The 218,651-nt window shown below is 51.0% G+C and overlaps 9 protein-coding genes and 6 long non-coding RNA genes across 21 annotated transcripts; 6 read left to right on the top strand and 9 right to left on the bottom strand.

The window, feature by feature from the left end:
• The first annotated feature begins 11,580 nt into the window (after nucleotides 1-11,580).
• On the top strand, nucleotides 11,581-26,986 carry STX1B (syntaxin 1B). 3 transcript variants are annotated; one of them, XM_055561795.1, is made up of 11 exons: nucleotides 11,581-11,610; nucleotides 15,288-15,296; nucleotides 20,171-20,245; nucleotides 20,450-20,549; nucleotides 20,651-20,725; nucleotides 23,636-23,709; nucleotides 24,086-24,194; nucleotides 24,372-24,445; nucleotides 26,307-26,444; nucleotides 26,536-26,646; nucleotides 26,906-26,986. In XM_055561795.1, exons 1-11 carry the CDS (start codon nucleotides 11,581-11,583, stop codon nucleotides 26,984-26,986), a joined length of 876 nt encoding a protein of 291 aa, XP_055417770.1. The 3 variants fall into 3 exon arrangements, with proteins under 3 accessions (XP_055417770.1, XP_055417771.1, XP_055417772.1); XM_055561796.1 differs by lacking the exon at nucleotides 15,288-15,296; XM_055561797.1 differs by lacking the exons at nucleotides 15,288-15,296; nucleotides 26,906-26,986 and having other exon boundaries at nucleotides 26,307-26,459; nucleotides 26,597-26,623.
• A 3,437-nt stretch (nucleotides 26,987-30,423) lies between these two features.
• HSD3B7 (hydroxy-delta-5-steroid dehydrogenase, 3 beta- and steroid delta-isomerase 7) lies at nucleotides 30,424-34,335 on the bottom strand. 2 transcript variants are annotated; one of them, XM_055561571.1, is made up of 7 exons: nucleotides 33,867-34,335; nucleotides 33,345-33,516; nucleotides 32,965-33,120; nucleotides 32,568-32,676; nucleotides 32,391-32,490; nucleotides 31,869-32,031; nucleotides 30,424-31,358 (listed from the first exon to the last, which is right to left on the bottom strand). In XM_055561571.1, the coding sequence occupies exons 2-7, from the start codon at nucleotides 33,508-33,510 to the stop codon at nucleotides 30,946-30,948; spliced, it is 1,107 nt and encodes a 368-aa protein (XP_055417546.1). In that variant the 5' UTR covers nucleotides 33,511-33,516; nucleotides 33,867-34,335; the 3' UTR covers nucleotides 30,424-30,945. The 2 variants fall into 2 exon arrangements, with proteins under 2 accessions (XP_055417546.1, XP_055417547.1); XM_055561572.1 differs by having other exon boundaries at nucleotides 31,051-31,358; nucleotides 31,873-32,031.
• A 175-nt stretch (nucleotides 34,336-34,510) lies between these two features.
• SETD1A (SET domain containing 1A, histone lysine methyltransferase) lies at nucleotides 34,511-58,413 on the bottom strand. The gene is made up of 19 exons (XM_055561643.1): nucleotides 57,779-58,413; nucleotides 56,863-57,027; nucleotides 56,565-56,660; nucleotides 54,540-54,810; nucleotides 52,820-52,941; nucleotides 52,356-52,585; nucleotides 51,225-52,068; nucleotides 50,285-51,067; nucleotides 49,592-49,768; nucleotides 49,383-49,470; nucleotides 48,450-48,607; nucleotides 48,235-48,322; nucleotides 46,608-46,949; nucleotides 38,418-39,470; nucleotides 37,818-37,990; nucleotides 37,615-37,725; nucleotides 37,315-37,434; nucleotides 35,436-35,573; nucleotides 34,511-35,340 (listed from the first exon to the last, which is right to left on the bottom strand). Exons 2-19 carry the CDS (start codon nucleotides 57,010-57,012, stop codon nucleotides 35,167-35,169), a joined length of 5,118 nt encoding a protein of 1,705 aa, XP_055417618.1. The 5' UTR covers nucleotides 57,013-57,027; nucleotides 57,779-58,413; the 3' UTR covers nucleotides 34,511-35,166.
• A 173-nt stretch (nucleotides 58,414-58,586) lies between these two features.
• ORAI3 (ORAI calcium release-activated calcium modulator 3) lies at nucleotides 58,587-65,970 on the bottom strand. Its single transcript, XM_055561644.1, has 2 exons — nucleotides 65,161-65,970; nucleotides 58,587-62,056 (listed from the first exon to the last, which is right to left on the bottom strand). The coding sequence occupies exons 1-2, from the start codon at nucleotides 65,386-65,388 to the stop codon at nucleotides 61,397-61,399; spliced, it is 888 nt and encodes a 295-aa protein (XP_055417619.1). The 5' UTR covers nucleotides 65,389-65,970; the 3' UTR covers nucleotides 58,587-61,396.
• Nucleotides 65,971-67,352: 1,382 nt separating this feature from the next.
• Nucleotides 67,353-88,469, bottom strand: FBXL19 (F-box and leucine rich repeat protein 19). 2 transcript variants are annotated; one of them, XM_055562689.1, is made up of 11 exons: nucleotides 88,101-88,469; nucleotides 86,604-86,804; nucleotides 85,103-85,246; nucleotides 84,893-84,979; nucleotides 84,587-84,805; nucleotides 83,932-84,093; nucleotides 82,294-82,805; nucleotides 73,477-73,640; nucleotides 73,215-73,376; nucleotides 67,921-68,139; nucleotides 67,353-67,813 (listed from the first exon to the last, which is right to left on the bottom strand). In XM_055562689.1, the coding sequence occupies exons 2-11, from the start codon at nucleotides 86,778-86,780 to the stop codon at nucleotides 67,635-67,637; spliced, it is 2,025 nt and encodes a 674-aa protein (XP_055418664.1). In that variant the 5' UTR covers nucleotides 86,781-86,804; nucleotides 88,101-88,469; the 3' UTR covers nucleotides 67,353-67,634. The 2 variants fall into 2 exon arrangements, with proteins under 2 accessions (XP_055418664.1, XP_055418665.1); XM_055562690.1 differs by having other exon boundaries at nucleotides 84,061-84,093; nucleotides 88,101-88,468.
• Nucleotides 88,470-105,224: 16,755 nt separating this feature from the next.
• On the top strand, nucleotides 105,225-111,668 carry LOC129638121 (uncharacterized). The gene is made up of 3 exons (XR_008707708.1): nucleotides 105,225-105,372; nucleotides 108,084-108,220; nucleotides 110,817-111,668. It is a non-coding gene; the product is annotated as an uncharacterized LOC129638121 (long non-coding RNA).
• Nucleotides 111,669-112,329: 661 nt separating this feature from the next.
• On the bottom strand, nucleotides 112,330-116,290 carry LOC129638119 (uncharacterized). The gene is made up of 2 exons (XR_008707705.1): nucleotides 115,867-116,290; nucleotides 112,330-113,554 (listed from the first exon to the last, which is right to left on the bottom strand). It is a non-coding gene; the product is annotated as an uncharacterized LOC129638119 (long non-coding RNA).
• A 439-nt stretch (nucleotides 116,291-116,729) lies between these two features.
• LOC129637656 (cardiotrophin-2-like) lies at nucleotides 116,730-142,559 on the top strand. Its single transcript, XM_055561878.1, has 5 exons — nucleotides 116,730-117,878; nucleotides 133,123-133,214; nucleotides 138,351-138,487; nucleotides 141,108-141,537; nucleotides 142,507-142,559. Exons 3-5 carry the CDS (start codon nucleotides 138,452-138,454, stop codon nucleotides 142,557-142,559), a joined length of 519 nt encoding a protein of 172 aa, XP_055417853.1. The 5' UTR covers nucleotides 116,730-117,878; nucleotides 133,123-133,214; nucleotides 138,351-138,451.
• Nucleotides 142,560-142,679: 120 nt separating this feature from the next.
• LOC129638118 (uncharacterized) lies at nucleotides 142,680-146,555 on the bottom strand. Its single transcript, XR_008707704.1, has 3 exons — nucleotides 145,774-146,555; nucleotides 144,288-144,469; nucleotides 142,680-143,733 (listed from the first exon to the last, which is right to left on the bottom strand). It is a non-coding gene; the product is annotated as an uncharacterized LOC129638118 (long non-coding RNA).
• LOC129638122 (uncharacterized) lies at nucleotides 143,743-156,934 on the top strand. Its single transcript, XR_008707709.1, has 3 exons — nucleotides 143,743-143,876; nucleotides 144,739-144,864; nucleotides 156,678-156,934. It is a non-coding gene; the product is annotated as an uncharacterized LOC129638122 (long non-coding RNA).
• LOC129638120 (uncharacterized) lies at nucleotides 146,651-148,883 on the bottom strand. The gene is made up of 3 exons (XR_008707706.1): nucleotides 148,352-148,883; nucleotides 147,895-148,046; nucleotides 146,651-147,629 (listed from the first exon to the last, which is right to left on the bottom strand). It is a non-coding gene; the product is annotated as an uncharacterized LOC129638120 (long non-coding RNA).
• Nucleotides 156,935-168,580: 11,646 nt separating the features above from the next.
• On the top strand, nucleotides 168,581-171,849 carry LOC129637654 (cardiotrophin-2-like). The gene is made up of 2 exons (XM_055561877.1): nucleotides 168,581-168,778; nucleotides 171,391-171,849. Exons 1-2 carry the CDS (start codon nucleotides 168,581-168,583, stop codon nucleotides 171,847-171,849), a joined length of 657 nt encoding a protein of 218 aa, XP_055417852.1.
• A 983-nt stretch (nucleotides 171,850-172,832) lies between these two features.
• Nucleotides 172,833-176,977, bottom strand: CTF1 (cardiotrophin 1). 3 transcript variants are annotated; one of them, XM_055562128.1, is made up of 3 exons: nucleotides 176,881-176,921; nucleotides 175,586-175,704; nucleotides 172,833-173,845 (listed from the first exon to the last, which is right to left on the bottom strand). In XM_055562128.1, the coding sequence occupies exons 1-3, from the start codon at nucleotides 176,903-176,905 to the stop codon at nucleotides 173,381-173,383; spliced, it is 609 nt and encodes a 202-aa protein (XP_055418103.1). In that variant the 5' UTR covers nucleotides 176,906-176,921; the 3' UTR covers nucleotides 172,833-173,380. The 3 variants fall into 3 exon arrangements, 2 of the variants coding, with proteins under 2 accessions (XP_055418103.1, XP_055418102.1); XR_008707591.1 differs by having other exon boundaries at nucleotides 173,831-173,845; nucleotides 176,740-176,977; XM_055562127.1 differs by having other exon boundaries at nucleotides 175,586-176,977.
• Nucleotides 176,978-179,230: 2,253 nt separating this feature from the next.
• BCL7C (BAF chromatin remodeling complex subunit BCL7C) lies at nucleotides 179,231-184,089 on the top strand. Its single transcript, XM_055562028.1, has 6 exons — nucleotides 179,231-179,567; nucleotides 180,125-180,203; nucleotides 180,562-180,670; nucleotides 180,762-180,923; nucleotides 183,050-183,135; nucleotides 183,894-184,089. The coding sequence occupies exons 1-6, from the start codon at nucleotides 179,476-179,478 to the stop codon at nucleotides 184,017-184,019; spliced, it is 654 nt and encodes a 217-aa protein (XP_055418003.1). The 5' UTR covers nucleotides 179,231-179,475; the 3' UTR covers nucleotides 184,020-184,089.
• A 7,834-nt stretch (nucleotides 184,090-191,923) lies between these two features.
• LOC129637761 (uncharacterized) lies at nucleotides 191,924-205,898 on the bottom strand. Its single transcript, XR_008707568.1, has 3 exons — nucleotides 205,641-205,898; nucleotides 192,996-193,065; nucleotides 191,924-192,300 (listed from the first exon to the last, which is right to left on the bottom strand). It is a non-coding gene; the product is annotated as an uncharacterized LOC129637761 (long non-coding RNA).
• Nucleotides 205,899-218,651: the final 12,753 nt, after the last annotated feature.

Genomic DNA, 218,651 nt, shown 5'->3' with positions numbered 1-218,651 from the left:
CGCCCTAGAGCGCCACCTGGGAACCTCTTGCCTCTCATGGCTTTAATCGACATCCATATTTGGCTCCCAAATCCATATCTCTAGCCCCTAATTTTCTCCGAAGCTCTAGACCTCTGAATCCACTTGCCTTCTGGACATCCCCTCCTGGAGTTCCATGAATGTCTTAAACTCACCATGTTCCAAACACCGCACATCGTCTCCGCTGAGAATCTCCTAAATTAACTTCTTGTTCCTCCTGTTTCCTTTCCGTGTGGATGACACCAGGTCACCTGTGCCATAACCTTGGCCTGGAACTTCATTCTGAAGGTGATGCATCACACAGCTGGTTAGGATAACCCCAAGAAAAATGCTAGAAAAAAAAATGGACAAAATTCTTTATAACTCAGAATGAGGAAGGCCTTTCTAACTACAACTCAAAATTTAGAAACTACACTCAATAGTCTATAATTACCTATAAGGAAAGAGAATCTGGAAAAAACAGACATATATATGTATAATTGAATCACTTTGTTGTACAGCTGAAACTAACACAACATTGTAAATCAAACTTCAATTAAAAAACAAAAGTACGTTAGAAAGTGAAAGTTGCTCAATCATGTCCGACTCTTTTTGACCCCATGGACTACACAGTCCATGGAATTCTGCAGGCCAGAATACTGGAGTGGGTAGCCTTTCCCTTCTTCAGGGGATCTTCCCAACCCGGGGGTCGAACCCAGGTCTCCCACATTGCAGGCAGATTCTTTACCAGCTGAGCCACAATGGATATAAAAAATTCAGAAAATGTAAAATAGAAGATTAATATATTTGTCTACATGAAAAAGTTTTACATGGCAAAAAAATGAAACCACAATCAAAAGACAAATTGGGAAAATAATATTTGCAATTCTTATCACACAAAGGGCTAATCTCCCTACTATTTAAAGAGCTCCATGTAGTGATAAGAAAGACCAACAGTTCAATAAAAAAATAACAGCCAGAGAACATGACAGATCACAAAAAAAGACAATAAAGACTTAAATATGCAGATGTTCATTTTTGCATGTAAGAGAAGTGAAAATTAAGATAACACTGAGATATATTACATTAGCAACATGTTTTTTTTCTTTTTTGGCTGGAATGCCAAAGTTTGTGGGATCCCAGATCCCTAACCAGGAATGGAACCCATGCCCCCTGCAGAGGAAGCACAGAGTCTTAACCACTGGACCACCAGGGAAGTCTAACAAAATTCATGTTTGGCAACCCAGTCTTTTGGCAAAACTGTGGGGAAACAGGGACTTTCACTTGTTGATGGGGCGTGCAAAATGATACAACCTAGACCATATTTTATGTCAAAATTCTGAGTGCATCTACTGTTTCTTTTCTTTAATATTTGTTTATTTGGCTGTGGTGGGTCTTCACTGGGACATGCAAAATCTTTTGTGTCATGTGGGATGTAATTCCCTGACCAAGGATCAAACCTGGGCCCCCTGCATTGGGAGTGCAGAGTGTTAGCCACTGGACCACCAGGGAAGTCCCCATATACTGTTTCTGAATTCTGAATGCATGTATTGTTTCTTCAGATTCTAAGGGCAGCTGGATGGTTTTTCTGCTGGTCTCATCTTAGATTTTTCAAATAGCAACAATCAACTTGTACTTTGGCTGGAGTTAGGTGGCCCATGATGACCTTTCTCACATTTACATGTCTGGGACCTAAGCTCTGATGGTCCAGTTGACCAACACGGCTGAACCACACACTCTCTCTGTGTGGTATTTCAACCTGGGTTTCTTCAGAGTATAGTGGCCTCAGAGTTCCAAGAGGGTGCGAGTAGAAGCTGCAAGGTCTCTTGAGGCCCTGCTCAGAAGTTGCACACTACTGGCACCATATTTTTAAGTTTTAAGTCCATAAGGGCTGCAAAGGGTGAGGAAATGGAATTTTAAGTCACCAGATCTGCATCTGTGTAAAATGACACATACATACATCAATACTATTCATTGGGTATTGTTTGCAATACATCAGAAACTTGTCCATTAGTGGGTATGCAGCCATCAAAAAGAATGAAGGCATTCATTATGTATAAATGTGAAAACGTTTCAAAATATGTTTTTAGTTAAAATGTTAGAATGAATGTATCATGCTACTGTTGTATAAGAGAAAAAGTGTATGTGTGAGTGTGTGTGTGTGTGTGTGTGTGTGTGTGCCCGTAGGTATTTTTCCTGTAACCTCATAAAGAAATCTTGGAATGTTGCATAAACCAAAAAAAGTGGCTCCTATGGGTAGTGAGTACAATTGTTAGAGTAAGAATTTTTACAGTAAAATTTTAATATAATTTAGATTTTTGAACCATGTGAAAGTATCATTTATTTTAAACAATTATATCAAAGAAAGAATGGTAAAGGGGTACCTGTGAGTAATTTTAAGCAAGCTTGGGCTGCTCTAACAAAGTACCATGTACTTGGTGGCTTAAACAATAGATATTTCTCACAGCTGTGGAGGCTGGAAAGTCCACTGTCAAGGTGCCAATAGATTCAGCCCTTGGTAAGGGCTCTCTTCCTGGCTTGTACTCACTGTACTTCACATGGCAGAAACAGAAAGTTCTGCTGTCTCTTCCTTTGCTTATAAGGTCACTAATCCTATCAGAGGCTCCACTCTCATGACCTGATCTAAATCTGCTTACCTCCCAAATGCCTCACCTCCTGCTACCATTACATTAGGAATTAGGGCTTCAACATATGAATTTGGGGAGTGGGGGGACACAGACATCCAGCCCACAATAGAATACCATGATCAAACTTTCATTTTATGGAGATATCCTCTGGTGGCAAGGTGTAAGGCCAGTACACACTACACAAGGTACCCCACGAAAGGGCTAGCAACATGCAGACACCATGTAGTCCATATTTGATTGTTTATTACAACAATTATCTGACAGAAGGATGTAGAGTGTTGTGAGGAAGGGACACCTTTATCTAACTGCACAAGGGTGCAGTAAGTGTTGACTTTTGCCCTCCCTGTGTGAAGGTTGATTGGGAGATCAGTTATGAGTCAGGCCCAAAATAGTGATGCCTACACTGAAGCCTGGAGATAGGGATGGAACATGTACTAAAGAGACAGAATCCAGAGGGACTTCCCTGGTGGTCCAGTGGCCAAGACTCCAGGTTCCCAATGCAGCGAAGCTGGGTTTGATTCCTGGTCAGGGAACTAGGTCTCACATGCTGCAACTAGGACCCCAGTGCAGCCAAATACCTAAATAAAAATAAACATTTAAAAAAGAGAGAGACAGAATCCATCAGATTTGAAGGGAAGGTGAGATAGGAGGGTCCTACATCACTCCTGAGCCTCTGGCTCTGGCTGAATGTGGAGGCAAGTCGGAGGGAATAAGAGAAATACCTTAAAATAAACTGCCATTATAAATCATAGCAACAAACTGTTAGGAAATGCAAAAACACCATTTGCAGAAATATATCATGCCTAAAAATGATCTTTTAAAAATATGTTAATGGCCTTGGAATTTCCCTGACGGTCCAGTGGTTTAAAAATTTGCCTTTAACAGAGGAAATGGGTTCGATCCCTGGTCTTGGAGCTCGGAGCCCATATGCCTCGAAGCAAAAACCAAAACATGAAATAGAAGTAATATTGTAACAAATTCAATAAAGACTTTAAAAATGCTCCACATCAAAAAAATCTTTTAAAAAATAATATATTAAGGGCCTTTATGAGAGAAAAATTTTTAACTTTATTTGAAAGACTTTAAAGAAGTCCAAAACTAATGGCTAGATATACCATGTACCAGGATAGGAGGAGACTCAATATTGTAATGCCCAAAATACATCTACAAAGTCAGTACCATGCTCTAGTCTCTACGGCATGACGTTGACTCTGGTTTTGATGGAGAGAAGGGCTAGAAAGAGCCCCCTGGGAGGCATTTACCAGTTGATGAGAAGAATGTTTCAACACTCCACAATTTCTGCCTCGATTGAATCCCTGCTCCTGTCTTGAGTAAGTTACTTAAACTTTTTGCTTCAGTTTCCTTATCTGTAGAAACAATATTAACAGTAACTCCAGATGGTTATCGTGAAGATTAAATGAATTAACACAAATGAAACACTTAAACAGGGACTTTCCTGGTGCTACAGTGGGTAACACTCCACACTTCCAATGCAGGGAGCATGAGTATGATCCTCGGTCAGGGATGCATAGTGCAGCCAAAAGATTTAAAAACAAAACTGCTTAAGCTTAGCTTGACACACCATAAGGACTATGTAAGTGATCAACATTATATTCACTTTCAGATTCAGGATGATTTGAACAGGTAGTGTAAACAGCATGTAGAGGGATGTGGACCAAATTCCAGAGGCCTAATGAGCATAAGGGCTTCCCTGGTGGCTCAGCAGTAAAGAATCCACCTGCAATGCAGGAGGTGCAGGAGATGCAGTTTTGATCCCTGGGTAGGGAAGTCCTCCCAGAATGCAGCATGGCAACCCACTCCAGTATTCTTGCCTGGAGACTCCCATGGACAGAGGAGCCTGGTGGGCTACAGTCCATAGGGTTGCAAAGAGTCAGACACAACTGAAGCGACAGCACACAGGCAATGAGTATAACCTGAGTGCTGGATCTGAAGGGGGAGGAGCAGGGAAGGCCACACACCAGAATAACAGTGCTGTTCCACACCTGCTTGAGTTGAGATCTTTCAAATTTACAAATGGCTTCCATGCTCATTTTCTCAGTAAATCCTCATGCTGTGCCTAAAGGGTGAGGAGTGGAGCCCATTTTACAGATCTGGAAAATAGGGCTTAGAGAAATTAGGTAACCAGCTCCATGTGGACAGGTCGGTGTTTGTTTTGCCCTCCTCTGTGTCTTTAGCCACAGAGCATAGTCCTGGCACGAACAGCAGTGAAAGTGAAAGTCGCTCGGTTGTGTCCAACTCTTTTCGACCCCATGGACAATACAGTCCATGAAATTCTCCAGGCCAGAATACTGGAGTGGGTAGCTCTTCCCTTCTCCAGGGGATCTTCCCAACTCAGGGATTGAATCCAGGTCTCCCACATTGCAGGTGGATTCTTTACTAGCTGCGCCACAAGGAAGCCCAAGAATACTGGAGTGGGTAGCCTATCCTTTCTCCAGCAGGTCTTCCCAATTCAGGAATCAAACTGGGGTCTCCTGCATTGCAGGTGGATTCTTTACCAACCGAGCTATCAGGGAAGCTCTTGGCACAAACAGCAGGGTCTCAATAAATACTGGTTAATGTATGAATAGGTCAAATGGGTATTTCTTCTTCTGTTTCTGAGCAAGCAGGTGCATTATGTCCTATCCCAGGTACCATGGGGAGGCAGAGATTAATCAGATGGAGTCCTTCAATATGAGGTACCCAGAGCCCAATGGGCTGATAAGTCTCTGAGTCTCCCTTGAAGGAGAAGTAACTCTGGGAAGTAACTCAGGCCCATGGCAAAACTAAACCTTTGTTGTATCATACCATTCAGATTTGGGAGATGTTTGTTGTGTAGCATAACCTAGCCTTAACCTTGCTTATCTGATATACCACAGTTCCCCAACTTGACTGAAAATAAGAATTGCCAGAGGTCCGTGCTAAAAACCCAGATCTACTGACTCAGAATTTCCGAGGAAGAGACCTGGTCATCTGTATATGTAACAAGCTGCTCTCCAGCTTCAGGAGTGTCAAGAAAGACTCCTGCAGCTAAACTCGGAAGGAAGAGTAGGAATTAGAACTGGGGATGGGAAAGGGAAGGGTATTCCAAGAGTCAGGAATAACATGAAGAAAGGCATAGAGGTGGGGAGACATGGGTAGTAGTTTGGGACTGGAATCAGGTACATGGGGGATGCTAAGTGGAAAGTAAGGTGAGGAAGTCTGGATTTTATCTCATCAGCAACGGGGAACAGGGGAAGTTTTCAGATCAGGGGGTGACCTGGTGACACTGACGCTCTAGAAAGGCCACTTAGGCAGAGAGGCTGGTGTGTAGTCCAGGCAACCCACCTCCCAGGGGAACTGAGTAGACTTAAGTGATCATGGATATGCTGAGGTCACAATCACTGGCCCGTGACAGAGACTATCCTTGTCATCACATTGTGTGTGCCTGTGTCCATCCATAGAGCCACGGCCGGGTTTGAGTTGTGCATCTTTCATGCATTCACTCCTTTAATCAATATTTAGTTTCTTTTTAAAATTTTTGACTGCATCACACAGCATGTGAGATCTTAGTTCTCCGACCAGGAATCAAACCTGCATTGTAAGTGCAGAGTCTTAACCACTGGACTGCCAAGAAAGTCCCTGGTGGGTTTTTTTCTTCATTTAATGAATATTTATTGAGCACCTACTATGTGCCAGGTACCATAGTGTCATTAGAGAACCAGCAATGGACAAAACAAGCAAAAATCCCTGTCTTGAAGACCTAAATAGGTATTTTTCCAACAAGGATACATAAATAGCCAACAGATAGATGAAAACGTGCTTAATGCTGCTAATCATCAGGGAAAATGCAAATCAAAACATGAGAAATCATCTCACACCACTCAGAATGGTATCATCAAAAAAAAAAAAAAAAAAAAAAAACACAAATGACAGCTGTTGGTGAGGATGTGGAGAAAAGGGAATCCTCTTACACCACTGATAGGAATGTAAATTGTTTCAGCCACTAAGGAAAACATTATGGAGGTTTCTCAAAAAACTAAAAATAGAACTACCTTCAGTTCAGTTCAGTTCAGTCACTCAGTCATGTCCGACTCTTTGCGACCTCGTGAATCGCAGCACCCCAGGCCTCCCTGTCCATCACCAACTCCTGGAGTTCACTCACACCATGTCCATCGAGTCAGTGATGCCATCCAGCCATCTCATCCTCTGTCGTCCCCTTCTCCTCCTGCCCCCAATCCCTCCCAGCATCAGAGTCTTTTTCCAATGAGTCAACTCTTCGCATGAGGTGGCCAAAGTACTGGAGTTTCAGCTTTAGCATCATTCCTTCCAAAGAAATCCCAGGGCTGATCTCCTTCAGAATGGACTGGTTGGATCTCCTTGCAGTCCAGGGGATTCTCAAGAGTGTTCTTCAACACCACAGTTCAAAAGCATCAATTCTTCGGCGCTCAGCCTTCTTCACAGTCCAACTCTCACATCCATACATGACCACTGGAAAAACCATAGCCTTGACTAGACGGACTTTTGTTGGCAAAGTAATGTCTCTGCTTTTCAATACGTGATCTAGGTTGGTCGTAACTTTCCTTCCAAGGAGTAAGCGTCTTTTAATTTCATGGCTGCAGTCACCATCTGCAGTGATTTTGGAGCCCCCAAAAATAAAGTCTGACAGTGTTTCCACTGTTTCCCCATCTATTTCCCATGAAGTGATGGGACCAGATCCCATGATCTTTGTTTTCTGAATGTTGAGCTTTAAGCCAACTTTTTCACTCTCCACTTTCACTTTCATCAAGAGGCTTTTTAGTTCCTCTTCACTTTCTGCTATAAGGCTGGTGTCATCTGCATATCTGAGGTTATTGATATTTTCCCCAGAAATCTTGATTCCAGCTTGTGCTTCTTCCAGCCCAGAGTTTCTCATGATGTACTTTGCGTATAAGTTAAATAAGATGACCCAGCAATTCCACTCCCTGGAATATAGCTAAAAAAAAAAAAAGAAAAACTAATTCAAAAAGATATATGCTCCCCAATGTTAATAGCAGCATTTTTACAGTTATAGTTATATCACAGTTACAGTTATATAGAAGCAACCTTAGTGCACTTCAACAAATGAACAAATAAAGGTGTGGTGTACACACACACACACACACACACACACAGACAATGGAATACTACTCAGCCATAAAAAAGAAAAAATTTGTCATCTGCAACAATATGGATGGACTTGGAGGGTATGAGGCTAAGTAAAATAAGTCAGACAAAGAAAGATAAATACTGTAAGATATCACTTATATGTAGAACCCAGAAAATACCACAAACTAGTGAATATAACAAAAAAGAAACAGAGAACAAACTAGTGGTTAACAGTGGGGAGAGGGTATGAGAGAAGCAATATAGGGGAAGAGGATTAAAAGATACAAACGCTTATGCATAAAATGACTAAACTATGAGCATATATTATATACCATAGGGAATATAGCCAATGTTTTATAATAATAAAGGAATATAACCTTTAAAAATTGTGAAACACTATAGTTTACACCTATGTTATACTGTATATCAATTATATTTCAATTTTTTAAAATCCTTGCCCATGGAACTTATTCCCATTGTCTTTATGCTGGGATAACGGTATGAGGGAACATGCTATTCATTCTTCTCTCCATTCAGATTTTTAGTGAACCTGTATCTTATGCCTCACCTCGTATTGACTGCTGGGGAGAAGCAGAGATGAGTCAGGCCCAGGCTAGTCTAAGGTGGAAGCAGACTCGGCCCACACCTCGTGAGGATGTCTGCCTGGATGGCTGGGAGAGGCTGGAACTAGACCTTGAAGGATGAGAAGTCTGACTGTCAATGAAGGGACAAAACAGCAAAGCTGGCCAGGGAAGCCACACAGCCAAAGACTCCAAGGTGTCTGGGGTCCTTGGTGTCATTAAGGCCAGGGGTCCATGCAGCAGGGAAAGAAGAAGTAAGAGAGATGAGATTGTGGGGATGGGGACCAAATGAGAGAGCAGCTATTGAGTGTAATCCGGGAAGCTGTCGGGGTGGGGGGGGCGGGCATTGACTTGGTTGATGCTGGGGATTGATATTATCTCATTTATTAGGGGAGCACTAACATCTGAGGTGGAGAAGGCAATGGCACCCCACTCCAGGACTCTTGCCTAGAAAATCCCATGGATGGAGGAGCCTGGTGGGCTACAGTCCATGGAGTTGCTAAGAGTCAGACACGACTGAGTGACTTCACTTTCACTTTTCATTTTCATGCATTGGAGAAGGAAATGGCAACCCACTCCAGAGTTCTTGCCTCAAGAATCCCAGGGACGGGGGAGCCTGGTGGGCTGCTGTCTATGGGATCACACAGAGTTGGACACGACTGAAGCGACTTAGCAGCTGCAGCAGCATCTGAGGATGTGAAGGGAAAGGGTTGCAGGTGGGAAGAGCAGAAAGAAGGGCGTTCTTTTTTTTTGGTCATGTTGCATGGGTTTACACTTCCCTGGTGGCTCAGCTGGTAAAGAATTCACCTGCAATGTGGGAGACCTGGATCCGATTCCTGGGTCGGGAAGATCCCCTGGAGAAGGGAAAGGCTACCCCCTCCAGTATTCTGGCCGGGAGAATTCCATGGACTGCATAGTCCATGGAATCGCAAAGAGTCGGGCACGACTGAATGACTTTCATGTTCACTTTGCATAATTTACGGAATCTTAGTTCCCCAACGAGGGATTGAACCCTGGTCCCTGGCAGTGAAAGTGCTGAGTCCTAACTACTGGACCACCAGGCAAGTCCCCAAGAGGAGGCTGCTCTGATGGTCTGGATAAAAACCAGTGAGTGCCTAGACTGACAAGGGTGGTGGGGATGGACGGAACCCAGGCGACAGCTCTGGATTTGACAGTGGAGGGAGGGGCTGGAATCTTGTGGTTTTACAGGAATGGGCTTTGCCATCAAAAGGTGCAGGCAAGGACTTCCTTGGTGGTCGAGCGGTTTAAACTCTGCACTTCCAAATCAGGGGGTGGGGGTCCAATCCCTGGTTGGAGAGCTAAGATTCCGCATGCGGCACGTAGGCAGAAAATAAAATTTAAAAATAAAAAAGTTGCAGACAAGAGCCCCAGCCCTGCCCTTTGCTGTTATTTAAGCATTTCAAGCCTGCTTCCTGATGTGGACACTTGGGATAATGGCAGTACCTTGGGAGAATTATGGGGGCTCCTCAGTGGAGCACCAGGGACTTGGCAGACGCTTGGAACATGGCAGCATTCTTTGGATGTGGGAGGGAGCCAAGAAGAGCTTTCTATCTGCTTTGAGGGGCTGAATGGACAGAGATGCCCTCTTTGATGGTGAGCACAGGAAGAAGCTCATTGGGAGAAGAGGCTCACAGTCTTGGTGGTCAGGGCCAAAGCCCTGGCCTCACTCACAATAGTTATGGATCCCCACATCTGAGATTGCAGTTTTGGTTTCTGTTCTTGGTGCTCACTCAGTGCTCAAGCACATAGTAGGTGCTGCCCTGAGGACCTGGCATGCAGATATAGAGTGGATATTGTAGTCATGTCAGTGTGGCTGAACCTGGAGAGGTGGGGGGTAAAGAAAGAAGAGACCCTGGGAGGAGGCCCAGGGAATCCTGCTGCGGAGGGGAGGCAGAAGAAGCTGGGGGTCTGGATGGAGGTTGGGAAACAACCTCCAGAGTTTGGAGGGGAAGGCGTGGAAGGCAAGAGGCAGGTGGGAGCCAAGGAAGGCAGGGTGTCAAGCAGAGAGGGGTCCTTGGGGTCATGCATCACTGAAAGATCACGGAGGATAAGGCCTGGTGAGCAATTGATGGATCTGGCATAGAGGAGGTCACTGGGGACCTTTGAAAAAGCTAGTTTGAGACCTTTTGGTGGCCAAGGCCCCATTGCAGGGATAGAGAAGTTGACGTGATGTTAAGCTGTGAAGATGGAGAGAGGAAAGGTGGCCATGAATGAACAGGACTGGGTTCTTGGACCCTTGAGGTTACCAGAAATCCCCTCCCAACAAGGACCAATTTTGTTTTGACAGAGCCACCTAAAGATAGGCCAGGTATCCGGAGGTGGTGAGCTCCCTGTCCCTGGAAGTAGACAAGCAAAGCTCTGAGACCCACGCTGTCAGGGACTCTCACACTTAAGAGTGGGGAAGGTCATGCAAAAAAAGAAAAACAAGCCCCATGTCCTTCTCAGCTAGGCTTGGCTGATTCCTTGCATCACAAAAGCCACCTAGAGGGTCACTTTCGCTATTTCTAGTGTCCAGAAAGCTCCCTGCAGGGACACACACACAGAGGTGGTCCTGCCCAGACTCACAGGGATATTCCCAAACATAAAATATAAAATCTATCTGCATCTTTTGGTGTAAAGGGATCCACAGTACCGCTCCCCAGGCTGTTCCCTTAACTCATTCCCTGACCCCTTCTTTCTGCCATTCTAACCGCCACCCCCACCCTACAGCAGCATCTCTGCGCCTCCAGCCGCATCTCCTGCCTCTCCGCATCTCTCCCTCCTTCTGTGGCTCTGCCCTTCCCCACCCCCCTCTAGGCCTCTCCCATCTCCCTCCCTCCTGGGTCCCCCTCCCCGGACTACAACCCCCAGGCGCCCCCAGCCCCCGGCGCTGCGCATGCCCCCTGCTCCCCGCCCCCTCCTGGTTCCCCCCTCCCTCCCTTCCTCCTTACCTCCCTCCGCCCCCCTCCCCCGCGCTCCAGCTCTCCCGCATCCCTCCATCCGAGCCTGTGCCGCAGCCGCATCGCCACCGCAGCTCCGGCAGAGCCGAGCCCGGCCCAGGCCCCTGCCCCTGCCCGGCCCTCAGCCCGCCGCCCCCGACTCCGCCCCCGCCCGCGGGCCCCAACCAGTGGCCCCGGTGCCCCCCCCCCCCGGCGCCCCCAGACTCCGGGCCTCCCGAACCGAGGCAGGAGGCAGGGAGCAGAAGCAGAGACAGGAGAACGAGAAGGAGGAGGAGGAGGAGCCGTCGCAGGATGAAGGATCGGACTCAGGAGCTGCGGAGTGTGAGCCTGGGGGTGGGGAGAATGGGGGGGCGGGACCCCAATATTGGGGGACTCCTGGGGGTGGAGTGGGGGAGGTGCTGGGACGTGGAGGCAAATGATGAGGTGGGAGGTTGGTGGCAGGGGCGCCCCAAGATGTGAAGGCACCTGCTGTCTCCAATGAACCTGCATTTTAGGGCCAGTGGCTAGAAGGGGTTGAGGCCATTAAGACATGCTGGGGGCAGGAGAGGTCTCAGGGACCCTGGACACCCCACGTCCCCAGGCGGGCCCTGGGGTCTCATCTGAGGATGGGAGAGAGTGAGTGTGGGGAGAGAACTGGAGGGTGCTGTCATCTGCTGGGCCGATTTGCTGAATGAGAGGATGTGGGCAGTTCCTGGGCCAGGCTGAGCCTAGCGGGACCCAGATTTGGGGGCGGCCGGGGGAAAGGACACAGATTGGGACTGAGATGCTAACTGAGCAGTGAATGAAATGTGTGTTTGTGTTGCTCTTCGTGGGGAGGGGGCACCTCTCAGAGATGAGGAGGGAAGGGGTGGCCTCAGGAGATGGCCAGAGGCCAGGGCCGGACAGAGAGTGATCCCAGAGGTGGGAGAAGGGGCTGCAGGGGAGACCGGAAGGAGGTTCCGTGCACAGGGCCCTGGAACTGGGTTGTGTGCCATGGACTGTGCCCCACTGGGGGGAACTGGGGCATCCTGAACGGTCAGGGGTGAGCTGGCATGGGCCCCCGGTCTGCAGGCCTGAAGAGGCCTGGCTCCAGGGGTCCGGCCAGGCAGTGAGTTGGATTTGGGTGACAGGGGAGGAGGGTGGCACGGTGTCTGCAGTGAAAGCTGCCCTTTGGAAGAGGCTGGGGAATGGGGGCTTGATAAGAGTGGTTTCTGGGACTGGGAGGAGGGTAGGGGCATTGGAGAAATGACCTGGGGCCCAAGGAGGCAGAGCTGACAGCCTGCAGTGTGCTCAGGGCCCAAGGGTTATGCTAATAAAGTACTAGACCCAACTGATGTAGCCTGATGCACTTGACTAGGAGCCTATTGGCTGTTCCCCCTGGGTTATTATCCCATTTGACAGATGAGGAGATCGAGGTTTGTGATGGGTAGGAATTTGCCCAAGGTCACCAAGCAAGTGGATGGGAAGATCAGACAGGAATCTGGGTTTCCCGTCTGCCAAGTTGACATGTGTCTCTGCTTTTTTAGCCTTTGAAAGAGAAGTCTCAACACTGGGGATAAAAAGCTCTGTCTTCGGAGGGCCCCCTGGGTTTGGGGATGGGGAACCAGGTTACAGGAAGACAAAAGGAAGGAGCTTGGAGGCAAGTGACTGTTGCCTCTAGGAGAAATGGGTTGACAGGTGTGATGGAAGCAGAAACTGGTGGTTGAGAGAGGGAATTTTGAAGGTTGGGTTTTTTTTGTTTGTTTGTTTGTTTTTCAATTAAACTTTGAGTTATACACTCAGGCATCAGGAAAAGGGGAGTGATAAAAATAACCAACATTCATATGCCAGACACTGTTCTAAGTGTTGTATACATATTAACTCATTTTGATCCTTGTAGCAACCCTAGAAATTGGTGCTAGCATTATCCCATTTTACAGATGAGGAAACTGAGGCCCAAGGAGGTTAGGTAACTTGACCAAAGTCACACAGCTATTTAAAGGCAGGCTGGCTCCAGCACTGATGCTCTTAATCCCCCTTCTCTCCCCGTTTTCATCCAAAGCAGGTTGCCATCCATAATCTCATTAGACCCTCACCTGGTAAGGTAGGCAGACTGAGAGACTGCTTCATTTTATGGTGAAAAAGACCCGAGGCCTAGAGTGGTGAAAACTTGCCCAAGGTCACACCACTAGCAAGTGAGGAGTCTGGATTTGAACCCAGCTCTGCTGTTGCCAAGACTGTGCCATGGCTCCCAAACCCAGCGAGATGGAAAGCAGGTGGGGGTGAGGTGACAGCGGAATCATGGTGTGATTAGAGAGGGGGAGGGAAGAGGCAAAGCAGGATACAGTGAAGGCAGCGCTGAGAGTCTTCATCTGAGTGGGTCAGGGACCCCCTGCCCCAAGGGGAGGCATCCAGTTTGCTGGGGCTGCTGGGGGCAGCCGGTGGTGGAGGTGGAACGGGGGTGGAAGGGTGAAGGGGGCTGACTGAATGCTGATGGCTCTGGTTAGTCATGGCTCCAGGAAACTGGAGATTCGGGAGGGCATATGTGGGGTGGGAAAAAGCTTCCAGATGCAAGGAGTGTGGAGGTCTCCCCACCAGAATTGAGAATGAGGAGGCTGGAAGCCTAGAGAAACCAGGCAGGGTGTGGGAGGCCTGGGAAAGGGGCCTCTGAGAGGCTTGAGAGGGATCAGAAAGTCAGTGATAAGAGGGGAGGTCAGCCTGGAGGGTCCTTATTGTCTTTTTCCAATAGCACTTTAAGAGGTCCCAAGGGGTTTATCACATAGCACTCAAGGGCACAGGTTTGGGAGTCAGACTGTATGGGTTCAAATCCTAGCTTTGCTACTCCTGTGTGACCTTGGGTAAGTTGCTTAACCTCTCTGGTCCTCACTTCCTTCATGAATGAATTGGGAGTAGCAATGGGACCTGCTTCGGAAGGCTATCCTGAGGATTGAAATTATGCCAGAGGCTCCTAGAAGGAGGCTTGGGCTCAGCATTGCTCCACGAGTGTATGTTATTCCATAGCTGACTTGTTTATTTCTCTTGAGTCTCCCGTCAGCCCCCTGGGATGGGCAAGACATGGCCCCTAATTTATTTTGGAGTACATCAAGGGCCAGAGCAGTAACCTGACTTGCCCAAGGTCATACAGCTGTCAGTGGCAGAGCCAGGGTTGAACTAGGGTTTTCTGTTTCCACATCACCAGGCACCTTTGGTTGGCAACTGGGAGGTGCTGGGCTGGAGTGGAGGCTGCAGGAGGGAGTCAGTTGACTGCATGGGTGTCCCAGGGTCCAAGGAGTGGGTCCAGGGATGGGCTGAAAAGGAGAGGAAGAGAGCAAGTGAGGTGGAGAGAAGGGTTACAGAGAGAAGCCACAGGGGATGTGTTGTGGGCAGAGCCTGCGGAGGCAGTTCTGGAGTGGGAAGGCAGAGGTGGGGGTGGTTGGGGAGACTGGGAAATGGGGGAGGGGAGCCTGCGGTGAGGAATTTGAGGGCCCTCAGGGGTGGGATAGGCACAGTAGATGCTTTAGAAGTGCAGACCTGATGCAGCAGAAGTAAAGAGTGGCCCCACAGTCTCCATCAGGGACCAGGAGAACCCTGGGTGATGGGTTGATAGCCTCCAGTAGCACGGGGCTTGTTTCTGCCATTCAGACACACAAGCTCCCCCCGCTTGAGGGCCTTTGCACCTGCTGGTCCTTCTGTGTGAATGCTGTTCCTTCTGCCTGAACACTGTTCCCTCTGCGTTGAATTCAGTGTCCTCCAGGTTGCGGTGCAGTTAACTCCCTGGGCCTTAGCTCGGATGTCAAACCTCCCCCACGGCCATTTCTATCACACCTCCCGCTTTATCTCCTTCCTGCTATGTACTGGAGTCCAGTCTGAAATTGTCTTGCTCCTTTTGCACGGTCTGTCTCCCTCCCCTGGAATGTCAGCTCCCTGGAGGCAGGCCCCCTTCCTGGCTGGTTCTCCACAGCACCCAGGAGAGAAGTGGACACTGATCAGACACATTTGTTAGATAAATGATGACTCTGTGGGGCAGAGGGAGCATGAAGAAGGAATTGGTGGGGAAGGCAGAGGAGAAAGGTAGGGGTGGGAAGACTGGACTAGATGCTGGGATCAAGCAGAGGCCGGGGTCAGGGAGACAGATGGACCGAAGCAGGGGGTGCAGTGGAGAGAGGCTGGTGCCTCTAGATCAAAGGATGCATGTGCCCCTGAGAAGCAGGTGTGAGCACGTGTGCGTTGTGTGTGTGTGGGCATGCATACGTGTTTACCCAAACACATACCCACTCTATGACTTCTTTTATTTTTTTTGGCCGCATCATGTGGCACGCAGGAATCTTAGTTCCCCAACCAGGGATTGAACCCGTGACCCCTGTAGTAGAAGCTCAGAGTCTTAACCACTGGACTGCCAGGGAAGGCCCACTCTATGACTTTTCTATCACCCAGTTCCAGTCTCTTTCCACCTCTGGTTTAGTCACCCTCATGTCTGTCTTTGTGCTGGACTCGCTGGCTCACACTGCCCCACTCCCTCTGTCCACGCATCTGTGTTGTCGCCACACCACTGACACACCCCTGAGGGCCCCAGGTGTCTCTGGTCAGGAAGGACTGAACCCAGAGGCTTGGATCTGATGTCCCTTGTCTCCAGGACAGTTCCAGAATGTGCCGAGGGCTTCCACACTCTCCCATTTCATCCTCCTGAGCGCTTGAGGAGTTGGCAGGCAGTAAAGAGCAGACCTCCGGGGCTCCAATCCAGGCCCCACCCTGTCGGCTCCCCATCAGCTGTATGATCTTAGGCAAATTACTTAATCTCTCTGTGCTTCATTGGTCAAATGGGAATAAAAAGAGTATCTACTTCATGGAGTGGCTGTAAGGATTAAATTCATTCAGGCAAAGCACTTGTAACTGAGCCCAGCCGCTCGTTATTGACACCTATGTGTCTGATGTATATAATTCTCATCTTTATTTCGCACATGAGGAAACTGAGGCTTCAGTTGTCCCTAAGGTGGATAAGGGCGTGTGTGATCATCTTTTCCGAGGTATTCTTATTTGCCTGGAGCCTGTTTTCTTTTAGGCTGGTTAGCTTCTTTCAGAAATGTAGGCTGTGCTCATGATGAAGTATGCACACCTCAGAGCGAGGAGGGCCCACCCATTTCACAGATAAGCCAGGGCCCAGGGAGGGGCCGCGAATTGCCTCAAGTCACCCAGCAAGTTGAATGGAGGCTAGAACCCCTGGCTTCCTGTCTGGGCTCTTCCTGCAGCTTGGCACCTCTTCCTGGTTTTCTGTCCCAGCCACGGGAGTTCAGCAGTGCTGAGGACACAGCAGAGACAACTCTTTAGGGGCCGGGAAGAAACAGAGGGACAGGAGGGAAAGAGCCTGAGATTAAGTACCAGACAAGTCAGGGGCTAAATTCACTTCAGTTCACCTTTGACCTTATTTGCTGTGAAGTCTTAGGCAGGGTCGGGCAACCTCTCTGAGCCTGTTTCCTCATCCGTAACAGGGGAAAGGCAGTGGGTACCAACCAACCCTCCCTGAGCAGTAATTATTTCTGGCAGCATCTGGCATTTTCTTCCTGCCTGGTGGTCTCATTGCCTCCTCCAGCCCACCATTTAGGGAGGACTCAGGCTTCCCCAGTGGCTCAGACGGTAAAGAATCTGCCTGTAGTGCAGGAGACCTGAGTTCGATCCCTGGGGTGGGAAGATCCCCTGGAGAAGGGAATGGCAACCCACTCCAGTATTCTTGCCTGGAGAATTCCATGGACAGAGGAGCCTGATGGGCTACAGTCCATGGGGTCGCAAAGAGTTGGACACGACCGAGTGACTAGCACTTTTACTTTCTTGACTTTATTGCTGTTCAGCAAATGCAGAGAATGAAGCTCAGAGGGAAGAAGGCGTGTGGCCCTCCAGCTGCTGACCTGGGCAAGCGTGTTCGCCTCTCTGTGACTCAGTTTCCCCACCTATAAAAGGGGGCTACTGTGAGAACGAAATGGGTAAATAAAGGCAGGGTGCTTAAAACAGCATTTAGCACATCATCAAATGCTGTGTAAACATTTGCCATAACTGGGCTTCCCTGGTGGTTCAGATGGTAAAGAATATGCCTGAAATGCAGGAGACTTGGGTTCCATCCTTGGGTCGGGAAAAATCCCTGGAGAAGGGAATGGCTCCCCATTCCAGTATTCTTGCCTGGAGAATCCCATGGACAGAGGAGTCTGGCGGGCTACAGTCCATGGGGTTGCGAAGAGTCAGGCACGACTGAGCGACTAACACTTTCATGAGCTTTCGCTGACCAATGGTCAACTGAAGAATTTCAGTGAAGATTAAATGAGATAACAAGAATGCAAGACCAAGGCCAAAGGCGCTCTCAGGTGCTAATATTTTGCTAGGCTTGCAGGACGCAGAGCTTTGCCCAGATTGGGCCTTGTCAGGAGGGGACCTGAGAAGGGAACCCTCTGGTGGTGGAGTGGCCGGTAGGAGGCAGCGTGGCCTTGAGCCACAGAAGAAGGTCTGGGAGGAGGCATGTCTTAGATTATGCCTCTGGTTTCCCAGCCCTTCAGCCTGGGTGCCCTTGAGCAAGTCCATTTCCTCTTCCCCCTCTGCCCTCCTGTTCCCTCATCTGTGAAATGGGGACAGCTTTTTCGAGGGCTGTGGTGGTAAGGATCAGATGAGATTATAGATGGAGAAGTGTCTGGAAACTGGAGAGGAGTTTAGCTCTCAGTTGCCTGTAATTAGTGCACCAACTAAGTCATCCTTGGGGCCTGTACCTTTCCTTCTCTCTCAAGGGCAAGTAAACAGGCAGCCAAGGATGCCCCGGGGCAGAATCAAGGACCTGGCCCTGGGGACCACAGGAGAGAGGGAGAGAGATGAGACTTGAGGGAGTCTAAAGTCAGTGTTGGGCTTCCCTGGTGGGGAACTAAGACGCACAGAAAGTCAGCATGGGAGGGGAAAAAGAACAGGAAAGTTTCCAGACACCTGGGCCAGCGAGAGGCCTCATGACTTGTGGGCAGCCAGGCTGCGGGCCAAGTGCTTGAAGGCAGAGAAGGAACATGCCTTCGTGGGGCAGCTGGCTTTTTGAGGCTAGCACCTCATGGGAGGCCGGTGAGTCCTCAAAGATGAGCCAAGCAGCCCAGAGCCTCTTGGGGCCAAGGTCTGCGGGTGTGGTTCCGGGTCAGCTGGAGGCTTGAAGAGCCAGAAGTCCCCTCAGGGTCCCCAAGCCCCACCGGGTACCACCCCTCCTTCTGGGGGCAGCTGTGGGCCAAGAAGAGGAGCCCCCCTTTCCCGGGAGATATTTGGAGATGAAATGGAAGTACTGAGCCCATTCTCTGACATGGCATGGGGAGGATCCCTGGGGACCATCTGAGCCAGGCTTCGGTGGAAAGCTGGGGTGCCTTTGAGAGGGTCTAGCTGGACATCTCCATTGATCTCTTCCTTGTGCTGTCGGGGCTCTCTGATTCCAAGTTAACCGGCTGTCTAGATCGCATCTAACTCCCATCTGGCTCTGTCTAGGTTCGATCTCAGCTGTCTGCGATCTGTCTGCATGAGTCTGGTTGGGTCTGAGCTGTCTGGTTTCTGTTGGGTCCTGTCTGCGGTCTGCTGGGACCCTGTCGAGGTTCTGGGCGAGCTCTTCTCTTTCAATCTCATCTGGCAACATCCCCTGCTAGACACTTTTGGCTCCTGTCTTGATTTCATTCAGGCTCTGGTCGTGAGATTCTGTCTGAGTCTTGGCTCGTTTTTTTTTTTTCTGGAAATCAGGGTGAACTCTGTTTAAATTTCCGTGGAGGCTGATTAGGGCTCCAGATGTAATTAAGTTTAATGGGCTCAGCTTTGGCCCTCAGACTTCTGTCCCGAGCAGGGTCTTGAGTTGGGAGTGTGGAGCACTGGGGAGCCCTCCCTGCCCCCCTTTCCTTCTTCCTAGATCTGAGTGAGCATGCGAACCTGAGGCTCAGAGAGGCTGAGAGCACAGCCCCAGGGGGCCCTCCCCAGTGTCCCAGGGGGCGTGGGGGTGGTGAGCTCTGCACGTCTGTGTGTCCACATGTTCAGAAGGCAGCTCTGCTGTGGGCCCGTGTGCGGGTGAGCGTCAGCACGTCAGTGCAGCTCTGTGTGGGTGTCAGGGGGCCTATTTCTGTGTGCCTTTGTATCAGCCCTTCTGTCTATGTCACTGGCCTGTCTGGTGGCCGCGGTGGCGGTGTGGGAGGGCGAATCCCTTTGTGTCTCTGCGCCCTGGGGGTGGAGGGCTGAGCAGCTGCAGGTTGCAACTGGGAAATCCAAGCAAGGGAGAGTAGGTGGGTGTGAAGTTGGAAGAGGCTGGATGAAAGCAAGTGACTGCACGGAGGAAAGTCGGGGAGGGGTGAGAGTGGGTGGGAGGAGGAAGGTCGGGGTGCTCTCTGTGTCTCGCATCCAGCCCTCCCTGGGCCTGACTGTGCTTGCTTAACTTGATGCCCGCCGCTGGCAGTGAAGTGACCTTGCACAGGGGACGTGGCCGGTCACGTTGGAGGCTGGAGGGGAAGAGAAGGGAACACAGTGAAGCCTGGCGGAAGTGGCTGGGGGCATGGTGGTGGGGGTCAGCTCCCTGGACTCCACGTCAGACCCCTTCTTGCAGCCCAGAGCCAGTTACTGCCAGGCTGACATTTGGCCAGTTTTTACAATATGGAAATGCTTCCACACTGGTTGGATAAAGCATCTGTCCAGAGCACCACCCGCCTCCAGGGTGACAGCGCTCCCAGGACCACTTCTACCCCGTAGGGTGCCTTTGGCTAATTCCCTCCAAGGTGTCCTTTGGGCTGTCAGCCACCCGGCCTCCGGGACCCTGTGCCAGAGGACACTCGGTATTTGTTATGACTTCTGGGCGCCCTTCATGTGACCCTTCCCAGGACCTCCACTCTGAGCCTAGAGCTCGGAGCAACAGGACTGCTCACAGACCCTGCCTTTCTTTGCCTCCCAGGCGAAAGACAGCGATGATGAGGAAGAAGTGGTCCATGTGGACCGAGACCACTTCATGGATGAGTTCTTTGAACAGGTAACAGAACCTGACCCCCAGCCCACAACTGCCTTCTTCCTGGCCCCCCGCACCCCCATCCCTCTCTCTATTCCTCCATCCCCTTGGCCTTTTACCAACCCCTCTGGGTCTGGCCCATTTCCCTGAACCCTGACTGAGCACTACCCCCGAATCCCTTTGTCTGGCCCGACGACTTGGCTGGGTATAGCCAATTTGCTGCCCCAGGTGGAAGAGATCCGGGGCTGCATTGAGAAGCTGTCAGAGGATGTGGAACAAGTGAAAAAACAGCACAGTGCCATCCTGGCCGCCCCCAACCCGGATGAGAGTGAGTGCTACTGCTGGGTGGTTGGGAGCTGGGGCAGAAGGAGGCTGGGGTCCCACCCAAACGTCTCACCCATCCCTCTCGTCCCCTCGCCTCCCCCTCAGAGACCAAACAGGAGCTGGAGGACCTCACTACAGACATCAAGAAGACGGCCAACAAGGTTCGATCCAAGTTGAAAGGTGAGAAATGCCATCCCCTGACCAAGGAGGGAAACAAGCCTGCCTTCCATTGGGCTAAACCATGACAAATGTCCACAAACTTCCAGGAGTCAAATTCCTAAACAGTGAGAAGGCATAAAATCTCCGATTTTCCAATTTGCTCCAGATGCCACAGAGAAAGATACAGACAGGACAGGGAAATGAGAGAGAGGAGGGTTTCTGTCCAAATTGCATCCGAGCTCTCCATCGGCAAGAAGGTCTGCTGAGAAAATATAATCTTCCAGGTGGCTTTCGTTTCACAGAGGCCTCATTTCTCCCGAACAGGTGCCGGACATAGCGCTCAGCACCCAGTAGGTGGGCTCAGCAAATGCTTCTGAATTGGTATCCTTAGCTCAGGACAGATTGGACTGTGTGGCTGACACCAGGGGGCTGGCAAGCTTGCAGGAGGGACTTGCCAAATGCTCATGTATTCACTCTAATTTAAGGACTTGGGTGCTGGTAATAACCACCTTCCCCCAAAGCATTGTGGGTTGGGAACCTCCTTATCTGTTGGTGCCAGGGGAATTCAGCAGCATTACCATGATGTTAATTTGTGTGCTCCTGGTAATTCAGCATCAGAAAACACTTGCCAAGCACTCCTCTGTCTGAGGCATGTTGCTGGGCTCTGGGGGGAAAGGAGTCATGTCAGATGTCTGGCCCTGAGTACAATGACCTTGGTCTAGGGAGATGAGGACAGGGACTCATGCTTTCCCGGATTCAACAGGAGGTCATATGTGAGCCTCTAGTGCTGATCTGTAAGCCCTGTGCACTTAGGAGAGTGTTCTGGAAAGCAGAATGATCCAAACTGGGAGCTCACTGATTGCAAATCCAGAGAGAGGGAGCCCACTTCCATCATTAACTCATTCTGGACAGGTACCCTACCCTCAGCTTCCTCATCAGTACAGTAAGAACTACTGAAGCAATTTCAAAGCTAGGGGGGTGGAGTTTGTTCATTTTTCTTTCTTTTTTTGGGGGGTAGCAAAATCTTTTTTTCCTAAGTGAAATCTCACCCCAAATTCCATTATATACAACACATAAATGTCAGACTGTTCTGGCTGACCTGGGGTTGGGAGTCCCAGAGCCATATGCACCTGGCTTCCCATCACTCCCAGCAACAGCCCCGTCTGAGGTTCCTTCTCAGAAGCAGGGATCCATGGAACACAGTTTAAAAATCTCTGTACTCAGCGATTTCGTTGAGCCTATGGAACTCTGACATTAACATGCTGTATAAGACCTTGACACGGGTTCAGTGTCTGGATTGGGAAGATCCCCTGGAGAAGGCGGTGGCAGCCCACTCCAGTATTCTTGCCTGGAAAATCTCATGGACAGAGGAGCCAGGCAGGCTACAGTCCATAGGGTCGCAAAGAGTTGAACATGACTGAAGCGACCTAGCACACATGAGACCACGAGGAGGGCTATATGGTTTAGGACTTCAGAAACAGCCAAGAAATAAGCTAGGAAAAGTGGCAATGCCTTAGAGAAGCTGACCTTTCAGAGCTCCAGAAAAAGAGAGAGTCTTCTCCATCTTTCTCCAGCTGTGTGGTACCATGACGTCTGGCTTTGTCTGTGACCTCAGATGGGTTGTTTTTTCCATATCAATCTCAGTTTCTAGTCTGAAATCTGGACTGCTATCACCGAACTCCCAGGATTGCTGGAAGAAGTCATTGAGACCTTTTTAAAGGATCCTTTCCTCTGGGATTTGACCCCAGCCCCAAGTTGACAATAGGGTCCCAGTCTAGGGCCAGTGATTCCAACATCCTTGGGTGTGTGTTTCTGGACTTTTCCCGTAGCAGCTGGAACAGAGATGTCACGCGTTCACTGGCCCGCCATGGCTGTCAGGGGAGCGTTGGGGCGCTATCCAGCCTCATACCTCCAGCACTGCCAGGAACAGTGAAGCTATGTTCTTAGGAATGGCCTGGAGGCTTTTCCCCTTTGGAGACGGCCTGTGTTTCATTCAGGCTGCATTTCCGGAGCCCAGCCGATTTTACTCACAAGCTCCTTTATAGAAAATCTGAATAAGTGTGGGGAGTGTATGATCTAGAAGCAGCAACCCCAGTTAATCTGTGTGCTTTTCCAGAACATCCTTTAGCAGTGGGGATTCCTGGGACAGTGATCATTTTCTAAGGCAGTGTGTGTGCGTGTGCTCAGTCATGTCCATCTCTTCCATCATATCCAACTCTTTGTGACCCTATGGACTGTAGCCCACCAGGCTCCTCTGTCCATGGAATTCTCCAGGCAAGAATACTGGAGTGGGTTGCCACGCCCTCATCCAGGGGATCTTCCTGACCCAGGGATCGAACCCACATCTCTTATGTCTCCTACACCTATAGGTGGGTTCTTTACCACTACTGCCACCTGGGAAGGAGGAGAGCTATTTTCTCTGTTGGAACATCCATCTGCTTACCCCGGGATTTTCCCAGGAAAGGGCAGCCACTAGAACCTGACCTGCCTGAAACTCCTTGTAGTCCACCAGTAAAGTCCCATGATGGGTTCCTGACCCTTTGCTGAGGTTGCAAAAAGTAGAGAGTACCCTCCACTCCCATTCATACAGAGGATGTCGACTGGGAGGCTGGGCAGGAGTTACAGACTTTCAAAGACCCAGTCTCTCCATCAGAACAAATAGCCCCCCTCTGTTTGGTGACCAACTGATGCTCAGTCTCCCCTCCTACTTGCCTTCCAGGCCCCCTCAAATGTTGGTCCCTTTATCCGCCGGCCTCCTGCCTCACCACCCTGCAGTCTTTACTGCCTGCCCTTGCTTGGGTGTGACATCTGTTCACAGGCCTGCGGCCTGCCTCAGGATGTCTACCCCTTCATATGTCCCAAGCCTCCGCCCCACACGCCCCGGGTCTCCCGCCCGCCCGCCCGCCCGCCACTGCGTCTTCTTTCCCACAGCGATCGAGCAAAGCATTGAACAGGAGGAGGGACTGAATCGTTCCTCTGCGGACCTGCGCATCCGCAAGACCCAGGTAGGAGGCAGCGGCCAGGCACGGTCAGGGTCAGGGCCAGGACCAAAGCAGAAGGGACCTGGCAGGGGAGGAGTCCAGGCTGGAGCCCTGCCTATTGGGGTTGGGCAGCCCAGAGCAGGCACAGGAATGGGGCGTGGCCGAGGAGGAGACTTGGGGGCGGCGGGGGCGGGGCTACGGCGGAGGGCCCTTGCCTGTCCGCTTTGGTCGGTTTGGGTGTAGGATGTAGGTACTGGGGCTAAGGAACTGCGCTCTTGTGAGGGGTTAGGATCGTGGCACGAGCTGAAGAAAGGGCCATAGGCCTACTCAATCCCTCCTGCCCACTCCATCCCTCCACGGTCTCTGCCTGCCTCCTAATTTGTCTGTACCTCCACCCCAGCACTCCACACTCTCCCGGAAGTTCGTGGAAGTAATGACTGAATATAACGCGACCCAGTCCAAGTACCGGGACCGCTGCAAGGACCGGATCCAGCGGCAGCTGGAGATCAGTGCGTGTGACTCCCCTACCCCCAACCCTGCCACCCCCGCCGTCGCGTACTCCTTCCAGGCAGGCCCTTCCCCTCGGTGGGCCATGGGCCAGGTGGGAGGGTGGGCTCCGGGGTCCCATCACCTTAGGCCCCCCAGGCTGGCCCAGTCACTGAACAGAGAGCCCTTTCTCCCCACAGCCGGAAGGACCACAACCAACGAAGAACTGGAAGACATGCTGGAGAGTGGAAAGTTGGCCATCTTCACGGATGATGTGAGCCCCGCGTAGGGGTGGGGTCTGTACTTGCAGAGTATTCATCGTTCCTCCCCAGGCTTAGGCTGAACTCAAGGTCCTAAGTCCACCCTGAAATCGCAAGCGTCGGGAAGTCTGAATCTGGAACTGGGGAATTCCGTGGGGGCTGAGCAGAAAGGCACCCTCATAAAAATGGCAGACGGGAGTGGGCACTGTTGTAGGCGCTGAACCTATTTACATTTACCTACTAAACTCCTTTACTCCTCACCACAAGCCTCCGAGGCAGCTGCATTTCACACATGAGGAAATCTGACCCCAATTTAAACAAAGAGCTTAAATGACTTGCCGAGGTCACACAACTCGAGGCAGAGCAAGGATGCAGTCCAGTCATGACTCTTCAGTACGAGGATACACTTCTCCCTAGTGACACAGGTCATTTCACCAAGTGATTAATTTGCCTACGTTTTGAAGATTAAAAAAAAAAACAAACTAGTTTTAGTTTTGCTGAAGTTTTGCCCTTGCCGTCTTATACGTGAAATAGATGGACTTTCCCCAGCTGTACCCCTCCACCGTAGTTCTTCTTTCTCTTTCTTGACTCTTGCCCTGGCTGACAGGTTCTGGCTCTCTTTCTGCTTCTGGTGGGTGGCAGAATGACTCTGGTTTAGGTTTCTAGACCAGGATTAAAGTCTGTTCACTGATTGTCTAGCAGTTTTCAACAAATTGTTATTTAGAGAATAGACTTTGTTAAATTAGCTTTGAGAAAATCGCTCATGAGCCAGTTAGCCTGGAGCCCTCCCAGACAGTTCTGCCCAGGATGTCTGTCAGTCTGCCTGCGAGTAGAGGGAAAACTGATGAGTGGTTCTCAGAATATAGAGCTGATCCCTGCCAACTGACCCACCGTCATTGCGGTGCAAGGCTGTCGGTACCTTGCCTGAAGGCTGAACAGGATGCAAATGGGCCCTAAAATAGTATTCATTTCTAGGGTCAAGGAAGGCTTCCTGGGGCAAGTGGCATTGAGCTGTGTGCCTTAAGAGACAAGGAGCATTTGGACACAGGAAGATGGGCAAACGACATTCCAGACAAAGAGGACAGACTGAATAAAGACAGGGAGAGTGGACCAGTTGCCAAAGAGCCATTGGATGATGTGGGCTCTTATGATTTGGGGAGATAAGGACAGAAAGGAAGATGGGATCTTGATTGCTAAAGTAAAAGGTGTGTAGACTGTGGGTAGTGGGAAGCCCTGGAGGGTTTTAGAGCAGAAGAGTGGCTTTCTAAACAGTGAGTGGTTTGGAAAATGAGTGATCTGGCTTTTGTGGGGAGGCGGTATACCCGATTGTGTTACTGTGTCCACCATTGACCAGATGGTGGCCTCCAATCCTGGTGGGGGTCCAGGACCCCCATCTCCCTTCCTGGTGTGAGCTAGAGGCTTTTTGAAAATATATTCATTTATTTGGTTGCGCTGGGTCTTTAGTTGTGGCACACAGGATCTTTCAGTTATGGCCTGTGGGATCTAGTTCCCTGACCAGGGGTCGAACCTGGGACCCCTGCATTGGGAGCACAGAATCTTAGCCACTGGACCACTAGAGAAGTCCCCAAGTTTTACTTTTTGTAATTTAACACATGTCTCTTTAGTACTTTCTGTGTGCCAGGTACTATTCTAATCAATATACACAGTCACTCAATCTTCACATAGCCATGTGAGGCAGGCACTGTTAGTATCTTTCTAGGTGAGGAAACAAACTCCATGAAGTTAAGCAGTTTATCCACAGTTACCGCTAGTAAGCACCAGCCAGATTTGAACCCAGATGCTCTTCTGGGAGTGAAGGGGTTGCAGCTCCCCTCCCACCCCCCAAACTCACCCTTCCCACCCCCATCACCCTAGATCAAAATGGACTCACAGATGACAAAGCAGGCGCTGAACGAAATCGAGACGAGGCACAATGAGATCATCAAACTGGAAACCAGCATCCGTGAGCTGCATGACATGTTTGTGGACATGGCCATGCTGGTGGAGAGCCAGGTACTGCCTCGGGGAGCCTCGCCCGGGTCCCCTGGGGGTCCCCTCTTCCAGCCCCAGTTCCCACCCCGTCCCATGCATGTCTCCTCCATAGGGCGAAATGATTGACCGCATTGAGTACAATGTGGAACATTCCGTGGACTACGTGGAGCGAGCTGTGTCTGACACCAAGAAAGCTGTGAAATATCAGAGCAAGGCCCGGAGGGTGAGCGGGGGCGGGTGGGCCTGTGAAGCAGGTGGGCTGAAGCCGAGCGGGCGGGGCTGGGCTCGGGCCGGGGCTGAGGTGAGTGATGAAATCCCGCAAGAGGCCTTATCTCCGGTTCTGACCTCTTCCCTTTCTTTCTGTTTTCTCTCCCCTTTTCTTTTCCCTCACACCATCCTCCCCATCCGTCTGTCGGTTTGTCTGTCTCTTTATCTCTCGGTCTCCCTGTCTCCTCCCTCCCCCTCGGCCTTCCTGCCTGCAGAAGAAAATCATGATAATCATTTGCTGTGTGGTGCTGGGGGTGGTCTTGGCGTCATCCATTGGGGGGACGCTGGGCTTGTAGGCCCCCCCACCCTATCCTTCCCAGACCTTTACCCCACCACATCGGGAGCAATACCCCCACCGCCCCTTCACTCCATCCCCTGCTCCAGGCTCACCCTCAACACAGGCAGCCCCCCCTTAACCTTTACCGCCCGTCAGACCCTGGAGTCCCTGGACCTCCCCCGACCATGGACCACCCTCGCCCCCGCACGTAGATAGCAGCAGGCGTGATTACACATGCACACCAACATGCATGCCGCCGGCACATGCTCGAGACGTGTGGACACCCCAGCGTGTGTGCGTGTGTGTACGTGTGTAGCTGCGTGTACAAGCACCCGATCACCCTTCTTGTCCCCCTACCTCAAGTCTGTGTGTTGTCCGAGCTTTCCCCCTTCCTCTGGGTTGTTGTGTGGACTGTGGCCGGGTGTGACACAGCAGCCCACTAAGCCTCACTCTTCTGTCTTCTGTAAACAGGGTTTTGTGTGTGTGTGTGTGTGTGTGTGTGTGGTCACAGATCCATGGATACACAGTTTGTGTCCATGGAATTTTGTGTTTGGGTGTTTAAATCCAATGTAACAGCACCGCCTCCCTTGACATGCCCCCTTCCCCTGAGTCTGCTACAAATGGGGCAGGTTGTATGTGTGCAGAGGTTCACACTCATTCCCTGAGGATCCAGGTTGGCCCAAGTACACACAGGTCGTGGCAGACACCCCAGCATGGTGTGGAGCCAGCGCTCCTGGCTTAGTCACCCCCAGGGTTGGCCTGTGTCCTAGGGAGCATGTGTGTGCGTATGGGGTTCAGCCAAGGCAAGCAAGTGGACACATACACGTGTAAATAATCTAGCTTAGCCTGTATATCTGTGTGCATTTCCTCTGGCAAGTGATGTGAGGGACGTGTGTGTGTGTGTGTGTGTGTGAATATCTAGGCTGTGTCTAAAGTGTCAGTAGGTGTTCTCTTGAGATAGAACCCTCTACATTTTGCATGGGACACCTGTTTTGGATGGGCACAGAAATCTATATTTCTACGCTATCTAGAGTACGTCTGCAAGTGTGTGTGCGTATTTGTGTGTAGAGGATTTCTACATAGTGTGTTTCTGCCCCCCTGTGTATGATACCCACATCCATTCACCTGTAAGGACCTGTGCCCCGTCCAAGTTTGTTGATCCAAGTTATTTGCTCGCTCCCTCTCTCCCCAGAGCTGCTGGCCACTGTTGGGTGTGGCCACACATGGCTCCATCAACGTTGTGCAATGGCCGCTTCCTGCTCTGCGTGGTCCAAGCCCCTGTGCACACAAGCCCACATGCTTATCTTTCTCTGTCACATAGGCCTGGACGTGTAGAAGCTGGGACACCTCAGTGTTCTCCTACCTGCCACGGGGATGAGGCCACACCCAGGCACACACACATGCACACAGGAGCCCAGTGCATGCTGACGCCAGCACGAAGCCTGTAGAGATTGGCACCGGGACACACGAATGTCTCCTGGAAAGGCTGTTGGTGGGAAATGCTACTGATCAGGGGAATGGCAGGGGCTGCCCCAGGCTCTCAGAATGAGAACATTCTTGAGAATTACCTGAGAACCGAAAAGAGGCTGGCGATGGTCCCTACCGGCCCATCTGATGTGCTGGCCTTTGGGGTTTAGGGAACTGCTTATTTCAGACGTACTGGAGTGGGCTGAGGCATGGGACCCATTCCCTGGACGTGACTCCTGCTGCGGTGTCACCAATAGCTGTTGCCCCACAGGGTGAGTCTCAGAGTTTGTGACAGGCCTGGGTTTGTGATGGTGAGGAAGGCGCCAACTCCTCCCTTGCTGCGTAGACAACACATGCATGGGTGGATTTGTGCATTGGGTGGCAGGTGGGGGAGGGGTACATGGGCAGGGAACAGTGTTCGAAGCCTCCCACTCCATTGGCCCAGGAACATACGTGTGCGCAGGGCGGAGGACTTTGGTGTGTGCACACATGGTTTCCTGGAGGCCCTCTTCATGTGAAGCGTGTGTGCGTGAGAGAGACAATGCAGTTGTGACCTTCTGGAACATAATACCCCACCCACCCCAGCCCCAGCTCAGGTAGCCAACCTCCTCCCTACCTGGCTGGGCCCTGCCTGTGTGTATGGCCCATAGATGCACGGGACCCCTAAGGTGGGCTTTCCCCAGGAGGGGTGCCTGCCTGTCCATTCCCACAGTGCCCTTCATCAGGACAGGAAGTTTGCCCCCGGATCTGACTGTAGCCCCCTTGCTCCCACTCAGGCTTCTTTGGGGACGTCAGAGCAGGCCCCAGCACCCCCCACCCAACCCTTTTTCCTTCCGGCCACCCAGCCAGGATACCCTCTCAGCCCAGGTGTTTCCGGAATTCCCACGGCCTTGGGGCCACGAGGAGAAGGGTGGAGCCATGGCTGGAGAGATGCTGCTGCCTCCTTGAGTGGCATTAGGTCTGTAACTGCCCATTTCTGGGCCTCAGATGGACCAAAGGATCCCTGAGAGTCTGCTTCTCCAAGTCCCACCCACCACGGGATGTGTTTGCTTGTTGGCTGCTGTGTCTGTGCGTGTCCTGGAACTGTTGTCTGGGGGCTGGTGTCTCTTGCATGTTCTCAGACGAGTGTGTGCTGCCCACCTGCCCGCCAAGCCCCTACCACCATCAAGCCCCTGTGTGCCCTGTGGGTGGTCCCGGGCCTGGCCAGGGCTCGCTGCTTCCCCTCCCCCCTTCTCCCTAGCCCTGCCTTTCACGAAGCACACTGCGTGTCCATCCCATGTGCCTGTGGGTTGATGCACGCTCTTGCCACGCCTTGAGCGTGTGTACATGATGTGTTCTATGCATTCACCCTGCCCCACCCCCCAGCCTGCCCCGCAGAGGACAAGATGGGTGGCCCCCGGCTCCCTCCTCCCCCACCCGACCCCCCCTGCCTGCTGTGCAACCGTGTGCGTTGGCGTGTGTTTCTGTGTCGCTGGCGTGTCACGTGATGTAGCCGTGTTTGCTGACATGAGCCCCTGCCCCTTCTGTTTCTCCGTTGGTTTCTAGAGCTCTTTCCCTCTCCTCCCCGGAGGGGACAGGACTCCTGGGGCCTGGCTGGGGGCCCAGAGCCAGGCCATCCTCTCCTGTTAGCCCTCAGAGTCCCATTTCTCTCTATTGGTGACCAAGTTGCAAATGGATAAAATACAGGAAAATTCTGCCCCCCGCCCCCACCCTGCATGTCCTGTCCCCAGAGCCCCCCCACCCCCACCCCGGGCCGGGTCGTGGGACGGGAGAAATAGCAACCAATCCAACAGCGGGATGCTGTGTGCTCACTTCCTTCTGTCCCCACACGGGACGGGCGCCGTGGGGGTGGGAGAGACATAGTGGGAGGTCGGGGGTGGGTGCTGGCCGGGGGGATGGGCACAGGCTCAGAGGAGTTTTAATCCAGGGCTTGGACAGGTATGCATTACTGGGGCAACCTCAGGCAGAGTAGGGGGCAAGAAGGGAAAAATACACAGACTTCCTCAGCCTTTATTGACAAGTATTAAAAGATAGATGTCTAAAGGTAATAAATGTTTAAAATCATGGGACTGTGACCCCCAAGCAGGGACCAAGGTGGTGGGAAGAGTTAAGAGAGCGTCTTCACTCTGAAACCAGGCCTGAGGATCACGAAGGACATCCAAGGGCCAACAATGAAGGCCTGCAGGATTTCCGCCCACTTTCTGCTCGGAAAGCCAGAAATGGGATGGCGTCGTTGAGAACATCAGGGCGGTCAGATCCTCACTAGGCAGCCATGAGGCCTGAGTTGAGGGTGAAGACACAGACATGCCTGCCCCCAAACCCTGCCCTAGAACTTAGGGACATTAAGACACAGGCTCAAGGCTCCTGGGTTCCAAGGTGGAGGGCTCTGGGACCGCCAGTCTAGCATCAGCCCCCTCCTCTGGCTCAGCCTGCCCTCCCCACCAGGGTCTAAGGGCTCTGGGACCTGATGATGCCGTGCCACGCCAGGCTCCGGGCCCAGCTGCTCCGTCACTAGGCTGAGCCCTCCACGGTCTGCACCCAGCGGATGGTGCGGGTCCGGCTCTCCTCCCAGGAGAAGAGGGGCTCATAGCCAAAATGGCGCCGAGCCTTGTCGGTGCTGACGGTGAAGGTGGTGTTAGCCACGGCCAGTGTGTAGGGGTTGAGCAGGGGTGCATAGAGCATCAGCGGTCGCAGCAGCCACTGCAGCAGGGTGTTGAGGGCGGCCAGGAGCACCAGCAGCCAGTAGGGCATCAGTGGGCGGGTGCCCACCAGCCGCAGTCCGCAGGGACCCAGGAACTCCATGTTGAAGTCCTCATAGCTCTTGTAGGGCGAGTTGTCATAGCAGAAGTACACCTGGCCACCCATGAGGGCAGCTCGGTGTTCAAGCTCCCGGGCCACCAGCACGTGCATCCAGGCCACGTTACCTGTGGCGGTGGGGGTGGGGGTGCCGAGGAGAGAAGGGAGGGGAATATGTCCTTGAGTGCCCTGGTAACCACACAGATGCTGCTGTGTCCTGGGCCAGCACATGAGCAAGCCACCCTCTCTGGTCCGCATAGATAGCGCCCACGTCACTCCATCCCTGCTGAAGGCTGCCTAGCCAGGTGCTCCCCCAGGCCAGCCTGTATGGATACAGTTCCTTCTTCTCTTGGTCCTGGGGAGATGCTCCCCCTTCTTCTCTCCTGAGGAGATGCTACCCCCCAAACTGCGACACTTTCAGCCTATGACTTGGTGTTTATGTCAGCCTTCCCCACTCACAAGGATGCTGTTTCCTCTATGGCCTGTGAAGATGATGCCCACATACCAGAGTCTGCTCTGGCCCATGTATAAACTGTCCTTTTTTAGCTAGAGTATATAACATCCCCCACTCCTGAGAACCGCACGAGTCCTGCCCCTGTTTTTTTTTAGCCTCCCCCACCACCCAGCCCGGGCCTCACCCACGTAGACTCGGCCATGCTCCACAGAGGCTGGAATGGCCCGGAAGAGCCGGCCCCCCAGGCGCAGGCCCTGGTGGTAGAAGTCCCTCATGATCTGGTGGCCTTCGCCGTAGATGCCGGTGGGACGCAGGGCACATGTCACTAGGGGCAACCCCCCCAGGACCTGGGAGCAAAAAAGGCACGCCCTGCTCAGACCAAGGATCTGGTGCTTTGTTTTCCGCCCTGGTCCCTTCGGGTTGGAGAGGGAAGGAAACCAGGGCAGGATGCAAAGGAGCCCATGCTGAGAAAAACAAAAACAAAAACCAAACCAAACAAAAAAAACCCAGGGGTTTCCCTGGAGGTCTAGTGGTTAAAACTCCACCCTTCCACTGCAGGGGGTGAGGGTTCAATTCCCTGGTTGGGGAAATAAGATCCCACATGCCATGCAGTGTGGCCAGAAGGAAAAAAAAAAAAGCCCACAGGCTCTGGTTATGCCTCTGCCAGGCAGCCCCATCTCCCACATCTCATCTTTTCAAGTCTCACCTCCCTTCCATTGGCTTCCAGGACGAGCCGCTCAGCTAGGGCCTTGCTGCAAGGATAGGGATGTCGGTGTACGGCTTCGTAGGGGGTGTTCTCATTGCCCCTAGTAGGGGGAGAGGGAACATTCTTAGTGCTGAGGGGAGGTGGGGCCCTGGAAGGACTGGGGGGACCTCAGCTCACCTGTAGAAGGGCTGGCCTTTGATGTTGGGCCCCACAACTTCCATGCTGCTTGTGTAGATCAGGAAGCGTGTTCCAGTCTGCACACAAGCCTCGATTACATTCTGTGTGCCTGAGGGAGGTAGGGGGCTGTGTGTCCAAACTGAAGCTTCCTCCCCATCTGCCTCTACCCCTCCCCATCCCAACACTGGACGAGGACACATGCCTGCCTTCCCCAGGCCTGGGGAGAACCACAGAGTTCAGTGAGGACCGGCCTGCCACCACAGGGGCAGAAGGGACAGATTGTCACAGGGTGATCAGAGGTCAGGGTCAAAAAGGGAGCAGGGAACAAACAGCCAAGATCAGGCCATGGGCCAGGGAGTACTAAGGACACGGTCAGAACAGGTAGGGAGCAGCTTACCCTGGACGTTGACCTCGTGGATGGTCTCAGGACTGGTTTTCCCAAACACGTCCACCAGCCCAGCTGTGTGGATGACCACGTGGGCTCCGGCCACGGCTGCTGCCACCTCGTGGGCCTGGGTCACATCCCCCTGGATGGCAGTCACCTGCACGGGCCCTGGGAGCGGGTAGGGGCAGGCGGAGGCAATGTCAGAGCTGAGACCATCAGCCAGCTGCTGGGCTTGGCCCACACCCTCAGGAGCCACATTTTCCTAATGACTCATTCATCCTATCCGCTTCCCCCGGAGAGACATAACAGGCATCATCTTTTCCGCCACTCGGAAGGGAGTCCACACCCTCCCCACCCTCTGCTGCCCCTCCCCCATCTCGCCCCCCAGTCACCTGTCTTCAGCTCCTCCAGCCAAGGACCCAGGTGTAGGTCAAAGATGCGCAGCTCACGGAGCCGGGGTTCCCGCTGCAGCAGCATTCGGACCACATGTTCCCCCAGGAAGCCACAGCCACCTGTGACCAGGTATACCAGTTCCTGGGTTTCGGCAGAGTCGGCCATACCTGGCTGGGGAAAGACACCCTGCCTCACCTGGGTGGCCTGCCTCCGACTGCCCCAGCACGGGCTGCCCCTTTCCTCCCAGAAGGGGCCTCTGACTCAGTCAACCGGAGCAATGATCCAGGGGCCGGAGCATTTTCTGGAGGCTGTGGCTGTGGGTGCAAGTGGCCAGGCTACCTGCCCTCTGACCCTGCCAGCTGCAGTTCCCGAGATAAGGGGGCAGGCTTGGCATGGAGGAAGGGGTCAGGGTTTGAGGGAGAGGGAGAAGTTCAGGGGCCAAAAACGAAGGGTGGTTGGCAGGGAGCTGGGGCAGCGGGTAGAGGAAGGCGGGAAGGGCGGAGCTGGGGGAAGGGACCTACCTGCAGCCAGAGTCCTAAGGCGCCCAACTAGGCACCGAGGCGGTCTTCTGTGTCTCCTGGGCCAGCGCCACACGGTCCCCTTCCGCTTGCTCCTCCTCCCTCCTGGCCCATTCCAGGAACAGAGACCAGCCCAGCCTCCACCTCTCCGCCCCCCAGCCTTGCCACAGGGCACCCTCTGGTGGCCACTCTGTGCTGTATGGGCTTCTGGTTCCAGCAGAGAGCTTGTGGAATGGGGATGGGAGAACAGAACCTGCTGGGTGGGTGCTGAGTAGGGGTTTTGGCAGCTGCAGAACAGGGCAGGCAGGGTGACCTCACTCCCAGCGCATGACATCAGTGTTTCCCTCTTGGTGGACCTCCCAGGAGACCCGGAGCCCAGCAGCAGCTGTGGTTCTGGGAAGGGAAGGGAGGCCTGACCTTGGCCTGGCTCTGGCTGGCCTTGGCGGGGATTTCTGGATGGTTGGTCCAGCCTATCAGGTGGCCCAAAGTGATGGGGGCTGAGTCTGCAGGTCTGGGCTCTGACCCCAAAGCCCCTCTACCCACATCAAACTGCAGGCCACCTGTTCCCCCACCATCTTCGTTTGTCCCACCCTCTGTCCTCAATCCCCGTCCCACCCTACTCTTTCCCAAAGATACTGACCAAGCACTTTTGTACAATAAAGTTTAATCACAATTATAAAAATGTGGCGTCGGGTTTGCACTATTAACATATGTACAGTCCAGCCCAACAGGAAGGGCCTGCCCCCCACCATCCTGGCCTGGCAAAGCCACAACTTCCAGACACCAGGTGGGAGGGTGACCCACGGGTCTGGCAGGAACAGATGAGGCAGGGTTCCAGGCACGGAGTCCCCAGGACTGGGGGCGCAGGGCCCCCTCCAGGGGGAGAACATGGCCACTGCCCCCAGAGACCCCTAAACTGGGGAGGGGTGCACGCAGGGCACAGAGGGGGAGTCCCCATTAACACAAAGCATGGGGGCTGGGAGGCCCCCCAAGAACAGGATCTGTACAGGCCGGCACCCCAGGTTTCCACAGGAAACAGCTGCTGGCAGCTACAAAACATTTACAGCTTCTTCTCCGCAAAGAAAAAAAAATTGGGGGGGATGGGAGGGCGGGCAGGGGCAAGAGGGGTCCCACAGAAGGTGCCTCAAGGGACTCAGGCCCCCTCGCTGGGCTCAGGGCCCCCAAGCCCACATTCCAAGAGGGGGCAGGTGGGCCCCACTGAGCCCACTAAGGCTGGGAGCGCTGGGAGCTCAGGGCAGCGAGGGGGAATAAATAGGGGTGAGGGCACCAGTCCTGCCCCACCTCAGTTGAGGGAGCCGCGGCAGCTCTCTGTGCCACACAGGCACGGGATCTTGTTGTCCTCCAGCGGGAACTTGTAGTCGTAGGTGATCTCCTCATCCACGCCGATCGGCTGCTTCGAGTAGATCACGATCTTCTTCTGGGACTCGATGGTGATCACCTTGGCATAGCAGTTGGGCTGCGGGCCGAGGGCAGTGTCAGTGGCGGTCAGCCCCCGCCCCAGCTCCCGCCCTGCGCCCTCCCGCCACCCCTGCCCGGCCCCTGTCCGCGCACCGTGCAGCAGTGGTTGATGAACCTCGCCAGGTTGCCGCACTTGGTGGCGTCGATGATGGTGTCGTGGTCTACCCGGAACAGGTAGCTGCTGCCAATGCCCTCCTGCACGTAGCGCTTCTCCCGCATGTCGGCCACCATCTAACGGGACAGGGGGTGATGGTCAGGGGGCTGCCCCTCAGCTTCCTGCCAGGCCAGGCTGGACTCCACTGGCCCCTGCGATCAGGGGTCTGGACGGTCCCCCAGCTGCCAGCCCGGGAGCCACGCCAGCCTGTCCTGAATCCACAGATCTCCCTCCAGTACCTGCTACCCCAAAGCGCTGACTTCTGACTTTGCTTTCAGGACTTCCTCTGACGAACACCTCCCAATACCCTTGGCTGCTGTCATGACAGAGGCACCCAGAGGAAGGACCCCAGGAAAGTCTGCACTGGCCACGGGGCAGGAGAAGCAGCCACTGGCTCCTCCTGCCTGGCCCATGGGGGATTCCCCAGACTCTCGGGGGCTGGGACGGTTCCTGAGATGACAGTGGTTACTTCACGGACTGAACCCTACTCATCTCTTCTCCCAGGACCCTCTTTCCACATCAGGACCTATGGCTGCCGCTGTCCACGTCAGGGCCCACATTCTCATGTGAGGAGGAGTAACTCATTTCCCAGTCAACAGCCAGATAAACCCTCTGCACTCTCCCCTTGGGCAAACTCACTCTCTTCCAGGCCTTCGAGAGCCAGTTAAGTGGGGTGACTCCTCCCAAACTCCTATCTCCAGCCAAAATCCACCTCAGTGGAACTGCTGGGCGTCACCCATGAGACATCCCCTGGGCACTGTCCTGACCGGAGGCCTCTGACCACACACCCGCTCCTCCTCTTTGCTGGCAGCCTTTCCTACTCCCAGCTGCTAAAGGCAGTGCCCGGAGAAACCGTCTTGCCTCAGCCCTTGCCCTCCATCTTCAGAACCAACTGGTTGCCTGGTTCTGCCAGCTACCTGAAACCCACTGCCTGTCCAGGCTACCCCTACCTTTGGCCCGGATCTCTGCAACAGCCCCACCCAGTTCTCGCTTCACACGGCAGTCAGATGGAGCTTACTAACCTCCAAATCCTCTCCTGCTTACTGCTTCACGGCAACTTTTCTCACCATCAGTCCAATCTTATTAACACGACTCCCAAGCTCTGTGGCATCTGGCCTCCACTGGCCCCTTGGCCTCACTTTGCTGCCACCTGCCTGAGTTTTCCCAGTGACTTCCTTGTGCTCCTAAGACCATCCTGCCTCCAGGCCTTTGCCTATGCCTCCCACGTGGGGGAGCACCCTGTCCTCTAACTCGGGCCTGGGATGCCTCAGCATCATTCAGCTTCTGGTTTAAAGGTCACTCCTACTGCCCTTGCCCCCCTGAACATCTTCTTTCATATCAACCGAGCATCATTCTTCACTGGAGTTACCCGTTCAGTACCTGTCTTGCCCACTAAACCGTGAGGTCTTTAAGGGAGACATAATATTCATCAGTATTTGTTACTGGATCACTAACATCTAGTTTACTAGCTGCTGTTTAATTGCTCAGTCATGTCTGACTCTTCATAACCCCAGCCTGCCAGGCTCCTCTGTCCATGAGATTTCCCAGGCAAGAATACTGGAGTGGGTTGCCATTTCCTTCTCCAGGGGATCTTCCCAGTTCAGGGATGGAACCTATGTCTCCTGCACTGCAGGCTGATTCTTTACTGCTGAGCCACTAGGGAAGCTAGTTTACTAGTACCCGTGACTAGTTGTTGAAGGAAGGAAGGGGAACAAAACAGGCCGGTGTCACTGGCTAAGTCTGGGAGCCAGGTGAGAGCATGGGCTTTCACCCAAAGGCTGGGTGGTTCTCGTGTCAGGTCAGGGGCTGGAGCCTCACCTGGCGAATGTTCTGACCCACGTATTCGATGACCATCTCATCAGCGGCAATGGGTTCCATGGCAAACAGTCCCCACTCGTGGATCCGGCTCCGGCCGAATCGGAGCTTCTTCTTCCGGAACTAGAGGGCAGAAGGCAGATTGTGCCACTGGGAATCCCCTTCAACCCAGCCGCTGGCCGCTCCTCAGACCTCCGGGGCAGAAGTATTCTGGCCACTCGCGCCCTGACCACCCCTAGGAGTCTCCATGATGCCACCTTCCCACAGTGCCCCTGCCCTCCTCAGCTCCCACTCCTCCCTCACCTTGAGCTGGTTTAACTTCAGCAGATCACTGTCCATGATGGCAGAAGTACCAATGGCACTCAGCAGCCGCCGCTGCTCCGACCGGCGCTCCGAAAGCACGCGGTTCGTCCCCTGCGAGGAGTAGGCCGGGGAGGAGGTAAGTGACATGAGAACTCATGGAAAGATGCTGCCGCCACTGGGCACGTGCCCAGGCAGAGACTCACCTGAGTATCCACTCCTTCCAGCTGCCGGGCCGAGACAGGGCACACGTCCAGGTACCGGTCCTTCTCCTTCTTGCTGATGGGGTAGTAGCCTTCGCTGCGGGCTGAGCCTGTCTGGTGCTCCCGGGGCCCATCTTGGGGCCGCCGCTTGCGTTTAGGAGTGCTCAGGTTGGTGAGTGCGGGGTGTCAAGGAAGAGAACCTGGTGCTCCCCAGTCAGATCCCTGGGGCTCTGCTCCCCTCTCTACCCCCCCGCCCAGTCCCAGCCCATGGAAAGGGTGACTGACTGGCTTTAGTTGGAGGTCCTGAGCTTACTCACTGTTAAGATAGGACAGACAGAAATGTCTTAAACTCCACCTTTTCTGCCACCAAAACTTCAGAAGGCAGAAAACACACATGTAACAGAGAGAAATGGTGACTTGGCAGCCAGAGGAGAAATACCCAAGCTGAACGTGGTAGAGAACGGGACAGGGAAGGAGGTAAACCCAGACCCAGAAATGATCGCAGGAGGGCAGTGCCTGGCCAGCGACCCCAGGGAGGCCCCCTGACCTCCACCCCCAGGCCTGTTTCCCTGTCCCGAGGCCAGCCTCTGGGGCTCAGGATATTGGTGTGCTGGACCCAGTGGGTGTCGTTCAGCCAGTCGGCCCCACTAGTCTGCTGCAGAAGCCGCTCGTACGTCAGCCGCAGGTAGCTCATGTCCTCCAAGTCCAGGCCCGAGTTCCAAATGTCATAGAGGATGGTCATCTGCTCAAACTCGCTGCGGGGATCGAAGGTGGGGGGCGGCGGCGGGGGCGGGGGCGGCCGCCGGCGCCGCGTGTGCGAGCGGAGGCTGCGCCGCCGGGTGGCGCCCTCGCCGTCGCTGCTGCTGCTGCTGCTGCTCTCCGATGACTCCGACTCCTCTTCCTCTTCCTCCTCCTCCTCCCCGTCGTCCTGCTGCTGTGGCGGCTGCTTTGGCTCCTCCACCTCGGCCACAACCACCTCCGGGGCCTCGAGGACCTCGTCTGCCGGGGAGCTGAAGAGGGCCGCGGGGGCCAGAACGGGTTCCAAGGGACGAGGGGCAGGCGTGGAGGGTGGCGGCGGGGGCGGCGGCGGCGGCCTGACAGCCAGGGCGTAGTTGTGCTCCAGGAGGATGTGGCTGAGCAGGGGACCCGGGCGCTCGGCCTCGTCCAGTGTCTCCGCGGCCTCCGAGTCGTCGGCAGCGGGCAGGGCGGGCAGGCCACGTCGTGCTGGGGTCAGGGCCAGGTCAGCCAGCACGGCCAGGTCCACTTCTGTGGCTGGTTCAGCCTCTTCTTCCTCGGCGGATCGGCCCCGGCCTCCGGTCCGGTTCCGGCCTCCTCGGGACACCTCCTCGGGCCAACTCTTGACCAGAGAGGCGTGGTCGAGGGGCAGGTTGCGAATGGTCCGCTCCACAGCCCGGGGGGCTTTGCGAGAGGCAGGGCCGGAGGACTTGGCCTGTGGCAGGGCGGCGGGGGGAGGCTCTGGGGCCGGTGCCTCCTCCACCGCAGAGAAGGAGACGGTTTTCCGGCGTTTCTTGGGTGGGGGCAGAAGAGGGATGGGAGAGGAGGGGCGATCGTCGGGGCGGGGGGTGGGGGCCGGGGGTCCAGCTGGTGGCTCTGGGGGAGGCTGGGGCGCACTGGGAGGCAGTTCCTCAGTGGAACCTAGGGAGGGAAGCACAAAGAAGGGTGAGGGTCAACTTCTCGGCCAATGTGATCAGATGCATTTGATGATGGAAATTCGCTGGAGGCAGGCAACCAGCCAGCCTCCTCTGGGAGTCCACACCCCAGCCGCCCTCTCTCCTCACCTTCCACCAGACACACTGGCCTCTCCCACCTGCCGTGTCCTCATTAGGAAGGGTTCCCCTGATGGGATGGAATTTTGCATCTGCTCATTCATACCTTCTGCAAACACTTCCTGAACACTAACTATGGGAAAGCCTTTGATTGTGTGGATCACAACAAACTGTGGAAAATTCTTAAAGAGATGGGAATAGCAGGCCACCTGACTTGCCTCCTGAGAAATCTGTATGCAGGTCAGGAAGCAACAGTTAGAACTGGACATGAAACAACAGACTAGTTCCAAATCGGCAAAGGAGTACGTCAAGGCTATATATTGTCATCCTGCTTATTTATCTTATATGCAGAGTACATCATGAGAAATGCTGGGCTGGAGGAAGCACAAGCTGGAATCAAGACAGCTGGGAGAAATATCAATAACCTCAGATATGCAGATGACACCACCTTCATAGCAGAAAGCAAAGAACTAAAGAGCCTCTTGATGAAAGTAAAAGAGGAGAGTGGAAAAGTTGGCTTAAAACTCAACATTCAGAGAACTAAGATCATGGCATCTTATCCCATCACTTCATGGCAAATAGGTGGGGAAGCAATGGAAACAGTTACAGACTTTATTTTTTGGGCTCCAAAATCACTGCAGATGGTGATTGCAATGGTGACTGCATTAAAAGACGCTTGCTCCTTGGAAGGAAAGTCATGACCAACCAAGATAGCATATTGAAAAGCACAGACATTACTTTGCCAACAAAGGTCCGTCTAGTCAAAGCTATGGTTTTTCCAGTGGTCATGTGTAGATGTGAGAGTTGGACTATCTTAAAGAAAGCTGAGCGCTGAAGAATTGATGCTTTTGAACTGTGGTATTGGAGAAGACTCTTGAAGTCCCTTGGACTGCAGGGGGTCCAACCAGCCCATCCTAAAGAAAATCAGTCCTGAATATTCATTGGAAGGACTGATGCTGAAGCTGAAACGCCAATACTTTGGCCACCTGATGTGAAGAACTGACTCACTGGAAAAGCCCCTGATGCTGGGAAAGATTGAAGGCAGGAGGAGAAGGGGACAACAGAGGATGAGATGGTTGGATGGCATTACCAACTCAATGGACATGAGTTTGAGTAAACTCCAGGAGCTGGTGATGGACAGGGAGGCCTGGTGTGCTGCAGTCCATGGGGTCGCAAAGAGTCAGACACGACTGAGCTACTGAACTGAACTGAACTATGGGAGGGCTTCCCTGGTGGCTCAGATGGTAAAGTATCTGCCTGCAATGTGGGAGACCCGGGTTCAACCCCTGGGTCAGGAGGATCCCTTGGAGAAGGAAATGACAACCCACTCCAGTATTCTTGTCTGGAAAATCCCATGGACGGAGGAGTCTGGTAAGACGTGACTAGCGACTTCACTTTTAACTATGTCAGGTATGAGGCAAACACCTTTGAAGCCCTCCTAGAACTTCTGGTCCAAGGAGACAATCACATGAAACACGGGGCAGCGCAAACTCTGAAGAGCAGGGTGGAGCCTCAACTCAACACTTGGACTCTGGTCTTTTTTTTTTTTTTTAACCAAGACTGGTAGTGACAGAACCTCATCCAACAATCAGACAGACATCAGACAACTTTTTTTGCCAGCTGCATTTTGTAACCAGGATGCAACTGCCCAGATCTGCCCAGAATTAAAGTATCCATTATTTTGACTACAAACAATATTCTTTGTTCTGTGAGGTTAAAATACATACAATGTAAGAAACTGAATCTTGTATTAAAAGGCTTTATAAAATTGTACTGGAGTCTTACCAATGAGAAAGGGGTCAGGAAGTCCCCCCTCAAGAAGCTGAGGTGGTACTTTATTTGGGCTTTTCCTTCAGGTCAATGAAATTACACTTTTTTGGCTTTGGAAACCTTTTCTAAATGTACATATACAAATGCGTATGCCATTCAAAGAGGAACGGTCTTTCAGGCCCCTGGCCCTTTGCTCACATCCTTGGCTACAGCCTAGGATGAAAGGGCGAGGCCATGGACTGGCCTCACAGGGATGGGTCAGGTCTGCAGGACAGCCCCTGGGAGAGGGCTGTGCCTGAACAGCAGCAGCTCAGGGGGTGAGCAAAGGGTGAGCAAAGGCCCTGTCTGTCCCTTTGTTCAGAACACCTCATTCCTTTCGCCCATCCAGAAAGCCTGGACACAGCTTTTGAATCCAGCTCAAGGCCACTACCATTGTGAAGACTTACCCAGTTTCCTCAGGTACTGCTAATGTCTTCTCAGAACCAGAAGGCTGGTGGCTCTCAACTGCCAGCTTCAAATTTGCTGCACCAGATTAATAGCTGGAATTTTGTGCCAAGCACTAACCCAAGCCTTTCACTATAGTAAATACTCCCTTCATTCTCCCAACAACCCAATGATGTGAGTACTATTATTAACCCCATCTTACAAAGTCAAGGCAGACAGAGGCTGATAATCTGCCCAATCACACAGCTAGCAAGTGGCAGCACAAGGCCTGTGCCCCAGGGCAGCCTGGGATGTGAGTTTGGGATCTTATCTCCTGCTCCATGCTGCTCTGTACCTCCTGGCCTGCGACTCCATGGTTCCACATCTGGCTCTACCATCCACAGAGCTCAAGGGCAGCCAGCACCAGGTCTGGCCTAAGCAGGCAGTGATCAACATACCTCCACTGCCTCAACCAACATCCCCCCAGCCTCCTGTCTCTCGAGGCTCCAGACACCCCTGGGCTGTCAGCCAGGAGCAACCCACGCTCTGAAGCTAGTGAGGCCCTGGGTGCTGCTCTCCAGTCCCCTAGTTCCTACAAGTCCTCTCCTGTCTAATCCTTTCCTGTGCTCCAGGGCAGCCCTCTCCTCTGCCCCAACCTCCCACCCTAGCCTACTGTGCCCCCTGGCAGCCTGGTTTTGGAGAAAACCCAATCCCTCCCCCAACATAGCTTCTTCCAGAGACTTCCCTTCTGCTCCCCATCCTGAAAGAAAGCTGGCCATGCCTTTCATAATTCTGGGAGACAACTTTTGGGGTACCTGCCCACTTGATACAACTCCCAGAAGCCACTGTTTATACTGTATGACCTACCCCACTTCCTGCCCCCAGGCCGTCACTAACTGATGGCTGTGTGACCCAAGCCATCCCAACTAGAAACTTCCCCAGGGATAAGGATTCAAGATAGGAGGCGGTCTGTCTGTGGGGCAGACATATTCTGCTGGAATGGAGAAGCAGAGGACGACCATGTGCAGCAGAGCAGAATGTACCAGATGGGAAGACAAGAAAGTCGAGATTTAAAGGTGTCCAGGCCCCTGTCCTTGGGATCCACCAGACCAGTCCTCTCCAGGCTCCGGCCATCAGACCGCACAGGTCTCTATCCAGTCGTGTCCTTGGTAGTTCAGATTCTCCTACCATTCTCTAAAGGCCTTCATCTTCCTCTCCTCTCTCTCCTCTGCCATCTACCTACTAGAGGGCTCTGACAGCCCACCTATTTGCCAGATTCTCATAGTCACTCATCCTCAGTTACCCTCCACCAGTCACATACCTGATCTCATCCCTCCACCTCAGACTGTGACTCTGACCTCTATCCTCTGACCACAGTTCTCCAAGTCCTTTCACTTCACCCCATCATACCTGTTCAATTTCCCATCCTCTATCATCCTCCAGCCCATCACCTTCCCCCTAAACTAACTTCACTCTTGGTCGTTTCAGATCACAGGGGCCCTTGCTTTGCCCTCTCCTTTCACGCTACTTTCTGAAGCCTTCCACTACCTCTACCTAACCTGGAATCCACCCAACCCATCTCTCTTCCTTCACCCCAACGTTCCAGGCTCCACCTGTGCCCCCTCACTCTCAGAAATGTCCTGCCTGGGACTTCCCTGGTGGTCCAGTGGCTAAGACTCTGTGCTGCCCAGGCAAGGGGTCTGGATCCGATCCCTGGTCAGGGAACTAGATCCCACATCCTGAAACTGAGTTCACATGCCACAATTAAAGACCCCCAGTACTGCAATTAAGACCCAGCAGAGCCAAATAAATAAATTACACATATATACACACAGTAAAAAGAAATGTCCTGCCTTCCTACTAAAGAGAGGAAAAGGTGGTCTTCAGGCAAAGACCCCACAACTTCCTGTCTCCCTATTTACGAGAGATCTGCATGACCTACAGAGTCCATCCTCCACCTCCCCAGGTGTGCCGCTCCAGCAAGTATTCCTCTCTCTCTTGGTCCCTCCACTTGCTCTCTTTTCCCTTCAATGTATGAACACACTCAAGTCTCACCTACTTTGAAAAACTAACCCTCCATCAACCCTGCACTTTTCTGCCATCTCTCCAATCCCGGCTGGGAAAACTTGATCATCTCACTAAGCCTCACATTCCTCATCTGTAAAATGGGAGGAGCAGGGATGCTATGAGGAGTAAATGAGAAAGTGATATTTGCAATGCACTAGGCCTAGAGCCTGGCACATGGGACCTACTCAAGAAACGTTCACTAACATTAGGTACCATCCCCCTAAACTCTCTTCTTCCACGAGCATAGCTTACCCTTACCAAAAGAATGGTTATCTGTCACTTGCCCTTACTCCTTAACACCCTCTAACTTGAGCCACACTACTGAAATTGATAAGGCAAGGTAAGCTTATCAAATTCATAAGTTGGTGACCTCCTAACTGACAAATCCAACACTCGCTTTTCCTTTTGAGGCCTCCCAGAAATACAGGCCACACTCTCCTTTTGATACCCTGAGCTTTCAAGGTTTCCTTCCCACCTCTCTGGTCATTCCTTTTCAGTCTCCTCTGGCTCCACTCTGCCCACTATCTCTTATAAAACAGTTAGGCTCTGGCCCTTTCTCTCATTCCATACATCCTTCCAAGGTATACACATGTATTCACAACCATACTTACAAATACCTATTGCATTTCCCACCTACTGTTTTCTAGAGCTTCAGATCTATTCTTTTTTAACATTTTATTTTATACTGGAGTATAGTTGATTAACAAGGTTGTGACAGCTTCAGGTGTAGAGCTTCAGCTCTACTGATCCAACTGCCCATTGAATGTTCCTACCCGGAGGTCCCAGAGGCACATGAAACTTAACCCCAATTAAATGCATCAGACTTCTCCCTAGTTCTGGCTTTCCTTGAGTTTCCTTTCCTGGTAAGTACTTTAACCAAGAGGTTCTGGCTCCTAAGTTTCTCTCAAACCCTCCTCCCACTTCCGCTCCCCGCACCCTGTCCTCACTGTAACCACCCCACTCTGGTTCAGGCCCTTCGCTCACCCGCATCCCTTCAAACCTTCTCAGCTGTCCCACTTCCTTCTTCACCTCTTAGAAATCCTCCCACTTCTGCCAAAATGATCCTCGTGACACGCAGATCTGATCACATCCCGCTTTTTCTTCCTACCCTCCCAAAGAGTACTGCGATTAATACCCCTTGACCTGTGACCCCATTGGCTCTTCTGTCACCCAAGGACTTCAAGAGGCTGAAAAGTGTCTTAGGGTTAATCAGTGCCTCGATTCCTCCTCTCACGGGATCTGGACCAGAACAGGGTGCATCAATGCTGAAAGGTCTTCCTGTGCTCACTGCCTGTCTCAGACCACAAATTCCCAACAAGGTTCAAATGAGATTTCTGGAAGGCCACACACATCTCTAAAGCAGAACTTGAAAACTGAGTTAATTCCATCATGCTGCTACAGCTGCTGCTAAGTCGCTTCAGTCGTGTCCGACTCTGTGCGACCCCACAGACAGCAGCCCACCAGGCGCCCCCGTCCCTGGGATTCTCCAGGCAAGAACACTGGAGTGGGTTGCCATTTCCTTCTCCAATGCGTGAAAGTGAAAAGTGAAAGTATAGTCGCTCAGTCATATAGACTCTAGCAACCCCATGGACTGCAGCCCACCAGGCTCCTCCGTCCATGGGATTTTCCAGGCAGGAGTACTGGAGTGGGGTGCCATCATGAGAGCAATCCAAATTAACCACCACCACTTGCCTTACTGCAATAGCCTCTTAATCTCCCTGCATACACTCTGGCCCCTCCCAAGTTTTCTCTGCACTGCATCTTTTCAAAACATGGATATAACCACGTCAGTCTTCTGATGGCATTCGAATGCCCTCAACATCAAGCCCACATTCTTAGCAAGGCTTATTCATTTTCCATGATTCAGTCCTTGCTCATCTCTTCAGTTTAGGCCACCCTAGCTCCCCCTTATTCTCACTCCCCAGGTTAGCTTTCCTTATTATCTTCGAGCACACCATTTCCTCTGCCTCAGGGCCTTTGCACACACTCTCCTGCCTGCCTTGGCTTGATTCTAGCCCAGTGGTGCTTCAGCAGGGAAGACTTCCTCACAGATGTGCTCAGGTTCTCAAAGTACCCAGACTTTTCTTTCATGGCCCTTACAGTTTGTAGTCAGAGTTTCTTAAGTATTTTTTTAAGGAGAGACTAAACTGTCTCTTCCTACAGATGGTAAGTTTCATGAGGGTGAAAACAGGGCCTGTTGTGCACACTATCCTATCCCTCACCCCCATTCAATAAATAAGTAGCTACTGCCCGAAGCAACAGTTCACTCAGCAAGACACATTACATGTGTGATATAAAATGACAACTGAATGTACAAATTCACAAAGAAAAGCAAAGACAGAATTAACTTCTCAGTTCACGTTGTTAATAGTTATCATCTATCCAATCTGTCCATTTAAACCCAGGTATATACTACACATTAAGGAAGAGGCTTAAGAAAAAATGAGAAGGAGAAATTTACTAAATTGGGAATTCTCTCCTTAACTTATTTGAGAAGAGACCATTCTGTTTTTAGTAGCCAAACACCTGGTCCATCTCAGAAAACTGTTTCTGGCAGTGTGATCTAAGTGTGTCAGGCCATAAATGTCTCCAAGGGATGAGTGACAGAAGGTGACTCCTGGCCAACTTTGCATGTTTTCCAACGAAGTCACACATATGCATACAATTAATAAATGTCAACCCCACCATTCCCATGAACACAGACATACACATACAAAGACTTCGACAGCAGCTCCCCACCGCCTACCTGCAGGTCCCACAGGAGACTTCTCCTGTTCGGGGAGAGGTGTGACTGGGGAGTCTTCAACCCTTTCTGGCTCGGGCTCCTCTGCAGGTGCTGACAGGGGCGTGGGGACATCTCTGGGGGGCGACAATGCTGCGAGTATGATTGCTGGTTGCTCCTCTTCCTCTTCTTCTTCCGAGGAGGACTCAGATGAGGAGGAGGAGGACGAGGATGAAGACGAAGAGGATGAAGAAGACGAGGAGCTGGAGGAACTGCTGCTCTCAGAGTCCGACGTGCTATCGTTCTCACCATCTGAGTCAGCATACAGAGAACATTTGGAGGACGAATCGCTTTCCCCGTCCTCGCCTGGAAATCCAGAAGGGGGAGTCAGGCGAGGTGAGAAGACCCCTCACTTAGTCAAGCTGTGGGTTCATTCACTGAGTCACTACTAGGGATATGTGAGGCTCCGTGCTAGGTGCTGGGGACTCCTACCCACAAGGAGATGGAGAGGCAGATGATTGGCCTAGAGCGTGATAAATTCCAGTATGAAGGGTTGGGGGGGCGGGGTGGCACAGTACAGGCAATGGGAAGGCCCAGATTCTGCCTGGTGGATCAAATCAGGGAAGGCATCCTTGTGAAGAAAATGCTGACGTCAAGAAGAACAAGGAGGAGTTCGCCCAGCAGACCCGGGGGCTGAGTGGGGACATCATAGGTAAGAGAAGATGGTGCCCTTGGAAGAGACAATGAGGCGCTAAGACTGACGGGAACTGGTGACCATGTGGATGTGAAGAGGTCTGCGCCCCTCACTCTTAGCGGATGACTTTGCCCTCTGCTCTCCTGAGAGGGAAGCTCTCAGACCATTGTTCTTACAATTCTGGCCTCTGAAATGGCACCACTCGGAGGCATCTCTTTACCATCAGCTATAAAAGAGCCCATCTTTCCCCCATTCCCTGAGCCTGTTCCTCCCAACTCCATTAATCTAGTTCATTTTCTTCAAAGCATGTCTCTCCACTGGAAGTGCTGCTATTCGTCCACTTGTTTGTCAAGTGCCCGCCTCCCCTCTGGTTGATCGCCAGCTTCAGAAGAGCAGGAACCACCTCTGCCTTGGTCACTGCTAAGTCCTAATACCTAGAACGGTGCCTGGCTCACAACAGGGGCTCAGCATCTATTTCTGAAGAAAGACAGAAACTGAACCATGTACCCAGGCCTCAATAAATGCAAAAGGACAGACACGTGTTCAACTGAGGCACAGAGTTGGCTTCAATGACAGCAGCTGCAGGCAGGGGAAGAAGCTGACAGAGCTTGGTGGCCCGGCTTTAAGGGAAGAGGAGTGCCCAAAGTGGGAAAGGCACGGTGTGGCAGCAGCAGGGGCAGCAGGAAAGGCAGCCCCCTTATCTTGGGAAGAGAAACAGGCCATGCTGGGTTGTCTTCATGGGAGGGCCTGTTTCAGAGGAAAGCAGGAGGGAGTATTCTGGGTGTTGTTTGCAGTGGGCCAAGGGTTCCAAAGAATGAGGCTAAAAGGCAGTTGTTGTGGGGGAAGGCAAAGATGGCCAGCTGATCCAGCGGGCAGGTTACACGGGCAAGGAAAGGGCTGGACGGGTGGCTGAATCTCTCCCTTCCCAGGATTCAACTGCACACCCTGGGTGCTTACCGTCTGATGCTTCTGTCTCCTTCTTTGCAGAATCCATGGCTTCCTCACGCTCTTCATCTTCTTCATCTTCCTCTTCATCCTCCTCATCCTTAGGGAAAGGGACAATTGGGAATTAACAGAAGAACAACTGGTCCTCTAGGAAGCGTGGCCATCGGGGCTCCAGCACAGAGAGACGCTGGCTATGGCGGCAGGAACTCAGAACGCAGGCTCCTCACCTTCTCTGAGGAGGACTCCTGGGATGCTTCCTCCCCTTCGCTGTCCAGAGCAAAGGACTTGCGGTGCTTGCCCTGGGTCTTGCTTCGCTCTTCATCTCGTTTCGGGGGCTTGGTCCCCGGACGGCCTGGCTCTCCAACCTCCTTCTCTCGCTCAGCATCTAGGTCCAGAAGAGGGGTAGGTGGCGCAATTTACCACCAGCAGTAACAGCCCCATCTGGTGAAAGGAGCTCTTCACACACAACCACTGGCCTTTCTCACAGTCCCATAACACAGACCTTGTTTCATGGACAAGAAGCGGAGGCTCAGCAGAGAAACATACAAACTGCAGAGTTCCTTCACACTTTACACAGTTTTAAACACACTGGACCCATTTTATCTTTCATCCTTTTCTGGGCTGGGTGAAAGAGGGAGGTGATTTCTTTGAATATCTGGCCCAAGAAAGTAGTACTAAAGTCAACAGGTCTCCAGGGAAGCAGACCAGATTCAGTAAGGAAGTTTCCCAGCCACAGAAGCCATCAAGCTATACAGCTCAGACTTAGACTAGTAAGAAGGGTACAAGCAGGCTTAAGCATTAGATGGTAACTTTGGGTGGATAACCTGTCTAACTTCACATTTCAAAGAGCTACTTTATTGTAACTTTGTTTCAAATCTTCACTTGGATTCTTGCCCTCAAGACACCTTCACCCCTTCACCCCTGCCTCTTGGTTTCCTATCAGAATCTGCAGCCTGCCAGGCTCCTCCGTCCATGGAATTTTTCAGGCAAGAATGCTGGACTGGGTAGCCATTCCCTTCTTCAGGGAATCTTCCTGATCCAGGGATCAAACTCAGGTCTCCCACATTGTAGGCAGAGTCTTTACCGTCTGAGCCACCAGGGAAGGCCATTAGAATCTAAGCAGACTGTTTTCCACTTTTTCCTTCACCTGACCTACTCACCATCTTCATCTTCCTCAGCTGGAGTAGAAGGCCGGGGCCTCTTTTCCTCACTGGCCTCTGAAATTTCCGAAGGCTCTTTTCGCTTTACCTACAAGATGAAAAGAGAAAACCCAAACACTCATGGTTCCCAACCACCCTTATTCTAAGGAAGGGAACCCCGCTTTCAACTCTCTCCCCACCCAACCAGGCAAGATCACAATTCTGGGTACCTTGAAAGAAGGCAGCCGCAGGGCCCCTCGCAGTCCTGATCCAAAGGCGAAGGCTTCGATGCCGGTGGTACCGCCACTCTTGGCCCAGTCTACGAGGGACAGCAGGCCTGGCTCTTTGAGCTTTGTCTTCTCTTTATCCTCCTCCTTGGCTTGCTGTTTAGCTGCATTCTGGAATGGCTGCAGGCAGTAGGGGGACTGAGCCCCAGAACCCAGGCGCCCCCTCCTGCCTCCTGCCTGAAAACTACTCCCAGGCCCCAGGAATACAGAAAGGTATCCACTCACTTCTCCATTTGATACACATCTACGACACACCTCCCTCCACTAGCCCCTGTACAGGCATATTCTCAAAAGTCCGCTCACTCCATCTACCAATCTCACAAAGCTGCTGCTCTCACTCCCACTCTACAAATGGAGACACTGCAGAGTGAAGCCCAGAGAGATTACGGGCTTCGTCTGCCGCGAGGCAGTGGTGGAACCAGGACAAAGCTCTTCCCACTCTTCAGACGCCTCCCTTTTCTACTGTTCTGGGTACCCTCCAACCCCCCTGTGCTCAGCTGTATGGACCACTGAGCACCTAGTCTCTCCACTCACCCTGACCACCTCTCTTTTCTGAGCTGTGTAGCCTGAAGAAGCCAGAGGTCTATTTCCACCAATGGAGCCCTGGTCTCTCCAGTCCCAGGCACTGGGCCTCACCTTGGCCTTCTCTTCCTTGCTCTCCCACCACTGGTCAAAGGCTCCAAAGGCCACGTTCTCCACCATCTTGCGGTTGAGGTCTCGCTGCATGATGCTCTTCATCTCCTGGACCAGGGTGGCCAGTACACGGCCCACAGTGCCTGCCGATGGTAGGGCCTTGCCCTCGGCCAGCTCTGCTTCCTCCCGGGGGGGCAGCCGGGCCTCTTCTCCTGAGACTGAGGAGGGCAGGGGCTCGGCTGCCATGGGCAAAGGCAGGTGGTAGGCCTCCCGGGAGTACGCTCCTCGGCCTTCTTGCCCTTGAGCGTACAGAGCGTATGGTAGGCCATAGGCCGCCTCTTGGTGGGGTGGGAATGGGAGGAAGGCCTCCCCAAAGGCCCCACCGGGGGGACCCGCTGAGGCCGCGGTCAATCCTTTGCCCTGCCGCAGCTGGTGAAGCCGGGTTAACATCTGGGTCTGCATCTGGAAGGACATGGGCATTCCTCCCCACTGAGCCCCAAGTCGATCCATGAGCTCTAAGGAGTTCACAAAGTCATAGATGTGGGGGGGTGGCGGAGGAGGAGGGGGGTACTCGGGAGGCGGCGGCCCGTCGGGTCGCGGGGGGAGGAGGTAGGCAGGCTGGTGGGGAGGATAACCAAGGGGAAGGGAAGCCAGGTAAGGAGGGGGTGGGGGAGGTGGCGGCGGAGGGGGTGGAGGTTGCTGGGGGGGTGTCGGGGCCGGAGGGGGTGAGCCGCCCCTGTCGTCATCAGAGATTTCCATGTCCTCTCCAGAAGAGCATGGAGAAGCCTGTGGGGCGCAAAGGATGGTCACAGGAGGCTACCGCCAGTTCTGTGGACTTTTCCCCAAATCTCTGTTCTCTTGCCCAGTTCCCTTCCTTCTCCCCCTGGGCCCAAGCCTACTCTCCCAGATCCCAGGAACTTTCGTGGGCAGACCCCAAACTCACCTGGTTCTGTCCATTGGCCTTGGGCGACTCCCGGGTAGCTCCTGGTTCCCCACTCCCTGCAGGTGCCACATCCTCAAAACTCGCCGGGGCTGGAGGGGGTGTGCAGGGCCCGTGACCAGATCCAGAAGGGGCCTCGCTCCCTGTGTCCCGAGCCCCCGGGCCTGTGCTGCTGTTCTCTTCCTCTTCCTCGGTGTCAGAGGCCAGGAAGGAAAACTTGGAACGCTGCTCCTTCAACAACATCTCAATGCGGGAATCCAGGCTGCTGTGCTGAGCAAAGGGCACGCTCTCGTTGGTGGTCTCTGGGGCTGGGGAGCCAGAACGGGCCGGTGAGGCTGGGCGCGGGGAGGTTCGAGCTTCTTCTCTCTCGGGGCTGGGCCCCCCGCCGCCCCCTCCTCCACCAGGTTCTGGAGGCTCTGGGGGTGGAGCTTCGGAGGCAGGAGGCCGGTAGTCCTGGTCAGCAGGCCGGTTGGGCTCGGGGGGCAAGTAGGAGGTGTAGGATGGTGTGAAGCGCTCAGCGGTATTTTCGGCAAAAGAGGCCCCGGGGGGCTCGTCCCGAGTTGCCCGGCGGGGTGGGTAGGAAGCATGGCGTTGGTAGCGATTCCAGCTTTCGTAATACGCTGGGTAGTTTGAGTCGGAACCACGAAAGTGAGAGGAGGAGGAAGAGGACGACGAAGAGGACGAAGACAACGAGGAGGACGAGGAGGCGGCGGCGGTGGCTGCAGTGGTGGCGCAGATGGCGGCAGAGGTGGTCGTGGGGGCCGAAGAGGCGGAGAAATGGCGGCGGGAGAAGGAATCTTGGTAGCTGTTCTCTGACCGCCGGGGCTTGAAGGAGGTTGAAGTGGTGCTGGAGGAAACGTGCAGCGGTTAGTGGAGTGCAGCTCTGTATGACCAAAGCCCACTGCCCCAGCCATCAGTACCCAAAGCCCTTCTACACTGCCCCCAAAGGGAGATCTAATGGCTGTTGGGTTCCTAGCCACAGAGTAAATTCCCCGAGGACAGGGGTGTGTTGGCTGAATCCGCAAGGAACCAATAAGACCAATTATCCCCAACTCCCTCTTTTGAGACTTTGGGTTTCCTCTTCCCAGGCAGCTCCCTGCCTCTGGGGGGTCTCAGAGGGGCTTTCCGCTGCACCTGCTGGAGTAGGCAGAGTCCTGAGAGTAGGGGGTGCTGCCCCGAGACGTGTAGGGGGTTCCTTGGGAGGACTGAGGGGTGAACTGGCCAAAGGAAGACGGGGTGTCTTGTCGGCTGCTGGAGAAGCTTGTGTCTTGGGAGCAGGGGGTGCCGTTGCCAGGAGTGCCCACCACAGCCGAGCCTGCCGGGAAGGCAGCTGTGTCTGATGAGGAGCGGCGGCGGGAGTCGGTCTGGGGGGGACATAGTGCGGCAGGGGGAAACAAGAAGAGGTCAAGCACCATTTGACAACATGACCTTCACCAAACCAAGAACCCCGATCCCCTGCTTTTGGAAACCAGTGAGGCGTCCTTTCTCTGGCTCTTCCTATACTTTAACAGTGAAGTCCAGAACTGCCCAAAGGCTGCCCCTGGCGTGTAAGTACTGCACCCGTGGGGCAAGGGCGTCGCCAACTATGAGCTTCTCACCGTCTCCGTGGCTGTACCAGAGCCTTGGAACTTCTCACTCAGGGCCTTGCCCCCAGTGGGCACCGTCTGAGGGGTGTAGGAGCCGTTGACTATTAGTTCATAGTATTTCATTCGTTGTTGACCTAGAGGGAAGAGAATGGGAACTGAGAGACTCAGATGGAAGAAACAACTCCTTTCAGATTTTGTATTCCCACTTTTTCCTCAGGCCTCAATTTGCTAAGATTTCCTGGAGTCTAGGGGCTTTAAGTTCTGCTACCTAGTCTCTACTTGGTAACTACTACAAACAACATACCAAATGGCCCTTAATAGTTTACAAAAATACTTCTAATGTCTGTTACTATGTTCGACAATCACCAACAGAGAAAAGCATCCGTAACTCTATCGTACAGGCTTAAAGAAAACTGACCTGCAGAGTGGTGAAACCTGAATTCAAACCCAGTCATCTCAAGCTGGACCCCACCATCCTCCTCATCCTATGAACTACAGCACTATGATGGCAGCCTGAAGGTTAAACTCAGCCCACCACTGTGATTTATTTGCCCTACACAATCACTTAAAGTATTGGGAAGGGTGACGGAGAAACCCACTAGTTTGGGACTTCCCCAGTGGTCCAGTGACTAAGACTATGCACTCCCAAGGGAGAGGGCCCGGGTTTGATCCCTGGTCAGGGAGTTAGATCCCACATGCTGCAACTAGGAGTCTGCATGCCACAACTAAAGAGCCTGCATGCCGCAACTAAGACCCGGGCACAGCCAAATAAACAAATATCTCCAACAAAAACAAAACCCACGAGATTTCACGCAAAAAACTGGATTTTTGGCTTAAAAATCTGCTAGTCTTCATCCCCATGTACAAATTGGCTGCTGCTGCTGCTAAGTCGCTTCAGTCGTGTCTGACTCTGTGCGACCCCATAGACGGCAGCCCACCAGGCTCCTCCGTCCCTGGGATTCTCCAGGCAAGAACACTGGAATGGGGTGCCATTGCCTTCTCCGACAAATTGGCTAGTGTCAGCTAATAGCTAGCACCTTCAGATGCCACTAGACAGTTGCCAGTCCCCACCCCTCCCTACGGCTACTTAGCACAGAAGTCCAGACTGCTTCACTCACCTCAGCTGCTGCTGCTTAGTCCCTCAGGTGTGTCCGACTCTTTGGGACCCTATGAACTGTAGTCCACCACGCTCCTTTGCCCAAGGAATTCCCCAGGCAGAATGCTGGAGTGGGTTACTACTCCCTTCTCCAGGGGACCTTCCCAATCCAGGGATCAAAACCGGATCTCCCACACTACAAGCAGATTCTTTACCATCTAAGCTACCAAGGAAGCCCATCACTCACCTATATATGTCCCTAATTCTTCATCTAAAATTTCAAAACCAAAAAAACTCAAAACCTAGTGTTTTTTAGAACTTGGTGCCAAAACCTGACCTGAGGCTATTTACCATCGTTTTTATTCATCCTACCCAGTGTGACTCTTCAGATTGTTTCTCACAAAATACAGTCATACATTAAACCAGAGGGTGCTGCCCCAACCCTGACAGAGTCAACATGCAGAAGCCGGTATATGTACCATAATCTCTCTGTAAAATTCTGATGTGAGAAACACGTGGCCCAAGAGTTTCAGAGGAGAAATCATGGACCTGACTACTTGCCAGGCCCCTAGAGGCATTTGTGCTTACCATCTCTGTCGGAGCCCAACCCTGGGCAGCAAGCGAGGGAGCCCTCACCTTTGATGTCGAGCTGGGCATGGATGATGTTGCCCATGACGGAGGTAAGGTGGAGGTTTTTGACTGTTTCCTTGGCTCCCCGAGTGCTGGTGAAGAGCACGCGGGCCAGGCCCAGGTGCTTGCGAGTACGGGGGTGGAGAAGGATCTCCACCTCTTCCACCTCGCCATACTTTCGGCACATATCCTTCAGGAAGGTCTCCCGCACATTGTCATTCAGCCTTGCAAATGTCACTTCTTTCAGTGGGATCTGTCCAATATAGAACTCATCCAGCTGTGGAGAGGACAGGAGTTAAGTCTGGAGTCTCACTACTGATCACCACGCCTTGCCCCATTGGGAAACTTTAGCGAGACCCATGAGGCTGAGAGAGAGAGAATGGAGAAATTAAGAGGCAAGGGGATGGGGAAGGGGGTCCCAACAAAGGATAAATCTGTCCTGACCCCTCTCTTCCCTGAATCCTCTGCACAGAATGATGGCAAGAACCAGAAAAAGAAATGTACAAAGTGAGAACATTCATAGAAAGAACCAGTTATATGAAAATAATTCACTAGCTCAGCTTTCACTAAGTGATTCCCAAGGACGGGGCACTAGGAATACAAAGATGGAGAAAAGAGAGAGTTCTATGCAGAAACATAGACAGGCCAAACAGACACACACAATCACAACATGACACAACAAGTGTCAACAAAGGTGTAGACGCGGTGTTTGGGAGCCCAGAGAACGAAACCTTTGCTCAGAGAGGAGGCAGGAAAAAATTCATAAAGGTGCTGTCATTCATACTGGACTTTTCGGATAAACAGGAGTTCACCATAATGACAGAACCTGTAGGGCACACGACTGTAAAATAACTTGGCATTGCCCAGAAACTGCAAAGCGCACAGTATGAGAGAGCACAGGTATGCACTATCGAGGCAGGAGAGGAGGCTGGCCACACTAGTAATCATACATGCCAATGCACAAAAAAATGTGAACTTGCCAACAAAAATAAAATAAGATGACAGCAAAACCAAAGAAACATATGACAGCAATAAACGGAGAAGAGAACAGAGACAGGGAAACCAGGGAAAGTGAACATAAGACTCTGTATTAAAGGAATAGGCAACAGAAATGGAAAAATTAATGTTAAAAAAAAAAAGAGAGAGATGTGTTTAGAAAAAGAGTCAGCATGACTTGGTGACAGATTAAGGACAGAAGAATCACAGGATGACACCAGGTTTCTAGCTTGTGCAGCTGAGTACATGGTGTTGCCATTCATCAGCAAAAGGAAAATGGAAAGAAAAGCAGGACAAAGGGGGTGAAGATAATTGTTTTACATCTCCTGAGCTTGAGATTTCTTTGGGACCTCCAGATGGAGCTGTCCCTCCACCAGGCAAATAAGTCTGGAGTTTCAAGAGATCTGGAAGTCATCAACACTTCAGTAATTGTGAAAGTTGTGGATGGGAAAGACATTGTCCAGGAAAAGTATACAATGTGGAAAAAAAAGGGATGTGGGAACCCCACAAGTGACTTATTAAAAAGGAAGAATAAAGAGTTAACAAAGGAGATTAAGAACCACCAGTTTTCTAGACCCAGTCCTCCAAGGACTGATGAGTATCCCGCCTGGACAGAGACATGGGAATCCTCTGAGGAAAAAACACAGAGTGAGAGACAGGAACAGAGGACTCCAGGGATGGAGTCCCTGGCACTGTCACTCCCCTTAACTGAGAAATTGGGATAACACAAAGGGTACTATTTTGCTATGCACGGTCTAGAAGTACACAGTGACAGGTGTAGCAGCTGGACCTGTCTTCATCCTTCAAAAAGTTTAACACCCTTTTTGAGACACCTAACCTATACCTTTCTAGAAAATAAACACACCTCTTGTCCACAACAACTCAGTCTCATAGCCTCAGAGATTATTAGATCTGTTATTAGACTCTTTCACTAGGAAAACCCCCTTTCCCTATGCTACATTAAGACTAGACTACCAGGATGGAGCTCCCACACCCTCCAAGGGCCACCACACCAGGAGACTAGCAGAAACGTACCTTAAACTTAGGGACTGGGAGGGAAAAGTCTCTGTTTTTGGACCTGACGTGGCAACGGGGGTCTTGCAGGTCCTCCACTGGTATATACTTTGAGTCCTAGGAAAATAATCAGGAACAGAGAGACAGCTCAAGGTGAAACCACAGTGTTGATCTCTAGAGCCCCTCTGGAGACCCATGAGCAAAAAAGCTGGGTTCTGGTTGCCCACTTTAAAGAACGCAGGTTCTAGGTTATGAGCAGAGATAACAGAGGAGATTGGGTTTGAGTTCCCTAGATCTGGGGAAGGCCTGGGACACTCACGTTGACACTAAAGTGGATTCCATCGTATCTGTACACCTTTTGAGAAGGCCTGCGTAGGGCAGGGTCCAAGGCAGGATCCACGATGAGCTTGTAGTTCCGCCACTGGAAGCTCGGGGCCTTCTGCCCATCTCCCCCACCTTCCTGATCCATCTTTGCTCATTTACACTGCGAGGAAAGAGGGATAAGCAAAGGGGTTCACGACTTAGGCCCAACTCCCTTGCTGCCCCTCACTGACTAGCCCCGACTCCAGGTAACTCTCATCACCTCAGTTTCCATACCTCACTCACCATGACCCGAGGCTCCCCCAGATTTTCTCCCAAGTACCTTCTTTCACCATAACACCCCATCCTCTGTCCACCTCCCAACTCTCCCCTCTGGCCCCCAGGCCCATCTCGCGCCCCCTTACCTTCCCGTTCTCCCTAGCCCGCGCCCCACTTGGCCTCGGCGAAAGACCCCTCCCCCGCCCCCTGGCAGGCCCCGCCCCCTCCCGCCTCCTCACCGGCCAGCGGCCCAGGCCAAGCCCGGCTCCCGCTCCCACACACCGCTCCCGTCCCCGCGCCCCAATCCTCTGGCCAAGAAGTGGCACCTCTTCGGGGCGTTGGAAACACCGCGAGACCGAGCCCGAGACCCGGCTTCGGCCCTGAATCCGGGCGGGGGGTGGGGGAAACGCGCGCCGCTGCCCTCTCCTCCCGCCCCGGCGCATTCTGCCCCCCCATCTCCGCGCACGCGCGGCGCGGCCTCACTCACCCGCGAGCGGCGAGCGGCTCCCCCTCCCCCCACCCCGCGCGGCACCTCAGCGGCGCGAGGCGGCGGCGGCGGCGGCGGCGACAGCGCGAGACCCGGCCCCGCAGCGGTGGCGGCGGCGGCGCCCCCCCACCACCACCTCCCCGGCGCGCGCACCAAACACCACCGCCACCTGCGCGAGGCCCAGCGGGCACAGCTTCTACATTCGCACTTTCGCCACGGGCGACTCCGGGAGACCCACGGGGCCGAGGATAGCGGCTTCGCCTCGGCCGGCGGCCTATGAAGCTCAAGAGTTGCGGCCCAGTGAGCCTGGAGTTTGGCCGCATCCCCCGGAGAATGGACTTCACCGCGACTATCCAGCTGCTCTGGCCTGGGACCCTTGACGAATCGGCGGCGTTGAAAGCAGCGACTAATCCCAGAGGAAAAGGGGGCGGGGCGAAGGGGAGGAGGCCAGCCAGAGCTGGGGAGATTTGAGTGGCGCGTTGAACAGGCGCAGATTCGTCAGGCGGGCGGGGCGAATCGGTAGACGGGATGCGCGCTCCTTTGCTCCTCTTTGCTGCCCCTTCCTTAAGCGATCAAAGGTCTGAAAGGCTGCAGATTCGCCACAAGTCTTGGCCTCAGCTGTTGCCTCCCTTCACCAGCCTTGGTGGAGTCAAGAAAATAATGCCTGGTTAGCCAAGCCCTGTTGGCAGAGTCGGCCACTTTTCCTGGATCTTTCTTACTAGCACAACTCACAGGACTGCTCAGTTCCGACCTGGGGGAAATGGTTACGGAGTCCGATGAGAATTTTCAGCCGAGTATGGAGAGGCCCGAGAAATTCGGAGGAGGAGCCGGCCTAGCGAATCTGCGAATTATTTAGTGGGCGGGGCCAAGGCTCCGCGCACAGAGGGCGTGGTCAGCGTGCGGAGCCCGGCGTCGCCGGGGCGCTTCCTGTAGGACCCTCGGAAACCCGGGCGGGGTGGGAGGGGCGCCCAGGAGATGGAAAAATACCACCAGCAACGGTGACTCAGGCTGTTTGGCGCCTCACGTAATGCAAGGAACGTTTTCCTCCCATTATCCTCTTTGGGCAGTTTTTTAACATGCCCATTTGACAGATAGGGGACACTGAGGCCGGCAGAGGGTGCCGCACTTTGCCTGTATTGGCCCGCCATTAGTGATTAAATCTTAGTCGGTGTCAAAGTTATGTGATAAGGGTGGGTCTTAAAGGATCTTGAACCTGTCCTGTAAAAAACGATAAATTAGGTCGTACTTGAACTAGGGTGGGCTGGTCGATTTCCCAGGTTATCATGGTCCCTGTGCCCGCCGTTTTCAGTTGTGCAACCCTCTGCCCCGCCTCGCTTACGCAGTCCCGCCGCTCGAGGGCAGCACCAGCCCAGGCTTAAACCTGAGACTTGGGCTGAGGTCGCCCTCATGATTGGCACCCTTTTTCTTAGGCTTGGACGCAGCTTTCTTGGTCTCAGGGTAATGGCACTCCCAGGCACTATCAGAGCTGAAGGGATGCCCTAAGTTCCAGACTTTTTGATGTATGACCTTGGGCAAGTCACTAACTTCATAAAGCTTCAGATTCTTCCTCTGAAAATAGATGTTAATTACTGTTATGCAGTACTATTGTAGGCATTAAAACAGTGCAGGAAAGGCCCCTGAGGCCTGGTTCATGTAAATTCACAATTTTAAGGAGTAGGAAAAGCCATTTGTCCAAAATCTCAACACCAAAAGAACTCTTCTGGGAGAGGCTTAGGACCCTTTACAAATTTAAGGAAAATGAGGCTGAAGAAATAAATTTACAATGGAAACAGGGGTAATGAAATCAGATTCTTTCTCTGGTCCTCGTTGAAAGATACTCCTTTTCTCAAGCGAAAGTTTCCCCTTGTGATAGTAAAGGTGGTCCAAGTTTTCCCTGACTGGCTGTGTGGCTTTCAAGACTTGTCTCTTGAGGTGATTGTTAAAGCAGTTAAATAGGCTAAATAAAATGACCTATGAGAAGTCCCTAGTATGTGTAGTTACTCAAGAAAGAAACTTACTCTAAAAGAAACTTAATGTTGTTCAGTTGCTAAGTCATGTCCAACTCTTTGCAACCCCATGGACTCCAGCATGCCATGCTTCCCTGTCCTTCACTGTCTCCTGGAGTTTGCTCAAATTCATATCCATTGAGTTGGTGATGCTATCTAACCATCTCATCCTCTGCTGCCCCTTCTCTTGCCTTCAGTCTTTCCCAGCATCAGGGTCTTTCCTACTGCCCTTCGCGTCAGGGGCCCAAGAACTGGAGCTTCAGCTTCATCATCAGTCCTTCCAATAAATAAATATTCAGGGTTGATTTCCTTAGGATCGATTGATTTGATCTACTTGCAGTCCAAGGGATTCTCAGGAATCTTCAGCACCACAATTCGAAGGCATCAGTTCTTCAGCACTTAGCCTTCAACTCTTGCATCCATACATGGCAACTGGAAAAACCATAGCTTTGACTATACGGACCTCTGCTGAAAAAGTGATGACTCTACTTGTTAATATGCTGTCTAGGTTTGTCATAGCTTTCCTTCTAAAGAGCAAGTTTCTTTTAATTTCGTGGCTGCAGTCACTGTCTGCAGTGATTCTGGAGCCCAAAGAAAGAAAAATCTATCACTGTTTCCACTTTTCCTCCTTCTGTTTGCCATGAAGTGATGGGGCTGGATGCCATGCTCTTAGTTTTTTGAATGTTGAGTTTTAAAACAGGGTTTTCACTCCCATGCTCAATGGAAGAGATAGAGACCCTGGACTCAGTAACAAGATTGCAAAACCCTTTAGCCTAACTCAGTCTCCACATTCAGAAGCTACTGGGCCCTGTCAGCACTAGAAGGGAGTCAAGCCTGGAACCTTCTCTCCTTCACCTCTACCCTGCCCCCAGGGATACTTGCCTCTACTTGGCTCTTAAGAACAAGTCCCTGTTCCCGAGGAGGCCTCCTCTTCACTCCATTCACAGCCACAGCGACATGTGTAAAACACAATTTATTATACAAAACTAGGTGCATCAAAAATTCAGTGTCAGAAGAGTTCTGTATTCTAAGGGCTATGGAATGGACCTTCTCCCTTATCACCCCAATCCTTGCTAGGGAGTCAGGCTGGGTGCGCGGCCCCCCGGCCCTGGACCAGGAGAGTAGGAATCAGTTATAGAAGCATGAGTGTGTGTCTAGGGCAGTGGGGCAGGCATTTGAACCTCCTCCAAACAGGGAAGCTCTCCCTTGGAAAGGCTGGACCTGTGCCTGGGGGAGAAACACCTAAATCCCTCTCTACCCAAATGCCAAAGCGAGAGCGTGGAAATCAAAATCTGAGGATGGGGGAAAACTTTAAAAAAAAAAAAAAAAGCCAACCATAAAACAGTCTACAAAAGTAAAATAAGGATTGCCTGCCTTCTGGGCCAACTGGACGGGCGTGTATCCTTCTGACGTTCTCATTCTGTATGGGGGCAAGTGGCTAAGAGCACCGAAGGTCTGACCAGGGTCTCCCTGCCTCCCCTCTACCTGCCACAGGAGCTTGGACCAAGGACCTTCCACTTAACTCTCATTCTCTTCCCAGCCCCCTGGGTGTAGAGTAGAGCTTCCAAAACCCATGGGGTAGACTAGACAGAATCCCTGGGAATGTGGGAGCTGCCCCAAGATCCAGCCCGAAGGACCCTGAGGGCAGGAATCTGTTCTCTACCTGAGAGTGGCCACAGGAAGTGGCTCCACGCAGGGCCTCAGAATGGGGTTGGTAGATCCGGGGCCTCTGACTGACCCCTGGGGCAGGCAGTGCTCTCAGCCTTGGGCTAACACCAGCCTCACACAGCCTGAAGCTCCCCTTGCAGGCGATTCAGCTCCTCTAGCTCTTGCTTGTGGCGGTCGGTCTTGTGAGCCACCAAGGAGCGGTAGAAATGCAGGGCAAAGGCCACAAACACTAGCCCTACAGGTACCATGATTGCCGTGGAGGCCATGGCGGCTTGCCAGCCTGGTCCATGGGCCGCACCACTGCCACATGCTTGCCGTGGGGGGCAGGGCTCAGGGGGCTCAGCCTGTGATGGGGCTACAGAAGCGGAGGACGGCTTGGAAGCTGGACTAAGGGAGGTGGCCACTGGTGGCAGAGTCTCAGGCAGCTGGGAGGCAGGTCCCACTGGACCTGATGTGCCTAAGGGGGCCCCGATGGGCACAAACTTGACCCAGCCAACCAGGACAACTTCAGCCAGAAAAAGGAAGGTGCCCAAGGCAGTGGAGAAGCCCCAGGCCAGTTCCACGTAGCGGTGGAGTCGCTGGTGTGGAGACTGGTGGACAGAGTTGAGGTTGTGGATGTTGCTAACGGCTTCAATGTGAGGCAGCAGACAGGTGGAGACCATGAGTGCAAAGAGGTGCACAGCCACCAGCACGGTGGTGCAGGCGCTGAAGGCCACCAGCAGGCCCGGCGGGTATTCGTGTTTGCTCTCCAGCTGCACCTCAACCATGGCCACCTGTGGGGACAAGAGGGGATGGGTTGAGTGTCCGTAACCTCAACAGTAGAGGGCTTTTTTGCCTGTACATCACTGATGTATCCTTAAGACCTAGAACAGTGCTTGGTAGAAAGAAGGCCCCCATGCTTTAAGTGAATAAATGGACAACCTTGGCAAGGCTCTGTCCTCTTCCAGGCTTTGGCTTCCCCTCCTGGGGGGAAACTAGAGGGTTGGCTGGCATGTTTCTGACCATCTTATCTTTTATAATACAGGGGCCCGGGACTTCCCTGATGGTCCAGTGGTTAAGAATCTGCCTTGCAATGCAGGGGACATGGGTTGAATCCCTGGAGGGAGAACTAAGATCCTACATGCCTTGGAGCAACTAAGCCCACGAGCTGCAAATGGAGAGTCTGTGGGCCGCAATATGTCCAATGTGCTGTAACTAACACCCAATGCAGCCAAATAAGTAAGTTTAAGATAATTTTTAAAAAGATGCACATGATTTTCACTTTTACAAAATAGGGGTTAAAAAAAGCACAGATTCTGGAGCAGGGCTGCCTGGGTTCATTTTCAGTTGTACAAACTGTGTAGTCTTGAGCAAGTGGTTTAGTTCTCTCTGTGCCTCCCTTTCCTCATCTGGAAAATAGGAATGGATAACAGCACCTACCTGCCTTATAGGGTTGTTGTGAAAATTTAATGATACATTTAGAGATACATCAAGTGATAAGAATAGTGTGAGGTACATAGTATGCTCAAGTAAATGTTTGCTGTTATTATTAGAGTTAACACTGAAGTCCAAGGCCAGAGTTTGCAAACTGGCACACCACAACCCAAGCCAGCTTGCAAACATGTTCTGCTTGGCTCAGACAGTGCATTTTATTTTTTTTTTTAAGAATTGTTGCCAGCTTCTAAAACTCAAGAGATTTCATGTAAATATCCCTATTTCCAGATCCTCCTGGAAATTTGGAAGATCAGATTACACCAGGCCCACATTCCTGCATGGCAACTATCAGTCAGAGTTGAGTCATGGCTGCTCCCTTTGCACAGGTGATGAGGGTCTCTTGAAAGCCACAGTCCCCACCCAGCCAACTTGACATCCATACCACCTGTGTGGTCTTTGCACATATTAGAGTTGATAATCTTGTTCTAGGGTTGTATAAATTTGGATTCTAGAGCTAAACTGACTAAATTCAAATCCTGCCACATACTTGCTGTGGAACCATAGGCAGGTGTCTTAATATTTCTGATCCTCAGTTTTCTCATTTATAAAATAGTAGTAGTACCTACTTTGGAGGATGATAGGAAGATGATACACATTAAACCCTTGAGCATAGTGCGTGGTACTTAGTGACAGTTCAATACAATTTGTATAATGTTATTCTAACCCAGGTCACCTGAATTCCAGGATCAGGTTCTTTCCCCATGCCTGGTTCTTTCAGGATCCATTAGATTACTCTGGGCTGGGGCAAGGAGGAAAGTGCAGAGCCGAGAGGGTAGTAGTAGGAAGGCAAGGCTGAGTATTTTGGGAAATTGGGCCGTAGCGGATGTTAGCAGTTTTCTACAGACAGCAATCTGGGCCAGGCCTGGTCTTGGTTTCTCCGGGAGCCTGATTCAACCTTGCTCATCCCTGACAGGACGGGGGCCAGTTTGGCCCCCAGAACCTACTCATCTGGCCTCTTGATCCTGCAGAGAAGGTCCTGGCCCTTAAGTTGTCACCTCAGCAACCTGCAAGTTCAGAGCAGGCAGGATTGTCTCCTTGGGAACACACTGGACCATGGGGGTTGGGGGTGGGGGCAACTCCCTCAGCTGGGTCCCCAGGGCTGCTTTCCTTTCTCTGCAGTCTGTACAGGTGAAGGGGAGCATTCCCTGTCCTGAGATGACCCCACATCTGGCAGGGTGAGCTGGCCTGTGGATCCAGGACCCTCACATAGAAAACCATAGACCTAAGGATGACCCTTAGGGATAGAAATGTTCCTGCCAGTCATGCGAATACAGAGGCTGTGACAAAGAGGGGGCAGGGACCAACTCAAACCACCCAGGGCTATGGCCCCTTTTTATCCCCATCTTGATACCCCCATTTCCATGAGGACCCCTCTCCAGCCCATTTTCTCCTTTTTCCTGTCATGATATCCTGGAAGAACAGTCCAGCGACCCTGGGTCTCAGTTCCTCCTGTATCCTTCAGCTGCTGAGTGCTCTGGCAGAGCCGCCACCCACTTTGGGCCTCGGTTTCCATCAACAGGGAGTCTCAGCCATTCTGATGCGGGTCTTGCTCTGACGTGCCTGGATCCAGGATCTGATGACAAGAATCAGCTCATCTTGCTTGGGGTGGCTCCCTGGCCAGCTACAGAGGGCGCGCCCTTCCATGATCTCACAATTTCCCACTGGCCAGCGATGGGGGTTGGAGACCTGTCCAGGGTCACACAGCTGGACACAGGCAGGAAGGAGCCAGGACCTGTGTCTGCTGATGTCTCCTCACCCTGGGACCTCCCTCAGCCTGCTTCCTGTGAGGCCTCTGCTGGACCGTTAGCTGATTAGCATCTGCCCACACTTGGAGTTTATCATCTCCAGAATCGTGCTTCCTAGACAGCTTTCTCCCCTGAGACTCCCTCACAGGTATCTTCTGAGAGCTTTCCCAGGCCACCACTAAGCACTCTTCATGTCCCCTAGGGCCTGGCCGCCCTCCTCCTGTTGGGTGACTGCTCCATCCAGTTTATTCTCACCCCCTGGATCCTTGAAGTCATCCTTCAGCCCCAACCAGCTCAGATTTGCTGTTGAGCCTGTGGTGGGGACCCAGAAATCACTTCTGCCGTATCCTGTCCCTTCTGGAGCTCTGCACTCTGTCCTTGCATGTGTATCCCCTTGATGTGTGTCACCAGTGACGCGTTTAGGATTTGCTTATCCTCCTCAGGCCCAGTTTATGCTAGGAGCCACCCCCACACCCATTAAGAGAGAGACTTGCGTAGTCCCTTGGGACCTTGTTTCCACCCCCCCACTTTTCCCTTTGAAAGACCGGTCTTTCCCACTCCTCCACCCTGTCTCCCTTAGGTACCTGTTCATCTTGCCTCCGACCCGTTCCCCGCAAGGGGCTTCACCCCCACCCTGTGCGCCCCTTCCCTCCCCTCACCATGGCGAAGCCCGAGAGCAAGGCAGACGTGCGGCTGGAGGCTTTGAGCTTGGCCCGGCTGAGGTAGAGGCGGCGCCAGCTGAGCGCCCGCAGCGAATGCTGACTGGCCCCCATGAGGTCCAGGTAGCCGCGATGCACGAACTCCCGGTACGTGGCCGAGCCCGCGGGGCTCTCGGCCTCCGGGTTCAGCGGGGCCTGTTCGCCCGGGTCCCCCTCGCCGCCCTTCATCCTGGGGCCGCGGCACCAAGCGGGCTGATCCGTCAAGGCGGAGCCGAATCGCCTCTGGGGCCCCAGCAGGGCGGGCCCAGGTCTGGGGAAGGTCCCATGCCCCGGCGGGACGAGCGGGGATGCGGGCGGCGAGCTCCCAGGAAGACGTGGCCCGGGCGGAGCAGGAAGAGCAGGCGACTGCGGGGAGCCCTAGGGGCTGAAGCCGAGGCCGAAACAGGAACTGGGGCGGAGGCGGAGCTGAGGCGGCCACATGATAGGGTGGAGCCGGGGGACCGTGGACAGAGATCCCAAGGGACCCCGAGACCCCAGTCCACCTAGGATGTCCTCTGGGTGCCTCAACCCCACTGTGATGAACGCCGAGCCCCAGTGACTGGGAGTTCCGGATCCTGGACCACTCCAGGTACACCTGCACACCTCGAACGTCCAGACTCCTAACCCTCACCTGAACAGTAAACTCAGGCGAAGTGACCCCATCTCACCCTAAAGACTGCAGGAGGCCCTGCAGCCTCAATTTCTGGAGGCCCACTTAGACCTTAGGGCCCCCAGACCCATCCAAAGAGCCCCGTCCTCCCAGACCCTCAAAGAATACTCCGGTCATTCCCCCCTAACTCCCACCCCCGGCATTCCCAACGCCGCAGACAACCACACGCAAACTCGGCGGCCCCGGCTGGAAGATTTTGAGTTTTATAGCAAACCATATTGTACAGACCCGGGGCCCAGGGGCCCAGCCCGGCTGGGTCCCCCACTTATCCCTCGCTGGGCTGCCTCCTCCCCCTCCCCCAAGCGGCCCCATCCTCAAGCCTTCTTCGAATCCCCAGGACCCCCTCCCCTCCGGCCTTTGGTCCACCCAGTCCCTCCCCCCCACCCGCGAACCTCCCTGTTACCTGAGGTATGTGGATATTCCCCCCTCCCCAACATGGTCCAGTCTGGTTCCCCAGGGAGACCCGGGCTGAGGGGCGGGACCTGGCCCCTGCCCCTACCCCTGGCTCCCAAAGTCCCGCCCCCGCAGAGGAAGGGGCAGGGGAGGGCCAAGAGTCTTTACTAAGTTCCCATGGCAACAAAGAGGGGCCATTTCCAGCCTTAGCACTGGCTTTGGGAGGTGTCCATTGGCTGCTAATTCCATGGCAACCAGGAGTGGCAGTTCCCTGGGCAAATGGGATACAAGGTTCCATGACGATGAAAGAGTGGGAAGAGCCAAGCTGGAGGAGTCCCATCTTCCCCATCACTAGGCTGGCCCACCACCCCCCACCCCCACCTCAGGGTCAGGAGGGGTAGAGCTGCTCAATACAGTAAAGCGAGAGAGCCTGGGGTGGTCCAGTCCGAACTGGGTGGTCCACCAGTCCAGTCTCAGTCCAAGCTGGTCCCGTCCCCTTAAGCTCTGGCTCCCCCAGGCCCGAGGTTCCCCCGGTTCAAGTAACACTTCAGTACAGATGAATGTTCAAGTATAGTGCGGGGAGGCAGGTAGGGGGCGGGGGTACCCCTCACCACTCCCCAGGGCGCGCTGAACAGCGGGCAGGCCCGCGGGCCCCACTCCTCAAGATAGCTGCCATTGTCAGTGACGTTCAAGGAGTCAGGGCTGGGGAGAAGGAACTGAAATCCGGGGAGGGAGGAAGGAGAGGGGTGACCCCGAGGGGCTACTACCGCCCCCCTTGCACCTGCTCTTGCCCCCTGCCCCTCACTCAGCCCTGTTGCTTTCCCCTGGTTCCCCGAATCCCCTCATCTCTGACACCTGGATCCCCAATTGCTCCTCTGGTTTCCCTTTTTGGCCCCCCCACCCTACCCCCCCAACTCCAAGTATCTGGTCTTTGTTCCCTGAACCCCTGATGGTCTGCTCTCTGCCCGCCCCCCACCCCCCAGCCCATCCTCCACATCCCCCAGCCCCCTGCTCCCAGCATCCTGTGTGCAGATACTCTCCCCATTCGCCCCCCGTCAAACTGCACCTCAACCCCCCTCCCACCAGCCCTTTGGCTCAGCGCCCCCCAGTACCTCTGACCCGCTTCCCCCAGGGGATGGACAATGAAGCAGGTGGAAGGGGGAGGGGATGGGAAGAAGAGACCCCCAGAGATATCAGTGCAGGGGGTAGAGAGTGGGGGAGGCTGGCTCGAGTCCCTGGGCAGGAACCCCAAGTCGTAAAACTCAGGAATCCCAAGTCATGAGGTGGGTGACCTGGCCTCCTGGCAGGGGTGAAATGAAGGCCTGAGGTCCAGGCTCCTGATGAGTCCTGGGGGAGGGTGGGGGGCACCCAACTAGCTGTCCTTGAGAAGCAGCTTCTCTTCTGGGCAGCGGAAGGGGCCAGGGGGCCCGGCGGCTGCCAGCCGGGCACAAGCTTCTGGGGAGAGCTGGCGGCAGGAGCGCAGGTCGAGGCGGCGGAGGCGCGGGCAGCGGCGGAACAGCGGGAGGCAGTGGTCCGTGAGGCGGTGACAACCTGAGGGTGGGGTGACGGCAGCTGAGACCAGAAGGTGAGCAGGGGGTTCACCCGGACCACAGGGCCCAGGAGGCTGGAAGGATGGAGAGATAAGGGACGGCGCTTACCGGCGAGATTGAGGTGTACCAGGGTCTCTCGGAGCGGGGAGGTGGGGGCAGTGAGAAGGTGGACACTGGGATCCCCAACGTGGGCGCAGTGGCTCAGGTCCAGGGCGCTCAGCTGGGGCGCGTGGCGCAGCAGGAGCCGCAAGGAGGCGTCCGTCAGCTCCAGGCCGGCCAGGCGCAGCTCTGCTACCCCCTGTAGCCGCCCTCGGCTCTCCGTTTGCCCTGCAGTGGGCAGAGAAGAGGTCACCACTGTGGGCCACTCGCGTCCCCGCACCGGCTATGTCTGCACCCTCCTCCCTCACCACCCCCGACCTGCTCCCACTCTAAGGGAACCTCGACTTGCGTTTTCTGCGTAGCTCGTGGCTTGCTCTTCTCCCCCAAACCCACACAAGCCGCCATCATTTCATCTGTCCACTGCTCACACTGCCTCCTAGGGGAGGCCTTCCACGATTATGCCATTTGGAACTATAACCTTCCACGTACTCCCAACTCCTTCCCTGCACTTTCTCCTCTTTTTCTCACTGATGTATTTTTCTCTCTCCCACTAGAACAGCAGTCCTCAACCTTTTTTTGCACCAGGGACTGGTTTCATGGAAGACAATTTTTCCACGGACAGGGCTGAGGGAAGGGGGGATGCTTCAGGTGGTAATGCGAGCGATGGGGAGCCATGGGGAGTGATACTGGGGGTTGGGGACCCTTGCACCAGAATGCCACTTCCAGCAAGGCAGGAATTTTTGTCTGTCTTGTTCTTGATCTATGCACAGGACCTGGGACATAGATGCCTGTCAATATATAGTCACTCATCCAACAAATGACATCCCCACCAGGACGGACTCCTGTCCCACCTCCTCACTTATCAAAAGACAGCGATTCTCACAAGGGAGAAAGGGTGGCAGGGTGACAACCGGGAGCTGGGGCTTGACTGGGGTGACAACCGGGAGCTGGGGCTTGACACAGATACACTGCTGATACTATGTATCAAATATGTAAGCAATAGGAACCTACTGTACAGCTCATGGAACCTTCCCTACTCAGTGCTCTCTTGTGGCCTAAATGGGAAGGAAATCCCCAAAAGCGAGGATGCGTATGTGTATACATAAAGCTGACTTACTTTGCTGTATAGCAGAAACTAACACAACACTGTAGAGCAACTATACTCCAATAAAAACTAATTTTTAAAAAGAGCAGTTCTCAAATGTATGAGACCACATCCCTCTTCTCCTAAAAACTCTCCAAGGGCACCTCAGAGAAGTCTAATCTACTTGGGAGAACATTCGAGTTCCTACAAGGTCTCACCCCTGTCTCAGCTCCAAATTCCTCTCCCTCCTTCAGAAACACTTGAGCCAAACTCCACAGGGGACCCTGCCCAAGGCCACCTGTGTTCAGTCCCTTGCCTGGCCAGGGTCCCTGGCTTTCCCATCTGAGCTCAGAGACCTCCCCTTTCTCCGTCTCTGGGGTAGAAGAGCTCCCACCCTTCATCTCTGCCCCCAAAGCTTTCCTTTATATTGTGTCTACCATGGTCCTGCATTTCCATTTTTGTAACTATGCTTGAGCACGCACTATAGGCCAGGCAGCGGCTAAGTGGCAGTCTGCCCCTAGCCCAGTGGCTCTCCAATTAGAGGAGAGAGAGAAAGAAAAAACGAGAGACAGACAGACAGACAGAGACTGACTTCTGTATCTCCCTGGGCTGCTGGGTGAAACCAATCGCTGGTCCAGCCCCCAGGGAGTCTAACAGGTTTTCCTGGGACTTCCCTGGAGGTCCAGGTTAAGACTCTGTGCTTCTCCTGCGTGGGGCATAGGTTCAATCTCTGGTTGGGAAACTAAGATCCTGCATGCCACACAGCATGGTCAAAAAAAATCCAGACAAAGGAAAAACCAAGCTCTCCAGCAACGCTGAGCTGCTGGTCCCGAGACCACGCTTTAGGAACCACAGCCTTGGGAGACAAGTTTTCTGATCATCATTCCTGTTTACAGATGAGAACACTCAGGCTTACATCCCCAAGCCAGCTACTCAAGATCACATGACTATGGATGAACAGAGCCAAGACACCAGGCCTTGTGACTCACAAGTCCTAACTCTTAACCACAATGCTATCAGCTTTCCAGGCCCCAGCCTCACCCTGAAATAAATAAACTAGATCATACGACCCCAAGTCAGGGAACTAGCCTGCACGAGAGTTTTATGGATCTGCAAAGTGCTCACATTGTTCTTAATGACTGATGCTATGTAAGAGGTGTGTCTTAGTCGCTCACTCCTGTCCGACCCCATGGGTTGTAACCTACCAGGCTGCTCTGTCCATAGAATTCTCCAGGCAAGAATACTGGAGTGGGTAGCCATTCCCTTCTCCAGGGGATCGTCCTGACTCAGGGATCAAACTCAGGTCTCCCACAGTGTGGGCAGATTCTTTACCATCTGCGCCACCAGGGATGCTACATAAAAGGGCATTTTTATAAAGAAATTTTGATATGGAGCTTTTCCCTGAAAAATTGTAAGATCTAGCATCACTGGGCTACCCCATTCACCTCACGATGATGCTGAAGCTAGGTGGTAAGGTGTACTCCCTAACATCCTGCACCAAGCTCACCACTTCTGTAACCTGCCAGGGCACCTCTGGGCACCTACTTGGCAAGCTCTGAATTCTCTCCTTTTCTCTTTGAGGAGCTGGGAGCCTGAAGAGGGGATATACCCGCTGATGCCCTCAACCTCAGGCCACAGCTAAAGGCCAACAGAGGGAAGCGGAGGAAAGAGAGGTCTCGTGTGGCTAGGGCAAGGCAAGTGGGCTCAAGAAGGATTTCACTGAGGTGGGCCTTTAGGGATTTATTTGAATGAGAAGGAATGGCGAAGGGAAGGGTAGCCAGGCAGAGAACAGCAGGGGCAAAAGCAAGGAAGTAGGAAAACTTGCAGTGTTGATCCAGGGACGCCACACGAGGACAGGAAGCAAAGGGGATAGAGGTGGGCGTACAGGATTTCCATGGTGCTCCAGCGGTTAAGAATCCGCCTGCCCATACCGGGGACATGGATTCGATCCCTGGTGCAGAAAGATCCCACATGCCAAGGAGCAGCTGAGCCCGTGAGCCACTACTGAGCCCAAGCACCAAAACTACTGAAGCCCATGTGCCCTAGAGCCCCTGCTCTGCAATAAGAGAAGCCACCGCAATGAGAAGCCTGTGCATTGCAACAAAGGATAGCTCCCGCTTGCTGCAACTAGAGAAAACCCGAGTGAAGCCAACAAAGACCTAGTGTGGCCAAGGGGAAAAAAAAAAGTGGGCAGAGTCTCAAGGAGCATGTTAGGCTTGGGGGGGCCTGGATGGCTCACCTTTGCGAGCTCCTGATAAAGGGGCTTAGACTGAAGTCAATTCAAGCAGGAGAAGATGGAGTTGGCCTGCCAGGCAACCGGCACATTCTCACCTCACAGAATGCACTGTTCTCAACGCTCAGTCCAGCTCCAGGAAGAGAGGGCCACGGGTGGGTGCTCAGATTTGGCCTGGCCTATGTGACTTGCAGCTGTCACTCAAGACCTCTGGGGCCTCACCCAGAAATCCTAGTTCCTTCTCTATCCTAGTTCCTTCCCCTTCCAAGACTGCTGTGAGGGCAATGGGGTGGCAAGAAGAGAGCCATGAAAGAGAGTTGCCAAAGCAAGGTGCTGGGCTGAGTTGACAGTCCGTGACCTCATGGAGCTTAAGAACCTTGTAGGAGACAGATTTTAACCAATAATTTCACCACTGTACAGTGATATGCTAGGAGGGGACCGCTCTCTGGAAGAGGGACTCTCATCTCAATGCAGGAAGAGATCTTGGAGGGCTTCTAGGAGGAAATGACATTGATGCTGAGGCCTAAAAAGCGACTGGGTATCAGGCGAGGAGGATAGAGCATTCTAGGCAAAGAGAAGTGAGCAAAGGCCCTGGGGCTGGAGGAAACTTGGCAAGGAGGCTGAGGTGGCTGAAATGTAAGGATAGCATAGCTCAGTGGGAGCCAGACCAGTGGCCTTATCGACCGTGGTAAAATACTGATCTGCATCCAAAGAGCACCAGGGAACAACAAGAATGAGTGGAGAACATGGGGTGACGTGGACAGACCTGATCTTCTGGGTGGGTCCCCTGGCTTCATTATGGAGAACAGACTGGTGGGGACCAGAGAAAATGCTGAGTATCCCAGCTCCTGGCTAGAACTAGACGAAGAGCTCCAGGTGTCAGCACTCCTACCTCACACCTCAGTAGGAACCTCCAAGTGACCAGATTGGTGCTTACCAGACCAGCCCCAGTTCCCAGCATCCCCTGTTTGCCAGCATGGTTCCCACGCCTCACAAAACTGCTTATTCCTTCACACTCTCTGGGAAAACCCTGTCTCTTTAAGGACTCAATTCAAATAGCACCTCCTTAAGAAGGGCTTTTCTCATCACCCTCCTTCCTCACCTCTCCACCCCCGCACCAACCACAGACGTTACCATGTCATGCCCTTCTATTTCTGCATGACTGGGGTTCCACCAGGGTGGGGAATGGGGCTCACTCAGTTTGAGGTCTCCAGGGCCCTACCCAGAGCCAGGCCCAGAGGCTATGAGCCACGAAGCTGACTTTACCTGGTGGCGGGGGCCAGGGCCTGAGCAGGGTGAAGAGGTGGCTGGGGTCTGACTCAGGAAATGTAACCACCACCTCCACACAACCTTGCAAGTCAGCTGGCTCCCTCGTTTCTGCTCTGCTCCCTCAGAAAAGTCCTCATCGTTTCACTTCAGGGCAAGAGGATCTAGGGGCCAATTCTACTGCTCAATCATATCTTTGCTGGGCCCCCACATGAATTTTAAAAAGAATCTGAATTACGTGCCATCATTTAAAAACCAGGATATTTCACAGAAGATCCTTTGGCTCCTCTTGACAAATGGAACTGACCAGCCACCCCAGGCCTGTGTTCTTCCACAGCGGTCCCACTGCTCCCCTGGGAGAAGTCTCCCCCAGTAGTGCCCACCACACCCAGAGATTTCGCTCACAATCCCCTGGCTTCTCCTAGAATTCTGTGTCATCCTCCTGTCCCACACTGAATTTCATCCCCTAATTATCTTCCCCTCTGGGAGTCAGGGGCTACATCTTCCTTATCCCATCCCCTCAGCTCTGATCACAGGGCCCAGCACACAGCAGGAAAGTGAATGAATGAACATGGGCCAAGCAGGACCTGTCTCCTCAATCTCAAGCTCTATCCGTTCTTCAAATCCTTTCAACAGCCAGCAGGAGTCGAAAGAGACTGTGGAGGCCTCATCCCCCAGCCTGTCCAACCCCTCCTACAAAGGAGCCAAAAGAGGCCACACCTGGTTTGGTGTCTGGCGGAGGCAGCAGCAGCTCGCGGAGCTGGGAGTCTTTAACGTCCTCAATCCAGCGGAGGTCCAGGAGCCGCAGGGCAGGCAGTGGGGCTGAGCCCAGGGCAGAGACAGAGAGCCAGGAGCAGCCAGAGAGCACCAGCTCCTGCAGGCCTGGGGGAGGGGGGAGGTCCCCGGAAACAGGTGCTAGGAGGGCTCTGTCCCAGGTCTGTTCCCTTCCCTCACCCCACCCCACCTCACCACCCAGCACTACCTTGCAGTCGGTTCAGAAGCCACATGAGCTGCTTCTTGGAGACACCTGTCCAGCTGAGGTCCAGGGCTCGAGGCTGGCGGCGAACCACACCACTAAGCATGGGCGGGGTCAGTGACTTCCTCCGGCTCAGATCCATTCGAGGCCACAGACGCTTGTCGTAGCACCTGTTGGCCACAAGGGGGAGACAGAGACCTCAATCCTCAGCTCCCAGTCTCAGGGAACCCACAATCCCCACCCTGGTTCACCCCAGTTCTCTCCTGGGCCATACCAAACAGCAGGGGTGGGCGGGAAGCCCCAGGACCCAGGCCAAGAACACTGGGTTTGGGGTTCAACTCGATCACTAATTGGATGTGAGATCTTTGGCAAGCCCATCCCTCTCCCTGGGCCTCAGGCCTTGTTTATAACACAAAAAGTGATAGTCAACAGGTGGGCCTTGCCCACGAGGTGGTTATAAGATCAAATGGGGTCATTACAGTTAGTGGACCTTACAGGGACTTTCCTGGTGGTCCAGTGGTTAAGAATCTGCCTTCCAATGCAGGGAACATGGGTTCGATCCTTGGTCGGGGCACTAAGATCCCACATGCTGTGGGGCAACTAAGCCCATGTACTGCACTAGAGAGCCGGCACGGAGCACCTGGATGAGCTGTGTGCTGCGACTACTGAGGCTGTGTGCTCTAGAGCCTGAGCATCACAACTAAAGAAGGCCTCACCCTGCAGTGAAGACCCAGCCCAACCAAAAGCAGAATCTATAGTGAGTGGGCCTAAAGCTTCCAAAGCATTGTGCCAAAGACACACACACTCTACACACTGTATTTGATGGAGACCCAAAGAGATCCAGCAGCAGCCCCCATCCTCTGCCTTGGGCTGCTCACCAGTTATGGCGGCTGTGGGTGCTTCTCAACCTCTACTAACTGCCGCCCGTGGTCCACGTTTGCTCGTCCTGATACCAGCTGCCCAGGGCTTGACTTACTAGTCTGTGATTTCTGTGAGCCTCCAGCCAGAATGGAGACTTTACAAGGGCAGCCCTGGCTTCTTCCCCTCAGCGCCCCCAGCGCCCAGCGCCGGGCCAGGTGCGTGGTTTACCTGCGGTACATCTGTTGCATGAATGGATGCTCCCAAGCCGAATGTGAACCACCCAAAGCTCCCACGGAGCACCCCTACCACACACTTCATTTATGGCTTCCCAGTGATTCACTCAGTCAGTGTTTATGGAAGGCCTAGTAGGTCCCAGTTGTTGAAACTACAAAGATGAATGAGGCCTGCATAAAGTGAAACGGGTTGGTCTCCAGCAACTCTGATAGCCTTGATGAGACCAACATGCAGGAAACTGGAGAAGGGCTTCCCAAACTGATGTTACCAGGGAACCCTCCCCATCTCTGCCAAAGTCATCTACTAATACACTGTAGTATTGGGTTGGCCAAAAAGTTCATTCAGGTTGCCCCCCATGTAAGCTGTTATGAAAAATCAAACAAATTTTTTTTGGCCAACCCCATACACTAAAGTTCCTCGAGTGGTCTAAAAAGTTTCTTTAGTACAGTAGTTCAAAGCCATGTCAGAAAGTTCCCACTGGGCGAGATGAACTGTATCAAAGCAGCAGGGGTGGGGAGGGGAACCAGGAAACTGTCTCTTATCTCTCTCCCAGCCCCGCTTCTGGGAGGCTTTCCCTTCAGGAAGCCGTGGGCTGGGGCAGAGATGCCCAAACTCCAGTCATTCAGTATCCACTTATCTGCAGAATGTAAATTTATCTTTAAATCAATTCTTAAAACCAGCATTTGCACTGAAAACCAGTATTGTTTCACATACATATGTTATACTTAGACATAAACACCATAAAAACAGACCAGGATTATTAAATTCCAGTTGGGTGTTGCTATGGCTTTTAGCTGCCATATAAAGACTATTTTTGTTAAACAGGGAGATAAGTATTAGAAAGGTTGTCAAGTGTTACAGAATCTGCTGGCCAATGCAGGAGATGTATGAGACGCAGGTTCAATCCCTGGGTCAGGAAGATGCCCTGGAGGAGGAAATGGCAACCCACTCTAAGATTCTTGCCTGGAAGATTTTATGAACAGAGGAGTCTGGTGGATTACAGTCCATAGGGTCCAAAGAGTGGACACAACTGAGCGTGCACGCATCCGAAAGATATAATAGCATCCAATGGAGGAAATGTCTTTTCAAAACTACTAATAATAGAGAGATCAAGCCAAGTTTTTGTGCCACTTGCAACTCTCAGGCAAACTCCGGAACCCTTGGGTGACATTTTAGGGAAAGCTGGAAACACATACACCAAGGCTTTGATCCAAAAAACTCCACCCTCTGTCCCACCTGCCACCTCCTACCATTTCCCTTCCTCTTCTGGCATTCTAGCCTCTCCCTCTCCTGGTTCCACCCACTCAAACAATAAACACTTGCAAATCTCTCCCATTCTAAACAGGAAAAGAAAAAAAAAAAAAAAGTACCCACCTTCAATCCAGCTTCTGCCCCTAGGTTCTGTTCCTTATCTCCTTCCACTCAGTGAAATCACATTCCATCCAAAATTTCTCTCTGCTCACTCTGACCCAGTCATGAGTTCCAGCTCAACTGTCACCACCAACTTGAAGCCCTCCTGAATCTTATGTGGCTAGTTGGGAACCCTTCCCCCCAAGGGCACACACAGGCCACCAGCTATCTGTACACTGCACTCCGCAAGGGCCAAGCCAAACCACCTGCTTACCAACAGACACCTGCTATCTGGTGCCAACCCATTTTGGCACATGTTTGTCTTTGATGGAACTGCCAACCAACCCAGATCCCTCAGGGCTCAGCTCTAGTGCTTCCTCTTCCAGGAAGTCTCTCCTGATTTTTCTCGGCTGCAGCTAATTTGTCCCTCTGCCCTTGGATGACCAGAACACTGGGTTTTAAATCTCAGAGTGGCAGCCAACAGTCACCGAGGGCCCCCTACGGATACTAAGTGTCAAGACACTGAACAGTGAGGAAACGGGGGAGGCAGCCGAGTCTTACAGTAACTGGGACAACAAGGGACATGATAAGAGCCAGTGAGAAACTAGGTCGGGGAGGTTCCTGGGGAAACAATGCCAGATCTGAGACTTGAAGGAAGGCAACAGTTGGGGCTTCCCTAGCGGTCCAGTGGTTAGGACTTTGCGCTTCCACTGCAGGGGGCACAGGTTTGAAACCTGGACAGGGAACTAAGATCCTGCATGCTGCACAGCAGGAGTTAATTCTATCGAGGGGAGGAGGAAGAAGATTTGAGTTTAGATAAGGAAGAACCAGTGTTCTGGCCAAGTACACAGAAAAAAAAAAAAAAAAAAAAGGGAGAGCTCTGAGAATCTTAGGCAGTAGGAACAAAAGGCGATTCATCATCTCACCTTAACAATGAGGATGACGAAACACGAATACCTGAATACCTCATGTTCACCCATGAAAACCCATGTTCACCAAGGGTTTACTACGTTCTACACATTACACATTTAACTTCACAACTGCCCTAGGAGGTGAATACTATAATCACCATCTCCTTTTTAGAGGTCAGGAAAATGAGGTCCAGGGAGGTTAGGAGACTGATTTCAAGGTCCCACTTCGATTACATGGTAGCAGAGCCAGGTGGTAGAGCAAGCTGGTCTGGATCGAGAGCTCCAACATGGAGAAGAGGCAGGCTACAGAGGAGGGCCAGCCCAGGGTAGGGGTGTCTTGGCCAGGAAGGCTGGAATGCCAGGCTGAATGAACATGGGCACAGAGCTCCAAGGCACGGAGTGTGAGCAGCAGGGATCGAAGCCCCAGCTCTGCCGCCTCTGTGCTTGGAGTGACCTTAGGCAAGTCACTTGCTCTCTCTGGGCCTCATTTTCCAAACCATAAAATGGTGTAAAAGCAGCACTGATTTCACAGGTTTGCTGCAAAAATGAAGGGAGAGTACATTAACTCGTTTCATTTTTTTAAAATAGTGATTTAAAATAATTAAACAAAAGATGTTTAAAAAAAGGGGGGGAGACGATGCAGAGGAAGTGTTGAGCACAGTCACCATTCTTGTCCAAATGTCCAACAGGACCATGGAAGTTTGTTGTGAGGGTAACAGGGGGCCATAGACAGGTTCTTCCTAGACTAGTGTATGCATTTTCAGTCACTAAGTCGTGTCTGATTCTTTGCGACCCTATGAAGCAGGTTCTTCTGTCCATGGAATTTTCCAGGGAAGAATACTGGAGCAGGCTGCCATTTCCTTCTCCTGGGGATCTTCCTGATCCAGGGAATCGAACCCACATCTCCTGCACTAGTAGGCGCAATCTTTACCACTGAGTCACTGGGAAGCCCTCTTCCTAGACTAGAGAATGACACTTAGGTAAGAGGTTGGAAGAAGTCCAAGGCCAAGGCATCCATCACCCAGGGGACGCCGAGCCTGATGACCAAATGCCCTACCCCACTCCCTTTCCCCTTGACTCCAGACACCCCTGACCAACTCAGCCCACCTCCAAAGTTGAGTCCAAAACCTCCCTCTTGCAGAGGCCCTCTGGGGCCACAGAGCTAGACCAGCCAAAACTGCTACCCGTAAGGACCTCACAGCTTCCCAGGCTCCAACCCAAGCCACTTCTTCCGTATCGGCTCTCTGGGCTCCTTGCTGGCACTGAGGTCCTTCCATGCGTCCATCAGTGTTTAGTCCCAAGTCCAGCTGCCTTGACCAGGCAGTGTAGTGCCTTCCTTGCTCATTTCCAGCGAAGTCTCCCCCCTCTTCCCTGGGACTCCGCAACTCCCCCAGGCCTTGCCTCCTGCTACGACCCCACCACCCTCCCGACCTAGGCAGATCACTGTGCCTGCCATTTCCAAGAGAAGATGGAAGCCATCCGACGGGAAAGCCTGCACTTCCTGCTCTCCCACCTACAAATTTCTATCCAGCTCCACCTTCGCTGCCTCTTTTTCACACTTCAACCCGATTTCCTCACTTTCATTCACTAGACAAGTGTTTTTTCAGTACCTCCTGTATGTCGGGTATCCTAGAAACTAGGGACATAGCAGAGAACAAACAGATCAAGTCCACCCTCAATTCCAGGCAACCTGGCTCCAGTGCCCTCCCCCCCCCCCCCCCCCCCCAGCACAGCAGAAGACAGCCAGGCCTCTTTGGAGCAAAATCCAATGGACACTTCTGGTCCTTGATCTCCCGTGACCTCTCGCCAACACCCACCCCTGTTCCCTCCTCAATCTCTCCTTCAGGACACATTCTGCTCCCAATCCCCTCCAAGTCTCTGGCTGTTCTAACTCACAAGTGCTGACACTGATTTCTGGCCTCTTCCTTGAAGCTGCTATCTATAGGTTAAAAACTCCCCAACTTGGATCTTTCTTTTTAGCAACAGACCTGTACCTCCAGGTGCTCTCCTGTTAGTGCCTGATGGGCCCAAAGGCCTTTCAGACCAAACCTAGCAAATGCGAGCACTTGGCTTGACCCAGGAACCTGCTCCCGCTAAGTATTCCCAAGCTTGTGCCATGATCTTGCTGCCCATCCAGGCTCATGGACCAGAAACCCAGCTGCATGTCACCCTACTGCCTCCACGTCCATTTAGTCACCAAATCCAAGTCATCCTGCTTCCTAAGAAGTCTCAACTCCTGTCCCTCCTCTTCATCCCCACAGGCCCTGCCTCTGTGCCCAGGTTGACAGAGCCTCTGGACTAGTCCCACTGTGCCCTCTCAGGCCCTTGGTCAGCCCTACCCTTATTCTGCTCATCCAAAACCACCATTTTGTTGAGCATTTAGCACCCTTTAGCGATGGTGCTAAAATCACCTCATTTCATCCCTACTAGGTACTGATATGAATCCAGAGTACAGATAGGAAAACTGAGGCCCTGATAGGTACAGCAATCCACCCATGGCCACTCATCCAAGAAGTACAGGAGTCACAGGTGAGAAACCCATGGAGACTAGACTCCTAGGCCCAAGCAGAAAACCACCATCCAGTCCAGCTTCTCTGCTTCGTCCACCTGCAGTCACGAGTCTCCCCTTGAGACAGAAATTGGGTCTTCATCAGTTCTGGGTCCCATGTATCCAGCACAGGGCTGGCCCTGACCAAGAGGCCTTGGCAAACGTTTCCCCAATGACTACTAGAGGCGGAGGAGGTGATCCCAGCAACTGCTGTAACTACTTGTTTCTATTATGTGGCAGGTTGACTGAAAACTCATCAAGGGCACAGATCTGAGTTCCCAGAATGTTAAAAGTCTGTGCTTTCAGTAAATATTTGTAGCTGAACCAGTGATAATGATTGCTGTTAAGGCACTAAGAAGTTTCTATTTCCTAGGTACAGTCCTCGATTCTTTGTTGTATCAGCTCACAAAAACACTCATGAAGTAAATGCCTTGGTTCCCGTTTTAACAGATGAAGACACTGATGCACAAACTGATGTACAGAGAAGGAACTAGCCTGACTGCGTACAGCTCAGCAGAGAAAGATTCAACTATGGAGGACTTTTCCTGGGGGTCCAGGTTCAAACCCTGGTCAGAGAACTAGATCCCACATGCCCCAAGTAAGAGCTCACAACTAAAATCTGGCGAAGCAAAACAAACAAACAAACAAACAAACAAAGGCATTAAAAAAAAAAAAAAGATTCAACTATGGGTAATTTATCTCCAGAGCCTGTCTTCCCCTCCTCGTAGCTCTGTAGCCTCCACAGACCAGCAAGTATGAACAAGTACACCAGAATCCTAAGGAAAAGGACTGGGGTTTAAGGTTAGCCACTGACTGCACTGTGACTTCGAGTGTCTCTCACGATCTCCCTTCACAGGGCTGTTAGTATGAGGGACACATCAACTAATGTGTGCACACCCCAACAGGATGCCCGGGCCACAGGAAGGGTCTGGGGAAAAAACCTGGATTTACTCACTTAATAAAATGTGTTTTGAGCACCTACATTATCCTTTGGGCTTCCCTGGTAGCTCAGACGGGAAAGAATCTGCCTGCAATCCGAGACACGGGGGTTCAGTCCCTGAGTTGGGAAGATGCCCTGGAGAAGGAAATGGCTGCTGCTGCTGCTAAGTTGCTTCAGTCGTGTCCGACTCTGTGCGACCCCATGGACGGCAGCCCACCAGGCTCCCCAGTCTCTGGGATTCTCCAGGCAAGAACACTGGAGTGGGTTGCCATTTCCTTCTCCAATGCATGAAAGTGAAAAGTGAAAGTGAAGTCACTCAGTCATGTCCGACTCTTATCGACCCCATGGACTGCAGCCCACCAGGCTCCTCCGTCCATGGGATTTTCCAGGCAAGAGTACTGGAGTGGGGTGCCATTGCCTTCTCCAATGCATGAAAGTGAAAAGTGAAAGTGAAGTCACTCACTCATGTCCAACTCTTATCGACCCCACGGACTGCAGCCCACCAGGCTCCTCCGTCCATGGGATTTTCCAGGCAAGAGTACTGGAGTGGGGTGCCATTGCCTTCTCTGTAGGAAATGGCAACCCACTTCAATTTTCTTGCCTGGAGAATTCTATGGACAGGAGCCTGGCAGGCTATAGTTCATGGGGTTGGCAAAGAGTTGGACACGACTGAGCGACTAACACACATTATTATCTTTTGTCCTGTGCTGAGAACATGAAGATAAAACAGATACAGTATTTGCCCCAAATGCTTACATGGGAACGTGAAAACGAATGAAGGCTTGTCAACATGCAGAAAGCCTCTATGTGCTCTTTAGGGGTGTGGGGGTAGTGTTGGAGGAGTTTGGTGGAGAGGTGGGGGTGGGGGTTGTCAGGGACAGGACTGAAGAGTAAGACCAGGGGTTGGAGAGGCTGACCCACATTCCTATAGAAACAAGACTCAGGAAGCAGTGGGGAGATGAGAGGAGGGTAAGTGGAGGGTGCTGGTGGTAGCTCCAGGCCACAAAGAAGTTCCAAGCATTATCAGGAGGCCCAAATATGGCTGCCACTTGGGGAGCAGGGGCCAGTCAGCAAAGGGCTTTCTGCTTTTTGGTTGTAACACATGGCTTGCAGAATCTTAGTTCCCTCCCAGGGATTGAACTCATGCCCTCTGCAGTGGGAAGTGAGGAAGCCCCATAACAGGCTTCCTTAGGTGTGCATGCATGCATGCTAAGTCACTTCAGTCGTGTCCCACTCTCTGCGACCCTACAGACTGTAGCCCGCCAGGCTCCTCCATCCAAGGGATTCTCCAGGCAAGAATACTGGATTGGGTTGCCACGCCCTCTTCCAGGGGATCTTCCCCATCCAGGGATCGAACTTGAGTCTCCTGAGGCTCCTGCACTGGCAGGCAGATTCTTTACTGCTGAGCCACCTAGGAGGCCCCTTCTTATGTGTTAGTAGGATCAATAATAAGACTGTCCTCAGTGTTCTTGCCTGGAGAATCCCAGGGACAGGGGAGCCTGGTGGGCTGCCGTTTATGGGGTCACACAGTCGGACACAACTGAAGCGACTTAGCAGCAGCAGCAGCAGAGAGAGGTGAAAAGCAAGTGAGAGGATGCAGGTACAGCAGTCAGCGCTATACTTGGCACATATTAAACACTTATAAGTAACAATTTTAAGGAGAAAGGTTCTAGAGCCAGAAGGACTAGGTTCAAATTCCTGGTTCTACTGTTTCCCTCCACATGACCTTGACCTCAGCTTCCCCTGAAAATGAGGATAATAGTACCCACCTCACAGAGTTGTTGTGAGGGTTCAGTGAGCAACTAAATCAAAAGCAGCCTGTACACATCAGTACAGAAGTACCAACTACAGCACGTACACCCTACAGAACCATCATCAGTACAAGCACCCGGCCCAGAGGCTCAGGGACCTGCTGCAGGTCACCCAGCGAGTGAGGAGCGTGTGGGGCAATGGAACCCAGGCCTGTCCAGGCCACTCACCAGCGGCTCCAAGTCCGGCACACTCGCATGCAAATGCATAGCTCTCGGGGCCCAAGGTGCTGGAAGACACGAAGCCAGGCGGCGCGGGGCAGGGGGTGGTCGGATCCAGCAGCCAAAGGCAGCGTGTCGGGCTCGGGGCTTCGAGGTGGGGGCCGCACCACGTGCCGCTCCAGCTGCGGGGGCCGGGGTGGGGGCGCGGGGCCCAGGGGCCAGCTGAGGAGGGGTCCCCCACTGCCAGGGCGCACAGCCCGCCGCCCCCCGCGGTTCTCCTTCTCGCCCGAGCTGCCCCGGGCTGGCCGTCGCCCATTCCGGGCCTCGCCAGGAGCCTCATCCTCACTCAGCGATGTGCCTGATGAGTCGGAGTCCGAGTCGGAGTCCGAGGAGGACGAGGACGTGTCGGGCACCCGCTCCAGCAGCTGGCACATCCGCTTGAAGCGCTCGAGCTTCTCCCGCTGGGGTGACGGGGAAGGCACCGCCGGGCCCTCAGCAGAGGCCAAAGGCGGCTTTGGTTTCTGCAGGGAGAGATGGAGGCTGTTCTAGGGCCTGGCACCTGCCTTCCCACCCCCGACCCTCGAGGAGTCACTGGGGGGATGAATAGCCGGAGGGACAGTCCTGAGTTCCTGCCCTGTGGGGCCTCAGTCAAGTCATGCTCCTCTCTGGACTTCTCACTTTCCTTATCTGTCACAGGAAGGTGCTGATGCAAAGAATTCAAAGACTTATGTGTCTCGATAGCTTATGAGTTTCCAAAAGCAGTGAGGTGTGGAGAACAGTTACAGATCTAGTTTTGCATATTGACCTGGCTATCAATTCTCTGTGACCTTGGGAAGCCCCTTTCTCATCATCTATAACACAGAAAGCTGGACCAAACAACTTTGAGCGTCTCTGCAATGAGACGAGAGTAACAGTGATCATCCGGGCCTGGGTGGAGCCTCCCACCCTCGCTGACTCATGACATCCTCAGAGCGCTGGGATGCAGTGGCAACTTGGGCCACTCTTTCCAGATATAAGGAAATGTAGGCTCCGAGAGATTATGGAACTTGCCCAAGGTGACAATCTGACAAATGGCAGAGGAAGAATCTGAGCGCAGTCAAGCAGACCCTGGCATCTGATGTGTCAGTGCAAAGTGACAGCTGAATGCCAGCTTTGCTATGTGACCTTGGACAAGTCTTCAAACCTCTCTGGGCCTTACTTCCCTCAAATCTAGTCCCTTTGCAGTTTACAAAGCTCATTTAATGTCATTAAACAGCTTTGTGGCATAGACCGGGTAAAGGAAGTGGTATCATTTCTATTTCACTGACGAGGAAACTGAAGCCCAGAGCAGCTGATAAGTTGCCAAGACCAATCAGCAAGGCAATGGTTGAACAGGGATTTGAATTCAGTTCTTTCCCCTTAAAGGTTTGGAAAGATGAGGCAAATGGGTTAAACGATACCCCAAGGGTTCTTGGCAAGTCCAGGGCTCTTGTGGCCTGGCCCCAACCCACTCTTCCCCTCTACTCGTCCCAGGGGCCCAATTGCCTGCCCATCGTGGCCAAGCGGGGCTGGGGTAGGACAAGGTAGGCAGGAAAGGACAGATCTCTGTCTCCAGGATAGAGGGTGGGGCAAAGGAAAGTGGGAAGGGGAGGGAGGTCCCCGGCACACCTCCCAGTTCTCGGGAGGGAGCCCAGGGTGGCAGGACGAGAAAGCCTGGCTCGGATTCAGAACCCTGGGGGGCAGAAGGCCGGGGCCGCCTGGGTCCGATCCTCGGAGGAGGCAGGCGTCTCCACCCACCTTCTTCAGGTGCCTCTCTCGGCCTCCTTTCACCTACCAGGGCAAGAAGGAGACAGGGGGCAAGGGAGAAACGCCATTAACCCCTGGTTGTCCACAAAACTAAGATCTATGCTCACCTTTTAGGACTACAAATCCCAGAAGCCCCCACCTCAGGGAGATCTCTGAGCATGCTCATCGGGTAACCAGTGTCTTGGCTCACTGAGCATGCTCTCATCTCCTCTTTCTTCCCCCTCAGGCCTTTTCCAGCCCCTCCTTCCTCCTCTGCAGCAGCTTATTTGAGCATGCTCTCTCCCTCCTCCCTAAAACACCCAAAGCTTCCCTGTCCAGCACCAGTAGCTTCTCACCTGTACCTCTCCTCCACACTGAACATGCGCCATCCTCCCACCTGAAATTCCGAACTACATCTCCCAACAACCCCTGGGGGGAATCCATGAAGCTGAATGTCCCAGGTTCTCCCCAAAAGCAACAGGACTACAGCTCCCCAAATCCCTTAGGCTGGATCAAATGAGCATGCTCCCTGGCTCACCTTTTTCCTTGGGGTAGGGGGCTCATTCCCTGCCTCCCTCTCCTTTCTTTTGGGGGGCCCAGGCACGTCCTCTGAGGGGGGCCCAGCAGGTAAGGGACCTTTGCGCCTGGGTGGAGGTGGTGGAAGCGGCGGCTCTTCCGTCAGCTTCCATCCACTCCCCAGGCTGGCGCCCTCCTCGCCGTTGTCAGCCCTGCGGCGGCCTGGTCCCTCACCTGAATCCTGGGGAGATGGAAGCTGGGGGTGAGGTTCTGCACCAACCCCCGATCTCCCGCCTACCCAGAGCCTGGCACCCAGCCAAGCCTCTACCTTGCTGGTCCGGCCTTCCTGGGTGCAGCGAGGGCACTCCCAGCAGTTGGGGATCTCTGCATTGATGACACCCTCAGCCTTCCCCATCTGTAGACAGAGGCAGGGAGTGGATGTCAGGTGTCAAAAAATTCAAGAGGCATCCTACCCCAGCTCCTTACTCCCCAACAGTCTGAGCCCCACCCCGGCCTCCAGGGTCGCCAGGACCATCACCTTCAGGCAGCCAGGGTGGACGATCTCGTTGCAGATTGTACACTCCATGAGGCTCAAACCAAATTTCTCTTCCTCTCCTTCCACTGTGTCCTCCTTCCCAGCCTCCCCACACAAGAGGCATACAGCTGTGTGTGGGAGCACAGGCTGTTGAGGAAAGGGGGTGTCAGGGACCCCAAAAGCAAGCCACAGGGGAAAAACTGTTCTTTCTGGGGACCCCAGCAAGCTGCAACATAAGGTTTAAAACCCATGGGGGCAAGCTGGGTCAAATCCTGAATTTGTTCCTTTTCGGCAGTATGACCTTGAACTGATTTAACCCCCTTATGTCTCAGTTTCTCCATCTGTCAAATGGAGCTAGGAAGTTTTCCTCGCAGAACTGTCATAAAAATGAGATAATGCAGAAAAGGCAGTTGGTAACACAGTTGTCACTGTTGAAAGCTGCATCTGAATCCAGGGCCTGGGTGACCTGACGTAGCTGGCTTTGGGAAAGAAGGGAAGACTATAGGCCAAGGTGACAGTAATACTTAGAGAGAGCTGAAGGGAACACAGCGACAGATTGGAGTGAGTCTGAGTTTCCTCAATGAGCGTATGGGGGTTGCCCTGGACCCCACAATGAACCTGGTTTTGACAAGAACCCTGGGAACACTAAGGGCACTTGACTGATCTTAGGGAAGGGAGAGCAGCTATCAGACAATATGACTTTAGGAAAAAAATCAGGGGTAATACTGAGTCATATCAAGAAGGTTGTGAGGCAGGCTCAGGGAAGAAGCAGGTGGGGAAGAAGAAAAGTGAGGCAAGGGTCAGGGGACAAAGGAAAAACAGGGAGGGGCTGTGAGGCAAAGAGACCAACCAGGAAAGGGTGACTGCAGGGAAAAAGGGAGGTGGTGGCAGAAAGGGAGAGCAGGATGCAGCTGGTCCCAAAGCTACTGGTAAAGGCCCACTTCAGGAGCACTGGGGAGTACTAAGGATGAGGAAGGCCGGCACAACCCCGTGGTTCTTAGATATCTACTATGTGCTGCGCCTGGCAGCAGGTACCTTCTTATCCATGCTGTTTGACCTTTACAACTCAACAAAGGAAACATTTCACGGAGAAGGTACCTTGAGGGTCACAGTGATTTGCTCAAGGTCACACAGTGGGTAAGACTAGCTTCAAATCCGAGACCACTCTCACAGGTGAAAAGGAGGCCAAAGAAGGCAAAGACCCATTCCTGGCTCTGGGGAGGGGGTCCAAGGGAGCCCGAGCTTTCTGCGGGTCTCTGCCTCTGAAAGTTGGGAAAGGCCTGAAGGTAGGGTGTGAGAGGGATTCCTCTGTGGACCCTAACATTGGCCCCAGCTTGAAGCTGAGGACAGAAATGGGCCTGGCGGATATGTGAACCAGCCAGTGAAGCATGAGCGAATCTATGGCAACTTGACATGACCCTCGTTGGAGTCACCCCCAGCCCCCCAGATAGGCGCTGAAGTCAGCTGGGGAAGGGTGCCCCCCTGCAGCGGGGGCAGAACTCACGGCAGTGCACTGCCGCAGCAGGCACGACTGCTTCATGCGCCCGGGCCCCCCGAATTTCTTCATGTCTCGGCAGAAGTGGCAGTCCCCGCACTCAGTTCGCACACAGGCCCGGCAGCGGCGGCAGCGGGTTCGGCGTCGGCGCGCTCCGGCCCCCGGCCCCCGGCTGCTCGACGACATTGGGGGCGTCAGCAACGCCGAGGGCTGTGGGTGGAGGGTGGCAAGGTCAGGGGGGTCCACAGGGACCCTGGCCGGCGAGACTCCTGGCAGCTTTCCCCCGACTCCTAGGCAGCCAGAGCTTGCCTTCCTACCCAGGGAGACAAGGAACAAGGAGGTGCCCCTCCTGCGGGGGGTCAGGGGAACCCCCATCCCTCTAGGCAAGGCCACCCTTTTCCTGAAGCAGCTCACTTGGCTCCTCCGGGAGCCCTGAGAACTAGCTTCCTGACCTCACTCCTACTCTAACACTTCTTCCAGACTCCCGCGCCTGACCCAGGGAGGATGAAGCGACACCGAGAGGGAAAAGGGCCTTTCCACCGACATCCCCACAGCAAAGCTCCCGGGAAAACCAGGGCTCCTTGTCTGTGGAGTCACCTGAGACAGGTCCCAACTCTTCCCCTGTTCTCCAAATGTGCTCCATCCCCGGCTCTCCCCAAGCTGAAACACTCCAAATTCACCTCCCAGATCCCCACAGATTCCTGATTGCCAACTCCAGACTTCTCTCTTTTCTCTCAAAAGCTACTAACACCCAAGTCCTCTCTGCTAAAGCCTAGATTTCCTCCTCACCTTCATGGGAACCTGCTCACCCAATCTAACCCCTAAAGATCCACCAGGCTGCCCAACGTCCCAGCACTCACAGACCTTCTTTCAGACGCTGCTTCTGAAGCCCTCCGTGGCCCCAAATTTCAACTCTGTTCCCCACAGAGCTCCCTCTGCTCCAACACAGCCTCCTTATGGGTCTCTCAGGTCAACCTGGGCAATCTCCCAGATTCCCTGGGAATCTAGAATCCAGCCTGACATCTCCATAGAACTCAAGATGGGCTCATGTGCACCGCCCCCTGCCTCCCAGCTTCCCAAGCTGCTTTCCATCCCTAATTGTCTGGAATCCCTTGGGCTCCTCTTCCCAGGCAAACCAGATCCTCCAAGATCCCGCACAGATTCAGCAGGCCTGGAGGCTCGCTTCATATCCAGAGTCTTACCCCAGCTTCCCCCTTTCCAGACCCATCCATGGGGGAAAAGGAGCCCTCCAGCGCTCCAGGGGAGGGGCCTTGGAGGGCTGCAATTGCAGGCGGGGATGGGGGTCTGCAAGGGGAAGCAAGGTCTAGGAAGGAAGACCAGTTCCCCAGGGTTGAGAGGTAACAGGAAAGAGGGCTGGAGATGAGGAGTTTGGAGCTAAGAGAGGGTGAGGCTGGGGGCGGGCAAGGTAGAGAGAGGCCGGGCTGAGGATGAATGGGACTGGGAGCTGCCCAGGTCTGGGGGTGAGGAGGAGCCGCATGAACCCACCTCACACGTGTCCCGGGAGCCATCTCTCCCTTCTCGGCAGCTCCCGGCGGGTCGGCGGCCATCGGCGGCGGGGGGGCCGGGCGGCGCGGGGCGCGGAACGCTCAGAACGCCGGGGTCCACGGCCCCCCGAGGGCGCTCGGCCCCTCCCTCCGGCGGAGGCCGGGACGGCGGCGAATGGAGATGGGGGGCGCCGGGGGCAAGGCCCTCCCACGGGCTGCGGCGCGGCCCTTCCAGGGGGAGGTCCTGCTCTGGGGGGCTCAGTCCCTCAGTCCCCCCAGGCCAACGGGGGCTCCTCGGGCGCAGGGTGCACAGCTTCTGCCCGGGCCCCACTCAGTCCGGGGGTCCGAGTCCCAGTTCCCCTCCCCCCACCCCGCCCCGCCTCTCCCCAGCGCCCCCGGCCCTTTAACTGGCCCCTTCCCGATGCCCACTGCCCAGGGGTCCAGGGCCAGGCCTGGGACCCCCCACCGTTTCCGGGGTTCAAGCCCCGCCCACCGCCCGTTCCCGGGGAGGGGGGGGTCCCTGTAACCTGCCCCCCTCCCCTGGGCCCGCCCCTGGTCTGCGGCCCCCTGCGCTACTGCTACGGAGCGAGCAGAGGGGGATGAAGGAAGCTGCTGGGCCCCGCCCCCCCAGCCTGCGCGCGCCCCCGCCCTCTCCCCTTCCCCCCAGCGCGCGACCCTCAGGAGATAGAGATTTAAATAAAATTTGAATAAATCCCCTTGCTCAAGCCGGAGGGTAGAAGGAAAGGATGGAAGGGGACAGGAAAAGGGGGAGGGGGCAATAGGCGTGCCTCAGCCCCCCTGGTCCCCCGGCCCCGCGCTGCTTCGGCCCGGGGCCCTGGCCGCCTCTCTCATCCCTCCTGAGCTCCTTCCTCCTTCCTCCTCTTCCCCCTCCCCTCCCCTCCCCTCCCTCCTCCTTCCCTCCTCCTCCTCTTCTTTACTCCCTCCTTCTCCCAGAGGAACCCCGCCCCCTGCCCCCTCCTTCCCCCACCGCCTCTTTACAGGACTAACATGCGCAGGGCACGACGGAAGAAGTAGTCCTGCGGGCGCTGGTGCTACCGTGGGAACAATAGGATGCTGGGGTCAGCGGGAACTACAAACACGATGGAGGAGGACGTGCCAAACAGGGAGTGGAGGATGCCGGGAGTTATAGTCCGGTTGCCCCAAGGCTCCGGGTTGCAGAGCGTAGAGGAGTGGGAACTATGACTACAAACAAGATGGCCTTCTACCCCGGCCCGACCTCCTTCCCAGGTACTCACACGCCCTCCTGTCCACAACCCTCCGCGTGTGTGGTACCTGACGGGACTCGCAGTCCATCTGCTGCCTTCCCGCTGCCATTTCTACTCTTCAGGAACAATGGAAAGGTGAAAAGGAACGAGGACTACAATCAAGATGGCGGAAGAGGGGCGGACACCTGATTAGTAGTCCACCTTATGAGGTGCGATGGGAATAGTAGTTTCCTAACCTTCTAGAGTTCCTTAAAAATGGCAGGACCAGGAGGATAAGGAGACTACCATGAAAATGGCAGGCAACCGAGCCTCTCGCGGTCGCCTCACTCTACCACCTTGGCACCTCACCCGCCTGTAATATCGAAATTCCCCTCCTGTTGGCGCAAAGCTTGACGGGAGTTGCAGTCTTCCTGACTCCCTTATATTATCTTCGACCAGACAATGGAAAGGGAAAGGGGCGGGGTCTACCAGCAAAGATGGCCGCTGGAGGAAAGGGGAGAAGGTGACCTGGGACTTATGGTTCATGCACTAAGGCTACTCATTGTGGAAACAGGGAAAAGGACTACAATAAACATGGCAGGCTAGCACATCCTCTGCGCCAGTGCCTTCTGGGGGACGTAGTCCCTTCCTTAGCTCAACACAGAAAGGACGTGCGCTATTGAAATGTGTATCACCACCGACAGTCCACGTTGAGAGCGGACGGAAACGGAGAGACTCTTTCCTTCTCTCCTCGCCACCCGCTTCTGACGACCTCCAGGGAAATGTAGTTTCGTGCCTTGACTCGCTAGTGGAGAGGAAGAATTTCTGTCGCCAGTGGGGATCAATGCGGGTGAGGGAGAAAAGACGTCCGAGAGATCCAGGAATCTATAATGTCCACCTCCTCGTGTGGCGAGGACTTCATCTTTCAGGGGAAGGCTCTTAAAGGAAAGCAACAGTAATCAGTGTTGTGGCGACAAGGGAGGCGTGGTTCTTGCCGAGAGTACTGTCACGCTGTTGTCCCTTGGAAAGCTTCGGCGCCTCACACCTGATGCTTGTTCCCCCAAACCTCAGAGAATCGGTAGCTTCCAAGTCGGGAGAGCTCCAGGGAAAAGGCTCTGGAGTCATACAACATCCCCACCCCTCCTTGGGAAGTCACCAAACCTCGATTTTTCTCATCTGAAAAATGGGGATAATGATACCTACCTCGAAGCAGAGTGTTATGACAATGTTCACGAAAATGCCCACCTTCAGGGCCTGACACAGGGCACGTGTTGGCAGTTCCTTTCTCGAGGGCCCTTCCAGCCCAGCTGTTTTGGGATCCCAGGTGTCCATCATGCCGGAAGGAGTTAGCTCCTGTGAGAAGAAAACTGTGCCAGGCCGTCTACCCTATCTTGAGCCGCACCCCCTCCTCCCCCGCCCCTCATCTGGGTCCTTCGGTGTCCACTACCGATTACTGCTGCTAGGGGGCGGCCATTCCCCGTTTGACTGAGGTCCAACAACCTGATCAGATTCCTCAACCTGAAGTTGTGGGCGCTGCCAATTGCCCAACCAGTCTTGGAGGCACCCCCGCCCCCTCGCCGCTCCCTCCTCCCCCTCCCCGCTAGACACCTCAGCTGCCGAGGCAAATGGGCCTTTTTCCTACCACAGTACCTTCTTAGCTGCCTTCTTAATCTTCCTCCTCTGCCTGCAAAACTATTCACTTTCGACCCCTGTGGTTCTAGGGCCCTGCAGAAGACTTGGTGATTGTGGTTTTTCTGGCAAGGAATTGAACGCAGGCTGGCTGGTGAGATGTGAAGTCCTAAATTTGCAGGGACTGGCCTCAGGCTGAACTGAGAGGCTCCTTCTAGCTCGCAGTGTATTTAGGAAATCCTTGACTCCCGGAAGATTGTTTCCTCTTCTGCCTCATTGCTTTAGTTTGGCTTGCATGATTCCCCAGGGATTTTTCTGGAGCCAGTCCCTCTACCGATTAGGCTCTTTCCTTCCACCCTTCCCACCGCTGCACCCAGTTAACTGTTCATCTTTCAGGTTTGTGTCCCAAAGAAGCCTTCATGTGTGTCATTCCCAGATGAGATTCATTTGACTCTTCCCCTAGATAAAAGCTTTATGAAGTCTTGTCTCTTATGTGCTTTCAGCATCTCATTTGATCCTCCTAAGAATCCTGTAACAATCTCATTTTATAGATGAGGAAACTGGGAATGACTGAGTGATAAAGCTAGGATTCAGAGCTTCTCTGGGGGTCTGTCTAGCGGTAAAGAATTCACCTGCTAATGCAAGAGATCCGGGTTTTAACCCTGGTCTGGGAAGATCCCACATAATGCACAAAAACAAAACCTGAGCGCCACAGCTACCGAGCCCAGGACTTAGAGTCAGTGCTCCCTACCAACACAAGCTACCCCAAGGAGAAGCCTGCACACCCCAACAAAGAGTACCCTGCGCCACAACTGGAGAAAGCCTGAATGCAGCAATAAAAACCCAGCACAGCCAAAAATAAATAATACATAAATGAATGAATGAAGTTTAGAAAGGAATATAGAATTGAAAAATAATTAGTATCATGAAATAATTTTTTATAAAAAAGCTAGGATTCCCAAGGCCTCAGAGCCCACCTTCAGAACTATAGCATCTGCCAGTTGATCATGTCCATCCTCTGTGTGTTAAGTTTGGCAGAGCAACCACACATTTCTTTCACTTGGAATCCAGCAGCACTGAGTCTGCATTCTTTGTTTCCTTGAACAAGAAACAGCTGGTGCAGAACAGTGGGTGCCCCTTTGGGATGAGACAAGTACTCCCTAGATCCACACAGTCCCATCCAGCTTGCTTCAGTCCTAGCAGAAGCACTACTGGCCCCACTTCATTAACTGAGACCCGAACATAAGCCTACTGAAGGTCAAGGCCATTTCTCACACTCTAGAGAGCACCTCAGGGCCGGATGGTGTGCCTGCACCCCTCACTGGCTGGATAGAGAGATGGCTGAGTGTGACTGCATACAGAGAAAGAGGAGAACTTTTGCTTTTCACTTTATAACCTACTCTGCAGTTTGACAGTTTTACCATGAGCAGATATTATTTGTATATACTTAAAAGAGGTTTCCCCAGTGGCTCATTGGTAAAGAATCTGCCTGTAATGCAGGAGACATGGGTTCAACCCCTGGTTGGGGAAGATCTGCTGGAGGAGGGCATGACAACCCACTCCAGTATTCCTGCCTAGAGAATCCAATGGAATGAGGAGCCTGGCAGGCTACAGTCCATATGGCCGCAAAGAGTCGGACACGACTGAAATGACTGAGCAGGCCTACTTAAATATGAGTTGCAAATACTATAACCCATCCACGTTGGCATTAAAATATAAAAACAACAGTCAGACCTTCTCAGCCGTAAGTGAAATCCGGGTTTACAGCACCCGCACGTCTCTTTTCATTTGCACAAAAAATTTCTGTCTTCTGTCCACCTTATTTACACATTTTGTCTGAGAACCATGGGAAAGATGGTCCATGGCCCTTGGTGGTGGTGGTTTCCTATATGAGGGGCTGGGGCTGCAGACCACATTCAGAAAGAGGAGGACCATTCAGTCTCCAGGGGGAAGCTGCTGGAAAAGGATGGAGGGCTCCTGCTGGCTCTCAGAACTATCCACAAGCTTGGATTGAGCTCACTGAATTCAGGAGTGGGAGGAGCCCATTGATCTTGAGGTTCCTTTTCAACAGTGGGTACTCTTCCGGAAGATCCAGATCTCTCCTGGATTTGTGTAGAAGGTCATAGCTTCTGTATGAGTCAGAGCAGGTGAAGTTATGCTGCAGTAACAAAAAACACCCAAGTTTGGGTGGCTGACAGCAACTAAGGTCTGTTTCGGGCTCATGCTGTGTGTCTAGGGTTGGTCAGTGCGGAGAGGTCTGCCCATTCTAGTACCCAGGGATTAAGGCCAAGAGTCTCCATCTGGATATGAGCATCCATAATCACCATCCAATCACTGATGAATAGAGGGAGAAGGACTTGGTGAAACATGGCCTGGCTTCTATAGCTTCTGCCCAGAAGTGACACAGCACAGTTGTGCTCACATTGTATTGACTATTCCAGGCTGCTGCTAAGTCGCTTCAGTCGTGTCCGACCCTGTGCTACCCCATAGACGGCAGCCCACCAGGCTCCCCCATCCCTGGGATTCTCCAGGCAAGAACACTAGAGTGGGTTGCCATTTCCTTCTCCAATAGCCTTCCATAATTTCAAACCGCAGAGACAGGAACTCTTCCTACTTTCTGCCTGGAAGGAAAAGAACTAGAATGCCTGTGAGTGCGTGCTAAGTCACTTCAGTCATGTCCGACTCTGCAACTCTCTGGCCTGTAGCCTGCCAGGCTCCTCTGTCCATGGGATTCTCCAGGCAAGAATGGATAATGGGTTGCCATGTCCTCCTCCAGGGGATCTTCCCTACCCAGGGTTCAAATCCACATCTCTTACATCCCCTATATTGGTAGTCGGATTCTTGACCACTAGCACTCCTTGGCAATGCCTGTAAACAGCCCTAATGACAAACACAGCTTTCTGTGGCTCCTAGTGAAGGGACAGCCGTCACATAGAGGATTATCTGGGCAAGAGCCCACTATAAGACATGCACTGAGGCAGCTCTTTTGTTGGTCACATGGGACACTACACAGAAAGCAGAGAGGAGGTCTCGTGGTCCATTGGTTAAGAATCAGCCTTCCAATGCAGGTGAAGTGGTTGGATTGGGGAACTAAGATCCCACATGCCACAGAGCAACTAATTTGCATTCCAACTACTGAGCCCATGAGCTTTAGCTAGAGAGAAGCCCGTGCATTGCAATGAAAGAGACTGCATGTCACAACTAAGACCCAAAGAGCCAAATAAATAAATTAAAAAAAAAAAAGCAGAGAGGAGATTAATTTACACTGAAATATGGTGGTCAAGTGAACAGAAAATGCCTCTGTAAGAGGTTGACAGTCACCCCTGCAATTAGTAATCACAGAAAACAAGGCTCCACAGGAGTTGCCAGGGTCTGGTTAATGAAAGTTCTGGAGGTAACACATGCAACCGTGGGTGTGGCTTCTAATGGTCACAGAACCCTTCAGTAGAGCTCATTGTCCAGTGTCCCTGGAGGGTCTGATGGCAACACTAGCTGAGTTGCTACTGTCAGTGGGTGTTGCCAGTATACAGGTTTCCTCAGACCTCTCCAAATTTATCACATAGATACGATCACATTTCTTTTTAGAGTTGTGCCCTTCTAATGGGGCTTCCCAGATGGCACTAGTGGTAAAGAACCCACCTGCCAATGCAGGAGAAGGAGGGCGCTCATGGTCCATCTCTGGGTGGGGAAAATTCCCTGGAGGAGGGCAGGGCAATCCACTCCAGTATTTTTGCCTGGAGAATCCCATGGACAGAGGATCCTGGTGGCCTGCAGTCCATAGGGTCACAACGAGTCTGCCTCTACTGTAACAACTTAGCATGGACTGAAGCAACTCAGCACACACGCATGCCCCTTCTGATTGGGAGCTGGGATGGATGCTCTAAGTGTGTTCCTGCAGCAGGGGCTTTGAATATTGCAAAAGTTGTGGAGCACAGACTCTAGGGCTCATGGGCTTCAGCAGTTGGGTCACTCAGGCTCAGTAGCCCTTTACCATGTGGGATCTTCCTGGGGCAGGGATTGAACCCATTTCCCCTGCATCGGCAGACAGCTTCTTAACCACTTGACCACCAAGGAAGTTCCCATTTTGACCCTTTTGAATATTGAACCAGACAAATGACTGGACTACCTTTGCAAAGAAACTCCACACAGTTATCAAGAAATGATCTTAAAAATCTTCTGTAAAATTTGGTTGAGGACCACACCACTACATCACATAAATGGATATTAAGCACATCTTGTGTGTCCAACCCTATGCTAGGCAGCTGTGCTGTGCTGTGTTAAGTTGCTCAGTCATGTCCAAGTCTTTGAGACCCCATGGACTGTAGCCCGCCAGGCTCCTCTGCCGGTGGAGATTCTCCACTCAAGAATACTGGAGTGGGTTGCTGTTTCCTCCTCTGGGGGATCTTCCCAACCTAGGGATCGAACCCAGGTCTCCCGAATCCCAGACCAGGTCTTGACTGTCTGAGCCACCAGGGAAGCCCCATGCTAGGCAGCTATGATGCAAAATTCCTGACCTAATCCAGAGTGAGCTGGGAGCCTCAGGCTTTTGTCCATTTAGACATGAGCATTTGAGATTTAGTCTTCCAAAAATCTAGGCTCTGTAAGACCATGGCCTCCTGCACAATACTGTATTCCAATTACCTGTATTCTTCCAAATTGTTCTAAATATTCTTTCAGAGCTCCATGGAAAACTCTGAATCCTCATGTAATTCTTCCAGCAGCTGCTACTAGGCCTCCTGCCTTCATTCCCTTCCTGGAATGTGCTTACCTTCACCCCACCCCAGGCCCAGAGTGCCTGGGTGCTAAGTTACTTCAGTCGTGTCAGACCCTTTGCGACCCTATGGACTGTAGCCCACCAGGCTCCTCTGTCTATAGGATTTTCCAGGCAAGAATACTGGAGTGGGTTGCCATGCCCTCCTCCAGGGGATCTTCCCCACCCAAGGATGGAATCCACATCTCTTATATCTCCTGCATTGGCAGGCGGGTTCTTTACCACTAGCGCCATCTGGGAAGCCCAGGGCAGCCCCCTAAACTCTTAACTGGTCATACAAGGAAATTAGGAAGCCCTGAGGGCTTAGATCTCAGCTGCCTAAAGCTCTCTCTTCCATTAGGATGATCTGAATTCCACTTGATTGGTTAAGCAAGGGTCAGTCCAGCTCTTACATGTATACAGGACTACTGGAAAAACCATAGTTTTGACTATAGGGAATTTAGTCAGCAAAGCGATATCTTTGCTTTTTAATATGCTGTCTAGGTTTGTCATAGTTTTCCTTCCAAGGAACAAGCATCTTTTAATTTCATGGCTGCAGTCACCACCATCCCCAGTGATTTTGGAGCCCAAGAAGATAAAATTTGTCACTGTTCCCACTTTTTCCCTTTCTACAAGTGATGAGACTAGATGCTGTGATCTTAGTGTTTTGAATGTTGAGTTTTAAGCCAGCTTTTTTTTTCCCCTTTCACCCTCATCAAGAGGCTCTTTGCTGCTGCTGCTGGTAAGTCACTTCAGTCGTGCCTGACCCTCAGTGACCCCATGCGACCTTCCAGGCTCCTCCGTCCATGCGATTTTCCAGGCAAGAGTACTGGAGTGGGGTGCCATTGCCTTCTCTGAAGAGTCTCTTTAGTTCCTCTTCCTTTTTCTGCCAGTAGGGTGGTATTATCTGCTTCTCTGAAGTTTGTGATAGTTCTCCTGGCAATATTGATTCCAGTTTGTAGGTCATCCAGCCTGCATTTTGCATGATGTATTTTGCATAAAGTTACATAAACAGAGTAACAGTATATAGCCTTGTTGTGGTCCTTTCCCAATTTTGAACCAGTCGGTTGTTCCTTATCAATAAGGAACAGCCTCATACAGGTTGCTCAGGAAACAGGTAAGTTGGTCTGGTATTCCCATCTCTAAGAATTTTCCATGGTTTGCGGTGATCCACACAGTCAAAGGCATTCCAGTAATCAATGAAGCCAAAGTAGATGTTTTTCTGGAATTCCCTTGCTTTCTCTATGATCCAGCTAATGTTGGCAATTTGATCTCTGGTTCCTCTGCCTTTTCTAAACCCAGCTTATACATCTGGAAGTTCTCAGTTCATATACCGCTGAAGCCTAGCTTGAAGGATTTTGAGCATAACTTTGCTAGCACATGAAATGAGCGCAATTGTGGTGTAATCTGAAAATTCTTTGGCACTGCCCTTCTTTGGGATGGGAATGAAAACTGACCCTTTCCAGTCCTGAGGCCACTGCTGAGTTTTCCAAATTTTCTGATGTATTGAGTGCAGCATTTTAACAGCATCATCTTTTAGGATGTTAAATAGCTCCAGCTAGAATTCTGTCACCTCTGCTAGCTTTGTTCATAGGCATGCTTCCTAAGGCCCACTTGACTTCAGGCTCCAGGATGTCTGGCTCTAGGTTAGTGACCACACCATCCTGGTTACCCGGGTCATTAAGACCTTTTTTGTAGTTCGCCTGTATATTCTAGCCACCTGGTCTTAATCTCTTCTGCTTCTGTTAGGTCCTTACTGTTTCTGTCCTTTCTCGTGCCCATCTTTGCATGAAATGTTCCCTTGATCTCTCCAGTTTTCTTGAAGAGATCTCTATAGTCTTTCGCATTCTATTGTTTTCTGATTTCTTTGCATTGTTCATTTGAGAAGGCCTTCTTATCTCTCCTTACTGTTCTCTGGAACTCTGCACTCAGTTGGGTATATCTTTCCTTCTCTTCTCCCTTGCTTTTCACCTCTTTTCTTTCCTCAGCTATTTGTAAAGCCTCCTCAGAGAAGCATTTTGCCTTCTTGCATTTCTTTTTCTTTGGGATGGTTTTGGTCACTGCCTCTTGTACAATGTTACAAACCTCTGTCCATAGTTCTTCAGGCAGTCTGTCTACCGGATCTAATTCCTTGAATCTATTCATCACCTCCACTGTATAATCACTGAGAGCTCAGTTAGTGAAGAATCTGACTGCAATACAGGAGACCCCGGTTCGATTCCTGGGTCGGGAAGATCCACTGGAGAAGGGATAGGCTACCCACTCCAGTATTCTTGGGTTCCCTTGTGGCTCAGCTGGTAAAGAATCCACCTGCAATGCTGGAAACCTGGGTTCGACCCCTGGGATGAGAAGATACCCTGGAGAAGGGAAAGGCTACCTATTCCAGTATTATTCCGTGGACTGTATAGTCTATGGGGTCTCAAAGAGTCGAACACGTTGAGCAACTTTCACTTTCACTGTATAATCATAAGGGATTTGATTTAGGTCACACTTGAATTTCCTAATGATTTCCCCTACTTTCTTTAATTTAAGCCTGAAGTTTGCAACAAGGAGCCAATCATCTAAGCCACAGTCAGCTCCAGGACTTGTTTTTACTGACTGTATAGAGAGCTTCTCCATTTTTGGCTGAGAAGATTACACTCGTTCTGATTTCAGTGTTGACCATCTGGTGATGTCCATGTGTAGAGTTGTCTCTTGTGTTGTTGGAAGAGAGTGCTTGCTATGACCAGTGTGTTCTCTTGACAAAAGTCTGTTAGCTGTTGCCCTGCTTCATTTTGTACTCCAAAGCCAAACTTGCCTGTTACTCCAGATATCTTTTGACTTCCTATTTTGCATTCCAATACCCCATGATGGAAAGGACATCTTTACATCTGGTTTTGTTTTTTTCTTTCTTTCTTGGTGTCAGTCCTAGAAAATCCTGGGGGTGTTTTAGAACAGTCAACTTCAGCTTCTTCAGCATTAGTGGTTGGGGCATGTTTGGTAAGTCGCTTCAATCGTGTCCAACTCTTTTTGACCCTGTGGACTGCAACCTACTGGACTCCTCTGTCCATGGGATTCTCCAGGCAAGAATACTGGAGTGGGTTGCTGTGCCTTCCTGCAGGGGATCTTCCTGACCCAGGGATCAAATCCACATCTCTTAAGTCTCCTGCATTGGGAGGTTGGTTCATTACCACTAGGGGCTCCTTAGAACCTATGGAATGTCTGAGTGGGAATCAAGAATCTATATTTGTAAGAGTAACCCAGGGGATTCTTTTTTCCACTGAAATCTAGAATAAGACTCAGTGTGGAGATGTGGCCTTACCTCAGTGCAGGGTCCTGTGGGGCTCCTGGACACAAGGTCTTTGTGTCCTCCCTTTTTTTTTTGTTTAAAATATTTATGTATTTGGCTGCACTGGGATGAAGCACGTGGAATCTATTCCCTGACAAGGGATCTAACCCGGGCCCCCTGCTTGTGACCATGTGGTCCCAGCCACTGGACCACAAGGGAAGTCTCCTCCTGCATTTCTTTGATGATAGGAAACAACGTTCATTCAGGCTCCATGGTCTTCCCTGAGTTCTAATGGGCAGATTCAAGCAGTTGTTCATTAGGGAAGGGCAGGGATGCAAAACCAGGGAGAAGCCAAGAAAAGTAAGAGTAGCCTTGGAGTAAGAGCCTGATTCCCCATCAAGGGATGCACACAATATCTTTGAGCTATTTTGCAGATACCAAAACCCCCTCTGGATGGAAGAATTTGATGGTTAATAATGGTATGCTGCCCACAAGCATGTAGACACCTGACCAGTTGGACCTGAAGTTTGAGACCATGGACCCCTACTTACCTCACCACCAACCCATCAGAAGAATGTTCACTCTATTTATGTATGGCTAATACAATGTCATAAAAAATAAAATAAAAAATAAGAAGAATGTTATGAGTTGATCATGCCCTCTCTGAACAATTGCTATAAAACTTATAACTATCTTCCCCAAACGGGGGACAGATGTTTTTAAGGGCATGAACCCACTTTGCCTGGCAAAACAATAAAGCACTTTTCTACTTTACCCAAAACTCTGTCTCTGAGATTTTATTCGGCACTGGTGTACAAATTGAGCTTTAAGCTCAAATTGAGCTTTCATCTCTAGTTTTGGGGCATTGTGTAACCTCACCTCTTCGAAACTCCATTTTCTCACCTGTATGAGATGATTCTTATTGTATTTTTTAAATGGTGAATATTTATTTATGGCTGTGAGAGCATAGTTGCTCCTCAGCATGTGAAATCTTCCTAGACTAGGGATGAACCCAAGTCCCCTGCACTGACAGGCAGATTCTTCTCCACTGCACCACCAGGGAAGTCCCCTCCTCTTTATTTTATTTTTTTCTTGCTATACTAAGTTCTTTACATTTTTATATATTAATCCCAGTTGATATATGATTTTCAAACTTTTTCCTTCCTTTCCATAGGCTGTCTTTTCATTTTGTTAATTGGTCCTTCTGCTGTGCAGAAGCTTTTGAGTTTGATGGAGTCCATGATGGAAATTCTGGATCAAGTGACTGGGGATCACCTGAATGCTAAGCATATTCCTGCTGTCCCCCATTACACAGCCCTGGTCCTACTTCCTGTTCTGAACATAGTCTGTTACCCTCTGCCCATCCATATTGTTAGGGGAAGCACACTGACTGAAATCGCCTACCCTAGCCAGACACCATAGTCACCATTTGCGTGAGTTATTTTACAATAGGAAGTCCTAGAAAGGAAAATGGAACTAACAAGCCACCACCACCTGGAAGAGTTCAGGAAAGGTCAGAAAGAGATACCATGTATTCTACCACCTCCCAGAATCCTTCTTACTGGCATCCATCTTGGCTGAGCCATGCGTGCACCACCAGGAAGGATGCTTTGCACTGGCATTTCTCTTTGCCTGGAGAGGTAGGAGTGAAGATTTGCTCAAAAAGGGCTTAACATTGGAGTCAGAGGCTCTGGCTTGAATTCCTGTTTATTTGTTCTGAATGGGCCTCATGATGGAACCTGCTGGATGATGTAGGGTCACGATTGAGCATCCTGGTGGACAGACAGAACAGATCTCTTGGGAGCACTGTTTTCAAAATTTCAGCTCTCTGTGCACCAATGCCAAACAGAAATATGGAGACAGAGTGATGGAGGAGAAAGAAAGCGTGGCTTTATAGCTGTGCCAGGCACAGTAGGTTAGTGACTCCAGAACTGTGCTCCACCCCCTCGCTGGTGAGTAGGGAAAGGGTACACAGTCAGGCAGGAGACTGTGATAAGGATCAAGGCAGTAACAGACTTGTATTTGTTCTCCTGCAGTTTCCACAGGATGGAGACAAGATCAGGGTGTGTGCAGGGTCCTAGAAGGTCTGTCTCCCATCTTAATAAGCCTCTGCCTCACCTGCTGCTTCTGCTTTGATTAACAACTGTTCTGCCCTTTGGGCTTCCCTCATAGCTCAGTTGGTAAAGAATCCGCCTGCAATGCAGGAGACCCTGTTTCAATTCCCGGGTTGGGAAGATGCCCTGGAGAAAGGATAGGATATCCACTCCAGTATTCTTGGGCTTCCCTGGTGGCTCAGCTGGTAAAGAATACTCATGCAATGTGGGAGATCTGGTTTGGATCCCTGGGTTGTGAAGATTCCCTGGAGAAGGGAAAGGCTACCCACTCCAGTATTCTGGCCTGGAGAATTCCATGGACTGTGTATACTTCATGGGGTCAAAAGAGTCGGACACGACTGAGCGACTTTCACTTCTTACTCTGCACATTGGAACTCAGAGAAGGTCGTGGAGGCTGCAGGCCTGCCTACAAGGAAAGGTGGACAAAAAAGCCTCTGTGCCCTGGATCCCACAGGGCCCTGCTTGGTATTAGCATTAGTGTGGCTGGTTGGGATTGGGCTCCAAGCCTGAGACAGCGGGACACTGAGGCTTTTGCTATTGGTTGGAGGCATTATGGTGAAGGCAAGGAGCTCAAACCAGTCAAACCTAAAGGATATGAGTCCTGCATATTCATTGGAAGGACTGATGCTGAAGCTGAAACTCCATTACTTTGGCCACCTGATGGTAAGAACTGACTCTTTGGAAAAAACCGTGATGCTGAGAAAGATTGAAGGCAGGAGGAGAAGGGGACGATAGAGGATGAGATGGTTGCATGGCATCACCAACTCAATGGACATGAATTTGAGCAAGCTCTGTGATCTGGTGATAGACAGGGAAGCCTGGGGTGCTGCAGTCCATAGGGTCACAAAGAGTCAGACACAACTGAGTGACTGACCTGAACTGGAGGCGTTAAGAACCACTGCAGCAACTCTTGAGGGGCTCCGGAGGGGGTCTCATAGCAGAGGTCGAGGCACTTGGTGGGTGAAGTCAGTGAGACCCTAAGACACCAAGACAATTTTTCTGGTCTTCAGATAAGGAAACAAACTCAGGCTCAGAGAGGTTTAAGTAACTTGCCTAAGCTCGAGATGGACAAAGGGAGGATTTTTACCCAAGTGGGAAAGAAAAGTGAGTGCTAGTCACTCAGTCGTGTCAGACTCTTTGTGATCCCATGGACTGTAGCCCTCCTGGCTCCACTGTCCATGGAGTTCTCCAGGCAAGAATACTGGGACGGGTTGCCATGCTCTCCTGAAGGGGATCTTCCCCACTCAGGGACTGCGGACTCTGAAATTGCTAGGATTTCCCAGGCATCAGCTTCCGGTGAGACTGAAACAGAGATGGAGATATGTGGGCTACAAGGCGGGGCAGGATGAGGCGGTAGAGCTTCTGACATCTGCCAAGATGAATGCCTTAGAAAAACGGAACTGGGCCTGGGATAGGGGTGGATTGCTTCAGTTGTGAAGGGCCCCTGAAGGGTCTAGAGAGAAATGAAGTCCCAAGAGGAGGAGGAGATGGTGGGGTTGGGTCAGGGTGAGCCTGCCCTCTGGGGTGAGGCTCGGCCCAAAGTATGCTGCCCACCTGTGAACAGCACAAGATCGCGAGTCTGGCTCCCTCCTCCCCTCTTGCCCTCCTCTACTTCCTCCTCCTCCTCCACTACCTGGCCTGGCCCCTGCCTCAGTGCACCCACTCAATGGGCCTAGTCTAATCCTCTGACATCACAGCCTGCCCATCACAGGCCCTCCCTGGCAGCCTTGACAGGGCCCAGGCTCAGAGACCCAATTTAGGATCCCTCACCTCAGAACTGATCTCTTCCCTCAACCTCTTCCCTCCTTCAGCTCACAATTCAGATTGGGGACACCCTAGAGTCAGTCCCAAACTGGTGGGGTAGGAGCCTACGATCTGTCGTGGCCTTGCTATGTGACTCCAGGTAAGTAGCTGCCCCTCTTTGGACCTCAGTTTTTTTATCTAAATCTCCTCTACCCTCAGTTAATCACATCCACCTGTTTTGGCTTCCTCTCAGCCCCTTGTAGCTTTAGGAAAATTTTTTTCTTTTTATGAGCTCACATGTTGGTTGTTGGGGGACCACTGGACTCTGTGGCCCTTATTATTCACCCCAGTGCCAACTCAGAAGAGGGGCTCCTCCGACAGCTGCTGACTAAAGGTGTACATGGGTGAATGAACGAACAGATGGAGCTCCTGCCTTATGGTGGGGGCTCTGGATATGACTGTGTGTTCATAAGCGCAGATGCATGTGCACTCCTGTGTTTGACACTCCCTGGCAGGGTGTGTGGTGTAACACAGTAGTGGGCATGTCCACTAGGGTGTCAGCTCCACAAGGGCAGGGATTTGTGTCTGACATCTTCCCTGCTCTATCCCACTCTATCTGGAGCAGGGACAAGCACATGGCTAGAGTCAATACTTCCTTGACTGTAAAAATGTATGAAAGTGAATACACACATCTGGTGTGGGTCCACGTGCCAACCTGTGCATATAGTACAGTATAGTGTCAGTCCCTCGGTCATGTCTGACTCTGAGATCCCATGGACTGTATGTAAGCCATCAGGCTCCTCTGTCCTTGGAATTTCCAGGCAAGAATACTGGAGTGGGTAGCCATTCTCTTCTCCAGGGGATCTTCCCCACCCAGGGATCGAACCTGAGTCTCCTACATTGCAGGCAGATTCTTTACCGTCTGAGCCACCAGGGAAGTCCAAGACATGTACATGGTGATGCAAAAAGCTCAGCTTCTCTGGCCATGGTGCTGGATCAAACCTCAGGGACAAAGATGGGGCTGAAGTCGAAAAAGAGCTTTATTGCTTTGCCAGGCAAAGGGAGGTACAGCAGGCTTATACTCTCAAAACCATGTCCCCCTGGGGAAGATACTGAGACGTTTTCTAGTAAAAGAGGATGGGATTGGCTCGTGAACATTTTCTTGATGTTTGGTGGTGTCAGGTAGAAATTAACATATTCAACCTCCAGGTCCAACTGTTCAGGGGTCTATATGTTTGAGGGCAGCATACAAAAACTTCTCCCACCTGGAGGGGGTTTCCGTACCTGACAAATGCTTCAAAGATGTTCTTGTATGTATCTCATGTTCAGGAATGAGCACCTTGCATCAAGGCTGCTCTTGATTTTATTTCTCCCTGGTTTTGCAATCCCTCCCGTCCTTAATTAACAGCTGCCCATATCAAGTCCGGGAAGATCATGGAGGCTGAACGAAGGCTACTACCTGCAATATCAAAGAAATGGATGGTGGGTGGGTGCTTCCCTGGTGGCTCAGTGGTAAAGAATCCACCTGCCAACGTGGGAGACATGGGTTCACTTCTTCATCCGGGAAGATCCCACTCGCCTCAGAACAACTAATCTGTGTGCCATAACTACTGAGCCCTCACTCTAGAGCCCGTGCTCTGAGGAACAAGAGAAGCCGCCAAAATGAGAGGCCTGTGCCCTGCAACAAAGAGTAGCCCCACTCGCTGCAACTAGAGAAAAAGCACATGCAGCCACAAAGATCCAGAATAGACAAAATAAATAAATTTATATTAACAATAAAATATTAAAAACTCTTAAAAAAAAAAAAAAGAAATGAAGGACATAAAGGCCTTCACACAAGGAGCCCCACAGGCCCAGCATGGTGTCACAAGCTCCCGGGTCTAAGGGTGTGGGTGATGTTGCTTACACACCACCCCCCTTTCCCTTTTCCAAACTCTTCCAGAGCCAGGGCCCAATGCCTGGGTCCCGATGGGGCAGAGCAGGGGGCCGCCTCCTCGCAGGAAACTGGATCCCAGGATGTGCAGATTGCCAGGGAGCAGGGCGGCCTCCTTGTCTCCCCCACCCCTGGATAATCCCCTTCCTGACTGGCTCCCTTTCTCCCAGGAACCAGATTAAAGTCAGATTTGGGGGGCTGTAGGGGACTAGGGTGTCACCTCAATGCCCTCTTCCCTAGTTGTCCCCTGCCTCAGGCGCCTCTGCATCTGCCCCCACAACCCCCAAGCTATGAATTTCCCTCACTCATGGGTGGCCCGAGTATATACTTGGCTCAGGCCCAAGTATAAAGCCACCTGAGGGACAAGAGGACAGGTGTCGCAGAACCACTGAGAGACTGCAGAGAGGAAAGATCCAGGAGAGACCACGGGTTATCATCTGTTGGGTGAGTGAGGGAGACAGGGCGCCAGGGTCCTGAGGCCAGGAGGGAGGGGGTACTGCAAGTGCCCTCTGACCCATCTGACTCAGGTACCTGGCTGCTCTTGCATCTGCTGGGAACCTCAAAAACTTTGCACACAGAAGACTTCATTCATCATTCAAGACATACTTCTGGACTGCCTATTAGGTGTTAGGTAGGAGAATCCCAGGGACAGAGGAGCCTGTTGGGCTGCGGTTCTGGGGTCGCACAGAGTCGGACAGGACTGACTCGACTTAGCAGCAGCAGCAGCAGTACTCTAAGTGGGCTTCCCATGCGGCTCTAGTGATAAAGAACCTGCCTGCAAAGCGGGAAACTTAAGACCTGGGTTTGATCTGTGAATTGGAAAGATCCCCTGGAGGAGGGCATGGCAAGCCACTCCAGTATTCTTGCCTGGAGAATCTCATGAACAGAGGCTCCTGCTGGGCTACAGGCTACGGGGTAGCCAAGAGTTGGACACAACTGAAGTGACTATGCACACACTCACAGAGGTTAAGTATTGGGGTTATTGTTGCTGTTTAGTTGCTAAGTCGTCTCCAACTCTTTTGGGACCCCATGGACTGTAGCCTTCCAGGGCCCTCTGTCCGTGGTATTCCCAGACAAGAATACTGGAGTGGGTTGCCATTTCTTTCTCCAGGTGAAATTCCCTACTCAGGGATCAGACCCAGGTTTCCCGCATTAGCAGGCAGATTCTTTACCACTGACCTCTCAGGGAAACCCAAGCACTGGGGACAAGGCAGTGGAGTAACAGACAAAAAATGAGATTTTTTTCTGCAGACAGACAGTCCATGTGATCATAATTATCATGCCACTGTGACTTTCCAGGTAGCACTAGTGGTAAAGAATCTGCCTGCCAATGTAGAAGACATGAGACACGGGTTCGATCCCTGGGTTGGAAGAATCCCTAGAGAAGGAAATGGCAACCCATTCCAATATTCTTGCCTGGAAACTTCGATGGACAGAGGGGCCTGGCGGGCTATAGTCCATGGGGTCACAAAGAGTCGGACACGACTGAGCACCCATACAGATGTGACAGAATTTGAATACAGTGATCCAAGTTTGTTGAATGAATGAATGAACAGGGCTTCACCTCAGGCCTTCCCTTAAGTTCTGAACTTCTGGGAGTTCAGGAATGTAGATAGGGAAGCTAAGGAAGCCATCCTGGTCTGCCTCGCATCTCCATCACTGCTGGTGGGCTTACTTTTTTTGTTTTCTTTTTTAATTTGGCTACACCAGGCCTTAGTCAGGGCAGGTGGGACCCAGTTGCCTGACCAGGGATTGAACCTGAGCGCCCTGCATTGGCAGTGCGGAGTCAGCCCTTGGGCCCCCAGGGACGTCCCCAGAGGGGCTTTTGAGTTGAGCCCTGAAGAATCAGAAGCAGAAGCCCTGGGTGGATTTGGAAGATGGTGCTGGCAAGGCTCAGGAAGGGCAAAGTCTGAGTAGGGGATGCTGCGGAAAAGAGGGGCCAGGCCTCGTAGCCCACAGTGAGGACTTTCATAGTCACTGTGTTAGGTGGGAGCCATGGGAAAGTTTGGACAAAGGAGGAATCTAGCTGGACTTAAAGAGCTTCCAAGTGGCACAGGGAGACAAGGGTGGAGGCAGAGACAGCAGTGGAGAGACATAGCTTCTAGATACATCTTTTACTTTATGGCTGTGCTGGGTCTTCGTTGCTGTGCTCAAGATTTCTCTAGTTGCAGTGAGTGGGGATACTCTCGAGCTGAGGTGCGTGGACATCTCATTGCAGTGGTTTCTCCTGTTGCAGACTCTAGGCACACAGGCTTCAGTACTTGTCGCTCCCGAACTCTAGGGCACAGGCTCAGTAGTTGTGAAGGGCTTAACGGTTGCTCCATGGTGTGTGGGATCTTCCCAGACCGGGGATCAAGCATGTGTCTCCTGCATTGGCAGGTGGACACTTTACCGCTGACCCAGCAGTGAAATCCACGCTTTAAAATTTTGTATTGAAAATATCAGATAGGAACTGGGCGATGAGCACAAGTCCTAAGTATACAGCCCAGTGAGCTTTCACTGAGTCTAGGTAATTTGTCACAAGTGCTCAGATGCAGAAACACAGACACAGGGAGTTCCCTGGTGGTCTGGTGCTTAGGATTCTGGGTTTTCACTGCCCAGGTTCAATCCCTGGTCAGGGAGCTGAGATCCTGCAAGCTTCACAGTATGACCAGAATCAAACACAAAAACCCACAGACCTCATGGCCACCTTTTAAGGACAGAGCCACAGGATTTAGTGTGGGTTGAATAGGAAGAAGGAGAGAATAAGGAATCCAAGAGGACCCTGTGACTTTGACGTGAGCACCTGGAAGAATGGACATGCACTTTTCTGAGATGGGGAGGACCAGGGAAGGAGGGGAACAGGGCAGCTAGAGCTGAGCAGTGGATATTTTGATTTGAGATGCTCATTAACCTCTAAGGGAAAACGTCAAGTGGGAAGTTGAATACTTGGGTCTGGAGGTCAGGGGAATTTTTTCTTTCTTTTTAATAGTTATTTATATAAAATTGCATTTAGAAAGAAAAAATAAACATTTATCTTCTTTGGCTGTGCTGGTTCTTAGTTGTGGCGGCATGCAAATTCTCAGTTGTGGCCTGTGGGATTAGTTCCCTGACCAGGGATTGAACCCAGGGCCACCTGCTTGGGAGCTCAGAGTCTTTGGTCACTGGACCATTGGAGAAGTCCCAGGGGAATATTCTGGGCTAGAAATAAACTGCCTGCAGGGTGATTCTGCCCTGAGTGGCACACACAAGACCACTGTAAGCCACAAGAACTGTATCCATATGAGGGGCTGTTATGATGAATGAGTGAATCAGCAGGGGAAGTCAGGGACTTGGTGCTGACCTCTGATTTCTTCCTGCCAGCCCCCTTCTGCCTTCTGGCCCTGCTGCTGCCCCGTCTCAGTTTGGGAGTCCCCATGTCCACAGCTGAGTCTGTCAATCAAGCCTATAACCTGGCGCTCGACATGCAGAGGCACACTTCCACCCTGCTGCAGACTTATGTGAGTGACGGGGCATGAGCAGGGGGTAAGGGGAGGTGGCTGTCACCCTCCTGGCCCAGTCCTGGGGAAGGGAGGCAGAACAGGTCCCTTCATGGGTCCTGGGGTACAGGGGCTCTGCCAGCTAGAGACACGCCCACAGGAATGATGTCACTCATGGCTGGGTGATCTTGGCCAGGTCATTCCTTCACTCTGTCTTAGATTCCTCATCTGCCAAATGGGATGGTGGTCGTGCCTTGGCTGGCCTCTCAGGACTGTCAGAAGCCCCTAGGGGAAGTGTTTTACAGGCTCTTGAGTCTGTCCAAGACCACCTCTGTCCTTGCTTTTCTGAGCCTATGCCATGCTGGGAGATTCAGCCTCATTATCTTACTGGCTCCTCAGATAGGTCTAAGAGGCAGAATTATGACCCATTTTTACACATAAGAGAACTGAGGGGGCTTTTTTAGATTTTTAAAAACTTTTTAATATTTTTATTATTGTATTTATTTTTGGCTGTGCTGGATCTTTGTTATTTAGTTTCGGCTCACCTCTAGTTTTGGAGAAGGAAATGGCAACCTATTCCAGTACTCTTGCCTGGAAAATCCCATGGACAGAGGAGCCTGTTAGGCTACAGTCCATGGGGTCACTAAGAGTCGGACAGGACTGAGTGACTTCACTCACTTCACACTTTATCACTGGAGAAGGAAATGGCAACCCACTCCAGTGTTCTTGCCTGGAGAATCCCATGGACAGAGGAGCCTGGCGGGCCATGGTCCGTGGGGTCGCAGAGAGTCAGACACGACTGAAATGACTCAGCACTGAGCGCTGCTCTAGTTTTCCCGGGTGGAGGCTCCTCTCTGGTTGTGGTGTGCAGGCTTCTCATTGCGGTGGCGTCCCTTGTTGCTGAGCACAGGCTCTAGGGCTCACAAGGTTTCAGTACTTGGGGCATGTGGGCTCAGTAGTTGCCACTCCTTGGCACAGGCTCAGTAGTTGTGGTGCACCGGCTTAGTTGATCTAGGACATGTGGCATCTTCCTGGATCAGGAACCCGTGTCTCCTGCATTGGGAGGAGGATTCTTATCCACCGAGTCACCAGGGAAGGCCTCTTTCTGATTTTTGATGTGGGCCATTTTTAAAGTCCTTACTGAGCTTGTTACCATACTGCTTCTGTTTTATCCTTTGATTTTTTGGCTGGAAGGCATGTGAGATCTTACCTCTTCAACCAGGGATTGAACCCGCACCCCCTACATTGCAGGGCAGAGTCTTAGCCACTGGACCATGAGGGAAAGGCCAGGAATCTGAGCTGTAGACGTGAATAATTTACCTGAGGTCACAAAACTGTCTGGAAGTTCAAAGCAGCAGCCTGCTGGCTGGGTCTTACCCACATATGTTTTATTTAGGCCGTGTGATGCTTGTTCAAATTTTGAACCTGAAAACCTGTCAAAAACAGGCACAGGGGTCCTGTTGGCCTCCAGTCACTGTGCCGCAGCCGTACCCCATCTGCTTCTTCTCCAGGTGACGGGATCCACCTGGCCGCTGCAGGCCCTGGAATTTGTGACTCTTCCACTGTACTATATTCTAGGTCCACGTGAAGTTACCGAACCTAGTTTCTTGTTTACTTCTGTAAAACCTAGTTTCTTTCTCTGGGGCTGTGCTGGGTCCTTGTGGCTGTCACAGGCTTTCTGTAATTTCGGGAGCAGGGGCGCCTCTGCTTTGCGGTGCTTGGGCTTCTCATTGCGGTGGCTTCTACTGTCACGAAGCATGGGCTCTAGGAGTGAGGGCTCAGGAGTTGTGGTTCCCAGGCTTAGGTGCCCCACGGCATGGGGGATCTTTCTGGAGCAGGGATCAAAGCACGTCCCCTACTTTGGCAGGCAGATTCTTAACCACTGAACCACAAGGGAAGTCTCTGCCTATATTTTCTAGTCTCATATCTGCCACCATCCTCTGGGTAGCTTTGAGGACCCTGAGTTTCCCCATTTGTAAAATGGGGATGTAGGACTAGGTGATCTATCATGTCCAGAATTGATCAGTGTGCACTAAAATTCTGTGGGTCTAGGTTTGTGGAGGTGAGAAATTTAATGGAGAAGGCATTAACTCAATAATATTATAATTTAATCTAATATTAATAATTGCATATTAATGATTATTTACAAGTGAACAAATATTAACCCCTGAAGAATATGAATAAAAAGGAAATACGGCTTTAACCACATTGTCAATAATATATTTAGCTTGCAAATACGGTAATAAGTAACATCATCATAGTGTTCATGATATTAATACAAAGATGTCATTAGCGAATGATATTAACGCCCTAGTCATATGCCAAGTGCTAAGTGCTTTATGTCTGTTACATCTTATCATCTTCACCGTTACAGCGCCATGTGGGAATTACTGAAGCTGTGATTCAAAGTTGCACAAGTTGTATGTGGAGGAGGCTGAGTTGAAGCCTAAGAGAACTGGGGCTCTTGTGCTAGAACATTTCATCAACTCCCCGAGGCAGGGAATGGCGACTCCCCCTAGGAAGAGACCAGTCTCATGGAAGGCAGATGTGAATTCAGGGGCACCCTAGGGCAGCGTTTGGGTTCCCTCACTCTCATCTGTCTCTGTCTCTCGTGCAGCTCCAGCACCAAGGCAGTCCCTTTAGTGATCCCGACTTCTGAATCTCTGAACTCTCGCTCAGAACTCTGCCTCCAAACCACATGCACTTAGAGATCTGGCATGCCCTGGAAGATGAAGTACGTCTGAGCCTCACCCAGGAGGCCTTCTTTTCCTTCAGCCAGCACTTCTGGCTTGCGATGGTTGACCAGCATGACCTCAGCTATGACAATTTCATTGTGGAGGATCAGCTTTGGGAAGCAAGACTCAAGGCCAAAGGCCTAGTGGGCAACTTGGCTGCCATCATGACTGCCCTGGGCCTGACCACCCCCCCAGCAAACACCCACCTCAGTCCTGTCCCATTAGGGGACACGGCCTTCCACAAGAAGTGTCGAGGGTATGTAATAATCCAGGACTACAGCTTTTGGACAGACTGAGCTGTGACTTTTTTGGGTGAGCTCAAGGCCAAATACTCTCAATAGAGGAGGTGGGACTTCCTCTTAGAGGCTGCAACCCTTTTTCTTTCACATTTGATTCTTTCTTGTTGTTTTTTTTTCTCATCAGGGATTCTTTTCTGCCTTGCTTCTTGGCTAGAAAGGAGACACATGTTGTCTAGCAGGGCTTCTGTACCATGTATCTGGGAACATTTGTGGGGACCAGGCCTCTAGTCCTTATGCCTGGGCCTCCCTGCCCAGGTCCTGTGGCCTCCCTTCCAGATCTGGGTGGGACTCCAGGGACAGCATCTCATGAATTCCCATTCCAGTGGTACTGGTTGCTCACTTTCTGGGTGGAAAGAAATAACACCTCTTTGAAGAGGCTTCACTTACAGTCCATGGGGTCACAAAGAGTCGGACGTGACTGAGTGACGAATGCTTTTCACTTTCACTTCCCACTCTACAGGGGGAGTACAGTTGGTCCCCTTCCTGTCATTTAGGGGAGGTCCAAGGACTGCCTTCTTGTCTCTATCGACCTCACTTCCTCTATGAAGATACGGACTTTCTGAGCAACGAGGCCTCCCTTTTTTCTGGAGGTCACTTCCTGCTCTAGACCACCTCTCTGACTGTGTCCACTGCTCCAACTTCCCATCTTACAGTGCTTACTCCTATTCAATGGATGTGTGAGTCTTGAAAAGCTAAGGACCCGAGTCACATCTGTTTCTTGCTCAGGACACATCCACTTCGGGATGACAGATGGCATCTCTGGCCTGGGGCTCTCCTGAAGCTCCTATTTATAGTGTGGCTTTTGCAGATGGCTGGGGGGACCAGGCCATACCCCAGGATCTTTTTCTCCTTAAATGTGTTTCCCTATTTTCAACGACTGTATATACTGGTAAATTCAATGTTCTTGTTCAACATTTTATTTACAAAAAACTAATTTATTCTCGTAAATAAAACTCTTCAAAGGGGTGAGGTTTTTTTTTTTTTTTTGTCTCCATAACCCTGACTTGAGAAGAAGGGAAGGTGTGGATTAGGGCAGAGGGAGGGGAAGGGGTGGAGGGCATCACAGGGAGAGGGGGCAGGGCCACAAGGGGTGGGATGGGGGACGGGGAGAGCAGCAGGTGGAGTGACCCTGGGCGAAGGTGGCTGAAATTTGTCTGGAGTAGCCCTTCCACCACAGGGCCAACAGGCATGTTCCTGGCCAGGACACGACAGAGAGAAGGACAGAGGCAAACAGAGTGACAGGTGGCCCTTCCTTGAGATGAGGTGGAGATATGCACAGGCTACAGCGGGCCAAGAGGAAACAGGAGACGGGAAGACAAAGAGATGCTCAGAGAGGCAGACGCAAGCGGTGGAGAAACTCGGGGGAAGCAAGGACATGACATATACGGGAGGTCGTAGAGGGAGACAAGAAGGACCCAGAGAGAAAACGAGACGGAGAAGCGTCCAAAGGAAACAGAGAGATGGAAACAGTAGGAGGACAGAGAGACGCTGACAGAGATGGGGAGAGATGGAGATGGCCAGGGAGGGGACTGCAAGCTGGTCCCAAGGCTACTGGGAAAGACCCACTCTTGGGAGCCCTGGGGAGCACTAAGGACGAGGAAGGCCGGCACAACCCCATGGTTCTTGGATACCTACTGTGTGCTGCACCTGGCAACAGGTACCTTCTTATCCATGCTGTTTGACCTTTACAACTCAACAAAGGAAACATTTCACGGAGAAGGTACCTTGAGGGTCACAGTGATTTGCTCAAGGTCACACAGTGGGTAAGACTATCTTCAAATCCGAGACCACTCTCACAGGTGAAAAGGAGGCCAAAGAAGGCAAAGACCCATTCCTGGCTCTGGGGAGGGAGTTCAAGGGGGCCCGAGCTTTCTGTGGGTCTTGGCCTTTGAAAGTTGGGAAAGGCCTGAAGGTAGGGTTAGGGAGGGATTCTTCTGTGGACCCTAACATTGGCCCCAGCTTGAAGCTGAGGACAGAAATGGGCCTGGGGGATATGTGAACCAGCCAGTGAACGCATGAGCGAATCTATCGCAACTTTACATGACCCTCGATGGAGTCACCCCCAGCTCCCAGATAGGTGCTGACGTCAGCTGGGGAAGGGTGCCCCCCTGCAGCGGGGACAGAATTCAAGGCAGTGCACTGCCGAAGGGGGCACTACTGCTTCATGCGCCCGGGCCCCCCGGAATTCACGTCTTGGCAGAAGTGGCAGTCCCCGCACTCAGTTCGCAGAGAGGCTCAGCAGCGGTGACAGCGGGTTCGGGGTCCGCGCGCCCCAGCCCCCTGCTTCTCGATGACATTGGGGGCGTCAGCAACGCCGAGGGCTGTGGGTGGAGGGTGGCAAGGTCAGGGGTGCCCACCGGAACCCTGGCCAGCGAGACTCCTGGCAGCTTTCCCCCGACTCCTAGGCAGCCAGAGCTTGCCTTCCTACCCAGGGAGACAAGGAACAAGGAGGTGCCCCTCCTGCAGGGGGTCAGGGGAACACCCCTCCCTCTAGGCAAGGCCACCCTCTTCCTGAAGCAGCTCACCTGGCTCCTCCGGGAGCCCTGAGAACTAGCTTCCTGACCTCACTCCTACTCTAACACTTCTTCCAGACTCCTGTGCCTGACCCAGGCAGGACCAAGGGACACAGAGAGGGACAAGGGCCTTTCTACCGACATCCCCACAGAGAAGCTCCCGGGAAAACCAGGGCTCCTTGTCTGTGGAACAACTCAGACAGGTCCCAACTCTTCCCCTGTTCTCCTAATGTGCTCCATCCCCAGCTCTCCCCAAGCTGAAACACTCCAAATTCACCTCCCAGATCCCCACAGATTCCTGATTGCCAAGTCCAGACCTCTCCCTTTTCTCTCAGAAGCTACTAACACCCAACTCCTCTCCGCTAAAGCCTAAATTTCCTCCTCACCTTCATGGGAACCTGCTCACCCAATCTAACCCCTAAAGATCCACCGGGCTGCCCAACGTCCCAGCGCTCACAGACCTTCTTTCAGACGCTGCTTCAGAAGCCCTCCGTGGCCCCAAATTTCAACTCTGTTCCCCACGGAGCTCCCTCTGCTCCAACACAGCCTCCTTATGGGTCTCTCAGGTCAACCTGGGCAATCTCTCAGATTCCCTGGGAATCTAGAATCCAGCCTGACATCTCCATAAAACTCAAGATGGGCTCACGTGCACCGCTCCCCGCCTCCCAGCTTCCAAAGCTGCTTTCCATCCCTAATTGTCTGGCTTCTCTTCCCAGGCAAACCAGATCCTCCAAGATCCCACACAGATTCAGCAGGCCAGGAGGCTCTCTTCATATCCAGAGTCTTACCCCACCTTCCCCCTTTCCAGACCATCCATGGGGGTAAAAGGAGCCCTCCAGCGCTCCAGGGGAGGGGCCTAGGAGGGCTGCAACTGCAGGCGGGGATGGGGGTCTGCAAGGGGAAGCAAGGTCTAGGAAGGAAGGCCAGTTCCGAAGGGTTGAGGGCTAACAGGAAAGAGGGCTGGAGATGAGGAGTTTGGAGCAAAGAGAGGGTGAGGCTGGGGGCGGGTAATGTAGAGAGAGGCCGGGCTGAGGATGAATGGGACTGGGAGTTGCCCAGGTCCAGGGCTGAGGAGGAGCTGCATGAACCCACCTCACACGTGTCCCGGGAGCCATCTCTCCCTTCTCGGCAACTCCCGGCGGGTCGGCGGCCATCGGCGGCGGGGGGGCCGGGCGGCGCGGGGCGCGGAACGCTCAGAACGCGGGCCCAAGGCACCCCGAAGGCGCTCGGCCCCTCCCTCCGGCAGAGGCCGGGACGGCGGCGAGTGGAGATGGGGGGCGCCGGGGGCGAGGCCCTCCCACGGGCTGCGGCGCGGCCCTTCCAGGGGGAGGTCCTGCTCTGGGGGGCTCAGTCCCTCAGTCCCCCAGGCCAACGGGGGCTCCTCGGGCGCAGGTTGCACAGCTTTTGCCTGGGCCCCACTCAGTCCGGGTGTCCGAGTCCCAGCTCACCTCCCTTCACCCCGCCCCGCCTCGCCTCTGCCCAGCGCCCCCGGCGCTTTAACTGGCCCCTTCCCGATTCCCAGGGTAGACCTGGGACCCCCGCACTGTTTCAGGGGCTCAAGACCCGCCCACCGCCGGTTCCCGGGGAGGGTCGGGGATTCCTGAAACCTGCTCCCCTCCCCTGAACCAGCCCCTGCGCTACTGCTACGTGGCGAGCAGAAGGGGTGAAGGGAGCTGCTGGGCCTCGCTCCGGCCCCGCACCTAGCCTGCGCGCGCCCCCGTCCTCTCACCCTCCTCCCAGCGCGCGACCCTCGGGGGATAGAGATTTAAATTAAATTTGAATAAATTCCCTTCCTCAAGCTGGAGGGTGGAAGGAAAGGTTGGAAGGGGACAGGAAAAGGGTGAGGGGAAAATCGGCCTGCCTCAGACCCCCTGGTCCCTGGCCCCGCGATGCTTCGGCCCTGGGCCCTGGCCGCCTCTCCCATCCCTCCTGAGCTCCTCCACTTCTCTTCCCCCTCCCCTCTCCTCCTTACCACTCCCCTCCGCTCCCTGCTCCCCCTCCCCTCCCCTTCCCTCCCGCCTCCTCCCCTCCTCCTCCTCCTCTTTACACTCTCCTTCTCCGAAAGGAACCCCGCCCCCTGCCCTCTCCTTCCCCCACCACCTCCTCTTTCCAGGACTAACTTGCGCAGGGCACGATGGAAGTAGTAGTCCTGCGGGCGCTGGGCTCTGGCATCAAAGGGATGCTGGGGTCCGTGGGAACTACAAACAAGTAGGCGGAGGACGTGAAAAGCCGGGAGTGGCGGATGCCGGGATTTATAGTCCGGTTGCCCTAAGGCTCCTGGTTGCAGAGCGTAGAGGCGTGGGAACGTTGACTACAAACAAGATGGCGGAAGAAGGACGGACACCTGACTAGTAGTCCATCTTCCAAAGTGCGATGGGGTTCTTTGGAAGGAATGATGCTGAAGCTGAAACTCCAGTACTTTGGCCACCTCATGCGAAGAGTTGACTCACTGGAAAAGACTCTGATGCTGGGAGGGATTAGGGGCAGGAGGAGAAGGGGACGACAGAGGATGGGATGGCTGAATGGCATCACTGACTCGATGGACGTGAGCCTGAGTGAACTCCGGGAGTTGGTGATGGACAGGGAGGCCTGGCGTGCTGCGATTCATGGGGTCGCAGAGTCGGACACGACTGAGCGACTGAACTGAACTAAGCCTTCTAGAGTTCCTTAAGAATGGTAGGATCAAGAGGATAAGGAGACTACCATAAAAATGGCAGGCAACCTAGGTTCTCGCGGTTGCCTCACTATACCACCTTGTCACCTCGCTCGCCTATAATATCGAAATTACCCTCCAGTTGGCGCAAAGCTTGACGGGAGTTGCAGTCTTCCGGCTCCCTTTTATTATCTTGACCAGACAATGGAAGGGGGGAAAGGGGCGGGGTCTACCAGCAAAGATGGCCACTGGAGGAAAGGGGCAACGGTGACCTGGGACTTGTAGTTCATTCGCTAAGGCTACTCCTTGTGGAAACAGGGGAAAGGACTACAATAAAGATGGCAGCCTAGCACATCCTCTGCGCCAGGGCCTGCTGGGCGAAGTAGTCCCTTCCTTAGTTCAACAGAGCAAGGACATGGGCTGTTGAAATGTGCATCACCGCCGACAGTCCAAATTGAGAGCAGACAGAAACGGAGAGTCTATTTCCTTCTCTCCTCGCCACCCGCTTCTGACGACCTCCAGGGAAATGTAGTCTCGTGCCTTCACTCGCTAGTGGAGGGGAAGAATTTCTGTCGCCAGTGGGGATCAATGCGGGTGAGGGAGAAAAGACGTCCGAGAGATCCAGGAATCTATAATGTCCGCCTCCCCGTGTGTCGAGGACTTCATCTTTCAGGGGAAGGCTCTTAAAGGAAAGCAACAGTAATTAGTGTGTGGCGACAAGGGAGGCGTGGTTCTTGCCGAAAGTACGTCGCGCTGTTGTCCCTTGGAAAGCTTCGGCGCCTCACACCTGATGCTTGTTCCCCCAAACCTCAGAGAATCGGTAGCTTCCAAGTCGAGAGAGCTCCAGGGAAAAGGCTCTGGAGTCATACAACATCCCCACCCCTCCTTGGGAAGTCACCAAACCTCGATTATTCTCATCTGAAAAATGGGGATAATGATACCTACCTCGAAGCAGAGTGTTAGACAATGTTCACGAAAATGCCCACCTTCAGGGCCTGACACAGGGCACGTGTTGGCAGTTCCTTTCTCGAGGGCCCTTCCAGCCCAGCTGTTTTGGGATCCCAGGTGTCCGTCATGCCCGAAGGAGTTAGCTCCTGTGAGAAGAAAACTATGCCCGGCTGTGTACCCTATCTTGAGCCGCACACCCTCTGCCCGGGCCCCTCATCTGGATCCTTCCGTGTCCACTACCGATTACTGCTGCTAGGGGGCGCCCATTCTTCGTTTGACTAAGGGCCAACAAGCTGCCTAGATTCCTCAATCTGAAGTTGTTGGTGCTGCCAATTGCGCAACCAGTCTTGGAGGCACCCCCGCCCCCTCTCCGGGCCTTCTCCCCCTCCGCGGTAGACACCTCAGCTGCCAAGGCAAACGGGTCTGCTTCCTACCACTGTACCTTCTTAGCTGCCTTCTTAATCTGCCTCCTCTGCCTGCAAAACTATTCACTTTCGACCCCTGTGGTTCGACGGCCCTGCGGAAGATTTGGTGAGTGTGGTTTTTCTGGCAGGGAATTGAACTCAAGCTGGCTGGTGAGATGTGAAGTCCTAAATTTGCAGGGATTGGCCTCAGGCTCCTACTAGCTCACAGTGTTTTTAGGAAATCCTTGACTCCCGGAAGATTGTTTCCTCTTCTGCCTCACTGCTTTAGTTTGGCTACATGATTCCCCAGGGATTTTTCTGGAGCCAGTCCCTCTACCGATTAGGCTCTTTCCTTCCACCCTTCCCACCGCTGCACCCAGTTAACTTCATCTTTCAGGTTGGTGTCGCAAGGAAGCCTTCATGTGTGTCATTCCCAGATGCGATTCATTTGACTCTTCCCCTAGATACAAGCTTTATGAAGAGTCTGTCTCTTACGTGCTTTCAGCATCTCATTTGATCCTCCTAAGAATCCTGTTACAATCTCATTTTATAGATGAGGAAACTGGGAATGACTGAGTGATAAAGCTAGGATTCAGAGCTTCTCTGGGGGTCTGTCTAGCGGTAAAGAATTCGCCTACTAATGCAAGAGACCCGGGTTTGAACCCTGATCTGAGAAGGTCCCACATAATGCAGAGAAACAAAGCCCGAGCGCCACAACTACCGAGCCCAGGACCTAGGGCCTGTGCACCCTACCAAAAGAAACTACGCCAACAAGAAGCCTGCACATCCCAACAAAGAGTACCCCTCGCCACAAGTGGAGAAAGCCAGCATGCAGCAATAAAGACTCAGCATGGCCAAAAATATATAATATGTCAATAAATGAATAAAGTTTAGAAGGGAATATTAAATTGTAAAGAAAAATAATGAGTTTCATAAAATAATTTTTTTTTTTTAAAAGCTACGATTCCCAAGGTCTCAGAGCCCACCTTCAGAACTATAGCATCTGCCAGTTGATCATGTCCATCCTCTGTGTGTTAAGTTTGGCAGAGCAACCACACATTTCTTTCACTTGGAATCCAGCAACACTGAGTCTGCATTCTTTGTTTCCTTGAACAAGAAACAGCTGGTGCAGAACAGTGGGTGCCCCTTTGGGATGAGACAAGTACTCCCTAGATCCACACAGTCCCCATCCAGCTTGCTTCAGTCCTAGCAGAAGCACTACTGGCCCCACTTCATTAACTGAGACCTGAACATAAGCCTACTGAAGGTCAAGGCCATTTCTCACACTCTAGAGAGCACCTCAGGGCCGGACGGTGTGCCTGCACCCCTCACTGGCTGGATAGAGAGATGGCTGAGTGTGACTGCATACAGAGAAAGAGGAGAACTTTTGCTTTTCACTTTATAACCTACTCTGCAGTTTGACAGTTTTACCATGAGCAGATATTATTTGTATATACTTAAAAGAGGTTTCCCCAGTGGCTCAGTGGTAAAGAATCTGCCTGTAATGCAGGAGACATGGGTTCAACCCCTGGTTGGGGAAGATCTGCTGGAGGAGGGCATGACAACCCACTCCAGTATTCCTGCCTAGACAGTCCCAAGAACTGAGGAGCCTGGCAGGCTACAGTCCATATGGTCGCAAGGAGTTGGACACGACTAAAACGACTGAGGAGGTCTACTTAAAATATGAGCTTCAAATACTATAATCTTGCCACGTTGACATTAAAATATAAAAACAATAGTCAGACCCTCTCAGCCATAAGTGAACTCTGGGTTTACAGCATCCACAAGTCCCTTTTCTATTGCACAAAAAATTTCTGTCTTCTGTCCACTTTATTTACACATTTTGTCTGAGAACCATCAGAAAGATCGTTCATGGCCCTCGGTGGTGGTGGTTTCCTATATGAGGGGCTGGGGCTGCAGACCACATTCAGAAACAGGAGCACTATTCAGTCTCCAGAGGGGAGCTGCTGGAAAGGGATGGAGGGCTCCTGCTGGCTCTCAGAACTACCCACAACCTTGGATTGACCTCACTGAATTCAGGAGCGGGAGCAGCCCATTGATCTTGAGGTTCCTTTTCAGCAGTGGGTACTCTTCCAGAAGATCCAGATCTTTCCTGCATTTGTGTAGAAGGTCATAGCTTCTGTTTCAGTCAGAGCAGGTGAAGTTATGCTGCAGTAACAAAGAACACCCAAGTTTGGGTGGCTTACAGCAACTAAGGTCTGATTCGGGCTCATGCTGTGTGTCTAGTGTTGGTCAGTGGGGAGAGGTCTGCCCATTCTAGTTACCCAGGCATTAAGGCCAAGGGAAGAAGCTCCATCTGGATATGAGCTTCCATAATCACCATCCAATCACTGATGAATAGAGGGAGAAGGACCTGGTGAAACATGGCCTGGCTTCTATAGCTTCTGCCCAGAAGTGACACAGGACAGTTGTGTTCACATAGTATTGACTACTCCATAGCCTCCCCTAATTTCAAAGTGGGCAGAGTCAGGACCTCTTTCCACATTCTGCCTGGAAGGAAAAGAACTAGAATGCCTGTGAGTGCGTGCTAAGTCACTTCACTCATGTCCGAGTCTTTGCAACCCTATGGCCTGTAGCCTGCCAGACTCCTCTGTCCATGGGATTCTCCAGGCAAAAACAGTGGAATCGGTTGCCATGTCCTCCTCCAGGGGATCTTCCCAATCCAGGGATCAAATCCACATCTCTTACATCATCTGCATTGGTATTCGGATTCTTGACCACTAGCTCTCCCTGGCAATGCCTTTAAACAGCCCTAATAACAGACACAGCTTTCTGTGGCTCCCAGTGAAGGGACAGCCGTCACGTAGAGGATTATCTGGACAAGCGCCCTCTATAAGACATGCACGGAGGCAGCTCTTTTGTTGGTCACGTGGGACACTACACAGAAAGCAGAGAGGAGGGCCTTCCCTGGTGGTCCATTGGTTAAGAATTGGCCTTCCAATGCAGGTGAAGTGGTTGGATTGGGGAACTAAGATCCCACATGCCACAGGGTAACTAAGTTCTTGCTCCAACTTCTCAGCACATTTGCTTTAGCTAGAGAGAAGCCCGTGCATTGCAATGAAAGAGCCTGCATGTCACAACTAAGACCCAAAGCAGCCAAATAAATAAATATTTTTTTATAAAAAGCAGAGAGGACATTAATTTACACTGAAATATGGTGGGCATGGCAACCCACTCCAGTAATTTTGCCTGGAAAATCCCATGGATGGAGGAGCCTGGTAGGCTGCATGCAGTCCATGGGGTCGCGAAGAGTTGGACACGACTGAGCAACTACACTTGTACTTTTCACTTTCACGCATTGGAGAAGGAAATGGCAACCCACTCCAGTGTTCTTGCCTGGAGAATCCCAGGGACAGGGGAGCCTGGTGGGCTGCCGTCTATGGGGTCCCACAGAGTTGGACACGACTGAAGCCACTTAGCAGCAGCATGGTGGTCAAGTGAATAGAAAATGCCCCTTCAAGAGGTTGACAGTCACCCCTGCAATTAGTAATCACTGAAAACAAGGCTTCACAGAAGTTGCCAGGGTCTGGTTAATGAAAGTTCCAGAAGTAACACACCCAACCGTGGGTGTGGCTTCTAATGGTCACAGAACCCTTCAGTAGAGCTCATTGTCCAGTGTCCCTGGAGGGTCTGATGGCAACACTAGCTGAGTTGCTACTGTCAGTGGGTGTTGCCAGTATACACGTTTCCCCAGATCTCTCCAATTTATCACATAGATATGATCACATTTCTTTTTAGAGTTGTGCCCTTCTAATGGGGCTTCCCAGATGGCACTAGTGGTAAAGAACCCACCTGCCAATGCAGGAGACGGAGGGCGCTCAGGTTCGATCTCTGGGTGTGGAAAATTCCCTGGAGCAGGGCAGGGCAATCCACTCCAGTATTTTTGCCTGGAGAATCCCATAAACAGAGGATCCTGGTGGCCTGCAGTCCATAGGGTCACAGAGTCGGCCTCTATTGTAACAACTTAGCATGGACTGAAGCAACTCCGCACACACGCATGCCCCCTTCTGAGTGGCAGCTGGGATGGATGCTCTAAGTGTGTTCCTGCAGCAGGGGCTTTGAACATTGTAAAAGTTTCTCTCTTTTTTAAAGGCATTTGAAATCATCCATGTGGTGAGTTTCTTTCTGACCGCGCTGGCTCTTTGTTGCTGCATGTGGGTTTTCCCAAGTTGGACCACTCTTCCTTGTGGTGCTCTGGTTTCTCATTGCGGTGGCTTCTCTTGTTGTGGAGCACAGGCTCTAGGGCTCATGGGCTTCAGCGCTTGTGTCACACAGGCTTAGTTGCCCTTCAGCATGTGGGATCTTCCCAGGGCAGGGAGTGAACCCATGTCCCCTGCATCGGTAGACAGGTTCTTAACCACTTGACCACCAAGGAAGTTCCCTTTTTGACGCATTTGAATATACAACCAGACAAAAAAGTGGACAACCTTTGCAAAGAAACTCCACAGAGTTATAAAGAAGTGATTTTAAAAATCTTCTGTAAAATTTGGTTGAGGACCACACCGCTACATCAAATAAATGGATATTAAGTACCTCTTGTGTGTCCAACTCTATGCTAGGCAGCTGTGCTGTGCTGTGCTTAGTTGCTCAGTCATGTCCAAGTCTTTGAGACCCCATGGACTGTAGCCCTCCAGGCTCCTCTGCCGGTGGGGATTCTCCAGTCAAGAATACTGGAGTGGGTTGCTGTTTCCTCCTCCGGGGGATCTTCCCAACCTAGGGATTGAACTCAGGTCTCCCGAATCCCAGGCCGGGTCTTGACTGTCTGAGCCACCAGGGAAGCCCCATGCTAGGCAGCTATGATGCAAAATTCCTGACCTAATCCAGAGTGAGCTGGGAGCCTCAGGCTTTTGTCCATTTAGACATGAGCATTTGAGATTATTCTTCCAAAAATATAGGATTTTTAAGACCATGGCCTCCTGCACAATACTGTATTCTTCCAATTACCTGTATTCTTCCAAATTGTTCTAAATATTCTTTCAGAGCTCCATGGAGAACTCTGAATCCTAATGTAATTCTTCCAGCAGCTGCTACAAGGCCTCCGGCCTTCATTCCCTTCCTGGAATGTGCTTACCTTCACCCCACCCCAGGCCCAGAGTATATGGGTGCTAAGACACTTCAGTCGTGTCAGACCCTTTGCGACCCTATGGACTGTAGCCCATCAGGCTCCTCTGTCTATAGGATTTTCCAGGCAAGAATACTGGAGTGGGTTGCCATGCCCTCCTCCAGGGGATCTTCCCCACCCAAGGATGGAATCCACATCTCTTATATCTCCTGCATTGGCAGGCGGGTTCTTTACCACTAGCGCCATCTGGGAAGCCCAGGGCAGCCCCCTAAACTCTTAACTGGTCATACAAGGAAATTAGGAAGCCCTGAGGGCTTAGGTCTCAGCTGCCTAAAGCTCTCTCTTCCATTAGGATGATCTGAATTCCACTTGATTGGTTAAGCAAGGGCCAGTCCAGCTCTTACATGTATACAGGACTACTGGAAAAACCATAGTTTTGACTATATGGACTTTAGTCAGCAAAGCGATGTCTTTGCTTTTTAATATGCTGTCTAGGTTTGTCATAGTTTTCCTGACAAGGAACAAACATCTTTTAACTTCATGGCTGCAGTCACCATCTGCAGTGATTTTGGAGCCCAAGAAGATAAAATCTGTCGCTTGCTGCCATTTTTAGCTTTCTACTTGCCATCAAGTGATGAGACCATATGCCATGATCTGTTTTGAATGTTGAGTTTTAAGCCAGCTTTTTCACTGTCCTCTTTCACCCTCATCAGGAGGCTCTTTAGTTCCTCTTCATTTTCTGCCAGTAGGGTGGTATTATCTGCTTATCTCAGGTTTGTGGTAATTCTCCTGGCAATATTGATTCCAGCTTGTGGGTCATCCAGCCTGCATTTTGCATAATGTACTCTGCATAAAGTTCCATAAACAGAGTAACAGTATATAGCCTTGCTGTGGTCCTTTCCCAATTTTGAACCAGTCGCTTGTTCCTTATTGAGCCTCATACAGGTTGCTCAGGAAACAGGTAAGTTGGTCTGGTATTCCCATCTCTAAGAATTTTCCATGGTTTGCGGTGATCCACACAGTCAAAGGCTTTCCAGTAATCAATGAAGCCGAAATAGATGTTTTTCTGGAATTCCCTTGCTTTCTCTATGATCCAGCTAATGTTGGCAATTGAATCTCTGGTTCCTCTGCCTTTTCTAAACCCAGCTTATACATCTGGAAGTTCTCAGTTCATATACCGCTGAAGCCTAGCTTGAGGGATTTTGAGCATAACTTTGCTAGCACATGAAATGAGCACAATTGTGGTGTAATCTAAATACTCTGGCACTGCCCTTCATTGGGATGGGAATGAAAACTGACCCTTTCCAGTCCTGGGGCCACTGCTGAGTTTTCCAAATTTGCTGATGTATTGAGTGCAGCATTTTAACAGCATCATCTTTTAGAATTTTAAATCGCTCCAGCTAGAATTCTGTCGCCTCCGCTAGCTTTGTTCATAGGCATGCTTCCTAAGGCCCACTTGACTTCAGGCTCCAGGATGTCTGGCTCTAGGTTAGTGACCACACCATCCTGGTTACCCAGGTCATTAAGACCTTTTTTGTAGTTCGTCTGTATATTCTAGCCACCTGGTCTTTATCTCTTCTGCTTCTTTAGGTCCTTACTGTTTCTGTCCTTTCTCGTGCCCATCTTTGCATGAAATGTTCCCCTGATCTCTCCAGTTTTCTTGAAGAGATCTCTATAGTCTTTCGCATTCTATTGTTTTCTGATTTCTTTGCATTGTTCATTTGAGAAGGCCTCCTTATCTCTCCTTACTGTTCTCTGGAACTCTGCACTCAGTTGGGTATATCTTTCCTTCTCTTCTCCCTTGCTTTTCACCTCTTTTCTTTCCTCAGCTATTTGTAAAGCCTCCTCAGAGAAGCATTTTGCCTTATTGCATTTCTTTTTCTTTGGGATGGTTTTGGTCACTGCCTCCTGTATAATGTTAGAAACCTCTGTCCATAGCTCTTCAGGCAGTCTGTCTACCATATCTAATTCCTTGAATCTATTCGTCACCTCCACTGTATAATCACTGATAACTCAGTTGATAAAGAATCTGCCAGCAATGCGGGAGACCTGGGTTGAGAAGATACCCTGGAGAAGGGAAAGGCTACCCACTCCAGTATTAGTCCATGGACTGTATAGTCTATGGGGTCACAAAGAGTCGAACCCGTTGAGAGACTTTCACTTTCACTGTATAATCATAAGGGATTTGATTTAGGCCACATCTGAATGGCCTAGTGGTTTCCCCTAGTTTCTTTAATTTAAGCCTGAATTTTGCAATAAGGAGCCAATGATCTGAGACACAGTCAGCTCCAGGACTTGTTTTTACTGACTGTATAGAGCTTCTCCATTTTTGGCTGAGAAGAATACACTCGATCTGATTTCAGTATTGATGATCTGGTGATGTCCATGTGTAGAGTTGTCTCTTGTGTTGTTGGAAGAGAGTGCTTGCTATGACCAGTGTGTTCTCTTGACAAAAGTCTGTTAGCTTTTGCTCTGTTTCATTTTGTACTCCAAAGCCAAACTTGCCTGTTACTCCAAATATCTTCTGACCTCCTATTTTGCATTCCAATACCCCATGATGAAAAGGACATCTTCACATCTGGTTTTGTGGGTTTTTTTCTTTTGCTGTTAGTCCTAGAAAGCCTTGTGGGTGTTTATAGAACAGTCAGCTTCAGCTTCTTCGGCATTAGTGGTTGGCGCATGTTTGGTAAGTCGCTTCAATTGTGTCAAACTATTTTTGACCCTATGGACTGCAACCTACTGGATTCCTCTGTCCATGGGATTCTCCAGGCAAGAATACTGGAGTGGGTTGCTGTGCCTTCCTGAAGGGGATCTTCCTGACCCGGGGATCAAATCCACAGCTCTTAAGTCTCATGCATTGGGAGGCAGGTTCATTTCCACTAATGGCTCCTTAGGACCTATGGAATATCTGAGTGGGAATCAGGAATCTATATTTGTAAGAGTAACCCAGGGGATTCTTTTTTCCACTGAAATCTAGAATGAGACTCAGTGTGCAGATCTGGCCTTACCTCGGTGCAGGGTCCTGTGGGGCTCCTGGACACAAGGTCTTTGTGTCCTCCCCCCTCTTTTTTTAATATATTTATGTATTTGGCTGCACTGGGATGAAGCATGTGGGATTTAGTTCCCTGACCAGGGATCAACCCGGGCACCCTCTACTGGAACCATGGGGTCCCAGCCACTGGACCACGAGGGAAGTCTCCTCCTGCATTTCTTTGATGATAGGAAACTACGTTCATTCAGGCTCCATGGTCTTCCCTGAGTTCTAATGGGCAGATACAAGCAGTTGTTCATTAGGGAAGGGCATGGATGCAAAACCAGGGAGAAGCCAAGAAACTTAAGAGTAGCCTTGAGCCAAGAGCCTGATTCCCCATCAAGGGATGCACAGAATATCTTTGAGCTATTTTGCAGATACGAAAACCCCCTCTGGGTGGGAGAATTTGATGGTTAACAATGGTATGCTACCCACAAGCATGGAGACACCTGACCAGTTGGACCTGAAGTTTGAGACCATGGACCCCTACTTACCTCACCACCAACCCATCAGAAGAATGTTCACAGTACTGATGTATGGCAATAAAAGAAAAGAAGAAGAAGAATGTTATGAGATGATCATGCACTCTCTGAACAACTGCTATAAAATTTTCACTCTCTTCTTGAAAGGGGGGACAGATGGTTTCGACAGTATGAGGCCCCTGTGTTTCCCTTTGCCTGGCAAACCAATAAAGCACTCCTTTTCTTCTTTACCCAAAACTCGGTCTCTGAGATTTTATTCAGCACTGATGTACAAAGAAGGTGAGCTTTCAGCATCACTTCTAGCTTTGGGGCATTGTGTAACATCACCTCTTAGAAACTCAATTTTCTCACCTGTATGAAATGATTCTTATTGTATTTTTGAACGGTGAATATTTATTTTTTATGGCTGTGAGAGCATAGTTGCTCCTCAGCATGTGGAATCTTCCCGGACTAGGGATTGAACCCAAGTCCCCTGCACTGGCAGGTGGATTCTTCTCCACTGCACTATTAGTGAAGTCCCCTCCGTTTTATTTTATTTTTTCTTGTCTTTTTGTTGTTCCTGCTGCTATTAGGTTGACTAAGTTCTTTACATTTTTAGATATTAATCCCCACTGATACATGATTTTCAAATGTTTTCCTTCCTTTCCGTAGGCTGTCTTTTCATTTTCTTAATTGTTTCTTCTGCTGTACAGAACCTTTTGAATTTGATGTACTCCAAGATGGAAATTCTGGATCAAGTGACTGGGAAAATGTTCTCAGAAGGAGAATAGGGTTATCAGGGTACATCAGTGTTAAAAATCTGAGCAAGAATGACGTCTCAAGTGACCACATTTGATCTAGGGAAAGTTCTGGGGCCAAAACTGTATCAACAAGTTAATTTCACCACTGGCCAAATTCTTCCAGCAGGAGAGGTGCTGGGCAGTTCTCCAGAGGAGGGGACATGGGGGATGTGTGTGCTGTTGGCAAAAGAATCTGGGTGGGGCACCAACAATGTCCTACAGTCCACTTTGGCGCTGTTCAGATCTACTTGATTCTCCTATTAAGTTCTCTTCATCCCAATACAACTTCCCCAAGATTCTGCTTAATCATAATTTCTGGGTAAACTTAGGAAAGGAGGATTAGTTCTAGAGACACAGCTGATATCTCTCATCTCTCTCCTCTACACCCACTCATTCTAGCCCAGCCCCTCCCTTCTGCTCCTGGCTTCAGCTACTGGTTCTGCTGGTCTCTGCACTTGGTCTGGGGGATTGAGCCTGGCCCTCACTCCTGAAGGGTCTGAGTCCCTAGTTAGCATGCTTTCTGAGCCCGTGAAAATGGTACTTGCTCACTTACAAATAAAACTTAGCATGGGGGCTGCCCTGGTGGTCTAGTGGTTAAGAATCTGCCTGGCAATGCAGGGGACACCAGTTCGATCTCTCGTCTGGGAAGATCCCACATGCCTCGGAGCACCTAAGTCTGAGAGCCACAGCTACTGAGTCCATGTGCAGCCACCACTGAAGCCTGCATGCCGAGAGCCTGTGCTCTGCAACAAGGGAAGCCACCACGATGAGAAGCCCACAAACCTCAACAGGAAAATAGCCCCTACTCTCTGAAACTAGAGAAAGCCCCCACACAGCAATGAAGACCTAGCACAGCCAAAATAACAAATAATAATAAATAAATACAATTAAAACAAAACAAAACACCTCAGCATGGGTAGCAGGAGATATTCCAAGCGATCACCTGAATGCTAAGCATATTTCTGCTGCCCCCCATTACATAGCCCTGGTCCTACTTCCTGTTCTGAACATAGTCTGTTACCCTCTGCCCATCCATATTGTTAGGGGAAGCACACTGACCAGAATCGCCTACCCTAGCTAGACACCATAGTGACCATTTGCGTGAGCTGTTTTACAACAGAAGTCCTAGAAAGAAAGATGGAACTCACAAGCCATCACCAACCGAAAGAGTTCAGGAAAGGTCAGAAGGAGATGCCATGCATTCTACCACCTCCCAGAATCCTTCTTACTGGCATCCATCTTGGCTGAGCCATGGGTGCTCCACCAGGAAGGATGCTGAATCAGAGTGATTGGCCACAGAAATCTGGAAACGAATCCCATCACCATAAAACCTGAGACTGGGAGCCACGGGACAGATTAGTTCTCCTGGGTTCTCTTTCACTTCTGCTCTCTGCCTGGGCGTCCCTTCCCAACACAGTCTATCGCTTTGTCAGCTCGTGTCTCTCCTTGGACACTCATCCCGAATGCTACACAAGAGCCTTCTCTCGGGTCCTGGAGGGAGTCCCCCTTCCTGCAACAGTATGGCATGTCCTTTTGTTGCCTGCTGGTCTATTGGCAGGAGGAGATGCAAGTGACCATGTGGCAGATGTACCTCTAAATTTAATGGGATTTGGCTGTGTCCCCTGGTAGAAAGGTCCCTCCCCAATCTAGGAATTAGACTCTGTAGACTCACAGGACCTAAAGTTGGGAGACTGTGAGCACAGATTCACCAAGGAGGTCACTGGGGATAATGCAAAGTGGGGGTATTTTTTTTCTTAGGTTGGAGCCTCATGACTTACGGGATCTCAGTTCCCTGACCAGGGATTGAACCTGGGCCACGGTAACGAAAGCGCAGGTTCCGAACTACCAGACCACCAGGAAGTTCCACTTCTCATTTTGAAGTCGACGCCCCAGTTTCCCATTTGTGCTCTTCCCCTTCCTCTGGCCCTCCTCATCAAGCCCAGGGCTGCCCCGGAAGCAGAGGTGACACTTAGCTGGATTCCAGGGGGTGCCAAGCACCAGACCTGGACTGCGTTAGAACCTAGACGCAGAGCGGTGCTTCCTCTGTGCCTCCCATTCTCACTGTCGTGTGAACCACGTATTCTGCAAGGGGGACACCAAAGGAACTGTGGGATGACAGGGACCAGCCCAGACATCGGAGCCTGTCCTGAGCCCATGGCCTCTACAATTTATTCTGTGTGATCGTGACAAGTCACTGAACCTCATCTGTAAAAGTGGGAATAATAACCATAAACCTACTTCCCAGGGTCATGAGATACTATCTATGTATCAAGTGACTGGTGACATAATAGAGGCTAAAAAATGGGATTCCTTTCCTTCCTCTGCACCTCATCTGTGAAATGTAGACACCTATCAGTTTCCTGAAGAGAACCCAGGGGACAAGGACTGTGCAAAGTCTCACAGGTGGCAAAGTGTCAGGCCCGGAGGCTAGAGACACTGATAATGGTTAAGAGCTCTGACTTTGGAGCCCAATTCTAATCCTAGCTGTGTGACCCAGAACTATTCACATAACCTTGCTGTGCCTCAATTTTCCTCATCTGTGAAATGGGGAAACAGTGCTAGCCACTCCATGGGGTTTTGTAAAGGATATGTTATTCAATGGAAAGAGCTTAGAAGAGGCCATCAGTCAGTGCTCATGGTAGTGATGGGACGTCCCTGCAGTCCAGTAATGAGGACTCCGTGCTTTCACTGCTGAGGACCTGGACTCAATCCCTGGTCAGAGAACGAAGATTCCACAAGCCATGTGGCACAGCTGGAAAAGAAAAAACAGTATTAGAGATGATGAGGAGGAGGACGGTTGAGCCACAAGACTGTGCCTTCCAGAAAGGCAGGATGCTACTGGGACTGGTTCAGCCCATCCCAACTCTGTAGCAGTGCTGCAAAGGCTCCCAGATGCACTGAATGGAGTAGACGGTGCTGCTCCTTCTGATGGTCCCTGCCTTGGGCCCTCATGCCCTCACTGCTTGGTTGGCCCATCACTCTATCAAGACAAGGCACCGACATAGGCATTCCTGGAGATCAGGTGCAGAACACACTCCTTGACCTGGTTTTGCTGAGTCCCCCAGTTGGAACCAGTATGTTCTTGCCTTCCTTCACCCATTGCTCGTGGAGGTGTCTCCTTTTCTGGTGGCCGAATGCTGGGGCTATGGAGAACACCCGGCCTCCTCTCACGGGGAGAGAAAGATCAAGAGATGGAGAACGATAATGTGTGGTGATCGGTGAGTGGATGAGTGGATGTTGGAAGCTCTGGGAGCCCTAATGGGGCAGAGGAGACAGAGAAAGCTTCCCTGAGAAGTGAAACCCAAGTTGAAGGTTAAGTATGAGAAGGATTGTCAAGTGAGGGAGGAACAGGCTCACTCTCTTTGCAGGCAGAGTCTCAAGAGAGGGCAGTGCTGAGCAGGCATGCGAAGTAGGACACATGGCAGAAGCTAGGGAAAAGCAAGAAGGAAGGTTCACGGCTGCACAGGGACTATGGGACTGAAGGCCTTAGAAGCCAGACTACAGACTTGGGGGTTTGTCCTGAGGGCAGTGGGCAGTCAAGGAAAAGTAAGGGGGTGGTGGGAGGCGGCAAGGTGACCCTTGCTCTTTCCTATCCTATCATATGTCACCAACAACCCATCTCTTTGCTCTGTCTAGCAGCTTATTTGTCCCTGAAACCTGCCAAAGATATTCCCAACCTCAGGGTCTTTGCACTGGCTTTTCTCTTTGCCTGGAGAGGTAGGAGTGAAGATTTGCTCGAATAGTGCTTAACATTGAGTCAGAGGCTCTGGCTTGAATTCCTGTTTATTTGTTCTGAATGGGCCTCTTGATGGAACCTGCTGGATGACATAGGGTCGTGATTGAGCGTCCTGGTGGACAGACAGAACAGATCTCTTGGGAACACTGTTGCCAAAATCTCGGCTCTCTGTGCACCAATGCCAAACAGAAATATGGAGACAGAGTGATGGAGGAGAAAGAAGCACAGCTTTATAGCTGTGCCAGGCACAGTAGGCTAGTGCCTCAAGAACTGTGCCCCACCCCCTCGCTGGTGAGTAGGGAAAGGGTACATAGGCAAGCAGGAGTCTGTGATAAGGATCAAGGCGGTAACAGTCTTGTATTTGTTCTCCTTCCCTTTCCACAGGATGGAGACAAGATCAGGGTGTGTGCCGGCTCCTAGAAGGTCTGTCTCCCATCTTAAGCCTTGGCCTCACCTGCTGCTTCTGCTTTGATTAACAACTGTTCTGCCCTTTGGGCTTCCCTCATAGCTCAGTTGATAAAGAATCCGCCTGCAATGCAGGAGACCCTGTTTCAATTCCCGGGTTGGGAAGATCCCCTGGAGAAAGGATAGTCTATCCATTCCAGTATTCTTGGGCTTCCCTGATAGTTCAGCTGGTAAAGAATCCTCTGCAATGTGGGAGATCTGGTTTCAATCCCTGGGTTGTGAAGATTGCCTGGAGAAGGGAAGGGCTACCCACTCCAGTATTCTGGCCTGGAGAATTCCATGCAGTGTATAGTCCATGGGGTCGAAAAGGGTCAGACTCGCCTGAGGGACTTTCACTTACTTACTCTGCCCTTTGGAACTCAGAGAAGGTCGTGGAGGCTGCAGGCCTGCCTACACGGAATGGTGGACAAAAAGGCCTCTGCACCCTGGATCCCACAGGGCCCTGCTTGGCATTAACATTAGTGTGGCTGGTGGGGATTGGGCTCCAAGCCTGAGATAGTGGGTCACTGAGGCTTTTGCTTTTGGTTGGAGGCATTAGGTTGGAGGTAAGGAGCTCAAACCAGTCAAACCTAAAGGAAATCAGTCCTGAATATTCATTGGAAGGACTGATGCTGAAGCTGAAACTCCAATATTTTGGCCACCTGATGGGAGGAAATGACTCATTGGAAAAGACCCAGATGCTGGGAAAGATTGAAGGCAGGAGAAGGGGACGACAGAAAATGAGATGGTTGGATGGCATCACGAACTCACTGGAGATGAATTTGAGCAAGCTCTGGGAGCTGGTTATGGACAGGGAAGCCTGATGTCCTGCAATCCATGGGGTCACAAAGAGTCGGACATGACTGAGAGGCTGAGCTGAACTGGAGCAATTACATACCATTGCAGCAACTCTTGAGGGGCTTAGAAGGGGGTCTTATAGCAGAGGTCGAGGCACTTGGTAGGTGGAGTCAGTAAGACCCTAAGACGCCAAGACAATTTTTCTGGTCTTCAGATGAGGAAACAAACTCAGGCTCAGAGAGGTTTAAGTAACTTGCCTAAAGTGGAGATGGACAAAGGGAGGACTTTTACCCAAGTGGGAAAAAAAAGTGAGTGCTAGTCGCTCAGTCGTGTCAGACTCTTTGCGACCCCATGGACTATAGCCCTCCTGGCTTGACTGTCCACGGAGTTCTCCAGGCAAGAATACTGGGACGGGTTCCCATGCCCTCCTGAAGGGGGTCATCCCTACCCAGGGACTGCTGACTATTAAATTGCTAGGATTTCCCAGGCATCATCTTCCGGTGAGACTGAAACAGAGATGGAGATATGTGGGCTACAAGGCGGGGCAGGATGAGGCGGCAGAGCTTCTGACATCTGCCAAGACAAATGCCTTGGAAAAATGGAACTGAGCCTGGGATAGGGGTGGATTGCTTCAGTTGTGAAGGGCCCCTGAAGGGTCTAGAGAGAAATGAAGTCCCAAGAGGAGGAGGAGATGGTGGGGTTGGGTCAGGGTGAGCCTGCCCTCTGGGGTGAGGCTCGGCCCAAGGTACGCTGCCCATCTGTGAACAGCACGAGATCGAGAGTCTGGCTCCCTTCTCCCCTCCTGTCCTCCTCTTCTTCTTCCTCCTCCTCCTCCACTACCTGGCCTGGCCCCTGCCTCAGTGCACCCACTCAATGGGCCTAGTCTAATCCTCTGACATCACAGCCTGCCCATCACAGGCCCTCCCTGGCAGCCTTGACAGGGCCCAGGCTCAGAGACCCAATTTAGGATCTCCCACCTCAGAACTGATCTCTTCCCTCAACCTCTTCCCTCCTTCAGCTCACAGTTCAGATTGAGGTCACCCTAGAGTCAGTCCCAAACTGAGGGAGCAGGAGCCTACAATCTGTCCTGGCCTTGCTGTGTGACTCCAGGTAAGTAGCTGCCCCTCTCTGGGCCTCAGACTCCTTATCTAAATCTCCTCTACCCTCAGTTAATCACATCAACCTGTTCTGGCTTCCTCTCAGCCCCTTGTAGCTTTAGGAAAATTTTTTTCTTTTTATGAGCTCACATGTTGGTTGTTGGGGGACCACTGGACTCTGTGGCCCTTATTATTCACCCCAGTGCCAACTCAGAAGAGGGGCTCCTCCGACAGCTGCTGACTAAAGGTGTACATGGGTGAATGAACGAACAGATGGAGCTCCTGCCTTATGGTGGGAGCTCTGGATATGACTGTGTGTTCATAAGCTCGGGCGCATGTGCACTCCTGTGTTTGACGCTCCCTGGCAGGGTGTGTGGTGTAACACAGTAGTGGGCATGTCCACTAGGGTGTCAGCTCCACAAGGGCACGGATTTGTGTCTGACTTCTTCCCTGCTGTATCCCACTCTATCTGGAACAGGGACAAGCACATGGCTAGAGTCAATACTTCTTTGACTGTAAAAACGTATGAAAGTGAATACACACACCTGGTGTGGGTCCACGTGCCAACCTGTGCATATAGTACAGTATAGTGTTAGTCACTCGGTCATGTCTGACTCTGAGAACCCATGGACTGTCACCCATCAGGCTCCTCTGCCCTTGGAATTTCCAGGCAAGAATACTGGAGTGGTTAGCCATTCTCTTCTCCAGGGGATCTTCCCCACCCAGGGATCGAACCTGAGTCTCCTACATTGCAGGCAGATTCTTTATCGTCTGAGCCACCAGGGAAGTCCAAGACATGTACACGGTGATGCCAAAAGCTCAGCTTCTCTGGACACTGGTGCCAGATCAACCTCAGGGACAAAGATGGGGCTGAAGTAAAAAAAGAGAGCTTTATTGCTTTCCCAGGCAAAGGGGGATATAGCAGGCTTATCCTCTCATAACCATGTCTCCCTAGGGAAGATACTGAGAAGTTTTCTAGTAAAAGAGGATGGGATCGGCTCTTGAACATTTTCCTGATGTTTGGTGGTGTCAGGTAGAAATGAACATATTCAACCTTCAGGTCCAACTGGTCTGGGGTCCACATGTTTGAGGGCAGCATACCACAGCTTGTCCCACCGGAGGGGGTTTCAGTACCTGAAAAATGCTTCAAAGATCTTCTTCTATGTATCACATGTTCAGGAATGAGCACCTTGCCCCAAGGCTGCTCTTGATTTTATTTCTCCCTGGTTTTGCAATCCCTCCCGTCCTTAATTAACAGCTAATTAACAGCTGCCCATATCAAGTCCGGGAAGATCATGGAGGCTGAATGAAGGCTGCTCCCTGCAATATCAAAGAAATGGATGGTGGGTGGGTGCTTCCCTGGTGGCTCAGTGGTAAAGAATCCACCTGCCAACGTGGGAGACATGGGTTCACTTCTTCATCCGGGAAGATCCCACTCGCCTCAGAGCAACTAAGTCTGTGTGCCACAACTACTGAGCCCTCACTCTAGAGCCCGTGCTCTGAGGAACAAGAGAAGCCGCCAAAATGAGAGGCCTGTGCCCTGCAACAAAGAGTAGCCCGACTCGCTTCAACTAGAGAAAAAGCACATGCAGCCACAAAGATCCAGCACAGACAAAATAAATAAATAAATTCATATTAAAAATAAATTTTAAAAAACTCTTCAAAAAAAAAAAAAAGAAATGAAGGACATAAAGGCCTTGAGACAGGGAGCCCCACAGGCCCTGTGCGGGATCACAAGCTCCCGGGTCTAAGGGTGTGGGTGATGTTATTTACAAACCACCCCTCTGTCCCTTTTCCAAACCCCTCCAGAGCCAGGGCCCAATACCTGGGTCCCGATGGGGCAGAGCAGGGGGCTGCCTCCTCGCAGGAAACTGGATCCCAGGATGTGCAGATTGCCAGGGAGCAGGGCGGCCTCCTTGTCTCCCCCATCCCCCGATAATCCCCTTCCTGACTGGCTCCCTTTCTCCCAGGAACCGGAGTTAAAGTCAGAATTGGGGGCCTGTAGGGGACTAGGGTGTCACCTCAATGCCCCCTTCCCTAGTTGTCTCCTGCCTCAGGGGCTTCTGCACCTGCCCCCACAACCCCCAAGCTATGAATTTCCCTCACTCATGGGTGCCCCGAGGGCTCAGACCCAACTATATAGCCACCTGAGGGGCAAGAGGACAGGTGTCACAGAACCACCGAGAGACTGCAGAGAGGAAGGATCCAGGAGAGACCATGGGTTATCATCTGTTGGGTGAGTGAGGGAGACAGGGCGCCAGGGTCCTGAGGCCAGGAGGGAGGGGGTACTGCAAGTGCCCTCTGACCCATCTGACTCAGGTACCTGGCTGCTCTTGCATCTGCTGGGAACCTCAAAAACCTTACACATAGAAGACTACATTCATCACTCAAGACATACTTCTGGACTGCCTACTAGGTGTTAGGTAGGAGAATCCCAGGGACAGAGGAGCCTGTTGGGCTGCCGTCTCTGGGGTCGCACAGAGTCGGTCAGGACTGACTCGACTTAGCAGCAGCAGCAGCAGTAGTCTAAGTGGGCTTCCCAGGTGGCTCTAGGGATAAAGAACCTGCCTGCAAAGCGGGAAACTTAAGACCTGGGACTGAGCTGTGAGTTGGAAAGATCCCCTGGAGGAGGGCATGGCAAGCCACTCCAGTATTCTTGCCTGGAGAATCTCATGAACAGAGGCTCCTGCTGGGCTACAGGCCACGGGGTAGCCAAGATTTGGACACAACTGAAGTGACTAAGCACACACTCACAGGAGTCTAAGTATTGGGGTTATTGTTGCTGTTTAGTTGCTAAGTCGAGTCCAGCTCTTTTGGGACTCCATGGACTGTAGCCCTCCAGGGCCCTCTCTCCATGGTATTCCCAGACAAGAATACTGGAGTGGGCTGCCATTTCCTTCTGCAGGTGAACTTCCCCATTCAGGGATCAGACCCACGTTTCCCGCATTGGCAGGCAGATTCTTTATCACTGAGCTCTCAGGGAAACCCAAGCATTGGGGTCACGGCAGTGAAGAAACAAACAATGGGATTTCTTTCTGCAGACAGACAGTCCATGTGATCATAAGAAAATGATCATGCCAGTGTGACTTCCCAGGTAGTGCTAGTGCTAAAGAATCTGCCTGCCAAACAGAAGACATGAGACACGGGTTCCATCCCTGGGTCGGGAAGAACCCCTGGAGAAGGAAATGGCAACCCACTCCAATATTCTTGCCTGGAAACTTCCATGGACAGAGGAGCCTGGCGGGCTATAGTCCATGCGGTCGCAAAGAGTCAGACACGACTGAGCACCCACACAGATGTGACAGAATTTGAATACAGTGATCCAAGTTTGTTGACTGAATGAATGAACAGGGCTTCACCTCAGGCCTTCCCTTAAGTTCTGAACTTCTGGGAGTTCAGGAATGTAGACAGGGAAGCTAAGGAAGCCATCCTGGTCTGCCTCGCATCTCCATCACTGCTGGTGAGCTTACTTTTTTTGTTTTCTTTTTTAATTTGGCTACACCAGGCCTTAGTCGGGACAGGTGGGACCCAGTTCCCTGACCAGGGATTGAACCTGAGCGCCCTGCATTGGCAGTGCGGAGTCTTAGCCCTTGGTCCCCCAGGGACGTCCCCAGAGGGGCTTTTGAGTTGAGCCCTGAAGAATCAGAAGCAGAAGCCCTGGGTGGATTTGGAAGATGGTGCTGGCAGGGCCCAGCAAGAGCAAAGTCTGAGTAGGGGATGCTGCGGAAAAGAGGGGCCAGGCCTTGTAGCCCACAGTGAGGACTTTCATAGTCACTGTGTTAGGTGGGAGCCATGGGAAGGTTTGGACAAAGGAGGGATCTAGCTGGACTTGAAGAGCTTCCAAGTGGCACAGGGAGACAAGGGTGGAGGCAGAGACAGCAGCGGGGAGAGAAATAGCTTCTAGATTCATCTTTTACTTCTTTATGGCTGTGCTGGGTCTTCGTTGTTGTGCGCAAGCTTTCTCTAGTTGCAGTGAGTGGGGGATACTGTCGAGCTGAAGTGCGTGGACATCTTATTGCAGTCGTTTCTGCTGTTGCAGGCTCTAGGCACACAGGCTTTAGTACTTGTCGCTCCTGGACTCTAGGGCACAGGCTCAGTAGTTATGAAGGGCTTAACGGTTGCTCCATGGTGTGTGGGATCTTCCCAGACCAGGGATCAAGCATGTGTCTCCTGCATTGTCAGATGAATTCTTTACCGCTGACCCAGCAGAGAAATCCACGCTTTAAAATTTTGTATTGAAGCTGTCAGATAGGAACTGGGTGGTGAGCACAAGTCCTAAGTATACAGCCCAGTGAGCTTTCAGAGTCTAGGTACACTTGTCATGAGTGCTCAGATGCAGAAACACAGACCCAGGGAGTTCCCTGGTGGTCTGGTGCTTAGGATTCTGGGCTTTCACTGCCCAGGTTCAATCCCTGGTCAGGGAGCTGAGATCCTGCAAACTTCACAGTATGACCAGAAACAAACACAAAACCCCACAGACCTCATGGCCACCTTTTAAGGACAGAGCCACAGGATTTAGTGTGGGTTGAACACAGGGAGAAGGAGAGAATGAGGAATCCAAGAGGACCCCGTGACTTTGACGTGAGCACGTGGAAGAATGGACATGCACTTTTCTGAGATGGGGAGGACCAGGGAAGGAGGGGAACAGGGCAGCTAGAGCTAAGCAGTGGATATTTTGACTTGAGAGATGCTCATTAACCTTCAAGGGAAAATGTCAAGCAGGAAGTTGAATACTTGGGTCTGGAGGTCAGGGGAATTTTTTCTTTCTTTTTAATAGTTATTTATATAAAATTGCATTTAGAAAGAAAAAAATAAACATTTGTCTTCTTTGGCTGTGCTGGTTCTTAGTTGTGGCGGCATGCAAATTCTCAGTTGTGGCCTGTGGGATTAGTTCCCTGACCAGGGATTGAACCCGGGGCCTCCTGCTTGGGAGCTCAGAGTCTTTAGTCACTGGACCATTGGAGAAGTCCCAGGGGAATATTCTGGGCTAGAAATAAACTGCCTGCAGGGTGATTCTGCCCTGAGTGGCACACACAAGACCGCTGTAAGCCACAAGGGTTGTATCCATATTAGGGGCTGTTATGATGAATGAGTGAATCAGCAGGGGAGGTCAGGGACTTGGTGCTGACCTCTGATTTCTTCCTGCCAGCCCCCTTCTGCCTTCTGGCCCTGCTGCTGCCCCGTCTCAGTTTGGGAGCCCCCACATCCACAGCTGAATCTGTCAATCAAGCCTATAACCTGGCGCTCGACATGCAGAGGCACACTTCCACCCTGCTGCAGACTTATGTGAGTGACGGGGCATGAGCAGGGGGTGAGGGGAGGCGGCTGTCACCCTCCTGGCCCAGCCCTGGGGAAGGGAGGCAGAACAAGGCTGGAAGGAGGTTCCTCCATGGGTCCTGGGGTACAAGGGCTCTGCCAGCTAGAGACAGACCCACAGGAATGATGTCACTCATGGCTGGGTGACCTTGGGCAGGTCATTCCTTCACTCTCGGTCTTAGATTCCTCATCTGCCAAATGGGATGGTGGTCGTGCCTTGACTGACCTCTCAGGACTGTCAGAAGCCCCTAGGGGAAGTCTTTTTCAGGCTCATGAGTCTGTCCAAGACCACCTCTGCCCTTGCTTTTCTGAGCCTATGCCATGCTGGGAGATTCAGCCTCATTATCTTACTGGCTCCTCAGATAGGTCTAAGAGGCAGAATTATGACCCATTTTTACAGATTAGAGAACTGAAGGGGCTTTTTTAGATTGTTTTTAACTTTTTTATATTTTTATAATTGTATTTCTTTCTTTTTGGCTGTGCTCGATCTTTGTTATTTAGTTTGGGCTCACCTCTAAATTTAGAGAAGGAAATGGCAACCTATTTCAGTACTCTTGCCTGGAAAATCCCATGGACAGAGGAGCCTGTTAGACTACAGTCCATGGGGTCACAAAGAGTCGGACAGGACTGAGCGACTTCACTCACTTCACACTTCATCACTGAAGAAGGAAATGGCAACCCACTCCAGTATTCTTGCCTGGAGAATCCCATGGACAGAGGAGCCTGGCGGGCCATGGTCCGTGGGGTCGCAGAGAGTCAACACGACTGAAATGACTCAGCACGGAGCGCTGCTCTAGTCTTTCCGGGTGGCGGCTCCTCTCTGGTTGTGGTGTGCAGGCTTCTCATTGCGGTGGCTTCCCTTGTTGCCGAGCACAGGCTCTAGGGCTCGCAAGGCTTCAGTACTTGGGGCATGTGGGCTCAGTAGTTGCCACTCCTTGGCACAGGCTCAGTAGTTGTGGTGCACGGGCTTAGTTGATATAGGACCTGTGGCATCTTCCTGGATCAGGAACCCGAGTCTCCTGCATTGGGAGGAGGATTCTTATCCACTGAGCCACCAGGGAAGGCCTCTTTCTGATTTTTTGATGTGGGCCATTTTTAAAGTCCTTGCTGTGTTTGTTACCATACTGCTTCTGTTTTATCCTTTGGGTTTTTTGCCTGGGAGGCATGTGAGATCTTAGCTCTTCAATCAGGGATTGAACCCGCATCCCCTGCATTGCAGGGCAGAGTCTTAACCAGTGGACCATGAGGGAAAGGCCAGGAAACTGAGCTTTAGAGGTGGGAATAATTTACCTGAGGTCACAAAACTGTCTGGAAGTTCAAAGCAGCAGCCTGCTGGCTGGGTCTGATCCACAGATGTTTTGTTTAGGCCGTGCGATGCTTGTTCAAATTTTGAACCTGAAAAGCTGTCAAAAACAGGCACAGGGGTCCTGTTGGCCTCCAGTCACTGTGCCGCAGCCGCACCCCATCTGCTTCTTCTCCAGGTGACGGGATCCACCTGGCCCCTGCAGGCCCTGGAATTTGTGACTCTTCCACTGTACTATTTTCTAGGTCCACGTGAAGTTACCGAACCTAGTTTCTTGTTTTCTTCTGTAAAACCTAGTTTCTTTCTCTGGGGTTGTGCTGGGTCCTTGTGGCTGTCACAGGCTTTCTGTAATTGTAGTGAGCGGGGGCTCCTCTGCTTTCGGGGTGTTTGGTTTTCTCATTGCGGTGGCTTCTACTGTCACGAAGCATGTGCTCCAGGAATGAGGGCTCAGGAGTTGTCGTCCCCAGGCTTAGGTGCCCCACAGCATGGGAGATCTTTCTGGCGCAGGGATCCAACCCACGTCCCCTGCTTTGGCAGGCAGATTCTTAACCACTGAACCACCAGGGAAGTCCCTGACTCTAATTTCTAATCTCATATCTGCAACTATCCTCTGGGTAACTTTGTGGACCCTGAGTTTCCCCATTTGTAAAATGGGGATGTAGGACTAGGTGAACTATCATGTACAGAATTTATCAGTGTGCACTAAAATTCTGTGGGTCTAGGTTTGTGGAGATGAGAAATTTAATGGAGAAGGCATTAACTCAATAATTTTATAATTTAATCTAATATTAATAATTGCATATTAATGATTATTTACAAGTGAACAAATATTAAGCCCTGAAGAATGTGAATAAAAAGGAAATACGGCTTTAACCACATTGTCAATAATATATTTAGCTTGCAAATACTGTAATAAGTAACATCATCATAGTGTTCATGATATTAATATAAAGATGTCATTAGCGAATGATATTAACGCCCTAGTCATATGCCAAGTGCTAAGTGCTTTATGTCTATTACATCTTATCATCTTCACCATTACAGCGCCATGTGGGAATTACTGAAGCTGTGATTCAAAGTTGCACAAGTTGTATGTGGAGGAGGCTGAGCTGAAGCCTAAGAGAACTGGGGCTCTTGTGCTAGAACATTTCATCAACCCCCTGAGGCAGGGAATGGCGACTCCCCCTAGGAAGAGGCCAGTCTCATGGAAGGCAGATGTGAATTCAGGGGCACCCTAGGGCAGCGTTTGGGTCCCCTCACTCTCATCTGTCTCTGTCTCTTGCGCAGCTCGAACACCAAGGCCGTCCCTTTAGTAATCCCGGCTTCTCATCTCCCGAACTCTCGCTCGAAACCCTGCCTTCAACCGACATGCCCTTTGAGATCTGGCATGGCCTGGAAGATGGAGTACGTCTGAGCCTCACCCAGGAGGCCTTCTGGTCCTTCAGCCAGCACTTCCGGATTGCGATGGTTGACCAGCATATCCTCCACCATGGCGATTCCATCGTGGAGGATCAGCTTTGGGAAGCAAGACTCAAGGCCAAAGGCCTAGTGGGCAACTTGGCTGCCATCATGACTTCCCTGGGCCTGCCCACCCCACCACCAAACACCCCTCTCGGTCCTGTCTCCTTAGGGGACACGGCCTTCCACAAGAAGTGTCGAGGGTATGTAATAATCCGGGACTACAGCTTTTGGACAGACCGAGCTGTGACTTTCTTGGGTGAGCTCAAGGCCAAATACTCTCAATAGAGGAGGTGGGACTTCCTGTTCAGGCTGCAACCCTTTCCCTTTCACAGCTGATTCTTTCCTGTTTTGTTTTTCTCACCAGGGATTCTTTTCTGCCTTGCTTCTTGGCTAGAAAGGAGACACATGTTGTCTAGCAGGGCTTGTGTACCACGTATCTGGGAATATTTCCTGGGGACCAGGCCTCTAGTCCTTATGCCTGGGCCTCCCTGCCCAGGTCCTGTGGCCTCCCTTCCAGATCTGGGTGGGACTCCATGGACAGCATCTCATGAATTCCCATTCCAGTGGTACTGGTTGCTCACTTCCTGGGTGGAAAGAAATACCACCCCTTTGAAGAGGCTTCACTTACAGTCCATGGGGTCACAAAGAGTCGGACGTGACTGAGTGACGAACACTTTTCAGTTTCACTTCCCACTCTACAGGGGGAGTACAGTTGGTCCCCTTCCTGTCATTTAGGGGAGGTCCAGGAGAAGGCAATGGCACCCCACTCCAGTACTTTTGCCTGGAAAATCCCATGGACGGAGGAGCCTGGTAGGCTGCAGTCCATGGGGTCGCTAGAATCAGACAGGAGTGAGCGACTTCACTTTCACTTTCAAGCACTGGAGAAGGAAATGGCAACCCACTCCAGTGTTCTTGCCTGGAGAATCCCAGGGACTGGAAGCCTGGTGGGCTGCCGTCTATGGGGTCGCCCAGAGTCGGACACGACTGAAGCGACTTAGCAGCAGGGACTGCCTTCTTGTCTCTATCGACCTCACTTCCTCTATGAAGATACGGACTTTCTGAGCAACGAGGCCTCCCTTTTTTCTGGAGGTCACTTCCTGCTCTAGACCACCTCTCTGACTGTGTCCACTGCTCCAACTTCCCATCTTACAGTGCTTACTCCTATTCAATGGATGTGTGAGTCTTGAAAAGCTAAGGACCCGAGTCACATCTGTTTCTTGCTCAGGACACATCCACTTCGGGATGACAGATGGCATCCCTGGCCTGGGGCTCTCCTGAAGCTCCTATTTATAGTGTGGCTTTTGCGGATGGCTGGGGGGACCAGGCCATACCCCAGGATCTTTTTCGCCTTAAATGTGTTTCCCTATTTTCAACGACTGTATATACTGGTAAATTCAATGTTCTTGTTCAACATTTTATTTACAAAAAATTAATTTATTCTCGTAAATAAAACTCTTCAAAGGGGTGAGTTTTTTTTTTGTTTGTTTGTTTTTTTTGTCTCCATAAACTTAACTTGAGGAGAAGGGAAGGTGTGTATTAGGGCAGAGGGAGGGGAAGGGGTGGAGGGCATCACAGGGAGAGGGGGCAGGGCCACAAGGGTTAGGATGGGGGACGGGGAGAGCAGCAGGTGGAGTGACCCTGGGCGAAGGTGGCTGAAATTTGTCTGGAGTAGCCCTTCCACCACAGGGCCAACAGGCATGTTCCTGGCCAGGACACGACAGAGAGAAGGACAGAGGCAAACAGAGTGACAGGTGGCCCTTCCTTGAGATGAGGTGGAGATATGCACAGGCTACAGCGGGCCAAGAGGAAACAGGAGACGGGAAGACAAAGAGATGCTCAGAGAGGCAGACGCAAGCGGTGGAGAAACTCGGGGGAAGCAAGGACATGACATATACGGGAGGTCGTAGAGGGAGACAAGAAGGACCCAGAGAGAAAACGAGACGGAAAAGCGTCCAAAGGAAACAGAGAGATGGAAACAGTCGGAGGACAGAGAGACGCTGACAGAGATGGGGAGAGATGGAGACGACCAGGGAGGGCGACGCGAGCTGGGCCGCGCGCCCGGCGCTCATGCTGGGCCCCGGGCGCTCAGGCCTTGCCCCCAGCGCCAGCTGGCCCAGGTCGGCCTCGGCGCGGCTCGAGGTAAAGGCCGCACACAGGGAACCCCAGCAGCTTGGTTGGGAAGACGCCCGCGGAGGCAGTGGCGGCAGCGATGGCGGCGGCCGCAGGATCGGGCCGGGGTCCAAGGTTCTCGTCCTCCACCACAGCGCGCAGAGCCCGGACCTGGCGCGCTGCGACCTCCAAGCGCCGCAGCAGGCGTAGCGGGCACAGCGCGTGCGGGTTCAGCTAGGCCGGGAGGCGGCGCACAACGTCCAGCAGAGGCGGTGGGGTCACAAGAGGAGCACAGGATGCAGCTGGTCCCAAGGCTACTGGGAAACGCCCACTCTTGGGAGCCCTAGGGAGTAATAAGGATGAGGAAGGCAGGCACAACCCCATGGTTCTTGGATACCTACTGTGTGCTGCGCCTGGCAGCAGGTACCTTCTTATCCATGCTGTTTGACCTTTACAACTCAACAAAGGAAACATTTCACGGAGGAGGTACCTTGAGGGTCACAGTGATTTGCTCAAGGTCACACAGTGGGTAAGACTAGCTTCAAATCCGAGACCACTCTCACAGGTGAAAAGGAGGCCAAAGAAGGCAAAGACCCATTCCTGGCTCTGGGGAGGGGGTCCAAGGGGGCCCGAGCTTTCTGTGGGTCTCTGCCTCTGAAAGTTGGGAAAGGCCTGAAGATAGGGTGTGAGAGGGATTCTTCTGTAGAACCTAACATTGGCCCCAGCTTGAAGCTGAGGACAGAAATGGGCCTGGCGGATATGTGAACCAGCCAGTGAACGCAAGTGCGAATCTATGGCAACTTTACATGACCCTCAATGGAGTCACCCCCAGCCCCCCAGATAGGTGCTGAGGTCAGCTGGGGAAGGGTGCCCTCCTGCAGCGGGGGCAGAACTCACGGCAGGCATGACTGCTTCACGGGCCTGGGTCCCCCCAGAATCATGTCTCGGCAGAAGTGGCAGTCCCCACACTCAGTTTGCACAGAGGCCTGGGAGCAGCAGAAGCGGGTTCGGCATCGGCGCGCTCCGGCCCCCGGCTCCCGGCTGCTCCACGACACTGGGGGCGTCAGGAATGCCGAGGGCTGTGGGTGGAGGGTGGCAAGGTCAGGGGGCCCACGGGGACCCTGGCCGGCGAGACTCCTGGCAGCTTTCCCCCTACTCCTAGGCAGCCAGAGCTTGCCTTCCTACCCAGGGAGACAAGGAACAAGGAGGTGCCCCTCCTGCGGGGGGTCAGGGGAACCCCCATCCCTCTAGGCAAGGCCACCCTTTTCCTGAAGCAGCTCACTTGGCTCCTCCGGGAGCCCTGAGAACTAGCTTCCTGACCTCACTCCTACTCTAACACTTCTTCCAGACTCCCGCGCCTGACCCAGGGAGGATGAAGCGACACCAAGAGGGACAAGGACCCTTCCACGGACATCCCCACAGCGAAGCTCCCGGGACAACCAGGGTTCCTTGTCTGTGGAGTCACCTGAGACAGGTCCCAACTCTTCCCCTGTTCTCCAAATGTGCTCTAACCCCGGCTTTCCCCAAGCTGAAACACCCCAAATTCACCTCCCAGATCCCCACAGATTCCTGAATGCCAACTCCAGACCTCTCTCTTTTCTCTCAGAAGCTACTAACACCCATCTCCTCTTTCCCAAAAGCCAAGATTTCCTCCTCACCTTCAATGGGAACCTGCTCACCCAATCTAACCCCTAAAGATCCACCAGGCTGCCCAACGTCCCAGCGCTCACAGACCTTCTTTCAGACGCTGCTTCTGAAGCCCTCCGTGGCCCCAAATTTCAACTCTGTTCCCCACGGAGCTCCCTCTGCTCCAACACAGCCTCCTTATGGGTCTCTCAGGTCAACCTGGGCAATCTCCCAGATTCCCTGGGAATCTAGAATCCAGCCTGACATCTCCATAGAACTCAAGATGGGCTATGTGCACCGCCCCCCCCCCCCCCCGCCTCCCAGCTTCCCAAGCTGCTTTCCATCCCTAATTGTCTGGAATCCCTTGGGTTCCTCTTCCCAGGCAAACCAGATCCTCCAAGATCCCACACAGATTCAGCAGGCCTGGAGGCTCTCTTCATATCCAGAGTCTTACCCCAGCTTCCCCCTTTCCAGACCCATCCACGGGGGGAAAGGAGCCCTCCAGCGCTCCAGGGGAGGGCCCTTGGGGGCTGCAACTGCAGGCGGGGACAGCGGTCTGCAAGGGGAAGCCAGGTCTAGGAAGAAAGGCCAGTTCCCCAGGGTTGAGAGCTTACAGGAAAGAGGGCTGGAGACGAGGAGTTTGGAGCAAAGACAGGGTGAGGCTGGGGGCGGGCAAGGTGGAGAGAGGCCGGGCTGAGGATGAATGGGACTGGGAGCTGCCCAGGTCTGGGGGTGAGGAGGAGCTGCATGAACTCACCTCATACGTGTCCCGGGAGCCAACTCGCCCTTCTCGGCAGCTCCCGGCTGGTCGGCCACCATCGGCGGCGAGGGTAGCCTGACGGCGCTGGGCTCGGAATGCTCAACGCCCGGGTCCACCGCCCACCGAGGGCGCTCTGCCCCTCCTTCCGGCCGAGGCCGGGACGGCGGCGAGTGGCCATGGGGGGCGCCAGGGGCGAGGCCCTCCCACGGGTTGCAGCGCGGCCCTTCCAGGGGGGAGGTCCTGCTCTGGGGGGCTCAGTCCCTCAGTCTCCTCAGGCCAACGGGGGCTTCTCGGGCGCAGGGTGCACAGCTTCTGCCTAGGCCCCACGTAGTCCAGGGGTTCGAGTCCCAGTTCCCCTCACCACGCCCCACCTCGCCTCTCGCCAGCGCCCTCGGCCCTTTAACTGGCCCCTTCCCGAAGCCCACTCCCAAAGGTCCTAGGCCAGTTTAAGAGCCCTTCGGTTCCAGGGGGTTGAAGGAAGCTGCTGGGACCCTGACCCCGCAGCCTTCGCGCGGCCCCGCTCTCTTCTCCTCCCCCCAGCGCGCGACCCTCGGGAGATAGAGATTTAAATAAAATTTGAATAAATCCCCGTCCTCAAGCTGGAGGGTTGGAAGGAAAGGATGGAGGGGACAGGAAACGGGTGAGGGGGCAATCGGCGTGCCTCAGTCCCCCTGGACCCCCGGGCCCGCGCTGCTTCGGCCCGGGGTCCTGGCCGCCTCTCTCATCCCTCCAGAGTTCCTTCCTCTCTTCCCCCTTCCCTCCCCTCCCTCCCTTCTCCCCTCCCCCACCCCTCCTCTCCTCCTCCTCCTCTTTACTCTCTCCTTCTCCCAGAGGAACCCCGCCCCCTGCCCCCTGCCCGCTCCATCCCCCAACACCTCCACTTTTCAGGACTAACATGCGCAGGGCACGACGGAAGTAGTAGTCCCGCGGGCGCTGGTGCTACCGTGGGATCAATGGGATGGTGCGGTCAGTGGGAACTACAAACAGGATGACGGAGGACGTGCCCAACCGGGAGTGGAGGATGCTGGGAGTTATAGTCTGGCTGCCCCAAGGCTCCCGGTTGCAGAGCGTAGAGGCGTGTGAATGACGACTACAAACAAGATGGCGGAAGAGGGGGTGGACACCTGCCTAGTAGTCTATCTTACGAGGTGCGATGGGAATAGTAGTTTCCTAGCCTTCTAGAGTTCCTTAAGGATGGCAGGACCAAGAGGATAAGGGGACTACCATAAAAATGGCAGGCAACCTAGCTTCTCCCGATCGCCTCACTATACCACCTTGGCACCTCGCCCGCCTGTAATATCGAAATTCCCCTCCTTTTGGCGCAAAGCTTGACGGGAGTTGCAGTCTTCTCGGCTCCCTTCTATTATCTTTGACCAGACAATGGAAGGGGGGAAAGGGCGGGGTCTACCAGCAAAGATGGCTGCTGGACGAAAGGGGAGACGGGTCCTGGGACTTGTAGTTCATGCACTAAGGCTACTGCCTGTGGAAATAGGAAAAGGGACGTCCATAACCATGGCGGCCTAGCACATCCTCTGCGCCGGTGCCTGCTGGGGGACGTGGTCCCCTCAGTTCAACAGAGAAAGGACGTGCGCTACTGAAATGTGCATCACCGCCGACAGGCTAAGTTGAGAGCGGACGGAACCGGCGAGTCTCTTTCCTTCTCTCCTAGCCACCCGCTTCTGACGACCTGCCGGGAAATGTAGTCTCGTGCCTTCACTCGCTAGTGGAGGGGGAAAATTTCTGTCGCCAGTGGGGATCAATGCGGATGAGGGAGAAAAGACGTCCGAGAGATCCAGGAATCTATAATGTCCGCCTCCCCGTGTGTCGAGGACTTCATCTTTCAGGGGAAGGCTCTTAAAGGAAAGCAACAGTAATCAGTGTTGTGGCGACAAGGGAGGCGTGGTTCTTGCCGAGAGTACTGTCACGCTGTTGTCCCTTGGAAAGCTTCGGCGCCTCACACCTGATGCTTGTTCCCCCAAACCTCAGAGAATCGGTAGCTTCCAAGTCGAGAGAGCTCCAGGGAAAAGGCTCTGGAGTCATACAACATCCCCACCCCTCCTTGGGAAGTCACCAAACCTCGATTTTTCTCATCTGAAAAATGGGGATAACGATACCTACCTCGAAGCAGAGTGTTATGACAATGTTCACGAAAATGCCCACCTTCAGGGCCTGACACAGGGCACGTGTTGGCAGTTCCTTTCTCGAGGGCCCTTCCAGCCCAGCTGTTTTGGAATCCCAGGTGTCCGTCATGCAGGAAGGAGTTAGCGCGCCTGTGAGAAGAAAACTGTGCCAGGCCGTCTACCCCATCTTGAGCCGCACCCCCTCCTCCCTCCGCCCCTCATCTGGGTCCTTCGGTGTCCACTACCGATTACTGCTGCTAGGGGGCGCCCATTCTTCGTTTGACTGAGGTCCGACAACCTGATCAGATTCCTCAACCTGAAGTTGTGGGCGCTGTCAATTCCCAACCAGTCTTGGAGGCACCCCCGCCCGCTCGCCGAGCTCCCCTCCCTCTCCCCGCTAGACACCTCAGCTGCCAAGGCAAACGGCCCTGCTTCCTACCACTGCACCTTCTTACCTGCCTTCTTCCTCCTCTGCCTGCAAAACTATTCACTTTCGACCCCTGTGGTTCCAGGGCCCTGCGGAAGATTTGGTGAGTGTGGTTTTTCTGGCAGGGAATTGAACGCAGGCTGGCTGGTGAGATGTGAAGTCCTAAATTTGCAGGGACTGGCCTCAGGCTGAACTGAGAGGCTCCTTCTAGCTCACAGTGTATTTAGGAAATCCTTGACTTCCCGAAGATTGTTTCCTCTTCCGCCTCACTGCTTTAGTTTGGCTTGCATGATTCCCCATGTTTTTTTCTGGAGCCAGTCCCTCTAGCGATTAGGTTCTTCCCTTCCACCCTTCTCACCGCTGCACCCAGTTAACTTCATCTTTCAGGTTTGTGTCCCAAAAACCCTTCATGTGTGTCATTCCCAGATGAGATTCATTTGACTCTTTCCCTAGATATAAGCTTTATGAAGAGTGCTTCATAGCTTATATCTTGCGTGCTTTCAGCATCTCATTTGATCCTCCTAAGAATCCTGTTTATGATCTCATTTTATAGATGAGGAAACTGGGAATGACTGAGTGATAAAGCTAGGATTCAGAGCTTCTCTGGGGGTCTGTCTAGCGGTAAAGAATTCGCCTGCTAATGCAAGAGATCTGGGTTTGAACCCTGGTCGGGGAAGATTCCACATAATGCAGAGAAACAAAGCCCGAGCGCCACAACTACCGAGCCCAGGACCTAGGGCCTGTGCACCCTACCAAAAGAAACTACGCCAACAAGAAGCCTGCACATCCCAACAAAGAGTACCCCGTGCCACAAGTGGAGAAAGCCAGCATGCAGCAATAAAGACCCAGCACGGCCAAAAATATATAATACATCAATAAATGAATAAAGTTTAGAAAGGAATATTAAATTATAAAGAAAAATAATGAGTTTCATAAAATATATTTTTTTTAAAGCTAGGATTCCCAAGGCCTCAGAGCCCACCTTCCGAACTATAGCATCTGCCAGTTGATCATGTCCATCCTCTGTGTGTTAAGTTTGGCAGAGCAACCACACATTTCTTTCACTTGGAATCCAGCAACACTGAGTCTGCATTCTTTGTTTCCTTGAACAAGAAACAGCTGGTGCAGAACTGTGGCTTCCTCTTTGGGATGAGACAAGTACTCGCTAGATCCACACAGTCCCATCCAGCTTGCTTCAGTCCTAGCAGAAGCACTACTGGCCCCACCTTATTAACTGAGACCCGAAAATAAGCCTACTGAAGGTCAAGGCCATTTCTCACACTTTAGAGAACACCTCAGGACCACACGGTGTGCCTGCACCCCTCGCTGGCTGATAGAGAGATGGCTGAGTGTGACTGCATACAGAGATAGAGGAGAACTTTTGCTTTTCACTTTATAACCTACTCTGCAGTTTGACAGTTTTACCATGAGCAGATATTATTTGTATATACTTAAAAGAGGTTTCCCCAGTGGCTCAGTGGTAAAGAATCTGCATGTAATGCAGGAGACATGAGTTCAACCCCTGGTTGGGGAAGATCTGCTGGAGGAGGGCATGACAACCCATTCCAGTATTCCTGCCTAGAGAATCCCATGGACTGAGGAGCCTGGCAGCCTCAGGCCATACGGTCGCAAAGAGTCGAAATGACTGAGGAGGTCTACTTAAAATATGAGTTGGAAATACTATGATCCACCCACATTGACAATAAAATATAAAAACAACAGTCAGAACTTCTCTGCCATAAGTGAATCCCGGGTTTACAGCACCCACAAGTCTCTTCATCTGCACAAAAAATTTCTGTCTTCTGTCCACTTTATTTACACATTTTGTCTAAGAACCATCGGAAAGACGGTTTATGGCAGTCACTGGTGGGGTTTCCTATATGAGGGACTAGGGCTGCAGACCACATTCAGAAACAGGAGCACTATTCAGTCTCCAGTGGGGAGCTGATAGAAAGGGATAGAGGGCTCCTGCCGGCTTGCAGAACTATCCACAACCTTGGATTGAGCTCACTGAATTCAGGAGCGGGAGCAGCCCATTGATCTTGAGGTTCCTTTTCAGCAGTGGGTACTCTTCTGGAAGATCCAGATCTCTCCTGGATTTGTGTAGAAGGTCATAGCTTCTGTATGAGTCAGAGCAGGTGAAGTTATGCTGCAGTAACAAAGAACACCCAAGTTTGGGTGGCTTACAGCAACTAAGGTCTGATTCGGGCTCATGCTGTGTGTCTAGTGTTGGTCAGTGGGGAGAGGTCTGCCCATTCTAGGTACCCAGGGATTAAGGCCAAGAGTCTCCATCTGGATATGAGCTCCCATATTCACCACCCAATCTCCGATGAATAGAGGGAGAAGGACCTGGTGAAACATGGCCTGGCTTCTATAGCTTCTGCCCAGAAGTGACACAGGACAGTTGTGTTCACATAGTATTGACTACTCCATAGCCTCCCCTAATTTCAAAGTGGGCAGAGTCAGGACCTCTTTCCACATTCTGCCTTGAAGGAAAAGAACTAGAATGCCTGTGAGTGTGTGCTAAGTCACTTCACTCATGTCCGAGTCTTTGCAACCCTATGGCCTGTAGCCCGCCAGATTCCTCTGTCCATGGGATTCTCCAGGCAAGAACACTGGAATGGGTTGCCATGTCCTCCTCCAGGGGATCTTCCCAATCCAGGGATCAAATCCACATCTCTTACATCCCCTGCATTGGCAGTCAGATTCTTGACCACTAGCTCTCCCTGGCAATGGCTGTAAACAGCTGTAATGACAAACACAGCTTTCTGTGGCTCCTAGTGGAAGGGACAGCCGTCATGTAGAGGATTATCTGGGCAAGCGCCCTCCTTAAGACGTACACTGAGGGAGCTCCTTTGTTGGTCACATGGGCCACTACTCAGAAAGCAGAGAGGAGGGCCTTCGCTGGTGGTCCATTGGTTAAGAATTGGCCTTCCAATGCAGGTGAAGTGGTTGGATTGGGGAACTAAGATCCCACATGCCACAGGGCAACTAATATGCACTCCATCTGAGCCCATGTACTTTAGCTAGAGAGAAGCCCATGCATTGCAATGAAGGGACTGCGTGTCACAATTAAAACCCAAAGCAGTGAAAAAAATAAATGGTTTTTTAAAAAGCAGAGAGGAGACTGATTTACACTGAAATATGGTGGGCAGGTGAACACAAAATGCCCCTGTAAGAGGTTGACAGTCACCCCTGCAATTAGTAATCACTGAAAACAAGGCTCCACAGAAGTTGCCAGGGTCTGGTTGACAAAAGTTTCAGAAGTAACACACCCAACCGTGGGTGTGGCTTCTAATGGTCACAGAATCCTTCAGTAGAGCTCATTGTCCAGTGTCCCTGGAGGGTCTGATGGCAACAGTAGCTGAGTTGCTACTGTCAGTGGGTGTTGCCAGTATACACGTTTCCCCAGACCTCTCCAGATTTATCACATAGATACGATGACGTTTAGAGTTGTGCCCTTCTAATGGGGCTTCCCAGATGGCACTAGTGGTACAGAACCCACCTGCCAATGCAGGAGAAGGAGGGCGCTCAGGTTCCATCTCTGGGTGGGGAAAATTCCCTGGAGCAGGGCAGGGCAATCCACTCCAGTATTTTTGCCTGGAGAACCCCATGGACAGAGGAGCCTGGTGGCCTGCAGTCCATAGGGTCACAGAGTCGGCCTCTACTGTAACAACTTAGCATGGACTGAAGCAACTCAGCACACACGCATGCCCCCTTCTGAGTGGCAGCTGGGATGGATGCTCTAAGTGTGTTCCTGCAGCAGGGGCTTTGAACATTGTAAAAGTTTCTCTCTTTTTTAAAGGCATTTGAAATCATCCGTGTGGTGAGTTTCTTTCTGACCGCGCTGGCTCTTTGTTGCTGCATGTGGGTTTTCCCGAGTTGGACCACTCTTCCTTGTGGTGCTCTGGTTTCTCATTGCGGTGGCTTCTCTTGTTGTGGAGCACAGGCTCTAGGGCTCATGGGCTTCAGCGCTTGTGTCACACAGGCTTAGTTGCCCTTCAGCATGAGGGATCTTCCCGGGGCAGGGAGGGAACCCATATCCCCTGCATCGGCAGACAGGTTCTTAACCACTTGACCACCAAGGAAGTTCCCTTTTTGACCCATTTGAATATAGAATGAGACAAATGACTGGACTACCTTTGCAAAGAAACCCCACACAGTTATAAAGAAATGATCTTAAAAATCTTCTGTAAAATTTGGTTGAGGACCACACCGCTACATCAAATAAATGGATATTAAGCACCTCTTGTGTGTCCAACCCTATGCTAGGCAGCTGTGCTGTGCTGTGCTTAGTTGCTCAGTTGTGTCCAAGTCTTTGAGACCCCATGACTGTAGCCCTCCAGGCTCCTCTGCCGGTGGGGATTCTCCTGTCAAGAATACTGGAGTGGGTTGCTGTTTCCTCCTCAGGGGGATCTTCCCAACCTAGGGATTGAACTCAGGTCTCCAGAATCCCAGACCAGGTCTTGACTGTCTGAGTCACCAGGGAAGCCCCATGCTAGGCAGCTATGATGCAAAATTCCTGACCTAATCCAGAGTGAGCTGGGAGCCTCAGGCTTTTGTCCATTTAGACATGAGCATTTGAGATTATTCTTCCAAAAATCTAGGATTTTTAAGACCATGGCCTCCTGCACAATACTGTATTCTTCCAATTACCTGTATTCTTCCAAATTCTTCCAAATATTCTTCTTCCAGAGCTCCATGGAAAACTCTGAATCCTCATGTAATTCTTCCAGCAGCTGCTGCAAGGCCTCCTGCCTTCATTCCCTTCCTGGAATGTGCTTACCTTCACCCCACCCCAGGCCCAGAGTGCCTGGGTACTAAGTCTCTTCAGTCATGTCAGACCCTTTGTGACCCTATGGACTGTAGCTCATCAGGCTCCTCTGTCTATAGGATTTTCTAGGCAAGAATACTGGAGTGGGTTGCCATGCCCTCCTCCAGGGGATCTTCCCCACCCAAGGATGGAATCCACATCTCTTATATCTCCTGCATTGGCAGGCGGGTTCTTTACCACTAGCGCCATCTGGGAAGCCCAGGGCAGCCCCCTAAACTCTTAACTGGTCATATACAGAAATTAGGAAGCCCTGAGGGCTTAGATCTCAGCTGCCTGAAGCTCTCTCTTCCATTAGAATGATCTAAATTCCACTTGATTTGGTTAAGCAAGGGTCAGTCCAGCTAGCTGTTACACGTATACAGGCCTACTGGCAAAACTATAGCTTTAACTATAGGGAATTTAGTCAGCAAAGCGATGTCTTTGCTTTTTAATATGCTGTCTAGATTTGTCATAGTTTTCCTTCCAAGGAACAAGCATCTTTTAATTTCATGGCTGCCGTCACCTTCTGCAGTGATTTTGGAGCCCAAGAAGATAAAGTCTGTCACTGCTCCCACTTTTTCCCTTTCTACTTGCCATCATGTGATGGGACCGGATGTTGCGATCTTAGTGCTTTGAATGTTGAGTTTTAAGCCAGCTTTTTTGCTCTCCTCTTTCACCCTCATCAAGAGGCTCTTTGCTGCTGCTGCTGCTAAGTGACTTCAGTCATGTCTGACCCTCAGGAACCCCATGGACTGCAGCCTTGCAGGCTCCTCCGTCCATGGGATTTTCCAGGCAAGAGTACTGGAGTGGGGTGCCATTGCCTTCTCCGAAGAGGCTCTTTAGTTCCTCTTCATTCTCTGCAAGTAGGGTGGTATTATCTGCTTCTCTGAGGTTTGTGGTAGTTCTCCTGGCAATATTGATTCCAGCTTGTGGGTCATCCACCCTGCATTTTGCATGATGTACTCTGCATAAAGTGACATAAACAGAGTAACAGCATATGGCCTTGCTGTGGTCCTTTCCCAATTTTGAGCCAGTCAGTTGTTCCTTATTGAGCCTCATACAGGTTGCTCAGCAAACAGGTAAGTTGGTCTGGTATTTCCATCTCTAAGAATTTTCCATGGTTTGTTGTGATCCACACAGTCAAAGGCTTTCCAGTAATCAATGAAGCAGAAATAGATGTTTTTTCTGGAATTCCCTTACTTTCTCTATGATCCAGCTAATGTTGGCAATTGAATCTCTGGTTCCTCTGCCTTTTCTAAACCCAGCTTATACATCTGGAAGTTCTCAGTTCATATACCGCTGAAGCCTAGCTTGAAGGATTTTGAGCATAACTTTGCTAGCACATGAAATGAGCGCAATTGTGGTGTAATCTGAAAATTCTTTGGCACTGCCCTTCTTTGGGATGGGAATGAAAACTGACCCTTTCCAGTCCTGAGGCCACTGCTGAGTTTTCCAAATTTTCTGATGTATTGAGTGCAGCATTTTAACAGCATCATCTTTTAGGATGTTAAATAGCTCCAGCTAGAATTCTGTCACCTCTGCTAGCTTTGTTCATAGGCATGCTTCCTAAGGCCCACTTGACTTCAGGCTCCAGGATGTCTGGCTCTAGGTTAGTGACCACACCATCCTGGTTACCCGGGTCATTAAGACCTTTTTTGTAGTTCGCCTGTATATTCTAGCCACCTGGTCTTTATCTCTTCCGCTTCTATTAGGTCCTTACTGTTTCTGTCCTTTCTCGTGCCCATCTTTGCATGAAATGGTCCCCTGATCTCTCCAGTTTTCTTGAAGATATGTCTATAGTCTTTCCCATTCTATTGTTTTCTGATTTCTTTGCATTGTTCATTTGAGAAGGCCTCCTTATCTCTCCTTACTGTTCTCTGGAACTCTGCACTCAGTTGGGTATATCTTTCCTTCTCTTCTCCCTTGCTTTTCACCTCTTTTCTTTCCTCAGCTATTTGTAAAGCCTCCTCAGAGAGCATTTTGCCTTCTTGCATTTCTTTTTCTTTGGGATGGTTTTGGTCACGGCCTCTTGTACAATGTTACAAACCTCTGTCCATGGTTCTTCAGGCATTCTCTCTACCGGATTTAATTCCTTGAATCTATTCGTCACCTCCACTGTATAATCACTGATAGCTCAGTTGGTATCGTATTTGCCTACAATGCGGGAGACCTAGGTTTGATCCCTGTGTTGAGAAATCCCTGAAGAAGAGAAACAGTACCCATTCCAGTATTATTCTTTGAACTGTATAGTCTATGGGGTCACAAAGAGTGGAACCCGGTGAGCAACTTTCACTTTCACTGTATAATCATAAGGGATTTGATTCAGGTCACACCTGAATGGCCTAGTGGTTTCCCCTAGTTTCTTTAATTTAAGCCTGAATTTTGCAATAAGGAGCCAATGATCTGAGCCACAGTCAGCCCCCGGACTTCTTTTTACTGACTGTATAAAGTTTCTCCATTTTTGGCTGGTAAGAATACACTCGATCTGATTTCAGTTTTGACCATCTGGTGATGTCCATGTGTAGAGTTGCCTCTTGCGTTGTTGAAAGAGTGTGTGTGCTATGACCAGTGTGTTCTCTCGACAAACGTGTGTTAGCTTTTGCCCTGCTTCATTTTGTACTCCAAGGCCAAACTTGCCTGTTACTCCAGATATCTTTTGACTTCCTATTTTGCATTCCAATACCCCATGATGGAAAGGACATCTTTACATCTGGTTTTGTTTTTTTTTTTCTTTCTTGGTGTTAATCCTAGAAAATCCTGTGGGTGTTTATAGAACAGTCAACTTCAGCTTCTTCGGCATTAGTGGTTGGGGCATGTTTGCTAAGTCACTTCAATCCTGTCCAACTCTTTTTGACCCTATGGACTGCAACCTACTGGACTCCTCTGTCCATGGGATTCTCCAGGCAAGAATACTGGAGTGGGTTGCTGTACCTTCCTCCAGGGTATCTTCCCGACCCAGGGATCAAATCCACATCTCTTAAGTCTCCTACATTGGGAGGTGGGTTCATTACCACTAGGGGCTCCTTAGAACCTATGGAATGTGTGAGTGGGAATCAAGAATCTATATTTGTAAGAGTAACCCAGGGGATTCTTTTTTCCACTGAAATCTAGAATGAGACTCCGTGTGGAGATGTGGCCTTACCTCGGTGCAGGGCCCTGTGGGGCTCCTGGACACAAGGTCTTTGTGTCCTCCCTTTTTTTTGTTTAAAATATTTATGTATTTGGCTGCACTGGGATGAAGCATGTGGGATCTATTCCCTGACAAGGGATCAAACCCGGGCCCCCTGCTTGTGACCATGTGGTCCCAGCCACTGGACCACGAGGGAAGTCTCCTCCTGCATTTCTTTGATGATAGGAAACTACGTTCATTCAGGCTCCATGGTCTTCCCTGAGTTCTAATGGGCAGATTCAAACAGTTGTTCACTGGGGAAGGGCATGGATGCAAAACCAGGGAGAAGCCAAGAAACTTAAGAGTAGCCTTGAGCCAAGAGCCTGATTCCCCATCAAGGGATGCACACAATATCTTTGAGCTATTTTGCAGGTACCAAACCCCCTTCGGGCGGGAGAATTTGATGGTTAACAACGGTAAGCTGCCCACAAGCATGGAGACACCTGACCAGTTGGACCTGATTTGAGACCATGAACCCCTACTTACCTCACCACCAACCCATCAGAAGAATGTTCATGCTATTCATGTACGGCTAATACAATATCATAAAAAATAAAAGAAAAAAGAAGAAGAATGTTACAAGTTGATCATGCCCTCTCTGAACAATTGCTATAAAACGTTTCACTGTCTTCCCCAAATGGGGGACAGATGTTTTTGAGGGCGTGAAGCCACTGTGTCCCCCTTTGCCTGTCAAAGCAATAAAGTGCTCCTTTTCTACTTTACCCAAAACTCTGTCTCTGAGACTTTATTCAGGACTGGTGTACAGAGAAGTTGAGCTTTCAGCATCATCTCTATCTTTGTGGCATTGTGTAACATCACCTCTTTGAAACTCCATTTTCTCACCTGGATGAGATGATTCTTATTGTATTTTTTAAATGGTGAGTATTGATTTATGGCTGTGAGAGCGTAGTTGCTCCTCAGCATGTGGAATCTTCCTGGACTAGGGATGAGCCCAAGTCCCCTGCACTGGCAGGCGGATTCATATCCATGGCACCACCAGGGAAGTGCCCTCCTCTTTATTTTATTTTTTCTTGCTACACTAAGTTCTTTACATTTTTAGATATTAATCCCCATTGATATATGATTTTCAAACATTTTCCTCCTTTCCATAGGCTGTCTTTTCATTTTGTTAATTGGTCCTTCTGCTGTGCAGAAGCTTTTGAGTTTGATATAGTCCATGATGGAAATTCTGGATCAAGCGACTGGGGAAATGTTCTCAGAAAAATAGGGTTATCAAGGTATGTCGGTGATAAAAAGCTGAGCAAATATGTGATCTCAACTGACCACATTTGATCTAGAGAAAGTTTGGGGCCAAAATTGTATCACGAAGTTAGTTTCACCACTGGCCAAATTCTTCCAGCAGGAGAGGTACTGGGCAGTTCTCCAGAGGAGGGGGACATGGGAGAAGGGTGTGCTGTTGGCAAAAGAATCTGAGTGGGGCACCAACAATGTCCTGCAGTGCACTTTGGCGCTGTTCAGATCTACTTGTTTCTCCTATTAAGTTCTCTTCATCCCAGTACAACTTCCCCAGGATTCTGCTTGATCATCATTTCTGGGTAAACTTAGGAAAGGAGGATTAGTTCTAGAGACACAGCTGATATCTCTCATCTCTCTCCTCTACACCCACTCATTCTAGCCCAGCCCCTCCTTTCTGCTCCTGGCTTCAGCTAGTGGTTCTGCTGGTCTCTGCACTTTGTCTGGGGGATTGAGCCTGGCCCTCACTCCTGAAGGGTCTGAGTCCCTAGTTAGCATGCTTTCTGAGCCCGTGACAATGGTACTTGCTCACTTACAAATAAAACTTAGCATGGGGCTGCCCTGGTGGTCTAGTGGTTAAGAATCTGCCTGGCAATGCAGGGGACACCAGTTCGATCCCTGGTCCGGAAAGATCCCACATGCCTCGGAGCACCTAAGTCCGAGAGCCACAGCTGCTGAGTCCATGTGCAGCCACCACTGAAGCCTGCATGCCGAGAGCCTGTGCTCTGCAACAAGGGAAGCCACCGCGATGAGAAGCCCACAAACCTCAACAGGAAAATAGGCCCTGCTCTCTGAAACTAGAGAAAGCCCCCACACAGCAATGAAGACCTAGCACAGCCAAAATAACAAATAAAAATAAATAAATACAATTAAAAAAAAAAAACACCTCAGCATGGGTAGCTGGAGATATTCCAAGCGATCACCTGAATGCTAAGCATATTCCTGCTGTCCCCCATTACACAGCCCTGGTCCTACTTCCTGTTTTGAACATAGTCTGTTACCCTCTGCCTATCCATATTGTTAGGAGACGCACACTGATCGAAATCGCCTACCCTAGCCAGACACCATAGTGACCATTTGCGTGAGTTATTTTACAACAGAAGTCCTAGAAAGGAAGATGGAACTAACAAGCCACCACCAACCAGAAGAGTTCAGGAAAGGTCAGAAGGAGATGCCATGCATTCTACCACCTCCCAGAATCCTTCTTACTGGCATCCGTCTTGGCTGAGCCATAGGTGCTCCACCAGGAAGGATGCTGAATCAGAGTGATTGGCCACAGAAATCTGGAAACAAACCCCATCACCATAAAACCCGAGACTGGGAGCCACGGGACAGATCAGTTCTCCTGGGTTCTCTTTCACTTCTGCTCTCTGCCTGGGCGTCCCTTCCCAATACAGTCTATCGCTTTGTCAGCTCGTGTGTCTCCTTGGACAACTCATCCCGAATGTTACACAAGAGCCCTCTCTCGGGTCCTGGAGGGAGTCCCCCTTCCTGCAACAGTATGGCATGTCCTTTTGTTGCCTGCTGGTCTATTGGCAGGAGGAGATGCAAGTGACCACGTGGCAGATGTACCTCTAAATTTACTGGGATTTGGCTGTGTCCCCTGGTAGAATGGTCCCTCCCCAATCTAGGATTTAGACTCTATAGACTCACAGGACCTAAAGTTGGGAGACTGTGAGCACAGATTCCCCAAGGAGGTCACTGGGGATAATGCAAAGTGGGGGTATTTTTTTTTTGGTTGGAGCCTCATGACTTATGGGATCTCAGTTCCCCAACCAGGGATTGAACCTGGGCCACGGTAACGGAAGCCCAGAATCCTAAATACTAGACCACCAGGAAAATTCCACTTCTCATTTTGAAGTCGACACCCTAGTTTCCCATCTGTGCTCTTCCCCTACCTCTGGCCCTCCTCATCAATCCCAGAGTTGCCCTGGAAGCAGAGGTGACACTTAGCTGGATTCCAGGGGATGCCAAGCACCAGACCTGGACTGGGTTAGAACCTAGACGCAGAGCGGTGCTTCCTCTGTGCCTCCCATTCTCACTGTGGTATCCAAACATGTCCTGCGAAGGGGACACCAAAGGAACTGTGGGATGACAGGGACCAGCCCTGAGCCCAAGGCCTCTACAATGTATTCTGTGTGATCGTGACAAGTCACTGAACCTCTTCTGTAAAAGTGGGAATAATAACCATAAACCTACTTCCCAGGGTCATGAGATACTATCTATGTATCAAGTGACTGGTAACATAATAGAGGCTAAAAAATGGGATTCCTTTCCTTCCTCTGCACCTCATCTGTGAAATGTAGTCCCCTGTCAGTTTCCTGAAGAGAACCAGGGGACAAGGACTGTGGAAAGTCTCACAGGTTGCAAAGTGTCAGGCCCGGAGGCTAGAGACACTGATAATGGTAAAGAGCTCTGACTTTGGAGCCCAATTCTAATCCTAGCTGTGTGACCCAGAACTATTCACGGAACCTTGCTGTGCCTCAGTTTTCCTCATCTGTGAAATGGGGAAACAGTGCTAGCCACTCCATGGGGTTTGTAAAGGATATGTTATTCAATGGAAAGAGCTTAGAACAGGCCATCAGTCAGTGCTCAATGTTAGTGACGGGACGTCCCTGCAGTCCAGTAATGAGGACTCCGTGCTTTCACTGCTGAGGACCTGGGCTCAATCCCTGGTCAGAGAACGAAGATTCCACAAGCCATGTGTCACAGCTGGAAAAGAAAAAAAAGTATTAGGATGATGATGAAGACGATTGAGCCACAAGACTGTGCCTTCCAGGAAGGCAGGATGCTACTGGGACTGGTTCAGCCCATCCCAACTCTGTAGCAGTGCTGCAAAGGCTCCCAGATGCACTGAATGGAGTAGACGGTGCTGCTCCTTCTGATGGTCCCTGCCTTGGGCCCTCATGCCCTCACTGCTCGGTTGGCCCATCACTCTATCAAGACAAGGCACCGACATAGGCATTCCTGGAGATCAGGTGCAGAACACACTCCTTGGCCTGGTTTTGCTGAGCTCCCCCGTTGGAACCAGTATGTTCCTGCCTTCCTTCACCTATTGCTCGTGGAGGTGTCTCCTTTTCTGGTGGCCAGATGCTGGGACTATGGAGAACACCCGGCCTCCTCTCACGGGGAGAGAGAGACCAAGAGATGGAGAACGATAGTGTGTGGTGATCGGTGAGTGGACGAGGGGATGTTGGAAGCTCTGGGAGCCCTGATGGGGCAGAGGAGACAGAGAAAGCGTCCCTGAGATGTGAAACCCAAGTTGAAGGTTAAGTTTAAGAAGGATTGTCAAGTGAAGGAGGAACAGGCTCACTCTCTCTGCAGGCAGAGTCTCAAGAGAGGGCAGTGCTGAGCAGGCATGCGAAGTAGGACACATGGGTGATGCAGAAGCTAGGGAAAAGCAAGAAGGAAGGTTCAAGGCTACATAGGGACTGGGAGACTGAAGGCCTTAGAAGCCAGACTACAGACTTGGGGGTTTGTCCTGAGGGCAGTGGGCAGTCAAGGAAAGGTAAGGGGGTGGTGGGAGGTGGCAAGGTGACCCTTGCTCTTTCCTATCCTGTCACATGCCACCAACAACCCATCTCTTTGCTCTGTCTAGTGGCTTTGTTTGTCCCTGAAATCTGCCAAGGATATTCCCAACCTCAGGGCCTTTGCACTGGCTTTTCTCTTTGCCTGGAGAGGTAGGAGTGAAGATTTGCTCGAATAGTGCTTAACATTGAGTCAGAGGCTCTGGCTTGAATTCCTGTTTATTTGTTCTGAATGGGGCTCCTGATGGAACCTGCTGGATGACATAGGGTCCTGACTGAGTGTCCTGGTGGACAGACAGAACAGATCTCTTGGGAACACTTTGCCAAAATCTCGGCTCTCTGTGCACCAATGCCAAACAGAAATATGGAGACAGAGTGATGGAGGAGAAAGAAGCGCGGCTTTATAGCTGTGCCAGGCACAGTAGGCTAGTGCCTCAAGAACTGTGCCCCACCCCCTCGCTGGTGAGTAGGGAAAGGGTACACAGTCAGGCAAGAGTCTGTGATAAGGATCAATGCGGTAACAGTCCTGTATTTTTCTCCTGCAGTTTCCACAGGATAGGGACAAGATCAGGGTGTGTGCAGGGTCTTGGAAGGTCTGTCTCGAATCTTAATAAGCCTCTGCCTCACCTGCTGCTTCTGCTTTGATTAACAACTGTTCTGCCCTTTGGGCTTCCCTCATAGCTCAGTTGGTCAAGAATCCGCCTGCAGTGCAGGAGACCGTGTTTCAATTCCCGGGTCGGGAAGATCCCCTGGAGAAAGGATAGGATATCCACTCCAGTATTCTTGGGCTTTCCTGGTGGCTCAGCTGGTAAGGAATCCTCCTGCAATGTGGGAGATCTGGTTTGGATCCCTGGGTTGTACAGATTCCCTGGAGAAGGGAAAGGCTACCCTCTCCAGTATTCTGGCCTGGAGAATTCCAGGCACTGTATACTTCATGGGGTCAAAAAGACCTGGACATGACTGAGAGACTTTCACTTACTTACTTCCTCTGCCCTTTGGAACTCAGAGAAGGTCGTGGAGGCCAGAGGCCCACCTACAAGGAATGGTGGACAAAAAACCCTCTGCACCCTGGATCCCACAGGGCCCTGCTTGGCATTAGCATTAGTGTGGCTGGTGGGGATTGGGATCCAAGCCTGAGACAAGGGACACTGAGGCTTTTGCCATTGGTTGGAGGCATTAGGTTGGAGGCAAGGAGCTAAACCAGTCAAACCTAAAGGATATCAGGGTTGAATATTCATTGGAAAGACTGACGCTGAAGCAGAAACTCCAATACTTTGGCCAACTGATGGGAAAAACTGACTATTGGAAAAGACCCAGATGCTGGGAAAGATTGAAGGCAGGAGGAGAAGGGGATGATAGAAGATGAGGTGGTTGGATGGCATCACCAACTCATTGGACATGAATTAGAGCAAGCTCTGGGAGCTGGTGATGGACAGGGAAGCCTGGGGTGCTGCAGTCCATGGGGTCACAAAGAGTCAGACACGACTGAGAGACTGAGCTGAACTGGAGGCATTACGAACCACTGCAGCAACTCTTGAGGGGCTCCGGAGGGGGTCTCATAGCAGAGGTCGAGGCACTTGGTAGGTGAAGTCAGTGAGACCCCAAGACACCAGGACAATTTTTCTGGTCTTCAGATGAGGAAACAAACTCAGGCTCAGAGAGGTTTACGTAACTTGCCTAAGCTCGAGATGGACAAAGGGAAGATTTTTACCCAAGTGGGAAAGAAAAGTGAGTGCTAGTCGCTCAGTCTTGTCAGACACTTTGCGACCCCATGGACTGCAGCACTCTCAGCTGCACTGTCCACAGAGTTCTCCAGGCAAGAATACTGGGACGGGTTGCCATGCCCTCCTGCAGGGGATCTTCCCTACCCAGGAACTGCTGAGTCTTAAATTGCTAGGATTTCCCAGGCATTAGCTTCCGGTGAGACTGAAACAGAGATGGAGATATGTGGGCTACAAGGCGGGGCAGGATGAGGCGGCAGAGCTTCTGACATCTGCCAAGATGAATGCCTTGGAAAAATGGAACGGGGCCTGGGATAGGGGTAGATTGCTTCAGTTGTGAAGGGCCCCTGAAGGGTCCAGAGAGAAAGTGAAGTCCGTAAGAGGAGGAGGAGATGGTGGGGTTGGGTCAGGGTGAGCCTGCCCTCTGGGGTGAGGCTCGGCCCAAGGTACTGCCCACCTGTGAACAGCACAAGATCGCGAGTCTGGCTCCCTCCTCCCCTCCTGCCCTCCTCTTCTTCTTCCTCCTCCTCCTCCACTACCTGGCCTGGCCCACGCCTCAGTGCACCCACTCAATGGGCCTAGTCTAATCCTCTGACATTGCAGCCTGCCCAACACAGGCCCTCCCTGGCAGCCTTGACAGGGCCCAGGCTCAGAGACCCAATTTAGGATGTCCCACGTCAGAACTGATCTCTTCACTCAACCTCTTCCCTCCTTCAGCTCACAGTTCAGATTGGGGACACCCTAGAGTCAGTCCCAAACTGAGGGAGCAGGAGCCTATGCTGTGTCCTGGCTTGCTGTGTGACTCCAGGTAAGTAGCTGCCCCTCTCTGGGCCTCAGACTCCTTATCTAAATCTCCTCTACCCTCAGTTAATCACATCAACCTGTTTTGGCTTCCTCTCAGCCCCTTGTAGCTTTAGGAAAATTTTTTTCTTTTTATGAGCTCACATGTTGTTTGTTGGGGGACCACTGGACTCTGTGGCCCTTATTATTCACCCCAGTGCCAACTCAGAAGAGGGGCTCCTCCGACAGCTGCTGACTAAAGGTGTACATGGGTGAATGAACGAACAGATGTAGCTCCTGCCTTATGGTGGGAGCTCTGGATATGACTGTGTGTTCATAAGCGGGGACGCATGTGCACTCCTGTGTTTGACGCTCCCTGGCAGGATGTGTGGTGTAACACAGTAGTGGGCATGTCCACTAGGGTGTCAGCTCCACAAGGGCAGGGATTTGTGTCTGACTTGTTCCCTGCTCTATCCACTCTATCTGGAGCAGGGAAAAGCACATGGCTAGAGTCAATACTTCCTTGACTGTAAAAACGTATGAAAGTGAATACACACACCTGGTGTGGGTCCACGTGCCAGCCTGTGCATACAGTAGTATAGTGTTAGTCACTCGGTCATGTCTGACTCTGAGAACCCATGGACTGTCACCCATCAGGCTCCTCTGTCCTTGGAATTTCCAGGCAAGAATACTGGAGTGGGTAGCCATTCTCTTCTCCAGGGGATCTTCCCCACCCAGGGATCGAACCTGGGTCTCCTACATTGCAGGCAGATTCTTTACCATCTGAGCCACCAGGGAAGCGCAAGACATGTACACAGTGATGCCCGACACTTGTGCCGGATCAAACCTCAGGGACAAAGATGGGGCTGAAGTAGAAAAGGAGAGCTTTATTGCTTTGCCAGGCAAAGGGAGATACAGCAGGCTTATGCTCTCAAAACCATGTCCCACCTTGGGAAGATACTGAGAAGTTTCCTAGTAAAAGATGATGGGATTGGCTCGTGAACATTTTCCTGATGCGTTGGTGGTGTCAAGCAGAAATTAACGTATTCAAATTTCAGATCCAGCTGGTCTGGGGTCCACATGTTTGAGGGCAGCATACCACAGCTTGTGCCACCCAGAGAGGGTTTCAGTACCTGCAAAATCATTCAAAGATATTGTTGTATGTATCTCACGTTCAGGAATGAGCACCTTGCCCCAAGGCTGCTCTTGGTTTTATTTCTCCCTGGTTTTACAATCCCTCCCTTCGATAATGAACAGCTGCCCATTGGATTTCAGGGAAGATCAGGGAGGCTGAATGAAGGCTCCTCCCTGCAATATCAAAGAAATGGATGGTGGCTGGGTGCTTCCCTGGTGGCTCAGTGGTAAAGAATCCACCTGCCAACGTGGGAGACATGGGTTCACTTCTTCATCCGGGAAGATCCCACTCGCCTCAGAGCAACTAAGTCTGTGTGCCACAACTACTGAGCCCTCACTCTAGAGCCCGTGCTCTGAGGAACAAGAGAAGCCGCCAAAATGAGAGGCCTGTGCCCTGCAACGAAGAGTAGCCCCACTCGCTGCAACTAGACAAAAAGCGCACGCAGCCACAAAGATCCAGAATAGACAAAAATAAATAAATAAAATTATATTAAAAATAAATCTTAAAAAGCTCTTCAAAAAAAAAAAAAAAGGAAATGAAGGACATAAAGGCCTTGAGACAGGGAGCCCCACAGGCCCTGTGCGGGATCACAAGCTCCCGGGTCTAAGGGTGTGGGTGATGTTGCTTACACACCACACCCCTGTCCCTTTTCCAAACTCCTCCAGAGCCAGGGCCCAATGCCTGGGTCCCGATGGGGCGGAGCAGGGGGCCACCTCCTCGAGGGAAACTGGATCCCAGGACGTGCAGAACGGCAGGGAGCAGGGCGGCCCCTTTGTCTCCGGGATAATCCCCTCCCCGCCTGGTTCCCTTTCTCCCAGCAACCTGAGTTAAAGTCAGATTTGGGGGGCTGTAGGGGACTAGGGTGTCACCTCAATGCCCCCTTCCCTAGTTGTCCCCTGCCTCAGGGGCTTCTGCACCTCCCCCCACAACCCCCAAGGTATGACTTTCCCTCCCTCATGGGTGGCCCTAGGGCTCAGACCCAACTATATAGCCACCTGAGGGGCAAGAGGACAGGTGTCGCAGAACCACCGAGAGACCGCAGAGAGGAAGGATCCAGGAGAGACCATGGGTTATCATCTGTTGGGTGAGTGAGGGAGGCAGGGCGCCAGGGTCCTGAGACCAGGAGGGAGGGGGTACAGCCTCAGCTCTCTGGTCCATCTGACTCAGGTAACTGGCTGCTCTTGCATCTGCTGGGAACCTCCAAAGCCTTACACACTGAAGACTTCATTCATCATTCATTCATTCAGGACATACTTTGGACTGCCTATTAGGTGCTAGGTAGTAGCCTAGGTAGGCTTCCCAGGTGGCGCTAGTGATAAAGAACCTGCCTACAATGCAGGAAACTTAAAAGACCTGGGTTTGATCTGTGAGTTGGAAAGATCCCCTGGAGGAGGGCATGGCAAGCCGCTCCAGTATTCTTGCCTGGAGAATCTCAAGAACAGAGGCTCCTGCTGGGCTATAGGCCACAGGGTAGCCAAGACTTGGACACAACTGAAGTGACTAAGCACACACTCACGGGAGTCTAAGTATTGGGGTTATTGTTGCTGTTTAGTTGCTAAGTCGAGTCCAGCTCTTTTGGGACCCCATGGACTGTAGCCCTCCAGGGCCCTCTCTCTATGGTATTCCCAGACAAGAATACTGGAGTGGGCTGCCATTTCCTTCTCTAGGTGAACTTCCCCATTCAGGGATCAGACCCATGTTTCCTGCATTGGCAGGCGGATTCTTTACCACTGAGCTGTCAGGGAAACCCAAGCACTGGGGACACGGCAGTAAACAAACAGACGAAAAATGGGATTTCTTTCTGCAGACAGACAGTCCATGTGATCATAAGTAAATTATCATGCCAGTGTGACTTCCCAGGTAGTGCTAGTGCTAAAGAATCTGCCTGCCAAAGTAGAAGACATGAGACATGGATTCGATCCCTGGGTCGGGAAGAACCCCTGGAGAAGGAAATGGCAACCCACTCCAATATTCTTGCCTGGAAACTTCCATGGACAGAGGAGCCTGGCGGGCTACAGTCCATGGGGTCGCAAAGAGTCGGACACAACTGAGCACCCATACAGATGTGACAGAATTTGAATACAGTGATCCAAGTTTGTTGGCTGAATGAATGAACAGGGCTTCACCTCAGGCCTTCCCTTAAGTTCTGAACTTCTGGGAGTTCAGGAATGTAGACAGGAAAGCTAAGGAAGCCATCGTGGTCTGCCTCTCATTTCCATCACTGCTGGTGACTTTAAGCTTTCTTTGCTTTTTTCTTTTTTTCTTTTTAATTTGGCTACACCAGGCCTTAGTCGGGGCAGGTGGGATCCAGTTCCCTGACCAGGGATTGAAACTGAGCGCCCTGAATTGGCAGTGCAGAGTCTTAGGCCTTGGTCCCCCAGGGACGTCCCCAGAGGGGCTTTTGAGTTGAGCCCTGAAGAATCAGAAGGAGTAGCCCTGGGTGGATTTGGAAGGTAGTCCAAACCCAGTAAGGGCAAAGTCTGAGTAGGGGATGCTGCAGAAAAGAGGGGCCAGGCCTTGTAGCCCACAGTGAGGACTTTCATAGTCACTGTGTTAGGTGGGAGCCATGGGAAGGTTTGGACAAAGGAGGGATCTAGCTGGACTTGAAGAGCTTCCAGGTGGCACAGGGAGACAAGGGTGGAGACAGAGACAGCAGAGGGGAGAGACATAGCTTCTAGATTCATCTTTTACTTCTTTATGGCTGTACTGGGTCTTCATTGCTGTGCTCAAGCTTTCTCTAGTTGCAGTGAGTGGGGGATACTCTTGAGCTGAGGTGCGTGGACTTCTCATTGCAGTGGTTTCTCCTGTTGCAGGCTCTAGACACACACGCTTCAGTATTTGTTGCTCCTGGACTCTAGGGCACAGGCTCAGTAGTTGTGAAGGGCTTAACGGTTGCTCCATGGTGTGTGGGATCTTCCCAGACCAGGGATCAAATATGTGTCTCCTGCGTTGGCAGGTATATTCTTTATCGCTGACCCAGCAGGGAAATTCACATTTTTAAACTTTGTATTGAAAATATCAGATAAGTACAGGGCGATGAGCACAAGTCCTCAGTATACAGCCCAGTGAGCTTTCAGAGTCTAGGTACACTTGTCACGAGTGCTCAGATGCAGAAACAGACACAAGGAGTTCCCTGGTGGTCTGGTGCTTAGGATTCTGGGCTTTCACTGCCCAGGTTCAATCCCTGGTCAGGGAACTGAGATCCTGCAAGCTTCATGGTGTGACCAGAAACAAACACAAAACCCCACAGACCTTGTGGCCACCTTTTAAGGACACAGCCACAGGATTTAGTGTGGGTTGAACATAGGGAGAAGGAGAGAATGAGGAATCCAAGAGGACCCCGTGACTTTGACATGAGCACGTGGAAGAATGGACATGCACTTTTCTGAGATGGGGAGGACCAGGGAACGAGGGGAACAGGGCAGCTAGAGCTGAGCAGTAGATATTTTGGCTTCAGATGCTCATTAACCTTCAAGGGAAAATGTCAAGCGGGAAGTTGAATACTTGGGTCTGGAGGTCAGGGGAATTTTTTCTTTCTTTTTAATAGTTATTTATATAAAATTGCATTTAGAAAGAAAAAAATAAACATTTGTCTTCTTTGGCTGTGCTGGTTCTTAGTTGTGGCGGCATGCAAATTCTCAGTTGTGGCCTGTGGGATTAGTTCCCTGACCAGGGATTGAACCCGGGGCCTCCTGCTTGGGAGCTCACAGTCTTTAGTCACTGGACCATCAGAGAAGTCCCAGGGGAATATTCTGGGCTAGAAATAAACTGCCTGCAGGGTGATTCTGCCCTGAGTGGCACACACAAGACCGCTGTAAGCCACAAGGGCTGTATCCATATGAGGGGCTGTTATGATGAATGAGTGAATCAGCAGGGGAGGTCAGGGACTCGGTGCTGACCTCTGATTTCTTCCTGCCAGCCCCCTTCTGCCTTCTGGCCCTGCTGCTGCCCCGTCTCAGTTCGGGAGCTCCCATGTCCACAGCTGAATCTGTCAATCAAGCCTATAACCTGGCGCTCAACATGCAGATGCACACTTCCACCCTGCTGCAGACTTATGTGAGTGACAGGGCATGAGTAGGGGGTGAGGGGAGGCGGCTGTCACCCTCCTGGCCCAGCCTTGGGGAAGGGAGGCAGAACAAGGCTGGAAGGAGGTTCCTCCATGGGTCCTGGGGTACAGGGGCTGTGTCAGTTAGAGACAGGCCCACAGGAATGATGTCACTCATGGCTGGGTGGCCTTGGGCAGGTCATTCCTTCACTCTCGGTCTTAGATTCCTCATCTGCCAAATGGGATGGTGGTCGTGCCTTGGCTGACCTCTCAGGAGTGTCAGAAGCCCCTAGGGGAAGTGTTTTACAGGCTCATGAGTCTGTCCAAGACCACCTCTGCCCTTCCTTTTCTGAGCCTATGCCATGCTGGGAGATTTGGCCTCATTATCTTTCTGGCTCCTCAGATAGGTCTAAGAGCAGAATTATGACCCATTTTTACAGATGAGAGAACTGAGGGGGCCTTTTTATAATTTTAAAAACTTTTTTATCTTTTTATTATTGTATTTATTTTTGCTGTGCTGGATTTTTGTTATTTAGTTTCGGCTCACCTCTAGTTTTAGAGAAGGAAATGGCAACCTATTCCAGTGCTCTTGCCTGGAAAATCCCATGGACAGAGGAGCCTGTTAGGCTACAGTCCATGGGGTCGCAAAGAGTTAGACATGACTGAGCGAGTTCACTCACTTCACACTTCATCACTGGAGAAGGAAATGGCAACCCACTCCAGTATTCTTGCCTGGAGAATCCCATGGACAGAGGAGCCTGGCGGGCCATGGTCCGTGGGGTCACAGAGAGTCGTACACGACTGAAATGACTCAGCACTGAGCGCTGCTCTAGTTTTCCTGGGTGGAGGCTCCTCTCTGGTTGTGGTGTGCAGGCTTCTCATTGCGGTGGCTTCCCTTGTTGCCGAGCACAGGCTCTAGGGCTCGCAAGGCTTCAGTACTTGGGGCATGTGGGCTCAGTAGTTGCCACTCCTTGGCACAGGCTTAGTAGTTGTGGTGCACGGGCTTAGTTGATCTAGGACCTGTGGCATCTTCCTGGATCAGGAGCCCGAGTCTCCTGCATTGGGAGGAGGATTCTTATCCACTGAGCCACCAGGGAAGGCCTCTTTCTGATTTTTTGATGTGGGCCATTTTTAAAGTCCTTGCTGAGTTTGTTACCATACTGCTTCTGTTTTATCCTTTGGGTTTTTTGCCTGGGAGGCATGTGAGATCTTAGCTCTTCAACCAGGGATTGAACCCGCATCCCCTGCATTGCAGGGCAGAGTCTTAACCAGTGGACCATGAGGGAAAGGCCAGGAAACTGAGCTCTAAAGGGGAAATAATTTACCTGAGGTCACAAAACTGTCTGGAAGTTCAAAGCAGCAGCCTGCTGGCTGGGTCTGATCCACAGATGTTTTGTTTAGGCCGTGTGATGCTTGTTCAAATTTTGAACCTGAAAAGCTGTCAAAAACAGGCACAGGGGTCCTGTTGGCCTCCAGTCACTGTGCCGCAGCCGCACCCCATCTGCTTCTTCTCCAGGTGACGGGATCCACCTGGCCCCTGCAGGCCCTGGAATTTGTGACTCTTCCACTGTACTATTTTCTAGGTCCACCTGAAGTTACCGAACCTAGTTTCTTGTTTTCTTCTGTAAAACCTAGTTTCTTTCTCTGGGGCCGTGCTGGGTCCTTGTGGCTGTCACAGGCTTTCTGTAATTGTCGCGAGCGGGGGCTCCTCTGCTTTGCGGCACTTGGGCTTCTCATTGCGGTGGCTTCTATTGGCCGAAGCATGGGCTCTTGGAGTGAAGGCTCAAGAGTTGTGGTCCCCAGGCTTAGGTGCCCCACGGCATGGGGGATCTTTCTGGTACAGGGATCGAACCCACGTCCCCTGCTTTGGCAGGCAGATTCTTAACCACTGAACCACCAGGGAAGTCCCTGCCTCTAATTTCTAGTCTCATATCTGTCAGAATCCTCTGGGTAGCTTTGAGGACCCTGAGTTTCCTCATTTGTAAAATGGGCATGTAGGACTTGGTGATCTTTCAATTACAGAATTTATCAGTGTGCACTAAAATTCTGTGGGTCTAGGTTTGTGGAGGTGAGAAATTTAATGGAGAAGGCATTAACTCAATAATATTATAGTTCAATTCAATATTAATAATTGCATATTAATGATTATTTACAAGTGAACAAATATTAACCCCTGAAGAATGTGAATAAAAAGGAAATACAGCTTTAACCACATTGTCAATAATATATTTAGCTTGCAAATACGGTAATAAGTAACATCATCATAGTGTTCATGATATTAATACAAAGATGTCACTAGTGAATGATATTAACGCCCTAGTCATATGCCAAGTGCTAAGTGCTTTATGTCTATTACATCTTATCATCTTCACCGTTACAGCGCCATGTGGGAATTACTGAAGCTGTGATTCAAAGTTGCACAAGTTGTATGTGGAGGAGGCTGAGCTGAAGCCTAAGAGAACTGGGGCTCTTGTGCTAGAACATTTCATCAACCCCCTGAGGCAGGGAATGGCGACTCCCCCTAGGAAGAGACCAGTCTCATGGAAGGCAGATGTGAATTCAGGGGCACCCTAGGGCAGCGTTTGGGTCCCCTCACTCTCATCTGTCTCTGTCTCTCGTGCAGCTCCAGCACCAAGGCAGTCCCTTTAGTGATCCTGACTTCTCAATCCCCGAACTCTCACTCAGAACCCTGCCTCCAACCAACATGGCCTTCAAGATCTGGCATGGCCTAGAAGATGGAGTACGTCTGAGCCTCACCCAGGAGGCCTTCTGGTCCTTCAGCCAGCACCTGTTGCTTGCGATCGCTGACCAGAGTGACCTGAGCCCTGACAATTCCATGGTGGAGAACCAGCTTTGGGAAGCAAGACTCAAGGCCAAAGGCCTAGCGGGCAACTTGGCTGGCATCATGACTGCCCTGGGCCTGCCCACCCCACCACCAAACACCCCCCTCGGTACTGTCCCCTTAGGGGACACAGCCTTCCAGAAGAAGTGTCGAGGGTATGTAATAATCCGGGACTACAGCTTTTGGACAGACCGAGCTGTGACTTTCTTGGGTGAGCTCAAGGCCAAATACTCTCAATAGAGAAGGTGGAACTTCCTGTTCGGGCTGCAACCCTTTCCCTTTCACAGCTGATTCTTTCCTGTTTTTTGTTTTTTGTTTTTTCTCACCAGGGATTCTTTTCTGCCTTGCTTCTTGGCTAGAAAGGAGACACATGTTGTCTAGCAGGGCTTGTGTACCACGTATCTGGGAATATTTCCTGGGGACCAGGCCTCTAGTCCTTATGCCTGGGCCTCCCTGCCCAGGTCCTGTGGCCTCCCTTCCAGATCTGGGTGGGACTCCAGGGACAGCATCTCATGAATTCCCATTCCAGTGGTACTGGTTGCTCACTTTCTGGGTGGAAAGAAATACCTCTTTGAAGAGGCTTCACTTACAGTCCATGCGGTCACAAAGAGTCGGACGTGACTGAGTGACTACCACTTTTCACTTTCACTTCCCACTCTACAGGGGGAGTACAGTTGGTCCCCTTCCTGTCATTTAGAGGAGGTCCAGGGACTGCCTTCTTGTTTCTATCTACCTCACTTCCTGTATGAAGATACGGACTTTCTGAGCAACGAGTCCTCCCTTTTTTCTGGAGTTCATTGCCTCTTCTAGACTACCTCTCTTGACGGTGGCCACTGCCCCAGCTTCTCATCTTAAGGTGCTTCCCTTCCTATTCAATGGATGTCTGACTCTTGAAAAGCTAAGGACCCGAGTCACATCTGTTTCTTGCTCAGGACACATCCACTTCGGGATGACAGATGGCATCCCTGGCCTGGGGCTCTCCTGAAGCTCCTATTTATAGTGTGGCTTTTGCGGATGGCTGGGGGGACCAGGCCATACCCCAAGGATCTTATTCTCCTTAAATGTGTCTCCCCATTTTCAATGACTGTATATACTGGGAAATTCAATGTTCTTTTTATTTTTAAACATTTTATTTACAAAAAACTAATTTATTCTCGTAAATAAAACTCTTCAAAGGGGTGAGGTTTTTTTTTTTTTTTTTTTGTCTCCATAAACCTGACTTGAGAAGAAGGGAAGGTGTGGATTAGGGCACAGGGAGGGGAAGGGGTGGAGGGCATCAAAGGGAGAGGGGGCAGGGCCACAAGGGGTGGGATGGGGGACGGGGAGAGCAGCAGGTGGAGTGACCCTGGGCGAAGGTGGCTGAAATTTGTCTGGAGTAGCCCTTCCACCACAGAGCCAACAGGCATGTTCCTGGCCAGGACACGACAGAGAGAAGGACAGAGGCAAACAGAGTGACAGGTGGCCCTTCCTTGAGATGAGGTGGAGATATGCACAGGCTACAGCGGGCCAAGAGGAAACAGGAGACGGGAAGACAAAGAGATGCTCAGAGAGGCAGACGCAAGCGGTGGAGAAACTCGGGGGAAGCAAGGACATGACATATACGGGAGGTCGTAGAGGGAGACAAGAAGGACCCAGAGAGAAAACGAGACGGAGAAGCGTCCAAAGGAAACAGAGAGACGGAAACGGTCTGAGGACAGAAAGACGCTGACAAGATGGGGAGAGATGGAGACGACCAGGGAGGGCGCCGCGAGCTGGGCCGCGCGCCCGGCGCTCAGGCCGGGCCCCCGGGCCCCAGCTGGCCCAGGTCGGCCTCAGTGCGGCTCACCCATTCGAGGTAGAGGCCGCACACACGGAACCCCAGCACCTTGGCCGGGAAGACGCCCGCGGAGGCAGTGGAGGCGGCGACTGCGGCGGCCGCGGGTTCGGGCCGGGGCCCGCGGTTCTCGGCCCCCAGCGCGGCCAGCACGGCCTCCACCGCGGCGCCCAGAGCCCGGACCTGGCGCGCCGCGTCCTCCAAACGCCGCAGCAGGCGCAGCGCGCGCGGGTTCAGCTCGCCCTGGAGGCGGCGCACGACGTCCAGCAGCGGCGGAAGCGCGGCCAGCGCCGCGGCGTCCAGCCGCAGGCGCTCGGGCACTGGCAGGCCAGCGTGGCCCGGGGCCGGGTCGCTCAGATCGGCCACCGGCAGCCGCGGGGGCGAGAAGCCGGGCAGCCCGAAGGGGTCTCCCTGGTGCTGCACCTGCGAAGACGAGGCAGTCAGGGCGGCCCCTCGGCTGGGAACTCAGCCCTCCACCGCTCTCCTGGGGCCTCAGTGTCCCCAGTCTCACAAGTGGCACACTGCCAACAGGACGGCTGTGTTTGAGAGAATACAAAACAACAAAAACCACCGTGGACTTTACACAGGGGCCTCTGTTTTCTCATCTACTCCATAGAGATTTAAACGTATCCACTTCTTAAGGTAGTTGTATGCGCGCTAAGAGGCTTAACGCAGGTCCTGACCCATTGGAAGGGCACAAAAAAATGCTACCTCTTTTATTAATGCTATCTTACAGACCCAGGTTCAAATCCTGTTCACCACCACTCACTAGCTGTGCAGTCGGGTGCAAAACCCTTTCCTTCTCTGAGCCTCAATGGTCTCTTCTATAAGACGAGGGACAGTTCTCTGTCCTTCCTTCCTACCAGGGACCTCTTGAGAATCACAGAAGATAGTGCAGGGGCTGAGGCCGTTCGACTCCCTTCCCCATGTTCCCCCACCTCTCCACCTGCTTAACACACAGCCAGGGACTCCATGAGTAACTATCATGAGAATGAACAAATGAAAAGATAAAGGTGATCTGTAATTTGTAAAGATGCTATAACAATACCATTTATCCTTTGCTAACATGTTGCTTCTGGTTCAGGCACTGTGTCTCCTGCTTTAAACACACTATTCCTAATCTTCCCAATAATGGATGTATTGACAATGGTGATGATTTCATAAATGAGGATACTCAGGCTGACCTGTCCCAGGTCATAGATCTAGGAAGGGGCAGAAGCTGGAAGCTGAACCAAGGTTGGTAGGACTACAAACCTAGTTTTATTAGCCTACTATTGCTGTCATAATTATTAAGTTATTATTTCTAATGTTATCATCACTGCCTAAGGTCACCAGTTGGAAGGCTTGTAGTCTATCTGATTCAAAACTACAGGCTCCCTCCACTGCTGCTGCTGCTAAGTCACTTCAGTCGTGTCCGACTCTGTGTGACCCCATAGACGGCAGCACCAGGCTCCCCCGTCCCTGGGGTTCTCCAGGCAAGAACACTGGAGTGGGTTGCCATTTCCTTCTCCAATGCAGGAAAGTGAAAAGTGAAAGTGAAGTCGCTCAGTCGTGTCTGACTCTTCGCGACCCCATGGACTGCAGCCTACCAGGCTCCTCCATCCATGGGATTTTCCAGGCAAGAGTACTGGAGTGGGGTGCCATTGCCTTCTCTGTCCCTCCACTACACCAGAGTAATGTCAACCAAAGATGTTGACAAACCCCCCTCCTCTGTAAAAGTGCCCTCTTGGGATGGCATTTCCCTGCTCTAGATTGAAATGGGCCGTCTGCATAACACAGATAGAAGAGTTCATAGTTCCTCTTATTCAACTGCCTCCTTTGACACCTGGGGAGATCCAGGCTTACAGAGGTGATATGACAAGATCACACAGAGCCTAGAACCTAGGTTTCTGACTCCCAGGCGAAACTTCCCTTCACTGTCTCAGGTTGCCTCTGTCTTAAAGCACCAAGGAGGGACCCTCTATGGAGGGGCATTTGAGGCACAGAGAAAGTCCTCCTCCAATTTGCTGGGTGATGACCAATGGCCAGTTACTGACCCCTCTTGGGAGCCCCAATTTCTGCAGTTGTGAAGAGAGGTTGAGAAAATGAATGGTTAAGGACCCCTTAATCTATACTTCCCCATTTCCCAGGCCCCTGATACTCGCACCCCCCAATCCCACTCACATATTCCTGGAGAAGCTGCTCAGCATATTTGGTGAGGAGGCGGGCAAGGCTGTGTGTCTGTTGGATCTTGGCCTCCAAGTGGGGAAGGGGTGAGGCTGAGGAGTCAGCCTGGGGGTCCTCTGGTGGGAAAAGCAGGGGAGGAATGAGAGCACCCCAACCCCTTGCTTCTTGACCTCTTCTTCCAGGCTCGCTCTTCCTGAACCCAGAGGCTCCACTCTGAATTTTCCAATTTTTAAGCCAGGCAGGCTCTGTCCCATTCCAACTGAGGGAGAATAGGGCACCAGACATTTGCCAAACGGTTGTTCCACCTGAAATGCATTCCCTGTCCCCAAACCATTGTTGAAATCCTATTAAAGCCAAATTCACATACAGCTTCGTCAGTGTAGCCTCCATATACACTGCTTTAAATTAACTTCTTCTTTCTACTAAGGGCCATTAGTTCATACTTCCAAGGTGGTTCTTTTACTGGTTCCTTTATCTAGGAGAATCTGCCTCAGCCTGGGAGCCCTTGGAGGACAGGGCTCACATGTCTCTGTACCTCAGTGATTGTTGGTGGAATTCAGCATCATCAAAGCACAGAACTTCAACTTGAAACGAGCCTTTAAGCTCATTTTACAGATTAGGAGACTGACATCCCATTCCTTCCCAGACGGCCCTACAGTGCAAGACCGTGGGCGGGGCACTGTGCCCCATCAGTGAATCAATAACCCGCCTTAACCATCCTAAGTTAGAGGTTGGCGCTCCGGGAGGAAGACTACATTTCCCAAGATGCCTAGCGCGCATGCCCAGGGCATACTGGGGAATGTAGTCCTGGCCCGGCAACTTCCGCCCCGCCCCCCGCCAGAGTTTGCCCCGCGGGTCCCTATCCTTAACAGCCTCAACTTTCGTCTCTTGTTGTCACTCACCGACCCCTGTGGCCTAAAGACTTCTTCCCCTAACTTTACCCCTCTCTCTGGCTCCCAGTTCTGATTCTTTTCCGATACTCAGGATCCCGGCGTCCTGGTCCAGCCACGACCCCAGTCCTCCCCCAGGGTGTACTCGAACCGGTGATCTATCTCCTGAGCCCAAGTCTCTGAAGGCACAGCCCCAAGCCTCCTCTAAACTCTGGCCCTTGTCCCTTCCCACAGCTCACCCACAACTCACCCGCTCGTTACCTGACACCGCTGCCCTGTTCTCCCCCGCTCAGGCCGCTCCCTTCCCCGACTTAGGGGTGGCGGTGACCCGGACCCCAGCTTCCAGCCCTTCTGACCCCTGGTCCCCGCGGGCGCTCGGCATCCGACCCTTCAGCCCCTTACCCAGACTTCCCTCCCTCCGGCTCATGCTGGCCCCTGGCTGATCCTGGTTCCCTCCACGCCCCCCTTACGAGGGGGGAAGAAGGGGGGAAAAGGGTAGGGGCGTGGCCCGGGCGTAGCCAATCAGGGCTCAGACCCCAACAATCTACCCCCCCCCCCACACCTCCCCCTACCCCACCCCCGCTTTCCCAGGCCGGATTCCTTGGCCCTTAGCTCACCTCTCTGCTCACTCGGCCTAGTCGCTAAGGGGACCTGAGGAGGGCAGCAGGTTGTCTGAAGGGTGGATAGGGACCTCAGGCTTGGGGTGCCCGGGCCTTGGAGGCAGCCCTGAGGTCCGATGGGAGGAGAAGTCTCAGGCTCCGATCTGCGGACCGGGCTGCTTTTCGGAGAAAGCTTGTTGGATGGGGGAGGGGAGGGAGAGGGTAGGAGAGGGCGCAGCTGGCAGGACAGGAATGTGCTGGCCCTTCCTCTTGTCTGGGGGAGGGGAGAGCCGGGTGCTTGAGAGGCCAAGGTGGGGGCCCTCAGGCTTAGACCACACCTGCCAGTACATGCACTCCTGGCCTGTTTCAGATGCCTTCTGCCCTTGCTTTCACAGTCACACCTACTAGGGGACCACTCATTGCACCTGACCAGACCCAGTAAGAGAACTTCTGACACACCCGCATCTGCTGAAGGGTTCTCAAACAGAAACAAGCTTAAAAAGACAGGTACAGGGAGTCATACCCAAAGGTCAACCCACTAACCTGATGCAGAAAAATGCTGTAGGGTCTTTATGCATTTACTTATCCCCACACATGGTTCCCAAGAACCCATTCCGTCCGGGGCTCTGGCACCCAGAAATGATGATCCATTCTTGGTCTCTGGGTCCCTAAGGAGATCACAGTCTGATGGGGTGACCATACACAACAGCATGTAGGGTTTGTGAATGAAGAAATTGGGAAGGAGACCTGTGAGTGTGGGAGTATATTGCCATGAGACAATTGCCAGAATAAAGGAAGAAAGGGATGAACTGGCAGAGGGCACAGCAGGTGAGGCCATCATTCTTATTAACAGAGACTGTTATTGGGTATTTACTGTGTGCAAGCCATTGTTCTAAGAGTTATACACATATTAACTCATTCCCATGTTGTAGTTGAGGAAATAGAGATGTGACTTGTCCAAGGTCACTGGACAAGCAGAGGTAGAATTTTACCGCAACAGTTTGGCTCCAGAAATGTTGACATAACCACCTTCCTATACCTTAATCCCTTTGAACATAGTCACTGGAAAACACACAGACACAGTAGCCACACCCTTGAAATACACACACATAGCCACACAAATTTAGCATGTCTGCTAATAAACACAGCTTCAAACAAAATTAACCAAGACACACTCCGTTTTAAGAAATTTTTCATTCAAGTAGGGAAAAGTGCACACCATCATAAGCGTACAGCTCAACGAATTTTCCAAGAGTAAACATGCCCTGGGAATCAGCACCAGATTCAGAAACAGAGCATGACCCGTTCCCAGAACCCTCCTCTTAGCCCCTCCCAGTCCCATGGGTGACCGCCCGCCTGATTTCTCACACCATTTATTGATGTTGTCGGTTCTGAACTTCATGTAAATGAAATCATACAATGATGTACTTCTGTATCCTACTCCTTTCATGAGACTTGTCTCCGTTGTTGGGGGTAGCAGGACCTCAGCCTTCTTGCTTGGTCCTCCATGGTGTAAACAGGCTCCAATTCATTTTCCACTCCCCTGTCGATGGGTTGTTTCCAGTCTGAGGCTATTACAGAGATATGAACATTCCAGGACAGGCCCCTTGGTACTCATACCCACGCATTTCTGTTGGCTGTTAACGACCTAGAAGTGGAACTGTTGGATCATAGTTTCGCTGAAAAGTCGCCAGCTTTTCGAAGTAGTATCTCTACCAATTTACACTCCCCCAGAAACAAGAGGGATCTAGTTGCCCTACTTCCTCGCCTCCACTTGGTAGGTTTCATCGTTTTCATTTTAGCCGTTCTGGTGGGTGAAGAATCAGTTATATGCAGTGTCAGGCACGTAATTGGCACTCAGACTGTTGAATGAATGGATGAAGGGGTAGTAGAACAGTTTAGAACCTGATAGTCTGGCGAGGGAGACACACACACACAGCGTCCCAGGGACGTCCCCACGCGCAGCGGTCTCACACGGGACATTGACCCTCTCGCGCCCCCTGGCGCCCACGTGGCTTGAACGCACGGCCGCAGCCCCGCCGCGCGCGTCCAGTCGCCCAGCTGCCCCCAACCTGCCTCTCGGCGGCAGGCAGGGGGCGCTGCGCGTCCGGGTGCCCCGAGGGGGCGGGCCCGGTTGGGGCGGGGCCGGCCGACTTCCAGGCCTGGGCTCTGGCCGCCCGCGCCGCCCGGCCGCTCCGGGGACGGGCCGGGGCGGGGCGCGGCGGCAGGAAGCGGGGCGGGGACTCGCGGAGGCGTTGGGGGAGCGAGGGAGGGCGCGACCAACTCCCGGAGGGACGACGGGCTGAGAGAGCGGCGCCCCGGCCTGGCGCCGAGCCTGAGCCCGCCGGACGGGAGGCGGCCCAGCCGCGGGCTCGGCCTGGGCCCCAGCCCCGCCAGCATGGCCGGCCGGACCGTGCGGGCCGAGACCCGGAGCCGGGCCAAGGATGACATCAAGAAGGTGATGGCGACCATCGAGAAGGTCCGGAGATGGTGAGCGCTGCCCCGGGGCCAGGGACGGGACCCGGTGGGCCACTCCTCCCCCAGATAAGTCTACCCCCGCTTCGCCAGCTGTGGCCCCCAGCTGTTAGGTGTGCCGCCCAGCTGCGCGCCGGAGCTGCGGGGCTCTATCTTCCTTCTGGCTACACCCTGGGGTCTACAAAGCGTGTTCCCCAGTCCTGCCCTCCCGAAGCTGGAGCCCCCGTTTATGCCCCGCCCCCTGAAGCTTTGACACTCCTCCCGCGAGTGTGCCCGGGGATCTTCATTGCTAAGGTCCCCAGCCGGCCTCAGAGTCCGAGCTCTCCATGTGTATACCCCAGGGGTCTGCAGAGCCGCGACCCCAAGTCACACTCTCTCTAGAAGCAACCCCCCCCGCCCCCCGCCAATCTGTGCCCTCGGGTTTGCAGGGTTTCTCCAACTATGTCCTCTTAGCAAAAGTGCCCTTCCATCAGGGCATCACCCCCATATCTCGGAGTATCCCCAGATGTGTCCCGCCCCCGGGGTGGCCCTCCCCTCAGGCCTCTCTGACCCAATCCCCCACTGTCCCACAGGGAGAAGCGCTGGGTGACTGTGGGCGACACTTCCCTTCGTATCTTCAAGTGGGTGCCAGTGGTGGACCCCCAGGAGGAGGTGAGCAAGTCCCCCCACTCCCCCCACCCCCGTCCCAGGCCCTTCTTCTGTGTAACCTCGGGCAAGCCCCTCCCAACCCTGGCCTCCACCTCCAGTCTCCACTCAGAGCTCAAATGCAGGAGCACAGACAGATGTTAACAATTAATAGCAACTCCTCCTCTTCCCCTCCCCCCCGACCAGACCTCGGTCCCCTGCTGCCCTCACCTCCCCGGTTCAAGAACTAACCCAGCGTGCACAACCTGTCACCTCATGCAGGGCCTTCCGCTTCTCTCTGCCTCAGTTTCTTTATTTGCACAGTGGGGGCTTGGCAAGTGCTAACCAGAAAGCTGCCTCTGACCCTTAGCCCTCTAACCCCCAGGAGCGCCGGAGGGCAGGTGGAGGGGCAGAGAGATCCCGAGGCCGGGAGCGGAGGGGCAGGGGCGCCAGTCCCCGAGGGGGCGGCCCTCTCATCCTGCTGGATCTCAATGGTAGGTAGGAATGCTGGGATGTGGGGGCTGTGGGCATTAAGGGAGGGGACTGGGGCCTCAAGCCCAACCCTTTCGGCTTTTTCCCCCACAGATGAGAACAGTAACCAGAGTTTCCATTCAGAAGGCTCTCTGCAGAAGGGCACGGAGCCCAGCCCTGGGGGCACCCCCCAGCCCAGCCGCCCTGTGTCACCTGCTGGACCACCGGAAGGGGTCCCAGAGGATGCTCAGCCCCCACAGCTGGGCCAGGAGAGAGGTAGGACCAGGCGCCTCGCAGGAGCCCTCTCTTCTGAGCCCTCTCCCCTCCAAAGTGGGAGCCACCAGCTTGCCCCTCTGCCAGCCCTTCCTCCTAAGATGCTTCCCTGAGTTCTGTGGAAAGTCACCGCCCTTCCTCTAGGGACAGTCTCTCCTTCTCTGGCTTCTTAGCTTCTGTGGATAACTTATCACTGTCTGAGATTTTCATGTAGATTTAGCTTTGTACTAGTTAAATAGCTTTCTTTCCCACATCATGTCAGCTTCCTGACTGTTGGGCCCACGTTGACCTTGTTCACTGGTGTTATCCTCAGAACACCATGGAACACATAGTAGGTGCTCAATAAGTATTTGCTGGGCCTTCCCTGGTGGCTCAGTCCATCGGGTCTCAAAGAGTCAGACATGATTGGTGACTGAACAACAGCAGCCCTGTTAGCTCAGCTGGTGAAGACTCCGCTTCCAGTGCAGGAGACCCTGGTTCAATTCCTGGGTCAGGAAGATCCCCTGGAGAAGGAAATGACAACCCACTCCAGTATCCTTGCCAGGATAATCTCCTGGACAGACCGGTGGGCTACAGTCCATGGGATCCCCAAGAGTTGGACACGACTGAACATGCATGCACGATAAAATAATTGTGATAATCATGAGTGATTAATAATAAGTGGTAATATAACTGCTAATATTTACTGAGCTAAGCGCTTTCCATGTTTTATCTCATTTAATCTTCACTACAACCCTATGAGGGTTATGATCTCTATTTATAGACGAGAAACCAAAACTCAGAGAGTTTAAGTAAGTTACCTAAGCACACATAGCCAATGAGCTAGGATCTTGGGCATGAGTCCTCCTCATGTGTCTTCCCCTAGAGTCAGTCCCCTGTCTGGTCAGATTCACTTCCCCCGTGCGTTTGCCTTCCCCTGCCTCCCCAGCTTTGTCATCTCTCCCACCCACACCTGGCTCCAGCCTCTGGGATCTCCCCTCCTCCAGTCGTACCCCCAGTAAGCACAAGTTTGACAAGGTTCTTTTCCTGCAGCAAAGCCTTCAGTGACTCTCTATGCCTTTGACTCCTCAGCCTGGCACTCGGGGCCCTTCATGAACTGTCCCCTGCTGACTTCATTGTTCCCATAGAAGAACACCCTGATTTGGGCCTATGTTCCATGTCTAGATAATACCACACACTTTTGTACCTGTACTAATATAAAAACAATAATTCACATTTATCGAGCACTTACTCTGTGCCAGGCCCTGTGCTAATGGCTTTTCCTGTCTCATTTAATCCTTACAACAGTCTTGTGTGGTAATTACTATGCATGTGGTGTAGTCACTCAGTCGTATCTAACTCTTTGCGACCCTTTAGACTTTAGCCCACCAGACTCCTCTGTCCATGGGGATTCTCCAGGCAAGAATACTGGAATGGGTGGCCATGTCCTCCTCCAGGGGATCTTCCCCACCCAGGAATTGAACCGGCATCTCCTGTGCCTCCTGCTTTACAAGCAGATTCTTTACCCACTAAGCCATCAGGGAGCCCAGTCATTACTAGAATCATCCCCATTTTACAGACAGGAAAACAGGCTTAGAGAAATAAAGTTACTTGCCCAAGGTCAGAATTTTAACCCAAGTAGTCCAACCCCAGGCTTCCCAGATGGCTCACTGGTAAAGAACCCAACTGCCAATGCAGGAGACATAAAGAGACATGGGTTTGATCCCTGAGTCAGGAAGATCCCCTGAATGGGGGCATGGCAGCCCACTCCAGTATTCTTGCCTGGAGAATCCCATGGACAGAGGAACCTGGTAGGCTACAGTCCATAGGGTCGCACTAAGTCAGACACAAGTGAAGTGACTTAGCACCCACGCACACACGCCCGGAATCCAACACCCAGATCTGTGCTTGCCAAGCTTCTGTTGCCTCTACCTGAAATGTACTCCAGCTCCGCATTTGTCTACCTGATCAAATCTACTCACCTGTCAAGATCCCACCTACATGTCCTTCCTGCGTTTTCTTTCTGGGTTGCAGCCAGGGATCTGGCTCCCCACTCAGTGCTCCCACAGCCCACAGGCTTATGTGACTCGTGGGTTTCCCTCCTGGTCTCTGCAGTGGCTCAGGGAACGTCTGTTAATTTCATGTTTCAGATCCTGGGGGCATACCTGCGGGCAGCACGGATGAACCCCCCATGTTGACCAAGGAGGAGCCTGTTCCAGAATTGTTGGAGGCTGAGGTGAGAGTGGCCACCTGGACTCCCAGGTCTTGGAGGGAGTGGGGAGCTGTGGGGTCACTAAAAGCTTGAGGGCTGCACTCTTGAGGTCAAGGTGGGAAATGTAGGCCTTGGATACAGCTAAAGGCTGGGTTCTTGGGACTGAAAAGAAAAGGGTGTTTTAGAAACAAAATCCTACAGGCTGGATGGGGGCTAACTTGAGACCATTAAAAACCTGAAAAGATCGTGGTGCACCTTCAAGTTTTTTTTTTTAATCCTAAGTATGTAACTTAGCTTTAAAAAGTCTCCCACAAACTTCTGACTTTTCCTACAAGGACTACCGTGTAATACGTTTTCCAGAATTATCAACTTCTTTCCCCCAAAACAGTGTTGTTGTTTTCCTGCGCCTTATTATTCTGCTTCCCAGGTGGCGCTAGCGGTAAGGAACCCACCTGCCAATGCAGGAGACATAAGAGATCTGGGTTCGATCCCTGAGTCGGGAAGATCCCCTGGAGGAGGGCATGGCAACCCACTCCAGTATTCCTGCCTGGAGAACCCCATGGACAGAGGAGCCTGGTGGGCTGTAGTCCATAGGGTTGCACAGAGTCGGACACAACTGAAGCGACTTAGCATACACACACTTTGCGTCCTGGGGCCCCAGCCCTTGGCTAGACTCCCGAGTCCGGGAAGGGAGTGGAGTGGAGGCTTTGGAGAAGGCAGGGCTAGGAGCCTGCACTCTTGGGTTGGGGTGGAGCTCACGCCTGTCCACCCTTCCTCTCCAGGCCCCTGAAGCTTACCCCGTCTTTGAGCCCGTGCCATCTGTCCCTGAGGCAGCCCAGGGTGATCCCGAGGACTCGGAGGGCGCCCCCCCACTCAAGCGCATCTACCCAAATGCCCCTGACCCCTGAGAAGCCGGCCTGCCTGTCCTGTCGCCCCGGGGGCCCCTTTGGCTTTTTACAAATAAAGACCCTTTTGTAATTTTGTGTCATGTCGTTTCCCCGTCAGGGCTGGGGAGGGTCTTTGGAGACAGTTTTGTCTCATGCTCCAATTCTCAGAGGGGGTCACTGAGGCTCTAAGAGGATCTACCTATAGCTACACCCTGAGTCAGACATGGAAGGGGGGTTCGAGCCAGGACCCTGCCTCCCCTACCCTCTCTCCACTCTGTCTTGTCCCCCTTACCTTTGACCCTGCCTTTGGCTGTCCTGCTCTTGGGAATCCCCAGGACCCCTTTTCTTCCTGCTCAGCCCTGCCCAGGCCCAGCAATTACCAAAGCTCTGGGCTGCTAGGAGTGTGAGTCCCATTCACACACAGGAACATGGAGGCCCCGAGGGATTTTGGGGCCTGCGATGACCCAACATGTTCCCTGCCCTGAGGAAGCTACAGTCTGGTGCCTCCCTGCCTCTGGTCAGCCATTCCTCCGTGGACCCCTGCCCACATTCCTAGTGGAATCTTCCTTGTCCTCATCTCAATGGCCACCTCTTCCAGGAAGCCTTCCCTGACTGCAGGCTTAGTTTCTCCCACCGTTTGGGCCCCCACACCACCACCCCGTGTGTTTCTCTCCCTTTGTCTCAGTATTGATCAGGGTGTTGGGGGACAGTAGGTTTGTACATCTGTCTCATCCACTAGGCTGTGGGCCGCTGAGAGCAGAACTTGGTCCCAGCCATGCCTAACAGCACACTGGGCATAGAACAATCATAGTAACTATTTGATGAATGAATGAATGAGCTGAGGCTTTCCAGGAAGGCTTCTCTGAGGAGGTGGCACGTGAGCTGGACTCTGAGCCATGCACCTCAGCATGGTATATCTGAAGTCAGAAGTCCTGGCTCTGTTACTCACTAGCCCTATGGCTCTATGCTGGGCTCCTTTCCCTCTCTGAGCTGTAGTTTGTTCATCTGAGCAATGGGGACAATAGCTAGGCCTCATCTGCTGCAGTGGTTTGTGAGAACCTTCAAATAACGTAAGAAACCTTCACTCTATGTCTGCCAGAGAGTCAGAGTCAGAGTCCTGTTTTTAACAAACGAGGAGACTGAGGTTCAGAGAAGACCACATTGAAACTTTAAAGAACTTTTTAAAAAATTTCAGGGTATTTCCTGATAGCAGCTGAAGTAGTAATACTATTTGAGCCGGGCTGGCCAGGGGAGCCAGGTGTGCAGTGATGTGGTGTATTCATTTTTTGTTGTCGCCTAACAAATTATCACAATTTTAGTAGCTTAAAACAACACAGATTTATTACCTTAGCATTCTGGAGGACAGATTTCCAAAATTACTCTCAGTGGGTTAAAATAAAAGTGTCAGCAGGGGCTCATTCCTTCCAGGGCCTATAGGGGAGAATGTGCTTGCCTTTTCCGGCTTCTGCAGTCCACCTGCAAGTCTTGTGGCCCCTGCTGCATCTTCAAATCCATTAGCAAGAGTAGCATCCTCCAAACTTCCTTTCTCTCTCTGCTTCCGTTGTCACCTTTTCTTCTCTGACTCTCCTGCCTCCCTCTATTAAAGACTCTGGTCCTACGGGATAATCTAGGATAATCTTACCATCTCAAGATTCTTAATGTAATCACATCAGCAGAATCTTATTTGCCATGTAAAGTAACATCGTCACAGGTTCCAGAGATAGGGCATGGACATCTTTGGAGGGCCATGCATGTGGTAATAATCTCAACCGTTTTGGGGATGTGTGGGTCATCTCATGTATCACCCCATGGGGTAACCAGAGTGCTCTGTAAAGTGCTTTGTATGGATTAGTACAGTATTAAGGCTCAGAATTGGGTTTGAATCTCAGCATTTCCATTCATTCTCTCTATGACCTTGAGCAAGTGATGTAACCTCTCTGTGCCTCAGTTGTTTTATCTGTACAGTGGAGATAATAGTAATATCAGCCTGGTGAGATGATTGTGAGGATTAAATGAAGGGATATATGGAGAAAGAGTTCTCGGCTTGGTCCATAGTAAGTGCTCAATAAATGGCTTTTGTTAGCCCATGTTATAGATGAGAATGTTCAGCAGTAGGGGTAGAGGGCAGAGACTCACTTGCCAGTGAGACTGGGAAAGAAGTTATTTCCAAGTAGCCTTGAAAGGCTAAAGTTTGAGTCTCCCCCATTCCTATCCTTCTCCTGGCCCAAGGCCTCAGGCTCTGGGCATCTGTCCCTTGGCCCAAGCCTGCCTGCACCCTTTCTGTAGTCTACTCTGTAACTACTCTGTAACTTTAAAAGCCACCTCTTCCATAGGCATACCCCTGATCATCCCCTTGCCATGCCCTCCCTGCCCCCTCCCCACGTCCACACTCTCTTTTTGGAAATTCTTCACCCTTGGCTCTTGGGCCCTAGCCTCCAGTGCCCCACCATTCTTTTCCTCTATGTCATTCTCTCCTTTTCCTAACCCCTAAAATATCCCTCATGAACATTTCCTGACCTAGCTCTTTTCTTCATAAAGACTCTGCTTGAATTAAGGTTCCCAAGTCTCTGTCTTCAAGTCATGCTCCCACCTCCAGACTCAGGGCCACGTACCTTCAAGGCATCTCCCCTGGGATGCCCCACAGGTCCTCAGCCTCATCCTCCTCCCAGCTTGTTCCCAGCATGCCTCCCTGGGGTTCCCCAGAAATGGCCCACAGTCCCAGGAGTTGGCTAAGGTGGGAGCACCCAGGTGTCAGAGTCAACATTCGATGAGGCACTCTGTCTCATGAAGTCTCTGTTCTAAATAATCTTCCCACCTTCTGGCCCTTTGTTTTGAGGGTGCTTCTCAGTGAGTTTCTCTGCTTTGCTTTTGCCCATCACCCATCCATTGTCTACTCAGCTGCTAATTATAGCAACATATATTTATTGTGCGCTTACTGTTTGCCTGGCACTATTCTAGGCTCTGGGGATACAGCATGGACTTAATGGAAAATAAATCTTTGCTTTCATGGACCTTATCTTCAGTAAATTAGATCTTATGTAGAAAATTATAAGTACTTTAGAAAAAATAGAGTAAGGGAGGTGGGGAAAGAGGAGACTACAATTGTGAAATCAGAAATTCAGGGGAGGCCTTATGGAGGAGATATTTGATGAAAAGTTTGAAAGAAGTAAAGGGGAGAGCTTTGTGCTTACCTGGGTGAAGAACATTCCAGAAAGAGGGAATAGCCAGTGCAAAGGCCCTGAGAGGGCACATGGCTGGAAATGAGATCAGTGCCTCTGGAGTGGAGGGATGGAAGGAGAGAGGGGTGGGAAGTGAGGTCGGGTCAGGTAGGGCCACAGAGGCAAGTCAGTCACATAATGTGTCATTCAAACTTATAATAGGATAAAAGGAGATGTATTGAGTTTGCCAATAAGTTTGAGTTTTTCCATAATGTTACAGATTATGAATCTTACCCAAATGAATTTTTTGGCCAACCCAGTATTAACAGTTATACCCAGATAACAGATGCAACCTGGGATAACTAGAGTGTAAGGTCATCCTTCTTGGAGGCCATTGTGAGGACCTGGCTTTCACTGTCGCTGAGATGAAAAACCATTGAAGGGGTGTGAGCAGAGCAATAACATGATCAGATTTAGAGGATTTTTTTCCTCAATATTTTATTATATAGAGTTTTAAAGTTTACAGCAAAATTGGAAGACTTGTACAGGTAAAACTGATAACACCTACCACCTAGGTGCTCTAACATTTTACTATCTTTGCTGTACCACATATCCTTATCCACCCATCCATCCATCTTTCTTATTTTCTTTATACATTTCAAAATAAGCTGCACAAAATGGCATACTTCCCTCTCAACACTTCGGCATATATGTCAATTAAAGTCCAGTGTTGAGTCCAGGTTTTTCTTTTCCTTTGAGGCAAACTATCCATATAGCAAAATGCACAGGTGTTAACTGTGCTTCAGTGTTTCAACAAATATATAATCTGCATAATTAAGCCCTTATCAACGACATCACTGTCTCCCCCTGGAATGTTTCCTGTTGGCTCTTCCTTGTCCCCAACTCCCTAGAGGCAGCACCATTCTAATTTTGTTTTTGATTAGGTTAACCTGTTCTTGAACTTCACATGCATGGAATTTTATAGTAGGCACTCCTTGGTGTCTGTTTTCTTTCATTCAGCATAATGTTTTTGAGAGTCGTCCACACTGTTGCTTGAATCAGTGGTTTGTTCCTTCCTATTGCTGGGTTATAGGCTGTACACTTGGCTTTGACCGGGAGTGCTCTGCCGGTCAAAGACAGCAGATGGTTCCTAGTCCTCTCGCTGTTTCTAGCTCCCTGTACAAGTATGTCAAGGCTGGCACTCAGAACCCTGGATAAGGGCATCACAGAGAGATGGATAGCCTTTTCTCAGGGCCCTTTCTAGAATATCTGGGGGCATCCGTCCCCAGACAGAACTATATCAGAGGTAGAATCTAGGGTGACCAAGCATTCTGGTTTGCCCAGGACTTTCCGCTATGTTAGCCCTTCAAGTGCCATTCCCAGGAATCCCTCAGTCCTTGGCAAGCTGGGATGGTTGGTCACCCTAGCAGGATCCCACCACTGCCCCTTGAGGCCCAGGCCCTTCCTCACTACACACTACACGTCCTTCCTTCTAAGGGCTGATTTTCCTTATACTCCAAACCGTTCTGCTTCTCCCTAGCTCTAAAACTTCACTTGGCTCCCCCGGGCTTTGTCTGGCAACCCAAAGGATATCCTCAGCCTACAGCAGTGGTTGTTGGAACCACCTGGGAACTTTTGATGCCTAGCTTCTAGCCCCAGACATTTTCAGTGGTATAGGGCACAACTTGGGCATCAGCTCCACAGGTGATGCTGATATCCTGCAAAGTTTGGGAACCAGTGGCCTGTGGCTAGGACTTCCCTTGACTTACATGGTACTGAACGTGTTGCCAGCACTTAAAATCAAGTGATTTCATATAAAAATCTGGACTCCCGGCCTCCTTTGACAAAGCAGATGCTCCGAGACTTAGAGTCTGCTAACAAGGATGGTCATCACCCAGGGGAGCAGAGGGCTGGCTGCCCATGGAGGCAGAGCATGTGCTCTTCAGTCCCCGCAGTCCCCATCACCCCTCCATGCCTTGCTCTGCTTGTTCGTGCTCACTTGCATGGCCAGCAGGCCAGTTTGAACTCTCCAGCCTGGTCCTTGCTCACCTCCTCAGCCTCTTCGTTTCTTCTTCCAGGGTGCTTACCTCATTCCTGACCTGCCATGTGGGCCTCGTGGTCCTCTTTCCCACCTACCTTTGCCCATGCAGTTCTCCCATCAAACTCCTTATTGTGGCAGACCAGGCCCTGCTCAATATGGCCCTGCTCTCGCTTGGGCTTCCCTGGTGGCTCAGCTGGTAAAGAATCCACCTGCAATGTGGAAGACCTGGGTTCGATCCCTGGGTTGGGAAGATCCCCTGGAGAAGGAACAGCTACCCACTCCAGTATTCTGGCCTGGAGAACTCCATGGACTCTATAGTCCATGGGGTCCCAAAAAGTTGGACACAACTGAGCGACTTTCACTCACTCACCTCTCTCACCCCTCTGCCTGAGCTCTCTACCATCTGACCCATGAACACACAGAAGCTGACCAAACTAGTTCTCATCTTAGCCCTTGCTCTTCCCTCTGCTAGAGAAACCCTTCGCTTCCTCCTCTTCTCTTTCTTCCTGGCCAATGCCTACCTATCTTTCAGGCCTTGGCTTAGCACTCACCTCCTTCAGGGAGGTTCTCTGATCCTCAGAGTAGGTCAGGTTCTGGGTTAGTCACCATACTTCCTCTTTCACTTGACATCTCACTTCCTGTGCTAAAGTAAGGCCACGTTGTTCATTTCTGTTGCAGGGCCTTCTGTAGTGATTGGTAAGTAGTAGGTGTTTGTTAGTGATCAGTGAATGAAAGACCATCTCCCTTTCTCCATTGGTAAATCCTACTCCTTTTCCTGTTACATTTCTACTATAGCATTCAACTCTGTTCTCTTGGAGACCCATAACTTTACTGAGATCAAATGATCCATTGAGTTTAAGCTCAGGTCCTTCTCACAGTGGGCTCAGAGGGTCCCAAACCCATCCTGTGATTGTTTGCCCAGTTTCAGAATGCATATCTGGAATTGGCATACTTAGCAATGGGTAGACTCTCCAAGTCAGTTGAAGGCAGGGCTGTAACTGGTTGGTGACCCCCAGCTCCCTGCACAGGGCAAGTGCAAGGGCAGAGCACAATAACTTACTCTGTTCTCTTGTATTTGTCTGTTGGCAATGACTTTTCTGCCTGTCCCCTCCTTTGTTGCGCCAGTCAGCTCTGGGATGCAGCTGTGGTGATGTGAAGGGTTCAGGACACAGCATAGGAATGGAGGTATTCTGGATTCAGGTGATTGGTACTGTGTGATCTTGGGCAAGTCATTTCCCTATCTAGACCTTAGTTGTCTCATCTGAAACATGGAGCCAATATTATCTTTTCCGTATACAGTAAGTCCCCTACATGAGAACCTTCAAGTTGCGAACTTTCCATGATGCAAACATGTTCGTATGTCCAGTCACGTAAGTTAGTTCACGTGTCTGGTGTACACTGTCACGCGCATCTTCTACAAGTGGTTGTGCTTTTGTGTATTTTACTGTACAGTACTATACAGAGTACAGTAGAACAGTATCTTTATTCCAAGCCCAGGATACCCAGAAGCAAGTGTACAAGCAGCAGCAGTGTAGCTGCTAAGAAGCACCAAGTGATAACGATGGAAACAAAAGTGAAAATAATTGAGAGTGGAGCGAAGTGAAAAGATTAAAACATGAGTCATTCAACCATCAGCAGGATTCTAAAGAACAAGGACAAGATCATGGAACGTGTGAAGTGAAGTCTGCTGTGCCGATGATGTCAACAATAATGTCGAAGAAGCATGGAAAATTGATGGAGGAGATGGAGAAACTTCTCAGAGTGTGAATGCAGGATCAGCATCAGTGTCTAATCCTCCTCAGCTTAATGCTGATTCAAGAGAAAGCTAAAAAGCCTTTATGAAGGCTTGAAGAAGAAACAGGGCAAAGAATCAGAGGGTGCATCTTTAATGCCAGCTATAGTTCAAGGCTACAGTCAACCTTCACAACGGAAAAGTGGTGAGGCCACGAGTGCAGATATGGTAGCTGCCTGGGAACTTCCTGAAACCCTTGGAGAAATTATTGTACTGTACTGTACTAATGAAGACCTGATGGAATTAAAGGCTCAGAGGAAGGATGAAGAGAGTCAAGAGGAAGAAGAAATAACAGAAGAACTGAAGCGATTCACCATGCTGGAAATGACAAGATGATTTTATTTGAGGAGGCAGTTTTAGTTTTTGAGGCATAGGACCTGAACGTAGAATGGTACATGAATGTTGTTCAGGATGCTATCCAGCACTACTGGGTCATCTAATAATGAGAGAAAAAGAGCTGCTACCCAGTCCATCACTGGATTGTTTTTTTTTTTCAAGAGGGTAGATAGAACTGAATCCAGCAAGGAACCAGAACCTGTGCCATCAACGTCAGGCATGAGTGAAATTGCAGCTTGCTCTCCGTCTCCTATTGCTGACGATCCTTCAATTCCACCATCTCTCACATCCTCTCCCCAATCAGTAACTCTTCCTACCTGTTCACTGGATGCCAGCCCCTGGATGCCAGCTGCTGTACTGTACTTTTCAAGGTACTGTACTCTAAGATTAAAAATGTTTTATTTTTTTGTATTTGTTTTTTATGTATTATGGGTGTGAAAAGTATAGAAAAACCTGTTACAGTACAGTACTACTGTAGCTGATTGCATTAGTTGGGTTCCTAGGCTAACTTTGTTGGACTTAGGAACAAACTGGAGTTATGAATGAGCTCTCCTAAGGAACTGGTTGGTATGTAGGGGACTTACTATATATATACCAGGAGCAGAGTGAACCAAGAGCAGATCATGTACCCTGAGAACCTATATAGAAACCAAATTTTTGTAAAGTGAATAATATTTCGAACCTTTAAGTTTTAAAATCACTGGTAGGATTGCAAGCACTCTAGGAAATTTAGGAAATGCAGTGCCAAAGAAAAGAAAGTAAATGTCCGTTGTATCGATAATAACCTCAGCTGAGATTTTACTGTATCTATTTTAAGATATGGTGAGGGAACTGGAGCGAGGCGGTTGGAATCAATGAAGACAGGCTTAAATGGGACACCGGGGGTCTGGTTCAGCTGCCGAGTGACTTCAGTCGCCTTGTCTGTAGAATTGGATCCACAGGCCGTGCTCCCCTCACTGCCTTTGGTGAAGCTTCCTGGAAACAAAGGAAGGCAGCACGCCTTCCAAACGGCCGACAGCCAGGAAAGCGCGCCGCGGCGTCGCAAGGGTTAAGGGCACAGAGCGCAGAGCCCGGCATCCTAGAGAGGCCGCGGGCGGACTTCCGGCGCCGGCGCTCTGGGCGCGGTTTCTCCCTGGGTTGCGGGGAACTAGCGGAGGTGTGTGTGTGTGACTGGTGCTCTGTCGGAGCTGCGGCAGATCAGGGTCACCGAGGCCAAGCCGTGCCGACGCGTCCCCTTTCTCCGAGTTCCTGACCAGCATCTTCTCCTGGGGGCAGCATGTGAGGCACTCTGGGCCTTTAGTCTCCATGGCTGTAATGCCGGCATAAGGATCCCGGGACTAGCCGATCACCGTTGGTTTTTTTCTAATTACTTACCCCCAGGGAAACTACTATATCCCCATTATCCTCAGTCCAGCATATTTCCCCTCCTTACTACAACTTCGGGAGCATGTTCTCATTTTACAAGTAAGAAAAGTGAGGTTCAGGGCGATTTTCTCCACAATCATGATGCACGACGGTGGCGGAGTAGGGAGGATATAAACCAAGTTTTTGCGACTTGAATGGCAGATCTGTTTGGGGAAGTATTAACTAATACTGAGTGCTTACAACTAGAATCTCTTCATAAAGGGGCAAAAGCTTACCACAGGGAGATGATGGGGGGTGGTACTCACAGATCTGTCCGAGTTAAGTAATCGTGAGTTATAATAGTGGTCCTGGTTCACGTATCTTTGCATCCTTTACCTCAAGGAGAAAAAATAAATAAAATTTAGCAGCTTTCTCTCTTAAAAAACAAAAGTATACACACACACACACACATTTATTTATTTATTTACTTACTTACTTACTTACTTACTTATTTGGCTGCCCCAGGTCTTAATTGTGGCACTTGGGATCTTAGGTTTTTCTTGCCACATGCAGGACCTTTAGTTGTGGCATGTGGGATCTAGTTCCCTGACTAGGGATCAAACCCCAGCCCCCTGCATTGGGAGTGTGGAGTCTTAGCCACTGGACTGCCAGGGAAGTCCCACAGCATATACCATACAATCTGCCCACTTAAAATAGATAAATCAGTGGTTCTTTTAAGTATGTTCAGAGTTGTGCAATTCTCACCACAGTCAGCTTTAGAACATTTTTCATCACCCTCAAACCATACCCATTAGCAATCATCCCATTCTCCTCCAGCCCTAGACTATCGCTATTCTATTCTATGTTCTGTCTATATAGATTTGCCTATTCTGGACATTTCATATACAGCCATATAAGGCCTTTTATGACTGGGATAATCCCCTATCTTAAAGTCCAGGCCTTGAGCTCAGAGCTTTGGCCTATAACCATAGCCAGTGAGAATTAGATACAATCATTTTGACATTGTTGTATTTATTTTTTACCACCTTAGGGTAAGTTCCTGTTTGTGGTAATGTCCTTCTTGAATAAATGTGTTTTCATTTTGAAAGTTATATTTAAATGACAAGATTAAGCAAATAGTAGAAATGGTGTATGAATGTCTGAAGGTTGGGAAGATGGGATGTGAATGAAGTTTGGAAAACACTAGATTGTCTGATTTGAGGCTTTCCAGGATGTAGTTGGAAAACCACCCTATTCTTCCATTTCACTCTCCTAACAATTTCTCAGAAGAAGTGCATCATTTTACTGATGAAGAAACAGGTATAGCAAAGTTAACTATGGTAGCTTGTCCAAGGTCACATAGCTAGTAACAGAACCTAGATTTAACCCAAGGTCTAATTTCCAACAACCACCTTTTAACCAAGTTTGAAAGTAAAACTGGGGGTGAGAAATGGACTAGCAGACTTGAGAGAGGACCCTAGCCACTAGACCAAAACATGTGGGGACCAGGCTGGTTAAGTTGTTTTGGGTACACCTTCAAAGTACGTGTGTACTCAGTCGTGTCTGACTCTTTGGGGCTGCATGGTTGGTAGCCCGTCAGGCTCCTTTGTCAATGGGATTTTCCAGGCAAGAATACTGCAATGGGTTGCCATTCTTACTTCAGGGGATCTTCCCAACCCAGGGAGTGAACCCACATCTCTTGTATCTCCTGCATTGGCAGGCAGATTCTTTACCACTGCACCAGCTGGGAAGCCCCTTCAAACAAATAATCAATTATTAAAAAACACACATACACACTGTAATTTATGACTCAAAGCAGAAATTCCATCTGAGGCAATGTTGGGATTTTCTTCCTCTCTCAAGGGCACACAAGAATCCAAGAGGTGTTGCCTGGATAACTAGAGATGTGGTGTGTGTGTTTTGGTGCCAGGGAGAGTCTTAATTCCATGGTGGGAGAAATTCCAGTTAAGGAATTCAAGACGTTATACTAGAGAGGTGTCCCCCTAATTCACATGGTAGCTGCATCTGCAGTTTCTTATAAGTAAAGTCACTTCTGAGAAGATGCCATGACACCCCACTTTCCTCTCAAATCCCCGATAGGCCCAGGAGTTAGCATCTGAACCCAGCTTTCCATAGCAGTGCAGGAGACATGGGTTCAGTCCCTGGTTGTGGGAACTAAGATCTTGCAAACCGTGTGGCACAGCCAATATAATAAAAAATAAAAACTTTTTAAAAAAGAGAAGCTGAACCAAAAAAGTTCAAAAGGAAAAACTAGGGAATTAAATATTCATAGAGGGCTTTGAAAAGCTCTGACACATTCCTGGGTATCCCTAGAAGGCCACAAGCACATGTAGAAAAGACCTGAGAAGACCCCAAACTCACCTCTAGCTGACCTTAATGCTCTGTGCAAGCAAGAAGTGGAAGTTAAAGCAGTGTTGCACACGTACACACAGTCCCTCAAAGGACTAGGAGATTTACTAGTTGGAGGCATTAGTTGTCCAATCATTAGCTGACCACTAAGCAAGTTAATTGAGCACAGACTTTAGTGGCCATGCACAAAGAATACAGTCTTTACAGAATTAACCTAGGAAAGTTCATAAATAGCAGCAAGAACAACAACAAAGCCTGAGGAGGGGGAGAATCTGACTTTTGGAGTGGCCACATTATAATATTTAAGATGTCACTGTTGGGATTCTCTGACAGTCCAGTGGTTAGGACTCCATGCTTTCACTGCTGACGGCCTGGGTTCAATCTCTGGTTGAAGAGTTAAAATCCCACAAGCCACACAGTGCAGCCAAAAAAAGAGATGTCATTTTCAACAACAACAAAATAATTATGAGACACATACATACATATCAAATAGAAATAGAAGTTCTGGAGCTTAACAATACAAAAATACAACTGAAATGAAAGATTCAGTTAACAGGGCTCTGTAGCAGATTTGAGTTGGCAAAAGAATCAACACAATTGAAGGCACGTCAATTGAGGTTACTCAGTCTGAGGAACAGAAAGAAAAAAAAAAGAATAGTGTCCCCAGAGACCTGTGGGATATCATCAGGTGTACTAATATACACATAATGAGAGTCCTAGAAGGAGAGATGAGGACTGTGTAGAAAGAGTATTTGAAGAAATAATTTTCCCAAATTTGATTTTTTAAAAAATTAATCTACACAGCCACAAAGCTCAAAGTAGGATAAACTGAAAGAGACTCACATCTAAACACATCATAATCAAACTGTCAAAAGACAGAGTACTAAAAGCAGCAAGAGAAAAAGCAAATCATAATATACAAGGAATCTCCCATAAGATTAACAGCTAACTTCCTATCAGAAACTATGGAGGCCAGAAAACAGTGAGATAACATATGCAAAGTGCTGAAAGACTAAAGCTGTCAACCAAGAAATCTATACCCAGCAAAACAATCCTTCAAAAAAAAAAAAAAAAAAAGGTGAAATTAAGACATTCCCAGATCAACAAAAATGCAGAGAATTTGTTCCTAGCAGAGTTACCCTACAAGAAATAGAGAGGCAATCCTTTAGGCTGAAATGGAAGGACTAGACAGTAACTCAAATCCACATGAGAAAATAAAGAATATCAGTAAAAGAAACTATGTAAGTACATGAAAAAGACAGTACAAATACATTTTGTTTATAATTTTATTTTATATGTTTTAAAGACAACTGAAAAATGCAATAATTGTAAAGTGGGGTTTATGGGCTTACAGTAAATTAAGATGTAATCTGTTTGGCAATAATAGCACAAAGTAGGTGTGAGAGAAGGGAGCTATATAGGAGCAACTTTTTACGTACTAGTGAAATTAAGTTGGCATTAACATGAACTAGATTGCTTTAAGTAGACATGTTAATTGTAATCCCCAAGGAAACCACTGAAAAAGTAACTCAAAAGAATAGACTAAAAGAAACAAGGGAAGTAAAATGGAATACTAGAAAATATTTAACACAAAAAGAAAGCAGTAGTAGAAAAACAAGAACAAAAAGTGAAAGGCATATAGATAACAAGTAGCAAAATGACAGATGTAAATCCTATCTATTAGCAATTACATTAAGTGTAAATAAACACTGCAGTCAAAAGATAGAGATTTGGCAGATATTTAAAAATCAATTTAAAAAACCCAAATTGATCCAACTATATGATATCTTTATAATCAATGACATAAATAGGTTGAAACTAAAAAGAAAAAGATATACAAGAGTAACTATAAGAGATGTGGAGTGGCTATGGAATTACTAGACAAAACAGAATCCAAAACAAATCTTGTTACTAGAGACAAAAGATATTTTATGATAATAAAAAGGTTGACCTATCTAGAAGACATAATAATTATAAATACATAGGTGCCTAGAAACAGAACCCCAAAATACCTGAAATTAAAACTGACAAAACTGAGGGAAGAAATAGACAACTCAGTAATAATTGTTGAAGACTTCAATACTTTTGACAATGGATAAAATAGATAGAAGATCAGAAAGGAAACAAATCTAACAGTAGTGGAGTAGGTTTCCTATCTATTTCATTCCTAGGAACTATGATTAAGTACCATTGCCAAAGACCTCTGCTAGCCAAGAAATCAGATTGCCTGGTGGTCCCTGCTGCCCTTTACAACTGATGCATCTACCTTGTCTGGATCCCCTCATGTGTGTATTAGTTGCTCAATCGTGTCTGACTCTTTGCAACCCCATGGACTGTAGCCCAACAGGCTCCTCTATCCATGGAATTCTCCAGGCAAGAATACTGGAGTGGGTAGCCATTCCCTTCTGCAAGGGATCTTTCTGACTCAGGGATTGAACTCAGGTTTTCTGTATTGCCGGCAGATTCTTTATGGTCTGAGCCACCAGGAAAGCCCAGATCCCATCATACCCACTGATATTAGGGAGCCTCTCCTCAACTGGTGATATCCTCTATAAGCATGGAGGTGCTCCCTTCAATGTTTTAGCAAAGAAATTGTCTTCTGGGTCCTCTCACTGAATACAGTTGACAGATTGCACATGATAAATCTATCACACTAAGCCTTTAGATTCTCTCTTCTATGTGATACCAGGAACACTGTAGCATCTTGACCTCATTAAGTACAGACTACTATTAGGTCCAAAATTCAGTTAGCTAACCAAGTGATTTCTTAGTGCCAACTTCTTAGCACATTAAATCTGGGATCTTTAGTAAATATACCCATAAATGAATGTGGCTCTAGCTAGAGTTATAACTTACCCTCATTGCTCTAACACCCTTAAAACCCATTCTCACGCACTTCTTAGGCTTCTGTCAACATATTCAGTTCAGTTCAGTTCAGTCGCTCAGTCACATCCGACTCTTTGTGACCCCATGAATTGCAGCACACCAGGCCTCCCTGTCCATCACTAACTCCTGGAGTTCACTCAGACTCAGTCCATTGAGTCGGTGATGCCATCCAGCCATCTCATCCTCTGTCGTCCCCTTCTCCCCCTGCCCCCAATCCCTCCCAGCATCAGAGTCTTTTCCAATGAGTCAACTCTTCGCATGAGGTGGCCAAAGTACTGGAGTTTCAGCTTTAGCATCATTCCTTCCAAAGAACACCCAGGGCTGATCTCCTTTAGAATGGACTGGTTGGATCTCCTTGAAGTCCAAGGGACTCTCAAGAGTCTTCTCCAACACCACAGTTCAAAAGCATCAGTTCTTCGGCACTCAGCTTTCTTCACAGTCCGAATCTCACATCCATACATGACCACAGGAAAAACCATAGCCTTGACTAGACGGACCTTTGTTGGCCAAGTAATGTCTCTGCTTTTCAATATGCTATCTAGGTTGGTCATAACTTTCCTTCCAAGCAGTGTCTTTTAATTTCATGGCTGCAGTCACCATCTGCAGTGATTTTGGAGCCCCAAAAAATAAAGTCTGACAGTGTTTCCACTGTTTCCCCATCTATTTCCCATGAAGTAATGGGACCAGATGCCATGATCTTAGTTTTCTGAATGTTGAGCTTTAAGCCCACTTTTTCACTCTCCTCTTTCACTTTCATCAAGAGACTTTTTAGTTCCTCTTCACTTTCTGCCACATATTAGCAATGTATTACAATTCTTCCAATGTATAAGATGTTCCTAACTGGATCATAATGTGTACCTGTTTCCCTGGAATATGTTGAGATTTGACTCTAGTTAAAGGCTTAAAACTCAACATTCAAAAAACAAAGATCATGGCATCTGGTCCCATCAATTCATGACAAACAGATGGGGAAACAATGAGAGACTTTATTTTGGGGGGCTCCAAAATCACTGCAGATGGTGACATGCAGCCATGCAATTAAAAGATGCTTGCTCTTTGGAAGAAAAGCTATGACCAACCTAGACAGCAGAAACATTACTTTGCCAACAAAGGTCCATCTAGTCAAAGCTATGGTTTTTCCAGTAGTCATGTGTGGATGTGAAAGTTGAACTATAAAGAAAGCTGAGCACTGAAGAATTAATGCTTTTGAACTGTAGTGTTGGAGAAGACTCTTACGAGTCCCTTGGACTGCAAGGAGATCAAACCAGTCAATCCTAAAGGAAATCAGTCCTGAATATTCATTGGAAGGACTGATGCTGAAGCTGAAACTCCAATACTTTGGCCACCAGATGCAAAGAACTGACTCCTTGGAAAAGACCCTGATGCTGGGAAAGATTGAAGGCAGGAGAAGGGGATGACAGAGGATGAGATGGTTTAATGGCCTCACCGACTCGATGGACATGAGTTTGAGCAAATTCTGGGAGTTGGTGATGGACGGGTAAGCCTGGTGTGCTGCAGTCCATGAGGTTGCAACAAGTCGGACATGACTGAATGACTGAGCTGAACTGAAAGACTTATAGGCAGCAGGGGAGATGAATTTTGAGTGGAATGAGCGCCCCTTTTCAAGGCATTTGCCCCAGGTAAAGTTATCACAGGGTTTTCAAACAGAGAAAAGTTAGTTTCATTAGACACAGGAGAGCAAGCTACTTCCAATGGCAAAAGAGACTCAGAATGACTTGGGAGTTCAATGTTGTCTCCTTTGTCTGATTCTAACCACATGCGCCCTTCCAAATTTCTGCACCCTATTCTTTCCTGATTGATGGCCTAGATTTCCCATAACAAATTTGTTAAGACAGTGAATTCAGTTGTCATTTTGTCTCTAATCACTCAAGGGCACTGCAAAGAATCCATCCTACCACACAGTCTAGAGTTACTACTGCTGCCGTAGGAGCAGGAGAAGCAGCCAGTTGGACTCCCAAGGCATATGCTTTACTTGTCACCCCGTCACAATCAGCCACAGGTGATAGTTTGATTAACTGTGATGCAACTGCATGGTGTGGTTTATTAGCATCCTATTTCCCATTGACTAGAGCTCAGCACTCAAGGTTGTGACCATATCACTGCAAAATCCCATCTCTGTGGGTCTTTCTCCTAGAACCACTCCCAGAACCAATTATTGTATCAGTCAGGGTCCAACCAGGAGGCAGAAGCCACCATGGGAAAGCTTAACATAAAGAACTATTGATAGGAATAATAGGGAAATGGCTAACGAGGGCTAAAGAGACTTCTAAAGAATACAGAATTAGATATTAAGATCAGCTACTATCCCTAGGACTCATGTAGAGAGCCCAAGACAGATCCCTTTCCCACCAGGCTGAGATCAGACTTCATTTGAAAGGACCAGGCAGACAAACTGCTGACGGCCTTACCTATGTGACTTCCTGGAAATTGGCCCTCTGGGGTGTCGGGTGAAGCTGCTAATCATGGAGCATTGCTAGAACCAAGATTGCAGGAGGTGTTCTCTACAGGAGCCGGGTGCTGGAGAGCTTTATCAGTACAGGGATCAGCACAGTAGAAAGTCATGCCACTGTGGAGTCACATGGTAGAGAATATACACTCAGTGAGAGCCAGGTGCTGGAGAAAGTGGCACTGAGAAAGGAATCAAGCACTGCCAACATTAGAGAAAGTGAGCTTGGTAAGAACACAGTGCTGGAGAAAATCAGACTGCTCCCGTCCTCAAGTGTTGGAAAAAGCATGCTCTGCAGATCAGTGTGAGAGAAAGCTGTGTGAGGGTCAGGACGGGTGGTGTACATAAGGAGTCCAAGTGCTGAGTCCAGTCACTGCAAAGGCAACATGTGGTCTGGGGTCAGTGGTGTCCACATGGAGGTAGAGAGGTAAGGTAATGTGGTTGCAAGTTGGGAGCTGTGAGCTCATCAAAGTACTCCTCACTGTCATCTCTAAGGCAGGGAACCCCTGGATGTGCCCACATACATGTGCCCATGCAAGACTGTGCAACGGAGCAAGAAAAAAGCCTCAACAGTACCAGAACCAGGAAGAGCATCTCCTTCCTCTTTCAATGTCTCTCCAGCGCCCTCTACTGACAAAGCTTAACATCATGTTCACTGCAAGGAGAAACGAGTACATGGTCCAGTCCAGTATCTCAGAGCAAATACTAAAGCGTAAATTTGGAGCTGAGAGGCAGTAACTTGAAAACTGGCATAGTGGCAGAATCCCCACATAGTCTCTCTGAACCACAGACTGGGGACCAATATAGCAAGACAGGCTAAGTGAAAGTCCCACTTGCTACAAAGACAACAAACCAGTAAAAATACCACATCCCTGGGAGAAGTGCAGAAATTCATGCCAAAGAATTGAAAGAAGCAGGGGTAGTGAGACATCACATACCCATTTAACCCGCCAGTCTGGCCTGTTCAGAAGTCAGATGGAGAATAACTGCAGACCAGCATGAACTGAATCGGGTGATGATTCCAATTGCAGCTGCTGTCCCAGCTTTAGTACCTTTCCCCTGATGTTTGGTAATTGACTAGCGACTTGGCTTTTTCTCCATACCAACATGCAAGGTCCACCAGAGCAGTTTCCTCTCTAGCTGGCAACGCCACTGTATATCTTCAGGATGCTCCAGGGATCTGTCAATTCCGATCTGCTGTAATATAGTCTACAAAGATCTCAGTCATCTTAACATCCCACAGACCACCACACCGGTCCACTATATTGAGAACATTATTGGATCTGATGAGCAGCAAGTAACAAGTACCTTAATTGTCCTAATAAGACATATGCAAACTAGAAGGTGGGAGATAAATGCCCTCTAAAGACTCAGGGGATACTTCTCTGGGGGTTCAGTGGTTGAGAATCCACCTGCTAATGCAGGGGACATGAGTTCAATCCCTGGTCCGAGAAAATTTGACATGCTGCAGGCAACTAAGCCCCTGCACCACAGCCACTGAAGCCTGTGCTCTGGAGTCCATGCTCCGCAACCAGAGAAACCACTGCAATGAGGAGCCCTCACACCACAACTAGAGAGCAGCCCCTGCTCATCATAACTAGAGAAAGCCCACGTGTAGTAACGAAGACTGAGCACAGCCAAAAAAAAAAAAAGATTCAGGGGACTGTCACTCCAGTGAAGTCTCTGGAGATTCAGTGGCCAGAGTATGTAAAGATATCTCCTCCAAGGTGAAAGACCAGTTGCTGTCATACAACCTACTCCCCCTCATAGAGGAACAGTGCTTGGTAGGCATGTATGGATTTTGGAGGCAATGTAGCTCGTCAGTAAAACCGCCTGGGAGGTGCCAGTTTTGAGTAGAGAGCAGGGCAAGAGAAGGTTCTATAACACTTTCAAGGTGCCCTGTTGCTGTACCGATGATCCAGCAAAGCCAGTGACATTCCAGCAAGCACCAAGAGCAGAATCAAAGCACAGACTCACAGGATTTTCGATAAGTGTAGGCTCTTTCCTATAGACAACTGTTCTACTTTTCAGAAACAGTCTCTGAGGAGCTCTTTGGTGGTCCAGTGGTTGAGAATCAGCCTTGCTATGAGGGGATGCAGGTTCAATCCCTGGTCAGGGTAACTAAGATCCCACATGCAGCAGAGCTACTGAGCCCACGCACTCTGGAGCCCATGTGCCATAACTCAAGAGTCTGTTGCACAGCACCTGATGCAGCCAAATAAATATCTTAAAAAATCTGTAGTTTAAGGGACTTCCAGGTGGTCCAGTGGCTAAGACTCCAAGCTCCCAATGCAGGGGAACCAGGTTTGATCCCTGGTCAGGGAACTAGATCTAAGACCCATAGCAAATAAAGAAATATTTTTTAAAAATCTATAACTTAAAAAAGAAACAGTCTCTGGCTTGCTCTTGGGACATGGTAGGAACTGAACACGTAGCCAGCAGATATCGGGTGACCAAGCAACCTGAATACTCATCATGAAAGGATGTTGTCTGACCAACCCAACTGTGAGGTTGGGTGTACACAGCAGCAATCTATCATCACCTGAGATAAGAGACCAAGCTTGGAAAGGTCCAGAAGTTACGAGCCATTTACAGGAGCAGGTGGCTTCTTGACCTTCTCTCCCTCCATCACTGGCTGTGCCTTTCTAGGGTGTCCTTTACACCCAGCTGACTGATGAAGAAAAGACTCAAGCCTGTTTACAGGTGACTCTGGCTGATAGGCTGTTATGAGCTGTCAGTGGACAGCCACAGCTCCCCCCACCAGCTGGGTGACCCTGAAGGACACTGGTGAAGAAAAATCCTCACAGTGGACAGAGCTTTGAGCAGTGTCTTCGGCTCTTCACTATGTCTGGTGGGTGAAATGACCAGAAGTATGAACCTGTATTAATTGATGGACGGTTGCTAAGGTTTGGCTGGCTGGTCAGGAACTTGAGAAGAACAGAATTGGAAGATGGGTGACAAGAACTTTGAGTCCTTATGGCCCTTCTATTTTTTGCACCAGGTCTTATTTGCAGCATGTGGGTGCTTTGTTGCAGCATGGGGAATCTAGTTCCCTGACCAGGAATTGAACCTGGGCCCCCTTCGTTGGGAACATGAGTTTTAACCATTGGACCATCAGGGAAGTCCATTATAGCCCTTCTTTTAACAATCTTCCTCAATCAGTTGTACTTCAGTTGGAGCCATTTCATTCAGGGGTCCTGCTTTGTCTTCTCTCCTCTGGTTTCTTAGTCCTCCTCAATGGGTTGTTAGCTTCTCTTTATCTGTTCATGAGTTTATTTCCTCTGACCACTCGGAATAGCACTTTAGCTTCTCTCAAACAGCTGCTGCTGCTAAGTCGCTTCAGTCGTGTCCGACTCTGTGCGACCCTGTAGACGGCAGCCCACCAGGCTCCCCTGTCCCTGGGATTCTCCAGGCAAGAACACTGGAGTGGGTTACCATTTCCTTCTCCATTGCATGAAAGTGAAAAGTGAAAATGAAGTCACTCAGTCGTGTCTGACTCTTCGGGACCCCATGGACTGCAGCCTACCAGGCTCCTCCATCCATGGGATTTTCCAGGCAAGAGTACTGGAGTGGGGTGCCATTGCCTTCTCCACTCTCAAACAGAGGCAAGGAGTATAAGAGAGCAATGTTCTCCTGAATAGGCCAGGGTATTACTTTGCTTGGGCTGCCGTAACAAAGTACCACAGACTGGTGACTGAAACCACAGAAATTTGTTTTCTCACAGCTTTATTTATTGGTGATGCAGCAAGGCATGTGGGATCTTAGTTCCCCAACCAGGCATCAAACCCATACCCCCTGCAGTGGAAGCAGGGAGTCTTAAAACCACTGGACCACCAAGGAAGTGACTTAATCTCCTCTTCTCTTAAGGATACCAGTCATGTTGGATTAGGGCCCTCCTTCATGACCTTATTTTAACTTCATTACCTCTTAAAAGACCCTATCTCCCAACAGAGTCACATTCTGAAGTAGCAGGTGTTATGATTTCAGCACATGAATTCGAGGGGGGTGCACAATTCAGCCCTTAGGAACCAGTACTGAACACATTTGAAGACACTTATCCTGCTGCTAAGACACAAAGGAGAGGAAACCTCGCTGACGGGGCTCTTCTCCAGTCAGTCTGCCTCTACAGCTCCCTTGCAGGTCCTCAGAGGTGAGCAGACTAGAGAGGCTCTTCCGAGGCTCTATGTCTGGGGGAAAAGAGGGAGCCCCCGTAACGCCCCTCTTCCTGAGTTCTAGGCCATGTTACTAAACCCCAGAATTCATGATTTATCCACCCACCGTCACTGGTAGGACGGGACCATGACAGGCCTCCCCTTGTGAAACCTGGTATATAGAGGAGTAAAGCAGAACTCCCAAGTGGAAAAACATCAAGAAACTGGAATATAGATACATTTCTCTTTCCTAAAGTGAAAGTGGCTCAGTCATGTCTGACTCTTTGCAACCCCATGGACTCAGGCCAGAATACTGGAGGGGGTAGCCTTTCCCTTCTCCAGGAGATCTTCCCAACTCAGGGATCAAACCCAGGTCTCCCACATTGCAGGCAGATTCTTTGCCAGCTGAGCCACAAGGGAAGCTCTTTCCTAAGGAAGGCAGGAAAGAGGGAGTCCTTGAAAGGATTCCCACCTCTTTAGTCAGGCTCTTTTTTTTTTTTAAGATTTTTGTTTGTTTGTTTTATGTGGAGCATTTTTAAAGTCTTCATTGAATTTATTACAATACTATTTCTGGTTTATGTTTTGGTTTCTTGGCCTCCAGGCTTGTGGGATCTTAGCTTCCCTACTAGGGACTGAACTGCACCCCCTGCGTTGGAAAGCAAAGTCTTAACCACTAGGCCACCAGGGAGGTCCCTCTGGCCAGGTTCTTTCATGAAACCAAGTGTATTCATTTTCCCTTGCTCCGTAACAAATGAGCCCAAACTTAGAGTTTAAAGTGAGACTCATTTATTATCTCACATTTTTGTTGATCAGAGACTATGGGCTTGGCTGGGTTCTCAGTTTAGGGTTTTATAAAGTGAAAGTGGCTCAGTCGTGTCCAACTCTTTGCGACCCCATGGACTATACAGTCCATGGAATTCTCCAGGCCAGAATACTGGAGTGGATAGCCTTTACCCTTCTCCAGGGGATCTTCCCAACTCAGGGATCGAACCAGGGTCTCCTGCATTGCAGGCGGATTCTTTACCAACTGAACTATCTAGGGAAGCCTAGGGCCTCATAAGGCCCAAGTCAAGTTGCTGACTGAGGTGGGTTCTTACCTAGAAGCTGTAGGGACAAATCCACTTCCATGTGAGTTCCATTTGTTGGCCAAATTCAGTTCCTTACAGTGTAGGATGTCTCCATGCTGGCTGTCGGGGTGGAGGGTGGGTGTCAGCTCTTTCAGAGGCCTCCAAAGGGAATTCCTTGGCGGTCCAGTGGTTAGGACTCCGCGCTTCCATTGTATGGGGCCTAGGTTGGATCCTTGGGCAGGGAATTAAGATCCCACAGGGACAATAAAAAGGCCATTGCATTCCTCATCACACGGGTCCCTTCGTCAGCAAGCCAGCAGGGGCTCCAGTCCTCCTCATGCTTCACATCTCTGGTTTCCTCTTCCGCCACCTGCTGGAGAAACCTCTCCTAAACAGCTACCTGATTGGTTGATAATCTCCCTATCTTAACCTCAGCTGACTTGGATCTTTAATTACACCTCCAAAAACCCCTTCACAGCAGTACCCAGATTAGCATTTGATTGAAGAACCAAGGGGCAGGAATTTTAGAGGGTTATCTTTAGAATTCTGCCTACCAGACAGGAATCCCCGTCTTGGCCTTGAGAGAGAGCCGTCCCCCTCTGCCAGAGGCTTCTTAGGTCCTTGTTGTTTAGTCGCTATGTAGTGTCTGACTCTGTGTGACCCCATGGACTGTAGCCCCCCAGGCTCCTCTGTCCAGGGGATTCTCCAGACAAGAATACTGGAGTGGGTTACCATTTCCTTCTCCAGGGGATCTTTGTGACCTAGGGATTCAACCCGAGTCGCCTGCTTGGCAGGCGGATTCTTTACCACTGAGCCACCTGGGAAGCCCTCTTAGATCCTAGCCTGGCACCAAAGATAAAAAAATGTGGGCCATGTGCTCCTCTGGAGAGACCAGTCAGCTCCTCAGCTGGTTCATAAATTCTTAGCAACTTGGTGTGAAAAAGATGCCCTTTCCTTATACAGACCTCTGTTCACCACAATGTGAGTGGCACCCCCCAAGAGTTGTGCAGAGCACATGTACTGCTCTGAGCAGTGGCCCTAATCCCCGTGGGATCAGATACACTGCACTTCCCAACCACTTGCCCACACTAGCTGTTGTCTATAGAGACATTTTTTTCCCAGAACATCTCTTTCTGACATTCTTCATTGATTTTTTTTTTAAATTTTTATTTATTTAATTTTTGGCTGCACTGGGTCTTTGTTGTTGTTTGAGGGGTTTCTCTAGTTGCGGTGCCTGGGCTTCTCATTGCAGTAGTTTCTCTTATTGCAGAACACAGCTCTAGGGCACAGGCTCAGTGGTTGTGGCACACGGGCTTAGTTGCTCTGCAGCAGGTGGGATCTTCCCGGACCAGAGATCAAACCTGTGTCCCCTGCATCTGCAGGCAGAGTTCCAACCACCAGGGAAGTTCCACTGGCTTATTTTTATCTGTTGATGATTTTGGGGAAATACAAAATAAAATGGTCCTTAGTTGACCTGAATAGGGTGATGAATTAGTACTCAGAAAAAAAATTTTTTTATCCACTGGTTGGATCTAAACTGTTTGGTCATATCTAAGTAAATAGCCAAGAACTTCCAAGGAACAAACCCTGAAGTCAGCAATATTAAGGCAAAAACAGAAGCCACCGTTACTCAAAGCCCATACATATATGTAGATATAGATTGGATATATAAACACAACATGCACGCACTCATATATACACACTTATATACACATAACCTCATTTAACCTTCACAGGAACCCTATCAATTAGGCATGACATTGTTCTCCCCACCAGACAGGCAAGAAAACTGAGGCCTGGTTACTTGCCCAAGGTTAAGGATGAAAAGAAGCTGAGTCAGAACTCAGATCTATGCCATCTGATTGATGCAAAGCCCATGCTCCTAACCACTTAGTGGAAATTAGCTGAGTGTCTATGCCCTGAATCGAGGCCTTTGCTCTCTGCCTCTTGCATCAAAGCCAGGGTTACCCTCTGGTGAGCCCAGTGGCCCAATCTGGGACAGGGAAGAGGCCAGGCGGAATGTCTTAGTTGTATTCATAGGAAGGGTTTCCCAGGTGGCTCAGTGGTAAAAAAAATTCCTGCTGCTAATGCAGGAGATGTGGGTTCAATTCCTGGGTCAGGAAGATTCCCTGGAGAAGGAAATGGCAACCCATTCCAGTATTCTTGCCTGGAGAATCCCATGGACAGAGGAGCATGGCAGGCTACCGTCCACGGGGTGGCAAAGAGTCAGACACAACTGAAGCAACTTAGCACGCACGCACATATGTATTCATGGGGATGACCTGCAGGGAAAAGGGTGGTAATGAGTAGTTTGTGGCTACAAGAGAGAGATGGCCCGTGGGGCTTGGAAGGCGGAAACACGGTCGGCTTTGTCTTGTTCACCAGGGTATCTCCCACACCTGACACCTCGCTGGCCCACAGTTAGTGCTTGCTGAATGGCTGAATAGCCACCTGCGACAGCATGCCTGTGATCGCTCCTCGCGGTGTTCTGTCTCTCTGGCGTCTGCTCCTGCTACCAACCTCTTCCCTTTCCAATAAATTAGCATCTGAACTGGATCTGAAAGCGTCCTAGATTGCAGGCCCTGTGGCAAGTGTTTTATGTACATTTTCTCCTTTAAAGTGAAGTAAAAACCAGGAAGTTCCCCGGTGGCCTAGTAGTTAGGATTCCAGGCTTTCACTGGTGTGGCCCGGGGTTCAATCCCTAGTTGGGGAACAAGCTGCGTGATGAGATTACTTCATATTTCAGGAGGCTTCTGGGCTGGCAGAAATATCCACTACTTTAATGCTCAATTTATTAGACTCCACTAAACAAAATAAAGGAAAAAACAAAGTCATTTTTTATGGGGGATTTAGGCTTTGATTATAAATTTAACCAATTAAAGTATCTTAAGTAATTTAAACTGCAAATACAAATTCAGTAGTCAAAAGATTCTTTTGATTACTTCATATGCTTTAAGGATACACAAATACAATAACAACAGAATTTATTAAACCCATCATCAGGACTTCCCTGGTGGTCCAGTGGTTAGGAATCTGCCAGCCAATGCAGGGGCCATGGGTTTGATCTCTGGTCCAGAAGGATCCCACATGCCACTTGCCTAAAAAATCCACCATCAAATCAGGTTATGAAAGGGATAAGACTATGGATTTAACTTGGTCTTGTCCTTATTCTGACACCTTCTTGAGGTTCCAGTTTTATACCTTTCTAGAGTTTCAGTAATTCTATCAGTTATTATTTTTATACCTTCTTGGAGTTTGGGTAATCCTACTCGATCCAAAAGAAAAAGGCAACTGTCTCAGAATCAGCTAAGGCTGCAAGTTCTAGTCAGACATAGGACCAGGTTACACTGTTCTAAAGAGGCAGACCTGAGCTGACCGTTCATTAGCCCCAGCACCTGTTCACGGTAAAGATTTTCCTGTTTCTTATGGAGCTTCTAAGGCTTCCCTGGTGGCTCAGACGGTAAAGAATCCACCTGCAGTATAGGAGACCCAGGTTCCATCCCTGGGCCAGAAGATCCCCTGGAGAAGGGAATGGCAATCCATTCCAGTATTCTTGCCTGGAAAATCCCATAGACAGAGGAGCCTGGCGGGCTACAGTCCATGGGGTGCTGAAGAGTCAGATATGACTGAGCGATTAAGCATGCAACCATGTACAGGGAGCTTTTAAGTCCCTCCTTTCCTCCATCCCTCTCTCCTTCCCTCCTTTTCTATCTTCCTTCCTCTCTCTTTGTTTTGTATGCTTTTAAAAAAAACTTTTCATATGGAGATTTTTTTTTTTTCTTTTTGGAGATTTGTGTAGACTCTTACTTCCCTGACCAGGACTCAAACCCAGGGCCTTGGCAGTGAAAATGCAGAGTGCTAACCATTGGACAAACAGGGAATTACCCTTTATAGGTTTATTATATTGATCTTTCCAGTTTAACAAAGGGGTGCCAGGCCCTGCCTTCCTGAAGGCCTGTGGCTCCCAAGATGCTTCCCATACTATTATCCCCACCTGATCACTGAACAAACTGAGGCTTTGTAAAAAGTTATGTAACTTGCCTAAAATCACACTGCAAATAAGTGTAGAGCTGCCCGGTTCTATCCGATTTTAGAAACAGCTCCCATAGGACCCGGCCTCACCCTGTGCCCGCTGTCAGAAATGGGTGGTTTACAGACTGCCCACCAAGTTGCCCGATTTAGGGCTCCTAAGGCAGGGTCTTCCAAGCCTCAGGTGGGCTGCGGAGAAAACACAACAGATTCTTCTTTCCTCCCTGCAGGATTCGGGAGTGAGGGTGACCAGGAGAGCCCTCCACGAGAAAGGCCTGAAAACAGAGCCTCTCAGGAGGCTTCTTCCCAGGAGAGGCCTCCGGACAAACGCCGGGCCCAGTTCTGCGGGGCCGCCGCCGGAGCCCAGAGCTCCCGGGGGAGGAAGCAAGGCCCCGAGGGCACCCCGGACGATCCCCCAAGGGAAGGGGAGGTGAGCCGGCTCCCCAGGCAAGGCGAGGCCCTGAGGCTTCCCTTGGCCGCCCCAAGATCCAGCCACCCACCCTCTCCCCTCAAGGGCGTAGAGAGCTTCCCAGCTCCACGGCCACCGTGGGATCATCAGGGGCGCGCGGCCCCAGCCTGCCCCGAACCTAAGGTCACAGCACCCGTCTGGCTCGCCACCGACACCCGCACAGAGCAGGATCAACGGCCCCCCAAGTGCGGGAAAGGCTCCGGGCACAATCTGACCCCGTCGAGCGCCTGAGGACGCATCACAGCCGGGCCTCCACCTAGGGAGTGCGGGCGGGACGCCGGGCCTCCACCCGGGGAAGGGCAGCCCGGGACGCGCCCCCTCTGCCCCCGAGGCCGCGCGCGGAGACCCTGCGCCACATGCCCTCCTCACTCCCTCCCTCCGGCCTCCCCGGAGGCCACTCTAGCGGGTGGGTTCATCCACCTGCTGACGACCTGCAGCAAGACCTCCCTGCGGGGCCAGCCTCCCCGCAGGCCCGTGTGGATACGAAGAAACCGACCTGGGCGGACTGGGAGCGCCCAAAGCTTCTGGCACAGCCCCAGCGGACCAGAAAATCCCCACCTGGAGAAGGCCCAGGGCGAGAGAGCCCTTTGAGCGGCTCGCTCGCTGCACTGCTGGGCCTGTCCTAGGAAATGTCGACATCTCCCGTTGATTGAGGGCTTACCCCGTGCCAGGCCTTGCAATTTATGGAAATGATCTCATTCAGTCCTCACCACATCCCTGGGCCATTGGTGTTCTCATTATCAGCATTTTACAGAAGGAGAAACTAAGTCTCAGAGAGGTTAAGGCACCAGCTCAAAGTCACACAGCCAGAATGTGGCCGAACCAGCATTCAGACCCAGGTCTGCCTGCCTGACCCCACAGCCCGACGGAGGGCACTGCTTCTCCTGCTGGCACATGAGTGAGGGCTGCCGGTGCTGCCGGTTTGGCAGGACACCTGCTTGTGAAGCATCCATTTTTCTCCTGGTGATTATATAAAACACTTTTTATACTAAAGTGAGCAGATACTCACCGGAATGCAAGTGAACATTTGCACCAGTGATTGAGACGCAACTTGTGACATCATAGGAATTTTATGCCAAGTCCAATGCTTCAAGCTCAGCCCCTGGCTACCTGAGATGCCCTCTTCTCAGACCTCTGCCTTCGGAGGGATGGTGATCAGGGAAGCTCTGCCCCTGGACCGGCTCCTGGATAGAACCTTCATGGAGGCCAAGGAAGATGGCCTTTCCCCAGTTTTTCATCCCATTGAGTTGCTTAAGGACATTCATCCAGTTTCTCTGGCCTAAAGTTTCCAAATTTCTGACAGAGATCAATCTAGGATTGGGGATTGGAAACCTGGAAATCTTAGGAACTCCTGAAATCATATCATTCTGTGTATTTCCTAACTTTCTTTATCTTTTTTTAATAAATAAGAAATACACTTTTAGTAGCAGTTCCAAAGAATTATAGGCTATAGCAAATATTCAAAACCAGGAAAGTACCAGAGAACATTACTGGGTAGGGTTAGGATAACAAAATGTTTTAAACCTTCAACAAGATCAACTGCACTACACAGAATCACGTGTTGAAATTGCTGATTTAAAGACTCGTGTCTAAAACTTTTTCTCAGCACATCATTCATAGGATTTGTATAGGATATGCTATGCTATGCTATGCTAAGTCACTTCAGTCGTGTCCAACTCTGTGTGACCCCATAGACGGCAGCCACCAGGCTCCCCCGTCCCTGGGATTCTCCAGGCAAGAACACTGGAGTGGGTTGCCATTTCCTTCTCCAATGCATGAAAATGAAAAGTGAAAGCGAAGTTGCTCAGTCGTGTCCGACTCTTAGCAACCCCATGGACTGCAGCCTACCAGGCTCCTCCACCCATGGGATTTTCAGGCAAGAGTACTGGAGTGGGGTGCCATTGCCTTCTCCTGTATAGGATATACAATACATTTAAACACATTAAATATTTAATTTGTGAGAATGTCTCACTGATAACAGCAGATGGGTGCCATGAGTACCTTTTTTGGTTTGTTTGTTTTAGTGACTTGTGGGATCCTAGTTCCCTTGCCAGGGATCGAACCCAGCTCCACGGCAGTGAGTGAGTGGAGTCCTAACTACTGGGCTGCCAGGGAATTCCCACAAATATGTTTCAATATGGCAACAACTACCAAAAAAAAAAGGCATTAGACTGTGACCCGTTCTCTCCTATGTACTCCCATCCTAAGTTCCAGAAATGTCTACCTTAACCTTGGACTCTGTCAGAGTTTCCTTCTCGTGCTTTCTACTTGACATCAGTGGAGTTCTTCAAACCAGGAATGCCTCGATGTTTATTGTTAAGCATTTGTTCTCACGTGATTGGGAAGGACTCCTGCATCAAAATACTCTTCTAAGCTGAGCGGGACTGGCAAGGCAGATCTGCTGCAGAAATAATTATCTCGTATACGGTAAAGTCCACTCATGGAAGCTTCGCCCTTTCAGGAGCCTTAGGGCCAGAAAAGCCAGTTATGGATTCCAGCTCTGCCAGTTCCTGGCTGTGAGACCCTGGACAAGTCACTTTACCTCTCTGAGCTTTGATCTAATGGATAGAACGATACCTGGGAGATAATGCACTTGCTTTGTGAGGCAGTACTGAAGATGGAGGGTTAACAATGTGGCTTTGGAGTCAGACAGGCTGAGGTTTGAATCCATTATTTACTACCTCTTTGATCCAGGGCAAGGTCTAACCACTCTGAGCCCCATTTTTTCTCTTCTGTAAAATGGCAAAACAAAACAAAACAAAACAAAAAAACTGATGGAGCCCATTTCATAGGATTTTGGTGAGTTTCAATGAGATCATCTACGAAAACACTTCACACAGAGCATGGTATGCTGTGAATGCTTGATACGTGTGGACTGGTGTAGTTATTATCTGCTGTATCTACCTCACAGGGCAGTTGTGAGGATGAAAGGGAGGTTATGGTGTGGAAGCGCTTTCTAAGCTGTGAAATGGTCATCCACTTGCCTTTCCTTCAGAGCTGAGATGACCAGAAGCTACTGGCAGACCTCAGTGGTTTCTCCCAGGAAGGAGCCTGAGAATACCTACCTGTACCCACAGAAGGTAGCTGTGTTGAGGAGGCAGTATCACCATGGTTACCTGAAAAAGATGGTTTAGTTGCAATCAGGTAGGCAAACTCCAGCGTCATCTGATAGGGATTTGGAGGGAAAGCCAGTTTTCAGAAGGAAGAGGATAGTATTAAGCAGAGCCTACCCACCTTAGGTTTGTTTAATAGGGATCAAATCAAGAGATGGGGACATGTAATAGAAAGTGGTGAGGGGGCTATTTGACCATTGTCTGAAGCCCTGTTATTGGCTGAACTTAAGAAACAATCCTATTAGCCAGAATCCTGCTCCTGCTGTGTCTGTACTTTCATTCATTCCTAGACGGTAGACCAAACATGGATCAAAGGGCTCTCCAAAGATGATCTTGGGAAATTCTGAGAGCAGCCCCATAAAGTAAATTCTAGCATGAGTCCTGTTCTGCAGCTGAGGGCCTGGAGTCTGGGAAAGTTAAGTCTGTCGCCCAAAGTCACACAGCCATTGTGGAGTCAGGATTCAGACAGTCCGAACCCCTAGCCTCCGCCAGGCTTCCTCAGCTCACCAGGTGCCAGATGCTGAGCTTGGACATGAAGAAGGAAACACAGATGTATGGGATTCAGTGCCTCAAGGGGCCTCCTCTCACCTTCTGTGACAACTCTCACAATATTATGCCTATTTTTCTGGACGCTGTTTCTTTGCTTCCAGAGATGTTTCCCTCTGCTTAGCCCTTAAGTCCAGGTTCTCTGGGCCCCATCCTTGGACTCTTTTTCTTTTGTACAGAACTGTGAGAGATCTTAAAGTCCATAGCTTCAACTGCTGATCATATCTTTTTTTTTTTTTAATTCTTTGGCTGTGCCATGTGGCTTGTGGGATCTTAGTTCCCTGACCAGATCGAACCCGGGCCCTCGGCAGTGAAAGCGCAGAGTCCTAACCACTGGACAACCAGGGAATTCCTCATCTCCTTCTAATCTAGACTGTCCCTCTGAGCACCAGCACAATGTAGCCAACTGCCTCCTTGATATCCTCTCTGATGCTCCAGGCTCCCAACTGAATTCATCCTCTCCCCCTTACCATGTTGCTCCTCCTGAGCTCCCCTTCCTTCTTACCATGGCCTCCTAATTTCAAACACTGTTGTGGGGGTGAAGAACCCCAGAAGCCTTCCCAAACAAAGCCTCTTGAGTCAGTTCTTGGGGCTAGAGACTGTGAGGTGTGTTCTCTGAGAGCTGCCCATGGTTTGGGGGTGAACTTAGAGGGTGGATTGCATCATTTAATCAACTGCTAATGCCCGGCAGTTGGCAGGGTCTAGTAATGGAAGTGGAAGATACATTCATGAATGAAACAGACAGGATCCCCAGCTTCAGGGAACTTTCAGGCCAGTAGAGAAGATGGACCTCACGCAATCCTCCCCAAATACAGACTCTTACAAACTGTGACAATTATCATGAAGAAAATGTTCAGTGTGCTATGAAAGAACTTGGTAACTCTTTCAACTCCAACTGTTTCAACTCCAACAATGGTTGGAGGGTGGGGAGCTCAAAGGCCATTTTGAGAAAGGGACAGTTACTATATTCCTGAGAATTGAGTTGAGGGAACAGAATTCCATTTAGAAGTAACAGTAGGGTGCTGCACACAGGCCCAGAGGTGGGCAAGAATTTGGTGCGTTGGGAAAATTGAAAGGCAACTCGTGTCTATGGAGCTGAGTGTGCTGGGACATGTGGCTGACACAAGACTGGCCTGGCTGACTGGGGATGGCGGCAGGTGCCTTGTGGGCCATGCAAGGAGGCTGGATTTCTTGCTTTAACTTTTTATTTGGAAATAATTTTGAAGTTACAGAAAAGTACGAAGAGCATCTGTATGTCCTTTACTCCAAACTTCTGTTAAAATTGCTTATTCTCTATATATAGTATATACATGGGATTTTATTCGGAACTATTTGAGAATCAGTTGCATACATCTTGTTCCTTTACCCTGTTGTTGTTGTTGTTTAGTCACTAAGTCTCGTCCGACTCTTTTGTGACCCCATGGACTGTACCCCACCAGGCTTCTCTGTCCATGGGATTTCCCAGGCAAGAATACTGGAGTGGGTTGCTATTTCCTTCTCCAGGGGATCTTCCCAACCGAGGGATGGAACCCAAGTTTCCTGCATTGCAGGTGGATTCTTTACCTCTGAGCCACCAGGAAAGCCCTCCTTTACTCTTAAATACTTAGTGTTTCCTGCCTCCGTGCAGTAAAGTTGTCCATTTCACTAAATTTCACATTGATGCAATATGGTATCTTATTTACCATCCACTTTGTCGATTGTCTCAATAATGTCCTTGATGTAGTATTTTCCCCTGTAGTCCAGAATCCAGGTTAGAAACAATGTATTGTATTAAATTGTCATTTCTCTTTAGTCTCCTTTAATCTGGAATAGTAGCCTTGGTCTTTTTTTATCTTTAAAAATTCTTTTTTAATTAATTTATTTTTAATTGAAGGATAATTGCTTTACAATATTGTGTGTGTTTCTGCCATACAGCAACATGAAGCAGCCATAGGTATACATATGTCCCCGCCCTCTTGAACCTCCCTCCTACCTCCAAGCCTTGTCTTTTATGACATTGACATGGTGGAAAAATGCAGTCTCCCCCTTTAATAGAATGTTCCTCATTTGAGCGTTGTCTACTGTTTCTTCATGGTCACACATGGGTTAAGAATTCCTGGCTGGAAGACTGCATAAATGTTGTTGTTTCCTTCTCAGTGTGACAACAAGAGGCATACAATGTCTGTCTGCTCCTCCTTAGTGATTTTAATGTTGTCCTATTTCTCCAATCTCTACTTTAAAAAATTTCCCTTGTAACTGATAAGCCGTCAGGGAGATACTTGACTACCATATTGTTGTTTTAGTTGCTAAGTCGTGTCCAACTCTTGTGACCCCATAGACCAGGCTCCTCTGTCCATGGGATTTCCCAGGCAAGAATACTGGAATGGGTTGCCATTCTCCAGGGGATCTTCCTGACCCAGGGATCAGACTCATGTCTCCTTCACTGGCAGGCAGATTCCTTACCACTGAGCCACTTGGGAAGCCTACATGACTACCATGTTGATGTCCTATTTCCTAGATTATTAAATAGATGAGACTGACTATCTCTTTCTGATTCTTACCTGAATCAGATCAATCTTTATCACGATGGTTACAAAATGGTAACGTCAACTCCAGGACTCCTTCCACTTGATAGTCCTCTGCCTACTTATTTAATATTTATTATCAGTAAGGACTTTAAGATTTCTCTTATTTTCCAATAATCTTATAGTTATGAGCCTTACTTATCTTGGTGCTCAGATTGCCCCAGATTTGGCCAGTGGGAGCCCCTTAAAACTAGAAGCCTGGTTGTTATCCCCACTTCACTGGAGAAGCGTGCTTCTGTTTACACAGATGACCACCTTTGAGTGTGTGACTGTGTGTTGTAGGGGCTCAGACGTAGGGAGACCCTGTGGGGAAGCTCCTGTGATCCAGGAGGGAGATATGGCTTAGACTGGGGCGGTGACATACTGGATGGATGAAAAGAATAGATGGATGTTTGAGAAACTTCGGTGGTAGAATCCACAGGACTTAGTGGGGTGGGGGTGGGGTGAATGTGTGAGCCATCAGAGAAAGAGGAGTCAGGAGTGACCGAAGCAGCTGAGTGGATGGTGGAGTTTACTGATGCTGGGAAGACAAGCTGCGTAAGGGGATCAGGTGGGAAGGGTGTTTTAGACAGTCCAGCTTGAGATGTGTTTGACATCTAAGTGAGGATATCAGTAGACAATGGCTTATACTGTTCTGGAGCTGACATGAGCAGTCCAGACCAGAAGAAAATCTGGCACTGCTACAGATGGATGATTTCTGAATCCACAGTCCTGGATGAAATGCTGTGAGAGGAAAACATGGAGGAGAGAGAGGGACCAGACCGGGGAATCCTGAGGGAGTTTGCTGTTTGGGGGCCTGGAGGGATGCACGGCCGAAGATGGCAGTGGACGGCTCCGTGGGGTCAGATCCCATGGAGGCTGGAATGTCAGGCCATATCCTGAAGGTTCCTGAGAAGCATTGAAGGGTTCCAAGAAGGGAATTGAGTGACAGGGAACGATCCGAGTTTTAGAAAGATTGTTCCAAGAGCCAAGTGGGGGTGAGTTGGAGGGTCGTGACGGTAGCTAACACTGTGGTTCTTTCTAAAGTAAATCAGCTTCTCTTTTGCCCCTGGAGCTCATTCAGATGGAGACCTGTGCCTGAAGGCCCTCTCCTTGTCCATCTGGGCACAAACAAGATGATCTAAACATCTGCCCAGCTGCTCTGAGCAACCCCCGGGTAACGTGACGGCAATCTCCCATCTCCTTGCCTCGTTTTGGCTGGAGAGTTTTTCTTGCTGGGGTGTGAGGGTGGGGGTGAACCTTTTGAGCCAGGCGCAGCGTAAAATGTGCAGGGGATGGTCTCCGAGGTTTGTGGGAGTCTGCTTTTAGTATGGTCTCTGTCACCTAGGCAAGCTGCCCATTTAAACCGGTGTGTGTCCCCTCCCCACCCCCGCACATGCAGGGGAAGGTGGGTTGCGCCAGGAAGAACATCTTAGCGCATCCTCTTCTTACCAGGGGTGGTGCTGTGTGGAGGACCTGCAGTTCTACCTAGATGGTGTTGGCTGCCCATTTGGATGGAGACACAGACAGCCAAAGGCGGACATTTCAAGAGACCAGAGGGAGGGGCAGGTGCCCTGGAAGCCCAGAAAAGGCAAGATTGTTTCTGGTTGGAGAAGTCAGGAAAGGTCCGCCTGGGGAAGATGGTGTTTGAATCGGGCCTTGAGGATAGAGGATTATGCAGTGAAAAAGAGGAAATAAGAAAAAAGAAAAATCAAAGTCTCACATCCTCATGTTTTATTGACATTATCAGTACAGTCATTATTGGTTGCCTAAATATCTCAGCAGGCAGATCCTCCTTTGTTAGTCCTCTGACCATGGGAATGATTCATTCTAGGCCTCATGACATAGGCTTGGGGCCTGTGACGGGGCAGCGCGGGGAGCAGAAGCAGTTTGGGACCAAATGCAACTTGGGAATCCGTGCTTGAGCCCCCCTGCTCACGCTTCCATTCAGCCAAGGACCCACCATATCCCAGGCCCTGAGGATATGACCATGAGGAGGACATGCTCCTGTTCCGAAGGTCTCACATCTGCTAGAAAGGGGGTCTCAGGTGGAGAGACTTTATTGTAGGGCACGTGTAGATGCCACCAGAGAGGCACAAAGCTAGGAGCTGCGGTGCTGACACAGACAAGGGGCTAGAAGGGAGCTGAGGCCTTGGGAGTGGACGAGCATGTCAGGTGGAGCGAGAAGGGGGATGTTCAAGGGCACAGGTCAGAGGACCAAGTTCATGTGGAGCACCAAGGCGCTTCCCTGTCCACAGGCCAGAAGGTACATCTCTCCTCCTCTTAGGCTTCTGGGCGTTCTTTTTTTTTCTGTTTTCTATTTTAAATATTTCCCATTTGG

The sequence above is a fragment of the Bubalus kerabau genome, chromosome 23, assembly GCF_029407905.1.
Source record: "Bubalus kerabau isolate K-KA32 ecotype Philippines breed swamp buffalo chromosome 23, PCC_UOA_SB_1v2, whole genome shotgun sequence".
NCBI lineage: Eukaryota > Metazoa > Chordata > Mammalia > Artiodactyla > Bovidae > Bubalus > Bubalus kerabau.
This window is presented reverse-complemented; position numbering and strand designations above follow the sequence as displayed.

What these genes read in the sequence shown, in the direction of transcription:
- CTF1 (XM_055562127.1), bottom strand. Translation starts at nt 175,978, where the DNA reads ATGGAGGCTACACTGACGAAGCTGTATGTGAATTTGGCTTTAATAGGA. An exon ending in AGCAGCTTCTCCAGGAATAT is followed by an intron (nt 173,846 to 175,585) that starts GTGAGTGGGATT and finishes TCGTCTTCGCAG; the next exon opens with GTGCAGCACCAGGGAGACCC.
- BCL7C (XM_055562028.1), top strand. Translation starts at nt 179,476, where the DNA reads ATGGCCGGCCGGACCGTGCGGGCCGAGACCCGGAGCCGGGCCAAGGAT. An exon ending in ATCGAGAAGGTCCGGAGATG is followed by an intron (nt 179,568 to 180,124) that starts GTGAGCGCTGCC and finishes ACTGTCCCACAG; the next exon opens with GGAGAAGCGCTGGGTGACTG. An exon ending in TGGTGGACCCCCAGGAGGAG is followed by an intron (nt 180,204 to 180,561) that starts GTGAGCAAGTCC and finishes TCTAACCCCCAG; the next exon opens with GAGCGCCGGAGGGCAGGTGG.
- HSD3B7 (XM_055561571.1), bottom strand. Translation starts at nt 33,510, where the DNA reads ATGGCCGACTCTGCCGAAACCCAGGAACTGGTATACCTGGTCACAGGT. An exon ending in GCTGGAGGAGCTGAAGACAG is followed by an intron (nt 33,121 to 33,344) that starts GTGACTGGGGGG and finishes ACCCGCTCCCAG; the next exon opens with GGCCCGTGCAGGTGACTGCC. An exon ending in AAAGGCCAGCCCTTCTACAG is followed by an intron (nt 32,491 to 32,567) that starts GTGAGCTGAGGT and finishes TCCCCCTACTAG; the next exon opens with GGGCAATGAGAACACCCCCT.
- ORAI3 (XM_055561644.1), bottom strand. Translation starts at nt 65,388, where the DNA reads ATGAAGGGCGGCGAGGGGGACCCGGGCGAACAGGCCCCGCTGAACCCG. An exon ending in TGCTCTCGGGCTTCGCCATG is followed by an intron (nt 62,057 to 65,160) that starts GTGAGGGGAGGG and finishes TTGTCCCCACAG; the next exon opens with GTGGCCATGGTTGAGGTGCA.
- LOC129637656 (XM_055561878.1), top strand. Translation starts at nt 138,452, where the DNA reads ATGCAGAGGCACACTTCCACCCTGCTGCAGACTTAT. An exon ending in CCACCCTGCTGCAGACTTAT is followed by an intron (nt 138,488 to 141,107) that starts GTGAGTGACGGG and finishes TCTCTTGCGCAG; the next exon opens with CTCGAACACCAAGGCCGTCC. An exon ending in CCGAGCTGTGACTTTCTTGG is followed by an intron (nt 141,538 to 142,506) that starts GTGAGCTCAAGG and finishes TTTCTTGCTCAG; the next exon opens with GACACATCCACTTCGGGATG.
- FBXL19 (XM_055562689.1), bottom strand. Translation starts at nt 86,780, where the DNA reads ATGTCGTCGAGCAGCCGGGGGCCGGGGGCCGGAGCGCGCCGACGCCGA. An exon ending in TCCACCCTGGCTGCCTGAAG is followed by an intron (nt 84,980 to 85,102) that starts GTGATGGTCCTG and finishes CTCTGTCTACAG; the next exon opens with ATGGGGAAGGCTGAGGGTGT. An exon ending in AGGAAGGCCGGACCAGCAAG is followed by an intron (nt 84,806 to 84,892) that starts GTAGAGGCTTGG and finishes CCATCTCCCCAG; the next exon opens with GATTCAGGTGAGGGACCAGG.
- SETD1A (XM_055561643.1), bottom strand. Translation starts at nt 57,012, where the DNA reads ATGGATCAGGAAGGTGGGGGAGATGGGCAGAAGGCCCCGAGCTTCCAG. An exon ending in TGCCCAGCTCGACATCAAAG is followed by an intron (nt 52,942 to 54,539) that starts GTGAGGGCTCCC and finishes TCTTCCCTCTAG; the next exon opens with GTCAACAACGAATGAAATAC. An exon ending in TGGAAGGAGTGGATACTCAG is followed by an intron (nt 37,726 to 37,817) that starts GTGAGTCTCTGC and finishes TACTCCTCGCAG; the next exon opens with GGGACGAACCGCGTGCTTTC.
- STX1B (XM_055561795.1), top strand. Translation starts at nt 11,581, where the DNA reads ATGAAGGATCGGACTCAGGAGCTGCGGAGT. An exon ending in CGCCCCCAACCCGGATGAGA is followed by an intron (nt 20,550 to 20,650) that starts GTGAGTGCTACT and finishes CCTCCCCCTCAG; the next exon opens with AGACCAAACAGGAGCTGGAG. An exon ending in TGCGCATCCGCAAGACCCAG is followed by an intron (nt 23,710 to 24,085) that starts GTAGGAGGCAGC and finishes CCTCCACCCCAG; the next exon opens with CACTCCACACTCTCCCGGAA.
- LOC129637654 (XM_055561877.1), top strand. Translation starts at nt 168,581, where the DNA reads ATGAGTGAATCAGCAGGGGAGGTCAGGGACTCGGTGCTGACCTCTGAT. An exon ending in CCACCCTGCTGCAGACTTAT is followed by an intron (nt 168,779 to 171,390) that starts GTGAGTGACAGG and finishes TCTCTCGTGCAG; the next exon opens with CTCCAGCACCAAGGCAGTCC.